The sequence below is a fragment of the Gymnogyps californianus genome, chromosome 5 (genome assembly GCF_018139145.2).
Source record: "Gymnogyps californianus isolate 813 chromosome 5, ASM1813914v2, whole genome shotgun sequence".
NCBI classification, from domain to species: domain Eukaryota; kingdom Metazoa; phylum Chordata; class Aves; order Accipitriformes; family Cathartidae; genus Gymnogyps; species Gymnogyps californianus.
Genome location: NC_059475.1, coordinates 45591283 through 45841222, shown reverse-complemented (window position 1 = coordinate 45841222; position 249940 = coordinate 45591283). Strand labels below are relative to the sequence as shown.

Here is a 249940-nt window from a genome sequence, read left to right as displayed (position 1 = left end):
GAATTCATTTTCTTACAATTAAAATAGCTTTTATAGGGATGTTTTAGCTATAATTCAGCAACAAACTATACTATCTACATGGGGTTAATAACAGACTGAATACACTACTGGGCGCAGGCTTACCAAAACGTTTCAGGACACTTGTGTGAGCAGGCAGAGGGCAGTTCTCTATATGCTCTGTTACTAGCTGGCAAATTGAGGAAGACAATGGGAAAGAAAAAGTGCGATCTTCACTGCCAACACTGAATACAGCTCCCAACAGTTCCCTTTTGTTGTTCACAGGAACAAACAAAAGCTGATGAAAACAATCCCAGCACACTTTCTGTCTCTCTAACAAGGATCAATGGTTAGAAAGAGTGAAAAAACCCTATTCTGCACTGCCGTAAGGCAGATCCTACACAGATGATCAAACGACCATCTGTGTAGTCCCTGCTTCTCTGTGGCATACTCTATTATAGCATGCAAGAGGCCTAGACCTGAACTTGAACCTTGTTTATCAGGCTGCAGTGCATTGTAGAGCTCTGCAAGGAACACTGTTTCAGTAAGTACAGGAATGTACACTGATATTTCAGCAAAGAATAGTCTTTGCAGACTAAATGAGTCTTTGTTCCCTGGTCTTTGGGTTGCATGGTCTCAAGCTATCTCACTGCACTTAGAAAAAACAGTAGCACATCCCCATTGCCACTGTGTGAACTGGGATATGCTGCTTTGTGTTTCACCTTTCCATAACCAACAGACATCAATACACACAGTAAACAAGATGGACCATGTCCAAAAGTAAAAAAAGATGCAAAAGACAAACATACCTGTCCACTCCTCTGGCAACATCAGCTCTGTTCTGCTCTGTCCTGTGATGTCTCGCGTCTCTCTTTGTTGTAGCTACCAAATTTCCATTCTCTCAGTTCACAGATCCTTTTCTTTTCTTTCTATGCTGCTCTGAAGCTTTCCTTACCTGTGACTAGAGTGTCCTCATCAGAGCAGAGAAACAGGAGGTCTCCAGGCTCAGACTACTTTGTAAATGAAATCACTACAGCCATCCCATGACCGAAGAGGATCCATTGCAATGTCTTACGAGGCAGACGTCTTCAATAGGGTCTGGGGTCCAATGCAGGGCAGGTTCAGTACCACAGGGTGAGCAGGATGCAGCTCTAGGGCCAGCTCCATTGTGCAGAAAAGGTTTCTTACCCACTACAAGTGTTTCTAGTGGCATGCAAAACATCAACTCTATAGTACTGGGTTGTCGTCTCTTAATAGGTGATTGAAAGGCAATGAAATCAATCAAGAAAATACAATTTTCAATACATATGGAGCCAACAGTGTGATATCTACACACTTGCAAAACTATACTGATTTGTGGTAGTGCAAAATAATAGATGGGTGTATGGGCTGCCTATAACCTACATTAATTGTGGTTGAGAGTAACAGCAGCAATTTGGATACAGTGCAAGGAGGAAAACATGCCTTCTAATTCTTTAAAAATAACTTTTTTTTTTTACATTCAAAATCACTAGAATATATTGTTCAAAAGCTGTATAAAATTAATAACTACCATGTATACTATGATGTTTAGTAAAAGAACACCTGGACTTTTAGGTCTCTGCTTTACCAATATTTTCTTTTGTATACAGGGAAGTCATTTAAGCCCTGTTTCATTTTTGATGCCGCTCCAGAAGTGACAGATGGAAGCAACTAAGCTCAGCATCTTTTGTCCTCTCTTGAAGAGAGGCTTCAGATGCCCTGTAGAAATGCAAGACCCTTTATCATGCAACAAGTCAACATAGAAGAGATGAGACAGTTTTACTCATTGGGAAATAGATTGTCTTCGAAATGAATTCACATACATCAACAAGAAATACAGCAAATGAAAATTGCTGATTAATGGTTGCCATTCTCTACTTCTCTAAATGACAGTAATGCATTTGAGATGCCACTTATGCCCATAATTTCAGAAAGAATATGGTGCAGTACTTTGGATGTCACAGTGTATTTCCAGGAAAGAGTGATTTCAAAGATTACAGACCTCAGTTACTCAGCTGCTTTTAGAACATCCTTATCTAGGGCTAGGTTGAATAGGGAAGATGGCAGAGATGGTCTGAAGGCATTCAGCCAAGCAGCTGGGCCTTTTCCAGTACTGGGCTATGATTTCATGGAAAATACACTTAAGGATAAGGACCTTTATATCTAGTACAGAATAGAGGTTTCTTTACAGCTGTGGTTTGTGGCAAAAAAACCCCACACATTATTGGCTTCCCACATCCTGCAGACTTAATGAACAGCTTTCAGGCAGAAACTCTGTCCCCTGTGGTATATGCTGGCACTGTTGAATTATACCAAGGAATACCAATCTTTCAAGTGGTATCTTCTGAAGACAAAGATTTATTTCTCCCCTTTCAGGGGGGTAGTGGTCTTTGTGCAGGGTGATATTCTTAATCTCTCATTCCACTTAGTTGGCTAGGCAAGATGATACCTCATTGCTGTCCACAGACACCGATGCAAGAAATAATTACATGTAGGGGTTATGCATGTTGCAGAAAGCAAAGGTGACTTCCTTTTCTGGTCTGCAAACACTCAGACATTTCTCACTAGCTGTTTACAGATATTCATTCATCACATACAGAAATCAGCATGAGGCATTATAATAATATATCATGGCCAGTGCATATACATCACTTGATGAAAGAAGCCAGCTGAGTCATATCAAACTAGAGATTTCCTGACATTCTTCAGGAAGGATTTCTTTTTTCTCCTGAAGTTACTATCCTCTTCAGGAAGCAGACAAAACAAAGATTTGCTGTGCAGCCAGGGGCAAATCTTACAGGATTTGTGCAATGCACGTAGTGTAGTGACTGGGGAACATCTTGGTAACCATGTTCTGGTCCTTCCTTGAAAGAAAAATTTATGGTCTTTTGAAGTGCTGAAACCCCCTTGCAGGTAGACTAGATGCTTGGGAGATCTCCACTGTTTTCAAGGATTTGTAAGGAACTCCACTTGTCAGGGAAAGCAGTAGCAGACAGTCTGACTCGCAACAAGAGTCTCTGGAAGACATCCAGCTTGCAACAAGCTGCCTTGCATGACACAATTTGACATCTGCCCCCTGAAAGGACACTTGCTACAGAAATCTCCAACTATACTTTAGGATCTGAAGATCTCATTTGGATACTACCATGCTACATGCTCTATTGTGCTAATCTGAAGAACTGGAAACAAATGAATAAAACAACCAACAAAGAGAAACAAAATAAAGGAGATGGCAATAAAATCTCAGGGAAGTATGGTGTGGCAGCAGTTACAATGTGCTGACTACACATTTTAAATTGTCTTTCATTTTTATCAGTTTCACCTGTCCTCAGCCAAGCCATCATTCAAAAGACCGAAGAAACTTGCAGAGCCACAATTTGGCAGGAAGAGCCACCAATCTTTATTCTTAGATATTTTTCATGAGAAATTTTCAGTAGACATATGGAGACATGAGTTTTGTAGGTCTGTGGATAAGAAAAAAAACTCCTAGCTGATATCATAGGCAAAATGTATTCCACATTGAATTTCTGGAATTAGAAATGGTGGAGAAAACACACTTTCAGGAGGGAAGACAACTCCGATTTGAATGGGGGAAGCATCATGCAACTAGAAGCATAAGTACTCTAACTAGTGGCACTAATGGGATGCCTACAACTTCATTTGCCCTCCCAGTAGATTCACGGCTGTCCATCTGCGCACCTTGAAGAATGGCACAGACATCTTAGATGTATTAAATATATCTGACACAGCATGACCTTTTCAGAAGGTCATACAAATAAGGCAAAACCACTTGAAAAACATGAGGTGAATCCTATATAGTAATTACTGGAAACAGTGGGGAAAAATCCCTTGTCATTTTTCTTCCCCAATCTCAGTAAAAACAAATTTTATAATGGAATGAGGGAGTGATGACAGTCAAACATTTGGACTTGGCAGTAGAGGAACTTTTCAAAGATCCCTTCCTGACTTTTGACATGGTAGTACTCAAGACATAGGGATTAGATCAATAACCCCAAAACATTTTTTTGAGGAGATTTTATGAATTTTGAACATAACTACACAGAGTACAGTAACTTGTGTCCTCTTAGTCTGGGGGAAGGAGACTACACTTTACCATTACTATAACTATGGTGAAATGAGATTTTCTAAAATACTCTCGCAGGGACACCAAATTAAACTCATGTTCTGGAGTTGTCTTCTGTTGCACATCCCAGAACACCAGTAGGCAAAAGGCCAAATATAATGCTGAAATTGCTTTTAGAGGTAACAGAACCTCTTCCACCTGCCCCAAACAAATGATAAAAATTCTGGTAATAAAAGATACATTTTTAACAGCCCCCAAATTCTTAACAATTGCATCAAATTTGTTTTTTTAAGGCCAATTCAATTTTTTTGTCTGATAGGTCAGATAAAGAAGCCACTCCTTTTCAAAGAATATAAGATTTCTCAAGCTCATTGTGCGCACTGTAGGCGTGGACTTGTAGAGAAGAGGCCCTGTTAAGTATACTCTTTTCCCTAGGGAACCACTATGATTCACTGAATACCACTGGCAAAGGCTTCACATCAGGGTCTCCACAGTGATCAGTGATTCTTTCCTGTAAATTGGAAACAGCAGTGAAAACTCTTTTTCAATGAGGGCCAGTAAAATCCTTTTTTGGTAAGGTAACAGACAGAGCAGACTCCTCATGGCAGACTTGGTGTCTTGTTTGTCACCTTTAGTTCACTGGAGTTTGTCCTCTGTGTTAAAACTGCACGGAGAGCCTGTTTCAAAACTCGGAATCCAACAATTTTAGAGGAGATCAGCTTGCGTTTCCTAAGTACTCATCTCTAAGGCAGCAGGGAAACTTTATCTCATTCTTTGGAAAAGGACAGTAGGGTTCTAAAGTGGGAAGAAAGCAGTTACCAGGTACTGTAGTTCTTTAAGATGTGCTGTGGTTGTGCACATTCACCCTGAAGGTGTTCTGCACTCAAGCACTTTGGAAGACAAAGATGGTGAGAAGTGTATGAATAAGATAACTTAAGAGCTTCAGTTACTGGTAAGTATTTTCTTTTCCATATTTACCTGATTAACCATTTACAAACATCATATTATGGATGACTTCCATACAGCAACCTACTTTCCCCCAAAATCACAACTGTCTAGAGGTGGATCTTGGTGTCCTTTATGCTCTTGTAAGAGCTTCATCATTCTGAAAGCCTCTGCAATATATAGTGCCCACCCAGGTGAAGGTGTAGACAAGCTGCATGTGACAACTTGGCAGATGTCAGCAATGGAGACTCTTCTTAGAGAACCCAACACCACAGAGTGAATTCTGGTGAAACATGCCACTGTCGTGGAAGGCAGCTTTGCCTTGGCTGTTCTAGTAGGCTGTACTGCGACTGTCAAAATAAAAGTCAGACTACAAGACCATCTAGCCCACCTCTCATCTCTGACAGTGGTCAACAGCACATGCCTGATAGACAAGCTAAAAATTGGAAAAGCCCATTGTGATACTTCCCCAGAATAGTCACTTGAAAAATCTTAGAAACTTCCTGCTTGTTTTTTAGTTTTAGTATTTAATACACCCTAATAGATTACTTTTTCAGGAATTTGTCTACTTGTCTTTTCAAACCACATATGCTTCTTTGTATCCACAACATCTTGTGACAAAGAGTTCCATAGGTCAATTACATACTGTGAAAAAAAATTCCACCCCACCCCCACCCTTTTTTTTTTTTCTTTGAATCGGATATCTGTTAGTTTCATTTGATGCTCCTACTTCTTCTAGTGGGCAAGACTGTGAACAATTACTCCCTTTTCACCTTCTCCCTTACACTCCTCCTTGCCCATCTCTTTTCCCATTAACCACTTTCTGCATGAAGAGAGCTATGAATGTTAAGTTTTGTGCTCTTGGTATAACCAATCTCAAGGACTGTTTGACTGACCTGATTCTGTAAAGATAAAATAAGGTCCTCCTGATGTTTGGCATAAACAAGGATGTCTTAGCTCTAGAAACATGAGGTTCTAGAAAGAAGAAAAGGAGGTCAAGTCCCAGGTTTAAGTAAAGTTCAGAAGCTTAGTTTGGAAGAAACTTATGACAGATCCACAGGAATAATGTGTCCAGAAAGGAAACAGTACGAAGAGGATCAATCAGCCAGTGACTTACTGCAACCAAAAAAATCCAACTATTTAACACCAGCAAATAACCCATCCAGATTCAAACAGTGAGCCCAGGATTATCATGAGCAGCACATGTAGGACTGACTGAGGAAAAAAGTCCTTGGCAGTTTGATCAAGTAAACCTTAACAAAAATAAGTCATGAGCCAGACTACTTTTGTTTCCAGCAAATAATCCAAAATGACTGGAACTGTTGTATTAGTACAAGGTACAGACCTGAAAGAATGCAAGCTGAGAATCCAGTCTGTTCTGTAAACTCATCTATAAGTTGATGATCTCCTTCACAGGTAAAGAAGAGGAATGGTCCAGCACTGCCAGCTATTCAACTCCATGCACAGGGAGACTATCCATATTCCGGTATGAGGAAGAGGCACAGCATTGAGATTCCTACTAGTAAACAAAGGTCTTGATACCAAAACCTCCTGCCAGAGTGTGGAACCAGTATTAGAGATATGTATGTCGACCTTCCAGGCATCATAATGAGGAGCATTTCCCACAAACCACGATTGTCCAAAAGCATATCTAGTCTTGAGAATGGAAATTTCAGTATGTCTCATTGGCATCCAAGACTAAGTGGTCTATCTAGTGTCACAACATGATCTCCCACTGATGGCACTCACACGACTTGTGAGGCTGTTTTAAAGGCCAAGATGAACCATGTAAAAGCGAACTTAATACTGCATGTACTGAGTACAAGTCAGCTGCTTCTGGAGAGGAGAGAATCTAATATCCCTCTCTTAATTTTTATGTTGTGGTATGCTCATCACCTAAACATAGCACAAAACACTTGTATGAATTCTGCATTACCTCAGCCTCCAGGACTCTGATGTGCACCTTAGTCCTTTCAAGACTAACAAGCCTGATTCTCTGTCATTGGAACAGGCTCCTTAACTTAGAAGTGATGCAAACATCACAGAGTAGGAGAGAAGAAGAGGACCCCTTGGTTACATTATCCAGTCTCACCACTGAAGTAGATGCTGAATGATTGTTGGGGCTTTCTATTGGTAATTTTCTTTTCTCACAGTAAACAAAGGCACTTTCAATGAAACTCATTGATGAATACAGGGAAGTAAATGTCATAAAAGCAGAGACAAACTAATCCTCACTTGAGGAGCACGTATATAATTGTACTCCCCTCATATGCAACTATTACAAATCCAAAATGGTTTGCTATTCTCCTTTCCTCCCTTGTACTAGAAAACACTTCCTGTAAAATGCCTTCTCTCCAAGATGTGTGGGAAACAGTTCCATGCCTCCCCACTGAATCTCTTAACTGAAGCACTCTCTGAGAGGTTTTTAAAAAGGGACAGACATGGAGGTAGCAGAGCTGCAAAGAGACAAAATACATATGTTATCCTTCAACACACAGTATCCACCATGCACAAAGATATACACGGACTCCAGGCTGAGGAGTACAGGGAGATGGAAAAAATAAGAGGCTGGAATCGGAGGATTTGTTCCTGATTCTCTATTGCACATGCTCCCAAAGTAACAGCATTTGTACTCAGAGCTAGGATCAGTAGATGCCCAAGGCAAAGGAATACTGTTATTTCCTTTGATGCTCTGGCTACCCTAACATATCCTGAGGCTGAACAGGAGTTCAAGATCTAGGTGTTTGGCTTGAGGTAAAGGACCAGTCTTGATATCCCTGTGGTTTTTTTTATTTGTTGGAAGCAGAAGAAAATTTTTCCAGGGACAAAGGATGCAAGACTTCACTGCTCCTGAAGCTGACAAAATTCATCCCTTCGAAATGAGGGTCTTAGACTGCAATGTGCATTTCTCTGAATATTTCAAAAATCTTAGAGACAAGATGTCTGATATACTGCTACTAAGTCATCACAGTTACAGATGTGGTGTTGGCTACATCTAACATGCAATACAATGAAGTTCAGAAAACATGCTGGCTATAACTGAGTACAAATCATTATCCCAAAATGAGTGGGTGGGAGACTGGCAAAGCTGACAAAACAATTAACCTATGTTCATAATAAGCCAGCACTAATTGGTAATTTGCCAGACAAAGATGTAAGAATGCTGTTTCTGCCAATGATCCTCTGAAGACAATTCCCTTTCCTGGGCTAACTGTGCATTTAAATCTCTATCCTCCAAACCTCTCTATAGTTTTCAGTGGTGGCTGTGACAACCTGAATGAAGTAGAGAACAAAAACAGAGATGAGAGTTCCACAAGGATGTATATCTTATAGCTACTTGATCCTGCACATGTAACCCAGTGGAATAAGGATAACTCAGATCCCCTGGGAGGGAGAAAGGAATGGAATCTGTTATTTACTGAAGCTAAATCTTATAGGGAAATAGCCCCTCCGACAGTTCTGGAACAGAGCTGGAGGCTATAGCCAATACCACACGCAGCAGAGTAGGCTATGGGAAGACACACCCAAGTCTTGAAGCCCACAGCTGCTAAGGATGTGCAGAAGTTTCAAGTAACAACTTTTGCAACTAAATTTTCACTAATCATGAGCCAACAACTTGATGCACCAGTACAAACATCTATCTCAGAGATCCATGGGTGGAATTCAGTGATTACAGACAGAAGGGACGTGATCTGAAAGTAACTTCACAAGATTTTACAAATCTCTTGGTCACTGATGATATGTGACGGCGGCACAAGCAGCAGACAAATGCTGTGGAGATTCTTGAAGAACACAGCCGAAAAATTCAGAGAAAGTGAACAGGATCATGACTGTCTAGGAAATGAAAGATAAGTCAATGAAGTAAGAAAGGGAACAGCTACATCACAGAACTGCATTTTGGACAAATGAAGTATTCAATGGCTGTCATATGCGTGAATGGAACAGAAGTAGAAAAATGCATGTTCTGTCCTATGAATTCATGCCTGGAGCAAGCGATAGTGAAATTAATGGGGTATGAACATAATTATTTCATCTTCTCACAATTTGTCTGGAGTGACAGAAAATATGCACAATCCAAGAGTGAACATGAACATAATCATTTCAAGAGAAGACACTTTCCCTCTCTGACACCGTTTCTTCTGTCAGCCATTTGAGTTGATCATTATCTACTTGCCAACACATGAGAATGATCCCTTAACACTGACTATACAGGCTAGAAATGACAGTGGAGCTGTGGAATAAGAAAACAGATCAAACAGGCTGTTAGAATCCAATCTCTGAGGGCTCTGATACAAACAACAGGAGATTTTGTACCCTTTGAGAATTACAATCATATCACTTGCTGTTTGACAAGGCAGAAGTTGCAAAATACTGAGTTTTCCTTTAACCTGCCACCAACAAAGAGCCAGAGCTGAAGCTGCTTCCTGTTCATTTTAAGAATGGGTGGATCTTCTCTCCAATACATTTTCCAGCTGCTGATGTTGTTTTCTAACACTAGCAAATTAATTTTTGTAGTGTTAGGCAAATTTCAACTGGAGTGCTTCACCAAGCCACTATTGCAACTGATAGGAGCCACCTGGGCCTTAGGGTTCAAGCTTGGGTCTGAAAACATCAGCCAATTTAAAAAGTTTATAAAGCCTAAACAAACAGAAATCAAAATACAAGAATAAGCCACACAGAACATAAGCATCCAACAGTGAAACATAAAGACAGAATTAAAATCCTGTCCAATATGACGACAGCAAATATTTTGGGGGTGTGAATTAACAACTGAAATTATAACCAAAACAAACAAATGAAATTACTTTATTCAAACCAATCATTTCTATGGCTCTGTGCCAAAATTCAAGATGGCAACCAACACGCATGTCTCCAGTCATATGTTCTAATATTTTTCTCTGCTGATGGTTGCCATGTGATGACAGCGGAGAATCTTGGCTGTTACCAGACTAGGACAGACTGAAATGGCTGAGCAAATGAGACTTTATGTTCAAACTTGGACCTTAGGAAGAACAATACAGACAGCTGGAGGACCTCTGTCTTATAGAAAGATCTCATGGTTAGTGATCAGGAAGAGGTGGGAGGAGGGGACCCCAAGACTCAGCAGCAGAAGCTCTCAGAGGCAATCATTCACCTCAGCTTGCAGGTGTATCACTAGCTTCCACAGATGTTCAGGTACTCTCTTCAGTGGGTTGTCCTCTCTCCAGGGCCTCCTCTTCATGCTTTCCTGGGTGTTATGGGAGTGTGGTGGTATGAAGTCACTGCTGCTTCTTCCTTTGCCCCATACTTGAAGCAACACCCTGGATTCCTCACCTGGTGTTCAGTGTTAGTCCTTCTCTTCGAGCAGAGGCTGGAAAAAACACAAAGCAAAGATTTTGAGTAATCATGGGAGACTGTTTTGTGGGAAAAACTGCTGCACTGCTCTGCAAATCTCAGCCATCACCACAAATCTGGATCTCCCTATCACACAAACTCTCTCTACAGTAACAGATGAGATCACAGATCAGTATGACAAAACCTAACTTAATAAGCTACTGTGTGAAAAAGTACTCTTGGTATTCCTCTCAAGCCCCAGAATACCTTCTTCACTCTTCTCCTCTGACTCATCTGACTCATCTCTTCACATGCTCCTCCAGTAGCTCTAAATCCTTCTCCCATATCAGTATGCTTTGTCTCTTTCTTTGTATCTTTTACTTATTTGCTTGCATGGAAGTCTACTTCCCCACTCCAAAAGATGCTGAGGACCTTGGTGCAGGAGAGATGGGGGTGTGAAAAGGTTGATCTTTAAAAGAAACTAAATGGGGATAAGGAAAAAAACTTTTCTTCCCATTATTATAGAGCTAGATTTTAATTCTACATACTGCGACAGTTTCCTACTTAAGCATCTTATGGGAAAAAGTCAATGTCATCTTCACTTCTTTTACCTAAAAATCTTTAGACAGTCCTTTAGAAAGAAAAATCCAAACCACTTAGAAATGTACCAAGTTTATTTTGGACAGTTTGCATTTTACAGCTAATCTAGTAGGTAAAGCTTGTCCTGTGTATTTAGCACATCAGCTTGCTCCTAAATGTGAGTGACATTTGTTGAGAGCTGTTTATTAAAAATATTGCTATATTTTAAAAAATACACTCTCCTTGAAAGCCCAGAATAGAGCCAAACATCACACAGCACAGAGGATCTGGAAAGATGTTTAGAAAGCAGGATTGCCAGCTATGTCACTGCACAGAAAGTTTGGAACCTGAATTAGGAACCAAACTGTCAACCATGTGTATTAAGACAGCATACCAGTCCAGAAACCTATCCCTTGGCAATATGCTGAAATTAAGGAAACAAAGGCCCATGAGAGAGGCAGCCAACTTCAACCTCATCTTCCTGTTTTGAAGAGACTTTTGAGCCTTCCTTTTCCTACAGAAATGCACAGTACAGTTTGTCTTTTCTCACAAACTGAATTAAAATCACTTTGTGTGAGTCCTACCTTGAGGACTCAACAGAGAGAGAGAGAGGGGCATTCCTATGTCTACAAGTAAATATGTAGGTTCCTACCATGAGTGCAGCTCATGGCCAATTCAATCATTTCATAAATATTAATGTATATAATTCTATGAAGTTTTATCATTTCAAAGCTACTGGTGAGCATTCCACCTCCTTCTGGTTCAGTAGGTTGAAGTTCTGGTTGAGTAGAGGGGACAAAAAAACCCCCCTCACTCATGACAGCAGCCAACATTAAGGGCTGATTCTCCCTTGTGATAAGTCATTGCAGTGCATCACCACATACAACAGAATGAATCTCCTTTTTTCTCTGCCTGCCAGGAGGTGTTAAAGTATCTGCCTGTATGTCTGTCCACATGTTTACATACTATTATGTCATCCATGACTGCACCTCAAAAACGTTAACACTTTTGTACTTAGAAGAGTTACATAGGGGGAAGAAAAGGATTACCTCCATTTTATGGATATGATTCTGAGTCACAAGGACTCAGTTGTATAAAGTCATTTATGGGATACCTGCACACTAAAATTCAGTGCCATATAGACTTTCTCAGCACAGATGTACACAGCCGTGGTCAGACACCAGCACCTAATCTACTCTGCTTCCAAGCTGCAGGAATGAGACAGAGCAGGGCACTAGGCTACATGACAGTACTAGGTCAGGGACCCACGCTAACATTTTTTAGAGCTGGTTTGGGCTGTTTCATCATATCCACAGCAAGCCTGTGGCAGAACTGAGAAGCATGTCAAAGCCTCCTGAATCTAGTGTTGAAAACAGGAACTTCCTTTCTCCCTGAAAAGCTCTGATAATCCTAGAAATTCAGATTTTTTTTATCCCAGAGTAGAGGGAATTTCTAATCCTAGAGTGACGTCCAGCATTCTCTTGATAATATATGGTGCAACTAAGAAAGGCAATAAATAGATGGGGTTTATTTATATCCATGGGTGACCGACACTAGCAAGCCAAGACAGCTGACAACAGAAGGCCAGCCTTCCCTCCCCCATCTTTTGGGCACAATTTCAAGTTGGCTTGCTGGACCAGGCAGGCAAGGGAAAGCAGCAGTTCTAAGTCATGAAAATTTACTTGGGGGGAGGGTGAGGGTGACACAAACAGTACACACAACTGTATTTGAGTGAAGTCTCCCTGCATGAAAAGAGCAGTAAGCAGCCTCATTAACAAGTGGAGAAATAGCAGTGGAAGCCAGCATGAGCCTCCCTGCTCCCCACGTTACAGAGAAGACACTGCGTGGGCTCCTCACCCTGACTGCTAATGCCCTTCTGTACTTGACAACCTTCATTCTGATTTCTCTTATTCAGCTCCCTACTCCCTGGTTTGTTGTGGCGCTCTCTTCTCTGGCTCTTCCCCACATTTCATTTCGTAACTTCAGACACTCGTTTTACCCTATTCACACACATTTTGGCTTCTATTTTTAGTCTCAATAAAATAATGCCAGATTAAAACAAAATCCAATTTGGATGGGCAAAGTCATCCTCTCTATAGGTAGCTTAATGCCAAAGGGCCAGATGTGAGACAGAAGTAGCCAAGATATTATATAACCACTCCCCAGTCTTTGCACACCTGATCTTGAATGACATTTCCAAGACAGCAAGGAAATACAGGCAGTTTGCCATCACCTAACTACTGAGAACAAGGAACGCTCAGCCTCCAGTCAGGCAAAAATGCCAACTGCCTGAAGTCATTACTTATCCTGCTTTGGAGTTTTCTTTGACTCTGTCAGAAGTGAAGGCTCCTAAAATTCAAGCTGGGTTCTAGTTCTTAAACAGGGAAGCCAATTTCTAGAGACTGTCCTTTCCTTTTTCTCCTGCTTTCCCAGTGGTCCTGAGACTTGGAATGTCCTTTCAGTGGCATGAGACCAGTAGCAACAGGAAAAAGCTCCTTCTTTTCGTAACAGAAAGGCAAAAGGTTGACTAAAGGTGTGAGAGGCAGGCTGCTCTCACAAGTTAAGGAATAAATGTCATTTCTGATCATTAGAAGTGAACATTGACCCCTCAGCTGTAGCTGGAGAGGCGATGGCTGAGTTGGACGGTATCTTCTTAACGTCATCTGAGAAGGGCCTGGAACGCTGCTTTTGGCAGAGCTTTACACTCTGCTGGGATTTAATGAGAATTACACGCAGTTTTCTGATAACTGGATAAATTCGAACATAGTCATGCCCTGTTGATAATTTGTATCTATTTTAAAGGTAATGGTTAGAGATATCAATATTTGCTCATTGCTAGTCATAAGGTAATGGTTCCCTGCTCCTTCAAAGAGCACCAAGAAATGGGGTAAGGAGAAGGTCTTTCTTTACCCTTCTCCTTTCCCTTCTGGTCCATCTGGTACTACAGGCTTGTCTGTCATTATCTGACCTGGGACAGATACAACAACTGTAGCAGGGAGAGAAATTCTTTTCCCCCTTCCTGTTTGCCCTCTTTATGAAACTGTGGAAGTCAGCAGGGGGGAGAGAGAGAAGATCCAGTATGTTTTCGTGATGCGTGAAAGAACAATGGCTTTAGGAAGATAATTCGAAGAACAAATGTGAAACCAAATATCCTCCATTGTAACCGATTCTTTGCCCTCCCAAAAAGGTAGGCACAATAGTAGGATTCACCTCAAGCTCCACTGCTTTCCAAAATATGATAAAACGAACTGATTCCATTTCTCAATAACCCTTTCTCTGCACGGAGAAGGCACTACAGAGAGAGATGCTGACAGAATGTTATTACTGCTGCTGACAAAGGCTGTATACAGGGTGAGAGGCTGCACTGGAAGTTTGATGCAAGGTGCTGGATATCACACTGCTGTTCCCTTTCAGTGACCCACCCAGAGCTTCTTAGCCAGACAGGTGGTTCTGGAAGGATTTATGTGGAAGAGCTCATCATTACTCCATTCCTGGACTAGGATAAGTAATGAGGTGACATCAAAAGTTGCTCTTTTGTGTCATAAGATATCTTGTGTGCCTGAGTAGCCAAAGTAGTCTGAGGCAGAGGTTACTCGAGGTGCCCATTTGAAGGTCACCTTTCAAAGTCAAGACCACTTGTGCAGTCAGTCACAGCAACAAGAGAGAACCAGGAGGGTAGCAAATGAAGACTGGAATTAACAGGATTAGTGGGAGGCAGGAGGCGTATCAGCAATGTGCTGTGCAAAAACCTGAGTGATTTCTTCTCCCAGCTGCTCCTGATGAAGGATTTGGACAGTGTGGTGAGACCAGCTGAAATCATAGCCAAGGTTCCTCTTGGGAATGTGGTAACAACATAAAAATAAATACATCGGTGTTCAACAATCTACTGCCTTCCAAGGCTGAAAGGGAGCCTGGCAGAAGCTGAGGAAGCCTGGACAAGGCTAGGCAGCTGGGAATTCCACCCTACTGTAGCAAATGGCTGGGAGTCTGACACAGGCCATGCACAGTGGCAACAGTACATATCCCATCCCATCCCATCCGCATCCTTTATTCTCCAAGAGAGTTGAGAGACACTGGCTGATAAAAGAATCTCCAAATCCCAGGCATTTTCTTTGTTTAGATCTGGCAAACAATATGAAGTGATTGTATGCGTCTTGTTTAAATGCCTGTTGTGTTTACTTGCCCTTTTTTTTTTCTTCTGCTGGTGCAGGACAATTTTGAAGCTTGTACTTTTGCATACCTGCTAAAAGAATCTCTTCTTTTCTTTCCTTAAGCTTATATAAAAGAGGCTGCATTTCAGGAATAACGTTAATTCAAGCAGTGGGTAGACAACAGCCAGTCACAGCTTAGCACCTCCAACGTTAACTCTAATTTCAGGTCTCCAATAACAAGACATACATGACTTCTTAGGAAGGACCATACAATAATCTTGGATATAAAAAACTTTAGAAATACACAGTCTACCTGTAGATTTCCTGTAAAATGAAAAAAACCTGGAGCGTGCTAGATGCAGAGAAGAGTAAGTGCAAAAATGCTCCTTACTATCACTAGTTTGCAAGCAGGCTCTATTCATTGCTCCATACTGGACCACACTGCTTGCACGTTCATCGTATTTGGATGGCATTCAGTCACTGCTCTCCACCTTAGCCTAAAGAAGGAAATCACTAGAAAACTAAGAACAGCAGCCTGCCTTCTACATGGATTAGATTCAAACCAGCTTATTAATCCCCATATTCTTCAACTAGTCTCTTGGCAGTTCAGGATCCAGTTTTAAGCCCTTACAGATGATGATACACTTTATTTCAAACAGTTGCATACTTTCAGGACTTGGCATTCATGCAGGTATGGGGGCCAGGTGAATGTCCAAAGTAAACAGACAACTGTGCATCATCCTGCAACTAAGCTCAGACACAGACCTGGGAATCGCAGGGAATAAAATCAAGTCTATACCACCTAGCTCAAGAAGTTTCCTCCCTAGCTTCAGATTGAGTTTTGACATTCACCTTCTGTACGAAGTATTCTTAAGACAACTAGAATACAAATAAATTAGTTTTGGACTCATGCTTTAAATCAGACTAGGTAGAAATCTGAGACTTTGCATGAATTAGCAGTCTTCACTGCTGTCAAACTCAGATAGCATATTACTAACTTTTACCTCCCCTAATCAGTAACTCTAATGCTTTTTTCTTCTTCCAGTACATGTAATGGAAAAGTCATGTGGACACTAGTAATATAAACATTAGCACAATAAAACTGCATCCCAGTTAATCAGTCTGACTATGAAAAGGTGAAAGTCCTGTCAAGTCTGGAGCCAGGCATCAGTCTCGCCCACTTTTAATTGTGGGCAATAATGATTCATATTTGTTTGTAATTATATAGATTATTAGCACATTATATTTTTGCCATAGCAAAACAGAACCCCAGAGGCATTCTGTCTTCTGAAGCTTTTAAAATAAAAATTTCACAAACTCTCAAGAAGTTGGCAGCAAACGAGAGAGAGAAGCACAAAGACAGAAGACAGATTTCACGCATAGTTGCTGTTACCTTTACAAATGAAACCAAACCAAATAAAATCAGCTGGGGTCATCACCTTGTGCATCCACTCCACAACTGCAGTGAGGGGTTAACTATACTTTCTGATTGTTCCTGTCTCCAGGCTCTTGCAGACAAGAGTCCAGCTCAGGAACAGAGAAGCTGCCTGGGACTATGCTGTTATATTTTCATAAAGTGCCCTTTGTCCCCTATTCTCCCTAAAACCTGCTTTGTGTTAGCATTTTCAAAAAGGAAGAATAATAAAGATAATTGATTTCTAACTATGAGGTCTTCCACATAGCTACAGAACTTCCTTGATGTTTCTTGCCAGTTGTTCAAAAGCAAAATTCTGGTGGAAAAATGACACCTTTTTTACCTAGAACTTCACTTTCTTGAGAAAAAGAATTCATGCACTATTCACCTAATACCACTAGAGAGGAACAGAAAATAAAACAGCAAAATATGGCAAAATGTCTCCATACACCTTACATTGTTAATATATACAGTAAAAACAATGACCAGCCTGTAGGTTCCTTCCTTCATCATCTGAACTCGCCATATCAAACACAGCCTCATAAAGACAAGCTGGAACTGAACAACCCACCATACTACTTAGCTTAGCTGTTACTCAGCAAGCTATATTCTGAAGAAGACTTGGAAAAGAGAATTGATTTCTTAGTTCACAATCACCCTATTTCACTAGTACTAACTGAATTGCTAAATTCCATGAAGCAGGAAACAATCAGTGTAATGTCGAGGGATCCTCAAAGTAACACAGAATTAAAAAAGCAATGTGATAACGGCTGTATTTTCAGAATGACTGACAACCCATTAGCAGCTGGGTGTTCAATTTCAGTGAAAAATCAGGTCAGAAGCATTTTGAATGTTCCCTAGAGGCAGTAATTCTTAGTATTTCCTTAATAGAATAAATCCTGTTAAACTTTCAGGAACTTTGATAGGAAACTGTCTGTTCAGACACTACAAATAACCCCCAAATGATAGCTTGCAGATTTAGCTTCCTGTCTGTAGATACTCATGAGAATCTCTGCCTTCTCTCTCATTACCCCAGTGGCACACAGCTCACACACAACTTCTGCCTCTCCATGAAAAGAAGGTGAGGCCATAGGGATGAGAGGCTGCCATACTTCATTGTAGCGGTGGCTTGTTTCAGAATCCTGAGCTGCTTTGCAGAAATGCTGACTTCTATTCTCCCTTTTATGTCATCTCAAGGGATCTGTCGTCAAGAGCTTGAGCCCACTGCACAACAGTATCTACAACTGGTATTCTCCTACAGCTGCGGTACTAACCACCAGTGAACTGTTTTCTGGACAATCTGGTTAAAAGTTTCCATACTGCCTGACTCTCTCTTCCTTTGAGCATCATCCTTACTTTTGGTTACATCATTTGTGACACCTTTATGCTTCTTCTCTGTAGAGCCCCATAGCTATCCTCAGATACGCTGTTACAGGAGAAGGCCTATTCAAGCTTCTCAGACATTTTTGAACATTTGTGTGTATATTTATACAGAGGTTCTGCCTGGTTCTTTTATCTCTGCAACTCTTCACAGCCTTCTATCTTTAAATGCTTGCAGCTTATTCTGTAATCTGCTTTATGACTTGTGTCTCCAACCCCTCTAGTTGGTATCTAGGATACTAAATACATGTGAAACAGAAACCCCAAATAAGCTGCTGATGAGGGGAATCAGGGCCCTAGTGTAAGCAATCAATGGAGAAAGTGAAGAAGAAAAACAGCTGTTCCTGCAGGAAGGACCAGAGTAGTTTCTGAGACACACAGACTGGGCACAGCAGCCTCTGACGCATACCAGTGGCTTGGTGCAAAGCTGAAGAAAATATCATTCCTCAGTTTCCAAGAACAAACATTTTGCTCTAGTTAGTTCAATCAGCGCAATATTTAGCACTGTTCTTGGAGCTATATACCTCTTCTAGCAACAAGGAAGCTTTGAGTGACCCACCAACCATGGTTCTGCTAGGCTACACCTAGCCAAACTAGGGTTCTATCTAAGCCCTCACACTCTTAGCTAAATGGCAGGCTAAACCCTTTGTTTCAGCTTCAGAGAGGATAAGTTTAGTACAGTGCAGCTAGCCTAGTCCTGCAGAAGGAAATATGAGCTGAAGTTCTCAGTTCTCACTGGATTACAAGTATTCCCAGAGAGGGTGACTACCCTGAACTTTGTAGTTGTTATCTAGTCTATATTCTTCCTGCAGCTCTGGCTGTTGCCTTCCATCATTAATATTATCAACAATCCTCACGTGTGCTCTGCATAAATATTCACAGAAACAGGGAAGGATAGAAAAATGCTACCTACAGTTATCACAGACACATGCGACAACAACAGTACCCAGAGGAGATGGAGAGAATTTCTTGCAGAGGTTAAAATTACAGGGTGGCAACTGTGAGAGTGCTCTTAAAACTGTGAAAAAGAAGGCAGAATTCAGCACACAAACAGCTTCATGTAAGTCCACTCAGCAAACCAGTTTGGTCAATATATTGAATACTCCATTTTTACATTTACTTGTAGATTTATGTGTAATCTTGCTTTATATACTGTACTAAAGACTCAGCTTGAACTATACAGTGTACAGCAGAACTTTTGCCTCAACTATACATATACCAGTGTTGACATAATTTTATTTATTTTGACAATCCTATTATATTCCATTCCTACACTGTCACGTTCCAATGTGCTGTAGGGCCTTTTTTATTGACTATGTCTGTTCACCCTATAAAATTTCTGGTAGGATAACTGGAGTTTTTGGCAGGTGGTAAAGCGTGGGAGGCAGTTTGGAACTGTACGATAAGTGCATTAGCCGAATGTTTGTGCTAGAGGATCAGCAATAAAATCACTGAAATTAATAATGGAAATGTCATCTTTAAGTTTCAGAGCTAAATAACCAAGAGATGAATTGGGTAGTTCACCCCTATGCAAACTTTTCTTTCAGCCTGTGAAAACACAGAGATCACTGCATTAGTGATACTCAAGTCATGTTTTCAGGGTTTTCACAGCTAAACAAAAGGTCAGAAACATAATTTTTTTAAAGCACTCTAGACCATAATTTGTCCATACATTCCATTACAGCACTATCACAAATTACTGTGGGCCATGGATAATATGGGTTCATCAAGACTACACTCTACCTGCTAATAGGTCTGCATCAATGAAAAATGGATTGCATCCTCATTTACTGAGACCTTAACAGCAGATAAACCTGTTTGAATTAATTAGCCACTAGGGAATGATGAAGATTTGATTCTGTAAGTCTCAGTGATTTTCCTTTGGGAACTTTCACCTCTACTGATTGACTTCACTATGCAGCTGATTCACAAGTCTCAACTATGTCTTTCTGAACTAAGGGGCTTTTCTGCAAGACTGAAGAAAAATGTAAAGAATGTCCTGGCCCTTTATTACAGGCCAAGCTTAAACAACAGAGCATCTTTGAGCCAAAGCCTAAAGCAAAGAGGAGCCATTTTAGCCAAGTTTTTTTTCCCAGCCACATTTTTAGGGATCTTCCTCTTCCAACTCTATGAAACTCAGCCTTTGCTCCCTTCTGTTTAGTCTTTTTAATCCCAGGAGGAATAAATTCCCTGCACAGCTGAACCCAGACTGTTACCTAGGAACCACTACATGCAGGGTAGGCAGCTGTGTTTCTTCTTCTTGCTGAGAAAGTTTTTTCCCTGCCAGTTCTTGAGAAAGATGAAAGCATCCCAGCATGCCCATCCCTACTTTCCTGGTCTTTGGCACTGGCACTCACCTGTGGAATTTGTCCCTGGCTCACAGGATGCAGCACTGTGAAGGCTGTTCTGGAATCCATTCAGTTGCCTTTCAGTGGAGGTCACCCTAACAGGTAAAAGCGTCAAATTAGACAGAGGTAAGAAGCAATATACCAAGGAAGAATAAAAGTCTCAAACAAAAATTTGAGAATTCTACTAGTTTACATAATCTCATTGGGATTGTAGCTATGAAGCTGTGCCTGAACATGGTATGAAAAAGGCAGTGACAGCAACCAACTCCAAAAAGGCAGAGCAAGACAGATGAACACTCAAGCCACCAGCAAGACTTTGATGTGCCTTAAACACTTAATGTCTCACGTGCCTTGGAAGCTGATTCTGGAGGATAAAGGAGATACTAAATGGTATTGGACCACCAAAGCACAACTCAACTAGTAATGCTGTGGTCACCTTATTCCAGTGATTTGAAGTAAAATGATTAAGCAACCTTAGACCAGAAATGTACATGCTGGCAAAAACATGCTACATTCAAAAGTTAAGTCCTTGCATCTTGTCTCAGCAGAGACAGCTCATTTAGGCAAGATTTCTCACTTGTCTTGGAAACTGAGACCCACAGGATGCATTTAATCTCCAATCGTCCAGTGCCAGTCCTCAAGAAGATACTTTATGCAAATCCTCCTGCATTTATCTCAGCATTTGAGTTACAGCAAAACTATATTCTGTGGAGTACAACTGCACTTCCTTTAACTGTTATAAAGATTCATTACCAAACTGAGACCATGCCCTCCTACATAAAAAATGGGTCTACTCACAAGGCGAGGTCAAGCTATACAGCTGCAATGATCTATTCTGTCCTTAAAATCTCTACAATTGATCCATCTATTCCTGGTTTGTCCCCTCCTCCCTTATCCCTCCTTGCCTTTCTTCCTTCCTGCTCAACTCTATTCTGATCACTCCAGACTTCTGCGTGTACACTCCTGTCTTATCCCTCCTTGCCTTTCTTCCTTCCTGCTCAACTCTATTCTAATCACTCCAGACTTCTGCGTGTACACTCCTGTCTCTCTGCCAGAGTCCTTCTCCTTCACTCATTCAGCTCTGCAGTGTTACACAGTCACTGCGAGCTCTTCCCCAGAAGAGCACTGTAATCTCCAATCCCCATGTGATGCCCTGATGACTAACAGACCCAGGCACACATGTGCAGTTTCTATAGTTTTGTCTGAAACCTTTTGCTTTCAGATTTCAAAGTCAGCAAGTTGCCAGTAATCCAGGTGCTCCTGGCAGCTGAAAGGCCAGTGAGGGACTCCTGTATTTTATCTCAGTTGGATTTTAGTGAAATAAATTGGAGTCCATACAGGAAGGGAGAACGATGCAGATACGACATTTGCAAAACACAACCCCTTACTTCAGTCAGCCGTAATTTGAAATGCTGTTGTCAAATGAGGTGCCTGTTTCTATGTTTATTATCTCCTGGAGAGAATTTTGGATCTGTACTTATGGTTTCTTTTGCTGCTGATACTGCATGGTCCTTCTGAGAGCTGAGAATCCAGATGGATCTTTATGCTTCTTACACAGAGATTCCATGCTCATAATCAGCTTGTCCACTTTGTTAACGCAGCACAACTGACGGCCAAATTCAGCTCACCCTTCTGTAAGTAGAATGCAAGACTAGTCGTTGAAAATGTCATCAAGAATGCCAGCAAGTACAACGACAACAAAAAAAACCAAAACAGGGAACAGTCACACTTCTACCTTAACGTGTGGTTTATGTTTAGAGAATCTCTTTCTCTCTACAGACTTGCCCTTGTTCTTTTCTGCCTACCCACAGCGTACCTTGATTCTTGCAGTTTCAACTGTCGCCTCCACACAGCTCATTCTCAGATCTGCTTCTGAGTCACTGATCTCCCACCATGCTAAGTTCATCCCTCAAGTTCTCTCTGCTGTCCTGATGGAAGCTCCAGTGCCAGAACATATTCACTGCTTAAACTGAGTTAATCCCTTTCCACTTTCTTCCTCCTTGGGTTGGCTGAAACCCTACTGCCTTTCTCAGTTTCCTGCGTTTAATGTCTGTGTTGGTTTTGCTTCCACTTCTCCAATGCAATCCATTGCTATGTTCTCCATTTCTTCTTCTTCAAAACTAACAAAACCACTGTCCCCACTGTCTCCTCCACTTAAATATCTGTCATTGCCCTTTTCTATCTCTTATACAGCTAACCCCTCCTTGAAACTGATACTGACTGACTGACTTCATTTAGGCACTAAACCAGCCCTAAGCTGCCCAGCCTTGGACTGCAAATTTGGAGGATGCTCTTGTTCCACAGGTAACAAAGAAATACTTTCTTGACTAAATTTTGAACAACTTCGTTTTAACAAACTATTCCTGGGATGCTATGAACGCATCTAATAGTCCAGAGGGGACAGAACTGACACTAACAAATTCACACCACAAAAAGCCCAGGTTTGACAAGAGGACAGCAACAGATGTGAAGACCCAGAGCCAGGGAGGCTTGTTCCTCTTTGTTGCTCTTGGACAGGGTATCTCTGCATGTGTATCTGTGTGTATGATCTGAGGCTAGCCAAGGGCTAAGAGCTACAGGCCTAGTGAGCCCAGCTGTGTCAGGGTGTTAAATCAAGGCATGTCTCAGATGCACTGCTTTTGCTGCCAAAAATGTCTACGGGTCAGGCAGCCTGATTAACCCAGATGCTCAGGAGCTAAAAAACCAAGCATGCCACAGTACAGCAGTAGCAAAAAAGTGAAAGGAGTTCCAGTAACAGTTACATGCTTGCTCTCCTGCTGCCTCTCCTCTCTTCAGTGGGCACTCAGTTTGTATGTGTGATGTACCTGGCTCACTTAAGACACTTCACACATGCCTATGAATAAGCACACATGGGCAAGACAGGATACAAACCAGAACCATAGTGTTTTACAGGGCTCGCTCTGTGGCCATCATTCTACTTTTGGCACATTTGCCAGGCTTGGCCAGCCTGTCCTAGAACAGCTGGCTACTGCCGTATCCAATTGCAGTCAGGACTCCACCCCGCCATGGGATGGATTTCCTGAACCCTGGAGAAATGCATCACCTCTACTCTATTTCTGTACTAGTTACAATAGAGCAGAACTTTGGCTTTTCTGCTGCTGGCACCATGCAAAGCAAATATACAAAAGAAGAACAAGGTAGAAAGATTTGTGCTGTGGTGTTGGGACTTGAAGGGAATATTTGTTTTGAAAGGCTTCCTGAATAGAGTTGTTGGGAATGACATTTACAGAGAAGTTCAGTACAAGAAATTATGCCATGTTGATCAACATCCCCAATAGTTTGTGATGTTCTGGTCTATTGCTGGTAAACTCGGTGATCTTCTTGGGCTCTCTCTCCCTAATAACATCTTGAACTATATGCTCCTTTTCTCTACCTGGCATTTCCTCTCTTTATATACAGTGGTCTAACATTGACAGCTAAATTTTTCTGAAATCTTTTCTTTGATAGTTCTGTTCACAGGCTGTTCAAGGCCTTGCTCTACTTGATGCTGCCATAGTTAGAGAGCAGGTTTCTGAAAAGTTACTATAGGAATGATAGCGCAGCAATTTGTATTTATTGTGACTTAGTCATTCCTAAAAGCAGAAAGATTTTCTGTCTGCCACCTGTACCAGTTCACTCTGGGTTCTGACAGCTGAGCTAATATATTTTTCTACTTCGCATGCCGTCATCTGTGACAGCTGAGCTAATATATTTTTCTACTTTGCATGCCGTCATCTGTAACGTGAAGATTCGATACACCAAATGCTGCTTCCAGGGACATCTGCTTCATTCCATGGCTTACAAATACTGTATCTGTGATCTCTGTCTCAAAATGTTGCTCTCAGCTATCAGCAGGTCTCTTCAGAGTTTCACAGACCTGCCAATAGTAGTGGCAACATGAGCAGTGGAAAGGACCCAGTCTGACTCTTGGAAAGAAAGAAGAGCTTGTTGTGTTAGCTGTTCAAAAACTATCTTTCTACTTGTGATATGAGCACATTTAATCAAAACTATGGAGCCCCATGAGACCATTTTATGGGGCTACATTTCAGCGTAGAGCTACATATTAAACCATTTCTCCCAGTTAGTCTTTTTCCACACCTTAATATGGGCCCCAGTTTTCCACTCTGTTAGCTTAAGCAAGGAGTCTGCTTTGGACACAATCCATTATAAAGTCAACCTACCACCTTTTACAAGTTGAGAGACTGAGAAAACAAGAGAGGCCAGCAACTGAAAAGACAAGACTGAATTGTCTGGCTGTTCCATTACTTTTTTCCTTTATGCTTTAACCAGGGAAGTGTCCAAGTTACTAGATAGTTTTTGAATTAGTCAGTAATGTTCATCTTTAGCATCTCATTCTGTTTGTAGTTGAGTTTTATACCTCTTATACTTTTCTTCCTCTTCTGGAAGCCACCTGTACTGGCTGGGGGAGAATTGATAACGCATGCAAGGAAGAGATAGGTCAAAGAGACAAAGTTGATTTTAGCTTGTCTTCACAGTCCAGTCTCTGGAGAAATTCTACAAACAACTTTAAAAAGATGATCTTTATTAAGATGTTAAACAAAAGCCAGGTGGTGCAAGAGCAGACAGAGAAATAAGGTCTGGCTTACTGAAATATATGGAAAAAAAAAAAAAGAGAGACATGAGAGCTTTAACAACAGAATGGGATTAGTTTCAGTGAGTCTTGTGGAAATAATATATAGCACTGAGATCTTCTTTGAGGAAAGAGATCAGGAAAACAGCCAACAAGTATTAGGGGGTGAGAGTGGGCAGCAAATCAAAAATGACCTGACAAGAGAAATGAAACAGCCCAAAAGCCAAAATTAGATTCGATGTTATGGAGAGGGGTATTTGCCATGTCATAACCTAAGGATATGGTAGTCCCACACTGGAAAAGTACAATTCTGGGTGCCACAATGCAAGCACTCTGACAAACTGAAGAAAATAGAGTAAATTCAAGACAATTAAGGACTTGGCAGGTGGAACTACTATCTGAGGTTAACAAAACCTCAACAAGTCTAAGCAACATTAGGAAACTCCAAGAAGTAGGATATTCAAAAGATGGAAAGTATTTGCAAAGGAAAGTGTTTAGGGTGGTTCAGGAAGGAGGAACAGGGTACAAAAGGATGAAACAAAGGAAAAATTCAGATTGCACATCAGGAGAAACTTTCTGATAATAAGGTTATCTAGATTCTTAAATAGTCTCTATAGCACATGGTGGGGTTTCTGCCACTGGAGTTTTTTGAAAGCAGACTACACACAGTGTCCGAGAATACTTTGTACAGAATAACCAAGGATTGTGAAGAACAGGCTGGAGCATGCAAGACATCTTTTTCTTCTCTAATCTATATTCCTTTGACACAGAGGCTTCTCTCCATTCCCTCTCCTCTGTCGATGCATCTCTGGTCTTTTCCTGACAACAATGAATGGATTAAATTAGACTGAGACATAGCAGTTCTTAAACGATCAGCTCTCAGTATGCTGGAAATATAGCTGGGCACTGCTGTTTTCCATGTAAGTGAAAAAATGTTACTGCAAGATCCCATGAATGGCAAGAATGGGTTTGGAGCCTCGTGCTGGAGACTGAAAGGCAACTTGGAAAGTATTTCCGGAGTGGCTCCTTGCAGCCTTCAATACTTGGATTAGTTTTCTGAAATTCTGAAGGAATCTTTTGCTTTTTTTCCCCCTTCTGTGCATTTTTGGTGCTGAACTTTTTCCGGTTTTCCCACACTCCTGCCTGTCACAGAGCAGAAACCACAAAAATGCAGCAAAGTAAAGTCTGTCCAAGGAGCTGCAATTCCATCTCACAAGGATAAACATTTCCTCTGCCAAGAAGTGAGCACAGCACACCGGCATCTTCAAATACACATCCCTGCTGCCCAGCAGAGAAACCCACTGACATAGCCTGTCACCTGTACTAACATGAGCTACCCAACATAAAAGAAATCAGATAGCAGACCCAGCAGCATATACCTGCCAGACCTGATGCTCACATCTGCATTTGCTGAGTTGACAAAGTCTACTAACATCTTGTTTTCTTTTTAAATAGTTTTGGGGGATTAATTCAGTGTGCTATCTCTTAAGATAGCAAGAGTACAGGCAGGAAATACACAAGCTTCCCCAAAGCAGTTCTGTCCAAGCTCCTTAAATACGCCTTGCCGTTCCAGATTTGATCCACACACACTGACAGTGCCCTAGCATCTTCATAAGGTGTCTTTCATCAGTAATCTTCTACTAAAACTTCTCTCTTTAAACAGGAAGGGAACACAGAATCAGGAAACCTCACAGGAACCTGTTCTGAAAGCTTTACAACTCTTCTGGCTGTAGAGTAAGTATAAGGGAGGAAGTTATGAATGCAATTTTTGCCCTTCAGTATTCAGGGATGAAACAAGTCTGAGGATATATGAGGAAAAACCTGATGAAAGATTTAGTCTAAAGCAGTTCTGTCATTTAAAAGAAGATAAACAGAGAGCTGAGGAAGCTACCAAGAAAGGTGAAGGATAAGAAGAAAACCCAGAAGTCTTGCTCACATTCTCTCATAATGCACAAAAGAGAAGACACACCAAGAAATGGAAAGGAAGGAAACTTACAATCAGTAAGCAACATTTCATGGTGAATTTTTTTGTTTGTTTTTAAAGATAACACACGCCAAATCCATCTACCTTAGAATGGCAAGCGCTATATAACTAAAAGCTTAGTAAAAGTTAAAAAGGAAGGATTTCTACAGACAATGAGGAAAGCTATCGTTACATTAGGCACAATATAAACACTTTAAATGAAATAAACACTTGTGCTTGAAGGCATAAGTCAATCATTGTGTGTTAAGTTTATGGGAAAACTTGGCTCAAGGGCAGATTAGCTTGTTAAGGATATTGTTTTGTTTGGGATTTTTTTGGCAGCCTCTTCTGACCCACCAGATTCTAGCCCCTATCAAAGATTAAACATGGAGGGAGTGACTCAAGTGCCTAAACACAGATGTCTAGTACCATACTTGGTACACTCAAGTTATTTGAGACATCTGCATGGGACTGGCAGATACAACACAAGATCTGCAGAAGACCTGTGCTCATCTGGAGCAGCAGCTGGAGGTCAGGTGGAATAGCCCTGGGCATGTAAAATGTCACTAGCAACCTGTATTTAGGTAACTGAATCCCACCCTGGATCAGATACTTCTCTGATTCAATTTGGCAGTTCCTACGTCCTTATGTTTGTATGATGTTACAGTCTTACCTACCTTACCGTTGTGAAACATGAAACTGCAACATCGTGCACACCTATTTCAGTACACATAGCTCAGGTTATTCTGAGTTTTATCTTGGACAGCATAGCCAAAAAGATCTATGTCAGAGTTGCGTTTAGACAGGTTCTTCTCTGATATTCCTTCTCGGGGGAACCAGTGCCAACTCCCTGTTGTGGATGGGAAGAGATAAAACTTACTTGGAAATCCTCTGGGCTGCAGCCTTTCTGACCACTGCCTGCCTGTGGTTTGCTGGAGGCTTTGGAACCAGCTGAGAAGGCGTACTCTGGGATGGCATCACTTTGTGCAAACTGGCTGCCTTCTGGATACTAGAAGTGGCACTTGATGTCTTGCGGGCATCCGAGCCAGCTGGCACAGATATATGGCTGGTGCTGGATTGTGAGTAGTTGGCAAAGAGAGCCTGGTAAAAAAAAAAAAAAAAGAAAAGAAAAATACCATAGTAATTGGTGATTACCTCTCTGAATATTGCTGAGAGAGCTGATGGAGGTGGGTGACAATTTTGTGAGGGATAATACCTACCTGGTGAAGGCAACCCCAGGGCTCCAGGGACAGTCCCACACATAAAAAGAAGAGTTAAGTGGTCAAGTCAGTGAAGCAGTTTTTAGATCTGAATTTTATACCCTTGGAAGCTGGGACTAGCTTCTAGGAAGGCAGACAAGCTCATTACTGCCACAGAATGGTACTGGATTAAAAAACAAGAGGCCCTATCCTCAATCTAATCTTGCAGTGGGCTCCCATCCACAAAGAACTAAAGCTTTTATTGCTTTGACTGACTTTCTGCATTTATCTTGCTAAATTATTCTTTGTGTGGGAGGTGGGATTGAGACACAGTTCTAGGAAAGAAAAAGGTTATGGGGAAGATGTTACAATGCCAGTTCTTCAGTCTAACCCTGTAGGTGCTTGGAATAACAGAAAGGCTCTAGGGTACCTTCTCTGAAAAAAGGACTTTAGGTCAGCAGCTGACAAAAAGGAAATCCCAGTAATACCAGGGAACAGAAAATATTTCTATTCCTATAGCAGGTGGGAGAGTAAGTATGTTGGAGATTTGTCACAGGGAACAAAAGAATCTGCATGTTATGAGACACTGGAGAACTGAGCAGTGGACTGGCAAAGCAGGGAGTGGGGAATGGTTCCCTACAGGAGCTCTGCAAACTGCTCAACTCTTTTCAGAAAGGAGAAACCTGCTGGGAGTTCTGCCTTGTCTTTCCTCGAAGTCAGTCAGATTCCCAGGGCAAAGAGGCAATACCATAACCGTGTAGTTTGGCAGCTAAAGGTCAGTGATAGCAGATGAGGGGAAAAGCTGAGCGCTCACCAGTCACCTCAGCGTGACCCTGGGAGCAGTGCCCTTCACTGCGTTTGTCCTCAGTTTCTTCTCTGGTGAAAAACACACAAAGCCACAACGAGTGGGCTCCAGGCTCCAGAGAAAACCACAGTCTGAGGGCTGGCTGAGTCTCAGCACACAGACAGGAAAAGCCCCTCTCCCCCGCAATTCTCTGGCAAATGGCAGGGCAGTGGTGTGTGGGAAGGCGTTTCTGACAGGCAGAGCTCTAGGGAGAAAAGGAAGTGCAGGAGCCAAAACAGGCCTGTTTCCTAACTAGACCTCACTGACAAGATGCCCTTGAGCTCCCAATCCTTCTTAACCTCTCCCTTCCCTGAAGCTCTACCTTGATCGCAGCTTTCAGGTTTTGAATAAGTAGCTGGTACAAGTGCATAAGTCTGGAAAATAGCAGTCACACCCCACCTCCCGTCAGCAAAATAAACTAAAATGGAACTTGGTTTAGTCTCTTGCATCTTAGAGTCTGACACATCATGGGGTTGGGATGGAGACCCTCAAGTCACTGCACCCCCTTCTTATTCAGAGGTGACATTTCACTGTGGTCTGTTTGATATTATGCATATTTCCCGTAAGTTCTTTTTCTTGTTATTAAAATCACAAGGATCCTGGAGTCCACAAAGCATACAGTCGTAACCCCTTCCCTGTGTTAACATGCATTGGCAAGAAGGTCCATGACTCTGAAGAAACAGCAAGCATGCATGCTCTAACAAAGTCTGATCAGCAAAAGCTGGGCTGAGATCTGCCTAAAGAAAGGTCGTAGATGTTTTTCTTGGGGGTAACGGACTTCCAAAAAGGCCTTTGTCTCCACACTGTGCTGAGATTCTGGCTGCCTTCCAGGCAAGGATGGAGAGACTGGAAGCTGACACGGACCATGGCTTCTGGATTCAGCTACAAAGCATGCTGCCCTGCTGTGAACTCCATGGGGACAGGACAGGAAACCAGGAGAAGCTACTGTGCAAATAAAGAGGGCAGCTGGGGAGAGCAGAGCCTGACCACACAAAGGAAGGGCTGGGAAGAGATTTCAGCACATCCAAAAAGTAGGAGACAGACCTCATCACTCAGGATTCTGAAGGCTCAGGGTCTATAGAGAGCAGAAGCCTAGACAAACCCTGACAGAGGCAGTCCTGAAGCAGGTAGCACCCTACACCTATTGCTGCTGCAAGTAAAAAACTTTGAACCACGCTTCCCAGGCTGGCAGATTTAACTTGATGTTGAGGAGACATTTGCTTCCCTGACAAGTTCTTAGGGGTACAAATCTGAAAAATACTGAGAACACTATGAGACTTTTTAGCTAAAAATCATGTAAAGCATTAAAGAGTTAATTCTCTTGCATAATTGTCTGGGGAGGTAGGACAGCGTTAACCCTGTCTTGCACATGAAGAATGTTAGCACTGACAGAGGAAGTGATTCTCCCTAAGCCACAGACTGAAGCAATATGAAGAGGTTGAGAGCTCAGAGAAGATCCTGACTCCCAATCCCATATTTGCCTCATTAGATCACATCTCTCTTTGCTTCCACATCTACACATGAACACCATACACAAAGTGTTATCTGTACAAAAATAGTAGTTTTTAATTAGAAAATCTCACCATGTACAGCTTGTCAGTAAGGACGATGCACATCTAAGAGTATTAGCCAGTAGCAGCTGAGCTCGGGCTGCTCATGATTAAAAGCAGGGAGGTACTGTAGTGCTTTGAAGAAAAGCAGATATATTGATGATCTTAAAAAACAGAAAGAATGTTCCTGGCACTTACCATCCCTGTATCTAACACTCATCCCTAGCACAGTAACGAACAAACGTTGCAAGCAAAAACATGTTCATTCTGTGACCAGAGGAGGTAATGAAGCTCATTTCCTGTGAATCTGTCTTGGGGCTGAATCTTACAGTATCTAATATAAATCATGCCCCAAATTATGCCTCCCTTCATGGGTTTGGGGCATTCTGGTGTTGATTTTCTGCTGTCTAATTAGGAGTGGCCTCATGCTGCAGCCTTTGCCCTAATGGGAACAGTAGTCGAATCCCCTTTACAGATATATAGCTCTTTATTTTCATGAAATTCATATGAAACATAGCTTTGAGATTTCTACCCCATAGTCATTCAGTTTAAATTGGATCAGCCAGTCTGAAAATGATGAGAGACTCAGCAGTGTATGAGAACCGACAGACAGATGCACACACACGTGTATTGCATAAAGATCTCTGCAGCTAGTTCCAAATCACTAGCGCTGGACACTGAGATGTTTATAAGCAATAAACAATGACGAGGATTTAAGGTAAAAAAAGAAAAAAAAAAGCAAACCCAACAAAATAAAACCCACCACTTTAGAAAAGCAACTGCATTTCAGATGACATTGCAAAAATACAGAGAATTAAAAGGCTTGGAAGACCTTCGGAGTCATATAAATTGTTTAGTGGAGATTCTTTTGAACACATATTAATGCATTCAGTTAAATCAGTTTGGATGCAACAATCAGTTGAGTTGAAAATTCACAAAGTGGCAATAAAGAACAGGCTCAAAATGTACTATTAACTGCCATAGTGTTGAACTGCAGTAAGAGGAGCATCTTGGGGTCATCAAGAAATTTAAAGAAGAGCAAATTCATGATATGCACAAACTTGAGGACTGAAGCATGTCTTCCTTGGGAAATTCTTCAGAACGAGACTAAAATATACTAAAATAAGTTGACTTGGTGCCTTGTCCTTTGTCTCTCTTTTCGTACTGGGAGCTCTCTGGGGCAAGGATTGGGCCATATCATTATATTGGAAAGATACTTAATACATCTGGGCGTTACCATAATTCTAATAATAGTGACAGGATCAGAAACATGGGGACAAAATTTCAGCTGGTATAAATCAGCACAGACTACTGCTTTCAGAACAGTTGTTCTGCTTTACTTAGACTGAGACTTTGACTCATCAGTATCACAAGACTCAAATAGGAAAAATGGCAGTTAGCACATTTAGTGGGAAAACAATCTGAGGGAGAAAGCTGCAAAACAAGAATGAACAAGAGACTGAAGCGGAAGAGAGACTGCAAATCTGACAGCAGTCCAATATATAATAGTTTAGAAAACAGTTTAATGATGTTTAAGGCTGCATTCAAAGAGGCCCTGTGTCCTCAGGCAGGAATAATGTAGTTCTAGGAATACTAGGAATATTATTCTGAATACTCAACATTCCCAGTCAGATCTAAATAAACTGTAGGGAATTCAGAAGAGAGTCACATACATTAAAAGAAAAAAATCTTGCTGAACTTCATAAAATGAGGAATATTTCAGAGAACATACCATTTTTAAATGATTGACAGGAAAATTATTTAAGATTAACTTAGACCAATGTTTTATAGCATAAAATCTATGTAAACTTCTGATTGAAAATGTGATCATAACTGACCACCCAACTCATTAACATGATTTATGTCTTGTTTAACATGAGCTTTTTTGATATAAGCAGGACTGATGGGGATTGTTCCACTATACAACTGTACTTTTCTTGTTTTAATTTAGCTTTTTTCCCATGTGAAATGTTTGGCATAAAATTCTAAACCCAGTAGATGCTAGGCTAAGCAGACAGAACATAGCCACACAGAGAAGGAGGAACCTCCCTAACAGCTAATGGCATCTTTCCAGTACAGGAAACAATTAGAGAATAAACAATGATGGTATATTAACTGCCTTGCCAACTGCAGCAGTGATACTAACATCTAGGTCACAACATGTCACATGAAGTCTCCTTTAAACATTAACAATACTGCTATAAGCCTGTTTTTCTTGTCTTTTGCTTTGATTTTGTAATTCTTGTTCCTTGATTTTGTTGATATCAGATTTAAGCTTCTTGTCTCCACTTTCAAACTCTGCCCCTTCCTATTTTTTTCTCTTTTCTCAGGCTCTGTATTGCCTCTGTTCCTAGGCCCTATCACTGCATCCATTTGTTTGTTAGATTCTCATCCAGTCAGTTTGGTGCTTTTCTTTTTGTCCAGGGAATGAAGTACCTATTCTGGCATCAAAGATCTATTTCCACCATACTACACTGCGTGAACTAACTCCCACATACAATGAGTGAAAATTGTTGGTTATTATTCCTCTTCCTCCACCTACATAGTATTTGCTACTCTGCAAATTGTTAAATGCCTGGAGGAGAAATCATCATTCTTAAGTGTCTGGAAAGTGCTCAACCAAGAGTGGGTGCTGCCACAAAAAAGTACGCAATAAGCCTTCATGATAAGACACATCCACTGCATGGTAGATGGGGGTATTCCCATTACACAAATACTTGACTAGGAACTTCCACGCCTTCCAACACATCCATCTCATCTCCAACATATCAAACTGGTTAATGTACAGGAAGAAGCATTTGCCTGTGTTATTAATCATATTAATTATCATAATATTAATCATATTTTGTTACTTGTTCACATGCTATCCATATACATATGACTAGTCCATTTGTCACGGAGAGAAGGAAAGACTGGCATCTTGTCACGCTGTATGGTCATGCCATACTCAGGGTGTGCCTTGAGATACATTAATAAATGCACTCAGCTACTGACAAATGGCTAGCCTGCCTTCCAACCATAACAAGAACTTGAACAATCAGATGAAACAGGCTGGGAAATATCCTGCATGCATTCCCCAAAGTAGAGAAATCATGACACTCTTTCCAGTGATAGGCCTTCCATTTTGGGGGATATATTTCTTCTGTTGAGAGGAGGCTGAGGAACTTGAATGTAGCAGGCAAGACAACAAAGGATGGACTAGATCTCAATATGTGGGAAGGAACAGAAGGGAAAGAACAGGCAATGGGAGATAGGTGGCTTAGGTGACACTGACTAGGAAATGTGGTAAAGCCATGCAGGCTAGGATAAGCTATATCAACTGTGGGGAAAAAGAGAGGACAAATGATGGCCAGCAGGAAAAGGTGGGATGGAAGTCAAAGCAGTGTGAGTGGGAAGGAGATGTAGGGTAGGGACTGTGTAAGCAGCAGCAAAGACAAGGCAGTTTTTGGAAAGGCCAAGCCAAAGGACTGAAGTCTGAGAAGCTAACTAGCAGAAGGAAGAGGTCAGTGACAGGAAACTAGAGAGGGAGCAGGGGATAGACAGATGAAAATGAGGGTAGTGCAGTGACTGGGAGGGGCATCAGAGGATCGGTGCAACTGTGACTGGAAGGGGAGGTCTAGCTGGCTCCATACAATGTCCAGTGGGAGAAGAAGTGTCCAAGAGACAATCATTTTATTAAGATGTGGTTTTCACTACAGAAAGTCTGAAAGCCCCCATGTTCAGCAAATACCTTTCTTCATTAATGGCAACTTCAGTGCAGCCTGAGCCCTGCGGCATGGCAATGGCCTCAATACTGCAACTCCAAACTGCTTGGCTCAGAAGGAGAAGGGAGGGAGAGAAAGGAGGGGGACGTTGTGGGAGTGAGAGGAGGTTTAACAAAGAATCACTTTAACAGAAACTCCTGAGTAATGGCTCTGCCCCAGGCCAAGAATAACATCAGCTCAATGTCAGCAATTAGAAGAGGGCTCAGCCAGACCCCATGGCCAGCTCCAGCCTCCTCACAGGCACAAGCCAGCTTACAGCCCTTTCCTGCGCTCATGAGCAGCCACAGCTGCCCACCCAGAGCCCCTTGGATGGAGATGAAAGGAAGACCTCCTGCTCAGAGGGGGAGCAAGAAGACTGTAGGTGAGGGAATTTGGGGATGGAAACTGCATGGCTAAGTGAGGGCCTTGAAAGAAGGAGGGCAAGGAGCAAAGGCAGAAGGGCCTCTCCTTCAAGATGGTCCCAGAAAAGGATGAGGGCAATTTGCCTATAACCTATTTTCAAGGACCCTGACTAGTGACTCATCTGCTTCACAGGAGGGAGACTGCGTGTTCAGACCTCCTCATGTTAGCTCTGTTCACGGTTTTGTTGGAGTCCACTCCTGCCAGACTGCCCAGCAAATAGCTCCTTCCTAATGGAGACCAATCTCTTTTGAGCGTAGGTTTGTTCACCCAAAGACTTCCTTCCCTTTAGCATGGAAGCCTTTTGGACATCACTTAGAAGAAAGAACACACCTCTCTCTCCATAATAACAAAGAAAGGTAATGAGTGCATCAATGAACTCATTGTAACCTTGGAAGATTCCCCAGGCAGGGTGGACATGCTGTTCCAGACACAGTGGTCCATCCTTGGCATCTAGGTGTCATCCAGAACATCAATAATACAAACCCTTTTTCATATTTCCTCTAGCTTTGGACACTTAGGCGATCTTTTCTCCTTGCAATTGTAACAAAGGAGTCATGTATCCATCAGACAGTTCTGTGCAAAGCAGTGAAAGGAGACCTTAAATGTAATAACAACAAAATGCGTAGGAGGCCTGGAGAAGATTTTCAGGGTTGCAGAGAAAACTAGCATCTGGCATCAGAGTCAGTGGCCATGCCTCCTGCACACTGAAGGCTCTTAAAAGAAATTAATACATTTCTTCAAAAGAATGAAGATTCTCCTAAATAATTTTTGAGTCCCCTTAAAATACTTTTGATAACTGCATCATAAAAGAAGACATCCAGGAGGAGGAGAATTTAGTCAAGATGAAGCCTTGATGAGGTCTGTTTGCCACAGAGGACACAGTTGCCAACACGATTTCAAGACCCTATGTTTAGAAACACTGAAATACAAGAGTGACCCAGCTTGAAGCACTACTCAAGAAGAACTCAAGTCAAAGCAGGAACATATCATCAGTGACGAGATGAAGTGACAAAGAACTGTGGAGACTGTAGTCAGTTCTAAGGCTGTCTGAGGCACTATAAGGGGATGCCCTGAACTGGTGCAGAAAAGCAAGCAGCAACATGCCAGTAGCCAAATGGAGGAGGATGCCAATGCAGTGGAAGAAGCCACTGGGAACTACAGCATCAAAATGCTACCAAAACCGCTGCAGGTAATATTTGTTTTGTTGCAACCCACTTGAAGAACTACTTCCTTCACAAAAGCTGTGCCATATGTACTGGCTCTGGGTTGGTTCTGCACATCTAAGACTCAGTCAGCACTGCTACATCCCAGGCAGGATTTTTTCTTAGTTACCTGGTGCCGGGCTTGGCTTTGCTCCAACAGCTGCCGTGACTTAAGTTTCTGCTGCTGAAGTTGCCGCACAGCAAAATGGAGCTGACAGTTGGGATGTGCCAGCGGACTCGTTGCCACCTTGTTGCAGACACTGTTCTCCATCTCTCCTTCCCAGGCAAAACAATGATTCTCTGGAGCCCTGAGAAAAGAAGAGCCATCACACTTTCACCACTCTGCATACAAGGACTCCTGCTTACAAGGCACTACTGCTTCCTAAAAAACCCTTAATACTTAGCCAGCTATGAATTTGTATTAAGTGGCTCCAGCAAGCACAACATCTGCGAGGTGCCATGTGCCAACTGCCATCTTGCGAAGGAGTTTCTTGAATTTCAGGCTGGGAATATATTACTAGCTGTAACACCATGCTTGAGGAGAACAAAGGGAAAGAGAAGAAAACCGCTAAACTAGAGCATGTCTGTGGCTGATTAGCATTGAAGAGAGGCAGAGTTGCAGCAGGAAGAGAGCTAAGGATTCCCATCACTAATGAGAGAATTATTTGTTTGGATTTGTAGAGATTTTGTTAATACACTAACACAAGGCTTACACCAAGCACACACTTGCTGCAGTGAGAGTGGAATAGAAGACAGACATGCAGTACAATAGCCACAAAGAGGATAAAGGACTGGTAGGCTGAGGTTGCAACTAGGGCACACGTTGACTCCATACAGTTACAATCCAAAAGACCTGAGAGGACTGAAGATAGGCTCATTTCTTTCATCATCAGAGTAATGCAAGCCTTTTCCAGAGGAGAAAAGGCCTCCTGCAAAGAGGCAGGAGCTCTTACAACCCAGGCTTATATGGTGGGAGTTCAGCTGTGGCCTGCAACATGATAAGTACCAACAGGAGCTCACTGGCTTGCTTTGAAGTTTGTAAGCCTCAGCGAGAAGGCAGCACCAACACACTTCTACAGAAGGCCGAGGGGCTTTGCAGAGAGCAGGTGGTAGACTGACAGCACCACCAGGTGTCCTGAAAAGGCTACAATGGCCCAGCAACTCACACATCCTGTGCTCACAACACAGGATGCCACATGACCCACTCAATCCTGACACTGTGGCTAATAAAACCTTCAAGCCTCAGTGCCTGAGCTTCCCAAGTTTCTGCTGATCTCTGTCATGTTTCTCTCAGCCACTCTTTCCAAATATTTCCTTTGGATTCCCAGGGCAGACTTCCCTTGTATTTCCTATGCATGTCATAAGTAACTGGGATGTAAAAGATACTTGGTGTCTTTTACATTTCATGCCACAATTTGGAGTGTAGGCCATGGTTTTGGCAAGGGAGTTAACTGCAATGTCCTTGCTTCAGGATCCTATCAAAACTTACAACCTAGATTCTTTGAAAGTCATGGCTTCCCTTGAATGTGTTGCACCTCCTCCCACAAGCTTCATCATCACAGCAAACCCTTAAAACATTCAGAAGGATGTTTCAAACAAGACCAGAAGGAACTGCCAGCCCTATGTACTCGCCCTCAAAAATAATCTAATGCATAGCTTTCAAAGCAAATTGAGGACAAGGACTCTAAACACTAAAGGGTCACTCTCTATACTCAGCTCCTCAGCAACAGAGGAGTAAGACAACCCAGTAGAAAAGGAGTTCAGCTCCCAGCATCTCCACCCTGCATCCTCTGGGCCTCCTCCTGCTTGGAGCACCACTACCACTTTTGCTTTTGTGGGCCATTGGCTGTAGGTAGCCTTGTCTAGACTCCTCTGTTCAAGGGATCCCACCCACACTTCCTCAGTCCTTTGCTTCCATTGTACCCCAGTGCAACACTGGATAAATGACTCTCACTCCCTGCTCACTTTTGCTACAAGATTCTCAGTCTTTCAGTTCTTTTCCTTTCACCAGCACTTGGAAAAGTGACAACTGTAATGTTGCTGACAGTACTCAGGCCATGAAACCCAAGTTGTATAGGTCCGAATCTGGCTTTGTGGTTAACCTTGGGAGAGCTGCTTCCCTCTTCTGAACCTGCTTTCCCCCTTCTGCCCCAGTAATGGGGTTGTGATCCTCTACTACTGCGGTTTTTACCTGCAGTTGCTCAGCTCTGGATCCATGGATGCACGTGTGCTGCTGGCCTCCCAGCACTGTGCCCTACTGGGCACAGGGTGCCACAAAAAGCGTAACTTAAAAGGAGGACATGACAAGGCACAAGGAATCTTTGAAACAATCCCCAGCTGTCTCCTCTCCAATCCCACCAGCTCACCACATGGGTTATATCAGCAGGTTGCTGTCACCTGGACTCAACTCCCATCCCAAGGGTAGTATCTGCTCCTTCCACTGCATAGATAGAGACTCCACCATCCATTCTGATGTTAAAGCTCATTGGACTTTTTCCCTGTGTGAAGCAGCTGGAGTCTCTGTTACCACCCCCACCCCCCCCCCAGTAAAGTCAGGTCATGCTGACAGCTGAAAAGCACAAAGGACTGTACTGGGACTGGGATGTACCCTTTGGGAGGTAGCTGGGGGTTACTGCAGACCAGCCCTTGAAACAAACATCAACTGCACCAGATACAAAGCTGAAGAGCATTCAGGAGCTCCATCAAAGTCATGTTAGTGCTCAGTAAACAGCCTGATTAATTTCTCATCAGTACCACTGAAAGATTATGATCTTCAATACCTCTGTTTTGTACTAAAAAATTGCATTTGTCCATTTGCCTAGAGTAACTTTTTCACACCAGCAATTTCTCAGTTGAGAAAATTTGGTAAATTCACTCAAAATGCTCCTAAATAAAGTAAGCCAGTGCAGGATAAAGGGGTTACCTCTCATGGATTTCATAACATAGTCAAAACACATGAAACCAGAGCTAGAATAAATGGACAGTTTCCACAATGGAAGGAGATTACCACTGGGGTCCCACAAGAATCTGTGCTATGGTCCCTGCTGTTCAAAACATTTATAAGTGATCTGGGGGAAAAAAAAAAGTGAAATAAAAAAAGTTTGCTGCTGAAAAACTGAAAGTCACTGAAAAGTGTGAAAAAACCATCACATTACTGAATGATCAGACATTAAATTCTGAATGATCAGACATTAAATTCGTAGATGACATTCAATTTAATAACTATGAAGTCAGGTACCCAGGGAAACACGATCCTAGTTTTACACAGTGATGGACTTTGAACTAGTTATTTCTATTCAGAAAGGAGACCTTGTAACTATAGCTATAACACATTTTTCTATGAAAACATCACTAAAATACTCTCAAAAAGCAAACTCAGTGTTAGGAATTATTAGGAAAGGCATAGGGAACAAAACCAAGAACACTACTATGCTACCATATAAACAAAAACTGCATCCATCTCTTGCATACTGAGGATAGTTCTAACCCCTGTCCCTCCTCCCGTCTCAAAAAGCATACAGTAGAACTGGAGAAAGTACAAAGAAATGCTGTAGAGATGATCAAAGGTATGGAACAGCTTATATGTTGAGGAATGACTAAATAAATAAGGACTCTTCAGCTTGGAAAAAGGACAACTGAAAGGAAATATGAAAAATATCTACAAAATCATGAGCTTCAGGGAGAAGGAGAATAGGGAACAATTACTCACCTCTCATGATACAAGATATAGGAAAAACCAAATGAAGTCATCAGGTGGGAAGGTTAAAACAAACAAAAAGGAGGTAGTTTTTCTCATAACATACTTAAACTGTGGGTGCCTTCTTACTACGGGAAGCTAAAGACGCCAAAAATTTACAGGGGTTCAAAAATGTTTCGACAAACTCACAGGAGCAAGAGCCACTAACACTATTTATATACAAAGATACCATCTCCTGGCCAGAAAATCACTGATCACCAAGTCCCAGAGAGTATTGGGGAAGTATCACCATTCCATAACATCACCTAATGCTCTTCCCACAGAATCTTCCATGGGCCACTGTCTGAGCAGGACATTCAATCAGGTAGTCCATATGGTCTGTGAAAATGCAACCAGTATTGTTTATGCATCAGCGATCTGAAACTAAACCTGTCTCAGGTCTCAGTCAGAAGTTAAGAGAATTCAGTCAAGCACTCTAAGGTATTCATTCAAGTTACATGATTAATTCTAGAAACTAATGTCTGTTCCAGCTTCTCTCATACCTACCTCCAGCTCAGAACCTGCAATGCATAAAATTTATCCTTTGATCCAAAAGAATGTTTGGGAAGCTAAAGATTGAGTGTTTTGTTCTAAAACATAAAAGTCAAGATGAAATGAGGAGATAAAACTGATGTAAATGAAAACTCCACTAAAGCTGGACCTGCTGATAGCCAAACTGGCTTTGTGCCACAGAGATGATGTAGAGTAACTGCAGTCCGTAGTACTGTGAGGGCCACTAACTGAATAGCAAAACTTTAGTATCATTTCCTTGATCCTCATTTCTTTTGTTTTGAGATATCTGGCAAAGGATTAACTGCTATGGAAATACAAATTCTGAAGACTGATGGTCCAGTTTTTAAAAATGCACTGGGATTGCTGCCTTGCTCCAACCTTTGTCCACTTCAGTGAACTCTCAAATGCTTTCATTTGGTTTCTAACCTGTTGTAATCCACTTTTTCTGTTTTAACCAATATATGATCTATAGCCCCAAATAAACTCTTTAGGATATAATATTGCCCAGATAAGCTTCGTTTAAACTACCCAGGAAAACACTGTTGAAATCATGTTATTAATTCTTTAGGAAGAACTAAATTTAAAAAACCCCACAAAAACTTTGGCTAACATTTTCTTGCAGCATAGACAGTCTTGTACACAAGTCCCTGCAGTTCCAATACCTTCTCTCCACATGATGCAGCACAACAGCACTTACTTTTTCTAGATACTATATTGAAAACACTGTTGCTTGCCTGAGTAGATTTTACTCTCGTGGCCTGCAGAATCCTTCTGGATTGAATATGCTTCTGTTAGCTTCCATGGGTTTTGCTTCTTTATAGATGGAAATAAATATAAATTTATTATATATAATTTCAACCTTTTATAATATAAGCATTAAATATTTGACAACATAAAGCCTGCATATTTGCAAGTCTTAGGATCACTTTCACAGAGAGATGTTTCATCTGCAGTTTTGCAAAGTCCCTGTATAACATGTTACCAAGTTGCTGATACTGTATCTATCTAAGGCAAAGCCTGCCCTGGTACAGGAGAACAGGGCTTAGGATCTGATACTCAATATGCTGCTGCCAGAGACATGCTCCAGCTCTCAAGTCTATTTGCCATGCTCACAGGAATGCATCATGGTGCAGCTCCTATTCTCAGTCTCTGCCTGTCAGATGATTTATCGAAGCATGACAGCACCTTTGCACCCTTCCTGAAGTTAGCTCTTCTGCTTAAGGAATTCTGCAACAGGCTTAGCACAGTAATGAAGGCTGGAAAAAAGCTGTAGAGGACCTCACACCTTAATAGATACTATAGAGTTCACATGGTAGAGAGAGACTATATAAATACTCCAAACTGAAAGACAAGCTTTTTCACAACTAACGCTGTTTTAGGCAAAGCCAAAAATAACCAGAAAAAAACCCACACCCCCAATGGAAATGAGGACTGTAGAGTCAGTACTCACAGACCTGCTTGTTTTCAATTCAGGATTATTGCTTAAACACTAACGATTGAATATTCATTTGCTCACACGTACAGATGACAGATATAGGCATAGATGCACACACACGCCAATGGGAAATAGAAATTCCTGCCTGTGCCACCAGAAGAGATTGGGTTTCATTCTGTCAGCCAGGCTGGTTGTGAGCAATCTTCTCACAACTTGCTCAGGATTATTTATGAGTTGCTTAGTTTAGAGACCTGGCCAGGATTCAGGCCTTCACTATGTACAGGAAATCTCAGCCTTGGCATTACGGCCCATCCTTTGTAAGCAAGATTCTGTCCTTCCAGCAGCTCTTAGGGCTACTCAGTATTTTTGGCAAGAAACCCGCTGTGTTCCTTTCTTTCAACTGTAGTTTTCATAAAGCCTGGGCCAGAATTCCCTCTTCACTGACAGCATAAGACCTCTCTGCTGCAGCTTTTTGCATCACAAAAGATACAGGTTTGCTTCCGAGGCTAGTTTCAACAGATCTCCATGCTATTATGATTGCAACCCAGCCTAAGAGTGCTAGAACACCATGCACTCATCTCCAGGTTTTCTGGTTACAAATTCCCTTTCTGCTCTAGTTCTCTTTTCCAATTCATTAGCTCTTTTTTGATGTAAGCAACCCTTATGCAATCAACTACCTACACCTGTACTAGGAACTAATGCTAGTGTACTAAAATACTAAATACTAATAAAATACTAATATATTTGTTCACTGATTGCAGAAAAAAAGTCTCAATGAAATCCAGCCTCCGTACAGAAGGGATGTGGTTATCAGCTCTTATAAGAAAGGAGAGAGCTGGCTTCTGTTCCCACTTCAAACAGACTTCAAGGAAATACCAAGGACTGAAGCTGTAGACAAGACCAGACCACAGAACACGACTCAGTGAGAATCTCATAGTTATGAAGAACTATCTGACATACAGCAAGTCCGTATGAAAAGAATGACACTGGTAAGTACTAATGATAGCCCACACTTCTTCTGGCATCCACCATTCCTAAGTAACTCATTCAAACATCTGACAAAAGCAGGGTCTAGTACGACACAACCACTGCTAGGATGAGTAATACTGGACAATAAAAGACAACAGCAGAGGACAGGGCAAAGAAAAATCTTTACTAAAGTGAAAATACAAGGAAATAATCAGGGAAGGGGAGGGCAGTGCAGGAGTAGAAGAGATTCAGAATATAATTTCTTAATGCATAATTTGGATATAAATTGGATTTAAAGCTTCCAATGGTCCCAAAAAAACATTTAAGGATTTTTAAGTATCATAAATATTACACATAGGGGTCTCATATTTCAACTGAAGCCTTCTTCCAATGGCACAGCTGGGCACTTGTTTGATACCAACTCCTGTGTGGCAGGCAACAATACCAATTCATGAAGTATACTAGTGTTCCCCATATATCACTTGCTAAGCAGGCACTTTTGAAACATTTGAAAAGTGCCTACATCCCATTGAAAGGCAATGCAAACTATGCTCAAATTACTTGTGAAAATGAAGCTTCAGCATTCTTGAAGAATATTCCTCTATGTTTAACCCTACTTAGTTTGTGAGAACTGATAGGATCACAGCAGGAGTCACTATAGCTGTAGGTCTAGCAAACTGACAAAAGAATTATCCTCCTTTTAAACAAGGAAACAAGCTGACAGTGAAAGTACTTTGCATCCTTTCCTGTAAAGGCTGGAGCTAAGGATGAACAAGGGCCATTGCTGGCAATAAGGGAACCCAGTGCATTTATAAATCAGTGCTCCCACCTTGCCATGGAATGCAAGACAATCTTGGGCAGCAGTTTCTTTCCCACAGGGCATTCAGGTGGTAAGACAAGTCCAGGAAGCTTTCAGTACAAAGCCTCAGTGGGCACCAGCTGCTAGAAAGTAGTTGCATAGTAACTAATGATTCTGTCTAGTGTGGCAGCTCCCAGCATCCTGCTGACTTATGTTCAGGCACTCAGAAAAACACAGAACATTTTCTTTGGCACACTACATGCTTCTTCCATCCCTAACAATAGGCCCTAGATTGGGGCAGGCTATGGAGCAATGATAAACATAATGGGACAAAGCCCAGGACGCTGGGGGCCTGGCTGGGATGCAGGACTGTCGGGCCTCTCACAGCGCCGCTTGCCTCAAGGCCTTTCTTTGTCTTTTATGCCTCTTCCCCTCCCCTCAGCTTCGAAAGCAATAAATTAAAAATTGAAAAACAGAGCAACAAGTCTTTGAGAGTGGTTTGCTCCTGGCCTCTGCTGTTATCAGGAGTGTCTACGAAAGAGTGACTTTGGTTTAGTTTAGTCAGCAAGAGCCTGCATTTTAGCATGGTCTGTAGCTCTGATTACTGCAACATGGAAGCCCCTAAAAAATGCAGCAGCAGCAGCTATGTTACAAAGGTAAAGAAAGGTAGCTTTCCAAAAAAACAGGGGCGAACAAGGCATTTTTAATATTGCTAAAAGAGCTCTGCCTGGGACTTTGGAGATCTTCTGAGGCACAGGGAGCTGTCCAGAACTTGCCACGGTGCAGGTACTTGGAGACAGGGAAGGAGCAGGAAGCAGCTGGCCTGTATAAAACAAGGATGCCATCACCTGGCCTGCAATCTGCTTTTGAGCTCTGCAAGAGAAGCCAAGGAAAAGCTTTTAAAGTTAATGAGCAGCCTGTCAAGGCTGCATTGGCACAGTAAACGTGTGGAACTGCATTTTGGGTTCAAATCCAGTTCAAAGCGACAAATACAATCTCCCATGGTGAAGGTGTTGCAGAGATGTAGCAGAGTTTCTGTCCCAGACCATCAATCAAACTTTCCCTTCTTAGTGATGAGGCACAGATGCAGGCATCTTGTAATAGTTTCAGCCTTAGTTCTTCAGCTCCCCACTTTCCTAGCAGCTTAAGGTACTTTTACCTACACAAGAGGCTCTTACCATCAGTGTCTTTGTGCCATGAGACAACAGATGATGTACAAGGTCCATGTGAAAAGCCTTGGGACTGAGTTGGTTTAGGCAAAGAACGTGAAAAGTTCTGTGGATTTAACTACAATTTCCAGATCCATGCACAGGTTAACTGTAATAGCTACCAGAGGCACAATTCAAGCATCCCAGGACATTTTAATGTGCATAATTACAAGCAAATGTCAGGAGTCCCCCTCTGCTATTCTCACAATTCCCCCTTTCAACTGAGAGAGTTGATGTTGTTACAAGAATTTTATTCAAAAACAAAGATGTGAGCAAAAGCATCCAACTCATCTCCTCGTGGTGCAGGATTAGCGCATGTTTCAGTGGCTGGAGGAGTCCATGTGTTGCACTCTCAGCTGCACAACTCCACAGGCAGGTACACATTCAGTGTCAAGAATTTTCCCTGAGATTCCCAATTAAACTTATATTTTCTCTGTTTTACTGCATGACCTTCCTCTTATTTCAGGTCTAAACATTCACTGCTAGAGCTATGCCTCCTTTGAGCTTAGGCAGCCTTGGCATGCTTAACTCCCTTCATCTTTTTCCTCAACTCAGTCCCTTCTGGCCTTTGATTGTATATTGCTTTTCTCTGAACTTTTTCCACTTTATCAGTATTTGGGGCTAGGCAAGTGCTCAAAACTGAGCACATTATTCCAGATGTGCGTGCACAATAGCTATACAGGGAAAGCCCACTGCCTTCTTGCTCCTTCACTTTATTCTACACATACTATCAAAGTTCATGGGTGTCCTTCTTTTCTGGTATATGCTGCTGTATAATTTATTTCCTGCTCCCTGGCTTCTGAAAATTATTCCTGCTATTTCCCTGCCATTGAGAAACCTGGGTTTTGGAGCAAAAAGATTTTCTTACAACAAAGGCAATGTAGTGCCTACTCAGTTCTGCTGCAGATCAGGAATTAAGTGGATTTTAGGTCCTGGGTCTCCATATACAGGCAAGGGCATGAGTGTAGCAGGTTAGAAATGAGGTGCATCAAAACAGCTTTGTGACAGTCTAGCAGGGGAGGGGCAGGGTGAAATTATGGAGCACTAGAAAACGTCTGCAGGCAAGGCCTAATCTACCTCAACTATTCCTGGATTTAGCTGGCATTATCAACCTCTTACTTTCAGGAGCACTAAACTTGCCAGTCTTAGCAAATGAAATGAAATATTTACCCTTCAGTAGAGCCAATTTTTGTTGGGCCCCTAGTAGCATCCTTGGCTCCATGCCAGTTACAAAATACTGTCAGTCTCTCTGATCTGGGGAATACTTGGCAGGTAAACAACACTATTTTTTTCTTCTCTTTACACATGGCAGCTTTGAAATTCACTAGTAGAAAGGCTAAATCAAGAAGAAAACTAACAGCCAGCTGGCTGCAAAGTTCAATGCCTTCATCCTGTTGTGGCTCATCAGGTCACTGGAGAAGCAATGAAGGCAACTGAGCATATCTCCTCCACGTGATCTAGATGATTAACAAAATCACGTAGCCTTTCTACCATCCATTAGTGCAAACATAGGGGTGAGCTTTACTGAGTGGAAGGTGGTTCTGGCTTCACGTTTCCTGCACATACTTCCACACCTGCAAACACAGTCAGAGCCTGCAAAAATATTTTAACAGCAAGACACATAACAGCAAGACACATATACAACAAGACTAACACAGAAACCTGGTATCATTTTGCTCTCATAAGGAAGACTTGGGGAAGATTACCTGCTTAAATCTGACATGCAATTGCCTGAACTGTGTCGTGTCATGTACACCCCACCCCCAATTTTAAGTATTAATTAATTAATGAAGTTCAGACAGAGCAGGTGGACTCTGAGTGAAGTTACTTCACTGTACTGTCTAGCTCTGCTTTGATTAAGATAAGTCATTCAGACTTAGACAATGTGTTAAGTGCCACCTTAAATTTGATCACTTGTCCTAGTCCAGGCAGAGTTTCTGGGGTGAATATACACACTCCACAGAATTCAAAAGTACCAGAAACCTAGATGCAATACTGCACCACTTACAGAGATGGGAAAGGTATTCCTCGCTGCAGACATTCCACTGTAAAATCCCAGCACGGATCAAGTGGATCAACACAAAACATGACTTGTACTGACATTCTTCTACTTTTCCTCTATCAATGTAGGCAAGTCTATTGAAAACCAAACTGGAAAAGACCGATAAGCTCTATTTATTCCTAGCCATATATTTTTTTAGTGCTTTATCCAAGCAGATTTTGCATTTTATGGGTGGATAGCAGCAGTAGCACACGAGGATGAAAACAGTAAATGGGCACCGCTATCTGTCTAGAATATGTTTATGACTGGGTCTGTAATTGAAGTCACTAATCTCTCCTGGAAACCCATATTCCCTACCTCTCTCCAGAGAAGCAAGGGTTAAGTCAGAACCAGTAAGTTAGCCCTGCACCCTGTAATGCCTCCTTTGAAAAGCCGCTCACACAGTTTACAGGGAAAGAGTGAGAGTGCAGCTGCTGTCCCAGCCAACATTTGGTTCCTATTACAGTGAATAAATCTCCCCCTCCCCCTTTTCTTTTCTTTCCCTCTTTTTATATTAAAAGTCCATCAAACACATTTTTTTCTCCTTAATATTTTCCATTAAGTTTCCTCCTGCGTAGGCTTTCCCAGAGTGTGGTGCTCTTTGCTATATGTGCTTGAGCAGCAGCTGCAAGATCCCACTGAATAAGAGAATGGGGAATGAAGAAAGCAGCTCAGGCCCCTTGTTCAAGTCTCAAGAGGCAAGTGAAAAGTTACAGTAGAGCTAAACTGGTGAAATCTAGAGCACTTGAGAAGAATAAACAAACAAACAAATACCAGGCTGTTGAGTTTTGTAGGGTTAGGATTCATGAGATGGGGGAGAGCACTCAAAGCACTCCGCCCCTGCCCAGAGCTAAATGCCCCTGCCACCATCAGCCTCCCAAAAGACATAGCACAGGATGGCGTTACACTACAGAGCCTTAAGGGTTCCTCCAGGGTTGTGCTGTCCAGGTCTCATACCAGTTGAGGCCCAAATGACTTTTTTAGTTGTGCCATATGACCATGGAGTAGACATGTCATATGCTCCTAACTTGAGTGTTTTGTTGTCTAAATATTAAATATCGAGTACACAAAGAAACCTCTAAAGAACATGACAAGGCTCTAGATTCCACAAAATCTGCACTGAAGTTCATGAAAGCAATCAACTTTGCTTGACATCCAGTATACCTATCATCTTGTTATGTGGTAGATGAAGACCCTCTGATGAGTGTCTCTTAGAGAACCCTTGATAAATCTGACAGCTTAGATGGTCTGTCTATGGGGAAGAAGCATGCTGAAGTATACAGTTCCCTGACATCATGCCTATAAATTTCAAGGCCAAAAATTAGAGCCAGATAACAGAACTTCACAAAAGAAGCAACATTTCTACATCTATAATCTATGTACCTAAAGGGAAGGCCAGAATCTGTTCTGCGCTTCCAGAGCAAAGATGTACAAATTCACCTGATCCGGGATTGTGGCAAGTGTCACCTGAAAGCTAGCTGGGCCACAGTCATATTAGGAGAAATGCTCCAGGTAAAAGAGGTGGAGTAGCAGCATGGCACCAGCAAGATGTATCTGCTGCTACCATTCAGTAACACAACTAAAGCTGTGTAACAGCTAGCTGCTGAAATACACTAAAATAAGAAAAAAATACAAAACAAGAACTAAAGGTCACTTTGCTGGGTCCTTGCTGTGAGGCTGTATGCTTGTGGTTAACAGGCTCTTGTTTTTGGATAATTCCCCAAGCATTGATACAAGGGCAGAGTGAACATCCTCAAGAGACCTTTTCCCTTAAACAACTGGAATTTATCAATCTAGCTCCAATGTAATGAAGGCTAAAGGAGTTTCCCAATAAAAAGAAGATAGACTTACACAGTTTCCTAAGCCCACTGGCACTTACATGCTGGCCAAAGAGGCATCTCTAGCATTCTTATCTTCCCCATGTTATAAACTTGATTCCGTACATAGTTTCTGCTCTCCTTGTCCTTCAAGTGGATTTAGATAAGGTAACAAGGTATGACAAGAAATAGACTGGATTTGAGAGTGATCTCCCACCTGTTAAACAGAACATTTTTCCTCCTCAGCTTCCTTTTGCAGTTCTGTTATGCTGGAGTTAAGGGAGAAAATTTTTTACCTCCACCTCCTGTACAAAGATCAACTCACCTGCTGTGGCTCCCTGAACATTTAACAATGGGTTAGAGACAGAATAGGAAGAGGTGACTGTGTCTGTGTCAGCACACACTTTCTGAAGTCTATAACAAAGCGATAACATAAAATATAATCAGGGGGTGGTGGTGGAATATGCTCAGATCCACAAAGACAGAATACTAGCATGAGTTATTATCTATTGCAGAAGCTGACCCAGTAACTGTACATGCTGCATAGACGAGACCATCTTATCACACACATTGCCAAAAAAAAACCAAACCACCACCAAAACAAAAAAGGCTACTGATACAGACACCACAGATAGGTACTATACACAAACCATAACATACAGACTTTCAGCCATCCTAAGAGCAACATGGGACATTGGCACCAAAGCAATCCCACGGTTGTGGTGCTAGCTGTTTTACAGCTAGCTTTTTTGGAATCCCTGCAAGCCTCATGATGGCCACACAACACTGTATTTGTACTGTAAAAGGTAAGTGCTATTTTTCCCCTCACTCCACTGGTCACCCAACTTCCTTAGAGGTAATGGAAGATACTTTCTGGAAGTGCTTATTTCAACCAAGGCAGCACAAATTCTAGCAATGCTCTTCTCAAGCTAAAACTGACAGAAGTTTTCCAGGTCTGTAGTGTTCCTTCTAAGCATCCTCCAGAGATACTATACTTGCAGAAAACTATTTTTCAGAAAAGAATTCTGCCCTAAAAATCCACAAGGTATTTTTCAAACAAATTTGCTGTATTTTGTTGATAGCTAAAATGCAGCCTAAAAAATAACTTCAGAACAGAATGGCAGGTTCAATTTTGAATTACATGTTATCAATTTTTGATATGGAGAGAGAAAATATTTTAGAAAAATCTATAGCCAGCACTGGAACAAAAAACACAGTGCACCTCCTTCCCAAGACTTCCTATGTATCTGTCCCCCTCTATTGCCTCCAGAAACTGGTGATGACATACCAGGACTGGATTATAAAGAACTGCAAGAAAAGAGTGGAAAGACTTTTATTTTTATAAAGCCTCACCTGGAAAAGCAAGCTCTTCAAGTACTGCAGAGCAAGAATCTCCCCATTTTTTGGCACTTTGTCCTCCAAGGATTAATACCACAGAAGCATGTTGCCTTGCCAGAAGAGACTATTCCAGTTTATGACAATTTTGGCCTCCTTGCTGGTCTTTTGTTTTAAGCTATACAGAATACAGTCCCCATACCACTCCTAATGTTCCATAAATTCCCACCTCCTTTTGGGATCTATCTACCTCTTTGTCTGAAAACAGAGCTCAGCCTGCAGCATTTCCAGTAACTCAATGTTTCAACAAGAAAAACCACAAAGGAGTTCACATTATCATAAAGAAGTTCAATATTCATTGGAATAACCTGAGTTAGAGCATCTTGTTTCTGGCAGAGAAGAGTTAAGTGAGTAAAGGGGAAGCTCCCAGCTAACTGCCTCCAGCAGATACAGCAGCGAGTGGTGTCTGTTCCTGCTTTAACAGAGGCTTTATATGAAGCCTTGGTTTAGCCACCACATTTTTGTCTCTCTTTCCTTATTGGCAAGAAGACCTAGCCCCTCTAGTCTCAGCAAGGAGTTCTGGGGCATCATGGATGTAAATCTCGGCCTATTTTATGTGGCCATTACAGAACAGAAGATTAAAATTACTGTGATTATTTTGGGAGGGGACGTAAAGCAGAAGAGACGTGAGGAAGCAGTAATTAGAAAGGCAAAGGAAACCAAAGTGAAATAAACTTATTACTCTAATAGGCCCAAGCAAGTGCAAGGTGTTTCACTGACACGTGGCACAAGGCACTATAACTCAAAGGGTAAAATGTAATAAAGCAACACTATTGCTAATGCCCATACTCTTGGTTTAATTAATTTTCTTTTATTTCCCTCTCTCCATCCTGGCACTGTAAAGAAGAATGCAACGCATGAAGGCTGGGGGCAGAAGTGCTGCTCAGGGCTGAGGCAGCATACCTGGCAGCTGCTAAAACAGAACTTCAAAGTCTCAGCTCCCTTTGAAAACCCATCAGGGAAGAACCAGTCCTCCCTTTCAGCTTCTTTAGGAGCTGGTACACTTAACCACTTCAGCATGTTTGGCAGTTTTGCAGCCACTTCCAAAGCAGGTGGTGGAGTGGAAAATTGTGGGTGAGCCCTAAATCACTCAGTTGTCTCCCTCTTTCCACAGCAGGCAGCGACGCACATGCTGACCAAGCAGGCCAGCTGACAGACCACAATTAAGCACAGAGAACAGGCAATTTGTGATTACACCTCTGAAACTACAGAAAAGGCCCAGGCTTACCTCAGTAAACTGGGTCGACGATATCTTTCTCCAGGAAACTGCTAAATCTGATGACAGACAAAGTCTGTCATTAGAGGAAGATGAGTAAAAGGATGTTCAGATAATTATATTGTATAATACGAAGAGCTGGCACACTCTAAAAGGCAGTTCCCAGACTTGTCTAGGATTTGTTGAAAGATCCCTCTGTCAGACCCTGTCTGCAAAAGATGCTCAAATTGCACAAAACTTACTTGGATGACCTAGAGCTTGACGTCTTTTATGTGAGATTTCTGCCTCTGCCTACAACTGCAGGCTAGGAGGTAGAGACTGTAAGCACTGGTTTTATTTGCAGCACCTAGAAAAAAGCTTTTCGATTCTGTCTGTTTGAACAGACACCCATATTTGTGATGTTTCCTCCTCCAGTGTGGACAGAAGAGTCTATGATGCAGTTGTGCCAGCTCTGCTGGTCATCTCAACTGCATACTACATCCATCTTTTCCCCTCAGGGTTTGAGAAGAATAGGAATCTAGGGATGCTGCTGTTACCTTAGGGATGCAACTTTTCTTGATTCCTTATGACTGATTTTGGGCAGGCCTTTCAATTCCTAGGTCTTCTGGACTGTATACGGGTGTTGAATATTTCTAATGACTCTGGAAACCAAAAGCCAAGAGCAGGTATCTTCAGAGGAAGTGCAATAGCTTTCATAGAAATTTGTGGTTAAAGATGAAAAAAAGTTATGCAATCCTATATTCCAGTCCAACCTAATCCCTTTTTCTAGAGCCAAAATGCAATTGTTTCCTACTGCGTACAGAGAAAATTGTATAATTAGTCAGAAGCTCCCAGACTCAGGAACACAGATGGGAACCATGGAATCACTACCTCAGGAATTTCACCAAGTGATTGCATGTAATGCTAAGCAGGAGCACATCAAAGATGCAGCTGCAGATGCTAAATCCTTATAAGGACAGACTAAAATATCCCAGCCACTTAGTGGAATAATGTCCTTTCAAGAGTCCCCTCCTAGCATAGATAAGGCACATCAAGAGAGGACAATAACAATAGTGTCCAGTGTCCGATCAAGAAATCTCTGTTATATGCCACTTCTTTATACTTGATGCCTTTCGTGATGTTTCAGCAGATGTTCTAAACAGACTTTTCTCACAAAGGCCGCAACTGGTACATTTCACAGAAAATGAGTCTGTAGAAAGACAAATAAGAGTCCAAACATGGCCTCCAGATGGCTTAGGCTGAACATAGTAACATTTGCAAAGAGGTTAACCTTCATGTTGTGTACTGTGTTTATGGCTCTCTAGAGACTAGTTGGAGCATAAGACAGTAAGCAAGCTCTCGCTTAAAGGTGAATAACAGACATTAGAAAAAAACTGAAAGTAAGTGACAAGAGTAGTTGTTACCTAAGTTTTGCTACCTAACAATATACACCATAAACTCCAGAGTGAGATTTTTGATAAACAAGATGCAAACAACCATGCATTCTGTAGCAACAAGCAGAACAATTCACAGTCTATGAAGTTACATGATAATCAGGAATTTAGATAATTTCAGAGTGAGAAATGCAAACAAAATATCCAGCACCACAGTTCTACACTCACATACTCAGGTTCTGCAATGCTTTAGAGGTTATAATTTGTTAAAAAAGAATTTGTTCTGTTTGGAAAATACCAATACAGAAAACTTCTGCATTACATGAATCATATTCTGTCCCCTATGCCTCAAAAGAACCTAGAAATTCATGCATAACTTTTGTTCTCTTTACACAGATAGTAGAGGATACTTTCATATTTAAATCATTTGGGTTAGCATCAGCAGCAGGAAAGTGGAATTTCAGAAACAAATGAAAACATGACTCTGACCTTTGAAAAAACCAAAATCAGTTATGCAAACAATGTCCTGAACAGAAGGACAAAATATTTAAATGACTAAAAATGGATTGGATCCAAGTATCTTGAAATATACCAGAATAATCCAATTATTAAAATTGGGCTTTCAAAATTATTTTAACCGTACCTATTAAGTTATTTTATTTAATAAATAATTTTAAAATGTATTATATGCATTTATTTATATAAATTAAAATAAAACAGTAAAATATTTGTGAACTTTAGTAGATAACAGAGAAAGTTACTGTTCCTGTGGATTTTTAATGAAATTAATTCCACATTAAAACACAGCTCCTTCTTGAGGGTTTTCAAATTCAAGGAAAGATTAGCAAGTTCTCAATATTCAAAACCAAACTCTATGAAAGGCAGCTGTTCCAAAAAAATCTTAATAGGCGGCCTTTGTTGGAATTGTTCATAAGGGATAAGCTCTAAACTTTCTTGATTTTTTTTTTTTTGGTAAGGAATTTTGAAAACAGAAGGCTAGGGGGATCGCTGTCAGTAGGAACCAAAATCTCACTCTCTTGGAGAATATTCTGGAGATATTACATGCAGTTCTTTATTAGAAAGAGATGCGTTTATCAATGCACCTCATCTTAAGAACAGTGAAGTCTCTGAACAACCACTTTTGGGGCTCTCAGAGTTTCAAGAGCCTGTGTTTTCCTTGTTGATTTCTTCACAACCGATGAGATTGTGTTCTCTTTGCCATGTTGACTGCCTGACTTGGAAAGCCTTTAACTGCTGTTCAAATTATCATCCACCAGAAGATATTTACAGAGAAGCCAAAATCTTCAGCACCATGTGACCATCAAAGAATCTTACACCCAAGTGTCTTCTAGTGGAAGTGAGGTCAGAAATATATTGAACAGAACACTCCTCCTAACAAGTTATTTCAATTTTTTTCTAACACCACTGTTTAAGATCTTTTAGGAAACAGCCATGGGAAGTAGAAGTCGCTACACTGTAAGCCGTATGTTGTCTTTAATGAGTATGGGAAAGTTCTCATTTGAAATTCAGAATTGTTGTTTACAAGTGATAGAAGCCATAAATCCTAGATACTTATTCATCAGTACCATAAAAGACTAACATAGGTGTCAAACCTGAGCTTCTGACTAATATAAAGAATATTATTCCATTTATGCTGTTCTGTGGCTAAAATCTCAGAAAAGAAATATCCCTGAAAATGCTGTATTAGTTGTAAAAATAGATGTGGATCTGAAAGTTCAAACAGTTTCTAGGAATGCCAAGCCTTCGTTGGTATGACTGTTACCTCCTTGTGGATCTACACTCAGTCATCAGCAGTAAGAAACAAAATTCTTAAACTTACTCAATTTCAGTATTCAAGTCTCAGCATCTGCAGCTTTTCAAAATGTTAAGTGAAGAGAAGCTGACACCTCTTTACTCATCAGCATCTTTATCCCAGTACCAAAAAAGAAACAGATGGTCCAGACTTGAGGTTTCCTCCTCCTCTTAACATAGTCTACCAAACTGAAAGTTTTCTGAGCTGAATTTTGAAGAAAACTCAATTTTCAACACTGAAGACATTCACAGCCCAACTTGGCCACATTCTCCACAGAGAAGATTATAATTTTTTTTTTCAGCAACAAGCAAATAAAGAACTCTATGCATACAAAAGGTTAAGAACACATAAGCCACAGCCCTTTTGCTCCAAAGGGTAACTCTTGCCCAGGCTAAGCATCCCTGACAGACAGCTGCCAAGTAGCATGTGCAGCACTGCCAGATAACAATCTTCTTAGGCTAACTTTTCAGTCAAGTCCCATGTGCCAGATAGCAGAAAGATAGAAAGGGCAGTGGAAGACATTTACTGAGCCAGATGCAATCTGAAACTCAAGCAAAGAAGCCATGCAACATCATGGATACCAGCAGCTGGAACATAAACAGTGTCTTTGATAAGGAGCTCTCACTTTGAAATTCCTTTTACTAAAGTTTGTTGTCTCAGGGCCAGTTTTCAGTAGACTTGGATCAGCCAGGCTGCCTTGGCCTCTCCCCACCTGGTTTGCTGTGGACAGTAATTGGATGAAAAATGTTAATAAAAGTTCAGTGAGTGCAACAGCAGAGTATCTAGAAACTCTGGTATCTTTAAGAACTACATAGCTTTTTTGTCTTTTTTTTCTTCTTCTTTAAAGAGGATATCCATCTTTCAACTATTGTTACAGAATGAAACCCTAAAAATAACTGCTCGTGGTAAAGGACTCTGGATACATTGATATTTCTATCCTGACATTGCAGAGCCTACCTTTAACAGTGCACTCAAAAAATCTTTGTAATTGGCACTGGTTCTGGACAATCCAATAACCAGCTTTCTTGAGCCACCAAAATGCTTTCTTGCTCATTACCAACCAAGTCCTCTTACCCAGAGCATTTTGGTCAAACTACTCACTGGCTGATAGTATACAGTGTTGGGTAAAGACTAAGAAAGTACTACTAACCACAAATGTTACTCATTATTATAATTCACACTATTCCCTAAACAAAAAGCTGGCATTCCACAGTGGAGTTCTGGCTGCCCGATCTTCTTCAGATTACACAATATATGTACACTTCAAAAACCTATGAGCTAGTGAGCAGCATCACCAAGCAAAGCTGTCACCACATGCATAGGGAAGCTGAAATACTTCCTGACTTTTTTACACTTTTTTTTCCCTCCCCCTTTTTCAAAAGAGGTTTTTGTTAAACACTGGAGCCCTGCATGGCTCACAAACAGCTGTTGCTTGATACCTGCAGCCCAGAGAAGCCCTGGAGAATAACAGGCTGTCATGGAGCCAACTGCATACAATTCACAAACTCTTGTGTCAGCTACAAAACTCCCCCAGTCTGAAAGGTGGGGAAAATTAGGTGACAAAGCAGGATCTTCATAGGAAAGGCTGACTAACACTTTCAGGGAGAGGAAAGGGGTTTCTTTGTGCTTTTGGCAGGGAATTCCCGTTTATATCACAGGATAAAACACCAAAAAGAGCTCATCCTGAGCAAGCCAAGCTAAAGCATGACCTCGGGCTGGATGGAAAATGTGAACGTGTACTGGTGGTGGAAACTTCACTGTCTAATGGAAGGTAGCCCCAAAACAAACCCTAGCAGGAAGGAAAACCCTTTGGCCCCTTTTGCTACCTCCTGCTCTGGCATTTGTACTTGGTCACTGAAACCCTTAACTCATCTGAGCTTGACTCCAGGCCCTTTGGCTGCTGACTTCAGAGAGTTGTCCAGGGACTGCCCCACATGAGGGCTGCCTTCTGGAAAGGTTTTCCACATGGATCTCAGATCACATCCTGCTCCCAACATCTGACAGGCTTACTGAGATAGCAAGATAATCCTAATTCAATTTCTCTTTCTCAGCTGTCCAACACCAATGTCTTCAACACAGCTGTTCAAGACCTTTGCTCTCACCAGTCACCAAACTTCCCTTCTAACACTACCCTCTAGACATCTCCATTTTCCTGAAGTGAAAACGTATAGGGCAGACCTGGAAATCTCCAAAATATTCACAATGAGTTCAACTTCAGGACAGCCCTGGAGAGCATGAGGCAAATGAGGGAAAAGCTGCTAACCTGTCTTGTCCTTCATAAGCCTGGCTTACAAAGGGGATTTCCATTTTTACAAAGCAGCATTCTGTTGTGTATCTGGTAGCGAGGATACAGAACATGCAGCTCTGAGATTTCAAAGTGCCTCACTGTGACCCACAGGAATAGCACAGTTCAAAGATGGGCCCATTCAATCCCTCTGTTCTTAGGCCAGATGGACCTGCCCTAAGATCAATGCCAGAAAGGACGCTCTTCTGGGAAACTTCCCAATGCCCTTCTCAGCTGCACAACTGTGAACTAATTCCAACAGCTATGGCATGGTAGCACGGCTTTCATTTCTACCTCACTACCTGCAAGACCAATCAATGGACAAAACTTGAGGTCCCTGTGTGGGGAAGAGCCAGGGATGGATAAAAATATTGCTAAAAAAAATTAGGGAAGGGGAGAAACCAGACATTCGTGGGATTCCCTGACAGCTCTGTGCAGAAGGAAGGGCTGGGCTGGAAAAAACAGGGCCCCAGGTTCCTGCCAAGCTGTCTGAGGCCCGTCCTTTCCAAATAGCTCAAAGAAACAGCCAAGGCTCCCTTGTAACCCTTTCAGAACTCCTCTAGAGAGAAAGGCTGCTGTGGCCAGAGCGGCTCCCACAAAGCACCAGACTATGGGGGTCCCCTCATTCCTAGAAGGCTGTAAGCAGCAGAGTTGATCTCCCCCATGAGAGCTACTGAAGTGAGAGCTACAGCCACATTAACCCTCTGAATACCACTCTGGAAAGCAACTATTTTAATGATGATTGGGAGGTTTAAATAAATGCAGAGGAAAGGGAGATCTGCTGGTCACTTTGCAACATGAAATATCTAAAACCTACACAGGATATTTCAAAGAGATCTAAGATCAGGGTTGGCTGGGGAGAGGTTATGAGTCAAGTAGTGCAAGACACTAAAAGATTTCAACTTGTTCTATATTAAATTAGATGCTTATTAGAACAGAAAACAGCATGTGACTTCTGTCACAGCCAACAAAATCCACTGGTGGCAGCTGAAAGCAGGAAGAGGAGAGTTCACTGGTGAGGAAGGAAAAAAAAAAGAAAAAAGAAAAAGAAGAATTGTATCAGCATGAGCTGCCTATACCTGTTGCTCAGGTTTACATTTACTGCAATAATCAAAAACAACTGCATATTAATAAAAAAATTCAGTGTTTAGCATGGTCAGAAGCCAGCTAAATATTAGTATGTGTAAGTAATGAGTTAGAATATAAAGATATAATAGTGTTACTTACATAAAACCAATGTTTTACTCCTACTTGATGTACTGTTTTCATTTCTTGTCATCTCTATAAAGACAGCCAGACAATTATTAGAGGGCTGGGAAGATTTCCATTTAGAACTTGAAAAGAATGGGACTGTTTAGTTTAGGAGAGACAAATAAGAAGGGAGATGATAGAAACATAGAGAATAATAGTGCAGAAAATAAATCAAGCATTTCTGTTTGCCTTCATGTAATAAGGGTGCAGAGACTTTTGGCAAATTTGGGAAAAAAATAAAAAAGGAAACTTTTGCATAATATGTAATTCACCTGTGGAACTCACTGCTACAGCCCAATGAGACTACAGTTTTTCCAGAAAGTAAAAATGTATGATTAATGACAACATCCACACTAGACTATGTGGAACAGAAAGTATTGTGAGAACTACAAGCCAGCTGTTAACAGTTGGAGGGTAAAAGCAAGCTTCCCCCCCAGACAGGGAATTTCACTGCTGCCTATCAGAACATTCTCTGTGCTTCTACTGAAGATGGTGGTGGCAGTTGCTCCGAAGCACAGGATGGGAGATCTAGACAGCTTAGCAGCCCAGTCCAGGATGGCAAATCCTATGCTTATATTAGGGTAAGGTCAGTTTGTGGAGGCAGCTGAAATGAGAAAACCCCAAACCATTACACAGTATTGGCTTGGCGGAAGGTATGGAACCCCTGTTACTCCTCTCCACCTACCAATATGGGCTGCTTGCTGGCAATAATGGGAAAGATCCTCATATCTTCTCTGAAAGGAAGTCATGCAGTTGAAGACAAACCTGCCCCTCTCAGATTTTGAGAGCTATTTGCAAAAACCATAACTGCCCAAGGCCAGCAGATACACGTAATGCAGACGTTGTGCCCCCTGTGCTCAGATAGAGCCAGTCCAAGGGAGGCTCCAGGCTGCAGCTCCAGCAAAGCCTCCCAGACGTAGCTGAGCAGAGAGGCCACACTCGCACAAGTCCGCTGGTGCCCCACTCTGCCCTGCTGCAAGGCCCCAGCTCTCGCCTCCAGCTCACAGCCCCAGCACTGGCTCCTACGGTCTCCCTGCATGTGGCCCAAACCCCCTTCGCCTCTGGAAAGGGTCCTGCGATTAATCTCACTTATTACCTCGGAAAAGTAACAGCGTGGCGGCTGCCAGCCAAGTCCGACTCAACAGCGTCTGGGGAGCCGAGGCTGCAGGGCCAGGCCTCAGACTGTCTGGGCAAGTCACGAGCTTTCCGCCTTTCCTCTCCCGGAGGCTCCAGACAGACAGAGCCAAGGCCTAGCTGTGGGAAGCAGGGATCCTTCAGGACTGTGCCAACCCATGGTGCTGAGGCTTAGGGCGATTTCCGACCAGGATGGAGAGTAATTGGACCTGCCATCACAAGTTTCTTTAGTGTGACCAAAATATATATAGAAAAAAAAAAAACAACACAAGGCAAGCCATGTATTTCTGAAGTTTAAGTCAGCCAATTCACTTCCACAGTTAACAAGTTGTCACCGGTGTCCCTGGGAGATGTGTAAAAAAAAAAAAAAAAAAAAAAGGTAAGAGGTTGCTGGGGCAGGGCAAGGTTGTTACAGGCACAAATATGCACAGGTAGAGGAAGAACATGCACAAACTAGAGACAGGATGAGTTGCAAGAATGTACAGCTACCCAGGCAGTACTTCTATTTTTCGCCCGCCCTTCTCAAACCTCCTCTGAGTAGAAGGTAATAATAGGCCAAACCCCAAATTCGGGGCTCTCAGAAATGCTGCTTCTCAAGGATCACAGGCAGAATCAGCGTGACAGAGCTGCCGAGGAGATGCAGACAGGGGATCGATCGGTCACAGAAAATCACTGTACCCACCCTCAATTACTCCTCCACCTCAAATAAAGAAATTGAATTAATTTAGGCATTAAGGTAAACAGGTAAAGAGAAAAGAGAAGAGGACAAGCGGTATGAGGAGCAAGGAACAGACACGTGGCTATGCTAGCACAGGGCTGGACTCAGTGCTGTGGGTCTGCTGCTGCTCTGGCACTTCTGTGCTGTTTAGCTCGGGAGGTGTTAAGGTCAACGCAGTCTGCTCAAACTGAACTGAAAGCCTATTGTGCAGCCCTCAGTGCCTGCTGCTTTCTCCCTTCATTTCCTCCAGAGGCATCAGTGCAGCACAGTCTCCAAGTTAGCTTGCACCTAGATGCTGTGCAAACAAACAGGCTCCGACCACTCGGCAAGTGTGGCACAGGACAGCAGTTGGGCAGCCTCTACCTTGCAAGAGACTGCAGCAAGCTTGAAACAAAGGATTTGGAAGAGAATAAAGTCACTATCAACCCTTAAGGTGCAGAACTACAAGGCAACACATACGTAACAAAGAGAAATAGATTTATTCTTATAAAAACTTGGTGTTAGCTGCCAAGATCCCTGGGAATTCTCTCCTCCTTACTTCTAGCTGCAAGCCCATATGTAGTTAACTCTTTCCCACAGCCGCTACTGCAACGTCCATGCTGCTTCTGCTATACTAAGCCCACCCTGGCCTAGCTCACAAGTCTTGCAAAAAAGCAAGACTGTCCCATCAACTGCTCACTCTTCTATCATTGTGAGAATCACCTTGCACATTAGCACATCTCTTCGCTATTCTAGTATCACTCTTCTCATAGCTCTTCAGAGCCTGTCTAGTCAGGGTCCAAGCCTGATTTTTTATTTCACATTCCACACCTCCAAAATTTAAAATAAAAACTGAGGAAACAATGAAGCCACTTTCACCTTCCCTTTATGTCAAAGGCAGCAAGCTGCCCCTTTGACACAAAGTATCAAGACTGGTGAAGCCCAATTAGCCTATGATAGTTGTCTGGGGTCTTTCTGGCAAACTCAAAGTTTCAGTGGAAATAGACAAGCCACTTACACCAGCACAGAACAAACTCTCAAAAGAGATCAGAGACTCTTACACATCCTCACAAGTCCAAAGGATATATACTTAGTATGATCACTAACATGATAGGGGAACATGTAGTACATGTACCCCAGCAGTAAATGAAACTGGCGTGAAGCAGTAGGCGGCACTAGATGGGCAAGGAGGATATAAAGTATCCACTATCCAGCCCAGGCTAAGGAAGGCCAGTGGTTAAAAAGAAGGTTCTGGTTTGGGAGACTGCAAAAGCCGTATAAGATTGTCAGGGGATGCGGCACAGGGGTCTTAGTTTGTGAGCTGGGGTGTGCAAGAAAGTGGAGTGTACAATCATTTTTCTGTGTAGAATTGTTGGGATACAAATTAACACATATTTGATATTAGAACAGGCACAGGAAGCTAACGTTTTAAGTGGTACTGGATTTCCTGCACCCATATTGTTCAGTTGATTTGTACGTCAGCAGTAAATATATGCAATGTGACCCAGAAGCACCTACTATGTGAATGCTCTATGTTGTGAATGGGCATGAAGTCTGATTCCTTCAAAAAGCTGCAGGCTTATTGCACATCAGGTGTTTCCAGAATTCCCAGACACGAGGCATACTGTTTGGGGTTCCTGAAAGCCTGAGATGCCAAATGTCTGGGTGGCATCTTCTAGTTTCCCACCCTATTCGATACTTCCAGGCAAAGAAAAATAAAAATGAAAATACACAAAGCAGAGCTTGTTTGGGAACCTAGACATACGGCAGGTATGTGCACACAGCCCGTGAAGCCCTGAGCAGCTGCCGCTGTTACTACCACTGAGGATGACACCAGTGCAAATTAAACTTAGACACCCCTAGATCAGAAAACTGAAAAAGTCTGGTTTTATACAATTTAACCCAGATTATACAGCCTGCCAACAAAACATGACTCCTCGATGAACCTGAGCACCTTGACGGAAAGATGTTATGAAAGAACAAGAAGCTAACGAAACAGAGGTCTGAGAAAACACTAACCACTTCACTGCTGAATTCTTGCCAACTGACTGCCCATATGAGTTCTAAAAGATGAACCTGAGCAAGGATGGCTGCTGTTGAATCCAAGGTGCCCACTGAAAACACAGAAATCTGTACCAGTTAGAAATATTTCTCAATAGCTTTGGTCCAGGTCTTGGAGATTAAGTGACCTGCAGAGCCCAAGTTACTCTTTGAGGAGAAATCCACTGCCTTTTTCAAAAAACAAGTTACACAGCAGCTGCAGATTCCAGTGCCAGAAGCTTCTAGGAACGTCTACGGTACTCACCACTAGGGATTACGCAACTATTTGCCAACAGGTACTTGAAAGTTAGTTTAGGTTCTGAATCAACAAGCTTCGTTCTCTTAAAAACCTGATTTTTTACCTTTATTATGCAACTGAGAATGCTTTCAAGAGAATGCTTTTTCAAGAGCAGTTCTAGTAAGGTCTTGGCTTCAGTGACTGGAAATTAGTTTCACTGGATAATGAGGAATCACTTTCATATTTGTTGTCCTTAGATTACATTACTAAAATTGTGATAATTATATATGGGAATCTTAAATACTTCTACCACAAAACATGTAACCATGTTTAGTGCCTTTACAGCAGAATGTGAAAGGGTGACAATCCTGCCTGATGGATAGAGTGAGAAGCTGAGATAGAACTGAAATAGGGCACTGAGACAGGACTAGGGTTAAAGAAGGAGAGAGCAGATTTGGCACAGCCTCAATGAGCTACAGAGGGCAACAAAGGCAGAGCTGCAGCAAACATGGCAGAGGCTGACAGCCATGTTATGGTAGTCAGAAGTAAGCTCATGTACAACTTGGAACATCTCACCTCTTGTGTAGCCATGCAGGCTTCTTTGTCTGGGGCACAGTAAAAGCCTAAGCCATCACTTGAGTGGGAATAGCGCCAAGGCTTATAGAAAGTGACAAAAAAAAAATCTCAAAAGGCACAGCAGTGCAGATTTATAAAATAACATTTTAACATATCCAGAACTGTTCTCTGTCTCTATATTATAAACTCAAGATCTCCTTTGCCTTTTGGTGAGCAGACTACTGATCTGGCACCTCATCTCACATCGCCAAAAGAATTCAACAAAAGAAGGGAGAACATCTTTTGAGAAACATTTAGATAGGTCAGTACTGGGAGAGTGGGAATTAAAGAGGAGGAAGATTTGTCACTAAAAATAGCTTGAATCCTATAGATTACAAGCATCAAAACAAAATTTTCAAACAAACCTCAGCAGCACTTAAATGGCTTAGATTTACCACAGAGCCATACAAAAACTCTAAGGGCTGAGTTTCAGAGGCAGATGTTTGAACTGGAGCCAAGTGCAAGCCAGATAAGAGACCCATTTACAAAACATTTCCATCCTTGCCGAATTCTACAACTGATAGACCAGAACCTTAATGGAACAAAACAGGAAGCTTTTCTTCAAACAGTCATCCAGCACTGAGCACAGGCTGACACCCATCAGATGACCCTCTATGAACTGCTTGCTCCAACTTAACAGATCAAGTAGCAAAAAAGGCATTTACAATACAAGATAGCCATCTCCATATATCATGACCATGATATTCCTTTTGGAATTCTCTCATTAAATAAAAGTTCACAGCACAAGTAATCCAGCACTGCCTCAAGAATCCCTTTTTTTCATTTCCAGATTTACGTAAAACTTTTAACTCCTGGTATTCTGGCCATTTGATACAAGCAGCCATGAAGATAAAGTAATTCAATAGAGAGTCTTAACACATCTTTCTGTCTCTTGCTCTGAGGATAAAAACAGAGCAACTGAAGTACTGAAAGACCAAATGGTTCATAAAAGGTTTGAAGACTGAATCTTATACCAGCTGTGACCGGACAATTCTGAAGTCCTTTTGGATTGCTGTACAAAATAAAACAAAATTTCTAAAGGCATTAAACGATGCATACAATGCTAGATGAGGCGCAGCCCTGGAAGTCGTTCAGAGTGGAGTTCTGGGCATTAAATGGTGGGTTCTCAGATCTACAGGTAACATATAACTGAAACGGTTTCAGAGCAACGTGCTAATTACAGTGACTTCTGCAGAGTTCCTCAACAGAAGATTTTGACAATGAGTAATCCTTTTCCAGCTAACTCTGTGAGTCCATGCAGAGGTGCAGAGTTGAGAAAAGAACAGAAGCTCTAGGACAGCCTGCACTCTGCTGCTCTCTCAAGCTATGTAGGAGGGGAAGGCAGTTTACACCTGTTGGATAGATTCTTTATTTGGATTAGGTAATAGCTCGCCTGGCTGGGCTCCAAGAGCAGAATCACCACCACCTCTCTCAATAACTCTAAACCCCAGAAGCAAACATTGTGCTGGAACAGAAACAGGCCAGGAATTCATTTCTCACATTCCTCTTCTTTAGGCAGGATGAAAAGCAGTGACTGATGAAATAAGAACAATTTTACTTGAGCTTTCCAAATCCCATTCCAATCCTCCTGTTGAAGGACCCATTTGGGAAAGGATGACCACTCAGGTCACATGCCTTCTGCACTATGTGTCTGCCTCTCTCACCTCCCTCCATTTCCCAGTAGCATTCAGGCACCAATGACAAGAATTAGTATTTTCATGTATACAGTGCTTTCCAGTCCTAAACTTATGTGTCGGATAAGCTCTGCTTCATTATTCTATTTTAAAAGACAAAAAGCAAGGCTTAGACAAAGGAATAAATAATATTTACTGAAGTGGCAAAGGAAGAACTCAAATCTCCAGCAGTTCTGGGCCTGTATTCAGCCTCGTCCACTGCAGCAAACTCGCCTTGCTCCTAGCTTCCAAGATCCAGAATCTTTGGGGTCAATCTTGCTGCTCTTTCAAACGCAGGAAGAATGGTTTTACTGCAGAATCACAGTCCTCTGCCCTGAGTTCCATGAGTATATCAGCCATAAATATAAATTCCAATGTCCAAAATTAATAAAAAGCATAAAGAAGCCATCTGAAAAAGAAACTTTTATAAACACTGCAAGATGTTGCTCTATCTTTGAACAATCTACACTTGATATTCAAGGAAAAAGCATGAAGATGAAGCCTTAGTGGAGACTTCTGCAGTATCAGGTATAAGTTTGCATTCTGCATATATGTCTCAACACCAGCAAACCTAAACTTACAGATGCAGGGATGAGAAATGATCAAAGAGAACAGACATTTCCCTTTCATTCTACATGTTCATCCATGCCCTTATTTCACCATGAACCTGCCAGCTCTGGGAACACAGCTCTATTTTCATAGGCCTAGTTTCTAGGATAGTCCTGAGAAGAACCAGTACTAGGCCCTTAGATGTTATCTTCTGAGCAAGAAGCCAAACACAAATTACAAATGAGCTCCTGAGTGCATTGTACTCTTCTTCAAAAAGCTGGAGCAGCAATTTTAACTTACCTGACTGCTGAAGAGACAGATCTTCTGTCAGCTATATGAGTGTCTGACTGAACAGCCCACAATGATCCTCTTTTGTTGAGTGGTGACCGGTAGCTCTGTGGGGCAGCTGCATTCCCCTTGCTTATAGCTCCACTTGCCAAGGTCAGGTTTGTTAACTAAAGGGGGGGGGGGGGGGGGGGGGGAAGAAAAAGAAAAAGACATCAGAAACAATCAAAAGCCAAGCAAAGAGCAAAAGGTGTCACTAAGTAAACTGGATAGAGTATGTACTAAGAGAAGTAAGACTGCTAGAGAAGGAAAATCTTCAGATGCAGAAAAACTGTGCTAGTTGCATAAAGCAGTGGGAGAGATGACACCAACAGCTACCATGCTTGAGATGAATTCAAGTACCAGCATTAAAACTACATAAAACTACAACCCTTCCATTCACAGAAGAACAAAGGAGGAAAAGGACAAAGATGGGGCAAAAATCCCAAAGTAAGAAAGCAAGATCATGTTCCTGCCATGTGAAAAATTAACTATACATGCACTAATCAAAAGCTAGAAGCTCATACTACACTGAGCAGAGACCAGAGTGTCTGCCCAGTCATCATGAGCTGTGTCATTAAGTCAGCCATATGCATCTGTCCTCTCTCTACCCCTTTCTGTGCATACGTACAGGCACAACCCAACAGCATACGTACCTTGGATATAAAATTCAAAACCAAACTCTACCACACATGAAAGAAACTTCTCATGCAACCACTTCCAAACTGTTCACACAAGTAAATACACTAGTTAAGGCTAGCCTAAAATCATGTTAGGTGTATGTTTGTTATATCAAGCTCTAAAGAAATTATCTATGTGTTCTTAAGCATATAAAATGTATTCCATTGTTTCTTTCTCTAAGCATTCTTCTTGCGTTGCTTATCTTCTTGAAAGATCAAACTCTGCAAGCAGACATTATCTGTTGGTTTACTGAAGAGAGCCTAGGTACATAACGTAATGGTATCTACTACAGCAGTGCAACTATTAGTTTACATGTGGAAAAAAAAAAAATTATGAAGGTTACAAAACACTACAAAGGTTGCAAAGCTAAGATTCCCAGTCAGGCATTGCCAGAATTAAGTTTATGACTGCCTTTAATTACATGATCACATGCTGCTTTTTAGGAGCACAAACCAGACCTGGTTCTGCACCAAGATTAAGGTCATACGGTAAGCAAGATTTATCTGTATTGCCTCTGCTCGCTTCTGTGGCAACTGGAAGGCATATAGCCAATGAGACATAGGACACAGACAGAAAGAAGAGTCTAACAACTAGCCCTGCATCTGCTCCAGATCTCAAAGGTGATGCTTATTAAGTCACTTAAGTGTGACTTAAGCATAGCTTGTGAATTCCCAGCTTTCAGATCTTAACAATGCTCTTCACCAGAATTTGTGCGCAATTACTCAAACAAGTACATACCAGCTTCATTGCAATACACTACACTCATACCTACAATAGACTTGTGCAGGACTGCAGACTTCATATCCTCTGACTGAACTCTGGAACATGAACTAACGTTGCAGCTGGTAACACAGTAGGTTGCCACTCCTTATGTGGTTTAGTAGTACAAGTCATCTAAGCATTTTGTAAGTTCAGAAATCTTAACTCCTACTTCAAGCTCTGGATAGGATTAAATTATAGTCGGTAGGCACTAGGCTTCTGTCCACTTCTCCAAAAGCAACCGCTTTCATCTCATCCCTTCTCAGCTCTATCCTTTCCCGTTCTTGCTCCTTGTGTGTGTGTCATTATTCTCACCTAGTCAGTCCCAGCTTCCACATTTCAGGTGTCATTCTCCTTATTCTGCTCAGTCCAGTTTCATTCTTACAGACTTCTAGCACTGGCCTCCCCACTACTTCTGGCCCCTGAGCCACACCATTTCAGGTCTGGAACTTTCCATAGGAGTAATTATTTGATCTGTCTTCCCACACTTTTGTTCTTAGTTCCTCTTCCAGTTGCTCACATGCCCTATATCCAAGTGGTTCTAGTTTTATTCCCCTCCCCAGCCTGGTCCTTTTGCTAACCTCTTTGTTCACCCAGTCCCAAAATGGGGGCTCCTCATTGGACCATATTTACCACACTGCCATTCCTTCCATTTCTGTCCTTTCTCCAAATGGTTCTCAGGGTCCTCTCCCAAATTATGTCCAGGTCCAAATTTCACAGTCTCCTTGTCCTAGCTGTTCTCCATACCTTGACAGAATTCCCACTCATTCTGCATTCAAGTCAGACAGGTTCCCAACCCAACACAGACCATGTCACTGAGAACACAGGAAAATGGGGTCTCAAGCCTCAGTGCTCTAGAGGTGCAAATACAGAGAAATTCAGTTTAGCATCCTCAGTGTGGAGGGAACCTCCAGGAAACTGAGAAGATCTAGCAGGTGCTGCTGAGTATATTTCACCTGAAGCTTTTCAGATAGTTACTGTGCAATCAAGCTTGGACAAAATTTTAAATTCCAAATTGCTATTCCAAAGCATGGGAGATCCAGAGATTTAAAAGAAAAGTTCTGTAGATATTAAAGTGCACAGAATATTTTTTTTATCCAGCCTTGGTTTTGGCTGGAACACTTCACCTTACCTGAAGGGTTCTGAAAACTGAACATTAAGCACAGAAAACATGAGTCCAAATGGACGAAGTTTCAGAACATTACAAGCAATTTAAAACAAGATCTTACAGTGGGACATATCAAGCAAGCTTAGTAATGGGCAGTGCTACCCATCTTATATGGAAAACAGCATTAGGTGTCATTTTGGTGCCTCTACCTCACCGTTAAATGTTGTGGTCTTCTGTAGAATTTAACTAAAATTTAAAGCATTTTCATTGCAATAACAGAAAGCTTCAAATTAGGTTTAGTTCTGATTGTGCCAGGCACTATGCAAATACCTAACAATGACAGTTTCTGGCCACAAAGAGTTTATTGTCTGAAAAGAAGCAAGAATGGCAAATGAGGCAAATACAGAGGCCAACATGGTAAATAAAATAGGATATACAAAATTCTTAGCTTGTCAGCAACAGTGATCACAACTTTGCTAACACATCCAATGTGTGAAATGAAGATGACTTTATCCAATATTCTCTCATCATCATCTTGATACCAAGAACCATTTAGTCTGATGAATTACCACCTCACCCCTGCTCTATTAATGCGATATGCTTTCCTATCTAATACTGTATCATTGTTTATTTGAAAACTGTCTTTCTAAGCAAAGCAGGTGAGCAAATAGCTTAGCATGGGTAGCAGGAACATTTCACACATTCCAGATAGACAGGTGTTTAAACTACAGCAGGATTAAATACAGGCAAGGGATTCAGAATGAGGGAGAGAACACTAGCAAGAGTATAAGATTTAGCTGCAGCCAGCCCACCCAGATGGGTGTTACTGCTTGTTACTGTGCCATGCATTGAGACATTTCAGCTGCTATAATTAGCTTGCCAGGATGTTGCCCTGGTGGATTGCTGGGGCACCCCCAACACATCTGTGCTCAGCAGAGTGGCTTCATTTTTTCGTCTCTAGTCCTCCTGTGTACCTGATGAAACTGTATTCTTCCCTTTATAGAGGCAAATACTTAGCAGCAAATCAATTGTTACTTTGGCTTAAAAGAAGATAATGTACAGCACCTGGACCAAAACAGATACCAAAATCTCCATGAAGAATAGTTTGCAGCTTCAGAAATCGTGGTAGTGGAAAACAAAACAAACAAAACCCCCCCTAAAGACCAAGAAAGGCAGGCTAGTGGGGCTCAACAGGGACTGTGGTTATTGGTGTGGATCTACAAGAATGAAGTTAGTTTTCACATTGAGTTGTATCAAGATGGGTTCAAACTCTCCTGCTTGGTAAGATTCCTGTTTTTCACTAGCAGTGAGGGACTTCAGAATATTTTTTCTGACACTGACAGTATGACAGAAGACCTGTGTGTGCTGCATTGCACGCTTCAAGCATCCCTATTTTCAAACATCTCTCCTCACATCAATACGTTCTCTGTGGAGTCTGTAAAAGGCAAGATAATACACAGCTAATATCTCTCATGACAGAATGATTCGTAAAGTTTTGCCACAATTTTTAAACTGTTGGGGACAGCAAAAGGGTCACAAGCTGAAAGGACGTGCTGAGTGAAGAACACAATGGGATAGTAAATCCCAAAAAGCTCTCATGGAAGGAGGAGAGCCCACTTGATGTACTTCTATTTATTATCTAACATCAAGAAATAGGGGAGGGAAGAACATGTGGGTTGTCACAGCCATATCGATAAACAGAGCCTTGTGTTAGAAAACCTAACAGCACATATATGTACTGTTATACCTGGTTCGACAGAACGCTAATAAGCCAAAAGACAAATTATTGCATAATGCCAAAATAGTCTTTTTTTTTTCTTTTTTTAATTTTTAAGTGTTACAAGGTAAGTTCATGACTGCAATACACTTGCCTTCTTGACAGCAGAGACACATAGGCTTAAAAGAATTGGTCTTTATGGTCTTGCTTTATTCAGAGAAATTTATTTCTGAATAAATTTAAGATTGAAAGCAAGGCCACAACATAGAACGATACCCGGAAGTGCTGGATATAAGAGTTGAGGGTTTTGGTTTTGTTAATCTGCTTTATAATTTAAATAGGAAATATGAAATCTCCAAATACAGATCGGAAGAAAGAAAATTACAGGATAGAATTTGTTTCTAATGAATAGCATCCTACAGACAAAGGCCCATTGTATAGTACCTTTAAGAAATCACAAACAAGAGTCAGAAGAGAAGCTTAGTATCTTTCACATTTCTGATCTACGTTATACTATTCTTTCAATAGTTTCCCATTATCATATTCAAGAACCTTTTTTCTATAATAAAGTATTGATCTTGTCTAATGTTTCATTTAAGCTAAAGCAGCTAATGTTTACAATGGCCAAAAATTTAAAAAAAAAAAAAAAAAAAAAAAAGAAATCAGTGCTGCAGACCGGCCTCCACGGACTCAGGAAAAGCCTCCTAAAAGCCTGAGTGTTTCTCTTGCTAGCTTGCAGGAGTCAACCAGGGTGAACAGGGACACATCATCACTAGAAGCTGTTACTCTGCCCCTCTTGGCAGAGAGTGGAAAAGTGACTTAAATTTTCATTACCAACACCCTGAACAGCAGATCCTGAGTTTCACTGGTCAACGTGTTACAACACTGAGCAAGCAATGCACTACAAAAAATGCCTACTTTACACTCCCCAGTTGGCAGTTTTAGTATTTTTTTGCCAGACGCCAGTCATATCCTGTTGCCTATAAAGTGCTGGGGACTGGAGATCTACAAAGTCTAAAGACCGTTTCTTTTACTTGGAAACATACTTGCATCCTCTCCAGTTCATACATCTCACATTTCCATTTGGATCTTTCTGACTGCTGAGGAGGAAAATGGATCCAGAGTTCGAGCCATATTTCAAAGATCAAGACTAAGAGATATGCCAAAAGAATGCAGTCATCATAGGCCTAATTTATTGTCTCTTCAAAAAAAAACCTTTAATATGATAAAAAGTTTGCAGTCTGAAACAGGAGGAGACCTAATGCCACGAAGTTTTTGGCACAATGTACCCTACCAACAAGTTTCAAAGGTATATATGAACATCAACAGTTCACTGAGAAACCTTTCCCTTTAAAGAAAGATGGGACAGGGACCATGGTAAGACACAGGTAAGATCACTGCTCCTCTACCTTATGACCAGACCAGAATCTTCAGGTTTTGATGCCTCAGACAGGAGAAAATGACACTATATCATAAGCCCAAAGAAGGAAGCATTCCACTAGAAAACTGAAAATGTGCAAAATGTCTCATAATTTGTAATATCTTCTCCTTTGCCTTTTGATCTATTTTTTCCTGTGTGCTCAATTTGACTCCTTCAAGACCCTTCAGTCAATCCCTAATTTTCCATTTTATTACTTACCATTCATCCAGCAATGCCATCTTTATCCAATAGCTTGTACAAGAAATGTTTCTTTTCTTCCATTACCTGGCTTCCATAGTCACTGTATTTTCACCTGCCAAGCCTTCCTCAGACACACATAGCTCTGAGGCTTTCGAGATCAGTGAAATATTTATATTCCCAGGAACAGAGGGGAAGAGCTAACAACTCTCGAACCTCATGAAGTTCAACAAGGCCAACTGCAAGGTCCTGCACATGGGTCGGGGCAATCCCAAGCACAAATACAGACTGGGCGATGAGTGGATTGAAAGCAGCCCTGAGGAGAAGGACTTGGGGGTGTTGGTTGACAAGAAGCTCAACATGACCCGGCAATGTGCATCTGCAGCCCAGAAAGCCAACCGTATCCTGGGCTGCATCAAAAGCAGCGTGACCAGCAGGTCAAGGGAGGTGATTCTGCCCCTCTACTCTGCTCTCGTGAGACCCCGCTTGGAGTACTGCGTCCAGCTCTGGAGTCCTCAGCACAGGAAAAACATGGACCTGTTGGAGTGGATCCAGAGGAGGGCCACAAAAATGATCAGAGGGATGGAACACCTCTCCTATGAGGAAAGGCTGAGAGAGTTGGGGCTATTCAGCCTGGAGAAGAGAAGGCTCCAGGGAGACCTTAGAGCAGCCTTCCAGTACCTAAAGGGGGCCTATAAGAAAGTTGGAGAGGGACTTTTTACAAGGGCATGTAGTGATAGGACAAGGGGTAATGGCTTTAAACAAAGAAGGCAGATTTAGATGAGATGTAAGGAAGAAGTTCTTCACTGTGACGGTGGTGAGGCACTGGAACAGGCTGCCTGGAGAGGTTGCGGATGCCCCATTCCTGGAAGTGTTCAAGGCCAGGCTGGATGGGGCTTTGAGCAACCTGATCTAGTGGAAGGTGTCTAGTGGAAGGGGTTGGAACTAGATGATCTTTAAGGTCCCTTCCAACCCAAACCATTCTATGATTCTATGAACTTGCCATTAAAAAAAAAAAAAAAAATTTTGCTGCATTCTTTCAGTTATATTTTTCTTCTTTCAGCCTTCAGCGATGACTGTGACTAGATGCTATAACAACGTAAATATTCACTGTTAATCTGTCCTCTCTCCAGCCTGTGTGTTTCATTTTCTTGGCTTCACCACAGAGCTCCCATGTACATCTGTGATCTAGTGCAGGCTCGTGTGACTTGGTCTAACAGAGCACCCAGGTCTTCCAGTACTACTGGAAACAGTCCACCTGCCTTGCCTTCCTTAATGCATCAAGATACTGGAATCCAACAGGCCATCCCAGTATGGGAATCATCACAGGATCTTAGCCTGCCTCTTTCCTTAAGATGCAAAGGAAACCCCAGACCTGTAACACACACACACACACACACTTTCACTGTCTGAATAGTGGCACAAAATATACGTGCTACAAATTCCTTGAAGAAACCATGTAATACAAATAGATTTTTCTAGGGCCACCTTTTTGTTAGCCAGGCCAGCTTGCTGACCACACCCCATACTAAAACACCTTCATTTTATGTACAGATTTGAATTTGCAGGAGCAACCAGCCAGAAGAAAGGAAGAACTGGGGCTAACAGGCTGGGAAGTGTGAAATCTGCTTGTGTACCAAGGCTGATCTGGCCAAAGGCCTGTGACATTCCTTCTCTGCTTGCGGAGCTTACCAGCTTACAGGATATACATATGCATACAGAGCACAAGAGCTCCAGTCTCCAGAAAATGTTCCAGACAAAGATCTGCCAGAGACATTCCTGGGAAACCTGACAAACTTGCAGCTTCCTTTGTAGTGTCTCCAGCGTATGCATCCATTTAACAACAACCAAAAAAAAAAAAAAAAAACCCCAAGTTAGTGCTGCTGCTGTGGATGGCCGAACTCCCCTCTTACTTCTCCTGAAAAAGTCAGGCTTTCATTTAGACACTGTCTGCCTCAAAACTTCCCAGTGGGAGTGATTTTAAGGCACAGTCCTGCCAAATGTTTGATGATCAGGGTGTAATCTTTCCCATAACATGAGTTCTAGCTGCTCAGCCTGGCCCATTTGGTGCCTCTCTGCAGATCTGCAGATGTTGCTGCATCATAACAAAAGCCTCTGCTCCTAATCCCTTTGGAGTGTCAGAGCAGAAGGGGTTCAATTCGAGCACTGCAGAAATTACATTGACATTTGCATTTCCTACAGCCTCTGCTGAGACCAGTTATATTACTGCTGATGCTACAAATCAGTAGTATTAAAAGTAATTCCAGCTCCTGTGTGAACAGCCTGGGCATGAGGAGGAGATGGGGCCCTGCAGCAGTGCAGAGCTGTGTGAAAGAGGAAAGAACTCCTCTTCCTAGTAACAGTGAGATGCCTTTTTCCTTTACACTTCCCTTCCTCTCCATCACTGGAAGGGTAAAAGCTAACCAAATGGTTACATAAGGAAAATAAATCTGATTAAGACTCAGATAAAGTGGGGTGAGTCAAAGCAAGGGACTAACACTGAAAAAAACCCCTTTGGTGGGGAAAATATCCCCACTGTATTTCTGCAAATATTTGCTGCACCCTGAGTTTCAAGGTCTTTTTGCAGTCACCACGTTGTGCTGCTCGGGCCTAGAACTGAAAGAGCTGATGCCCACGGGGAGCTGTACAGGGTGTTTTGGCACACTGGCAGTTAGCTTTGTGGCACTTTTCCTCTGCTGAGGACAAGGCAGGCCAGTGTACCACATTGTGTAATTGAGACAAGTAACTGAGGAGTGGTGTGGGTTCAAATATTGTTGTAGCGCATATTAAGCTGAAGCTCACTATTTTGGGAGTCCTGTGGCATATTATTCCCACAAGGTCACTCTGGGGCACTGTAAAGTGCCCATTCTAATTTTTCCTCACTCACTCTCCCCTGTCCTAAGGTTTAGTAAACTCATTTGCTTCTTGCTAATTTCTACCTTCTGTCCAAATGAAAAATGTAGAATGAGGAAAGTGCCCCATCCTCCTATGGATCTGTCAGCATGTTTGCAGGAATCCTGGCTGCTGGACCTTGGGCACTGACTGGCTGCATAGCAGAGATGGAGGCAGCTCAGTATAGACCTTGCCTGGGTGGTCTGATGTTATCCCTGTGATTAAACTCCCTAGCAACAAGAATTAGAGCTATTCCTAATGATAGCCGTGTCCTGAAATCTCATACTCTCCCTCACAGAGAGGGGCAGAGGTCCCACCAGGCTTCCCCTCCTTCTCTTCCTCCTCCTCCTGGTGAAGCTGGCCAATTCAACACATTCTTCAGTTCACTAGCATTAATAACTACAAAGTACTACAGCCTGGTAGATATCAGCTGCAGCCCCCCACACCAGCCAGTGACAGGACCTCACACAGACCCAGCATTGGAGAAGAAAACCTCCTTTTTACCTTACAGCATATTTCAGAGAGAAGTAGCATGCTATTCACAAAGAAAAAACACATACATATCCAGGATCCAGCCACCTGGCTCTGGATCTATACACATGCTGTGCATATTAATGTCCTCCCCATAGAAAGTCCCACAATACAAGCACACGGAAATATTTTATGCTAAACACACATGAAATAAAAACTTTAGGATTAATGCCTGGTAAGGCACACAGCAAAGGGAAAAGAAGTCTGGATTATTTTGGTCACAGCCTTCATCCATCTATCCATCAGGAAAGGCCAATGGCTAACAGTAGGTACAGATGAAAAAACCCTCTTAGTTCAGCTGTCCAGAAGTAACATAGTAGCCAGTAAAGGTCCCTGTATCACAAATCAAGGCAAGAAAGCCAATTAAGTCCCTACACAATGAAAGGGCTTACTGAACTGTATCTTCAGGCTTCATTCCCCAACTCACTACCAATGTATCCGCCTTGATTCTCCAATAGTACTGTTACTATCTTAGGCTCATGCTAGGCAGTGAGCAAAATGAACAAGAAAATTTCAGAACAATTGAAAAATTGAGTTAACACACTGACAACACTGCAGGTGAACACTACACATACCAACAAAGACATCATCACTCTGTAAAAATAATTAGCAATCATTTGCATGCCATAACTAGGGAAATTGCTAATTTCAGATACTGATTTCCTCACAAGTGTCTCAGTAACCCACTTATAAAGGAAATATTTAGCTTGACTACAGTAAAGCAATGTAACAAAGAAAAAGTCATAAATATGGAAGCAGCAGCATAGCACACGTTCCTCTGTATTAAAGACAAAAGGTCAGTTCAGAGCAATGGCCCAGCAAACTCGCTATCCTGCCTGACATATTTCAGAGGATGGAAGAAATTTTAGTTTCCATGCATCTAACTGAAACATCTTACTGACAAGGAAAATTAATTTGTTATTTCTGTATGTTAAAACCTAGGGATCTATCATTTGCAAAATGCTCATTATTCTGTTTGAGGTAACTATGGCCTCTTAAGCTTTCTGCCTTAATGGTATCTTGTTGCAGGAAGTTTCAGAAGGCCAGTATATTCTGTGATAATAACTATTCACTTTTATTATTAGTTTTTACCCTGATGTCTTCCTACTAAATTGAATATCCTCTTATTATGAGAAACATGAATAAAATGAACTTTATTTACCTTCATCCACTGCTCTGTACAATTCCTTCACATCTATCTCCTCCCTAAACAAACTTAATATTTTCACTTCCTCATTAAAAATGCACTTTGCAGTTAATTGTTGTAGTCACTCATCTGTGAATCCCAGTTATTTTTCCTGAATTCACTTTAGGAATGGCAACCAGAACTGAAAACAGTTTTTGAAGGGACAGCACATAATTGATGCTTACATAATTACATACCATTTCCTATCCTGTTCCTTAAACATGCTAATAATTTTTGTTTGTTGCCTTTACTGCTTGACTTAGAACAGCTACCTCCACTGAGCTTTCCAAAACAAAACTCGTTTTTTCTTCCCTAAATGATTAATTTAAAGCTTATTACTTTAAGTGGTTAAAATTATTGCTTGTCATGTAATCAGTTATTTGTAAACACTGAACTTCATCTGCCATTGTCTTGCCCCGTTAATGTGGTTAAATTTCTCTTAGCTCTTCTCATAATAATCAACAGAAGAATACAGACATACTGACAAATTACCAGGAGGTAGGCTCAAGTTTAAGTTTACAGCACACACGCAACTTCACAGGAATTTAACATCCGGACACTTGTAGCCCACATTATACTGAAGGTAACAAGAAGTTACCTCATGTAGTAAACATGAGGTGCACATGCATGTGTTCACATGGATGAACACTGTAGAGTAGTTAATCTACTGTAAATTCACACCCCATATTACCTTGCATTAACTTGCTTTTATATTCATTCTTTAGGTGATAATATGCCAGTCATTATGAACCTCCTCCTTTCAAATCTTTAATTTTACACTCCATCGTGTGCAGTCTGTATTCTGCGTCTTCAGTTACCCACTTGCTGTATAGCAAACTGGCTAGTTAGTCTTTTGTTTGCTCTCTGTCTGTTTTTGATCTATAACAAAACTTTACCTCTCACACTACAGATACCTGGCTTGCTTAACAGTCCTTGCTGAAAGCTTGTCAAAAACTTTTTTGAAAGTTTGAACAACAAGAACCAGTTCCACTAGATGCTATTTTTCTCAGTTCAAAGAATTCTAATAGATCAAGACATGGGTTGAGTGTTTTGGGGGTTTTTTTTGGTCTGAATTATGTTTATCTGGGTGAATTAAAATTCCATTTTTATTTCAATTTAATATAGATCTGCTAGTGGAGCAAGACTGGCTCCTTTAATTTACAGGAAAATTTAGGGTCCTTATTACAGATAAGCACATTTGTTGCCTTTCTGTCCTCTGTACCAGCTTTACCACTGACCACACCTTTCAGTAGAAACTTTTTCACTTCACTGTTGTGTTTCTGAACTCCTAAACGTATACCATGCAGCCCCAGAAGTCTCACAAAACATTTTTTGCCTATCTTTTCTCCTAAGAGCTTAACTTCATTACCTGGAAAGAAAATGTATCTCCTCTGTATCTACTATAGTGAAAAATAATGCAAAAGAAATTATTTAATACCTCTAATGCCCATATGCTCCAAAATTTGTTTCTATAGACCTAGTCTATATCCCCACTGAATTAATAAATTAATCTATTAATAGCATATTTAAGGAAATCTAATTTCCTGTGGCATCCCTGCGTGTCTCCCTGGCCAATAACCACATCATTCACAAGTCTGCTACCTATGATATCTTCAAGATCTTTCCTCCCGACGTCCCCCTAACCTATAAGCAAGAAGTAGCACATGTTGCGGCTAGTTCCAAATTAGGAGCCTGTTCACTGCTAATTAATATATGCATTCTGACTGGCTAGGCAGCAGTCCAAACAAAACAGATACGTTGAACTCAGCTTGATTTTAGCCCTCAACTGAAACACTCTCATGGGCCTTGCAGTTCTATGCACTTAACATTTTTCACAAAACAGGTAAGAATGTACTATCTTCAAGACTAATATAGTTGAAACCTGGGGAATTTGGACAGGGGCTTTCTCCTTCTTACTTGTTTTCTTATGACCTTTTGAGCTCAGATACCTCCTTATTATCCTACGCAGCCATGAACTTATCAGGTTAATGCTAGATCCTCAAAGGCACACATTTTCCATAGAGATCTCTGTGTTGCTCCCAACGTATTGGGTAGTTAACTAGATGAACACCTTGTTATTTTTGGATACTGTGGAGTACGATAGTTAGATGGTGAGTACTGCAAAAATCAGTCAGTGTTTGGAAGATCTCTTATGGATAGAGGTACATAACTCTCACTGTTTGTCATAATCTCAAAATCAGCTTTATTATAGATTTTATGTAATCACAAAAACATTGTAAATCTGTGTTTTTAAGTAAATAAAATGGAATGAAATCCCTCAGAAGTAAAAACTAACATTCATTGTTAACAGCTATAGTTAACAATAAAGATTCTCCCTAGCAGCCTCACTGTATTTTTTAATTTGTAATGCTGAATATTTATCTTTCATAACCTAACTTGAGATTGTCATACTCCAGTGTGTCCTTAAGGCAACATCTTTCCTGCATTTACCATTAAAGACAGTTACAGAAGTTACCCAAACAACTGCTCCTTTTCTAGTCTAAGCTAGAATAATACTGCTGTTCTTTTCTCTCTATTTATCTCTCTCTCACTCCTGCAACTGGGCATTAAGGCATCATACAGTGATGCAGGGGATTAAGTAATGATTCTTATGGGTTCTAGATCAATATTTCTATTGTATACCACTGTGAAGGCACCCTTGTTTTCTCCACATTGCAAGCATGAAGATGCACTGACGAAATTTTATACAATAAAATGAAAAATATTTTTCAAAAATACAAATTAATGAAAGGCAAAATGTTCTCACACACTTTGTGAGACAGTCTGTGAGGACTGAAAACTAACTGTGTACAAGGGAATGAAACCGCACATCAGTAAGGCTTTACCTTCCTACCATCTCCACCTCCCATATTATAAGAACTGTTCACTTTATGAGTATCACTGTGAAGTTCCCATCTGGTGTTTCAGAAGTGAGTGGAGAGGACTGACAAGACAGAAAGCTGATGTAATCACAAAAATCTTGTTTTCTTGAGATGCTAGATTTTAAATATCTTGTTCAAAGCTCATCAGATACTTACACTTAAAATTTTCCCTTTGAACATTGTCATTTCAGCAGCCACTTGGCTTAATAAATTAAACTGATTTAATACAGAGGGTAGAATACAAGAGTGTAAGACAGAAAATGTGAAACAGGTGCTTTGGGCATGGGTAGGAAACAGTGAAGAACAGCAGGGATTGGAGAGGGACAGAGGTGGACTCCCAACCAGAATGGCAACATTATTCCAAGCACAGCTATTGAGGCTACATTCCTGGGAACCACGGAGAACCATGCTAGTACACAGATACCATTCCCTCACAAGAATGGGAATGGAAAACAAGCTTCCCAGCTGCTCTTGGAAGGAGGTAATGTATTCAGAGTACCCCCACCCCCAAGACACAGCTGGACACAACACAGGGAACCAAGGCACAGACAAAGGCATTCAACTGTCACATAGGAGTTCTTGCCCTTGGAAAAGAAACACAGTCCACAGCAACAGGAGTATTTTGAAAAGACTCTCTTTCACACACCCCCTCCGAATCAATAGTCCTAATCTTGCCATTAAACATAATTAAATCCAAATATCAAGTCCTTTTCATACCAGCCAGGTACTTTCCAACAAGGTAGACTAACTCCAAGTTTCTGGAGTGGCTTTAAACAATTGTACTATTTTTATTATTTAGGTAAGTGATGTTCTCTTCCAGGAGTCATCGTCATGCCAATTTATTTTAGAATGCTTTTACTTTAAAAGGACTATTACATTTCAAGTGGCTTAAACAGACGAGTGAGAAGGGGGAAAATAACAATTCAGAGTCTCCTGTCTAGAAATGCATAGGAAAGTAGTGCCCTGTTTAACTAAATCACCCTCATACAAGCCCTCTCTCTAACCTTCTCCCAGCTTTCAATCCCTTCCTTCTCTGGTCTCAAAGCCACCAGGGTTTCATAACCCAGAGTCCCCAAACACTCCCATCCCAAGTCTTTCCCCCTTTCAACCCATACCAATGGTCTTTGGCTTCTCACTTCTCTCCAGCTGTTTACTAAATCCTCTCCCACATGTTTCTGTCTCTTCTGCCTCTGTCTTCCCCCCTCCTGGTTCAGACCAAATCCTTGTCTGCCCAAATCTATAACCATGCAGCGCTCCCAAATAGCTTCACCGATATCTACCCTTCTGCAAATCACTTTCCAAACTGCCAGCGTACTCCGTAATGCCTGCACTTTCCTATTCATTCAATCCCCTTGCTTCAAATCCATATCCATACCTAGTGGCTCAATGTCAGGTGTCCTGGTTCCAGGTCCCTCAACAATGAGCCCAACCCTTGCTTGGCTCCTCCAATTTTGCCTGTACAGGCACTTGCTGCCATACTATTATGCTTTTATTGTATGCTGGTACCTCTTGTCACTCTTCATTGTCATGGGAGCCTTGTCTTCCCACAGAAATAAAACCCTTGGTCCTTGTTGCAAGGCAGGCTTTAAAAGCCAGGCTGGATCAAAAAGAAATAGTCAGAATGACTCTTACATGACAGAAGAGCAGAATGTGTCCGCGGGGTGGGGAGGAGCACAAGTAGTGGCCATATGCTTTAGCTATGTTCCTTTGGGCCTTGCAGTTACATCTGAACCTTCCAAAACATCACTGTTTCAGGTATGATTAAAATAATAGTCTCAACTTAGAAATTATTATGTGCCATAAATTCAGTACTGAAGAATCAGATTGCCTTAAAAGAAAAACCATCCTCAACTAAATCATCCAAATTTTCATACTAAGCAAGCTTCAGATTTCATCTCTCCAAAGGGATTATTGCAGAAACATGGCCTGGAGAATCACAGTAGAGAGCAGATGTCTAGAACTGAATGGACGCAGGCTCAGGAAGGAAATTCATTGTCAGATAGAGCTCCAGCTCTAAACTTTTCATTGACTTGTGAATCCCTTTCTACATGGATCTTTTTCATGATGACAGAAGACCACTAAGACACAACCCAACCCATGTTTCTGTATTTCACTACAGAAGCAAAGCCTGTAAAAACACTGTGTAGCTGAATACAAAACATATCAAAGTCACTCAAAATCTACATTGTCTGCTAGGAGCTGAGATCTTTATTGGTTGCTCGTCACAAAGAAGGGAATTAGCACCTTCATTCTCCTTCTATACATTTCCAACCTCTTCTGTGGGAAAGTACCTTGGGAGAACCCAGAAGCAAAAAGCAATGCAGACATCTACCACGACCAACACGTTTCCAGAGCTACCACTGCACTTCATAGCCACTTTCAGACTTGAGTATACCTACATTGATTGACTGACTGGTGGCTAAACAGGTTTCCACCTCCACCATCTACAATTACCAGAGTACGCTCCTTTGTCACCCAACACAGCTGTGCTCAGGAGGCTACACAGCCCTTCCCATGCAGTTCTTTGTGAATTCCTCTCCGGATTCCCCCTCCTATACTTCCTAATTTAACTACCAGTAATTAGCTATGGTAGGAATACAGAAGTTTAAAAATCATCACATAGCTATATAAATGGCAGCAAGACGACAACTTGGGTTCTCTAGACAGACCTAAGAAACCACAGCAGTTGGTGCTGAGTGGGAAATGAGGGGTTTTAGGGAGAAAGTCTATGAATTTATTTTTAAAAGTTCTTTTCTGAAAAGACTGAAATGAAATAGATGCATTTCAATTTTTTCACAAATATTTGCTTAGATACTAATTTTTATCCAAGGAGGCAGCTTGCATCATATATTTAGCTTCCAACAAATCAGCATTTCCTGAATGAAGATGTTTCACTACCAAATTTTTTGAACAGTTTTACTGACAAAGTTTAGCTTAAAAAAGCTGAATTCTGATTTCATTAGGAGAACCAAACTGACAGCTCTGAATACTACTGGACAAGCAAACTAGCCTCTCCTGATGTTCCCCATACCACTTCAGGCTTTGAAAGATCAAATTCTCTAAGTAGGGTCTGGTCTGATGCAGGATCAGGCCTCAGCATCACTGGTATATTCAGTGCTCACATTCTCTGCTGAGTCCATCAACAAGGTGCTTTGTTTTTGTGACTTACCCTTTAAAGTTCAAGACCTATCTGCAAAGACCAGAGTGCCTGTGTTAGTTTTGGAACTGCCCGGAGTGAATCAAAACCTTGAACTAGCTGTAGAAGGGTCCAAAAATCTATTCAGCTTCCTAGTTACAAATGCACCCCACCTTTTGAAAAAGGCATATTGCCTATCATCTAACCAGATATTCAAAATCCAAACATATAACAATAAAATTGAAAGAAGCAAAAAGAAGCAAATAGCAGCAGCTATTGCAACTATTAAACATGCCTCAGAAAACTTAGCAAAACATCACTGTTAAAACAATACTTCCAAAATCAAAGTATCAGAGCAAAGATATTTAAACTGACTGTCCCTAGCAAGTAAAGGGGGAAAAAAATTAATTTCCAAGGCAAAATGCCTATCCTGGAGAACCTCCAGTGGGCAGCTTAATCAACTGAGAAGTGTCCAACTTGAACACCTTTGATGAACACAACTATAGCATATTATAAAGAAAAAAAAATGACTACGTGTGTAGCCATTTAGGACATAACAAGTCAAAAAGAAATATGAAACTAAGTGGAATTCTACCAGAAGCCAGTGTAAATTTGATCTATACCACCATGTTTAGTAAAAGAATTACCATATCCCATGTTAGTAAGTACTTCATTATGTCTTTACAATGTTATTGGAATACAGAATTTACATCAGAACCGATTCTGCAGACTTCCATTCCCAGCACTGTGATGACACACTGGAGGAATGAGGAAGTAAATCGCATGGAAGCACAAATCTGAGAAGACTTGGGTTTATTCTTTAATAAGACCAAGGATGGATTTGGTTTTTTATAACATATTTTCTAATCCTCTGCCCAGGCTCACTTTCTTCTATAAAAGGACTTTAGCAACATTCTTGTCATCTCTCAGAAAATCAAAATTCTGGTCATTGTAAACACTTCAAAACAACAGTATGACAGAAATCGATTTTCATGAGATTTACTCCTTCCAGGATGTCTCAGCCCAGCCCAGTGCTGACACAGAAGCCTGTGACAGACTTTTCTGTTGTCACAGGGACTCTAGCTTTACTCTTTACATACCTGCTGTGTAAGGAGACTGATGTGGCTTGGTGGGGAATACTGACAGGCTGCTTGCTTTTCTGCCAGCTGCTGCAGTTCTGCTGCTACCGTACTGGGGTTATAATGTTTGCCCTGGGAAGAAGTATCTTCTGCATCTTTGTGCATCCTGGCTGAGCCCACACGCTGCCCACTTGGACTGTGATGGCACAAACCTACCAAACAAACATTTGGATATGCTTAGTGAGTGGTATGTCAGACTCTCTCAGTCTGCGGATCAGAGATACAAAAGCAGGTACAATACTTTCCGCAGATTCTAGGGAGAATACAGCCTTCTATTCTGCATGGGTATTGCCTATATGAGCTTTTAATTACACAGTCTCTATACTGAACTAGCAGGTTATTATGCATCCCAGAACACTCACCTACTTTTGCAGAGGATGGTCGGGACAATCTTTGGCTGTAGATCTGAGCAGCCCTCTGAAAAGATGAGAATGGGCCAATGGTGTAGCTACCAGAATGACAACGATGTAACCCTGCAAGGTTAGAAGCCTCACTGGACACTGGGTTTGTGAAGACAGAAGAGCTGTCAGGAGCTGTGCTCTGCGAGGAGGGTAGTGAGGATGGGGACTGAATCAGCCTGGGACCAACTGGAGGAGCTGGCAATGAATGGTGACCAGGCACCTGTGAATTTTCACAGGCTGCAGGCTGAGATGGTATCCAGGAACCGGTACTTCTCTGGAATGTGGCACCAGAAACAGAGGAAGAAGCACTAGGAGGGCTGCACCGAGGTAATTTCACTTCAGCATTTAAGGAGAAGGTGGGTCCTTCTGGAACTACACAAAGATAATGAGCACACTACATGAGAAAAAGCTGCTTTTCAGGTCCTTCGGATATCAACACACCAAAGATGCCTCTACTCAGACACACTGAAGCCAAAATGACCTCATCTACCAGCAAAGACAAGAAGAGGCTCTACATGATGAATATCCTCTTTCAAAGCTTGCCATTATCTAGATCTTTCCCCACAGAAGAGCAGCTAACTCTTTCATACTAGTCACTCTACAGTATCTTCTCTTGGGTTTAAAAGAAAAAACTGCAGAATCTTCCCCAAAATGGGGCATTTGAATCCCTCAGTTTGAACCCAAAGGTTCCAACCTTTGTTTAAAACAGTATTAGAAACAGTATATGTATTCATTATTTTTTTCTTGATGATGATTTAAGCCAGTTCACTTACAGGTTGATTTAACTTCTTTGGGTTTATAGCCTTTTAATGCTCCTTCTGCAGGCAGATCTGCAACTGAACTTTTGGGCTGATCACCTTTTATTTTTTTCACCACCTCAGGATGCTCTATAACAAAATCAAGGAGTTAGGAAGTAGAACAATGCACTGTGATATCATTAGAACAGGACTGCAGAATTTAAACCTTGTTACAATGGACTTTCTTGCTAATACTTACTGTAGACCATGCAACTCTATTGATCACAACTGTGCTGTCACATACAGTAGCATGGACTACTGGATATGTGTGGCTGGCACGGCACTTCCTTCCGTGCAACGCCTAATTAGGCTCAAATATACAGACTTTGCTCTCCAGTGGGTATGCTCACTGTAGGCAGCACAATTTAACAGGCCTTAATTTCTCTCATCCCTTACTTTGATTTCAGGATTCTCTATTCATTTCAAATCTCAGTGCCTTCAGTTTGCACATTCTCATTTCAGTCATGAGCCACCATATCTAGTTCCTTATAAATGCTAGTTCAGATTCATCCCATTTCACTTCAGGTAAAGAAGGTAGGAGTGCAGTTACTCTAGTCTTCACATACAGAGTCAGTTAAAAAAAAAAAAAAAAGATATGTAACCTCAAGAAACCTGAATAACATTCTGGAGCTGTTGTTCTCTTTCCACAGACTGAAGTTAAAACTGGACTTGTCTGGGCAACATCACCTCAGAACTGCCTGCAAAACTTACCCCCTTGAGGCTGTTTCTCTGACTGGTTACTGGTATTGCTGGGTTTTGTGCCTGTGGAGTTTGTTCCTAGGAATACACTTGCTGACTTGTTTTTGTGTGTGTAAAATGTCAGCACTTCCTCCAGGTCACTTTCACTACAATAAGGAGAGAAGAATAGATGTAAGTGAGGATTCTAAGCTTTTCTGTGTTCATGTAACAATCAAAGACAAGAAACAATAAGGAGACTGAAGAGGAGAGTGGGAAAAAAAGGTGAGGCCAGACAAGCTAATGATTTGCTCAGTTCTGCAGGGTAAGAGTAGAAGGAAAGGAACATCCCTTGGTTAAACCTGAGATTCCCACTGAAATGCCATTTTCTTATGCAGTAGAAAATTCAAGACATTCAGGAGCCTTCCCAGGATAAATAAAGAGCAAGTAAAAACTCCAAACACATTTTTGGGGAGATCAGCTCAACAGGAGAGATTCAGTTCACAGCTAAATTTGTGAATCTTCCCCAGGTGCTCTCTAGAACTAGCAGCTATCTTGTTCATGAGAGAACTCAGCTCAGCCTCTGTTTTATAGTCATTGTTAGCAGTTTCAATTCAGCAATGAGGGGAGAAGAGGAAAGAGGAGGGAAGAGCTTGTTAATTAGCCAAAACTGCAGGACAAACAAACAGAACAGTCAATATTTTTGTGAATCTCACAAAACTTGCATACATTTCTTGTTTTCTTTACAAGATGACTTTAACTGCCCCAATGTCCTAAGCGTCTATTGGTCCCAAACCAGTATCAATTACTTGGCCATTCATATTAGAGCTCGTGTAAGCTGTAATTCTAATTGTTTTGATATCTAACATGCTTTATAGTCTTGCCTCAGTATTAGTGAGTCGGTATATGGGAGAGCAAACACCAAACGCAAGAAGTATATAGTGCCAGTAACACCACAAGAAAACATAACACAGGAATATAAATTTGCATAGCAGCAGTTATGATCCTTCAAAATGTCCTCTGCAAATCACACTTGTACTAGTCTTAGCTAGCCTGAGCTTTGGTAAAAGCAATGTCTAAAGCTGATCCCACTGGAGTTTGGATCTTCAGGGCATGCTGCAAAGTTCACCTTTTCTGCCAAACCAATAAGAATACAGGTGAAGAGGAAATGTAAGAAAAGTTGTTGGTGGAAAGGTGCTTTAAGCTTTTAAGTGAATTTACCAACATAAGTATATACTTTTACATTGCACTGAGGATGTTTAGAAGCAATGGTTGTAGCATGTGTATAACTAAACACAATGCCATCCACATGATATCAAAGTTAGAGAGTCAATGAGACAATCACAATTATTAAGTGGCAACATTTATTACCCATTTTCTCCAGTGTTGCATTCACAGAACAAACACTCAAAGTGGAATTCTATCCCCTTTGCTTGGCTCCTAATGATTTAAGCTTCAAGCACAGCGCAAAGTAGTGTCAGATATCAGAGTTTTCAAACATACCTGATACTTCATAAGAAGCAGAAAGATCATCACTAGAAATTATCTGACCATTGGCAAACTGGCTTTTGCTGTTCTTTATCACTTGGGCAGATGATCCAGCAAAAATCTCCAGCCCCAGCCTAGACCGTGCATCAGGCCATGATGGCATGGTAGCCAATAACATGGAAACAGAAGAGTATGCAGTTCTGCCCCAAACAGCGATCACATAGCATTTCTGGCAAAAAGCAAAATGACCTGCCCTAGGAGGCAACAGTCATTTTAGTGGCCAGAGATGTCAGAGAACCAAGAGCATGCCGTGGGCCCATGTAATCTGCATTTCTAGTGACAGGAGTAGATGCTATGGTATATGGTAGTCAGACATGTTGAGTATCATTCTTTTATAGGACTCTATCTGAAAAGCAGCAAGATTTTTCTTGGAGCCTGTAAATCTGCTGTGGTAATGACACCATCAATTATATTAGCAAAATGTAAAATTCATTGTTTTCATGAGAATGTAGCATCAAAAGAGACTGTGAAGCCTCTTGAACTTAGTTAAGAAGCCTCAGCTATGACCTGCTTCTAATCAGTCACTAAGAGTGCTATCCAAACAGAGAAAAAGTAAGAACAGTTTTGTAACTGATGATGAAAAAGAAGCAGTGACTGTCAACCTTCCCAGAGAAGACAGAAGGACATTAAAAAGGCAGGTGAACTCTACCTGTCCAGATATTGACAGGGGTCCTTGCCCATATAGGCATGTCATATATGGGTCAAATAAAGGAGTCAAAAGGAATCGGGTTTTGGGCTCAAGAATCAGAGACTTTGAGGACATAATTCCAGTTCACTGAATAATTTCAGACCTCTCCATAGTCAGATAGCTATAACACCATTGTTTTTCATACAGTGCTACAGGCCATTAAGAGTATTTACCTATTTTCAAAATATGTTTCCTATCAGACTCTTGTAAGCTTAAGGCAGATAAAGTTCAGAGCATGGACAGTTAGAAAATGCTGCTTTTTCATTGTGAAAATAACTGCCTTAGCAAGCCAAATAAGAGGCTAGGATGAAGACAGGGAGTCTTAACTCCCTTCCTTCCTCATCTCAGAAATTCCAGACCTGGAGAGTTCCTGAAGAGAGGCAGCAAGCATGAGATTTGTTTCTGAGAGCAGAAACTTGAGAGCCAGAGCCACAACAATCGTTCAACCACAGCAGCTCAAGGCCATCCGAGCAGCAGCTCTAGTTTCATTCTCCTTCCAGTGTACTGCCGCATTTGCTCCAGCATCACAGGAAAGGAGACCATTAGCTCACCAGCATCAGTTTGAAATTTACACAGACCAGGGCAACCACTGCTGTCCTTTGGGAATCTACTTAATGGTCAAAACATCTATTGTATGTCCTCCTCTATGCACCAGATGCTGGTGCTACAAGTGTTTGGTTGCTGGAATGGAGAAAAGAGAAAAGACAAGTTCTATGTCCCCCGGCAAGAGCAGGAGCAGGTGCTATGGTCAAAGGTACCTAGAGGCCTTTAGATCAATCAGATCATCTTTAGAACAATCCCATCACCTTCAGGGCTGGGAGATCCTTTATCAAAGGGAATAAAATCCATTCCTACCTTGCCCTGGTAATAAAGTTCTGAAAACCTTCAGGATTCACTCCCTCCTCCTCCTCTTCCTGTTTCTTTTTTGATCGCTTCTGAACCATCTGCTCTGTTTCCTGTTAATAAGCAGTATCAGTAAGTGTCTCTATGTAGTTACTTTATGTTCCATGGCATAGCTACAGCTCAGAGAAGTCAAAAAAAGAATTCCATGGGATCTAAGAAAAAAGAACGTCAACTCCAAAGAGCCAAATTGTAAGTATTTCACTACGTGCAACAGAATGGATAAATATAGAGCCCTAGAGACAGCATGCTAAGCATACACTAAAATCCTCATTCCTCCACCTGACATAACTTATTAGAATTGATTTGCTGAGAAGAGGTCAAGTCTTCACAAATACATGCTGCTCCTTCAAATATACTCTTTGCTGGGACATAAGGAAGTATGGGGGGGGGGGGGGGGGGAGATCATTCTTTACAGATATTAGGTCTCCTTTCTACTTCTTCTCTTTCTGTCACAGAGTTCCTCAAAATAGCTTTTATTTGAGCGTCTGTCCCAAAAGGAGATATTCAGGAAGAAAGGAGGACAAAAATATAAAATTATATCAAAGAAACTCAATCAAGGAGGTCTGCTGAGGGCATCCACATTTCCTACTAAAACTAGGAGTTCTCCTCTTGAGTTAATTTCTCTTGTCATGGAGCAAATTGACAAGGGCTTATCTACATACAAAAAATATACTGCTTTAGCAAAAGCAAAGAAAGTAAAACAGTTCAGTCTGTGGCAAATATGCATTTATACACTAAAATGTACTGGAATAAAAGATGGTAAGCCTTTGTGTGTGAGAATGGGAGCAAGCTCTCAGATATAAATGATCTTTCTGTTTTACACCTGTTCTACACAACAGTAGAACTTGTTGACACTAGAGGTTATATTGATACAAACATTTTTGTTAATTAAAAAAAACCTACAGGCCTGTCTGAAATACCAATACCAGCATACAAGCTTTACCTGACCAGACTTGACCTCCACTTCATTGCTTCCTACTGGTACTCTGAGCATTCCCAGGACAAAAAGGTCAGATACATCTTTTGAAAGATAATACAACAGGGGGAAGAAAAAGCCACTCTGGGCTACCCTTCACTCCATGATTGACTGTTAGCTTTGTGGGCTGTCCTTACTCCCTTTCCTTATACCCTACACAGAGAAGCAGATAGGTCATCTCCTAGAATCTCTACCCTTCACTACTTAAGTAAAAGTCTGGACAATATGTGATCTGTTTTACTTAGTTTGCTGGAGGTAGTATTTTTTCTTCTGTGTCATTACAGAAGATACATAATGGCTAGTAGGAGTCACCTACTAAATCTGAAGTTACAAGTCAGTGAAAGAAGTCTATATGTTGGAATCAGACATGAAAAAAACTCATAGCCTAAGAGTCTCTCAATGGCTTAAACATGTACGTCCTAAAACCTCAAGTGATCTGTTCTCACTTGTTTTAACTGAGAAAATATGTTTATGCACTGATTTATTACCAGTTACACAGCTTTATTTTGTGAATTTACTCAAGAGTTAGCAGAAAATCCTCATGTTTGAATACAATTTGAGTGGAAATTATATCCAAAAGCAGCTGCATTCTTCGATCACCACAGAGCCACCCAAGTGTTTTGTGGTTACTCCTAACACAGTAATTCAGTGAGCATTAGGCATACAAGGCACTCCCTGGAACAGATTTGGTTCAATACCAATCTTGCTTTGACAGATCAAGTTACCAGATGTCAGTTCTGACAAGGTAATGTAAGTGAACATCCTCTGCTAACAAGTAGGAGCTTGGAGGCCTGTGTGCACAGCAGCCTCTGAAAGCAAAATTTAAACTACCCTTGTTCTAACACTAAAGAAATGCTAGGGGGCAAAGGAAAGGGGAAGCTGTTCTTGCAAAACAAGGATTAGCATGAAACCACTATGCTAAGAACAGCATCTTCTGCATCTAGAGAGGTGAAAATTATTTAAATTAGGACCTACTTCTCCTTATCACTGAGCATACAGAGTCCCATACTACAGATAGGAAGCAGCCCCTCAGTATACCAAACATATGGTAAAATACATATTTCATACTGTTCTGTATAAAAAAAATTATCTCTAAAGAAGCATCATAAAAATAGAGAAACAGGAAGAGGCATTACAAAGCACTAGAATCGAAGACAAGCCAAAGAAAAAGCAAACTGCCAGTTAAATTCCACTTCATTTCAACATTTCTTTTTACTTTTATGCACATGATTACCAGGCTGCATATATAATGTAGCAATACTGCTGTCTATCTGACAAATTGAACAGACAAACTACCATTACTGGATGCGCAACTGCAAATAGACCATGTGAATTACAGAACAGAGCCTTTAAAACAGCGTGCTGTCTTGATTATGACAGCAGCCAGCAGAAGATACTTTAGAAGCAGAGAACAGACACCAAAAGAGCTACCAAAAGAAGAACCAAGAAAGAATTAGTCACCTTGTTATAACAGATTATGAACTCGCCCAGCTGGTGAGCCAGGATACGACGACGATCATTTAGTCCTAAACGACGGCTGGGGAGCAGCATCCTCAAGGACTGCTGAAGATTGCTGGCAGCTCGCTTCAGAAAGCGTACCACAAGCTCCTGCAAGCAAGAGAGATGGAGTTAACAGTGGACCAGCTGCAAGATGTGGGGAGAAGAGAACAGAGGTACTACAGCAGCTAATGACTGGCAAGAACTAAACACACCGTCCTGAGAAAATGAGCTGACAACTGGCAGGCAAAAGCATTCTGCAATGTGCATTTTTAATATAGCCCTACAAATCTAAGGTGGGGGGAGAAGAACGATGGTGTGCCTTGCCTGAGGTGGGTCAGAACTGGGAACACTTGAAGAATGTCTGAAAAGCATGGCAGATGAAGAAAACAAAAAAACAAGCAGCAAAAAGCAGCAACAACACAGAATAACCTGTAAAGTCCAATACCTTAGGAGAACATTTCCAAAAAACAACCTGCAATGTGTTAAAGAAGGCCTATGATGAAGCGTACTGACATAAAACGCCCTCAGCGCTGTCACAGGGAAGGGGATCTTGGTCAGGTATCTCCACTACAGTGATGTAGCCCCATTTCATCACTTTTCATATATGTATACTATTGCCACAGCCTCGCCACAGCAACAGATGACTACATCTATAGCCATGTAATTCCAATCCCTCACCATGTCTGTTTGACCTCTGGTGGGGGAAACATATGGCAAGGCAGATCCTAAGGCGAGATGCATCCTGTGGGTGTTTTGAACCCTTTCTGTCTCCCCTCTGGATTTGCTTTTGGTTAGGAGCTCTGCTAATGCATAAATGAGCAGCCTTACAGCCAAACTATTGGATTTCACAGCTCGCCTCTCACTGCCATTACTCCAGGCTGGTTTGATCTGTTATTTTAAACATTATTTTTCACAGTACAGCAGACAAAGTGACTCTCAAAAAGCCAGTTTTAATTTCCACTTGGAAAGAGCAGGGGTAACATTTTCCACTGAGTCGACTGATTATTCTTGACACACAATTTTATCTCCTAACTGCACTGGCTGTTTCCCCACAACATGCATTCAGCAAGAATACATTTAGATTTGCAGAAAGCTCAAGAGCCTCCTGTACAAAGCTCTTTTAGGAATGTTTGTGAGGGGATCTGGGCTTGCTGCACTCTTTAAAATGTATATACATCAAATATAGGGCCTTAAAATAGTGCCTAGAAAAATTAATCGCATCGTTTTTTAAAAAAAAACCCAACACCTATGCTAGAAAGTAACTTTCTCTCCTCAGTGGCTTTTATTTTTTTTCCCCTCTATCTAGAATACATGGAATATTCCTAAGCGCAGACGACTGCGAAGAGTAAAAAGGTACACAGGAGAAAAAGCTTAACTGGGTACCTGTTCTATTCGAGTAGATGTATGCTTTGTTTAACGCAGATGAAACCGGATACTGCCAAGTAATCTTAAAGAATCTTAGAGAGAAGAACTCAAAAGCAGGTAAGCTCAGAGATCAGTGAAGCAGAACCAGTGAAAGATCTGAGCAGCTTGAATGTCAACCACACTCTAGTCATTAAAAGCTGTCTACTCTAACACTGCTCAGATGCCAGTCAGCAGTCCTACCTTGTCTGTATATTAAAAATACAGCACTGGCAGCTGGACAAAGATAGACAACTATAATGTCAGTTGGACTTCAGTTTTCCAAGGATGGGAACTGACCTCAAAACTCTCAAGGCAGATTTCATCTTGGCTTCTCAGTCTGGCCAACACAAAACTTCTTACCATTTGCTCATCCTCTTTAGCAGCCCAAGCAGGATTCTGGATCTGGTCACCAGCCTCCTTCATCAGTCGCAACTGAACATGCTGTAGATAGGCAGAGAAAGCCCTGCGAGCTTGCACTTTGCTGTGGACCAAAAGAATTAGTCAGCTATCTTCAGAGTAGTAATGCAAAGAGTTACAGCAGTCAGGTACAGCTTATGGATCAAAGTACAGTCAGCAAGGACCTCCCAGGTGCACAAATGTTGAAGCTCAAGGGAACGAGGACCCCTTCACCCCACCAGTATTTTCAAGGAGACCTTCAGTTCACCAAGATGGGGTAGGTACTGCAAGAGATACAAAAGACAGCAGACGCTCTGTAAGTTCTCAGATCATCTCTAAAAATGGAATGCTCTCCTTGCCTTTTCACAGCCTTAGCTACTCTCCTCCAAAAGCCAATAACATGAACATCAGCAAAACTGTGTATTTTTAAACCAAATTCAAGGCTCTCTTGGGCCTCTGTCTTCACAAGCATTTTGGACACCACAACAACAGACCGTAAAATAAATAAAGGGCTTGGCACTGGTGCCAGAGTTATAACAAAGGCCTTGCAATTCTCATTGGAAATGAAAGAACTAAATCTGTGAAAGTGAGCTCTTCCTCCGCTGGCCCAAGGACACAAGCCAAATTTCATTGAGCAAGGCACCACTGAAGAATGAAAGAATATCAGCAAAATCTGCTGTGCAGCTGGCTGAACATGTTGAGAAGCTGTGAGCATGAACTGAGGACTGGGGTAGGACTGGGAGGGACACATTGCTTCTCATTCCCTCACAATGGTAGTCACTTTAGCATATGCATCTGTTGTGAGAGCAATTGCTGAAAGCTTTGCCTAATTCTGTTCATTGTCATCCTGGCCTAAACCCTCTCCTCCACCATTCTGCTCTCCCAGTCTCCACTCTTCCTCATAGTTTTCCCCGTAGTCGCTACAAGCTGCCCCTTGAATTGCCAAGCATGAGTTCCCCTCTCCTTTTCATAAGGATGTAGAAGCAGATGGGCTTTAGTGTCAGTGACAGATTCCCCTTCTACCACAGGCAATGTCCTAATCTTTTCTATAAAATTATCAAGTTTCATCTTAAAACAAACTAGAGTTTTCAACCCATTACTTTCCTGAAATACTATTCCAGAACTTACTGTTCTAATAATTAGGAACTTTCTTTTACTACCCAGCCTAGCTTCATTCATGAGCAGTTTATATTTGCTTTTTCTTTCTCAAACATTGTCCTGTATCTTAAATAATTTCATCCCTCATGGGTCTCCTACCTTGAATGTATTTATTAACAGCAATTACATCCTTTCATGGTTTTCATTTTATTAGTGTCAACCAGCCACATCTTTCAGAGTCTTCTACCAAAGCACCCACATTGGTGACATGATGAGACTAGCAGCTCATCTCCACCTGTTCCAGTCACAATTTACCTTCCATGAACATGGGTGATACCAACTGTATACAATATTCCACATGAAGTCTCAGAAGTATCTCAAGTGATAAACCCTAGACCACATTTGGTGTCTTCATGCATGCATGAGCTAGAGCTTCACAAACCTCCTGTGATCAACAAGCACGCAAGATATTTTTCCTTATAATTAATTTCCAGTTGATGAACACCCAGCTGACAGAATTTCTGCTGTAAATTATTAGTTCTTAAAAGCATGCCCTTGCACTTTGTGCTACTGAATTTCATCCTAGTTATATTATTCCTATCCTCAAGGTCATCCAGTTCTTCCCATATTTATTCTACTACTTTTCTCTCATAGTAATAACTCCCAAATCTTTTCCATCAGCAAACTTCATTAGCACTTTTCTACATTTTGTGTCATTCTTGAATTGATTATTAAAATCAGCCTCAGACTGATTGCTGAGAAACCTCACCATTTTTTCTCTACTTGTTCTCTGCTTCTTAGGAATATTCTCAGATACTTATATGGTCCTCATGACTCCATGTACATAAGTCCCTGAAATTTCATTAAAAACTCAGTCCAGAAATTTAGTCTTCCTGTTTTACATGTCTGTAAATTTCATTAACACTTTGTTACAGTGTTACATTGAAATAATACAACATAGTAGCACTTATAGAGATCAATGCATCAATTTAGATAAGAATTGAAGTTAAAATAAAATACATTAAAAGTATCCATGCATCTGCTTAATCATTAGCTTTTGATGCTTCTGGAAGACCATGCCAGGCCCCAAAGAGGGGCTAAGCAAATGATGAGTTCACAAGCATCTGAAACTAACATCCTCTGTGGATAGCTGTACCAGTACTGCAGTAACTAAAACATGATAAAAATACCTCGTTACAATTCCTGTCTTCCAGTGAACTCCAGAATGCACAGCAGGCCTTGTAACACCTCCAAGCTCTGTATGTTGCTAGTCACCACACCTAACTTCTCTTCCCATATGTGTGGAACATCACGAGAACACTCTGAACTCTGACTAAGAACTAATACTCTATACATCAGGCCACCATATATCAGAAAAGGCTCTCCCCTGAGGGCTCTCTAGGGCTGCCAGGTTTGTTTTAGGTGTAACTCAAACATCTTGTGACCAGGAGTTCATGATTTGTGCTGGCAGGAATTAAGGACCCCTCCGTTATCAACTCAGCACAGTAATACAATTCTTTGCCTGCACCTGATACTTGTGTGATTACAAAATGGGAAACTGAAGAAGGTCCTTGTATAACACTGCCTCTCCTCCAGTGCGTGGAATATTGAAACCTGAGGCCTTAAATGCAGGAATAAGTAACTCCCTTTTCTTTTTACTTCCCTAGTGTCCTGGTTTCAGCTGGGATAGAGTTAATTTTCTTCTTAGTAGGTGGTACAGTGCTGTGTTTTGGATTTAGTGTGAGAATAATGTTGATAACACACTGATGTTTTTAGTTGTTGCTAAGTAGCACTTATCCTAAGTCAAAGATTGTTCAGTTTCCCATGCTCTGCCAGCAAGCAGGTGTACAAGAAGCTGGGAGGGAGCAGAGCCAGGACAGCTGACCCGAACTAGCCAAAGGGATATTCCATATCATAGAACGTCATGCTCAGTATATAAACAGGGGGGAGTTGGCCGGGAGGGGCGGATCGCTGCTCAGGCATCGGTCAGTGCGTGGCGAGCAATTGCATTGTGCATCGCTGGGTTTTTTTCCCTTGGGTTTTATTTCTCCCCCCCACACACTTTGTTGTTATATTCCTTTTCATTACTATTATTATTACTATTATTATTATATTTCATTATTATTACTGTTAGTACTATATTTTACTTTAGTTATTAAACCGTTCTTATCTCAACCCACGAGTTTTACCTTCTTTCCCAATTCTCCTCCCCATCCCACTGGGAAGGGGGAGGAGTGAGGGAACAGTTGCGTGGTGCTTAGTTGCTGGCTGGGGTTAAACCACGACACCTGGGAATGGCACAGCTCGGGGAACGTGTTTCATTCAACTGTCACCTCTTCACCAGTAACACCCAATGCGTGGAAGGCAGAGAAATTGCCTCATCAGGCTGACTAAAGGAGAGAGAGAAGTCCTACCACGTACAAAAACTGACTGGAACAGGCCTGGTTTCTTTTGGATGAAAATGTCATTACTTCAGTTCCTCTGCCTGTTGACCCCACAAGCAAAGCTTTCATCAATGACAGATCAGATGGGGCCAAGCCCAGCAGAATCCTGGAACATGAGGTCACCACAACCCTTACACACTTCTGTGGGGAATCCCAACAGTACTGGGTGCTGAGCAAGATTCTGCCAGGAACACTGGACAGAGCTTATGTTCTTGGCAGGAGTCAGTTCTATATATAGGTAGATGACAGCATTGCTACGTTCGTCCTCAAAACAGGTTTCAGAATCCTCCCTGTCACAACAGCAAATGTCCTTGCCACAAGAAGACATCAGAACAATCCCCAAATCCATTTGATAATTCATAAATCCTCTCAGAAACTAAACTAAGAAAGCCAACAACAAGCAACAATTATTTTCTCTACCTTTGGACATTTTTCACAGAAAACATAATGCTGCTTCTTATGTAGAAGATGTAAAATCCTCCTACACAGGTATATGTGATCACTCTTTCTTTTTGTCCTTCGTGTCCATCTGCAAATAGACAGTTTTACTACCCACATTTAAGGGGAGGATCATGCTTCTAAACATGTAGTAGGACCCTGGTTGGTGTTATTCTATACAATCTCCTCCAGCACCTCTCTTTTTTCAAGCAACAGAGCCATGCATCAGAACATACTCTGCTCCACACTGTCATACTCAACAGCAGGCAATGAGAGGTTTCAGTAACTTGTCACTCTCAAATGACCTCCTATCTTGCTCTCAGGAGGTGATGACCTTAAGCAGAGATTATTATTAGAGGTAAAAATTCTATCACCAAAAATAAAAGCACAAAATGAGAAAACTAATTTTATGGAGAGGCAGCACTGAGGCATTCCTGTCCAACCTTTCTTGAATAGTTTAACATATGTTTATACCTACTTCTTTGGAAACGCAAAGAATGAAAAGATGAATTTTATAATTCAATAGCAAGCATCCTGTGTTAAGACAGAGAGGCATTTTAGAAGCCTGAGCTGACCAAAGAACACTTTACATCACCAGATTAAAGAACAGCAATGGAAACAATGGCTTATGCTTTATACTGATCCAACAGGTCAGGCATTTAGGTAAATTGTCAGTCTTTGCAACTATCTCCCTTCTGTGCCAACTACTGCAGCCCACGGTTAGACAAAAATCCAGGCCCCTTTCTCTAGGGTCCTCTTATCTCTTCACACTCATTCATAATGTGGCACTAAGTGTACATCCTCCATATTTTAATCAATATTAGCTGCTAGTCAAAACTCAACGCAATATGCAGAAATCTCTCACCTCAGGTTTCCATGCTTTTGAAGAATCTGCAGCAAGTTAAACTGAGACTCTGAGTCTGTTTTTCGAAGAAACAGCTCTCCTCCATCTCCAGTTTTCTTGTCAAGTTTTTTTGGCAACCTCTCCTTACAAGTAGTTTTCACCAAGTCAGAGACCTTTGGCTTGCTTTTCACCTGGGTGTCCGAAAGAGAGCCAACAGTTCTATCTAGCTCTTCATCTGCATCTACCTCCTCTTCCTCCTCACCTTCTGTGTCTGACTTGAGGGACAGCTTTGTTGGTTCTGATGTCCCTGTAGTAGAGAAGAAATCACCTATGGTTAAGAAGAAAAGAAGTGGGGAAGACTGTCCTGCTATTTATACCCTTTGGTTTACTTCTAAACTCTTTTCTGCTAGAAGGACAGAACACCACCATTTCAGAATAGTATCTTAAGTATTGCTGCCCTTTATTGTTCTTTCTGTCTTTCTGCTTGTGTATCAAACAGTTGCGAAGCCCATTTTCCCAATATCAGAGAAGACAGACCAAGGTTCTTGTCTTAATTTTACAAATGGGGGGGAAAATAATCAAAGAAACAAAGGTATTTTCCTATACTTTTCATGATTCTTACATATATACTGACATATATTTATACACTCGTACTTGACGCACATACTCATTTTTTGTATTTTTGTTTGTCAGAAAAACCAAAGCTATGAAATCTAAACTTCCACATGTGCCAATAAAGATCACATACCTTAACATAGCACCAAAAACCATTTTATAACATACAATCTCTCCCATTGCAGTCAGTATCACATAGCTACTAGAAAGAGTTTAGATAATGGCTTCAGGAACAGCCACTTGTGAGGATCATTCACCTCTGTACCCTTTTAAGTTTTTCCCACATCAGCTTGGATAAGAAGGATTTCTCTCCTTACAACAGCTTAGAGTCACTGCTGTGTAGGAGAACCAGCCTGGAAGGTCCCAAGTTTTCATCTTTCTCTGAAAAGCTGGAGGACTATAGAGGCATACATACTGTTGAATTCTTGTACCCAAAAATGCAACCACAAGCTCATCTTCCAGAAAATATTGATTACCTTTAGTCATATACATGGGGACGTGAAATGGTGAGAATGCAATTCTAGGCACTAAGAAGGCAGGAATGAAGTGAAAACTACCAACACTTGAAATGAAAACTATTAACTTCAACCTGTGAATCTCTCTTAGGGACTACAAAGGCCAGAACAGCCCCATTCACACACATATCAAATGAAAAAGTCCTTGCTTGCTTGTTTTTGACTAGCTGCTCATCTAAGACTCTAGCCATGCATACCTGATGATCTTGTCCGTGCTGCTCTAGCCTTGCCATGACATCGCCGGCGCTTCCGTAACTCCAGTGAAACAAGCTTTCTCTCATAAAAGAGAGCATGAGAGTCTACAGCTTCCAGCCTCACATCCAGCCTTCCATTAAGACCTGCTCTGGGAGGCGTAATACAGAGACATCCTCAATCTCCCTTTATACTTCTCTCCCTGATGATACAAGAGACTTAGTAGATTAAATTTCTTCAAGACACAGTTTTCCTGACACATGGAAGAAATATTGATGATAGTCTAACTTTGCTCTATTTTAAGCCTGCAAATGTTTGAAGGGAGTCTTGCAAGTACTTTACAGAACATCATCTCTCAAAGCCCTGAAATGCACTTATCTAGTGTCATGCTTTCATGACTGAGCAGCATCTGTCCATGATGTAGCAGCTCAAGGCACAATTAACAGGGAAAATTTAATTGTAAGAGTACAAAACAATGGAGGGGAGCAGGAAGAGAGCACATGGACCTGAGTCCAGTCTTCTGAACCTTTTATGTAGACAGCTTGTTCTTCTCTGTTTGGTCAGAGATAAGAATTTTAACATAATCTAAGTGAAAAATGACAACCTTTCTACAAGTTCTTCCTAAACCGAGGGAGAAGGAGCCCTGTCAGATTCCTTAAGGGAGACAAACATAACAAATTTCTGCCAGTGCACAAAGATCCAGCAAAGTGCTCTTTATGATATAAGTGGGAACATCCACAGAAAATTCCTGTTGCTCCATTTATCTTTTAGAACTAGCAAAGTGAATATATGCGTTTATGAAGTCCAAAACCCTCATGCATTATGGGATCTTTTGAGGGCGCTCAATGATGAGGCTTATCAATATGGTAAGAATACCAAAGTAGGAAGCCTAAGGGGAGCAATTTTAAGGTCCAATCCAACAAAACTTAAGCTCTTCACATGCTGGGATACTCTTTGCTCACTGTATTTACTTTTCTAAAATTAGTTTGACAGATTTCAGATAGAAAAGGTGTTGACCCAGGACTTGGAAGATGAAGCTGTGCAAATCTAAATTTAGAATAAATCCTACAAAGTACAACTATTTAATTAAGAAGCCATTTACCGGGATCTCCCAGTGATGAAGTCTCTTTTCATCTTGCCCCTACAAAGGGAAAAATGGCAAAAATTACCTTCCATTCCGGATCATCGATGGCATTAAAAAGCCTCTGAAGTCTTTCATATGTACATTGAAAAGGCGAAATTTACAGAATTCCTTGTGAGTTCTATCTTAAAGGAGAAAAAAAAAGGCTCCAAAAGAGGAAATCTGAGCAGCTGTTCTACAATTGATGCTTGCATCTGTTTGGCTTAAATTGGAGAAGGTGTCATTTGGAGCTACCCTCTAGACACATCCCTGAAAGTACACAGCAAAAAAAAGAAAAAAAAAAAAACCAAACCATTGTACAGCGCTGATGCAGGAAGAGCTTCTGCAAATATTGTCTCCTCAGTCAGCAACCTTACCCCTACTCTGTAGTTACTTTATTGTGGATCTTAAATTTGGATAAGAAAAACCATTGAGAAGGAAGGGTGTTAAACACACAGTGAAAGATATTGCATACAACTCTCAATGGAAGTTCAGCTAGTGGCATGAACTGTCATTTCCACCCAAGCACAACCCAGAGAAAAAGCAATCAAATCATGCTTGCACAGATAAGAGAGAAGGATACTAAACCTTTGGAGTAAATTTCAGTGCTTACTTTACACAAGGACAAGCTCTAATGTGACTTTAAATTTGAAACAAAAGGTAAGCAAGGACCACCTATAATCCCTTCATAGAGAAATCTATGTGCTTGAAGGTTTTTCATGTCTATAGTCATCTTTTTACTCCAATGACTCCCATGCCTTTTGTGTATCGTCCTTTTTGCCCTTGGATCCAGAAGCACAACACGTAAAAATGTGAGAAACCTCCACAGCCACCGGCACACTAGAGAAGAGACGTGCAACTATTACCACCCCTGTAAATCACAGACCGGTGTTTACAACATTGGAGAAGTGAGGAATCAATCCTTTTCATGCTGTTTGTGCCTTTTGCCTCCTTCCCAAATAGAAAAGCTTTCTACCTGTCCTGAAACAGACGTGTAGCCAGCATGTAGTTCATTGATGTCTTGTGCTCTAAAAAGGATCTAGAAAAACAAAATACAGGATGTATCAAGATAGAGCTCAACACGACAAAAGGCAGCATAATACAGAAATAAATGATCTGTAAAAAATATCCCAGAAGTGGATTGAGACAATATGCTGTACCATAACAGAAAAGAGGAAAGGAGGAGAGCTATCACGTCTCAGCTGAAGTTCCTGGTAGGCAAGAGACACAGAAAAACATGACAGACTGGGAAAAAAAAAAAAAAATCAGAAAAGCGTAATATAGTATCACTCACAGGATGAGTCCTATATTGTGTTTATGGCCTAACAACAGAGTACACAGTATGTGCAGCTCTAGGAGGTAAAAGTAGATAGCAGGAATGGATTATCTGAAGTGAAGACATTTTTATTCTGACAGAAAAGCAACATCAGAAACAATGCTTGAAAGCCTTCCATGAGGTGCAGTTAGGAAAAGCAGCAGCAATTAAAAACAAGGTATCAGAAAAAAGCATCCTCAACACAAATAAACTCTACCAAAACCCTCAATATGTGTCCTTCTGGTTGCTAAGCTGGTTGATGTACATATACCTAACACAGAATATCCCTCAACACAGAACATCAGTGCAACACTGAGCCATCCTGTTGGATTCTTATTCTTACCCATAAAGGTCCCATGTTAATGGGGTAGGGAATATCCGGATGAAGCCTCCTCTCCGTTCATTCTCCTCTCTTACTCGACGAAGAACTTTTATCTTGGAATAAAAAGAGAAACAAAAAAATAGTCAGCAAAATAGATACCATGAAAAATGAACCCTAGAAAAATCTCTGAGTTTCAGAGGACAAGACATTACTGCAGTCCTGGCAGTGGGCTGGGTACATATGATATCCTTAAACAATTTTATCTTGCATTTAAATTCTGAAGGAGCCTATCATTGCTTGGAGCACATATGTATGCTTGGCATGACTGAGGGCAAGGGCAGTACCAGCAGTAAAACTCAGCAGTCCTGCTTCAAAAATTATACCACTTCTGTCATGTTTTTCATATATATGCACTTGCTCTTTGCTGAGCAAATAACCCCACATATTGCATGAAAGCCAAGGTAAATAAAAGATATTTAATAGCCTACTTACCTCCTCCATGGAGAGACCTAGCACAGAGCTGCCTTGCCTTCCTGTTGCTTTTTCCCTCCCTGAGGGCATTGGGTTTTTAATTTCAGCATCACTGGCAGATAGAGGACGGGTATGCTGTAGAGACAGTGTGAATTCAGATTTTTCCCTTTTCCTCTCTCAACTTACTTAAAAAAAAAGTTACATTCAAATTCCAGGACCCCATTCCCAGCAGAATCTAGACTCCAGAGTACTACAGTCAGAATTCACATTTCCACACTCCAGCTGTTGAAGAGTCCACACCCCAGTGGGCACTAAGTGTGAGTATTCACATTCCTAGTTTTTAGCACAGCAGGACTCCCAATTCAGGCATCAGTGCCAGTATTTACACCCCTGGCCCCTTCCAGAAAAACATGAGACATACCCAAAAGTACCAAAGCCAGGATTTCATACAGAAAAATCCTCACCCAAGGGGCGCTAGAGCCAGCATTCACACTCACGGGCCCCAAATACACTTGGATTCACACCTCCATGGTACCAGAACCATGATTCTCTGTTCCAGTTGTGTTGCTACACTAGAAGAACAGAACTGTAATTCACTGATGAGATAAAGTTGCAGGGAAAGTGAAAAATTCAGTTCACCACCTGTTATTCTTTTGTTACTATACTGCTGGATCTCATCTTGCTACTTCTCACACTTAACCAACAATCTCGTATATGTACGTAGATACATCATGCAAATTTGCATACATATGCAAATTTTAAAAATAAGAAAACAAATAATTTGCAGACAGTCTCTCCAAGCTCATTCTTAAGCTGATGGGCAGTCCTGATCAATTTTAACAAAGGATAGGAATTCAAAGTGTCTTCAAATTAGCAAGTGTCTTAAAATCCCAGCAAGACTGAAATCTTTGAACATGTTCTCAAGTACATTTTAGCTGGTCTTAGGCCCAGTTCAGATAAACTACCTCTGTAGAAATAGCATTAAAAGAGTCTAGCTGAGAAAGTCTCATGCCTTTATACAAAATTCAAATTTTCTTTTAGCACTATACCGAGCAAAGAATGCACAGACAGCCTTCTTAATCTAGAAAGAAGAGAAAAACACGACAGAAACCTTAAGCTGGATAAGCCCAGGGGAATATCCCATACTGCTCAGATACAAATAAAACTCATGGCAATATCAGGTTGTATCTTTATTTGTAAGGACTATTGGAATTGAATTCCATTCTCTCTGTTTCATTAGAAATCTCAAGCAGCTATTCAGAATCTGTAGATGAAGCAATTGCAAAAGCAACAGGCACTGCATTAGAATAGGTTACACTGCAATGATTAGCACAGAAAGATCCAAAGAGAAAACAGACATAGCAGGTGCCAGTTGAAACATTTTGTTAAGCCTAATGAAAACTGATCAAATAAAACAAGAGAAAATGAGACAATCTGGATGAGAAGGTAGGAGACACAAGCATTTGCACAAGAAATAAAAATGTCAGTAGTCAAACAGGTTTGCTTGATGCTGTAAATGGCATTAAGTTGAAAGGCTTTTAGTCTTTCTTCCTAAGCTTTCCTCCATTTCAAAAGCATAGCTCAACAACTTTGCTTAATAACTTCCTCTAAAACCTCCTGCTAGGTAACCTCCTCTTAAAAAACTATTCCTGTCACTACCATAATAATCATCACGTGAGAACTGCTGCTCAAAGAGAGTATTATAGGAAATTTTTCATCCTATCAGATGATCTCCTTTACTAAGAAAATACTTCAATGAAATAATCTCCATTGTCCCAATACAATGGAGATGATTTCATTGATTACAAACAGAAAATGTATGCCTATGTATTGGCAGCTCTGGCTCCTACAACTAGTGAAGCTCTGGCTCCTACCTGAGAACAAACTACTGTCCTGGTTAAACCACGACATTACACTACTGTCAAAATGCTAGAGAAAAACTCTAACTTTACTGAACTTCCTGCACAAACACTTTTTTCAGTGTTTCACTGCAGAATTCTCTTTGGCTGTAGCACAGAAATGACTCTAGCTTCACAAAGATCTTGTTCCCTCTTTCACCCAGCTTATCTTTAAAAGTATAGATAAATCCAACCAGTTTGTTTTATCTCCAAATTGTGCAAGCATCTCTGGTTCCCATATCACGATTCTAACTATACTAAGCACTGACAGCAGTTGGCACAAAGATCCTTCCTATTCTCTATGAAACCTCATTATTCAGTAAGACTCTTTTCACTTAGCCTCAGCTAAACTTACACAGAATGACATAAATGGCAGCGCATAGAATGAATTAGGTTCTCAAGATGATTCCATCTGTCCTACCTTCCTTCCTGCTGGGAAACCTCAAAAAAAAAAGAGAATCATCGCTATTACGCTCATGCAGGAAGCCTAGCAGCAAAATAATGCCTACTGTGTCCCCACACAGCCAGGTGCTTAAGATTGTAAACTAACATTGATTTGTCCATATGGCTTGCAAGGAGGGTGCCAAATATGACATTTAGAAAGGTGGATCAGTCTGACTTCTGCCAATAATAGTTCTACATTTTTCCATTATCTTTAAGAGAACCTTCTTATCTCTGTGTCTATTTTGACCCAGTTCACTCTCAAATTTTTGCAGTTTCCTTCAGATGACCACCTCACAGAAAATAATTACTTCTCTTATGGGGCCACCTGAATTTTGTCAACACAGATTCACCTGTGCTATCCTTTTCATTCAGACTTATTCTATCCCCTGTAGTACCCCTTCTCCTCTGTTTTGGTGTGACACTCCTATTTGCTGCTGCTTTCACCCGCTCTTCCTTTGTTTTTGCATTTTCCTTTTCAATGACCTATCAAATCCAGAACACTGTGCTGCCAGTGTCTCATCATTTGATGACGAGAGTGACAACTTTATCTTTAAACATCTATATCCAATTTCTTTAAAATGCAGTTCAGAAATACTTGTAGGCTTAAAAACTTTGAGGGATTTGACCCAGCGGACCTTGACTCTCAGCACACCTCACCTACTCTTTTTCTAAGCTGCTAGAACTGACATAAATGTTTTTCCAACCTTTGCTCTTGCCACATGGAAACGTATGCCAGTACCTATCCATCTCCTCTTTTCTTATTGACTTCCCCCCTCCTCCAGGCTACTTAGCTGCAAAATATATTTGGGGACAAATTGCGCCAGAAGTATTGTACAAGGTAACATTTGAAATTGAGTCCCTTATATTGGTGAAGGGACCTGAAGGGTACTTACCAATCTGGTGTTCGCTGTTTGCGACTGCGCCGACACAGGACGCTGCAAGAGACACACAAAGACAATAAAAACCTTGTGTTCTCCAAGACACTATCATCCCTGCTCAAGTTGCAGAGGAGTGGCGAGTACCCTAAAGCAAAAGGGTGTAACTGAAGTCCAGAGATATAGCTAACAGCTTCTATCATCTCAGTTCAGATCTTCCTCGTATCCTCCACAAATGTATCCTGTCCCCATTCCAACCGCAGCACTAATCCTAACCTCAGATGTGCTCAATTGTGCAGAATGCATCTGGACATACACACAATTTTCAAAAGCACACAGAAAAGAGCTCTGCAGAATGGATGAATGAACTCAACTCTCATGACCAGAATTCATATTTTTGTAAGATAAGAGTTATCCAGAGGAAAATATTTAATAGCTATGTATTAAGAAGAAAGAGATGCTCTCAAGTAGAATTGTTCATAGAACAGATGGGGTAAAAAAAAAAAAAAAAAAAAAGGTAAAAATCCTGAAATTCCAGAAGCCATTTCATTTAAATATCTCAACAATATTCCAGTTCTTGTGGAGAAACAAGATGCTATTTAACATTCCAAAACAGGTGTAGAAACATCTGCAGAATGTCAAAAAGTACCCTGTATTACGTAATCTGGCATCAAGCCTACAAGCAAGACCAGTTTAATGACAGGGGTAGGTTCAAAAGAAAACTATTATCATAGGAGCTTAGATTTTTCTTGCCTTCAGTGGTATTCAGGCTGTCTTCCTCCTCTCCAGTGCCCAAGATGAGCAAGTGGTGTAAGAAAGGATTCTCAAGAGACCTATCTATCATTTCTAGCTGTACTACTGCCAAGTTCTTCTCTACAGTTGGTCTATACAAAACAGGTCGAAGTCCCTTTACTGCTCACAATTAATTGAAAGAGCTCCAACCCAAATCAACAATAAGTTACAAAGGAAGCAGCTGAATTGTTCATTTCCCTAGAGGGAGAAATGCTCAGAGAGTCAAACCAAAGAAATTGCACAAGGAACTTGCAGTCCAGTCTGGTGAAACTCAGAAAACAGAATAACTATCTCATGACCAAGAACACTGGTATCAGCATTTCTTTCCCAAGAAGCAACTTTTACAATGATTAAAGATGGCCTACGTGAACGATCAAAACTTAAGACATCACGAAGGAGTTAAGAAAAACAAAAGAGGTTCAAAGTACCCTTTGCAACTGAGAATGGGAACAGAAGTATCAAAGATCCAACAATCTGAGATAAAAAGCATTCAGCAAAGAGCAGGCCAAAACATTCTTGAACCATGGGAAGATCTATACACCTATTTAGCCATGGGATTTCCATTTAAGAAAAACATGCTATAAAACTTTATCACTGGATTAGAAGCCTGTTCCTGGTAAACATAGGTAAGGGGGACACCTGTCCCAAAAGATAAGTTAATCTCATCTCATAACCACTGCTCTGTCATATGAATCTTTGCACATACCAACTGGCCAGGCCTTACACCTACTTGTGGTTTTTTAAGCAAAATAAATCTGTAAGTTTAAAGCCTCCTTAAAATTCAATGCTTCCCAACAGCTCAATTTTCTGAGACTATCTTGTATATTTTTTTTCAGATAAAAGACATCAAAACATCAGGATCTGATCGCATTGCTCTAAGAGAGAAGGTTACTTTTTCTGGAATGGTTCCTAATTTATCTGATGTACCTTTTGTCTGCCACAAAGAGCACCTTTATGGTCAGAGGGATCTGTATGAACCCTATCTATTAAATTGGCCTTAGAAGCTTTGGACTCAGCCATGCATCCTATAGATACTCAAATCTCCCCTTACCAGCTATTCACCTCTCTCCCAGTGACTCAAGACTCCAAGTTTTATAAGAAGCAAAATGTCGCAATTTCTGTGAGTTTTCCCTATACCAAAATGGACAGTGTATTGGTACTCTGTCACTGAACAAAAATGACTTTTCATTTCCTAATTGAAGTTGAGCTACACAGCCATGTTGCACGTCCCTCACAGGAGCATATGCATCAGCTGCGGAGAGTGTCAGGATACACCGTTTGCCTATTTGCCTGAGGAGAAATGCATCTGAAAGTCCAAATGACGTAGGGGATCTCCCTGCCTTTTTTGAGTGCTCCACTTCCACAGGTATTTATGGAATCCATCTCATAGCCAAAAAGAGACAGAGAACAACTGCCTTCAGCATTACAGTGCTAAGAAAGCACTATCTCAGCAGAAAAGGTAATGGACAGTCATAGCAAGCCACATGAGGCCTCAGTCCAAAGATCCACGGGAAAGCAACTGAGAGATTCCAGGACTGAATGGGAAAGAAGCCTCAAATTTCAAATGCCAAAAGCTCTTTCTGCCTAGAAGGTGGTCTTGGAGACATTCAAAGCTCTGGGGTTCTGGAAGCTTGTTGCCCACAACAAAATGAAAGTGGCTGAACAGTTCATAGCTCAGGTGCACCCCCTGAGTCTCTTCTGTAGTTATGCTAGAAATCCAGATAACCTCACTCACTCACTGGCTCTCTCACCTGTGAGCCAAATTCAATGAGAATGACTTTCCTGCTATCCTCCTCAGCTCTGGCTTGTTGAACGTCACTTACCTGCAGCTTCTGGTACGGATTTCTCCTGAGAGATTCAGATGAATGATAAATGGCCCGGCTTGACCGCTGGCCTGGATCCTGGCACACGAAGCCTGTGGGCATCAGGAGCCACATGAGAACTTTAAGACGGGCAAACCCTGAAATATAAACCTAGCATTCCTGTTAATGATCTCAGTCTATACATGACCTTCCTGTCCCTGTCCAAGGACCAAAAAGGATGCTTTTCTTTTTTATACCTTGCTTTGTTTAATCCCAAACTGTACATTGCATTACATTTTTTTAATGAAACTGGAACGTGCTTTAAAACCAAGTACTTAAATCAATAAGATGGGTTACTGAATAGCAGCATAGAGACAGGCTCCGTTTCTTAAATAGCTGAGCAGGCTACGTGATGACAGTTCTGCCTCTCTTAGTATTAGCGGTAAGTTGCATCAAGTAACTGAACCAAGATGTACTAGGGATGCCTGAAAGGTGCTGTGCGCTAGACAGTCATGCAGCTTTCACAAGCATGACTCCATTTCTAATATAGCCTAACTAGAACCCACACATTCAACCTAAAAAATGCATGAATACTGATTCTGAGGGCTAAACAGAAGTCACCTGCTAAAGAGAGCAGTGTCTTCAAATACCAAACTAGGGTATTTGAAGGATCTTAATACCACCTAAGCATCACAAACAGCCAGATTATTCTGAAGCTGAAATGACCACATATAACTTCCCAGTGCCAAACACAGTTGCTCTACTTAACTAGAGTTCTCCTCTATTATACTAATAACATGCAGCTCATAAACCTACCTTTCACTGGTTTTAAATGAGGGAATGATTGAAGGAGCTTTTTGTTACACTCACCTACAAGAGTGAACATATCTGAAAGCATGCTAGCTTTGATCTTCAGGTCCAAAGGAGCATCACTATCCCCACATGCAACAGAGGACAAGAGGAATTATTTGTCTGGCATTAAATGAGAGGAATGCATCAACATCCAAGATATCTTCCAATATAGTTTCTTTGTATTGGTCCTTAACACAATCAACATGGGAGGAAAACGAGGTGATTTTCACACACACAGGTAAAGACGAAACAGCAACAGATTAATCCGTTTCTGTTTATCCTTTTTCATAGCTTTAGTCTTCTAATGCAGCAACGTATGGCCTTGTTAAAACAAGGCTCTGCTTGGCTAGAAACATTTTCTTTGAATGTATCTATGCTACATTTCATGGAGTAGATAGAGGTTGCTGTCATAGAATTCTTAAAAACCACAATTACCTATGCCTCTTCCACATAAAATCATAAAATCAGATGGGTTAGTTCTAATGGATGGGAACAAATGATTAGGGAAGATGATTGATATGAAGAGATCAGACAGTGGGGACAGACAGGAAGCATCCATAATTTTATCCAGTGGAAAAATCAATTAATACAGTTCAGATCAGACAGGCAAAGTTTGATTCCTTGGGAGCAGAGAAATCAGCCATGTTCTACAGCACAGTGATAGATGCCAACAGCTTGGACAAAGAAAATGGCAATCATAACAAAGCAGAGCAAAGGATGCAGATGTGAGTTAAAGTTTTAAGTAGTAAAGGATGCAAATAATTCAGTGTGTATGTATATGAGCACAAACCACCAAATCAGGTAATTAAATGTTGTGGAAACATTCTAGCTGCACCAGAAAACAAAATGGGTACTGTGGAAGCTAGGGTTATGAACAGTTATGAAAAAATTTCTGTGCAGGATAAAGAAGGGGGGGGAGGAGGGGGAAATCAAGAGGAAAGTCCGATATGGCTTTTCCAGGAACATATAACAAAGCTTATTTATACCGTCATAACTGAAATATTACTCACAGTACTACAAAAGTGTATTGTGCATTTGTGCTCCTGTAAAGTTAAACAGTAGTCCAGAAAACACACATAGTTGGAGATCTACAAAAATAAATCCTCAAGTTTCATTAGAGTATGTGGGTCAGCATAAGGGCGAAGACAACACTCACTCTTTAAATTTTACCTAAAGAGAGTACTAGACCAAAAATTTGAGCCCAAGCATACATCTACATACTCAAGTCAAGCATAATGCTTGAACTCTGCTTGGACTCCAAAATCTTAAAGTTTCTGCTCAGTCAAGGAGATTGAAACCCCACACAATAGTCTGGAGAGTTTCAAAATTCGTCTGGGAGGGGAGATTATGAAGTGTTAACAATGATGACGGACTGTGGAGGAGAAATAATTACAACGAAAATGGAATCCCAACCGGGTTCTTTCAAAACTTATTGCTGCAACAAGTTTGTTTACGCAAAGGGAAAAGCAAAGGACTATCCTCTCTGTCAATTAGTGGTAGAACAAATACTCTGCAGGCATCATGAAATCATGCCCTCCTAGGACTACAAGTTTCAAGGACAACCATCTCTACCAACAGTCCCAGCCTCATATTAAACTGGGAATCACTTACCAGGCCAACGATGGGGATAGGTTCACTTCCAACAGCCAGGGCTTGAGAGTGTCATCAATAAGGACATCAAAACCATACAGCTCTGAAAACACAGTGGACACTGTAAGTTTACCTTACTGCACCTTTAAATATTCAGGTAAGGTCCAACATTAGTCTCTATCAGGTCATTTCTATCTATATAATTTACATTAAATCCAGTGAACTCTCTAGGGCTGAACAAATAATAACATTCCACAAGTGGGAAATTTCACTTCCTTAGAATCAAGATTACATATATTCTGTTTGTCAGGGAAAGAGGGAAGCAGAAAATGAATCTTAGGAAAGTATTATATAGAAAAATAAACTCTTTGCTGTCCACAAACTGCAGTTCATGCAGAACTCTACTACTTGGTTTCACATAGAATTGACACAAGCACAGCAGGTCCAATCTACTTCTTCCATTGGATCCTGGAAACAACAGAACTTCATTCTCCTTTTCACTTTTTAATCCCTATATTTATTGTTCCAGTCAGCTATAGAAAATCTTGCTTCTTTCAAGCATCAGCTTCTTTTCAATTATTCCTGTATGTTTTTCTGCAATATCCCCACAGGAGTACAAGAGTCTTCTCCTCGGCAGCTCCATCTACATGGACAACCTCCCATAACTCTTGGTCTTATTGACAGCTTGCCACTTTGCAGCAAACCACTATAGAAATATTTTTTCCTTAGTTTCTAAAACATTTGTAACGTATTACATCTGCTAGATGTGTTCTGCTCTACACAGGTCAGATTGAAGCCAGCTTCCCATTCCAAAGCTGATTTTACTATTTCACTCTATACACACGTTCTCTCTAGTTTGGAAAGAGTTGCAAGAAGGATGCTACACAAAGACGACTGTAAACCAGAAGTTGGCGTTAATGCAAATCCCTCTTCCAGCATTAAGAAATACAGTTAATGATCATCAGGGCAACTTACGCACATTTTTTCAAAACACCACAGAACAGGGTATTGGCAGAGAAGGAGGATTTCCATGGAATTAACCAGCTCCCTAGTGCCTGGAGTGAAAGCAGGAGGATTTCTTTGCCATGCTGCTTTCCTTGAATTCTGGCCTTGGCCTTTTGTCGCCTGCCTGACGTTGATGCTGGCTCTGGGGAGCTGGACTGCTTGACAAGATCTTCCTATGCAGACAGCTGTGCGAAAGCTCATGTAGCTTATAATGGGAAGTTAATGAGCTGTGGGGGGGACTTGGAAGGGGAGGAAATGGCAGCAGAGTGAGTATTGCCTGCTCACTTTTCTAGACTGTGTAGCCAGACATTGAGTGGGAAGCAAAACAGCAGAGAGTTAAGGAGTTGGTTCACTCCAAAGAAATGAGGTTGAATCTACGTTTGGCTCTTTTGCTCCCCAGACGGGAAAGGCTGCAGTAGAGGGAAAAGGAGAAGGTGGGGATTATAAGTGTAAACATTAGCAAAGCATTTTGATCAGGAGAAACTTTTGATGATTTTAATATGTTATTTCAAAATACAATCTCAGGTTTGGTGAAGACCTGCGACTCTTAATGGCATAGAAAACTCCAGTGGACAGGCAGCTCACGCCCGAGGCAGAGAAGCAATGAGTGGGCCTGTGGCAGCTGCTGGTCTACGACCTCCCAACCCCAGTCAGGAAACAGAGCATTTTGTTTTGACTAGCTGCTGCTTCTTTTGCTGCTGGCCATTCCCTCTCTCTGCCCCTCAAAGGACCTTTGCTAGTATTTTGGCTCCTCTGACTTTGTCCTCCTCTCCCACATTTTTCTCCCTTCCAAACCGTTTGCTCTTTAAACCTCCCTTTTTCCCACCCAGTTACTCACTTACTCCGTCCAGTTTTACAAATACATATAGAAAACCTCTTGACCTTAGCTAGCCCTGACCATGCTGCTGGTGCTTTACACTCCTTTCCCTTGTGTCTGCCTTGTTTATTAGGACAGTAAGCTCTTCGGGGTATCCCTGTTGACTCAATTCCATTGTTAAACACAGACATCTAATGCCATCTGCAACGCCTTAGGGTCTCCTACGAAGACTCCACTGCTGCTCCATAATGCCCCAAGTCTCATGTATTCTAGGTCATATCTACAACCCCTAGACAGATGTCTCTGCTACCTCAGGGCATCAGGAGCTATGCAACATTCATGTTCTGGCAACAGACTCAAACCTCACAGGTTCCCACACAGGGCTTAGCACAAAGGGGTTCTCAAGTCTGCCTGGGATACTAGGGCACAAACAGAAGATAAATTACCTGTGGTTTCAACTGTCCTAGAAATACCTCCTTGGCCCTCTTCCACATTTGGAAAATGCACTACCTAGATTAAACACAGAAGAAGTATCCTTTCTACTGTGAAACTCCACTATCATTTGTAAAAATAAATACATAGGCAGCACAAAGATGTAGTCACATGAGCATAGCAAGATCAGAAGCATATCCTCTGCAATTACCAACTTAAGCAAGACTGCCATTTCCCTCTGTAGAGAGAGTAAAGAAAACAGAATGACTGAAAGAGAAACACATGCCTCAGGCTGTGGCAATGGTAGGTTTATAACAACCCACCTTGCACCACTATTGTTATTAAGGGAAGAACAGAAGAAACTAAGATCAAGTGTCCACAGTGCCTTCCCTTGCTCCCCTCCTCTTGCTACTACAATCCACAAAAACATGTTTCACCCTTGGAGTTTGCTGAAGAGATTGGAATTATATCAGGAGGTACCAGCTCTTGCCAAGACTCAGCAGGAATAGCCTGCCTCTCCCCTCTGACCCCCATAGAGAAGTCACCGCTGACCGAGCTTCCCATCCTCCCAAGAGAAGGGCTAGCTTCAGAATAAAGTCTAATAGCAACAGTTCAGCCAGAGATTTTTTTGCCAATGTCATTATTTAAGACTAAGAGGAAGGCTAGGGACATGGTCTCAAGTTTTTTGGTTCTGCTAAACTACCATGTATTCCAAGTTTGGATTATAATCCTGTCAAAGACTGCATTGGCACTCCCGTTTAGAAAATATCCCCAAAGAATTTGCTATTCTCTAAGTCTGGAAACTAAGTCACAATTGATAGCCTGGTCATGCAAACAATGTTTTCATGATTTTGCATAGAATGAATAAGCTCAATTCCTAGCGGGCCGCTGTAATTCTACTCTTTGTTTTCAGCTTGTTCACTGGGGAAAAAGAAGCTTTACTGCAAAGTACATATTCTGCAATTGAATGGAGGCAATCTGAGGTTATGAAGGGATACATATACACTGAAAAAAAAGCTGCATAGTATGCAACTTCTGCTTTTGCAATAAAAACGACCATCTCATTTTAAGTAGAAGCATATTTACAGACATTCTTAATGCAAGGAACTACACCTGTGCCACTGAAATTCAAGTCTTCCCTTTTTCCTTCCTACTTTTTCTGTGCTTTATATAAAGGTATCCTGCAGACCATGCTTATAGACAACATGTATCAAGGAGCTTCAGTTAGAAAAGTTAACTGTGCTACAATTTCATCCAAAGCAACAACCAGTCAGTGCAAGGGAGAAAACCTTGTAAGATTATAGTGATGGACATACTGCTTTGTTGAACATATTGCCAAACTTGAGGCTTGAGACTACATAGTATTTTGTAAATTAACTCCATCACTTTATCTAGCGATGGTACAGTACCTGCTTCAACTCTGGTAGAGCACATCTTAACAGCTATGGGGACATGAACAAATCTACATCTTGGGAGCTATCACAGTCAGGTCCCAAATCATTCCTGTTACTCTACAAAAGGCCAACATACCAGTTTAGGCTTTGACAAGCAAAAGGCCACACTGTGTCATATCAAGTAATAGAATAGAAGTCTCCACTCTGGACACCAAAGGCTTTAGGGAATGTACTGGTGCTGTAGTCTTGTGCAGGAATTTGCCTTGCCCTCCAAATAATACAGCTTAACTCCCTTTTTTAGAGAACTTTATTTTAACAAAGAAAGGCTTTATCTCTCAGTGTTATCACAGGGAAGGACCCAAGAAGAGGGGACAGAATTATTCCACATGTTGGTGTTCTTGTCTACTTCGTGAGATGCAGCCTGCACCTGCCAGAGTTTGTCATACTAGTTTGGCCAAATGTGTAATTACCCCACTTAGAGGCACTTTCTCCACAACAGGTAACCAGAGAACGTCCATCACTTATAAGATGACTTCTCAACCTTTTTTTCCTTCTACTGAAGCCTGAAGGACACTTAGTTACATTCCCCATAAAAGTCTTCAGAAGTGGATTAATTTCAGGGTGCCTACAGAGAATCACAGAATATCTCGAGTTGGAAGGGACCCGTAAGGATTATCAAGTTCAACTCCCTGCTCCTCGCAGGACTACCTAAAACTAAATCATATGACTAAAAGCATCGTCCAGACACTCCTTGAACTCTAACAGGGTTGGTGCAGTGACCACTTCCTTGAGGAGGCTGTTCCAGTGACCGACTACCCTCGCAGTGAAGAACCTTTTCCTAATGTCCAATCTGAACTTCCCCTGACACAGCTTCACTCCATTTCCTCGTGTCCTATCGCTGGTCACCAGAGAGAGGAGATCAGCACCTCCCCCTCTGCCGCCCCCCTTGAGGAAGTTGTATACTGCGATGAGGTCACCCCTCAGCCTTCTCTTCTCAAAACTGAACAAGCCAAGTGACCTCAGCCGCTCCTCATAAGTATTGCCCTTGAGACCTTTCACCATCTTGGCCGCCCTCCTTCTACATAAACCACTGCTTTCTTTGGTGAAGAGAAGATTACAGTTGGGCTCATTACCCAGACCAAAATCAGACTCAGAATCATCCTTCTACTCTGAAGTCAGAAAAGCTAACAAGGCCATCTTCAAGGTTAACATCAAAGAACAGGATTCTCGGTGCAAACTGGGGTGCCTTTATAATCCTAATCTTACAGGGTAAATAAATTATTACCCATGAAGGAGAAAGTTCTTCAACCCAGCGTGTGAGATCATAGTGAGCAAAGAGGTTAACATCCCAATAACCACCTTTGGACATCACTTAACTTCCCTGATGTCACTGAGGAACGGAAGAGTAGATATGCTGCTACTTGTTCTTCAACAAACTTAGGTCGCCAAATTAAGAAAATGTAGTAGCAGGTAGGTGAAAATAAAAGCCAGCTGACTCCATAGATACATGGGTACACGAGGTGAAGGAGAAAGAGAGTATGTTTCCTGACTTTATTAGCCCAAGTTCTTCTGATTTCAAGCTCCTTAACTCCGACAACCTTAGTCCCAAGCAAACTAGGAGACAAGAATAACCTGGTGTTCCCCACTTCCATGTTCTCATCTATCTGCTAAAGATCTTAATGTCACTACAAGAACCAATGGCAGTAGAAGATGGAATGAGAAGCCAGGGTTGATTCAGACTTTGGTAACACAAGTCCATTGATGATAAATTGACAGTACTAGCTATTTCTTTATGGCTGTTTTTGAAAGAGTTAATTCTTCCTAGGTCTGCCCCAGCACTCTGAGAAAGAAAACTGATGCTACCAAGCTGAGAACAGCTTCCTAAAGAAGCCAGAAAGCTTCTGCAGCCACAGGGATCCTGACTTTTTCAGCTGAGCTCTGGGTGCTAAATCATCAACAATCAGTTAGGTACCATTTAGAGCTATGAAGCAACAAGTAAGGAAAACTGCAGGGACAGACCCCTACTCCTACAGGAGCTATCTTTAGAAGACCTATCCCTTGAACTTGTTTTACCCTTCAGGCTCAGCTGACAGTTTTGTTAAACTCTGAAGATCTATTATAAAACCTACCTTGGCACATTGGATCATCAAAAGACCTGTCCTGAAAGGTGCAGGGCTCCTGAATCTGATGGTAGCCAGAGGACTCTAAGGACAACCTTCTTCAGATTCAAAACGGCATCTTTACATACTGGCTTTAAAGTAAAGACTGACAGTAAGGGTATAAAAACAGAATGGATTAAACTTTGCAAAAAAAGATAAGTGTAGGGAATACCTGTTCTGCTTTTCCTTGACGTGTCATCTATGAAACCAGAAAAAATATATAGGATATGTGTATGGTATATGTATGGCTGACCTAAGTCTCTAAGCAGAGACTCGCCTATACTCATGTCAAGCAAGTCTGCACAGAAATTCCTTAGGAATCTCAAATTTTTAGTGTCCTGCAAAATTCATTATGGAGCAGGCCAGCACTGTTCAATACGACAAAAGGCTACCATTCCCCCAAACGGGTCAACTGCTACTACTAAGAAAATTAAATGCTTATGAAGAACAGCAACATAGATGGTTGAGAACCAGTGATTAGATACAAATGAAGACTTTTTTAAGCATTTAGCTCCAGGTCAGCACACTCAAGTAGTACAATAGTTTATTGTTTGCTCTATACCACCTTAATGCAGATGTGATTAGAAGCATAAGCCTGACTAATTCAGCCTTAAGACACAGGAGCAGCTAAGAAACTCATCGCTTTGGTGGGATCAACATGCCTATTATCCTATCCTGCCCTGCCTTCTTGATTGCAGAAGAGCTCAGCAGGTCATGGCTGGGTTGACTAGAGCTGGGAATGAAACAGGGCACTTAAATCTATTGCTTCTTCAGGCTCATGTATCAGTGAGTACAGAAAATGGTGCTACACTGGATGCTGCAAAAATACGTGCTACACCCAGTTGCCTTCATTTCATCCCCTACTAAACCATCCTACAGAGAAATTTTTCAGACTGTCTGAAAGCAGGCCTCACTGCTTTTTCTAGCCTACCCAGACGGTGCTTACTCCAGGAGGGAGAACAACGCAGTCTTTAATCGGCTTGGGCATATGTATTCCTATTGTACCTCCTGCTCCCACACTGAGATGTCATGTCCCTCAAAGTCAGTGCAAAATCCAGTTTCTCTTAAAGAAGGCTCCAGAGGCAACCAACAACTCAACTGGTGACCAGCTTCAGGACAATGCAGTGGTTCAGAGTCCTGCAGCATGCCCTCATCTGGAGCTACCTGTTAAGACAATTTTTAATTGCAGCTTAATTTTACATGAGGAATTATTAGCTAATCATAAAGAACAAAATAGAGGCTTGAGATCACGTTGTTAATGCATGAACAAGACTGCAACAAAATCATGTAGTACTTACACTACTTTCTGTGATGCACTTCACAGGAATAAAACTACTGAGCATCCCAAGTCCTCTGAGAACTGATTATTACTAGAATGCAGTAAACAGCTCACATGACATGGCCAAAAGGGGACTCACTACAATCTTTCCACAAATTGTCAGCAGCACTCCGCTTTGACATTGGAAGAAGAATCATCCTGACCTATCACTCTCACTTTCTAGGCAAGCATGGGTAGCTGGAATCATACAGACTGTCTCACCAGTCTTCTTTTAGAACATGAAGAAGCCGTGAATGGAATTTCTTCCCTTAAATCTAGAAAACAAGTATATTACATAAAAAAACATTTACTTGGGAAAGTAATGAAGGACCACAGCAGTGCTAAACTGTTAGAGGAATAAAGTGGGCAACCCAATCTAGACAAATAAGTACTTGTGATTTAATTTTTAGCAAGAAGGTGGCAATTGTGCTGGAGTCCTATTCCCTAGAACAGCATTACAAAGACTAGAGTAGAATACACATTAAGTTAGTCATATTTTTCTAGAAGCTTTCCAAACAAGGCCTGCCTCTGTATCTGAATCTTAGATACAGGTTTTTGAAGTCTGAGATATTTTTCAAATGATCAGCCTTTCTCAGGACACACATGCAGTTTCATTGTTCACAGCCCAGAATGAAAAAAAAAAAAAAAAAAAAAAAAAAAAAAGGCTCTTGGGAGCCTCTGCATGCTGCCTTGAAATCTTCATTCCCAATTTTCTCCCTCATGTTAACAGCTACAAACTCAGCCATTCTGAACATTTCCAGCTAGAAAAACTGTCTTTTTTACAACAGGGTTAAAAGTGGCACAACCAAAGAGTGTCAGAGCAAGACACATGGATGAAGAATGAGCCATACAGCATGACAAGGGCAGTTCAAATCCTTGGGACAAGGACCACCACTTAATTGTGGGGGAAGGTGGCAGAAAGTACTGAGCTCTGGAAATGCCTCAGGCTCCCTAGGGAAGCAGTATGGCTCCTACTTAAGCTCTCTTTCCTGGGAAGCTCTTAATTTATGTTTACACTGAAATAAATGGAACAAAACAGTTTATTTGTGGGGGAGCATCTGAAAGGGTGGTTAGTGCAGCCCTGGGGAAGCAGCAGGAAGTGGGATAACCTCAGAGCCAGGCCCAGCAGAAAGTACATGAGTAACATGAGTTTCCACATACACAGCTCAGAGGAATCTAGAGACACAACTGAGGGAGAAAAAGGGAGAAGCAAAAAAAGAGGCAGTTAAAGTTTTTTGGTGTGCTTTTTTTTTTTTTTTTAACCCAGTTGTTGATATTTCTGGAGTAGCTGATAAACTGCTACTTCACTAAAACTATTATCTAACTCATAAATCCCCATGTATGCCAAGGTTCTCCAACTTTGAACAAAGGCATCAGAGTCAGTCAGGAGAAGCTAAGGCCAGAGAGGTAGCTAGTTTGGCAGGTAACTGAACAACGTATCAGCCATGGTTCCTCCTTGATTCTGGACTGTCTCATCACCCCCGAATATCCAAAGATGACAGCATTTATGTTAGAGTGTTGAAAGCTGCAGAATTGTCAGTACCCAAGTGCAATGCAAGGACTACACAAATGGATTTACCTGTCACAGCTATTTTAAGTATAAGTCCCAATACCTGAACACAGGATAGCTTAAGCCAAGCTTGGTCTTTGGTTTAAGCACCGAGACTAATTCTAGACTCATTTCCCCCTGCCCCGAGACTCCATCTTCATGCATGTATCCGCATGAGCAAAGGGCGGCTAAGAGCAGGAGGAGGCCTCTTCAGGGAAGGTTGGGAAGCAGCCACTGGAAAGCGGGAGAAGGCACACAGTGGTACCAGCCGCTGCTTTCTGGACCTCGTCCCAGCATCTGCTGCCAGCGAGTTCGCAAATCCCTTTGCCAGCACATAGTTCTGCATCCAGCTTCTGCCAGAAATAGGCTTTGACGCCACCATGCGGTATTTTCACACAAGCCCAGAAGCATTTACCACCACTGTCATTCCAGGCACTGCATTACACATTCCTCCCTAGTCCTCAGATGCATGTAGGACAGTAATTGAGAACTACATTGGGCTAGATGGCTCAATAGAAAATATTAAATGCTCTAAAGGGATGTTTAATAATCCACAGCCATCCTTTGCAAGGGGCACTAGTGGGTCAGTAACTTCAACTTTCCAGCATTTCCCCAGTTCCCTTTCAAATCCCTTTTCATCATCCCATTTTCTAGCATGAGATTCTGATGAACGACACTGGCACAGGGGCAACTGTGTTTCCACATCCCCTGCCCTCACAGAGGCCTATACTGAGAAAAAAAAACAGTATCTGGCTTCCTTGCAATAGGGAATGCACATTTCTCTTAGCATCAGAAAGCTGGAAGCTTCAAACAGTACTCAAGAGCCAATCAAGAAAGATGCCCCCAGTGCCTTACCAAAGCAGCTGCCACGATGTGAAAGAAAAGTTTTACAAGCTGTGGCAATGGCCAGCTCAGCAGAAACTACAGTCTTGATAATCAGGTCCTCCACATTGGCCATCAGTGCTGCAAGGAGGGGAGGAGAAAAAAAAAAAAAAAAAAAAGGAAAAAGTAGATTGTGAAGTAGCACATATCATCTAGAAAACCATGAGAGTATGCATATGGACAGATAACTTTGTGAATCAAAGCACTTGAGAGCCTATGGATGACAAAGCAATGATGTTTGGAAATCCATGCAAGCCTAAGTATACAGATACATGCGTAAGTATCCTAGTGCAAAAATACTCAAATGAGAATGATAAAAGTGAGTATATGTACAGTGCAAGTAAGCAGAAACATGTGGCAAGCACATCAGCACAAGTCAGCTGGAGTCTAATCACCACCCACTCAGAATATTAGGAAGGATTAAACAAAAGTGAGTTAGTGAGATAAGCCCTTAAACTACAGAGAATAAGCCGTAGCCACTGAGATACAAAATTTTTTCTTGTGGACTTTTCTAAGATAACTGTTCTGTGATGTTGCACCTCCCTCTAAAGCAGCTGTTCCCATACCATGATTCACAAACCATTTCAAAATGATATGACTGGTGACAGCTCCCAGTCCTGCTGACCTATAGATAATCTGCAGTTTCAGTAAGGAGCTCTCTCCAGCTCCTGTATGAGCCTGTAAACAGAGCTCAGGAACAGGAATCTGAGCTGACAGAGGGAGCAAAAGGCAAGAAAAGATGCATGTTAGATGTAGACCTAGATTCTACACTGGGTTTGCGATGAGTCATGCAATAGAAAGAACACCACGCTTAGCTTCTGTTTTCAAGGACAAGCAATAGAGAAGTGAGAGGAGGAGGGAATGAATGAACACTGGAGTCCTAGTTTGAAGAGTTAGTGGGGATGATCGGACAGCCTTCCCCACCCCACAAAGGGAGCACAAGCAAACACACAAGACCTCCAGCAAACCCACACAGACATTTGGTAATCCCTGTCCCAAGGAACGTCTAGTAGAAACCACTTCAATAGAGAGTTCGATTTAGGCCTACAATTACTATTTCTCATGTTCAGGTGATGACATGCAGGGACCTGAATAATTAGAGGAGCATGCAAGCAAATTCAAATGTGAACTTCTGTGTCAGAAGACAACTAAGTGGAAGCAACACAGCATGGGAATGTCTAAGTGCACATAAACATCCCAGAGCACAAAAATCTTGCCAGCCCAGACAAGGGCAGCACTTTTCAGCCAGCATTGTGCCTCCCTATGACCAGAACCAGATGCATCAGAGAAAGGTGCAAGAAGTCTTGTAATGGATAGTTAGAGAAACCTGCTTGCATTGCTCAGCAGTTTACTTAATTATTAAGAGTGCATGTTTTATACTTTAGGTTGGGGCAGGGTGTGGAAATGTATCAATATAAATAACTATGCATACACAGCTTACTGAAAACATACGGTGCAAGCGATTGGACAGCCATACACACATATGATGGGGAAAAAGTCTACTTCCATCTGAAAGCCAGATTCAAACCTCTTCTTCCAACATCTAAGTGTTCCCTGGCAACATTTGCAGTATGGGCATAGCTGCTATCAGTAGTGTTACTGATGCCTCAGTATCACAGGTAATTTATCCCTTAAAGGATATACCTGGATTCTGCTCTGCAGATGCATTTACTCTCAGCAGACCTGGCAAAGGTGCAGAAGAGGGAGCTATTTTATATGAAACACAGACTGAAATGAAAACACCCAGCAAAAACCTGAGCCATGGAAAGATGACACCACATCCAAGAGTCATTCAAACTGGCACAGCTCTCCAGAGGTTGGTCACTCATCAGACTGAACAGGCCATGGGAGCAGTAGAGGGAGGGAAGCTTTTAGAAGGAATGGAATGACCTTAAGAAATGGGAAATGTAGGTAAAATATTAAGAAACACACCCTGAGAAAGTCTCAGAATATTATTTGCAAAAGGGAAGGGATAGGACTCATCTCTGGGGATAGAGAATAAATGCACAGCTCTAGTGAGTAAGCTATAAGGAACAATGCTTCCCTCCACCCTGCTCTGGTGCTAAATGGGACTCATTGGGGCTCTTCTCTGACTTCTTAGGATTCGCACTAGTGAGATGATTAAGAGCCAACAAAGGAATAAAAGAACAAGATCTGTACTGACCTGCGGTGTCTCTCCCCTCTTGTTTTAAGTACCTCAGCATTGCACTCATGCTCCATTTGTTTCCATAATCCTCTACTTCAGGATCATCACAGCTAAAAACAAATGAAAGAAGCAAGTTGACACCACTGGCCTACCTCTATGGACTTGCACCAGCCTTAAATCAACTAAGGTAAATTGACCCAGCCTCTAGAGATCAAGTTCCATTTTCCAGCCAAGTACCTGACATAATCTCCACTCTTCTTGTTGACACTGTAGTTGGTCAGATGCATGAACTGGTTTTTAATGTTCTTGGATGCCTGGTCATACCTCACTGTTGCAAACCTGTAAAGATAGATATAGATTCACAGTATTTCTTGAATTAATGACATGCTTGCTAAATATGACCTACTACACAGACCACTCAACAGCAACGGCTAGGGAGAGAATGCATGTAATGAGACTTCATCAAATGCAACCTCTCCTCACAAAAAACACAGTTTATTCTCAAGGGCCACAGCCAGGTGCATTTAGTCTCTTTTTCAGTGTCTTAGAGCAGGGAGCTCCATTTGTTCCCCTGGGAGTTTTCACAGCCTAACAGTGTACACATCATGATAGGCACATTTTTTCTCGACTGCTTAGATTTGTGGTCCTCAAGCATTCTGGCCAAACAGGCCACTTTGCTTTAGACAGTCAGTGTCACAAGTCCCTTCAATTCCACAATAGGACCTACCATGAATACGTTAAGATCCACTGGTCCTGGGAAATGCACTCATTCAGAGCAATCATACTACATATGCATACCACAGTCAATATTTCCTTAAGTCTCATAAAAGCACAGCTCAGTTCTTGTATACTCCAAGGATGCCTTAGGAAAGGCTGAGCATGTGAACAGATTTCTACTACCACCAACTACACAGCCTACAACTGTCAATCCTCTTTCTCAAGAGGCATCCAGGAAACTAGGTACAACCCTGCAGGCCAGACCAATTTGTCCAACAAGGCAGCATCTGCTTCAGGGTGCTGTCATTCTCAGGGACTATGCAGCCCTTCCATATCTCAAAGATGTCACCTAGCTGTGTACAAGGAAAGGGACTGTAGGGAAGATTGCAATCAGGAGCAAGACACTGCTACAAGCTTATCTAGTCTCCATATGAACCCTGTTACAGTCAACAATACCACAGTTAAATCAGTCTGTTTATTATGGAAACAGTGGTAACCTCCTAATTAAAAGGCATTACCTGTACTGTAACCAAGTACCCCATCACCACTCCCTTAGCCATGCACTACCATCACAGATGTTTGTATTGAAATGAATCAAAGAATTGATCCAACTGAAAAATAGCCCAGGATTTTGGTTTGTAAGGTGTTTGAGGGATTTTTGTTTGTTTGTTTTGTGTTGAGGGGGAGGCAGAGGGAACAAGATGTGAGAGGGAGAAGGGTGCAAAAGGACAAAGGTAGATCAGCTCCCTGATCCAGCTTCCAAGTTGTAACTTGATATTTTTTTTTCCACCTCTCCAGTGGCCACACAGACTTAAGCTATCCATACTCTCTTTCCTCAGCTATCCACCTTCATTTTACCTGCACAATACTGGCACAAGAGTGTCTGTCCTGCACTGCAAGCCATCTAAAACCAGCCTTTTTTGCTAAGTTATTTATCAAATCAGATCAGTTCACTCTATGGGTACAGAAATGCTTGTGGTGACACAATACAATGGATACCAGAAGCCCCTGAACGAGCACAGGAATACAGCACAAAATTGCACTGAAGCAATTTAAACAGTAATCTTATCAATAGCACACCTCTTTAAGAAGAGGTTGAATGAATGCTGAAACAATATAAGCTTCTAGGGGAGGGGAAGGAGCTTCCTGCAACCAACTGCTAGTACAGCTCCCCATGCTACCCCTCCATTCCAGTTTGCACTGTGCAGCCAGAGGGGAACTGATCATGTACCTGTGCCAGGAAAGGAAAGGGTCAACATGAGAATGGGAACAGCAGCCAGGAAGAGTGCAGAACTGTTTCTCTTAATAGCCATGCCAATTTAAAGTGTTTAAAATTACTTCTTGTACAAAAGTTGCTCTCTAAAGATGTAGTTGCACAATCAGCCTTTCTCAATCTAAGGATACACTGCAGCTGAAAGCCCATCACCTGCTCAGTTGCACACTCCAGCCACTCTACTTGATCTGCTCCACAAATTATGTAGCCACAGGCAAGTCAGATCACTTCACAGATCTGACTGAACAGCCACTTGAGCAAATATAGAAAGATACCAATTAACTTTCAATCAGATGCAGGTACACCCTCTTTCAGACATAACAAAGGAGAGTGTTAGGATGCAGAGTCAGGACAGAAAGAGGGCAGTGCCTCCATTTTAGGAGCAGGCCACAAAAAAAATTAAAAAAAAAAAAAAATCAAACATTAAGCAGAGGATAATACTATTTGTGGTGACATTTGCAAAATCCTACATCCAGACAAGGACAAGCCATCAAGTTAAATATAATGTAATAGAATAGTTCCAGTTGGAATGAACCTACTATGATCATCTAGTCCAACTGCAATCATTTTCTTATTTTGCATGTAATCAATTCCTGTTTCAATACATATTTTAGGCCTCAGACTTTGGAGAAAAATAAATAAAACAAAAGATCAAGGGCAGAATCCAGGGCATCTGGTTGGCAGAATGACCAGTATGAGCCACTGCTAACCATCACAGCTCGTAACAGCAAGCATGTTCTAGTTCAAAAAAACCAAAACAAAACAAAAATCAACAAGAGAAAAAACACCTTCTTCACTCCGACCATCTTCCTGTACCACAATAGCTTAAGATGCCAATGTCTCGAAAGACATAAAGGCGAGTAAGAAAGGGTAAAGGGGAAGTCAGACATATGCTATCCTAAGAAGCCATGGCAAGAGGGAAAGAAAGTACCAAGGAGAGCAGGGTTAGTTGCAAGAAAAGGAGAGTAGATTTGGGTGAAGCCTCAAAGCAGGAAAAGGGAGGCAGTGCTCAAGAAAAATGAAGAGGGAGAGAGGGAGGGGAATTTGGAGCATCTGGCTGCGCAACAAAGTTAGTGTCCAGAAAAGAATGCATCCCCAATTTGCTTTATTAATAGTCATCTCTCTTCATCCTTCCCCTATTATTTTCCGTAGTTCAGAAGAAGCTGAACTATACAAGGACATCTAACAAGTTACACAAGAAAAATCCCTCCTTTAGAAAGAACTGCCAAAAAAAAAAATCTCATTTCTCAGTGAAAATGAAGCCACTACTGCCCTCACTTGGTAGCCATTTTGAGAAATATCTCTCTCTCCACAAGAACTATACCAGCAAATCCATGAAGATGCTCATCAGATTACATCTATCCTTAAATACGCAGGTGGGAGCAGGAAAAAACCCCAAAACTCCACAATGTAACTAACTCTAAGCAGCAAGGTTAAAAAAAGTGAAAAAGATTTTGCACCATATTTTTCTGAGCTTTAACTACGTATGAAGTCAGAGCATCTGGCAATAGAAAAGAGTTTGGAAGTTTGGATCCTCTTTCCACATATTTCCACAGCTTAAAGTATTTGAATTTCTTTTCAGTTTAACCATAAGTTTCCTGGATTTAGCACTTCTGTTTTGAAAATAGTGACAACAGTCCTATCATATATTTTGTTCTTAATTATGATTTCATCATCTCCACATTAACAATCATTTATTGGCAGCATACTGAAAGCATTTGTTGATAATACGCTTTCAGCCAGATCCTGGAAGATACTGAGCACAAGCAGCAAGCTATTTCACAAAGTCATGGCTCCCTCGATACTTTGAAGCAGAGGGCAATTAGGTTCACCATGCTTATCAGCTTCTTATTTTTTTAATTATGCACATAATCAGAAATATGAGGATACGAACCCCTGGCAGACATAGACAATACTTCTAAACAACAGTATTTCCTTACCTTGCAAATGCTTGCATTAGCTTCCTTCTATAGAGACCATCCTTAATTATTAGGTGGTCTGAGCTCCATGCCCATAGAATTTACATTTCCATGGGAACTGATTATTCAGAAGGGATTTCAATGTGTTTTAGAGCTCTCAGTACATAAACTTTCTCTTCTACTAGGATGCTGTCATCTTAAGGGATATCATGGGCCAGTTCAGCAATGCATCAAAAAATACAAAACATTAAATGACTCAAATCTACTATCAAAAAACCCCAAGCTTTAAACAACAGAATCAAATGCCAGCTTAATACATTCTCCAAGAGCTAGTTTGACAGCCTTACTAGCCTCATGCTAAGTGCAAGTCTGCAAATGGAAAATCCAAGTTATTTCTAGAGCCTCTATCAATAGCCTCTGGATGTTAGAATGGTGACAGATCATAAGTACAATGCTGGCAACAGCCCACACCCCTTCCATCTCAATCAAGTGTGAAACACAGTGTAAGAGCATTACTACCACTGAAATACCAGTTATGATTACCTTCAGTACTCTATAGTTCTACAGTTTTTCATATTATACTTCACTGTATCTTTCTTCCACTGTAATAACAAGGCTACTCATCTACCACACTTGTTCTCTCCAGGAAAGACAAGAGACTTGCATGCTACAGAATGTCTTGCTTCAACAGAAATTTACAGATTATTTTTAGAGACACTAAAGTCATAGGAACAGGCCTTACAGTAAGAGTGGAAAGTAGGAAAACTTTAATGCTTGTAAAATCTTCTAGGTGTTAACCTGAGATTAGAATAAACTCTTGAGGAAATCTTACAATCTTTTAGAGGATGATTTCACTCCGGGGCCCTGCTCTTTTCCAATTTCATTCTGGGGCCCCGCTCTTTTCCAATTTCGGGTCACTTCTAAGAATAGAATATTTGTCACCTAAAAGATAAGGGCCAAGATCCTAAAAGCAATTTAGAAACTAGATGGTAAAGTGGCACAGAAAATGAAGGGTGAGCCTGATGTTTTCCCAGTAACACAGTTTATCACAAGCACATGCAGCAACATTCTGCACGAGCTATTTTCCTAAGCATTAAAGGCTTCATGCCCAGGTATCTCATATTGCTATAATCCAGCCAAAGAGTGATGAAGGCACACATAACTGAGGCCAGGTCATCATCTGCCAGGATAGGACTGTTTCCTAGCCAAAGCATTACTCGTGGATGCTGCTATGTGGGAGCCTGCAATCAGCCAGGAATCCAAGAGTACTCCTAAACTGGAGGCTGGACTGTCCACATGCAGAGGCGCATCTTCAGCCAAAGGAGACTATTTTATCAAGTGAAACTCCAAAATGCTATCTTCTGCTCACCAACACCACCTCTTTCTTGCTCAGCCTCAAGCAGCTCTTATTTTCCCCCACTGTGATCTGATTCTGTCCAAGTTCTGGACTACTCCATAGGCTTTGCAATGCAGAGACTCAACACACTTAACACTACTGTGTATTGCTGGTAGTTAAGTTTGTGTGGTCTGAATGGTTCAACAACTGGATCCACATTGCTTTGAATTCTTATAAAGAATTTTCCTGTAGGACTTGTCAAGTTAAAAAAAAAAAATCTAGGAACAGGTGAAATTTTCCACTAGTAGTCAAACAGGAAGGTTTCCTCCCACTTCAGTGCATTCTTCTGACTCCACCTCATCTAAATCAGCAGTTCTTGTTAACAACGTGAAATATTATAGAGGTAACCAAGAAAGGAACGGATGTCTGTTCTGTATCCACCATCAGAAGGATATCAACTCTGTTTTGGCTTGAATTCAGATTTGCTTTCTCCATAATGCAGGTTCTAACCACAAGTTTTCAAAGTTGGATTTCTCCTGTGTTGACTGAACTCTCTTCCACCTGCCAACAGACTGGGCGGGGGGGTGGGGGGGGGGGGTGGAGACACGCAGAAGACGCAGGAGGAATGGTCCCCTATCACAGCATTAACCTGGGTCACCTCTGTGATATGTATTACACAGAGATAATATAGCTCACAGCAGAAAGGACATAGGAAGCACCTTCCCCTGTCTTTATGTTATGTACTGCTTGTATTCAGTGTCTAAATTGAACAACAAGGGATATCAAAGACACTCACTTTCATTAACTTGTTTCCCTGGCCTTACTGCACTCCCATTCTCTCAAAGATCCTCCCCTTCTAATGAATCTTGTCCTTTTAAAAATCTGAGGAAAGGTATAAGTTAGGAAAACTAAGGACACCTACTAATATGATATACAAGAGATTAGATTCCAAAAGCCTCTAAACAGAAATATTGTGGGAGAGCTTCTACCCCAAAACTACAGCTGGAAACAGGAAAGGTTAAACCAAGGCTGACTGTGCACTGTTCAGTTTCCACACAAACTGCTGCCAGCAATACAGCCTCCCAGGCAGAAGTAGCAGCAATCATATTGTGAACAGCCCTGGCAGCCTCCCTCCCTTTCACTGCAGCTTCTCCTTCCTCAGCAGGACAGAGGAGATGCCCTTCATTTCTGAATTCAAAACTTAGAATAGAGAAGTGACACTCGTACATTCAATTGTTCTGACACACCTGCCCATGTCTCAGCTGGTCACAGCCAAGTCACACAGGCACACACCAGCTCGGATGAAGGCAACAACCAGTTCCCTTTACCAGCAACTACACGCTGCTACAGGGCTCACTTTCAACAACAGCACATTTGCCTTCCCTCTGGCTGCACTTTCTTTTGGATCAGAGAGGGGGAAAGAGCAATCAAAAGCAAGCAGTAGGGTGGCAGCAGTGGCAGCAGGAACAGAAAATCAAGGAAGAAATCCTTACTAATTCCTTCAGGCTCCAGAAGTACTCTCAACCTCCAGACTAACAGTACATCACCTAGAGGCATCCCAGCTCTCCGCCTCCCTGTCATGCTTTAAACTTCCCCTGTTAAAAATCACCTTTGGCATTCAGATACTGACAGATTACTGCCCTCCCTCCCCATCTTGTAAGAGTTCACTATAAGCCGAATAAGCAAGCTTAAGCTCCACCTTCAATAGGCCACCTACTCCACAAGTGACATGCCATACTTTTCCTTATTGACCTAGGAATCTACAAAACATGTCACAGAGCCCACACTTATCTCCAGAAATCCCCAAATCCACCACACCACGCCAAACTTTGATTGGCCCCTAACCCACACCCCCATACTGCCTTAACCCAAACAACCTACCCTTTTACTGTCACGCATTCAGGCAGGACACTACCCAAGGGGCTGCACATTGCTTTTTGCCTTATCTCCAGCATTACTTCAGGAAATGAATTGACCACACGGTAAATTTTGTCATATGCAAGTCATTTTGGAAATACATAAACTGGATCATTAAATATTTACATAAGATGTTACATGGTTTTGCATGAAACTTGGCAGCTCTGGAATGCTTATTTCAGACATCTAGCCAGGGCCTGGGAAAGGAGGAGGAGAAGAGAAAAGACCCTGGAGTGGGAAGAAGGAAAGAATAGTTAATCCCTTTTCTCTCAAACAAGTGCTACAGAAAAAGCACACATTATCATAGTCTTTTCCATGACTGCACACAGAGTTCCTGCCTACATGTCCTGGAAATAACCAGTGTAGTGTTTCTATAAGCACGCTCCTGACATTTTACGCTTGGAGTCACTTTCTCATTCCCTCTTTCCTCCCCTTCCCGTGCATCAGACTTTGGCTTCCCTGTTAGTCTATTAGCTGCCACTTTGTTTAGGGAACTAAGGCCACACAGAAAGTTGTTTGCACCATTCAATTCTCTTTATGGTTCCCATGAACTCCTGTTAAAATCAGGATGAAAAGAAACAAGACGCCCAAAGGGAATTGTTCAATGGACTAGAACTGGTAGAAGAGAACTACAGGTATTTCCATTTTTAACACTATCAAGGTCTGGACTCCAAAATGCCACCTGGGACCCAGTTCCCTTGCAGTACAGGATAGAAAACAGAAGTCTAGAGACCGTCACAATCCCCCTAGCTCCAACATGAATATTTTCCACAGCATCCACCTGATATGTCAGTTAGCAACTGAGTATGAATAGGAGCCAAAGCTTGTAAGGGAATTACTAAACATAAAAAGGAATTTTGGTAACATCTCTATGATGGCAGAGTTTCTCTAACCAAAGCTGGGTAAAACTATTCAAACAGTTCTATATTAAAGAACAAGATCCAGGAGCAGTTTTACCAGATGTCTGCAGGGACAGGAAAAAAAAGACTTATTTTGCTTTTTTATCTTTTATAACAAATTTGCAAGTTTGCAACTTATGCACTACCATTAACAGGATTTTGAACCTATGGAGCATAAGGAAACACCATGAGGGTGACCAAGCACTGGCACAGGTTGCCCTGAGAAGTTGTAAAGTCCCCCTCCCTGGAGATATTCAAAAACCATCTGGACATGGTCCTGGGCACCCGGCTCTAGGTGGCCCTGCTTGAGCAGGGGGGTTGAATCAGATGACCTCCAGAGGTCCCTTCCAACCTCAGCTACTCTGTGATTCAGTGAACCTCTTTATTCTGTTTCTCACATTCTCTAGTTTCTCATTGTGGAGACTGTCACCAAGAGTTGCCCAGCCTCTCTGATTCGTTAGTACACCGACCCTGTCTGTTAAGCACAACAGTAGGGTCATGTAGTTATACCGAGAGATCCACTATGCCTGCATAGACCACCCTCTGCTACCCAAACACAGATTCAAAGAACTGGGGGCGGGGGGGGGGGGGGGGGGGGGGGGGGGAAGTAATTTGAGGAACATGAAAGACGAGGAGGGGTCTATAGAAGAGATCAAAAATGAATTTGCTAGTTAGTATTTAGCTACCTTTCCTTCAGAGTTTCCTAAAACATGCCATCAAGAAGACAGGTTGCTGAAGCTAGCAAGACACACTTCTTTTTACTGGAGAACGGTGATATGCTATGTCAATATTATAACTACATCACTGCAAGATATACAAATATTGCTCAAGGAGACATTTTTCCACTCCTTTTTTTAAGCAACTCTTTCAACCGAAAGAGCAGTTTTGATGAAGCTTAACAAGAGTAGGTTGTTCAAAATGAAACCCTTGTCCAAGGACCCTAAGGGCCACATCCTATACCACAGACAAATGTCTAGCTACCTGCCATGGGAACCAGATTTAACAAAGGGCATCATTAGGCCGTGACTTAAATATACATAGTAAAAAATATAAAAAATATTTATATTACATATATATAAAAATATATATAGTAGGCTTCCTTGCAACTCTCAAACAGCAGCAGCCTGCGGCCCAACTACCCCATTTTACAGAAGAAAATTCAAGGTAAAAAACACAGAGTCTAGAATCAGGTAACAGGTGTCTATAGAGGCAGTAAATTTCTATTAAAAGACAAATATAGACAGACAGATAGATCTTTCCCCTCAGTGATTCAAACCCTGCTTATCTTAATTAAAAAGCAAGGAGGCAGCAGAAAGTCTCCTGGCTTGATGCACTATCCACTGGTCCAAAGTCCAGTGGGGATGTCTAGTGAAAAACACTGCTCCACAGCTTCTGTGCAAGGCGATGTCTACCGAAGTTGTAGCCTGACCCCAGCTGTCCGTGCAGAAGTGAGTTACACTCCCTAAGAAGCGGAGGCCTGCCAGGCAGGGGTTACTGCAAGGGGGACAGGGCTGCTGCGGCCGGCTCAGCCGACTCTGGCCTAAGCACAGCCTGTGAGGTAATGTGAATTCCTTGGCTCAAAGCAAGCACCTGAATTCTTTGGAAACCACAGGAATCCAGCGCAGAAAAGGTAAATATCCCAGTGGAGCCAGTGCTAATTAGGAAGCCAGGCTACTGAAGGAGGGGGCGCTGCGAGGCTGAGGGGGATGAGCTCAGGCGGCAGGATGGCAGCTGGTGGCAGCCACTGTGAAGCCCGGCTGTCTACCCTGCCATTATGGGAACTCTCGTGTCCCTCTGGAAAGTCTCCCCCAGCTGTTGCTCCATGGGCCCTTTGCAAAAACATTTGGTTTTCAGCTCAGTTTTGCCTTTTTTTTTTTTTTTTTAATCTATTTTTCAAATTCAGTGCAAATCTGACTAAGCAGTTCTTGCTGGGCTAGGACCCTTCCAGCCATTCAGGCTCAGAAATAAGGCTGCCTAAACCTGGTAGTTTAGGTAAAAAAGTAGGCTATAGATAAGTCTCCCCAAAACAAGGAGCCATTTCACTATGAATTCCCCACACCATGTGTCAAGTCCCCATTATGTCTGCAGGCACCAAGCAAGAAAGGTCCACCAGGCTCCTTTCTGTCCCACAAGGAGGTACACAGAAGGAGGGAAGGTCAGATGGGAGAGAGGCAGGCATTCCTAGTTGGCAAAATGGGGAACGCTCACAAACAGGACAAGCTATTCCTGCCCCACGTCCTCTTCAGCTGTACTTCAGACACAAGTCAGGCTTGTTATTCTCTCCTTGTATGGATGCCCCTCCAAAAACCAGCATAATCCACCAATTCAACAGTTGGCTGTAAGAGCAGCCTTGGGGCTTTCACATAACTGGGCTTGGTGAGTCACCTTCAAAAGCATGTCAAAGTTTGTAATTAAGACTGTAGTTTTAATGCACCTCTTATTCATACTAGAATATAAAAGGTATGTCAATAAATATATTCCATCACATATTTTGCAAGTCTCTGATAAATAAAACTACCTACATTTTTAACATATGAATAGATACTGAGTTACACCCTTGGGCAAACCTGGACCAAGCTTGCCAAGACCGTCTCATTCTCCAAAACTACACCTTCAATGCAAAGGTCCCAGCTACAGTTCTCCAGGCTGTGAATCACAGATGGCCAATCTAGATGATAATTGTCCTTTCCAGCACCAAGTTACTAAATATCTGCCAATTTAACAGATGTACAGCAGCACACTTTGTCTACTTTTTTTTTTAAATATGTACTAGACAAGCGTTCGACACCACATTTCTCAGTCCAACAGACAAAGATCTTAAGTCACCCAGTGCTGCTTTATGCCTTAAGCACAGCTTCAGTCTTGTTTCAAGCCTCAAGAGAAAAAAACCCCACCCCACTCCCTCCAAACAGATCACTGAATATCCCCGAACGAATCTATTAGCAGCGTTCCTTCTAGAGGTGGACCAGGCCCAAAACATGCAAGAGGAAGTTTGATAGGGTTTGAGGGAGGCAAGACCAGAAAAGTAGTATTGTAACGAAAGATGAAAACATAGAGCACATTCACTGATAACATTCTTAGTAACTCTCCAGAAGTCTGATACCTGACTCTGCTGACCTAAGGCTCTGTCCCTACCAAATACAGCTTATTCCACAGGCAGTGGGGTGGAAATAGCTACAGAAGTAACCTACTCAAAATCAGCATTTCCTAAGTCCTACTTAATATTCTTTTAGGGGATAAACAAAAAAAAAGCTTTGAGGTCAATAGCTCCCTGAAAAATTGCATTAAAAAAAAAAAAAAAGAGAGAGAACTTTAGCCAGGGCAAACCAAACAGTTATTCAGCACTTCCAGCACAAACCAAGCAACAATAGCTGAAGGCTTTGTTACACACCTCTGGATACATACCCTTCACATCTCCTTCAAAGGAAACTTTCTTCACTCTTCCACATGGAAAGTGAAACACAAGTTACACACGGTGCATCCATAATCCCTTTCTTCTCAGCACCAAAGCCTCAAATTCCACTCTAGATCATGTCATGACAAGTCTAGCTGTGCCAACAGAAACCAGGCCTAAGGAAGTATCTGGTCAAACATCACAAGTGTGTATTATACCAAGTCTGTTCCTCTTAAAGATCATTACATCTTATGGTTTCCTGATACCACTCCTTTTCTGGTAGAGGTCACCAACTTTACTGAAACAGTCAGGTTCCTCTTCTGCTTGGACTATGCAAAGCATAACACTGGAGGGGAACATTACCTTTCAGACAGACTAAAAAAAAAGGGAAAAAAAATTAAGAGAACAACCCAGAAGAGGTCACCCTGACTACACTTCAGAGACTACCTACCTTCAGAAAGCAAACTCAAAACATGGAAGTCACCACAGTGACTAGCGGAGGTCACCAAAACTAGTTACCACAAGTACTAGCTGAGGTCCCGAAAACAGATTCCTTTGTTCTGCTGGTGGGTTTCCCCTTAGACTGCTTTCATACCACCTTTGATTCCAGGCCCTGATCTTACCTCCCAGTTCTCTGCTACAAATTGCTTCCACTCTTAAGCAGTATGGGGTTTTTTTCTTAAGTAAAGAATAAAAACCAGCTTCCACTCCCAAAGGTTAAAGCATTCCCCCCTCCCCGCACAGCTAAAGTTTTGTCCCAGCTTTAAACAAAAGCATTACACTGTGTGAGGCAATAAAAGGGTCTCTCCCAGCACTTAACTCACACCGTTAAATGGAAGGCAAAAAAGCTAAATAGGAAGCCAGAATCCAGTACCTCCAGGTTCCTTACCTCTCACCAACTGAATTTGCAAATCCAGGGCATGGGAAAAATCCAACTCGCCAAAGCTAAAGACCACTAGTGCCATCTGGAGGCCATGCAGAACAGCCCACCTAAAGTTTTCTGGCAACCTCTCTGCTCACGCTTGAGTGTTGTCCTCCAAAGAGAGCTTACCAGCACTTGCTGCACAAACATACCAACTCTACAGCCATAGAAAAAGGGAAAAGTTTAAGAGTAATTAAAGATAGTGGTTGCAATGAATTTATACCTATCATGTGAAAGCATTCAATTACAAGTCTTGCTACCAGCCTTTAGCCATAGCTGACACCACAGCTGAAATTGCTCAGTGGGCAGTTGAAGTTCAGTAACAGAACTAGAGTTACCCTCTAGAGTCAGGACTGTCCTTGATCCAGAGATAACATCTCGTTATTCCCTCCTCACCAGTCCCACAGTTGTGCTGGTACAGCTGACCGTATCACAGACTAGCATTAAGATATCTAGTGCCACAGTCTCCATATACTAGCTACCTCTCAGAGAGCTGTAAGATGGGATGCAATTTGAAGGAAAAGATAACTACAATTAGTAATACTGCAGTGTCCTGTACATATATGTTCCACTTATCATGTATGTGGACACCATGTGCTCTAGATTTGATTATAGTTTAAACAAACAGAATCTAAACACATATAAGACTGTTAAGGATTTAGAACACTGAAAAGTGATTTGCAAGCATTACTGCCACATGGGATCTTACCAAGATGGAGAGTGCAGAATTGTTGAGACTGATGCTTCTGGATGGATACCCAGAAAGAAAACTTAAGTTATTTGCTTAGGGTTGACTACAACACTGTTTCAAGCTCTAGAGGTGAATATTCTGCATGTCAAAAGACCAAAGAAATTCAGCGAGCCAGCATTCAGGTTATCAAGTAGGGACACTGGCTCACAAACTCAAAGAAATCAGGTCATTGTTTCAAGAGACCTTTTACCTAGGATAGCCCAGGTGATCTACAGTCTTGCTACCAGTAGGAGCTCCTGGACTATTATCTTCCAGGAGGGTATTTCCAGGCGCACGAAGGATAAAACAATCTTTGGGAAAAGCAAGCACAAATTTTCCAAGAGCAAATCATGTCTGATGCCTCCTGATTGCCTTGTAGGATGACATGAATGGTTCTGGGGACAAAGGGAGAGCAGTGGATGGCATGGCTCAAGACCTGAGCACTCAAATGGCCCCTGTAAAGCTAGAGGAATGGGCTAACAGAACCCTTATGAACTTCAGCAAAAACAAATGCAAAAGTGTTGCACCTGGGAGGGATAACTCTATTCAACAGTACAGGCTGGGTGGATAGAAAGCAGTCCTGGTGGACAACAAGCTGAACACGAATTAGCAGTTCGCCTTTGCAACAATAAAGGCTAACTACATGCTGGGCTGTATAAACAAGAGTGTAGTCGGTAGGTTGAGGGAAGTGATTAGTACCTCTTAATTGTGAGTGCTTAGCAAGCACTGGACACACATCTAGAACATCGTGTCCAGTTATGAACCCCCCAGTACAAGTAGAAGTATTGACTAAGTGGTGTAAGTCTGGCAGACAGCTATTAAAATGGGCTGAAAAACATGATGTACAAGGAGAAGCTGAGGAGAAAAGGATTGTTTAGCCTGCAGATAAGAAGGCTAAGAATAGATCCAACTACTGTGTTCAACTCCTTAATGCATTGCTATAAAGACATAGCCAGACTTTTCTCAAAGGTGCACAGCAGAAGGACAAGAGGCAACAGTCAAACTGCAACAAGGGAAATTCTGATTAGATATAAAACACACACATACCTTCACAGCGAGAATGTGAACAGCGAGCTGGAACAGGTTGTCAGGAAAGACTATGGAATCTCCATTCTTGGAAGATATTCAAAACTTTATGGTATAAGGCCGTAGAGCACCTGCCCAAACTTTGAAGAAGGTCTTGTCTTGAGAAGGAGGTTGGACTAAAAACCTCCAGACTTCCCTTCCCACCTAAATAATTTGATGATTCTATCTTAAGGGATTCACTAGAACTGTCTGACCAGTGTATTTCAGTCAAAAGAATATACTTGTTTTCTTCCTCATTTCCTTCCCTAGATCTCTAATACGACTAAACTGTTAAAAGAAAAAAAGAAAGCATACACATCCCCACATACACTTCCCCCCGAAGCAAAACATGTTACTCTACTGTCAGAGACAAAAATGGTATCTATCATGGAATTGGCACACTTGCCCCCAAACGGAGTAGAACACTTGTCTCTTACACAGATGTTTTTTTCCAGAAGTAAACTCCTTTGTTACAACAAGATCAGCAGAACTACCTTTAAGACATTAATGATGGTGCAAATCCTATTTTGGAGGCCTGCTACACACTGCCCATTTTCAGAACATCCTAGTAATCTACTCATATATTCACAATCGATGATCTTGTTTCCCTCTTTATTTTCCATTAACATGCAATATTAGCAACTAACAATTTAATTGCTGATTCCAGAGAGAAAAGTCTTGCATGCCAGGCATGTTTAAGGCTCCTTTTCTAAAGTGAATACAGCTGTCAAGTTTTCCACTGACCAAGATGAGCTGCCCCTTCCTGCCCTGCTTTAGGGAAACAATCTGTTCACATTATCTTTGCAGGCAGAAGCACATCACAACACACTTGAAGGGGATCTGTTTATCAATTTAAAGGAGGATATTTCTTGTGGGATCATTATTAATATATCCTTATGGATTCAGTATCTGCTTTGGATAAAGATAAGTTGGATTCAGTATCTGCCTAAGTCAGAGCCATGCAGGCTTGAACTCTAGAGATACTCTTTCTGGGTACGTCAGATGTGCTCATAAGACAGATTCAGCAGTCCTTAAAACTGTTGCAGAAGACACTCCTATAATGCTCTCTTCTCAGACACCACTACAGTTAATTTTCTGGTCTGTTGGAAATTCAGAGGGGTGATTATTTCAAATTTATTAGTTACTATAGACAGGTATTAAGCTAAACTTCCGTGATGAAGAGAAACAGGTATTTTTGGTAGATAAGTGTTCCTCCTGGAAATCTTAAGTATCATTCACAACTTACAAGCAAAAGAAAATTGACATCTTGCAGGGTAAGAACAGTGAACTAGTCTAAACCCACTTACTCGATACTGTAGAAAATACAAATACTGACCTAAAATTTAGAAGAGCAGTTGAAAGTATTAAAACAAAGGCCAATACAGCCAACAACAGGCCTCCAACTGCTTTTGTCTTTAGGATTAAACAGAAATTGAGAAAGTTTGTATTCCCTTTACCTTGGAGGATGGAGAAGGGGCACAAAGGCACCAAGAGTCCAAAGAGGTTTCGAGAAGAACCCAACCTTGAGAAAAAACAGGCCAATGATGGTGTGTGTGGCCATTCAACCCTTGAGAGTTGAAAACTTGCTTTATTTATTACATATGTAATAAAGTCCCTCCCTAAAGATCCTATAACCTATATAAAGAAAACTAATGGGACACAGCACGATGAAGTATCATGTATTTAAACTCCACAGAACTCCCTAACTGGCACTTCCCTCATTTGCTATTGTGTCAGGAGTACAGAGGCAAGCCAAGACATCTCTGGATCACCAAGTGCAGTTACACTGAGAAAGAAGAAACCTCCCCTACCTGGCCAATCCTTCCTCGTAGAGATAGATGACAAGTGGATCATAGGATGTAACCAGAACATAGAGGCGCACATCAAATTTGAAATCTGAAATACAGTTGTCAAGAGTCAGTGACTGCAAATATCTTTCAGACATCACATCCAGTCAAGGAATTTCAACAGACCCCAAGAGCAATAAACCATTATCTGCTGCTGACATAGATGCCTGAAGCTTTCCCAGTTCAAAAGCTTCCAGATTTTAAGGAATTCTCTAGTTACGTTTTGCCCGTACTAGAGGAAGACAAACCACTCAATTATTCAACTAAATTCCTGCAAAGGTTGCAGAGATCCTCAGGTGTGGGGTTAGGGAAAGAGTAAGCACACTCACCATCTATGAGCAGGGGGTTGCTGATGTAACGAGAAACCAGGATGTTGTCTTCCAGGACAATCTGGTTTGGCTACAGAAGAACAGAGAATTCAAGAGTGAAAAAACAGGAGGCTTAAGGAATAAGATGACTAGATCAAACCCACCAGTTTTTTCAGCCTTTCCCTCCTAAAGCCACTCTGTACCAAGAACTATGTCTGGGGAGGGAGGAAACAAAAACAAAATGAAAAAACACCACCATCAGTCACAACACACTTAAGGTAATTAGATCCTAACCAGAAGCCCAGGAATTATTACATGGCCAAAAAAACTGCCCACTGAATCTTCCATTTAAGTGCTCCTTAGAGTAGGATACAGATTTAACAGCCACATGGCAATGATGTCAATTAGGCAGGAAAAAAACCTACATCTAAGAAGTGACTGTCATTCTGTTTGCTTCTCAAGTGTTTAACCAAACACATGGAGGAGGGGTTTAGAAGACACTGGAAGGAGTATGTAACGACAGTCAGTGAGGAAGTCACAAGTGAACAAAATGACTCCTCAACTTGTGATATTTATAGCTAGATCCTGGGTTGGTATCCAACCTTTTTGCCTACATGAGTAAATACCTTCTACTGAGGTTCAGTTCACAGCAGGGGCTACTGTACCAGGAAGATGCTACCCTTGTAGCTCAGAACAGAAAGCTCTATCTATGACAAATATACATCACAAAGCCATGGGACCTGTTGAAAAAGCTTTTACTTTTTGCTGTATGCAAGCCTCTCTCTTGTAACCAGTTTTAACTACTCATACAAACAGTTTCTTGCAAAATGTTTTCTTGCCTTCAGTTTGCAAAAGAGCCAAGAGAACCCTGTCATCCTGCCTTTATTCAATTTTGTATGTATTCAGCCACATCACCAGCATCATGAGCAGGAAGTCTAGGCATATAGAGTGCACATATACAATGTGAGGGAACAAGCTCAACTTCCCTCAGCACATCACACAAAAGTGACAGCCTGTTTTATTATGGATCAGAGAAATTCAAAGGTTTGTTGTTTTGTTGGGCTTTTTTGTTGTTTTTAAACACTTTTGTGATGAGATTCTAGAAGACACTCCCTTAATGGCATCACACTGAAGGAAACTGAAGTCTTTGGGCCAAACTAGCTGAAGTGTTTCTGGAACAGATATACACAAAGGGAGATTGGTCCCAGAAGGGTCTTTTCCCCAGTTCATGGCCAACTGCCATATAAGCCTGAGCTTGTTCCTCTCTTTCAAGCAAAGAAAAATCTGACTGCAGCTCTGGAAATACTTACCTCATACACTTGGCGAATTTCTCCCTTATTTTATGGGAAATGATCCAAGTAGAGAACAGATGAGGCAGCATGACCCCTTCAGTGCAGGGGAGGCTAAAAGGGTTTGAGTGAGTGAAAACAAAATGACTCACCAGTCAGTTTTGCTGCCGAGAATATTTATTGGAATCCCCTCATGTGTTTGGCTCCTGCCCAGATGTATTTGTTACCTATGACAACCTAACTCCCTGAAAAGCCCCAAAAGGGCAAAAGACACTATAACCAGCACATTGAATTTGAAGAACCATCCCCATTACACCTCAGTAAGGGCACACTGGCATTTAGGTAACACAGCTCTAAGATTGATACACATCCTACTGTATCACATAAGGTTTCATTTTAACTGGTCTTTTCCAGGGGGAAGAGGGAGACAAGGGGACTGTTTAGGTCACACAGGGAAACAACTAAGGACAGTTCTGGGAATCTTCCCAAGGCCAGCCTACTGTCAGCCACAAGGAGAGCAGGAAGCAGCACAGCTTCCCAAACTGTCTCAGGAAGCATGAACTTGCTCCTAATAAGCTAAGACTTGGAAGCAGGTTGCAAGATAAGCACAGCATACAAAGAAATAGATTGCTTTTGGTTATGCAGCATAGGCCCAGGCAGGCTTTGCCAGCTGCTCAGGACTCTTGAACTGCGCACCAATGTATGGTTGAAATCCAGAGTAGGGCCAGTGTCTGGTTAGACGTTTCCATGCCCCTTGCCTGGAAGCTGGCATAGTTTTGCAGACAGTGTTACTGAAGAGCAGTCCTTTTGCTGAACACTTACATTGTTTATCAGGTAGACACCTCGACCCCTGGAAGAGGCCACGGGCTTCACTATCCATGGGCCTCTGTCCTTAGAATAGGTATCTGGTTAAAAGAAAACAGCACAAGTCTGAAACATCCTCCATTTTGCTTATTTACAGAGGAGCAAGACCCAAGAATGTTGCCTACAGTAAAAGCTTTAGAGAACTCCATGAGGAGATTAAAGTCTACTTTTTTTTATGTCCTATTTTACCCCTTGGGACTCACTGCAATTATTACAGCCCCTCCCTGAAGCCCCTCCTGCGGCTCCAATAGATTCATTTCTCTGCCCTATGCCTCCTTTTGGCACTTCTCTCTTCAGTACTCCCAGGTATTAGTCAGGGATATTGTGAAGTTGATCATCAACAATACTGTGCACAAAAAAAAGCTCAATTCTGGAGCCTTAAGCCCACATTAGCTTCTTGAGGACTTACACAGGCATGGAGTAAACAGCAGAGTAGAAATTATATAAAGAAATCATGTGGGCCTTTTCCACTGCCTTTCCAGCTTCCTCTAATTTTGTTGCTGGCATGATCAACAGGATGGGATATTAAAAGTAACTCCCTTCCCCCCACCCAGTTTTTTTGCTTTAGGTCTGGGCATCATCAGCCATTCACTTACTGCAGAAGTCCTGGTACTCTGTCGGGAGGATAAAGGTCTGAGGTAAGATATGGAACGTCTTGAATCCATGGGCCAGCTGCATACGACTGACGTTCTTGTATAGTCTGTCCTTTCGTGTCAGTTCATATGACCTGAAGTCCCAAAACAAGAGACTGTATCTGTTTTTTCCCCACAGAAAAAAAATGCACATTACAGCAACCCTTCATCCTAGTTACTAAAGCATCTGTAGCCCTGTCAGATGTCTAAACCCTAACCTGCAACTACTCTTCAGTTTTACTGTCTCTGTCCTATGGTCGTATTAATATCCATCCTCATTTGTAGCATCTCTTGCAATTCCCAAGACAGACTGAAGCACAGCAAACTGTTGTAAAGGTGTTTGTAAACTTTAGCAGATGCCATATGACTATCTCTGTAACTAAGAACCCAAAGCCTCAAATACTTTACTTATACCACCAAATAAAGAAAAAAAAAAAATTTAAAAAATCCAGTATTTGGGCTACAGACAAGCACTTCAACTTACATACTATCTCCCCAAAACCCCAAAGACCATTTAGAATGAAGACAGCATGTGGCACAGGCCCAGTGCATTGGGACTTTACAGTATCATAGATAGCTCTAAAAAAAATAGACTATACCAGTTCAGATTTTTGCAAACCATCACAAAGCTCTTGAGCAAAACATGATATTAAGGTCTTACCTAGGGAAATGATTGACTTTCTGAATATCTGTAAGGGAACGCAGCAAGTAGGGCTTCAAGTGTGATCCTGTCCACATGAGATTATAATCGCTGCTATTAGGGTGCACCTAAAAAGCAACATAAAAACACCACACACATAAAACCATAGAACTAATGAAAAGCACCACCACTTGTCCTACAGACTGTGACCTTATGTCTATAAGATCAAAGCAATTCTAGTTTAAGACAATCTCCTCTACCCATCTCTAATATTAGGGCAACTCTAGCCAGACTCCTGTCCTAAGCTACTGTACAGTGGTGCTAGGAAATAACCATGTCATATTTTTCTAAACAAACTTGTGGTTTTGTTCTTTTTATAGACTGTTTAAACCCAATTTGTGAAGCATTTTAGATTTCTTCAGGAAACTTGTGAGACCAATTCCTTAACTTGGTGTTACTCAGAAGAAAATCCACCATACACACACATCTCTCAAACTGTCATTAGCTGCATATAGGACATTCTTTACAGCCAGACAGGTGCTAGAAGAGAAACGTGAAACACTACATCAATGCTTCTGTGAGCTTGCAAAGGCTGAGAGATTAAATCCTTCAGATCTTCCCAAGGGTGTGAGATGACGCTTTAAAAGCAAGAAGAGAAAAAACACATGACGCAACTTCAGCATCCCTTTTTCCCTAATTTTTCAGGCTGAAGACTAAAGGGTACTCCTTTGAGAGAGTAAAATCATGACATATTTCCTGTCTGACTGGCAGAGTATGTAAAAAAAACAAACCTCAAGGGGGTCCACAGCAACTTCGCAGTTCTAACCCTGCAGAGTAGAAACAAAAAACCAAAACAAACAAACAAACCACAAAACAAAACACAAAAAAAACCCCAAAACATAATAATCATCATCATCACCACCTCCCAGCCCAGCATGTAATTAGATCTGAAGTTCGTTGCACTCACCTCATGGAATCCATGGGCAGTCAGAATGCTTCGAACCAGACGGCTATCTGTTCGTACAATCTTATAGGACAGGTGGTAGCGCTCTGTTAAGAGGGCAAGAGACACGGTATTAGAGTCTGCACCTAGAAGAATAAACCAAAGTTACCTATGCTACAAAAGAAGAGAGAAGAGCTGTTGTGGTTTAACCCCAGCCAGCAACTAAGCACCATGCAGCTGCTTCCCCCTCCCCCCTCCCAGTGGGGTGGGGAGGAGGAAAAAAAAAGGTAAAACTTGTGGGTTGAGGTAAGAACGGTTTAATAACTAAAGTAAAATAAAATACACTACTAACTAATAATAATAATAATCATACAATAATAATAATTGTACTGAAAAGGAATATAACAAAAAAAGAAATAACACCCAAGAAAAGACAAGTGATGCACAATGCAATTGCTCACCACCCGCTGACCGATGCCCAAGCAGTGATCTGCCCCTCCTGGTCAACTCCCCCTGCTTATATACTGGGCATGACATTCTATGGTATGGAATATCCCTTTGGCTAGTTTGGGTCAGCTGCCCCGGCTATGCTCCCTCCCAGCTTGTTGCACACCTGCTTGCTGGCAGAGCATGGGAAACTGAAAATCCTTAACTTAGGATAAGCGCTATTTAGCAACAACTAAAACACCAGTGTGTTACCAACATTATTCTCACACTAAATCCAAAACACAGCACTATACCAGCTACTAAGAAGAAAATTAACTCTATCCCAGCCAAAAATCAGGACAAGAGCACCATAAGACTCAGCACAGTACGGCTGCACCTAACCCACAGTGGAGCATCCACACAGTAGCAGCACATAACAGGCAAAGTGTGACAGGAAATGCCTGTCCATCTCTTGGGGCATTAACTCCAATGACGGCATTGAACTGACTTACATCAATCCTTAGGTATAATATTGCTGCATCACTGAACCCTATCGTATCAAAATAAAACACAGGACATCCTAACAAATGCCCAGATTTTTTTTTTTTTTTTTAAACAGCTCTTTATATAGACTGCTTTGTAACACTCCAAACATGATTTCAGTGCTTTCTTCTCTATTCAAGATTGGTATTCCTAGCTAAAAGTAATCATGCCATATGCCCCTCATTGACATAGTCAGCTTATATGATCACTTTTTAGATCTTGAAAACCCAAAATAAAACACTGAATTTTGTTCACGTCTCATTCACCTGTACTGATCTTCCAATAAATAACTGCAAAAAATAGTAGGAAATAAAGTAAATAGGACAAGGAAAGAAAAAGAGAAAATCACTATCCAAGTAGAAAGTCATAAAAACAAAAGCAGTAAGGAGCACTGGAGGTATAAGATAAACAGAAAGCAAGTAGCAAGACTAGAGGCTCATCATACAAAAGGATGTGGCAATCCTTAAAAGAGTTCAAAGAAAGCAGGGGCAGAAATTGCAACAGAATATAATACAGAATCACTTGAAAAAGGCACTTTACAAATTGTTTCAAACTGAGAATAGAAAGATGAAGATTAGATTAAACCTCAGGAAATATGTTCTACCAATAAAAATAAGTCTAAAGAAAAGAGTAAGAAGTATCATAATCTGGGACCAGACAAAGCTCAATGAAATTTAACAAGTTGCACTATTCAGCAGTAGACTTGTTAAACCATGAAAAGCCTCTACCTCCTGAGAAAAAGCAGAAGAGACACCACATTCCAGTTAGGATACAAGTTACAATCACCATCAGCTTCTGCCACCATTCAAGTATGTTTTAAACTCACATGAAAAGGATCAGGAGTTTCCACACACAAATCACCTTCTCCACCCCTTACCCCAATGAGCCAGAAGCATTTCTGCTTGGATAGGATATTAGAAATGAGGGCACCAATTACCTAAGAAAGGGAGAAGCAAGAGAAGAAAGGAGTGTCAGCACCTTCACAAAAAGAAGCTGAGTATATTTTAGCTTTTCTCCAACTCAGCACATCCAGAACGAGCTCCCAGCTGTACACACCCGCAAGTACTAACTCTCGCAATCCAGAATGACTGTTTATAACAACTCTGCCTCTTATGTAGAGGCTCTCCCTTATTTGACACTAGACAGGTTTGGTCTCCCGACTCAAGTGCTGCCAGAGCAGCAATCATTTTGCTTATGGCCTTACTCACAGTTGTGAGGCTGCAGATGCAGAGATTTGTTACTACAGCTTACTACTGTTCTTACCACTGTGGGGCTGGCTGCTTTATTCCCCAGTGAAACCCTCTCAAAACTCACTGCAATGTCTGACTAATTTCTTAGCTACAGAGCAGTGAATTTATATTGTGGTTGTAAGTTCTAGCATGGCCTCCAAGTTCAATTTGCAAGCAGACAGTTCCAACTCAAAACACATCAGGACCCAACGGAGGGACAAATAGAGACACTTGTCACAACCCAAAGACATGATAAACATTCACCAACTGATCAAGCATTTCTGAACATCTCAGTGCTCAGAGGCAAGAGAGGACTGTAGTTTCCTTCCTACCACGTCCTCTTCCCCACCACAAAGAGAAGGGAACATCCAGGTAAGAGACTTCCACCTCATGCCTTCAGGCCAAAAGCTGGCACATAGTTGCACCCACCTCCAATTAGGCGGAGGTAGCTGTCGTTGGTCAGAATGGCTTCAGCATGAAACACCAAGACAGGGATCCGCCTGCAGCCACCACCAGTCCACTTGATACATGGATGATCCCTGAAATGGCAAGATAATCAGTATAAGCAACTGCTGAGCCTCATACACAACAACAGTTACTTACAATGAGGACAGAGCAATTCTCCATACTTGCCCATGCCTGCCCACCTAGCCTGTCGGCAGGACACAGGCAAACACACTGTGGGAAAATAACAGAAGATTGGCGAGGAGGATTGTAAACACACTCAAGTGACTTGCAGCTGGGGTGTAGAAAAATACATGTATCATTCTAACTGTTGTCTATCCTTGTGTGTTTGACAAGTAGAACATCTGTGTTCAGATAACATAGGCCTGTGATAGACTTAGAGGCATCCTATCGAACATGCTTGAGATTCCTGCCCTGTTGTGGGAAAGGTCAAAGCATGGTGGTAAACTACGCCTGCGCAAATCCCTGAAAAACAGGCGCAAACAGCAGGTTCGGCAATCCTCTAGCAAGGACCGAGCTCCACGGTGCCTGCGTTCCCACTTGTGTGCCTCTGCCTGGGTGCTGCTTTGGGGATCTCCTGGTTGGCAAGGTAACGGGAAAAAAAACTTACTCTTTGCGTTTCAGCCATGGTTTTGTGGTTGTTCCTGTGCCCTGCCTGTGCCGACTCACACATTTGGCATAGTCAGCAGGATCCAGCAACAAGCATAGCTTGGCATGGCTGGCAAAAAAGTCAGGGACTGGAGAGGCCATGACCCCCCGTACTCCGAGATGGCCCAGTTCTGAGCGCTGGACCCCTGCGGCCACTTGCCTAGCTACATTGGCTCCGCCAGAAGCATTGCCTGAAATAGATGACGGGGCGGTGGTTAGCCCCCAGACAACTGAAACGGCTATGTGCGGATTGCCATGGAAAGTGGCATCAGATTCTTCTCACAAGTTAGCGGGGAGATTGAGATGGTTATTAGTTACTGGTCTCAGAGTTCTTGATCGTGAAGTTGTTGCATTAGAGTAAAATGAGAGAACTGGAAAAGGCAGTCGGGACTTTACAAGATGCAAAGGCAATTGCACAGGAAGTAATTACTACTCAAGCAAAGCAGTGCTATGGGTTGCAAGACACTGTAGAACAGTTGATAACGCATATTGCTAACAAACAGGGGCAGGGGGGTGTGAGCGAGCAGCTGTGTGGTGCTCAGTTGCTGGCCGGGGTTAAACCACGACAGTCCTTTTTGACGCCCAACGTGGGGCATGAAGGGTTCAAGATAATGACAGATTTGATTGGAATGCGCTAGATCGAATTTATAGTTGTTATTGCTGTTTAGCTATTAATCGGCAGGCTTCTGTGCTTGCCATGGGGCTTGCTTGCCTTACTGTATGTTAGAGTCTAGCGCTCATTAGTGGCTGCTTTTTGCTTTCGCCGCTTGCTGTACTGCTTATCAATTTACTCTGATGTGCCTGGGAACATCCTGAGAACAGCAATGGCTTATGCGTTGATGATGGGATACAATCCAGACAGGGTAACAGTAACGAGAAGTATCAAAACGCAGCTTTTGAGAGGAGCACCTGGCTCAGTAAAACCCTTGATTATACCAGCAGTCACAAATGCTACTGGTAATGTAGGCGCCCTAGCAAATACCTTGAGGGAAATTCAGGCTGTAACTTCAGGACCATCTGTGCGGGTGGTGGATAAAGGAAAGCCAGCAAAACCAAAAGGAGTTACATCACAGGTGACGAGGAAACAAGTGTGGAATGATCTTGTATGAGGCAGTATCCCACGATCAGAAATAGATGGGATCACAACATCAGAAATGTTTTGCTGATGGTGAAAATTAGCACCTACACAAAAAAGCCAACCACTCCCGGCCCCACCGCCAACTCTGTCCCCACCCTCCACCCCCACGTGCCATCTCAAGGCAACGCACTACCTGGCAAATGCCAAAACAGCAGAAATGAAGGTTTGGCAGGTCCCCCAAAATTGCCAAATCCTATTTGGCCTGTTCAAAAAACAGACAGCACTTGGAGAATGACTGTAGATTACAGAGAATTAAATAAAGTCACCCTCCCACTTGCAGTTACGGTACCAGACATGGTTAGCTCTATAGAAAAAAATCAGCAAAAATTTACAGCCCTGGAAGGGGGTGACAGATCTTCCTAATGCTTTTTGATAGCGATTACATATTTATAAGGCATGCGCACATAATTGTACTATTTGTACACAGCTACATTTAAGGGCATTATATAGGCCATGGGGAAAGATAAAACGGGGTCAGTGGACCTTGAGTACCTGGTAGGTTGATTACATGGGCCCCCTGCCCCTGTCGCAGGGGTGGTGATATGTATTCACTGCTGGTGTCAGTATTCAGTACGGTGTCAGGACTCTCTTTTGCTAAACCCACCAAATATGCTAATCAACATAGCACAACTGAAGCATTAGAACAACCCATTCTCTCCCAAAATATTAACTACAGGGGAAATGGAATTGTTTACACCGATACATTGTGTGGTGGGACTGGGATCTATTAGACTAGATGTGAAGATTCATATAATAACCCCCGAGAATGCCATATGGTTCTGTACCCCAACTTCTCTTATTTTATATTCTTTGTTGATATCAGATTCTCAAGTTCTTGTACTTCAGGTATCTTCAACAAATATCTGTGCCTTATCTAGAGGAGACAGCATTGGAACAGTATTATTGGTGTCGTGAACCCAACATCGAACTGAAGTTCCATCTGAAAAAGCGCAAGCCGTAGCTCTTCAATCCGTGTGGGCAATTACCCTACATCAGGTTATCAAACCCGGAGTAATAGCTGAGGGAGCTGGAGCAACGGTGTATGTATTACTAGAAGGAGACTACACTCCTGTTTTCCTCCCTTATCACAGGTTGGGTCGTCATGCTTTGTAGTCTTGTACTACAAGCACGTGCCCTGGATACATTTTCGCGAGATCACCATGTAAATACTTGGATTTGGTTGGCCTCTACTGTAACTAACTCATCTGTCCTTTGTATTGAGGGGAGATTAACAGCTGCAGATCTCTTGACAGCGTGTTTCATTGGCATGCCAACCCCAGTAGCTGTATTACAGAATTATACTATGCTAAGTGGTTTTTATATTAATGTTCCTCGTTGCTATTTTTTCCAAGTAGGTAACAGCTGTATGCCAAGGAACATTACAAAATCAGGTGGCAGTGGACCATCTCCTTCTTTGACACCATAAACACTGCTCTGATTTTGAAGGCATGTGTTGCTTCAACATAACTGATGAATCAGCCAGCACAGAGGATGACATTCAATATCTCCAGGACTTAATGCATCAAATGAAACAATCTACTGGTGGTACCTGGCTGGCTGCGTGGTTTAATTCCCTGACAGGATGACTGGGACACGTGATTCAAAGCATTACTGTAGGGATATGTTTATTCCTTTTTCTGTATATTTATTATGTGCCTCTGTAAATTACCCCACCCTACACCCTGCAAGCCCAAATGAACACCTCCAGCTTTACCAGCCCCAATGGAAGTGGTCCCTTGAGCAAGGGGCTGCATGTCGGAAAATAACGGAAGATCGGCAAGGAAGATTGTAAACACACTCAAGTGACTTGCAGCTGGGGTGTAGAAAAATACATGTATCATTCTAACTGTTGTCTATCCTTGTGTGTTTGACAAGTAGAACATCTGTGTTCAGATAACATAGGCCTGTGATAGACTTAGAGGCATCCTATCGAACATGCTTGAGATTCCTGCCCTGTTGTGGGAAAGGTCAAAGCATGGTGGTAAACTACGCCTGCGCGAATCCCTGAAAAACAGGTGCAAACAGCAGGTTCAGTGATCCTCTAGCAAGGACCGAGCTCCACGGTGCCTGCGTTCCCACTTGTGTGCCTCTGCCTGGGTGCTGCTTCGGGGATCTCCCAGTTGGCGAGGTAACGGGAAAAAAAACTTGCTCTTTGCATTTCAGCCGTGGTTTTGTGGTTGTTCCTACGCCCTGCCTGTGCTGACTCACACACACATGCTAGGCACCCTTGGTACTCAGCCATAAAGGGAATCTTCCAGATCATCCTCTTTTTGGGTTGGTCTTGCCAGTCTAAGTCAGAGTTCCATTTAATTTGTATTTATTTTACTGAGTGTAATTTGGGAGAAACCCTATGAATTTTCACAGCTACAGTTCTCCGGATTTATAGCCTGAAAACAGGATCTATAATTCAGGATAAACCATAATTGCTGGCATCCACACAGCTAGACCCTATAATGCAGGTTCCAGTCTCCAATTTAGGAACCGTAAACCAGTGCATGCTGCCTGGTTGTAGTCCTGGACTCCGAAGTGCACAAAGGCACTCATGCAGAGTTTGAGAGACTAGAACAGGCTTGGCTCAACACAAAGGATGAACTTGTGTGTTCTTCCTTTTTAATTTCTGCCAGATGCAGTGGAATGCAAGCCCAGAATTCAACAGCGATGCCCCCAGCCAGCCACTCAAGCTACATGTTCCGAGATACAGTGATCAGTTCTGTCCAAAACAACAAGACTACATTGGGAACTATCATCTCCTCAGAGGAATTAAGGACACACCAAAAAAACCTAAGATTTGTTATATAAAATCCTAAGATCACAGAAAGAAAACCTGTCAACCTCCCTAAGCAAATAAAACTCAGACTGCTTATTACTCACTGTGCCAGGAAATGGAACCATGAAAAAGTTAACAGAAAACAGAGACTGAGGGGTTGGAGAGACACATCTCTATCTACACAGACAAGAAGAAATATAAAGACTGGCAGAGATACACAAAAGCATTTGTCTATAGAATGTGTACGATCATTGTCTGCCAAAGGTTTGGAGAAACTACAGAAGACAAAACACTTCCTACACTTCGAACACAGGAACAGAGATAAAAGGGCAACTTTCTGATGCCAGGACAAGTAAGTACTCTTAAGTGTAACCTTGGTCCTCTCAACCAAGTTATTACCATTATCACGCAGACAAATTAACTTCACAGCACTCCTATCTGCTTCCACCATTTCTAAAGAAAAAAAAAATTTAAAAAAAAAACAAACAACAACTACTGGGGTGTAATTAGCTGGAAGGGACTCGAGAAGCTTCCAGAATTTACACTACAGGCCAGAGCCTTATATAAGTGGGAAAGGAGCTGAGGCAACAGGAGGGGAGTTTATGTTAAGCCTGTCCTGAGGATTTGCAGTAAGGCTCAATCCTCCAGGTGACAGTCATTCATTCCTAGCATGACCTTTAGTCACTTGATGCAGACACATGGTTACAACTACATTCTAGGTGAAGGTAGTTCTGGACTTTTCCATCCATGAGGGTCTGGCAAGTCTGAGCCAGCTACCTGGTATGAAGCAACATTCCTCTAAATGCCTTAAGTCACTGCAGTTTGCCACTGGACACTTAGTCATAATATGCACCCAAAAGAAAACAAACAGGACATATTAAAGTAGGTCCAGCTGAAACACAAAAGGGATTCCACTCTGGGAAAGCATAAGGGAGCGAGCCTTTCACAAGCAAAGATAAAAGAAGTTACTAAACAAAGATGGAACAAACACACACTACTAAGCAATAAGAACTCTAGCAGTTGAGTTCTCACAAGACCGTTTTTAAAAAAGGACATAAAACATTGCATATCAGTCTGCTGTACAGAAGATTTCCATTCTCTGCAGCGAAGTGAAAACTAAAACAAAACAAAAAACTAAACAAACAAAAAGAAAGGACAGTCATTTCCTTCATTTTCTTAAACATCATCAAGAAAGTTCCCAGCTTAGGAACATGACAGGAAGAGACCAGTGAAATTACAGGCTTTAGAGTAGCCAAGGAAGAGCTGCACCTCCAACCCTGATGAATATGGTGGTCTTTTAGGCTACAAATGTAGGTAGCCTGCCCACAGGCTTGAGGCCCGAACCAACCACCTTCTGCTTTATAGGTAGGAGGAGGGTAAGGAATGCAAGTGTCTTTTCAGATTAGTACAAATCCTGCAGGAAGCACAGGGAGATAGAAACAGTTAAGAGGGTTTTTTCGTACTTACTCCAGCCCATCTACATCATCTTCCTTCTCTTCCTCCTCCTCCTCTGAGGATGAGCCAGTTTCCTCCAGATCTCGAGCCATCCCAACTGGCATTTCCTCTGGGAGTTTTCATACAGCCCAGTCTCAGTAGCCTCTGAGACTCCTTCCTGCAGATTCAAGGGATCTTGCAAGACCAGTTACCTGCAATAAGGATTAAAAGCATGAATGCATAGCTGAGAAGGACAAGAGAAATGAGATAACTTAACTCCCGCCTCCTGTCAATATGTATTTCTCACAGGACTATCAACAAGCTTGTTACAGGCTGTAAGTCACCTCCTAGCCAGGGGAGTGTAGGAAGAAGCATCACTTCCTAGCAGATTATTCCCCACCTGCCCGAGAGTCATTCAGGCGCTTACCGCTGAAGCGCGTCCCTGCCCTGCCCTGCCTCCGGCCGCAGAATCGCACCAGGCTGGCCAGTCCCGGCCCGGCGGGAAACGCCTGCTTCTCCCCGGCGCCGAGACTCCCCGCCGTCCGGGGTCAGCCGGATATTGTAACGCCTCCACTGGCCCGGGAACAGCCCTCCGGCCCGGCCGCGCCCGGAGGGGCGGCTGGGGCCCAGCCTACCCCGCGGCGGCCGAGCCCGGTGGCGGCCCCAGGAGAAGCAAGAGCGGCGGGGAGCGCCCGAGGGACCGCGACTCCAGCCCCGGGGCCGCCGGCCAACCGCCCCTCGCCCTGAGACAGCAGCTCCCTCAGCCCTCTGCTCCCCATACCTGGTCCCGCATACGGCGGGGCGGGCGGACACGGCGGCCCAGCACCCGCGGCCCCTCCCGCCGCTTCCCCGTTACTACAACAACCGACGGGCGATGGCCCCGCCCCGTCCCCACTGCGCAGGCGCCCCCCGCCCGCCCCAGTGCGCAGGCGCAAATAGTCCAGCCGCGCGCCCGGCCTTTTCTCCGCCCACCGCCGCTGCTTCCACCTCCTCCCGCATGGCGGGCGGGACCAAGGGGGGCGGGGCCAAGGGGGCGGGACCGCCTCCCGAGCGGTGAGGGATTCGATTGGCAGTGGAGGCCCGTACGTCAGCGTGGTGCGTGAATGGAGCGGCGCGCCCGCGGCCAATCGGAGTGCTAGGCGGCGGCGTGCGCTCCGGTACCGGGAGGGGGCCGGGACCGGGACCGGGAGGGGCCCCGGTGAGAGAGCGCGGCCGGTAACGGGCGACGCCGGGCGGTGATCGCGGCCCGGTCCTTGCGAGCAGGTTTCGTGCCGGCCGGGAGGATGAGCCGGTTCCTGAACGTGCTGCGCAGCTGGCTGGTGATGGTGTCGGTCATCGCCGCCGGGAACACCCTGCAGAGCTTCCGCGACCACAGCTTCCTCTCGGAGAAGCTGTACACCGCCAGCCCCGGCCTCGGTAAGGGCCGCGCCGGCCGCCCCGAGGCCTGGAGGTCGCCTTCCAGCCGTGGGCCTTGGGCGCTCCTCGGGGCCCCGCCTCAGCGGCTGCTCTCGGGCCCGGGAGCCGCCTGCTGCCCCGGCGTGCGCCTCCCCGGCGGGGATGGGGGGGTGGCAAGCGGGGCTGGGCGCGGTCTCCATCTGCTCCCCCCTTCTTTGCGCAGTGAACGGGCTCCAGGCTCGGACCTTTGGCGTCTGGACCCTGCTGTCATCAGTGATCCGCTGTCTCTGCGCCATCGACATCCGCAATAGGACGTATGTACAGGAGCACTGGAGAAATCCTTTGGTTTGCTTGCTAGTCACAACCTGAGCAGCTAGCTTAGAGGGCAGCGCAGAGGAAGTGGGGAATCAAAAGCTGTTCCTGAACTTTCTGTAGGGTTGAAAGTGTCCCCCCAAAAAAGCTTAAATAGCAGTGCGGGATTTGTGTGTTAACTGCTGCTCCCTTCTGCCTCTGTGGGGAGAGCCTGTGCATTTGAGTTCTGTTTCTTAGCTCAGGCAGAAATTGGTAGATCTGAGAACTTCTTATGTCACAAATTTCTGAGTGCCAGGTTGGAAAGCATCTTCTGATGGCGTTGCTGCTCTGTTGACATTAAGCAATTGGCAGTGCTGTGGTCTGACTGATGCTCGGTACTTCTTTTCCTATGACAGCTCAGCTAAAGACTGTGGCAGGTTGAGAGGCCCCTTGCAGTGGTCTTAACCCGCTGCTTTCTTTCATACACTCTTATCTGAGGCTGAGGACAAGGCCTGAGGTGCAGCCTGATGCTGTGGTGGGAGGCAGGCCATTTCTCCCTGTGGTAACAGAAGTATTTCTGAGAGGGATTTCCAAGCAGGCTGATTCTGGGTCTGTGCTGGACAAAGCCTGTGTTGGAGGTTGCTAGAACTCACTCTTTTGTCACCGCCTCCCCCAGCCCCGCAGCAGAAGTCACTGTTCATCTGGCAGCGTGTCCTTGGATTGCCTAGACTTGTCTGTGGTAGGGAGGTACACGGACTCAATTACCTGTTTTTAGGGGGTGGTGGCAATACCAATTACCCTGGAGCCAGTTGTGTCTTAGAAGGATTTATCTTGCATCTCTTGGACCGGCTCCCTTTCCACAGCTGTGGCCCCTAGAGGGTAGCAGAGCACAGGTGGGAAGATGTGTTGGGTGATGCACCCTGGAGTCAGCCAAGTCCTTTTGCCCTAGTTCTTGGCTCATCCAGTTCTCACCCTCTTTTTGCATGTGCACGTGCTTCTCACTTCACCAGTACCCTACCCTTGCTCTCCCCTCTTCACCTGCCTTCAGGCCAGATAATGCCTGTGACTTTCAATGCACCATTGAACACGCTGCCCTGTTCTCCTCTCAGCTGTTGTCCAGGGAGCTTTTGCACCTCACTAGGCAAGGGACCAACTGCCCTCCGTGCTGTCACAGTGAGGACAGATGGGGCAGCATGCAGGTTTGCCTCTTTTCCACTCAGCCATGCTTGTGCCCATACTATGGGCTATATGATAACCTGCTTCTTTCTGCTCTCCAACAGCCTCTATTACATCACACTCTTCACCTTCTTTTTGGCCCTTGTTCACTTCCTCTCCGAGGTCTTCATTTACCACACTGCAGCCTTGACAATTGGAGTTATGGCACCCCTCATGGTAGCAAGTAAGTAGAGCTCTGCATCCTCCCCCCACAAACTCCCCTTGGAGCTATGACCCCTGAGAAACACTCTCCATGGGGCTATGAGCTACGGGCAGGGAGGGGATGGTGGGAGGGAATGTCTCGTCTCCTGTCCAGCATTTTCTACACAACTCATCCTGTGTCTCCATCACAGGTTTCTCTATCTTGGGGATGTTGATTGGGCTGCAGTACCTGGAGGTAGAAGCACTGTCACAAAACAAGAAGAAAAACTGAAGCTGAGGGCCCTGTGTAGGTCAGCGTTGTCTCATGTCTTCACTGCCAAACTTCCACTAAAGCTCAGCTGAACTTCTCCAGGACACCAGTCCCACTGGTGGGTCAATGTTGGACTCTGTCAATCATTCTTCATTACCAAGTGTTTTTTCTTGTCCAGGCAACATTTTAACTGACTGATGTCAAAGACCAAGTCCCAGAGGAGTTTGTGTCAAAGCTTGCAGGGGGGCAGTTGGTGACTGCCTCCCCGGAGGATAGCAGGCAATGCCTCAGGCGTGCCCAGTGCACTAAGGGCTTCTCTCCCAGTGTACCTGTGGGGAGGAGGTGTAGAGCTACCCAGGATCCACTGAACACTTTGGACCAGAGAGAATGTCTGCTGCCCCAGCACTGCTGTGTAACTCACATATGTGTGTTCCTCAGGGGCCATTTCTAATAAATGACAGAAAACTGCAGGGCGCTATGTCTGTCTTTCCACTACACAGCAGCGGGTAGAGGATGTACAACCTCAGAGCAAACAGCAGTTTCTACTGTATGTTGCAGAATAAATCATCTCTCTTTACAACAAACCCCTTTCCCTGACTCCTCCTGACAAAGTTCAAGGTCTGACTGCTCACATCACACACACACACGAAGAGAGTTGTTGCAGCTCTTGCTTCCGCAGCATACTGGCGACAGCAAACTGCATACATCTGTGAGCAAGGACTGAGCTACCTTTGCAGTGAGCTATAACTACAGAAGACAGAGAAAACAGGAACAGGTTGCTTAGACCAAGAGGAAATAATGCCCAAAGCAGATGGGCAGTGCACAGAAGGTAGGAAGGAACCAGCAGGATCTCCTAGCTGGGAAGACGGTGCATGTGCAGAAGAAAGAAAGGAAAAACACAGAAGGGAGGAAAAGAGCACAACAGTAGCAGTGGGCAGAAAGATGATTTTTCCATTCTGCAAAACATTTCAGGCTATTAAAAGAGTCAGATGTAGACTGTTTCAACCATTTAATATGAATGTGTCAGGTTTCATTGTACACTTCAAATGTTTTTTATATAAAAACTTATATTTGAAAGCCATTTTAGACCCCCATCCTCAATCCCAAACTATCAAAGATAGGACTTGAATTTTTTAATGTGTCAAAAGACTGTATCATTTCACCCAAAAAATGTTTTGTCAGAAATGGTCTGTCAGAGAGGACTGTTTTTATCCATTCCACCTGGTTGTGGTTTTTGTGTGTATCCCCCCCCCACTGACATATGCATAACTGTGTGATTTAAGGAGTATAAGGACACTTGATGTCTCCACCAGTGGAGGGATGCTGGAAAGGAAGGAGAAGGGATATAAGGATCTACACTTTGAAGATAAACAGCAGCATTCAGAGGGGCAGTGTCTACAAGACACAAATGCTGGTAAGAGGGCTGCTTCTCCTGTGCTCTGTTATAAAGTGGGAAGCTTTCACACTGGAGCAAATCTGGATTCCCATCATACTCAAACCCCTCTCTGGCTGTGAAGAGCAACACAGCCTTGGCTGGTTATCTCAATATAACACTTCACAAAAGTTTTTATGTAGTGCTGAAACATGCAAAAGGCACTTTATCATTAAGGAGGAAGACACAGTCCTCAGCCCAGGGAGCTTGTGGTTTGACTCACTCCTGTTGCTAGTGTAGTGATGAGCCACATAATAAAACCAGAGCTGGCAGTGGCAGAGGCACTGCTTTGCACTTGCTGGTGATATGCTGAGGCCTCTATCGTCGCCTGTGCACCACAGAGCATCACAGGCGCCGAGGCAGAGCAATCCCTCTTCCTGGGAGCCAGCTGAAAGCTCTTCCAGGGCTGCTCACGGAGTAAGCATGGTCCAGCTTCTGCATTTCATGTCACAGCTTGCCTGTGAGAGGACACACAGCCACATGCAGGGTGCCACCCTTATGTGCTCAGCGCTAGCCTGGAACTATGGCTTTTCTCAGCATGTGTGCTTTTTCTTTTCCAAGCATACATGGTGGGATGGGGGGGAAGCAGTGGGTTTTCCCAACTTTTCCTCCCAAGCAGCAAATTCTCCAAAACAGCAAGATGCAGAGGTATAATTGAAGAGAGCAACTCCCTTTTTGTTTTGCTCTTTCACACTCTCCACAAGCGGTTCACTGGGCTCCTGTCCTGAGGCTGCCCCCCTGCTGTGATGCACATGTAACAGGAGGATGGTGTAGGTAGCAAAGACGGGAATGAGGGGGCTGCATCTCCCAGCTCTGCCACTCCTCCATTTCACAGCTTTGATTCCTCAAGGACTATGGGATCAGTGCAGGCTCCTGGCATCACTTTCTGCAAGTCAGAGAAAAACAATATGGTTAGGATCCTGGGTGGCTAGACCCAGGCTTCAGAGAGACAAGCTGGCCAGAGGCTGGCTAATTCACAGCTCCCTGCTAGTGTGCAGAAATCCCCAAAGAAGAATCACCATCCTCAGAGAGTGCACCTGGTTCCCTCCTCCAGACCTTTCTACTGCCCAGACAAGGGGCACTGGGGCAGCAGGGCAGAGTAAGAGTCCTATTTCCCTTAAGCTACTTGCTGTAGTCCTCAGATCACAGTTAATTCACAGAAGTTGTACAGGCCCAGGTATCAGCCCCACAGCCAGCTCACTGAAGACATTTCACTGTGACGCAAGATCAGCCTCGAAGTGGTAAAGCTGCAGGGCCAGTTCCCTGGGCAAGGGAAGGAACTGGGAAGTCCTCCTTCATGCCATGGGGCAGCGCAGGGTCTGTGCAAGCACCAGAGAGAACCTGCATCCTGTGCACCCTCAAAAGGCTCAGCACAGCAACTAGCTCCTCTCTGTCCTTACTCTGGCATGTCTGAGGGCCTCTTCAACTCCCAGACAGATTGCTGGTTCTGCTCATCTTCAAGTCTTTTCATCCCCACCCCCCATACAGGGCTGGCACCCTCTGCCTCGCTTCTTCTTTGTCCCCAGCTTGGACTTACGGCTGGGATAATTCCACAGAGTGGTACAGATAAGGCCTTCTTCGAAGTTCATTACTCATATCTTAAAGAGCCGTAAGAAATGAGGCAAACATACACAAGGTTTTTTCTGCATAAATCCTATAGAAGAATTAGCCTGATTACTTGAACCCTCCTACAATTCCTTCCCTTAAGATGGAGGGAGCTGTAGAATCATTTCCCAGAGGAAAAGCAAGGACAACTGAGACTGCTGCCCAATTACCACCCTATCCTGGGCTGCATGAAACTGCCAAACTTTCACAATTCTAGTTCAGCTTTCCTGGGTAGAGCTTGATGACCTTCTCTGCTGAGCCCTTCTGGGGTGTGTTAGGATTAAACCCGAGACTTCTCCTTCTCCCAGGGGATTTCAGATACCTCTCTTCAAGTTCTGACTCTGCTTACGGTGAGACACCCCAATTGTCAGCGATTCAGAAGACAGCATGCAGACTTGTAAGGGTAAATGTGGAGTCTCCCACAGCCTGGGCTCCGAGTTAACTCACTGTGGGGCAAGACTGACATCTGAGGCAGGAGTCAGAGGTGCATGGGAAAGAGGTTCACATCCCCAGTGCAGTTCAAGAGAAGTCCAGGCAGCATGGAAGCAAGAGATACAAACCAGTTTCATTTTCAGTCGCCTCTTATGCAAACTGCAGGTGAAAATGTTTTATAGAGGTCAGCAGCAATATCCCAAAGCAGAGGAGATCAGGAAAGCTTCAAAGAGATGCCTGGAAGCAAAAGCCAGGAAGCGCAAAGAGGGAACTCCTACCAGCAGGAGAGGTAGGGGGGTGCATCAAGTAGTGCCAGAGGTAGGAGTAAGGGGAAAGCTGCATTTAGGCTTTGGAAGCCCCACCAGAATGCATCATGGAAGCGCTCTGGCAACCCTGAACAGGCTCCCCAAGCACCTCTGGAGTCTGAACACCACTCACCTGCTGTGGAGCTACAGGAACAGAGATTTAGGAGATCAGCCAGCCTGCAAGGCTCCACCACCTTGAGAAAGGAAGGCTGCTCTCACAGCTGGGAGTCGCAGTACTGGAAAAGGGCATGCAGACAGCCTCCCCATGGCTTTGGGACAGGAGGTGAAGGCTGCTTACCACACAGTAAGCACAGAAAGGGAGCAGGGAAGTTTGGGAGGCAGGGGAGGGTACACACCATTTGTGCCTACTACACAAAATTCCAGCAGGTTTTTTTTATTGGCAGTATTTCACTAGAAAGTAAGCATGCTACAGCTTGCAAGGGACTCCAGTAAGTTACTGAGGGTGGATGCTTTTCCTAACGCCCTAAGCCAGCCTCTAAATCACACTGGCCTTGGGAGGAAAAAGCAACATGCTTTTGGGTATTCCACTGAGATCCATCAGATGCATCTTTGCATCCAGGCAAACATACAATCAGCAAAAAAAGGCACTTGGCCCTGATTGAGTCCTGACTTATCTAGGACATGGTTTGAGGACACAGCAGAACTTCAGTCCTGTTTTAACCAAATCCCTTGCTGTGTCTGTACGCCTAGAGCAGGTCACTGATCATCCAAAGTCATCCACTCATCAGTGCTCAGCCCTGCTGGTAGCATAACACTCCAGACAAAAGTTTTTAATTTCATTACAATTCAAAAACCAGGACGAAGTCTGAAACCACTTTACTCCCTACTCTCTGCTATCAAGAATAGGTTCTTCACACACACACACAAAAATTTCAATTTATCTACCACTATATAAGACAGGCACAAAGTAGTCTCAAGTGCCCTGAACACACATTAATCAAATTTGCAAGTTTCAAAGAGGGCCAGCAAAGCCCAGTTTGAATGAAAAGATAGTCCTGCCATTTTGGAATCCTGCACTTCATATGATAGCTTCTTTCTTAAAAACCCACACGAGCTTAAAAGTATTTCCAAAGAAATGTTTCCTAATACTTTTCTTGAACAATTCACTCCCAAGTCAAAACAAACCATGGAAAATCAGCAAAGATGCTTATTTCATAATGCAAAGAAACAATGCAGGAAGGTTTGCATGGATGCTGGAAACCAGGAGCAGATGAGCACAGGCTGTACACAGCATATACATGAGTATAACGTGTATTCTGTGTATGCTGAATCAACTGACACTACCATGAAACCTTAAGGCACAATGTTGGAATGGCTTCAGATGCACTTACAACAAAGGCAGCCCACAAAGAGATTCATTATCATGTAAAACGGGCGTTTGATCCGAGTGTCCTGAGGTACAGAAAGCTAGCCCTGCTGGTGCCCTGGGAACTGAGGCAGACAGAAGTGGGAGGATTGTTGGAACCACACCACAGCTTTATTAATAGAGAACAAGGTGTCCACAATGCCATTAGGCTAATTTAGTTCCCACTACAAGTTCTACTAATTGCAACATCTGTTTAATTATAACCATAAGCAGATAAGGGCTCCAACAGAAGACAAACTACTTGTGAACACAAGGCAGGTCCTGCAGGAAGAAGGGAAACCATCCTGCAGTGTGGACACAGTGGCCAAAAGCTCTGACAGGTAGCTACTGAGAGGCTGTGATTCCTGGGCAGAGAGTCAAGGCTGATAAACGCTAACTCTTGTCACTGAAGCTATGGCTTCATACATTGCTCTTCTCCCTGCAAAGTCAACAGCTCAGCCAGATTCTAGGCTTTCTATTTCATCACCAGAAGCCACTACTAGGTGAAAATGGAAGATCTTTCCCTGTGGGAATCAGCATGTGGGTTTTTCCCTTGTGTGTTCCTTAATACACTGGGAAATCAGGCTGTTCCACAGTCCTACTCTGCACCAAAGCCACTCAACAGCGGAACATCCAGCTAAAGGTTTTGACAGTTTTCCATCAGATCATTTCTATTTCTTCACCAGGAAGTATCACACCTTGTTAAGCCAATACTCCGGATGAAGGGCCCCCAGAGAAAACAATAAGCCAGCTGCCTTCCTCCACCGTGGGACTGCACCTCCATTGGGTCAAGACAGGGGAAGACCCACTGTCATCAAAAGGGCTACACAGCCAACAGTATAGTGTTTCAGTGGGAAGTGTGAGGCCTGCACAACTCCACCGCTCTGCATCCTCTGGAAGCTCACATCTGACTGAGTGTCAGTCTTCTCATTGCAACAGCCATAGAATCATAGAATTGTTTAGGTTGGAAAAGACCTTTAAGATCATCGAGTCCAGATCATCGAGTCCAACCGTTAACCTAACACTGCCAAGTCCACCACTAAACCATGTCCCTAAGTGCCACATCTACACGTCTTTTAAATATCTTCAGGGATGGTGACTCAACCACTTCCCTGGGCAGCCCGTTCCAATGCTTGACAACCCTTTCGGTGAAGAAATTTTTCCTAATAGCCAATCTAAACCTCCCCTGGTGCAACTTGAGGCCGCTTCCTCTTGTCCTATCACTTATTACTTGGGAGAAGAGACCAACACCCACCTCACTACAACCTCCTTTCAGGTAGTTGCAGAGAGCAATAAGGTCTCCCCTCAGCCTCCTTTTCTCCAGGCTAAACAACCCCAGTTCCCTCAGCTGCTCCTCATAAGACTTGTGCTCTAGACCCTTCACCAGCTTCGTTGCTCTTCTTTGGACACACTCCAGCACCTCAATGTCTTTCTTGTAGTGAGGGGCCCAAAACTGAACGCAGTATTCGAGGTGCAGCCTCACCAGTGCCAAGTACAGGGGAACGATCACTTCCCTAGTCCTGCTGGCCACACTATTTCTGATACAAGCCAGGATGCTGTTGGCCGCCTTGGCCACCTGGGCACACTGCCGGCTCATATTCAGCCAGCTGTTGACCAACACCCCCAGGTCCTTCTCTGCCGGGCAGCTTTCCAGCCGCTCTTCCCCAAGCTTGTAGCATTGCATGGGGTTGTTGTGACCCAAGTGCAGGACGTGGCACTTAGCCTTGTTGAACCTCATACAATTGGCCTTGGCCCATCGATCCAGCCTGCCCAGATCCCTCTGTAGAGCCTTCCTACCCTCAAGCAGATCAACACTCCCACCCAACTTGGTGTCATCTGCAAAATTCCTGAGGGTGCACTCAATCCCCTTGATTGCACCAGATCATTGATAAAGATATTAAACAGAACTGGCCCCACTGAGCCCTGGGGAACACCACTTGTGACTGGCCACCATCTGGATTTAACTCCATTCACCACAGCTCTTTGGGCTCAGCCATCCAGCCAGTTTTTTTACCCAGCGAAGAGCATGCCTGTCCAAGCCATGAGCAGCCAATTTCTCCAGGAGAATGCTGTAGGAAACAGTGTCAAAGGCTTTACTAAAGTCTAGGTAGACAATGTCCACAGCCTTTTCCGCATCCACTAAGCGGGTCACCTTGTGATAGAAGGAGATCAGGTTAGTCAAGCAGGACCTGCCTTTCATAAACCCATGCCGGCAGGGCCTGATCACCTGGTTGTCCTGTATGCACTGTGTGATGGCACTCAAGATTATCTGCTCCAAAACCTTCCCTGGCACCGAGGTCAGACTGACAGGCCTGTAGTTCCCCGGATCCTCCTTCTGGTCCTTCTTGTAGATGGGCGTCGCATTTGCTAACCTCCAGTCAACTGGAACCTCCCCAGTTAGCCAGGACTGCTGATAAATGATTGAAAGTGGCTGGGTGAGCACTTCCGCCAGCTCCCTCAGTACCCTTGGGTGGATCCCATCCAGCCCCATAGACTTGTGTGTGTCTAAGTGGCGTAGCAGGTCGCTAACCATTTCCCCTTGGATTATGGCAGCTTCATTCTGCTCTCTGTCTCTGTCTTCCAGCTCAGGGGGCTGGGTACCCAGAGAACAACTGGTCTTATTATTAAAGACTGAGGCAAAGAAGGCATTAAGTATTTCAGCCTTTTCCTCATCCTTTGTCACTATGTTTCCCCCCGCATCCAATAAAGGATGGAGATTCTCCTTCGTCCTCCTTTTGCTTCTAATGTATTTATAGAAACATTTTTAATTGTCTTTTACAGCAGTAGCCAGATTAATTTCTAGCTGGGCTTTGGCCCTTCTAATTTTCCTCCCTGTATAACCTCATGACATCCTTGTAGTCCTCCCGAGTTGCCTGCCCCTTCTTCCAAAGGTCATAAACTCTCCCTTTTTTCCTGAGTTCCAGCCAAAGCTCTCTGTTGAGCCAGGCTGGCCTTCCTCCCCACCAGCTCATCTTTCGGCACATGGGGACGGCCTGCTCCTGCACCTTTGAGATTTCCTTTTTGAAGAATATCCAGCCTTCCTGGACTCCTTTGCCCTTCAGGACTGCCTCCCAAGGGACTCTGTCAACCAGTCTCCTAAACAGGCCAAAGTCTGCCCACTGGAAGTCCAAGGTGGCAGTTCTGCTGACTCCCCTCCTTACTTCTCCAAGAATCGAAAACTCTATCATTTCGTGATCGCTATGCCCAAGACGGCCGCCAACCATCACATCACCCACAAGTCCTTCTCTGTTCGCGAACAACAGGTCCAGCGAGGCACCTTCTCTAGTTGGCTCACTCACCAGCTGTGTCAGGAAGTTATCTTCCACACACTCCAGGAACCTCCTAGACTGTCTCCTCTGTGCTGTATTGTATTTCCAGCAGACATCTGGTAAGTTGAAGTCCCCCACAAGAACAAGGACTAGCAATTTTGAGACTTCTCCCAGCTGCTTATAGAGCATTTCATCTGCCTCTTCATCCTGGTTACGTGGTCTATAACAGACTCCCACCATGATATCTACCTTGTTGGCCTTCCCTCTGATTCTTACCCATAAACACTCAACCCTATCATCACCATCATTAAGCTCTAGACAGTCAAAACACTCCCTAACACACAGGGCTACCCCACCACCTCTCCTTCCTTGCCTATCTGTTCTGAAGAGTTTATAGCCATCCATTGCAGCACTCCAGTTGTGCGAGTCACCCCACCATGTTTCCGTGATGGCAACTATATCATAGTTTTCCTGCTGCACAATGACTTCCAGCTCCTCCTGTTTGTTGCCCATGCTGTGTGAATTGGTGTAGATGCACTTCAGTTGGGCTCTTGATCCTGCTCCCTTTTTGGGGGGAGAAGCCCCAGTTCCTACGTGACCATTTTCAGGTGCTTCCGTGGTTTCTAACACATCAATAACCCTTGCATCTTTGCTGCCACATGGATCTCCATCCCCTACCTCCACTGAGACGGCAGACCAAAGGACCTCGCTAGTACACCGTCCCTTAAACATGGGCGTGCTGCCCCCAGGCTTATCACTAGTGGGCCTGGTTTTATCCCTTTCCCCCTTTAAATCTAGTTTAAAGCTCTTTCCAATGAGCCCTGCTAACTCCTGTGCAAAGATCCTTTTCCCCCTTTGAGACAGATGTACCCCATCTATTGTCAGCAGGCCTGGTGTTGTGTAAACCGACCCATGATCAAAAACCCCAAAATTCTGCTGGTGACACCAGGCTTGGAGCCAGGTATTGATCTGCTGGCTCTTCCTGTTTCTTCCCTCATCATTCCCTGCACCTGGAAGGATAGAGGAGAACACTACTTGTGCTCCTGATCCCTTAACCAGTCGTCCCAAGGCCCTGAAGTTTCTTGTGATTGTCCTCGGACTTCTTGTTGCAACTTCATCACTGCCTACCTGAAAAATCAATAATGGATAATAATCTGAGGGCTGTACCAGCGTAGGAAGCTTTCTCTTCACATCTTTAACCTGGGCCCCAGGGAAGCAGCAGACTTCCCTAAGAAGTGGGTCTGGTCTGCATATTGGGCCTTCTGTTCCCTTCAGAAGGGAGTTTCCTATGACAATGACCCATCTTTTTTTCTTTATGGAAGCAGTTTTGATGCAGGGCATATACAGCAACATGCCTGAGCCTTGCAGTGTCTATTTTGCAACTGGGATCTCAGTTGTAACACTGGCAATTGTACCAAGCTAGGTCTGCTAACAAAGGTGGTGACATAAACTTCAGCCATCAAAAAAGTACCAGTATACCCCAAGCAGGCTTGCCCAGCTCATGCAGTTACAGGTTCTCAACTACCTGGTCCCAAATCAACACCACACGTGTACCCTACTAAAACTGCCACAGACTGCAGCATGGAGACAGCTTCAGAAGCACTCAGCCTGGAGTCAAATCTTTCCCTGCCCATGGGACTCTTCCTCACGCTTGCATCAAAGCATGGCAGCTTCACGCTCCCTGTAGCACATGCTCTAGTCTTAGCAGGATTAAGGCTGTTTTTCCCAATGGACTCACTCTGCTTTTGCCTGTTAGTCCTGTTGGCTGTGGCTCTAGGTGATACACACACTCAATGAACACCTTGAAAAGCAAAGGGTAGCATGGTTAACTTGGCAGATCAGCCAGTCAGTGTGAAGCAGAGGACAGTGAGTAATAAAGCATTACACCTCGAGCAACAGCTGAGAAAATGCCAAGTGCCGTTGAGATTCACAGATTAGCAAGCACAGAGCTTTACAATTTTCAGGCATTCTTATACCAAAAGGCACCAACCCAATGACTCTGTTATTGCTAGATGTTTTTAAACTTCCTTCTTGAAGTCGGCCATGTGCCCTGGCTGTGATCAAAGCCAACTCTTCTACAGGGCTCCTGGTATCACTTCCAGCCAAGAATCTGGACTATAAAAGTAACGTCAGAGAAGAGTCTCCAAATGCCTGCACCTCCTCTCCCCAGTAATTTACTGACAATTCAGTTCTCCATCTGCTCCAGCACCAGACTTTGCCTTGCTGCACCTAGTTGAATCCCTATGCCCCTATCTGACATGAGTCTGGTGGGATCTCCACTCTGTTCTTGAAAGCTGTTTTGTCTTTCCTCTCAGGTGGGTACCCGAGAAGGCCAGAAAGATTCTTGGTACTCTATGGCCATTGCTGTCACCCCAAAAGTGCCATTGGCTTGGTGCCTGTGCTACCCGTGAGCGTTCAGAGAAGCAGATTAGTGCGATTCTCCTACCTTTGTGTATGAGCTAGTGAGCAGGAATGGGAATTGATGGGGTTAGGGTTACAAGCTACAGTCCCGTAATCCATGATCTGATTGCTGCCTTGGAGTCTCTGTAACAACAGCTACAAGTCACCATCCCAGAAGAGATGGAGGCAAGTAAGGAGGGAAATGAAAGGGGGGGAAATAAAAAAGAGGAACAGGCAAAGGAAAAAAAACAGTAAAATCACCCAAGCATGTGTAAGGCAGCTGTGCCATGTAGAAAAGCTCCAGTACCTGACTCCATCAGAGCTCTCCACAAAGGCAGCACACAATGCTCAAGCCCAGCTTGCTGCTCCCCTAACTGAGGCATCCATGTTAGCGCAGAACACCAGCTTCAGCCCACCTTCAGTTGGTCGAGCACCTGGGGTTGTTTGTTAAGCTTGAGAAGTACCCAGGTGAGCTCAGCCATGTGGAGGCTACATTTGGGTGTGAGGTGGGGTGTCTGTCATGACTTCCTCAGATCATGACTCCTCAGGAGGAAGGAGCTGCCAGTGACGTTTTTGATTGACTGAGACCTGTTACCTCACAGACATCCCTCTGGTTCTTACTACAGTCAGTTCTGGAGGCTTTTAGGATTATAGAAATGACACCTGTACCACCTTTGCTCTGGTCTCAACACCCTCCCCACTCCAGCAGCAAGTTCTTACAATTGTATTTATACTAAAAATGGCTTCAGCAAAAGTGTACAATTCATCTGGTGAGAGAAGTGTCTGACACAGGGAAAGGACCTTACTACTGCTAGGCATCATGTTTGCTGCTGAAGGACCTTGATATTTCCTGGGCCTTCCACATACGTGTTATAAATTAACTCACAGTGCCACCAGCACCTCTCATTACAACCCTGCTGCCTCAGGGCTTGCGGAGGATGGTTTGGCCTTACAATTCATCTTCTATCTTTGACTTCAGCACTGTTAATCAAAGGATACAAGCAGTCTGGTGTATATCAAAACAGACTGGTCTTTACCCCAGCTCAGCTTAGCTAAATGTGTTCCAGTTAGCCCCATTCATGCCAGGATTCTGGGAGAGCAATTGTCTTCTAGCTTGGTCCTGTAGACCATGATGGTCACCACTGCTAAAAATCAGCCAAAGTTGTAAGCCCCAGAGCAGAAAAAAAAGCAGGAATTCTTTTTAAGTTATGACAATGGGGGAGGGACTCCTTCACCCAAGCTAGATAAATTGTACAGCCTTTTTCTCCCCCATCTAGTCTAGAATTATATGTGCAAGAACTACTCAAGGCAGCATCAATTCCCTTTACTTATCCTACCCTCTGCATTTGTGCTCAGATAGTTCAGTAAAAATAAATAAAAAAGCATATATTTTGTAATTGAAAATCCACCTTCCTGAGCAGCCGGTCGGAGCAGAGCTGCTTCTTGGACCTTCTGGTCTCTCTCCAGATCGGACTGGTTAGATTATCTGGAGGAAGGCAGCACTGTCTTCTGAAAAGAGCTGACTCGAGCCAGCAGAGAGCTGAGCTTATGCACTTTGCTAGTCATGGTCACTGATGGCTTCATGAACGTTGAGTGGACGTCTCTGCTAACGTCCTAGAAGAGGAGCCCAGAGCAATAAGTAAAAGAGCCTCAAACAACCACCAGTCCCCTCCCTTTCCCTGCAGGGAGAGCTTCTAAGAGTATCCACTGCAATTAGTTCACCGGAGGCCCTCTCCCACATGCAAACAGCTGCATTTATTGCACAGCATGCCACAGGGACATCATACCCTGAGCTCTGGTGTGCACATATGAACTACCAGCCTTGTCTGCAGCACTGCGCAAAGTGTGGGGAGCAGGCTTCTCAAGCCCTCATTTGGGCTTTGCCACCTAGCTTCCTCCAGTCCCATACACTAAACCCCACTTGGCAGCTGAGGACAGGGAACAAGAGGAATAACCTGCCTCCCTAGGGGCCTGGAATAATAAGTTACCCAGCTCGAAACATGGGCAAAGCACTGGAGGGCTCAGTGCATTGTCAGGGAAGAGAAGCGAGCACAGCGCTGCCCTACATCTGTCCCTAGCCGATATGAAGATGTGTGAAGCCCTGCAGACTCCCAGAAGACCAGAGCCTACAGATTCTGTGAGAGATTAACAGCAAGCAAACAGAGGCCCCAGCAGCTGGTAGAGCTGGGATTACAGCCACCTGTCTGAAAACGCCAACAAGGAGCTTCCCCACAGGCTGGGCAAGAAGTGGTGGGATAAGAGAAGAGAATCGCAGCTGCAATTGTAACTCAGAAAGGGCCAGCCCCATTCCTAGAAAGGGGAGAGGTTGGCTGTTGTCCTGAGCTAATAGCAGGGGCACAGCAGGGATTGAAGGGGGGTTTACTCACTGTCTGTTCATTATCCAAATTGGCCTGCTGTCTTCGGAGATCAGCCTTAATGAATGCTGGGACAGAGGGAGGAAGAGAGATGTGAAGGCAGTTAAGTCACTATGCAGAGCCCAAATCAATTTCCCCAGGACTCAAAGGGGCAGCAGAGGCCCCAGAGGAGACAGGAACACGTTACGGTGAGCAAGGGAAACCACTCTCCTGGATGAGGCAGAGAGCACTTCTGAAAAAGGCAGGACAGACTCCTTATTGCAGCATGTAGAAGGTGCATCTTTAAGACCCCAGCCAGCAGCCAAGGCAAGAAGCCTTGGATCTTCTTTGTAACATGGACCAGATGCTTAAAGAAGCACAGCAGCATTGCTATGGGACTGCTGTGTGGGTCCTGCCCTTTCCTGGAGGCACCACTACACACAAAAGCCCTTCAATTCATATGCCAAGCCCAAGGGAAAGAGTCACAGCAGAGGAACACTGAAAAATTTAATTACCTGTTACAACGGTCCCCAGGAACAGAAAGGAACAAAGAAAGAGGTTTCCTGCCTTCGTCCCAAAGCGTGCCTTCGTCCCAAAGTGATCCATGATTTGCCCTTGGCCAATGGTGAAAGCAATACCAAAAATCTACAAACAAAGGCAGTGTCAAGCTGTACTGTCATTATAAAGCAGCCCAAACAGCTTCCCAGCTTTACTGAAGTATCAGAGCATATAGGCCAGCCAAGCTGTTGGCCTAGCGAGGCTAAAGTTTGGTTATAAACACATCCAGAGGCACCTTCTTGCAGCTGATGGGAAGACAGGTGACCCTTAAGGCTGGAATCCCATCTCTCACTGGAGAAGAGCCAGGTCCTAGGAACAATGTTGGAAAAGGCAAGGATGACTGGCATCCTGATGGATTTTCCTAAGCAGAAACAGAATGGGTGCCACTCGAGAAATGCCATGAGGAACGTAATTCAAAAAGCCAGGTCCCGGGGTGCTTAGATGTGCAGTACATTCCAATAATCATGGACAAGAAATAGGAGTCAAGGCTGGGAACTACAATTTAATCTCTCTGCCTATAAAGAGGCAAGCAAAGGGAAAACAGCACACCTACCTGTGCTGAGACATTAAGGAGCCCTGATGATGTTCCTTCTGATTCTGGGTATGTCAACTCTGCAGCAAACTCAAAGCCCAGGGGAAGGTATCCTGTCATGAAAAACCTGTAAAGAAACACACAGAAAGGAAGACTCAGCAACTGCCAGAAGGAGGACTGAAGAGGCACAGTGTAGCCCATATCCCTTTTTGGATGCTTCACTGACTGCACGGGATGTTTACCCTAGCATTGTCACAGCTCAGGCAGCTGTCTGACTTCCTCACCACGGCACAGGTCTTCCTCCTACCCAGCAATACCTTTGCCCACAGCCTCAAGGCACAGAGCCAGGCCAGCAGGGAGCTGCCAGTTGCTACAAGAACAAGGCATTAAAAGCAGCATCTCCCACAAGTAACTCTAAGGGACACCATCCCCAGCATGGTCAAACAGCCCCCCAGGTTCCCATGCTTTTCATTCCTGCCCATTGGTCATCCATGGGGCTGTGGTACCACTCGCCTCCCAAACGCTTTCACCTGGTTACCTGGAACATTTAAGGCAGCTGCAGCTGAGCAGGGCCACGCTAACATCCCTGACTCTAATGAAACACATACAAGAGAGAGATAGGAAGAGCAGATCATTTTGTCCTTAAACCATGCAGGAGCCACACACAGGCTATGGCTCTCCCCAATCCCTCCTGCGCCATGAGCTCTGCCTCCCTGCTCATCTCCTAGCAGTTCACATGAAGAAGAAAGCAGCCTGCACATGAACTTACCCCAGCATGCCTGCAGTCACAAAGACCACCCAGAGGTGGCCTAGGCTCAGAGTGAAGGTGTAGGCTATCATTCCCACCAGAGACATGATATAGACGACTAGCGTTGTCTGTCTGCAAGAAAAAGCAGAGTCAGGGTTTTATTTAATCCAGTCCTCCTATTCTTTTCGCCCACAGATCTTGGTATAGTTTGTAGCACATGGTTAAAAAAAGAAAAAAAAAAAAAAACAATTAACAAAATTTGCACAGCTCTCTGACACCCTTACCCCAGACAGAGGAACTGGACTGACAGAGGACACTGAAGGGCCTGCACACACAGCAGGGCAGCAGGAGAAGCAAGAACAGGACCTAGGAGTTTTCACAGCCTTACCTCATGACTGAGGGCTTTGCTCCCTGTGGGGTCAGGGCATCACATCTATAAGGAGGCACCTATGAGGCAGCCAAGAAGCTCAGATCCTACCATGGGCTGACACGTCCCTGGTCATGTACTGTACATGCCTCTTGAGGGGGAGAACAAGAGCCAAATAAAGAGATCATTGATCTTTCTTGGGCACCCCCTGGACAGGCTTACTTATAAGCAGGAGCCGAGGGGATTGAGCACTCCCAAGCAGGAAAGCAAAGGGAAGAGGTGACAACGCTGCTATAGTGTTATGGGCCTGTATTTTTCAGTGCTATCCAAAACACCTTTCATTGCTGCTCCTCCTTTCTGTGTTTAAACTGCCTACTGTACTTGGAGAGGTGATATGCAAGCCAGGTTGCCCTCATAGCCTCACCCTCAAGCCATGGGAGCGTTTAGCAAGGCTAGTGCCAGTTCCTCGGCCAACAGTGGCTGAGCCATGAGCTCTTGTCTCTGGGCAGAAGGGACGAAGAGACCCCATGCCCAGGAAGCATGCCAGGCAGATCTTGGGAACAGCCAGACCTGCAGCCTGGCCACGCTGAGGAACGTCAGTGGGCTCGGTACTGCGAACCACACGCAGCAGCCCAGGCCACCTTTACCAGAACTAGAACATTAGCAATTGTCATCCCTGACTAGACACCAAGGAAACCGTTCCCACATCCAAAAAACAAGGCTCTTTCCAGTACAGGAGATAGCAAGTAGCCCTTCACAGTACATAGTTTTGGGAAGGAAGGAAGGAAAGTTGACTGAAATTCCACCAGGATCTTGAAAGCAGGACAGTTACTGGAGTTGACAAAACTTTTTGGCCATTGTCTTTTAGGAAGAAGTTAAATGTATAACCACGAGCTACTTGTGTACTTTCTACCAAATTTTAGTCTTAATCCATTGCAGAATGTGTTTGGTGTCAGTTCCTAGAATTCTGCTAAAGAAACTAAACCTCAAACTATTTTCACTTCTTTTTTTTTCCTTTTTAATGCAAACAACCACTGTCAAAAATCCAGCCCCAAACAGGCAGCCAGTATTATATTGTGTAATAAAATGTTTCCAGTACACTGAATTACTACAGATAAAACCAGAATGTTCCAGCTAAGGTTCTGTCCTCCCTCACTGCTGCAATGACTGAAGTCAGTGGGGCTCATGCTCATACGTCAATTCTTATCCAAATACAGGCTTGAGAAGCTAATTTCAGACTTCAGCTATTGATCCATGCTGACAAAGGTTCACCAGACACATTTAATGTATGGAAAGGCTAAACAACATTTCACTGTGACAAGTAATTTTGTTTTCTATCAAAAGGGTAGGCAAATCCCTTAACCTCCAATGCTGTATCATTTCTAGAATATGTTCTTTCCAATGCTTTCATGGAGGGAAAAAGTCATCTGTGAAGGCAGCATAAAGGGGCTGCTCACTTCTGCTAGAACCCATTATAGAGAGCTGCTACGTGGCCAGCACACAGCCTGGAGGCTGCAGGAGAAGAGCCAAAAGACTGACAGAAGAGTTAGAGAGCAGCCCCAGAAAGTGAGAGAAGCAGGTAAAAGCCTTTTTCTGCTCAGTACAGATTCCCAGCCCTTGACAAGCAGCTGTGGAGGAAAAGTGCTGACTAGGAAAGGGGCTCAAGGCTAAAATTACAGCTCCCTGGGCTGCACAGACCAAGTTTGAACTGGGTGCTCCTTCCATAAACAGGAGTCTCCAAACTACACAGCAATCAGTGCTAAAACACAGTGCGGGCCTCCAGGAGGTGGCTGTGGCCCTAAGAAGCTTAGTCTCTGCCAGCAGGGACACTTGGCACATGGGGGTTTGGTTTTTTTTTTTCCCCGACAGCCAGTTTTGGTCTCAGTGCAGAGCTCTTAGGATAGTCCCGCAAAATCTCACCCAGTTCCCTAGGCTTATGTTTCAAGTATTCTAAGTAGTTTGTATCTGATTCACTCTGTCGTGACAGTTGCCAACGGTTGCACTTTGCCCCCCATCTCCAGGCAAAAGTGATGAATGAGTTAGTGACCAGATGCGGTCAGGACTTTGTTTCACATTGATGCTATGTCATCAGTCAAGCTGCAAGAACTTCCCAGAACATGCAGCCCCCCACTGAGAACTAGAGCAGCCAGGCTCATAGAAGCAGGCAGCTCTTGAAGGTGTTCTCCATTGGAACTGCAGAACTAAGTGGGGAACAAAATGGAGAAAACGGTTTGATCTTGCCATGGGTACCTCATCTCCCGCACATTAGCTGGCTCTAGGACACTACGAGCTTCCTACCTCCCTGAATCATTAGGCTCCAGCAGGACAAAACAAATCAACAGGCCCTTGTGAAAGAACAAGACCGCAGGCTTGAGTGCTGTGGAAATCACACACCAGGAAGCACCCTGAAGCCATGCACTGAGCGGCTGCCTGCTCGCCACAGTCCCTAACTGGGACTTGAACAGACAGCCCTGAGTGCAACTCCTGCTGCAGGAAACAGCCTCAAGCACACAAGCAGACTTCTGCTAAACCAGACTTTAGCAAGACCCTGCTCCCCTGAGCATACCACTGATGAGAAAAAAGGAGATTTAGTGCCCAGCAATCCAAGCAAGACTCAAAATTTTGAAAAGGGTTTAATTGAGACACAGGTAGACACTGGTGCATAGGGAAACAAAGAAACCCCTGGGGAAAGACACTGAGGCAGGGCGTTTCTCAGAAAGTGGCCTTTGTCACCGTGTTCACTGGAGGACAAGAAGAATGCTCTGTGGCCCTAGGGGCACCAGGGCATGGAAGAATACCCAGTTTTGCTTGATAAGCGTCTTATCATAGCCATAAATATCTTATGGGAGAGAGAAGAACACAAAGGAGGAGAAGCAGATTCACAGAGGACATTCACACAGCATTCTGGTGTTTTTAGCAACCTGTTCCCATGATGGCCCTACAGGGATTGATAATTATTGTCTGGAACAGGTACCACCAGTCTCCTTAACAGGCTGACTAGTACAGTGAGCGTACACTGGAAGCTATGCATCCTGCTACACCACCTTAGAACAACTGGCGTTAACCTACCTCTGTGCTGTGGGGTGTGGGAAGGAAGCCCAGCACACCGATGTGGAAGCAGTGCTACAAAGGCACCAGCTGCCAAGCCTCTGCGGCAGAGCCAGAGGGAGATCTGTGAAGGAGCTGACATGCTTGTCACTTAGGTGAACCTAAGCTGCCCTGACATTCATCTGCCCTCCCACCCACATTCCCTACCCTTCTGACGAGGCAGATTAGAGAGCTCATGCAAGAGACTGTGAGAAAAGAGAGACCTTGGGGAAAAAAAGCGAGCCAGAGCCAGCACCAGCAGGGAACAGGACTGAAATGGAGAGCATAACTCCTGCTGCTCAGCCAGCTCCAGGGGAAGCTCTAGAGTAAGGAATGGGCATGGCCCAGCCCAGCCCAGCCGTGTCTCACAAGGTCACTTGGACAAGGAAAGCCAAAGGGACAGGACCAGATCCACAGGGGATTGGAACTGCAAAAACACTAGAGTCAAGCAACATCTGAAGTAGCAAATGAACAAGGGGCAGGGGGGAGGCCACAGCCACACGCCACAGCTTTAGCTGCTCACTGGGATGTTGTGTGCAGCTCCAGAGCACTCTGCTGTACGGACTGGGATGACAGATGGCCTCCACAGGCTTTGCCATGAGGACAGCACATTCCAGGCTGCACAAAACCCTGAACAAAGGCCTTGTCCCTATACTCCCAGAAGGATATCTCTGCTGAAGACACTGAGGTGTCAGATGCTAGAGAAGGGAAGAATTGGAGAGGGCTGGTTTGGTTTTCACCACCCCCTCATCCTTCGGCACTCAATTTTAAGCCACTTTCTTCCTGTATGAAGGTCACAAAAAAGGACAGCCTTGGTAAATTATTTATATGAGACACGTGGCAGGACAGGGTGAAGGCATATCCACTACATAAGGACTAACCTGGAAGAGGGCTACAACAAGAAGACGCAAATTGCAGGCCAGGCTAGGCTGAGAGAGCATTCACCTTTCAGTGGAAGAGACCCAAGCGCCCCATTCTCCAATATCCAAGTCCTTCCTCCCTCCCCCAAATTTTAATGCACTTTGGGCCTGTACAGACCTAAGTTTAAAACACCAGTTGGAGTCCTCTGCCTCGTCAATGGAGAGAAATGGATGTTTCTGACATCTTGCCTTACAGAGATGCAGCGATGACAGCAGAGAGTGCTGTCTGGAACCAGCTGGACCTGAGGCCATGTGAACACTGCCCTTAAAAGCAAAGCGTGGCCAAAGAGAAGTGCTGACTAATCCAGTCCCCAAACCCCTGATTCTGAGCCAGACTCCCCTACAAATACCAACACACCCAGCAGTCTTCAGGTGTCACAACCCCATCTCTCCTCTGAGCCAGGAACATGAAGGATGTACATGGAGCCCCGTTTAACTTGATGTCAAAATGTGTTCTTTCAAAGAGGTGGGCTGTTCTCAACAAGCCATCCCACCAGAGGCAGCCCCAGTTCTGGGACCACTCACTCATCACAACTTAGCTCACATACTTGTATGGACCAAATCTGTGCCTGCTAATTCCAAAAATAAGAACAGCGCAGGGGCTGCTGCAGGGACTTGCCTGCCAAATAAAAGCAAGAATGCAAGGCCATTTGGTGCCTGAGCATGACAGATGGGGAAAGCCTGACTTAGCACAGCCTCACCCTTTCAAGGAACTGCTGATGGGACAGTAAAGATCAAACACGCATGTAGAGCTCTGCAATTCCTTCTGTTATTAACCTCCCCCTGCTCCCCTCAATCACAGCTGGATCCCATTCATTTGCTTCCCTCTCTCTCCAAGCTGCCTAAAAAAAGGACTTGACATCTTTCCTTCCTGATTTTCATGTGCTTACCATTTTGTTCCTGACACTATCTGAGTAGCGGAGGGAAGGGGGAGGGTACCTACCTAGAACATCTGGCATCTTGACAGTTTTTTTAAATAGACTTTTAAATGGGGCTAAATAAAGACCCTGTAGCACTCAGAAAAATTTTGCTAGTTCCACAGAAATCCACTTTGTGGGCTGCAATGGAGAACAAATTCTTAGCAGTGTTTTTCCTCACCTAAGGCTAAATCTATCCCCAGATAGTCCCTGGGGTCATAGGATAAATTCCATGGGTGGCATAGCCTTATTTTTCTGCACTCTCAGCCAGCTCTGCCCACCTACGTGGTCCCTCCAAGCAAGCAGGGGCTGTGGAACAAATCCAGGATTCTTTTTTTTTCCCCTCTCCTGTTCTGCCAGATTTCAAGTCCCGGCTCTGCCTGTGAGCCACAAAGCTCTTCAGCCTTCGTGCTGCAGCCTAGCCCCACTTAGGGAGAATCAGGAAGACCAACCACCCTAGCAGTGCCAGTTGCAGCTACCTTACCACTAGCCCCAGGGCTGGAAAGAGACACAAGTTACATTGCACAGTTAGCTAGTGCAGTTCGTAACAGCTGTGTTTCTATGTCCCAGGACTGCCAAATGAGAACTACTCAGTGGCACACAATGATCTAGAAACAGCAACAAGCAACGTGCTCTGTATTAGTCATCTGCTCCTCTTTCCCAGCACCCCCAGGAGTCCTCAGCTACCATTCTTTCTTGTTAGAGAAGCCCACTTCCTCTCCATTTTTGATCCCTGTACTTGACAACTAGGGCCACAGGCCACTTCAGAAGCTGCAAGCCCACAGCTAGCCAGATTCATCTAAGCTGCTCACAATGAGAACGTGCTTTTCTGGCCCAAGATACCGGGTAGGATAATGGCAGTGGGACTCCCCCAGGTGAAAAGCTGCTGCAAGGAAAAGAACTCCGAAGTTGCCTTCGGCTCATCACCAGCACGTCACCAGTAAAGCCCCCTCTCACCCAACAGGTTATAGCACAGTTCTCAAAGCCAGCAGGGAAACTGAAAAGCTGATTACACAGACTGCAACATAAGACAGAAGAGCCACTCTCCATCTCCCATAACACCCTACAGAGGTCTGTCAGTGAGATCTGAGTTCCTGAGGACTGGGAGCTACAGGACACCCAAAGACTCTTAGCTGTCCCTTTGCAGATGGCAGGGTATGCTGGCCAGATCTGCCTTCCCAACCCACCAGGCAGCAACCCCACAATCATCCACCCGCAACCCCAATATCCCTTATGCCTGCCCTAAATACAGCAACGCGCCCTCACACAATGCCTCTGGGCACTGGATTCAATGTGCCTTTCATTAAGCCGGACAAAGATTCACAGAAGCTGGTTTGTAAGGGCTGAGAAATGGTCTGGTACAGTCTTGATTCTGCTTCTGCCAAGAACTCTCTCATCCCTGACAAAGCAGCTGCTGGGCCATCTCATCCTTTCCCTATGCCTCCCTAGGGACCACTAGAACCAGACCTTGTATGGGCCCAGTGCAGACTAACACACGGCTCCAAACTTCACTTTAGACTAACTGGATTTTGAAGAACCATATTTTTTTCCTACAAACCCTCCCAATGATTCAGTCCGTGGACTGCTGAGTTGCAACTGCACAGGGTTGCTCCTTGCACAGTATGGGGTAAGAGCACAGTCACTAGGGGCACAGAGGCAAACAAGGGACTTACTTGTAGGTTTTGGTTCTGTCCAACCAGATGCCGGAGATCAGAGCCCCAACCATCCCCGACAGTACAATGGTGAGTCCAATCCTGCCAGCATTCACCTCCTCCCCCTGTGGCGAGACACACACACACTTACACAAATGCAGGAGCCAAGTCATAGCCAACAAGAAGCAAAGTGCAGAGAACACAGAGAGGAAGAGACACCAAAGTTAGTGTCCCATACGTGTCTTCTGCTGGTAACATACTAACCAGAACTAGCCTTTGCAAGAACACTTTTGGGCCCATTATGGGCCAATGCAGTGCCCTATTCTGGCCCATGAAGAGAAGTGGTTTGGCACTTCTCTCTGAGCCAGCCCAGAGAAAAGGTGAGCACTGGCCAGCGTGAACAGACACTCTCAGAGGAGTCAGCATAAACCCTATGAAGCTTGCTGTCTGGTGTTAGGATTTGGGCCAGATCGACCAGGAAGTATTGGGGCCCACTATAAGGCAGCGTGGAAAGGAGCTCTCTAGCACACAGCCCCAGCATAAGCTCTACAGTAGCTCAGCTACTGAGGCACCCCACCCTTCTGCCACCAGAGCACGAGTGTGGGCAGCCTCCTGGTACAGATGTCCAGGTAGAAATCACTGTCAGGAACAGGGCAGAGGCAATTGCTGAAAGAACTTCTTAGAAGAAAATGCTGTCATGCAGGGTGTAAAGGAGCTGTCTTTGCTAGAGCTTGCCAGCTTTTGCACAGGGTGGTGTAAGGAACTGAAGGAACCAATGCTCTCCTGCCAGCCAGCCAACTCATGCCAGAGCCAGCCAGAAGTGCTGTGGCATTGCATTTCTCACAGACTCTCCTTTGGCAGCCAGCGCTGGACAACAGCAAGCATCAGAGGGCCATGAGGGTTGGATGCACTTACTGGGTAGTGATGGATCACCATGCGGTTCAGCAGAGTGGACAGGGCGTAGAAGCAACCTGTATTCAGACCTGAGAGGGGGATAAAAATGCAGCACATTCAGAGCCTGCTACTCTCCTGCTGGGTAGCAAAACGGTAGAAATGCAGAGAGAGATCTTTGGGAGCAGCAATCCATAACAAGGCTGCTGAGTCTCAGGAGAGCCAGCCAGACTGGCTAGACATAGGTTACTGAAAGAAATGCAGACCAAGGACAGCAAGATCTCAGCATGCAGGAGGAAGCACCCTGCAGTTTCAGGATGGTTCTTACCTTAGCAGCTAGAGGAAGGGCTGTGCACATTTCTGGTACTGAAAGGTCTTGCAAGTCCTTCATAGGGTCTCAACTCTCCCTCACAGACAGATCCATCTTTAGCATTGGAGTTTTCTCCTCCGCCTAGCCAAGGTAAAATACTAGAAAAGCACCTGCCTCAGCATCACACCTTTAACAAGGACCTGGGATTCGGTTAACACCAGTGCCATTGACCTGTGTGGTTTCCTCCCAGAGGAGAGCCTAATAGCACTCTCCCTGCTGAGAGCCAGAAAAAAACATCCTCTCCAAGCCAAGAAACACCAGAAGGCAAGTAGGAGCAAAGCTGATGGTGAAGCACAGACAGCACTTCCCCCAGGCACCTGGTCTGTGTGTCTGCATGGGAAAAGTCTTGCATTTTAAAAGATATCACTGAAGCCTGAAAAAAACCCAACTGTGAAAGTAATTGTCTTTCTGAAAGGGAAGTTAGATTAACTGTTACAGGCATCAGCCACCTGGTGAAGGTTTCTCAGTATCACCCAAGGTGAGAATGGAAACCATTGGGGTGATACTGGTCAAGCCCCATTCAGACACTCTGCTCCAGCTTACATGCAACTCTGGTTGAGTTAAACACCTTCCCAAAGGGCACAAAAAACAAGAGCTTTGCTTATAGTAGACAAGAACATCCACATGGGTGCTGGACCAGCAGTACCGCAACGGCTACACTCTCACCTTGGGCAATACTGAGAAACCTTCCCCAGGTGGATGAGGTCTGTAACAGTCAGCGCAACTTTCTTCTCAGAAAGTCATTTACATTTGCAGTTAGTTTCTCTTCAAGGCTTCAGTGATCCTGATGGGGGGAGGGATGGGGACACAGATTTCACCACTGCAGCTCACACATCTACAGGCTCCATAAGGAGGCATGGGTTTAAAAACTCTGGCACAGATGCCTGAAATCCTGACAGAACAGATACATGTCAAGTTCCCACTTCCTACTTTTCCTCTTTCAGCCTCAGCTAAAAGCAGAAACATCACAATATATGATACAGAAGTGCAGTCTAGCAGGCAGAGCTTTGACAAAGGGAACAAAACCCTGAGCACCCCTAACCCTGAAGTCCTCCAGCTCCCCTGACCCTGAAGTACTCAGCGATCCTGCGCCTAGCCCACTCCTCCACTGGGACGCAGGATACCCGTTGCCCTATGCAGCTCATGAAGCACTCTGAGGAGCCACAAGATTGGCAGCTGGAGAGGACATCACACTTTCTTCACACGCCATCTCTGACAACATTAAGCAGAGCTCGCTCCACAGCTTCATGGCACAGAGAACAGATGAAGAATCTTATGTAAATGATCCCAAATAAGCCAATTGCCTGTGACAACGCTCCCTGCTCCAAAAGCATGTGTCAGGAGGTTACAGGAAAGGCTAGTAAGCTGAGTCACATGCTCTTTAGGCAGGAGGAATCCACCCAATCCTTTCCAAGAGTTACTCAGAAAGGCTGGAAGCTCCAGCAGGGCCAGCAGCCAGAGAGGAAGGAGAACAATTCGAGATACCACAGCAAGGAGGCGCCCGCCAGCCTTGAAAGCTGGCTCTTTGCAACACTTGGCTATGGCAAAACAGCCCACAAGAGCCTAATTCGGGGTCATCCTATCTCCACCTCTGGAGCACTCTGCTCACTAGGAGACACCACAAACTGCAGTGCCAGGACATGGGAGTGTGGCAGATCAGCACTGTCCCTCTACCCACTACTGCTTCACTTCAAAGCTGGGCATAAACACAGACCAGTCATTTGTGTACCTCTACTTCTCTCCCAGCCAAGAGGACAGCAGCCTTGTGGGGCAGCCAGCCACTGCTCTTGTAGCTGATGTTGTCAGTACGCCAGCTTCACAGCAGCTCTGTGATGCATGCGATTTCCACGAGAGAGAAGGGCCCCTGCTCCCAAGCCGGGCAGAAAGTGATGCAGAGTTGGCAGCAACACTTGGCACCAGAGTCAGGCAAAATATTCTAAGAATCAAGACAATGTGCCGAATTTGCATTTGTGAGGGCTGGCAAAAGTTGTAGGCATTTCACATGTCACAGTTGCTCAGTGAAGTTTCCCCATGAATTACAGCTGTTTGAACGCCCATAAAATAGGCAAGGGTTGTTTCCAATGGGGCAGTGCCCATTTGCCCATGCAGATGAGGAAAACCAGAACTGGTAGCTGGGAGCAGGACATCTGAAGGTCCAGCCCCACCTGATTCATTAGATAGTTACCATGGTTTGCTTGTAATGTGCTGTAGAAGAAAATTTTTGAGACCTCACAGTGTCTCCTCTATTTTACAGGGGCCAGAAACGGGAAGTTTATTGCCTACGGCTCCAAAAGGAGCCTGTATTAAGCCTTAGACTAGAACCCAAGTCTTCTATAGCTAAGCAGCCTATTACCTACATGCCAGACTATTGGTCTCCCTCTTCTTCACCCTCATCATCCTCCAGGATAATGGTTCCTTATGCAGATCTCACTGCCCTGCCTCCTCCTCACTGCCCCATCACCTTTCCAAATGCTGATTCTTTGAGGCTGTCTCATCACTCCCACTTTACCAGCCTTTCCCAGGCTTTCCCACACTTTTCCTGCCTACTGCCTCCCAGTAGCAACATGCTCTCCAGTGCAGAGCCCAAGCTAATAAACTCAGAGTTGCTTAATGCCCACTCCATGTTATGCCTCAGCTTTATGGAAGCAACGTCAGCAGCCTTTGGGAAAAGGCTGTCAGAGTTTTCCTGAAAAACGGTGCACAAGCACTAACATAGCTGCAGTGCCACCACTGTTTCCAGCACTGCAAGTCTTACCACAGGAAAGGAGTTGGCAGCTGCTGGTAATATCAAGGCCTTAGAGGTCTGCAGACCTGTTCTGACCTGGCATCACGTAAGGGCCCCCATTCCTTCTACAGCCAGAGGCGATGAACAAGCAGCAGGTTTCCCCCTCTCTCCCCTGACACACACTATGCTAATACAAAAGCTAAGAGAGGCTGCAGGTATCTTTGTGTCAGCTAGGGAGGATGACTCGGTTGCACTCATGTGGCTGCAGATGTCTTAAATCTTGGCCAACATAACTTTTGACTTGAGTAGGAAAAACTGTCCCCATTTTAAAGTCAGACTAGTTAAAAAAAAAAGTTTCACTGCATAGTTCCCTCTCTGAGTAACAGTCACCATCTCAAGTCAAGCTGGAGATTGACATGAGTCTGACACAGAGAGGAACAGAATAAATGCACAGACCAGCAGGAAGAGAGACTGAATTATGAGCCACTGAACAGCCTTTCCACATTGTTTCTGACTGCCAGAAGGGAATTATCCCAGGCAGATCAGATTCTAAACATGCTCTTCGTACTGAGAGCCCTCCTCTCTCCTCTAGGACTTGTTTATGCCTATTAGAACAAATGCTTTCCCCTTTCTTTTCCCTGAAGGGTAAGTGTGAACCGAGCAGATGACACAATCCAACTTTTAGATACAGTCTGCCCGACAGTTTTTTCTATCTCCACTTTCCGAGAGGACATCATGTACTATGGGAAAAAGAAAAAAAAAAAAAAAACCAGCAGCTGCAATGCAAACCAGCAGAGCTTAAGGGCGATCTGAGAGGGGCATTTCTAGAAGACTACTGCACTGAGAAGAGATTTCAACTGCACTGAGAAGAGATTTCAACTGCACTGAGAAGAGATTTCAACAACTCCAAAGACCATTAGCAGCCTCAGCAGGTATAAAGCCACCATCTTACTCTCTCCAACCTGGCTACTCATCCACCAGGTCCTTTAGGCACAACTGCTGGCAGAACAGCAGAACTTCCAGCACTATTTAACTTTTCCCCCTGAGGGGCTTCCACAGCAAGCTGGTAGGAAGTGAGGACAGAACTCCTTACAGACTAGCTGGCTACAGTATATCCTATTATGCAGCCAGGCATAGACCGCAATGGCCTTTCTGCTAAAGAGAAAAATACTTTTCCATATGACAATTCAGCATCAGGAACAGATTCAACACATCACACTGCCCTCAGAGAAACAGACCAAGACTGCTGAAGAGACGCAAGCAGCAAACCCAGTGTGCAAGGACAGATGGCAAAAGATGTTCTCCAGTCCTTCCTTCCATTTGCTTCATAGGGGCTGCCAAGGAAGCTGATGCAGTCTGCACATCTGCATGCTCCACATGACCTCCACTGGGATGCCTGGCAGCCATACCCTTGCCTTGGGAAATTACTTTCACTCAGTGCTGTGACTTGCACTCAGACACAGCTCCATATATTTACTAGGTAAGCACTTAGATTAGTTCATTGCAAGTAACTAACTGACTAGAAAAAAAGACAACAGGATAAGGAAATCCCCTGAACAGAAAACAGTCAAAGACTAGGAGAACAGTAGTGGGGGCATATTGTCCTCTGTGTGCTTGCCTTGCTTTCATTCTTCCCTAGGCATTTGCTTGTAACCCGTGCTGGAGATCACTGGGCTAGAAGGACTCCTGGTCTGTGGCAGCACAGCTGTCCTTATTCTCCCCTAAAACAACTCAGGCCAGTTACTGCCCGGGCAGAGAATGGAGAGGGAGGGAGAAGCTAAGCATGTCTAGCAGTGATAACTGCACAGAAGAAAGGCCAGACCTTACCATAAGTGACCATAAGCAGCAAAAAGTTGGCATTGCGGAGCAGACGGAGGATTGATTGCACGTAGGAATACTCCTGTGTTGGTCTTGACTGGATCAAGGCCTGAGCTCGGCTCGGAGGGTGCGGGGGCTTCTCCTTGAAGACTGAAACCAGACATAAAGTACACCTGTTTGTAACAGTGCAATCAGGGAGCCTGAGCACACGCTGTGGGTAGAGACATTTGAGGGACAGCAGAGGGGCTAGTAAAACCAAGTGTACAAAACACACCATCGTCCTTAAGCTTTGATCTCCATGCATGAACTTCTCCAGGAACAGGAGAGAACAGGGTCTCTCCAGCAATAACTCCTGCCACTGGGGAAACACCTTGCCTTCAATTAGCTTTTTGTGTAGGCAGTGTCTGGCAGCAACAAAAGCGTTCTCAGGACTAATAATGCCTTTGTCTCCAGGAGGATGGCCAGCCAGCTGCAAAAGTATTGCATGGAGTTACAAATGCAAAAGTGGAATGAGAAAAGCCAGCTGGCAAAGGTGGCCTGGTGCCCTGCAGTGGCTAGTGCCTAGGCCGCAATGACCTATGCCAGGTTTTATTTCAGGCCTGGCACTTCTTAGGCTGGCCAAGCCATCTGCTGTCCCTAACTAGCATTAAAGTAGCATCCAGAAATCCTGGTTGCAGGCGATACTGCTGTACCAGGTGCTAGACAGCCATTTTTGTAACTTGTCTATTCCCTGCCCCAGATTCTTTAAAGTCTACATCTGATTCCGCCACCAGGCAACATGAACAAGCTGGCAAGAGGACGCTATAAAAAAAAAAAAAAAAAATTACATGGAGTTCAGCAGAGAAGCTCTGTTCTCCAGTGAGCATACCAATCTTTCATGCTAAACATCTGGCTTCCATTTTGCATGTTAAGCAGGGGAATTGCACCTCTGGTGTCCTGCTAATGCCCTTAATGCTTCCTTCTCTCCACTCGTAACTGGTTACCTTTTTCTCTCCTGGGAACAGCTTATTCCTGTGATGCCATATAACCTGCCTCTTTCTCCCTACCCTTAAGAGGTACTCAGGTCCAAGACATAACCCAAGGCCCAGCACCCTGTTTGCAGGCAAGATAACTGTGAACCTGGGAAGATTTCTGTTGGTTTTTAAAGGACTTACTCATGCCAGGGTTTTATTACACAGGCAATCAAGGGATGAAATGAACAATTTGGCAGGCTCACTCACAACCTTTTGTACTCCCTTCTACATGTGCTGTTCATCAAGGGCCTGAAGCAGCAAGATATGGTATTGCATGACCATGCCAGCTGCATGCTAGGACACATTCCCAGATGACCTCCCCGGCACATTGCCTAGCACACAGGCCCCTCACACACAGAGGCTGATCTTCTCAGTCCCACCTGGTTTCATGTGCACACTCCCACCTCCTTACCTATGATGACCAGGATGAATAGGGCTGTTGACACGCCTGCAGTCATGAAGAACATGATGCTGATGTGGTAGGCCAGCTTCTCCACATTCTCCACATTGGGAACCAGAACTGGAGGGACGAGAAAGCCCACAGCGATGCCGAGCTGAGCAGGAGAGAGAGGGGACACACAGAGGTGTAACATGGAACCACAACACTGCCACCACCCCACAGCTCAGCCCCCTGATGCCCAGTAAGGGCTCAACTGAGCCTAATACAATTTCACAACCAAGGTGAAAAATCTTCTTTACCACCCAATAATTAAGAGATAAAAGCCAGCTACCCACTGCAATTAGGCCATAAGAGAGGTCCCCCCACTGCACTCAACTGTCAGGTTATTCAAGGCAAGGTTTTACAATAGAATTGAGCAGAATGAATACCTGCCTTCATCAAAGTGGAGGTGTTACTTCCCCTGTCCTCCCCCATGCATGTATGTTCCTGTCCACACACACATCACACTTGTTATCTTGCACCTGCTCTGGTGCTGGCCTGATCACCTGGTAGTCCAATTTTGCTCATTAAAAATGGCAGAAACCAAGACCATCAAAACCCACCACAATTCTTTGCTGGGTTAATGAGTTGAACCAATTTATCTTCCAGCCAGATAAGCGCAAGGGCAGAGACAGAAACCTGCCCACTCCTAATGAGTGAGATATTAATCTGGCTCAGCCACTTTATGACACTGTTTCCTAATGAGCCCCTCCCAAGACAAGGCTCACCCTATAACCACTAGAACAACCTACAAAAACATCAAGGTTGAGAGCGAAGGAAGTGCTGACAGCACTTGTCCTAAATATCAAGGTTGTGTGATGGGCCTTGGCAACTGCCCCTGGATAAAATGCTTGGCTCTGAAGGGCTGCAAGAAGAAATCCCTGCAGCTCTGGCCTTTACTGTGCCAAGAGCCCCGTATGTCCAGCTGAGGAGCTCCTGCAGTGGCAGCACACACTTTAGTGAGGACATAGGGCTTTTAACTCCACAGCTATTTCTCCAGGACAGCAACAAGGAGCGGTAGCAGCACAGGCTTTGCCACACTGATAAGTGGGACTGACAGAGGCACAGACCTTCAGTGCCACCCTCAAATGGGAGAGAGAAGAAATAGCTGCTTTGGTGCTTAGGAGCACACTCTTCTTTTCATAAAGTGGGAGCCAAAGTGCACTCAGCATGTTCGTAAGTACTCTAAACACAAGAGGAGCCTACAAAAGCCACTTTCCCCCCCCCTTTGTGTTTCACTGTTTGTGGCTGCGTTTCAATCACCATTTGGTTCCCAAGCGGTGTGTATTTACCTGTTCCCCCGGCCCTTCACACTACTTGCAGCCCTCAGACATCAGAAAAAAAGCCATGCTCAAGCTCAGCTCTTGCTTGCTCTCAAGGCTCTGCACACTCACCCCTGTTTGGGGCAAAAGCAATTTTTTGTTTAGCAACACCTTCACTTTTGCTATTTCCTGATTTGAGCCTATGTTTGCTGTTGTGGACAGTGACAAGGCACACACAAGAGCCTCCAATAGATGGAAGGACTGAGAGAGCACCCAAGAAAGAGATACCGGGTGGCCATGCAGACTTTCTCATCCTTGCTTGAAACAGAGATTTCCAATCTCTTTTGCAGGCCGTACCATTTGCCTGGAGACAGGAAAGCGCTAACAGTACCAGAACAGTGCTAACTGAACCAATACAGACTAGCAACATAAAAAAAATCCCACCTACAGTGGTTATTCATGCTACACCAATACAGCCTCTATAAAGCCACTGACCTCATCACAGAGAGGAGGTAGGAGTATGCAAAACACGGAAATGAGGATATAGTCAAATTAAACCCATTGCATTTACTGTTTCCTTATAGGAAACATCAGATTGATAGGAATCAATTAGCACCACCATGACCCATTGTCCCAGGATAATGGACTGGAGAGGATATCGTTTATGCCTCGCTGACGACTGAACCAGCAGCAAGACAGCACCATTAGCCAACTGCTGCCCTACAGAAAGATTCTGCAGTGCTCGATGTCTTCATAGTCCCTGGAAGGGGTCTTACTCTACAGATATGGAAAGCAAGGACTAAATGGCAAGGACTATGCTGCCCATAAACCACATCCAAGTATGTCAGCATACAGAGCAGAACGACCCAGGAGCCCTGTAACCCAGGCATGAGCTCAGACACGTTGCCTGAGCTGCCTTCTAGCAAAAACTCCTTGTGCTTTCTGCATGCTTTCTCTGTCATATTTCCATGTTTCTGGGATGCCAATGGACTCATTTTTGAAGACACACTCACTGGCCAGGATTAAGATCACAGAACAAATACATTTCAGCTGCCATATCTGGTAGTTGGGATAAAAATCAGCTTGTGCCGTCCAGCCCCAGAGAACTCTCCAAACTCCCTCCTCCATCCAGCTGGTGGATTTTTGAGACAGGAAGAATGCTTACATTTCAAACAGAGCTATCTGCTAGACTCAGACACCCTATTTAGCTTACAAACAAGCAACTTTCAACCATGTCCGGCCAAACTTCTCTTGCATCAAACAGTGCCCTCCACTAGGACCTGGAATAGCCTGGGTCAGGATCAGCAACAGGCACCTGTGCCAAGTTAATTCCTGATGCTGGGATCTCACAGGGAGCTGGTGGGAAGAGTCACCAAGAGCTTACAGATGTGCCCCACCAGTTCAGGGCACTGTCAGGAATGAGACCATTCGAGGGCTGGTTAAATGGACTGAAGACAGACACAAGTTGCGCTGTCCCAGATAGCAAGTCAAGGACTGAAGGAGCTTAGGAGGAAACTTAAGAGACCATTAGGAAGCCTAAACCTTCCTAACACCCACATGGCACAGGCAGCCTCTGACGCAGGACTAAACTTGCCAGAGCTCAACTTTGTACAGACATGGCCTATCCCCAGCCTCTCGTCACAGTGAGTCAGTTCTGCTCTCCTCCTCTGCACTGCCCACTGACCCCTGAGACTCACTGACTACCAGCGAGCACAACTATCAGCTGGCTTAGAGGCTTCAAGCTCTGATCTTCATTAAATTGCACGCCTCCCCCTTCTCCGCACAAGGGAAGCAAGCCTGCAGCTGCACAGAAAAGGCAACTGCACCAAACACAGATGCTCACAGAGACCGCTCCTAGAGGGCAGAAGCCCGTCTGTCTCTGCAGCACATTTATTTTGCCCTGCTTGTGGCCAAAATGCAGGCCTGTAGCTCCGGCGTGCCTACTCAGCCCAGGACACAGCCACACTAGGCTTCACTCCTGTCTCCTTAGCATTCCTAAGGGTTCAAGCTTTGAGGAAAAGACTCTCAACATTGCTCCTTTCCATTCAAGGGAAGAGTCCTACTAGCTCTTACATATCAGGTCTCACGTGTGCCCCTCCACCCTTTACCAAATAAGGTCTATAATCACCTTCCTGGAAATTGCTCCTTTGTCTTATCACCATTTCATTCTTGGAATAACTGGGCTGGATTCCTGTGCTAGGTGCTTCTTGGCTTCCTGCTCTCTGCAATCACATGCTAGTCCCACAAGCTGCTGAACTGCAGCAGAACAAGAACAGGAAAGGAGGAGAGATCCATGCTTTATTCTGACCTCTGACGTAAGTTTCTCCAGGACCACAATCAACATTCACTCCTTTCAGGTCTCCCTCTAGCTTCTCCTTCCTGAAAAAGGATCTATCTGATGTGCCTAGCAGAGAGGCTATTGCGAATCTGTTTTGCAAATTCTTCAGAAATCCTTTACTGGGAAGTCCTATAGTCATCGGTTACCCAATGGGACACAGACTTACTCAGCTTTCTTGGACGCTGCTGTTGTCTTTTCAGAAGACCGGAACAATTTTTCTAACCATAAATGAATGTTTCTTCCTCTCTCTTCCACTCCCAAAAAACAACCACTTTTATCCATTAGGAGTTTGTTAAACCTTTGAGAAGGACTAGGTGGTAGAAGGGAAAAAAAATCCCAGCAATCATAGCAATAGGAGCTACATTTTATATTTCAGAGCAACTGATGTTATTAATCCTATGGAGATGAGGCCCCTTGACTTGACTAAAACTGAAGATTTCCTGGAGGATACTCACAGACTCTGGATTATTCATACCATTTTTAGCAACAAAGACAAGCTCTCGACACCACAATGAATATTATACAGCACATACTTGACTTTTCACAAGGAGATTTTTAGCCTGGTTCTCAGCAGGCCAGTGCCCACATCACCATCAGCCCAACAGACAACACTGTAACCCGTTAACCAGAAAATTTAAAGATGCCTCAGCAAGGGAGAAATAACTTTTTTCCCTTCTCCACACCTCTCACGTCAGGGCTGGAAAAATAAAGCAATGTAAAAACAAAGCTGGTTCTGCAACAGTCTGTGCTACCCTCCTTATAGAGACCATGAGTCATTAGGGTTCATAGCGCAGTCCCTCTCACCAGCATACAAATTAGCATCTCCAACCTTTATACAGGCAGAAAGGTCACCAAGACCTAGGTAGATAGGCTCTAGTTCCCAAAATTCGGCACATCATTCAGCATCCCCACACCCAAAACACACAATGCTGTCCTGATCTCCAATAATCTCTCCTCAGGAACCAGGCTGCTGGCACTTTATTTTAAGAAGGCTTTGGGGTAATTTTTAAACAGAATACCAGGGAAGTGAACAACTACAGCAGAGTGCACTGTTCAGACAACTTATTCTTTAAAGGCTGATAAAGGATAGAAGGAATGTATCTCCTACCTGAATTTTGTCAAGGACCAGTCCTAACAACATCATCATATTCAAGATTCAAACGTATACAAGAACAGGCAACAAAACCAAGAGCAAGTGGCTAATAAGATCGTATAAATGTACCCAAAGTCTTGAAATGGAAAATGGGATGTCTAATTTAAGTTTAGCTGTTTGTAGACTAAAAGTCTGCTGAAGGAAGATAATCAGTGCGGTATCAGCATAAATTGTAAATGAATGATCGATGGAGGAATGGGTCTCCACCTTAAAGAAAACTAAGAGTCAGCAACAGGAATACAGAAGCCCTATAAAATTCCATAAGTAAGCAAAAATATTGACAGGAGACCACCAAACTCAGAAGGTCAATTAAAGTGTTAAAAGACAGAAAGAGAGAGATGCTGCAAAGGCAGAAAAAATACAACAGTAAGAAATTTCAACGATGCCCTTGCAGGCTAAATAAGCGTCATGACAGGGATGATGCAGAGACTGCATTTTTGGATTCCATAAATGCTCTTTTCTAAGGAGAACCTATAAGAGGCAGCACAATTTGTGATTTAGACCTAGAGCAGCACAGTGTGACCACAATCAATATTACAGAATGGTTCTGCGCTGCACTCAAATTCAGCTTCCTTGCAGCAGTGACAAAAAAAAAACAACCCACCCTCCAAAGCACTATGGCAATATTTAACTCGCAAAAGGGAACTGCCTAAAAGGAAAGAAGCTTGTTAAAAGGAAATGAAAAAGAAAAGCCAAAGAAATTAAATGCTTGCAAGTGGCATTAAAACTGTGTAAAGACACTGCATCAGAGGCTCAGTGTAAGCCTAGCGAATATTAGCAAAAGATTTTAGAGCAGAATAAAGGAACCACAGTTAAGGGGGGAGAAAAAAAAACCCACACCACCCAACTCAAAACTGATCATTATTCCTTCAAGCAAAGAAAAAGAGACAGCAAGCTGGACCAAGCTAAAGTAAAACCATAATTAGGCCAAAAAAGCCTGCAGAACAACTTTACAAACTAAGTCAAAACTCTTCAAACACAGCAAAATCAGGAAGCCTGCCAGAAAGTCTGTAGGGCCTAAAAGATGATCACTGTGGAAGGAGAACATTCGAGAAAGAGGGAGAACTAAATGAAGACTTGCACCAGCGTTCACAACATGATATTTATGGGAGGTTTCTACATCAACAGAACCTCTTCACCTGGCAAAAATCTGAAGTGTTATCAGTGGAAGATCTTAATCAATTTATTTCAACTAATTTATTCTATGAGGCGTCAGGACCAGATGGTATTCATCCAGGAGTTCAAAAGAACAAGTCAACAGAAAACCCACACTACTCGCACACAAACACACCAAACTGCTAACTCTGCTCTGTTACCAAATACTCAGATCAGGAATGGAGGAAGGGGAAGGCGATGTGAATTTTTAAGAGGCCTGGCACAGGCAGGAGTCCCAGGAAACCTCAGGGCCAGCAGCCCCCCAGTTTGGCCAAATGGGCAGAAACTATAGCAATCAAAAGATTGACATTTACGTATTGATAAACACCAATACAACAGGCTTTTCAGACACTGTGATTCCAACACAATCTCAGGAAGACTTCGGAGAGTTAGGAGGACACACTCCTTTTTTACTGTCTTTCTCTTTGCACTTATCAGTGACTGGCCTTGGGCTGCCTCACAAATTTGGCCTGACCTAGGCCAGATGCTCCTCTGTTCTGATGCATTGTACCTTTCCAAAGGAAAGGCTTTTGGGAAAGAAAATAAAATAAAATCAAGGGATTCACCTGCTTTCAGCAAAGAGAGCTCATTGCATTTGTCAACACACCATTGGAGCTACTCTACCTTTCCACTCCCAGAAGAGTGACTTTTAACAGGGCCCACACTTATTTTGATCTGTGAATCAATCTTTCACACACACCACCCACACCCCCCCCCCCCAGATCAGCCTGGAGAACAGAAATAGGAGAATCTAACTACCCACTGCAGACCTCTCTTTGAGGGATGTCTGTGAAACTCTATCAAATTCAATGTTCTAAAGCATGAATAAAACCAACACTTCACCTGTGCCAAAGGCTTCCCTCCTGGCAGCCCTACACTGAGCCACCCACACAGTGCCACTGCCAGAAGCCTTCTGAGGGTCACACCAACTCAATTCCCTCCAGGGCCACCCCTCCATTTCTAATGGAGCCTCCTCCACTGCCTCCGAAAGCAGGGGAGCAGGAAAGATTTGTGTAACTGCTGAGGAGATGCAGTACCAGTCTTGAACCATTTACTTACAATGCACAGCACTACCTCTAATCCTCAGCATCCACATCAACCAAGGAACATGGAGATGAGGAATCCTCTAGAAAACCAGAGGGACTACCATGCTTTGGAAGAAAATGACTGATATTTCAATTGGTTTAACAAGTCAGTCCTGCTGTACACACTGATTTACATGTTTTCTGACAGATATGTTTAAGCCTGTAGAGCTTCACATTTTCAAGATGTTCTTCTCTAGACACAATAGTAGAAATGGCTTTGGGTTTTTGAGGTTTGTTTTGGTTTTTTTTAAATTATACTTGATTCTAATACAAGTAGCTTCAGATACCAAGAGCTTAAAAACAAATCCTGTGAGATTCCCCAAATGAACGATGAGAACTGACCTGACAATATTATCACCAGGGAAGCCAAGGTTCTCAGTGAAAAATCAACAAAGCAAGCCTGCACACTGCAACTGTTGTTCTTCTAGAAACCTCCATCTCAGATAACCACCACAACAATAGTTTGTCTCTCCAAAAATCTTACAGACAAAACACACAAGCCAAGTGCAGCAACATCCGTGCTGTTCAGTAACAGATGAGACTAGATCAGGATGTCACATAGCCCGCACTAGCTACCCTGTAGTGCAAACCAGTGCAAAGATGCAGAACGTAACTGGTAGTGGCAAAAGGACACATCTGAGAGGTGGGAGGAGGGGGAAGTTGCACAGTTAGCTGGATCTGAACAATGCGCCTCTTGTTGCAGTACGAAAGCCCTTATGAAGGGGAACAGAAGAGCTCTCCTTCTCACTACATTGCTCTTGTATGTATGAGAGAGGGGAACTTTGAACCAAGCTCAGTACATACAGGACCTGTGCCAGATGCTGCTCCAACAGTTCTGCCAACATAATTAAATGCATCAGACCTGGATCTCCGTTCACCTGGGGAACCCCTTTGAGGAGGTACCTATTCCAAAGCCCTGGGCAACACAGCCTCTTCCTCTACTCTTGTCAGTGTGTCAAAGCTCTGCCCTGCAATGCTCCCTCCTTTTCTAACTACAGGTGCCTCCCACGCTATAACCATGACATTTCACAGGAGCAGCTAAACTTTCTGACCCTACAATTCACGTATCGCAATCTGCAGAGAGCAGACAGCCACCCCCTTCTCACACCCTGTGACTCCTACTGCACATCGGCTTCCCAATCCTTTGCTATCAGCGCAGGTCCCAGCTGCCTTTCTATACAAAAGGCTACAGTAGAATTGAAAATACCCAACTGACTGAAGATCTGTGTAAAGCAGAAGCTGCGAATTCCTACCCAGTATACTTTTGTATGGATTGCTGTCCAGAATATGCTTCTTCCATACCACTGACAGCAGAACTAAAAGAGCCTATTGAAATCCAGATAGTCAGGAAGTCAACATACGTAAATGTTTGCAAACCACAGCTTAGTCACCTTTCTTGCAGTGTTTTAAGAAACAGAAAGGACCCAAGTTGTGAAAGGAAAAATTACAATCCAGGCTTTGTGACGAGATAAGATAGGGCTTTGGCTGGTTTTTACTCTCCCACTGATGTGGGAGATAATGTATTTTTTCAAACTGCACTTGCACAACCAAAGCTCTTCTGGAAGCAAAGCAAACTCCCTTCCTCATCACACTTCTGCTTCTATGGCATCATCTCATACTGCTTAATATGATGCAATGCCATATGATGACTACTTCTCTATGCAAGTCATTCAGGGCCTCTCAGCTTTGAATGCACCTTCCCCCAGTTACTGGGAAAGAAACACAATGCAGCAAAACATCAGCAGTACATAAGAGAGAGTAAAGCAGAAAAGGGGTTTCAGCTCTGACTGCTACCTCAGCTACTGCTGGAATCCTCAGTCGGGATATAATAGTTTGGTCAAGGACCTACTACAGTCACCTAACATAGCCAGCCCTGGGGGATCCTGCAGGGCAAGTGCTGAGGGTGCCATAGGGCAGCCCCTCCCAGCAAAAACACTGCAGTCATTCATCTAACTCCCATGCAACTTCCACAAAACATAACCCAAAAGCCAACTGCTTCTGTGAGGGAGAAAGAGGAGCTGTCTTTGGTGTATGGCTGGGAAGGGAGCACCAGATGAAATGGGTAGAAAAAGTTCATTTCAGGCTCCAGTGTCCATTTATAGAAACTTAGGCATTCCTGGGAAAGCCACGTTGCTATTTGGTCAGCACGCCCTCCAACACTGTGCCACGTCCAGGATCTTGGAGAGTTGGCCACATAGCACTCCTTGTGATCCAAGTGCTCTGATCCACCCTGCCCTTCTTTACAGGGGGAGAAAGGAGCCAGGGCTGGCGAATGTCAATCATTAACTACTGCCACTACCAGCTCCTCTTTGTTCCTTCCTAAAATCTTCTCTATTCTAATAGCTAAAACCCTGGGAGATACAGGGCCAAGCTACAGAGGGCTGTGAGGCAGACCACCACCTGCCCCTATTTCTAACAGGGATCAAATCTCATCTGAAGGGATGGGGAGCCTCCAGCAGGGACAGAACAGCCAAAGAGATCTAGAAGTCCACTCAAAGACAGGAATTCCACAGGACATGCTCCACTTCCACAACACTTCTTAGACTTTCAGATGCTGCCTTCCCTGAAGGGCAAAAGGTACAGAACGGAGTTAGCAGTGAGGCATCAAACAGCAGCACATACTCAGCACAAACAGCCCTGCAGGCTCACCAGCACAAAAGCAATGGCCATTCAGATGTTGCAGACCCGATTATTCGGCAACATCCACCCCACCCACTACTCCATGCAGACTCTTTCCCCCAATTCAGAACAAGAGGAAAGGACCCACCAGGTGAGAGAGAGCATTTCCCTGAATTTCATTCACAGCTTATCATCCAGTTTGTCCACTTCAAAAGCCATCACCTAATCACGGCTAGACTGGCACTCCCAGCAGTCTGCAGACAGCACCTAAAAGCTCTGCCTCAGGCCGTTTCTGTTATGGAAGCCCTAAATCTCTAAAGTCACATGCCAGCTGCAAGAGAACAAGGACAGACCCCACCTGAAGATCAGTAAGGTGCTGCATCAGTTTTCCCCAGAGGCAGAGATTAATATGAAGCTGAAGTTTTCCTTCCTCCCAAACCACATCAACACCTTTTATCAACCCCTGCTAAAAAATGAAGAGGCAAAATTACAGCAGAAAGGTCATCTAACACGCCCGCATCCTTACTCCACTCCCAAGCCCATCAGCTGCTTGTTTCTCTTTGTCAGAATGGCAAGAGCCAGGAACAATTTCAATCAAAAAAAAGTAACAATACCGGTGGCAAAACAATACAAAGTCACAAATACAAATGTTCTTTCATTGGCCCTGTGCAACACAGTTATACACTTCTCTGCTCGTGTCCCTTGCCCATCAGGTGGCAACAGGGAGATACAGCAGTAAGAAATACGCCTAAAACCAACGTGCCTGAAGAAGCGCGGCCCAAGCACAGCAGTCCAGCACACGCCATGGCAGCTGAAGCAGAGAGCTGGTACCTGGCCACCAGGCCCCAGCTTATAAATCTCAAAAAGCCATGAGAATTTAACTCATTACCTAAACATCCCCACCACTGTGTTAGTTCTGTCACGCCACAGCACCATGTTTCCTCATCCCCAAAAGACAGCAGAACAAGTATGTTAAAGGAAGGGGCAAGGCCTGCTGCTCCAGCAAGCACATACTCCTGCAAATGCTAGTATCTCAGGAAAGCATTTCTTCCCACTGCGGTCCTGTCACCAGAGAGAATGAGGGGACAGTCTCCCTCCGACGCAGAAATCAGAAGCCCGTTTGCTGCAACCTGCCAGGTCTGAACCACGGCCCCAAAGAGGGAACCGGCTGATGAATCAATACACCAAAATGGAAGCAGCACGGCCTTACGCAAACCACTCTCTCCCACCCACCTCTTGACTTCACATAGATATCCAGCACCGAGCTCCTCCACAAGTGACGCTGCTGACGACATAGCAGGCACGCTGCTACTGACAGCTGTATTTCAGAAGCATGTCAGACAAATTCCTCCCTATATTCAAACACATCTGAAGGACATTAGTGAACTCTCCAAAACACTTCTGCTTCCTTACCCCAGAACTTCAGCCTGAGTAAAAGTCCCCACATCATAGATTTTTCCTAGTCTTTTAAGCAATGAGATGCTAGTAATATTTAATAACACTAATATTTTAATGCCAAAGTATCCAACATGCAAGTAAACCCCATTCTACACCTCCCCATAGATGCACTTGCAGGGACAAGGAAAAAGAATGGAAAAACCTATGCATCTCCCTGTTAAAATGGAGAAAAGTAAAAGGTCATGAAAACCAGTAGTGGGTAAACAAGAGAATGTGATCGCCTCCTCCACAGGTGTCCACACTCTTCTCTTCTAGAAGCTCTCCAGCATCGATTCAAGAGTGCTCAATGTAACTCTTCTTTGCACTTCGGACATCGCAGCCAACACACGACCAGAAACAAGTGAGGGGAATCTGATAATCTACTAGGGTTTGTTTGTTTTTTAAAAAATATTTAACACCCAGTCTGACGGAATCAGTGATTTACTGTTCAGGGCTAACTTTGAACCTGAAGGTTACCATCACTCAGCAAGCAGCAGTGGCGTCCTGAGCAGACATCACTCTGGCAGACCTAGATGAACCAGCAGGCAGGGCTCTCCTCAGGACAGCGCTGCTTAAGTGCTGCCTAAGGCCGAGAGGGTAGGAGCAGAAAGAGGGCAGGTGTATCAAACAAAGAAGCCGTGATGCTGCCCCGCTCCTCCATGTAGTTGGTTGCAGTTCTCGATGGAGAGAGACATCAGTGCTTGGCATTCAGTAATAATAATCATGATAACTCATGACAGTTTTCCACCTTGAGGATCTGTAACTAAGAGACGTGGCAAGGAAAGGAAAACCATACAGTTGTAGAGAAATGAGCATAGGGAATAATTTGCCATACTGGCATGCTGCAATTACAAACCCACTGTATTACACCCTTTGCTAACACTCCCTAAAACACAGTCTTTAACTGCAGAGTCAGGAAAAAAGGATGCCTCTATTTCTTCCCCCTGCCCAACATCACCAGTAAACTAAATAGCTACTTTTCATTCACTGTGATTATGCACCTCAGGACCCTTGACTAAGGGAATGAATAGGTCCTTCCTATGGAGTACGCCCTGCCTTTAGTCACTGCCATTTCTGACTTCTCCGATTCTCTAAAAGGAAAGCCTGGGCTTACAAAGCAAAGGCTATGTACTGAACTGAGGTCTCATTGTCATGTCAGTTCAACCCCCAGAGCAGTGTGGAGCACCAAAAGAGCAGCCAAAGTTTGCTTTTCACAACCGTTACACTAACCCACTCCTTTTAGGACGATGAGGATACCACACACACATATAGCACAGGCTGAAAACCTCATTGTTTGGATATCTTATGCACACTGTTGAGTAACTCCACCTGAATAATTAAAAAAACTCTGACAGCAAAACGCTCAGTTACTTATTTACTCCTAAATCAGCAGAGTGCTCATGCCAGGTTAAATGCCTTCCACTCTAAAGATTCATTTAAAACATATAAAAACCAGCCTGGGTGATAAGAGCAAAGAGGAAAGCTTAGATTCACTCAGAGAAAGGTAAGTATGTTTTCTCTTTCCAAAAGATGTAAACCAGAGTCTCCTTAATTCCCTAGCGCTGTTCCACAAACTTCAGTTCCTCAAATACCATCTCAGAGCATTCACCTCTTTTTGCCTCAGCAGTATCTATATAAATACAGAAACCCAGGAATGTGGGGAAAGGAGACCTCAAACCCACTGCACACAAAGCTATCTGCAAGGAAGAGCCATGCATTAGAAACTACCTGAATTGCAAATTATTCAAATCTGAATAGCAGCCACCCACAGGCTGAATCAGAGATGGTCCAGGGTGGTGCACAGCCATGTGTAGGTGAGTACATTGGGTCTCAAAGCAAGCGGCACAGGTCCAGCCTAGCAGCTAATGCCAGGTTCTGCTTCCTTCTTCATGTCAGCATTGCAGCGCCAGAGTCACTTCACTTACGCCACATTGCATCAGTATTGGCCTGTCTGCTTCATGCAACAGGGATGAGTGGGTGTTCCAGTGCAAGGGTCAAGAAGCTATTTCCCTGATCCTTTCAAAGCTGTGGAAAAATTTGTCTCCTCTGAGCACTAGCTGGCTACAAGAAAAGACCATCACAGCTTGAGCAAGTGCAGGTCGCTGGCCTCCCTGACCCGAGTGCTCGGGGAGCTTACATTGCCCTAGCCTGATGGAAGGTTTGTTTCCTTCCACAAGCAACTGCTCGTGGAAACTCTGTACCTACTTTTAAAGAGGTATGAAAGTGCTAAAGTCCTTTTCCTCCAGGGCTCAGTGACAAGTACTCTTTCCAGTAGACAGGTAATCTTTGTCCCATCTAGTTGTCAGCAGGAGGAGGACATCGCAGCGTCAGGTCCAGATGCAACTGCAGTTCTGAAGTTCGCAGGAAACTCTGCCTAAAGCGCGTTTCTCAGCACCACACATTCCCCTACAGCCCATCCATGGTTCTACTGAATCATACCCCTGGACTAGAGATTCGCAGACACGGGAGTAGGAGGGCACTGGAGAAGACCCTGAGTCCAAACACCTCTCAAAGCCAGAATCATACCCAACCTCCATGCTGCCCCCAACTTTGTAGACTTAGGTCCCGCTGCCACTGCCATCAGCCCACAGCCTAACCCCAGCTGCATCCCTCCAGGTACCAGCTGCATCTCCCAGGGGGAATTTCATGGAGGTGCCTCTTATCCCTGCTGCTGCCCTTCAGGCCCCGTGCATCTCTTCCCCCTCCCTGGTTTGCCCCCTTAGCACCCCCAGTCTCCGGCCAGGCAGGTGACAGCCCACCCCACGTGCCCGGCCAGCCACGGGGCAGCCGCCCATTACCTGGTTCCCAAAGACAGCGATGGAGCAAGCGGTGGAGACCTCACGGGAGCCGAACCAGACGGAGGCGATGCGCGAGGGCATGCCCAGGATGAAGACCTGGGCCAGGGAGCAGATGACCTGCCCCAGGACGGTGACGGGGAAGAGGTGCGGCTTCAGGCTGCCCAGCTTCACCCAGGCGCCCAGGGCGTTGAGGGCCGAGCCGGCCAGGGCGATGAAGCGCAGGCCCCTCTTGTCCAGCAGCCAGGCGACGGGGAAGAGCAGGGGGATGTAGGTGAGCATGTAGCTCATGGAGAGCCAGTCGATGGCGAAGGCGCTCACGCCGTAGAAGCGCGCGAAGACGTTGTTGATGCTGCCGTACTGGATCCACTGGAAGGCGTTGCACAGGGAGTAGCTGCTGAAGAGCAGCACCACGGCCCAGCGACGCCGGGACAACCGCACCTCGGCGGTGGCAGCAGCGGCCTCCCCCGCGGCCGCCGCCGCCAGCCCCGGCGCCCCGGCAGGCTCCTGCTGCACCATGCCGGCAGCGCAGGCCGCTCACCCGGCTCGGCTCCCGCTCCGCTCCCCGCCGGGAAACCCCGCCGAGCTCACTGGCTGCCGCCGCCCCTGGCCCGGCCCCGCCCGGCCCGGCCCTCGCCCCGCCCCGCCCCGCCCCGCCCCGCCCCGCCCCGCCCCGCCGCGGGGGCGGAAAGGGCGTCTGGCCGCCCGGGAGGGACGGAGCTGGTCGTCGGCCCCGCTGGGCTACCTGTGGAGCGGTATCTGTGGCGTGGGCCGTACAGCAGCGCTGCCCGCGCCACAGCAGAGGGGCCGCGACCCCCTCCCCACGGCTGCCTCCACCTCGCCATTTCCAGGCCCCGCCGAGCGGCCGCCCCGGCGTAAGAAAGGCCCGGTGCAGGAGAGACTTCAGTTGTCAGTGTGTAAACCGACGCGATGAACGGGACGTGGACTGACCCAGAACCGTGTCCTGGGAGGAGGCTGTGTGCATGTGGGCTGTGCCTGACCCAGCCAGAGATGCCAGGGTGGACGCCTGGAGGATGAACCAGTTTTGGGTTTCATTTGGGTTGGCTTCCGATGGTTTTTTTCATGACGTGGCATGCTACGAAGTGAAAACATCCAGTGAAGTCAAAATTAAAACATCTCGATGTGACTGAAGCAAAAGAGCCGAAAGTGATGTTTGTTTTCATCCTCATGGGGAACTTGCAGTTAATGAGTCAGCTCTTGTTTTCCCATTACTTTAGCAACATGCCACTCTGCCAGATTCCTGCCTGGAGATCACTTATGATCTACAGTTCATTTAATTAACATCGTGTTATCTGAATTATACAAACGTTACTCAGTGTGAGCTTTAAAACGTGGACTTGGTTGCACGCTAGTGTTGTTCAGCTCTCTTCCAGCATTAAACACAGCTCAAAGTTCACTTGGAAAAGTGATGACCTGTCTTTAGGATGTTGTATTCCTGAAACAAAGACTTGGGTCAGAGACTGAAAAAGTGAAGTTTCTCTGGCTTGTATTTACTTTGTGGAACGCTGTCAGAGGTTACTGACGCTGTCCTCTGAGCTATCCACCTGACTACTGCCAGGAGCAAAGGCAGACACGCAGCTTTGGTGCCTTTATGTTATTTCCCATGCAAGCAAAAAAAAAAAAAAAAAAGCTTTGGACAAATTATTCCAAGGAGAGCAAATGTCACCTTAAGTGGTTCTTGCTGTGTATCCTCACAGAGCTTGCTTTTTGTCACCCACTTGGGTTTCCTACTCCCAGCAGAGTGGCCAGGAGCACAGCTGGAGACAAGCAAAGCCAGTGCAGCCTTCCCTGTGTGCTCTGCTGAAAGCGCTGCAGGGCAGAGCTGCAAACCTTCCTGCTCTCCCCCTCCTCAGACCACAGCTTTGCCAGTGAACCTCCAGCCTCACCTAGGATGCTCGTTACAATGGTACCACATAACCAGAATGTAGCCCTTTTACATAATAAACAAGAAAGGCAAATTCAGAAGCAAGAGCCAGAGAAGAGGTTTTCAGTCCCATTTATTATTAGGTTAGGCACCCAAAGTTACTCCAAGCTCTGTACTGAGACAACAGAAAGAACAGAGGAATTTGTTCTAATAAATTTGTAATTTAAATGTGTCAGGAATGCAATGAGTGATAGCAGTGCAGAGAGTGCAGAGGTGAAATGGAGCAGGAAAAGCACTGTCATGGTCCAACAGCTGCTTAGTCTGAGAACTCTGAGGATACAACAGTACAGAAAATTAACTTTTAGATTCATCAGATTTGAAAAGGTCTTTACAAAATTCTCCACAATATTACAAAGAAATCAAAGTTACCCAGAGGTAATCACTATCATTGATTAAAGAGCAGTCAAAAAGCAAAGATCAAGAAAAGAAATAAACAGGCAATTTTTAGCATGGCAAACTGGGTTTGCTCAGAGGGGCGTCATTGATTAATAATCCCGAAAGCAGAGCGAGGAGCAAAATTTGTAGATGGTAAGACATTATTTAAGTTACTCAAGACTAACTTAAATATGTCACCTACATGTTGTATTTAGGTCTGTATGATTTTAGGACTGTAGCTTTAGCTATCTGTAACTGAAAGTGTTACCACAGTCCATGGCATCTTTAATTTGTAAACTCAGATAAATGCAGGATAATGGAGTTAGGTACTGTATGGCAGTCTGCTGTAGTCAAAGGTCTCTGGGCAGCAGAGACTAAGATATCAGTGACTAACAGCGATTGAACGTGGTTTTCAGGCTTAGGTCACAGAAAAAGCAGAAAGTATAAAGAAAAAAATAAGGAGTTGAGGAGACACTGCCATACATTAGGAAAACACTGAGAACAGTTAAATTTCTTTACATGTGACTAAAAAAAGAGCACACACACAGAAAAATCTTTAGATATATGTGAGTGGAATAAGAAACACATGTCTGGTCCTTTGCCTCCCGCCAGCCCTACTCCAAACTGGAGTCAGAAACAGTCTGTCGCCTTGAGTTGTGCTTTAGTCCCACCTTCAGCTCCTAAATTTCTCTCAAAAATCCTCAATTTTACCCATCACCCACAAAAAGTCCGTAGCAAGCCAGAGCCTGCCAAGCAAGGAGCTGTTTGCTCACACTAAACCAATGTCTTCGTCCAATCAGAAAAGTCAAACGGTAAATCAAGAATGACTAAAACACAGACCCTGCTGAAAATAACAGCTGAAGGCAGACAGATCTGGTGTGGCAGCCTGTCAAGCAAACATGAGTCAGGCAGGGAAGCAACCCTGGCTCCCCCAAAGCCGATTTAGTCAAGTATTTTTCATACCTATAGGCCCACACTTCCCAGAACTCCTCTCCTCTGATTTCAGGCCTGTTTTGTTTTGTTTCTGGCTCTGTGAACTGTTCAGTCACCCCTTTATATCATTTGCTAATTTCTGGATCAAAATAAAACCCCTGTGCTTTGCATTTCTTCCCCTCAGCATTGCCACATCTGTTTCTACTCAGATGAGCCTCTTTCCCTTCTTGAAGCAACACAGCAGCTGCTTTTGGATTTCCCTCATCAGAGCATCTTTATATAAAAATTTCTTAGCCATGAAAAATTATTTATATTTCAAGACAATCCCTTGAAGTAGATTTTAAAGCTCGAGGGAAATCTCCTTTACACGGAGATTGACACAAGTGCTAAAAAGGTTACAGGATCCTGTAGCCAAAAGTATCTGTGAAGGTTGGAAGGCACTAAACCAGAGGCAGAAGCAGGGCCCAAATTAAATGTAACGGTACAGGCCATGAGATAGAGCCTAACATCTCGGCTTCCCTGCTGATCTCAAGAAATCCAGCTTCTGACACTCTTGGAATATACTCTGCCTTTATGACCAATGAGTACATGCAATTCCTTCATGTTCTGTAAGGACTGAAGAACATGCCTTGGAACAAGCTTGATTTTCTCAAAGCCCACCCAATAAACATAAACACTAGGGATGATGCTGGCAATGATAATCCAGCTTTCTGATTTCTAGTGGATGGCAACAGGCCTCAATGACAAGCAAAGCCATAATGAATGGGTAGTGGAAATTGGCTTGGAAGGCGTGCAGAAGGCACATTAGAAAATTATTGTGAAAAGAATAATTCCTTGATGCCTTTTCTCTCCCACATTGGATCAGAGGTCTAAGGAGTGGGTGGACAGAAGGTGAAGGTTGCCAGGGAAAAGCGGGTACTCAGGGATCTACTGGATCTTGCAGCCATGCAGTTCCTGCAGAGACTTCAGAGGATGCTTAGGCTCCCTTTAAATGGGAAGTATCTAAGCTCACAGGATCACAGGATGTCCCTTGCTCTTCAACTAGTAGCATTGGGATTTGTGCCTCTAAATCTCATCATTGCACTTAGAAGGCCAAGCTAGTGCAGCTCTTAGGTGGCTCTGTCACATTTTAACTGATAGGATTAAGGTCTAGGAGAGATGTCAGAAGATCTCCCGGTCTATCCCACACAACCTTTCACAACAGACATTGCAGGGAAGATTACAAGATCTTTGTTGGTGGAGGGTGAATGTTTTATACTGGGTTCAACACCCAAACTGCTTTAGTGGAGGTCTTCAGAAGTCAGATAGTTGTATCATTAGACCAAATGGCAAGACTCGAATAGCTGGCAGAACAACTCACTTCTTCTGGGTCAACACCTGGATGCAATGCACAGCTGGAGACACCGTGCAGAGCGGGCTGGCAAGGGCTGCCGCGTTGGAGAAAGACAGCGTTGTTCCCCTATAGAGCAGGGAAGGCTGCGAGCCCTCTGCTGGCACCTATAGCTTTCTACATCCCGGGAGCCACCAGAAACCAGGACCCAGCGTACACCTTATAAATGCAGTGGATTAGTTTATTACTGTAGGTTAGATGATACACAATTATTTTGTAATTAAACCCTTATGAATCTTTCCTGTTACATTTCCTGTGTAAAGATCTGGGGACACGTACAGTGATGGACAACTACATTTATAACAGTGCAGCGTGCAGCTGCTGCAGCATTCAAAATTTTGCAAAACTACCTTCCTCTACACAAAACATGATGGCTTAGTTGCACAATCTAAAATCTCATCTAGAGAAGACTGCAGACCTCAGAACCACCAAAGCTGTGCCGGGGATAACTTTGAGCACCAAACCTATCCTCTTCAAAGTTTAAGGCCTTTCAAAAGCATAACTCAAGGAAGGGAAATAATGTTTTGCTCCCCTTCAGCACATCTTATGTGTAGCTCTCGGAGAACTTCACTGGGGATGCATCACCTACATCTATTTTACAGGGGAAACGGGGTGGGGGAGTGGCACAAGGAGTTACAGTGATTTTCCTGTGGCCCTGCCAGGGGCAGGACAGTTGTTCCTGACTGCCAATCTGACACCTTCCAACCTTGGCCAACAGCAGCTTGAACTACCACCTCTTTACAGATCTAATCTCCCTGTTCAAAGCCTAGCTTTAACACAGCAATGGCTTTAATTTAACTCTATCCTGTTCAGAGCCTAGCTGTTTGTATGGATGAATCATATACGTCTCAACTGCAAAGAGTACATGGGAGGGCACGGCTGAAGTGCTAATACTCACAGCTGCCTTCTTGCAGCAAGAAAAGGGCATAAAAAGGAGTGCGCAGCATAGAAGAGTACTTGCACCCATGGTACCTCAGATGTGCCAGTTGTTGGTTAGTGCACACCACTCGAGACACAGCGTGGTTACGCTACCTCTGCATGGCCTTCTGCAAACAGATACCAACTTGTTCTGCCCCATGCTCTGATCTGGCCGGATGAGAACAAGCTCTAATCCAAAAGCTGTGTAACTGTGGTTAGCCTGCTGTGCTGCTCAAGCATCTAAGCCTAGCTCTCAACCTTTGCTTGTGAAAAGCTGTGGAGATATAGATAGTTGTGAGGAGAGCCGTGCATAGGCTTTGTTTTGCTCTTTCATTGGAGCAAACCCACCTCAATCCTCTGCTGTGCACCAGGCATGCACATGGGACATGAAGATCTCTTTGCTCAGCTCAGAATAAAAGAAGTGAAAAAAGAGCCAGCTAGACTCAAAACTCAGCCACAGTCTAGATTTACATCCCCAGTCCAGATCAGGGTCACAGATTAACCCCAAATACCAAAAGCTCAAAGTATATAAGACCTTCTTACTCAGCATCCTCCAGCCTCCATCTCAGTGAGTCATACCAGTTCATGCCAATGACACAAAAAAGGTTTTCATCTCCTAATGCTTGCAGCTGGCATTAATTAATAATTAAAGAGTACTGGAAATGTGGACGGCTCACTGCTGAACTCAGGTGTATTCCTCATCTTCCTCCCACTCGCACTGCAGCAAAAAAGACAAACCCGGGACAAGTCCTGGGGACCAGGGCACCATACCATCACTGTTGTGAGGGGAGAAAAGTTGATTGCATCTTAGGAAAGAGTACAGAACTGGTGCAGAAGTTGGGAGGAACATGCGCTCTCTCTGCATGGATGTCTCTGAAGCAGTAGGGCTCTCAGCAGCTGGCGTCTGCAACCTCAGCTGCAAGAAAAATTATGCTCTTATGTAGTAACCTTAATGCACTGGTTGTAACCCTGCCCTGGCAAGAAATGAATATACATTCCCTACTGTTTAGTTGGGTAGATTTTTGATTAACCTAAAAAACTGTATGTATACACATGTTGCTGCCTCACTGCTCAAATCCCCTCCAGATCATGAATCAACAAGGTGGCAACAACACGGCCAAAGAAGAACCCAGACAAAGCGAGCACAGTGCTGTTTGCTAGGAGAAAGTCTCACCATTTCATGCCATGCTTTGCTTTTTCTCTTCTTGCCAGCTTTTGATTCATAAAAATACTTTGTCTCTTAGCAGTGATTCCTGATCTTCTTTGATCTCTGTGTGCTGAAATATTAGCATCCAGACAGCATTCTTGTATGACAAGCACTGTTTTGGACACTATGATCATTGTAAGAGGCAGAGAGAGGGTCTCTTTTGTGGGCTGCTGCTTTCATCCAGTATGCAGGAGATTATCCTCTTGCTGGTGCAGGCTGGCAGCACTAACAGAAGTGACTTCTGAGACGGGATTTGCAAAACAAGTGCATAAATACTTTGGAGCCACAGCAAAGAGGGCAACAGAGCTGCTTAGTCTGTCCTTTGCCAAACTGAAGATGTGCCTCTACTTCTCTTCAAACTCCATGCATACTGTGCTTGGGTATTACCCCCTCTTCTGTCTCTCAAGAGAGAAAATTCACATGTGAATCCATTTAGAGGGAGGGCATCATAGTGATGACAGCTGGGATCATAACAGCTCCATGCAGCAGGATGAATGCACCTTCCCCTGGACTGGCTGGCTCTGTGTCTCCCCACCTTGGCACCTGGCACATCAGGAGCCTGCAGCTGAGCTGAGGAAGATGAGGCAGGAAGGGAATACCATAAAACATTGCCCTAGGCTTCCCATCTGGGGAGATAAATTAAGCTTAAGTCAGCACTGAATGTCATATCTTTATTTATCTTACCATAGAAGCAGCCCTGAAATGCTGATACTGAGTGCTTGTAAAGTGCTGAGCCTGTGCTTTTAGAGGGATGGAAAGGGAGAAAATTACTGCACCCGACATGTTTTGTGACTTGCTGTCCTCCTGCACAGAGTTGCCGGGATGCCTGGATCCATAGGAAGTATTGAGATTCAGTGAAGGCCATGAAGGAAAATGTAACTCGCGTGTCCCCCGGTTCCCATCTCCACCCTCTGCTTCTATCAACAGATGCTTGCCACACACTTCTGTTTTGTCTGCAGAGAAGACACCAGCCAGCAAGTAAATGTGGAGGCAACAGTCACTAAGGCTTGAAAAGCACCCATGGCAGCTGCCTCCCAGTGTCACGTTCCACCTGCCCTCACTGCTCTCCCAGCCCCAAACCATTGGGCTTTCGGCTGGCTTTGCCCGGTATGCGTCCACAGCAGAGCCCTCAAGATAAGGCTGCTGGGCAGAAATCCAGCCCAAGTGCTTTTACAAAAGCTTTCCTGGGTATCAAAACACTGAAATCCACCGTTCTTATCTCAGGTCTCGGTGAAGGTGATGATTACAGTTCATCAGGGCTGCAGCCAGGTCTATGTTTATTTAAGCAAGTAGCTGTTACCCCTCCACTTGTGATGCTTCCCAGTGCTCAGTGCCCACATCCAGCCCAGCACTGCCTCCACACAGCTCTGCAAGCCCCACGGGAGCTGGGGAAGGTGGGGGACACCAAGCCAAGCTCCCCACACTCTCACGCACCAAAGGAAAGCGCTGGGACCACAAAGCAGGACTGGCCCCTGGCCCCAGCTACAAGATCCTTGGCCAAGGGAGACCACCGCCCCGCGTTTCCACCTGGACTTGGACATCCCCCTTCAGGCAGCCTGACCCAACCCTTACCGTCACACACATTAACCCTGACCTTCCCAGTTCTTTTCCTAGTCTCTGGCAATAGCCAGGCTAACCTTCAAGCCAGCTCTGCCGCAGGGGAGCGCAAAGAGGAGGGCGCTGAGAAGTGCAGTTGCAGGCTGGGAGAGCTCAGCCTTTGCCCAGCAGAGGCCAGCACAAACGCAGTATTTCGGCAGGCTGTGATTGCAGGGAAGAGTTGTCTCTCTACCTGGCCTTCCCCGGCTCGAAAAGTCTCTCAGCCTCCTGTGAGCCTTCATCTCTTTACTGCTTTGAGAGAGCTTTTCAGTGAGGGACTACGTAGTGCAACAGAAAGGCACTGACATCCTACTGGGGTAGGGACAAGCTGCCACAGGCCCTGCCATCACCCAATTTCTCCACTTGTGTGCCCAGAAGCATCCCCTTCCCTGGGAGCAGCAAGCAGCATGGTGCTCCTGGAGGCTTGGCATGGCCAGATAATACTCACACGACACTTTAGAAATGCCAGATGCCATGGAAATGAAGTTCAAAAGGAATTGCATTGCGGGTAGGAGCGGACAATCGAAAGCAATCAGAGATGATTGCCCTGGCCACCACCCTGCCCTTTGCTCCTCATTTGAGCTCATTAGCAGTTCATTTGCTGACAACAGTGAGGGCCACACTAGAGGACAGGCACTTGGCTACTTAGAAATCAAAACTAGTTGCTTGAGGAGTCTTGGGTAGAGGCCAGGAGCCTGGAAAGAGAAGCGGTACAGAAGTGAAGGAATCTCCTCACATAGCCTGAACAAACAGCTTGTGCAGCTCTGCAAATAGCCTCAGGAAGAGACCTTTTTCTTAGCAACTGGTTGAAAGGGCTGATGGCCCTGAAAGGATATGTTGTCCCTTGTTGCTTGGGTGATAATGACGGTCTCCCAGGGGAACCATTCTTCATAACAAAGAGAGGCTGCATCTGAAACACCTAACAATCACCAGAAGCAACCAAGAGGTCAAAAACCGCTTGAACCATGCAGATCATCTTCTGTGATCAGGTTTTTGAGGTCAAGACTGGGGCAAAGACAAGTCAGATTGGAAGATGCCTTCCTTAGCACCAACATACACCCAGTGTTCGGCCAAAACGGCTGAGCACAACGATGCTTAGAGGCCTTCCAGCTCACAGCCAGCCAGGCAGAGGAAGAACACCTTAACTGATGATGCCAAGAATATTGTTTAGGTTCTGGAGAGGATGTTGTTGCAAACCCGTCTCCCAGTCTCACCACTTACCACTTATTTTCGTTCTGAGTCGCAGTAAGAAGTCTGAGACGTTACCAGTGCGTAGTCTAGCAATTCTGTGGGCATTACGCAGAACCCCACCCAGCCTGCAGGATCTCAGACTTCGGCAGCTTTGCAACAAAAATATTGGCTTCGTGTCTGTGTGGGCATGGGTGGTACATAGACATCAGGGTAGGACCTTCTCCATCTGCAGCTAAAACCAAGCTTAGCATTTTATAGCCATGAGAAGACACAAAGGTTGCAGCAAGGATGGAGATTTCTCATTATTGTAGGCAATACTGTGTTTTAAGTCAGTGCAAGCTTTGCTGGGGCTCTGTTGCATCCTCCAGTGAGGAGCATGAGCCTGTGGTGCCCTGCACAGCAAACCCCAAGTGAGGTAGCAGTAGCTTTTTTCTCTGATTCTGTATAACCCAGGAAGCATGGGAGCATCAGAGCCATAAGGAACAGAAAGTAAAAAATCCGGGAGCAAACCCACCAGAAGCTGAAGGAGCAGAAGCAGAGCCTGTAAAAACAAGCTCCTCTAGAGCTGCAGCCAGTTGTCTCTCACAGGCTTAAAGTGCCAAATCCCAGAGAAGAGCAGTTTGGGAAGGGCTTTTGTAGCCTGGGTGGCTCAAAGCATGGCCTGTGCAGGGAACCAGCAGCTCTGGTTGTTGTATCAATGGATGGAGTGAAGCCTACTGGTGTGAGATCTAGCAGAGGGGAGTGGTGTAAGACACACTGAAATTGCTCCTGCTGCTTTTTTGTGAATGTGGTTAGAACCTTTTTGCTGCCCGTAGATGTATTCGGCATGTCCTGTATGCAGAAACCCAGCTGCCCAGCTGGAATAACCACCATCCTCCCCTATGTGCGAGCATCCCCCTCAGGGCAGGGGGCAGAGCTGCACAGACGAGGGCCAGTGCAGTTGCCCATTGCCTCAGCACTGCTTTTGTAAGGTGGTGACACCGAGGCCAACGTGCTGACACCAGGCATCCCTGGCCACGGTGCTTCCCATGCTGGTGCAGAAGCTGGAGGCAGGAGGTTCACAAGCTTCTTAACAGGCCGTGGCAGGAGAAATCACAGTGCTACCTGTGCTTCTCCTGAGGACAGCTTGCTGAGGCATGGCAGTGTTTGGTTATCACCCCGCTAGTGCAAACCAGAGAGAGAAAATGGGCACAGCACAGCACATTACAGACTTTTCCCAATCACTCTTGAGGGCTATGATGATGGGTCAAAACCCATCTGGAAATATGCTGCTTCTCTGTGCCTGAAAGAAGGGTATCTACAAATTGTGTCCATTCAGCTCAGTTAAAAGCCTATGTCAGCAGCACTGCTTGTGGTACCCTATGCTGAAAAAATTGCAGCTGATGCTCCTTGGAGATGGCAGCAGTCCTGAGCCAGCATTAGCAACAGGACCTGCACTGGCAGGTGGACTTCAGCCTTGTGTATATGGTGGGGTTGATAGGCAGACTGCTGGCTGGTGGCGTGTTAGGTGCAGAGACCGTCTGTATGGAGGGGCTTGTGTTTCCACTAGATCAGTCCCAGCAGAACTAAGCTACTCTTCACTGACCTTTCAGGTTTCATCTGCTTCAATGCATGAGGTAGTGCAGCAAACTTTTATGGAGCTGTGACTGGTGGGGAAGGGGAAACAGCGCAGGCTGCAGCTACATGCCTTATAGCAGGGTGCTTTGGAGCAAGAGTCCTGCTTGGTCCTGCTTCCCCTGTGCACTCCAGCACAGCATCACCACTCCCCTCCACACTGCGATGCTCCTTCCCAGCTGTGCTGCTGGTCAAGCTAAAGGCTCCACCAGACCACCAAGACCCGCATGTGAGGTGACACGATATGGCATGCAGGGGGAGCACGTGGAGGTCTAGCCATCGGCAGCAGGGAGCTGAGGGGGTCAGCAGGGAAGAGACCTGTGATGGTACGTGGCATGTCAGACTCATTAGCCAGGTCCAGCCCTGCAGCAAGGAGGGACCCATCTCCCCCAGAGACCCCATCACCCCACAAACCATTGCTCCTCATCCTGCCCAGCCCACACACATGGGCCCCCCTTCTAAATGTGGGGCTCCAGCTGCTAGCTCTGGATTAGACACCAGCACACACAGGGCTGTTCGCTGGACTCCAAGCTCTCCCCTCCTGCTGCCTGCGTCCTCAATGTGTCATGCTGGGCCTTAGGAGTGGCTCAGGTCCTATTTTGGAAACAAAGAGTTAAGCATTTTCAATCTTTATTTTACAAAAATAAACCAGTTTTGCCCTGGTACTCTGTGGCCCCCAACCTTCGCCTCTGCCCCTGCTCCTGTTCCTCTCCCTGGAGCTCTGGTTTTTGCGCGCCGCAGCCAGCCGCTCGCACGGAGGCTGCCGGTGCCGCATGCTCATGTGAGCATCCCCAAGCAAGCACCGGGGAAGGGGGTTGCTGCCCTTTTGCGAATGCCTCCTCTTCCCAGGATCCAAGCTGGAAACTGCCTGAAGATGCCTCCTGGTGGCTTTGCCATTTCTGCACAGGGAGCAAGTCTTAGGCAAGTCACTCAGAGTACACACTTTGAGACGGGGTGTCCGTCCGTCCGTCCCTCTCCTTTGGATGGAAAAGTGAGCCCCACCAAGTTGCTTCTTGTCGTCAGTGGAGCCGGCAGGCTGCTGTCCCGCTGGCTGGCTCAGTGCTGGAAGCGTGGGGAGCTGATATGGGGCTGGTGGAAGGAGTGTGTGGCGTAAAGCACTTCTGGAGGTGGCGGAGGGGACGTCAGAATGGAGCAGAGCGGTTCGTGGGAGCTCAGCATCGAGGCGAAGTGCTTCATCTCCTCCGTCAGCTGCTTGATCTCCCGGCGCAGGGCAGCGTTCTGCCTCTCCAGGTCTTCACTCTCCTGAGGAGACAAAACCACAGGGGCTTCCTCAGCACGGGAGCCGCAGGGATGAGCTGGGGACAGGGGGGTCGCGGTCCCGCGCCTCTCTGCCCCGCAGAGTTTCCAGAATGACATGTTTCCGGTAAATTCGGCACAGAGCCGTGCCTGGGCAAACCCCCCTCCCCCAGCCGGCCGGGCCGGGCGCGGGTGCGATGCTGGCGGCCTCAGCCGCGCTCCCCGGCCCCGGCTTACGAGAAGTGACTGTGGCGTGCTCCCGCCCAGGCTTTCTCGCTCCCTCTCACGCACACGCACGCCGCCGGCCGCTTCCAGGGCTGCCCGGCCCGGGGGGGGAGGGCCTGCTGAATAACCGCCGTCTTTAACCAGAAAACCACCTGCCACAGGAAACCTGTCATTGCCCTGGAAAGAAAAGACTCACTGCTTCCTGCTAGCAGCCGGGGAAACCAGCGGCACGGTGGGGAGGAGGGGGAGACGCCTGACTCAGAAGAAAAGAGAAACCGAGGCCTCAGAAGAACTGAATTAATACTGTTATTAATGAGAATAACAACAAAGGGGTTAATAATGATGCTCAGCCTTGTCTCAACGATCCCAAGAGCGTCACAGCCTTTGCTACCTCTACTGCTGCCGAAGTGCAGCCAGCTCCAGGCTGGAGCATCCCAGGCCCCGACCAATCATGGAGCCAGCAGCCTGGGCAGGACCAGAGGAGGGAGAGAGGATGCGGCAGCAGGCTCTGCAAACTCAGCCGACACAGCTAAAGCGGGACCCAGTGCTCTGAGGCCCTGGAAAGCTGCACCACCACCTTGGCAAAGCGAACCTGTCACCCCTTCGCTGCCACACTGACTTCTGACGGTGCCAGCTCTCCGCGCACAGGTTGAAACACACCCAGCAGTTACAGCGGCTGTCACAGGAGGACCTTGCACAGCAAACGAGTATCTCTCAGACATGACTAAATGCTTTGGAAATCATGACTGACATCGAACTCGGGAGCTGATGGGAATCACCCAGGGGCCGGGAGCCCTAGCCTCCCCATGACTCATTCCCCTCAAAACACAAGCTATAAAGCCCTGGGGCAGATGGAGCTGCTCACTCCTTTCATACCACCATAGCTCAAGCTGCGCTATGCTCTTCTGGGCAGAACCACATCAGAGAAGCAGTGTCCCTGATGCAGAGCCGACCAAAGACAAAAAGCACTCAGTGAATGAACCCACGAGCAGCAGAGGGTCACTGTTTGCCAGGAATTGGAAAAACATTAGCAAAAATTCACAATCCATCCTGTACTTGCCTCCCTGCATTTCTCCAGCTGCCTGCCAGGATCTCTTTGTCTGAACCAAACTAGGCTTAGACCCTCTGCTCCCATCCCCATGGGAAGGCAAGAAGTGTGTGCTATCAATGCTAGCTGAGCAGTAGTAATCTCGTAAGCAAGTGGTTTTTCATCTGCTCTAAGAAGAGCAGCCCAATTCTTCTTGGTGCGCAGCTAAGCAGGATTTTCCTGGGGGAGGATCAGAGCCCATATCCACCTCCAGGATTACCTTGGAGACAGCACCGACCCCAAGGAAAGGGTGTCTCTTCACCCCTCAGGCACAGTCTCCCAGAGCCATCGCTGCTGACAGACGTAATGCGATAGCCTAGAGCCATGTCAGCTCTAGAAGGATTATCAGCTACTGAGAAAAGAGTGAAATCTCTGTCTTAAACCCAGCTCCAACCATGGACTGAGGGCACTATGTAAGGAGGAAAGTTCAGGACCGGCTTCTCAAGAATTCCTCCCAAAAATGGGAATCTGGGGGAATATGAAGACCACTAAGTCAAAGGATGGTTTTTAGAACATGAGCCTGACTACCACTTTTCAAAGGGCAGCCAAGCCCAGTGCAGGGATAAAGATGGTCTCTGCCCACTGCAGGCTGCGTGTTCTGCATCCTGCCCACCAGTGGCGCAAAACACATGGGACTGCACTTAGCAACGTGCAAAATGCAAAGGACCCCAGCCCCTGTGCTCCGACACTGACCACACACTCCTACTCAAACACACACAGCCAGAAGTGACCATCCCTCCCGAAAAGCAGATGCCTGATTCTTCACACTGGGAAGAGCCGCAGGGGTGCCCACGGTGTCACAGGAAGAGAGTGGGACAGCGGAGTGAAACCAAAGGAGGGAAAATCCATGCTAAACAACAGGAAAAGACTCCAGGTACTGTACTGTGTTCAGATGTAGAAAGGGATACAAGCACTACCATGGAGACATTTAAAAATATTAGAAAATGATTAATATTTATCTACACTGCATAGCGTCTCAGGGAACAGACCAGAGGAGGTGGCCCATTCAGCTCCACATTGCACCGTCATCCATACCAATGAATACAAAGTGCTACCGTCTCAGAAAAGCATCCTTGTACGCTGTTGCACCGCTGTGTAAGTGATGGCATGAAGCACAAACTCGGCGAGAGCCAGCCTGAGTGAGCCTGTGCTTTGAAAGAGCTTCTGACTGAACAGGTCAGAAGAGGTTAGGAAAGGAAATCGGTAATGTCAGACTGAGAGATAAAGATGGATTCAAAACTAGCTACAAAACTAAATGCTTCAGTGGCAGTTGTCCTGGGCTGTGTGCTCTCGCTGCAAGCGCTGACTCCTACATCCTGCCCTGGCCTCACTTTTCCTGTCCTGCCTCAACTGAGCATCTCCGCTCTGAGTCCCCAGGGGAAAAGCACGTTGTCCCTTATGTGAGCCTTCAGCGCCGGGGACGGGGAAGGGTGGGAGTGCTCACCAAGTGCAGTGTGTCTGCTTTCTGGGTCTGCCTCAGGCGGCTCTTCTGGGCAGCGATGCGATTCTTCTCCCTCCTTTGGACTTTCCTCATGTCATCAGAAGAGTCCTAGGGAAAAAAGGCATGGAAATGACTGGGGCAACCCCTCCCTTGCCCTGCTCCTGCAGGGCAGTAGGTGGGAAGGGGATGCAGCAGATAACATCATTGAAGCACAGGACATGGGATACACACCCTCAGCACCAGGATAAAGCCATACCCCAGGGATGTGTGATGCTTTTGGCATCCCCATTGCCAGGAGGGGCAAGTCTGATACCCTTGGGCATCCCAGCACAGCTGGGAAATGAGCACTCTCCCTTCACCAAGACACAGGCCTGGGGTATGGCTTGAGAGACCAGAATAAGGACCTCTCTCCGGAACAGAGACAATTTGAATTCCTTGTACAGAAAACCTTTCCCTTCCCTGTCTCTCTGCGGGGATACGGCACTGCAGACATTCCAGCTCCTTGGCTAAACCATCTTTCCAGAGATTCAGCCTATGTTTTCCTCCTTTCATCCCTATAGGTCTCACCCCCTCTCCATCACCCTTCTCCCTCAGGCTTTATTTGTTGCAGACCCTTACAGTGCAATGTGGCCCTTGCTTTTTAACTAGACAGACTCAGAGCTTTTGGTTTTCCCCAGGTCTCATTTGCTCCAGCTCTCTGATCTCTGTGCTTGCTCTTTTCTGGAGTCCCTTGGTAGCAATGCCTGCAATGCTGACTGCAACACTCCCAAGCCCCTTGGGCAGGGGAGAGCACAGGTCTCCAGGCTCCAGGTCACGAGCTTCATGCAGCAGCTGTTCTCTGCTGAGATCTCGTCCTGCTGCTGCCTTCTGACAGTTGAAACTGTCACACAGACTCTTTCATCTTCTATTTTCATATTGCACTGCCTCTTTTGTGGACTCTCTAACATTCACACCACCGCTTCTCCACAGGACTACAAAACTCAGCCACAAAAGTTATCTTCCCAGCCCATCAGCCTGTCCACATCCTCTCCCCCCTCCACCCCGCCCAAGATCTTTTCTTTTCTTTGAACCTAACCGTTTTATCCTTGCCTTCAGTACCCTACAAACGTCTCAGATATGGCAGCTCCCATGTCCTGCACCAAGTCCAGTCCCTATCCTTTGGCAATCCCTGTGCTTTATCCCCTTCTCTACCAGGATGCCTCCCCATCCCTAGTTGCAAGCCCAAAATCATCTGCTCTGATCATCCCCAAAATTTCTGAGCAAAGCCTCAGGTACTTGCCATTGTTGCCAGCCCTAGAGAAATGGCAAATGACAGATATAATAAAGCTTAGCCAGAAAAGGCAGTGGAAATACCTCAGACTTGTGTCAGTATCTGCCAGCAAAAGACCTACCATTAAGGTACTCCATGCAACAAACCAAAATCCCTCTGTCAAGCATTACTGAGATGAAAAACCTCTGAGGCTGAACAGAAAAGAAAGCAGACCCAAAGTGGCAGGGCTTTTCTGGGTCCCGAGTGCTGTCTGCAGCAGCAGGAAGCAGGCAGGCTGTCTCTGACCTGTCCTGGTCCATGGCGACGAGGACATGCATGCTCAGGCTCCTCACCAGAGCACCGACTCTCATGCCGAAGCTTCCTGCCTGCTGCCTGCCCGTGTATCGCAGGTGTGTATCGCAGGGCCCACCGTGCCCGGGGGTCCCAGCCCCCCAGTTGCCCCTGCATAGCCCCAGGTAACCGGGCCTCCTCTCTCTGCCTGTACCCAGCTTGGTGGCCGGGGCTCCTGCCGGGGCTCTTGGCTCAGCCCTGCATCCCTCTCCCCCCAGCTGTTCCTAGAAAGCCCCACCATACGGCACTGTGAAAACACCAGCGGTGGATGCCACCCTTCCTCCTGCCCACCCGTGGCCCACCCTGAAGGACTCTCCATCCGGGGAGAGCTGGGGAAGGGTCCCCGCTTTACCTGCTTGCTGGGAGGGGGAGACTGGCTGAAGCTGCTGGAGTCGCTGCTGTCAGAGCTGTGGGGCATGGCTCCCGTCTCTGGCTCCCAGGGCCTCTTCAGCTTCCTTTGTGCTCTTGGTGTGTCTGCCTTCTGTCTCGCTTCCCTGCCCTCTGCCCTGCCCTCCTCCGTCCCCCCTGAGATGGCCCTTGGCTTCCCAGCTCTTGCCTGTCCTGGAGGCACGCTGTCCTCCTGCCCCGCGCTCTGCCACTTTCTCTGCCTCTCCTCTCAGAGCCTCTGCACCTTCCCTTTAGGTCTTGGCCTCCTGTGGTTTCTCAGAACCTCGGGGATGTAAGCTGAAAGTCACGTGGCCGGAAACTTTAAGGCGAAGAAGAAAGTTACAGAAGAAGAAAAAAGAAAAAAAAAAAAAGAAGAAGAAGAAAAAAAAAAAGGCACATCTGGGAAAAATGAGCTTCAAAATAGCCTGAAAAACCCCCGAAAAACACCTTCAGGCGGTTGAAAAACAGCAAGATGGGTTTTCTCTGAGACAAACAGCAGAGATGGAAAGGAAGAAAAGCCCCGGCTCTGGCTGTGAAACCTGGACCCTCAAAGGAGGGCAGTGCGGAGGAGGTGCTGCCGGGAGCCCCAGAAATTCCAGGGGCACCGCGCGCCATGCCAGCCCTGCACGGTCAGGAGGTCGGTCCAGCCCTGGGCAGCCTCCGCCACCCCAGCCCAGCCGGGGAAATTCCCAGGCAGCCACCCACGTCCCCACAACCCACCCACCCCCTCCCGCCGCCCCCGACACCATTGACGTGGATCCCGGGGAGGGGACGGGTACCCTCAGCAGGTGCCACGTAAACGCTGTTTGTGCAGGTGGCTCGCATGTGTACGATGAAGCACCAGTCCCACCTGAGAAGAAAGGCTCAGGATTGTAGAATGTTTGGACCGGCTTTGGTAGGACTGGTGTTTTCTATAAGGCAAAGCTCTTTAGCGCTTTAAAACATTCATTAGTACCTCACCACTGGCCCGCAAGGGGAATATCAACCCTGGCACACAAATTAAAGTGCTGTAAACGTAACGGTCTATGGACCCAGAAGCTAAACCTGAGACCTAATTCTCACTCCAGGCCATGGTATGAGCTTGGCTACACCCCAGGGATGTGAGACTGTCATGCAGAGGTCCTGAGTCCCTGCCTGCTCCCCTCTAGCCCCTCTCACCACAGCTGGCAGGAGAAGATGTGGGACAGGACTATGTGGAAGACAGGAGCATTATGGCACATTGGAGGTTGTTTCCTTGCTGTTCTCCCTCTGACAGCACCCAACTTGGGCATGGCCCATGCAGACGGCAGCAAAGAGAAGTTGCTTTGCATCCCCTTGTTTCTCATCTGGTCTGTGCTGTGTGGGACTACTTCCACCCGTAGTACGAGCCTCAGGAGACTGAAGATGTGCAAGCAGCCCCTGGGACAGCAGTGCTTCAGGAGTGCCCTCAGGGTACCCCATGCTAGCCGCTCTGGAGGTGACAGTGCAGGAGCAGGGAGTGCCAAAGCAGGAGCCATTTGCTTTCTGATCTGCTCATGTTGCCAGAGCCAGCGGGATGAACCGGGGCTATGTGCCAACAGGCTCTCCAGCCACAGACAGGAGCATGCATCTTTGGAGTGGCTAAGTTCTCATATGTTCCATGAGGAGCAGATACAGAAACAGGCATGAACCCATCCACAGTAATCCACTTCTGTGGAAAGCAGCAATTCCCAGTTCCCACTTACTGGTTTTCATTGCATATTGGTGTTTTGGTTGAGTTTCTCCTGCCTCAAGCAGGAGCAGCGAGCAAGTCTCAGCAGCAGGGCATCAGCAAGGGCACTTGAGATGCAGTTGTCATTAGGGCAAAAATATTGGCATCTTTGGGTTTGCAGCCTTATTGCAGCACAGAAAGCACACGTGCAGAGAGACACATGCTTGGAGCACAGCGCAGACTTGCGTGGGCATTGCTGGCATTTCTTCCCAGCCCTGCTGCTCATGGAGGCAACGCAGGGGCAAACATGGCCAAAAGCAAGAACTGCGTGAGGCTAGCTACGGGCTGGGCAGCTCAGGGAAATCACCTGGCCTAGCTCCAGTGGCAAAACTGCTCCGTTTTGACCCATTTGCTTCTTTAGAAACATCCTGTGGCACTGGTGCACTACCCTTGGCCCTGTTATCTGAACATTTCACAGCCTTGAGTGTATTTTTTCTCCTGGTGTGCTGTAGGGAAATGCTAGGATCCTCTACACTTTCGAACGTGGCTGCAGGGGTGTACTTGCTCGGCATGAGCCACCCTGAGGGACCCCGTCTCCTGGCAGTGCAGCCCCCGTGTAGCAGGCAGGGCTCCTCTGGCGTGGCTGGCTCCAGGAATGGAGCCACTGAAGGCACTGGTGAGACGAGGGGCTCGCGGGGCGTTGAGTTCAGGCCTCCCAAGGCACCAGCTAGCGGCACAACCATTGAAGCATCCATTCACTTGCTGCATTGCTACACTTCCTCTGAACTGTGCAACCCCATGCAGCACTTCCTTTCCAGGAAGCACGCCGCTGGATTTCCACTCTCCTGAGGAAACCCACACTCCTCTGCCGGCGAGCGGGTCTCAGAGACTGCCTGGCCTGCCCTGCTTTACAGCCTGCTGTTGCTCACGGCAGGACGGAGGGAGCTCCTTCCTCAGGGAAAAATATCCTTGTTCCATTATTGGGCAAATAAGTTGAATTCCCTCCTTTTGTACCTAGCAAGGCCGGCGGCTGAAGGGAGGCAATCGGGAAGGCGGTGGGTGCGTTGGCAGGAGGCAGTGCAGGGAAGCTGGGTGTCCCGGCAGGAGCTGGATGGTCACTGCAGAACTGGCCAGGACGTGGCTATGGCAAAGGCTATTCTTTGATCCACAGGAGGAAAGTTTTGAGCTGCACCCTGATTTGCCCAGAGCTGGGCTTTTATTAACAGCTGATGGAGAAATATCAGGAGAGAGTGACATCGTGGGAGAAGGTTTGGACACTTGGTCTCGCTGAGTGGGAGTAAGAGAGCATTCCCCTTCCCTCCTTGCCCAAACACACTCCTCGCCCTCAAGCTGGCTATGATGCTAGTGAATTCCTGTCACTTATGAGCAATGAATAAGTGTGCTGTAAATGAGACAGTGTCTCCTGGTGGGAAGGTGGGCAGAGCCTTCACAGCACTCCCCTGGACTGGACAGGACCAGTGTTGCCTCCTCACAGGCAGTGCCCCATGCCATTCCTCCGGAGAGAGCTGCGATCCCCTGACCCAGAGCAGCAGAAACCACCAGTGTGGCTCCACCAGCGTCTGCTCATGGCTCTCTGGGTGCTGCCCTGGGCACCTGCTGCAGGCACAACGTGGGGAGCTAATATCCTGCTGTCCCTCCCCAGGCTCTCCCTCTCCCCTGCTATCAGGGGGAGCCTCAGGAGCCAGCCTCCTAATCTTTGTGGTTGATTTAGGTGACTAAATTTACACTGTGAATAACGTCCCCTGACTTTCTTTCTGGGATTATTTAGGTTTCTTGATCTTAATCACAGTAGCTGTGAAATCGCTGTCAGTAGCACTGGATGAACTCACAAGTGTTAGGTTACTGCCATATCGGCAGCTAGATGGAGCAGGGATATTTCCAGAGGTTTTTAGGGGAAGGATGGGGCCATCCAGTTCTGCATTTGTCCCTTCTGAATAACTGCTGAAGGGAGTGCTGGGCCTAGTGTGATGCTGACTGCCAGAGAAATGGTTTGAAAGCAGCAAGATGCAGTTCAGCAAGACCAAATGCAAATGTAAAGCAAAGTGACATGTAGGTAGAAGAACTGGGGAATAACCGACCGGGCAGCAGAATGGCAGGGAAAAATCTGGGGGTTGCAGAGAATCATAAACTGAAGCTTCGCCAGCAGCGCGGAGGTGTCTCAAGGGGGCTGGGTACTGGCCTGGGGTGCTGGGTGCAAGGCAGAGGAGATGACTGCCCTGCGCTGCCTGTGCAGGGCCAGGACCCATTCAGAGTCCCAGGTCCAGAAGTGGAAAAGTCCAGAAGAAAACAATAAAAAGCATAAATACACAGAAATCTTGCACTAAGAGAAAGGAGTGAAGAAGTTGGGTCCATTTAGCCTAGAAAAGAGAAGTCTTGGGGGTGGGAAGTGGGTGGGGAGGAAGGAGCAGTCTTTGGTATGTTGTAATGGAAAGGGTGGTCAGCTGTTTTCTGTGCAGCCAGTGCAGGGTAAGAAGCTCTGGGCTCCAACTGTAGCAGGAAAGGTTCAGGTCTGAGGTTCGAAGCAAGATGAGGTTAGGAAGACCTTGGGATGGGCAATTCAGGAAAGTTATTCAAGCCCCTTCATGTGAAGTGGCTGGGAACAAACCTCTGTTGGAAAGGGTCCAGGCTGAATCCTGCCTCTGTAGGATGGGTTAGAGTTATGTTCCCAAGGTTTAAATAAGGAAAAATAATTTTAAAAAAAGAAAAAAGCTACTAAGATGGGCTCCTCAGAGCCCAGAGAGTACATGGGACGTTTCTCAGCCTTAACTGCAGCCAGTCCCTTTGCCTCCAAAGCCCAGAAAGGTCCCTATGTCCCACCTGTGCAGCTTCCTCAGCACAGGTGGTTGCTAGAGTTCCTTGTAAACCTGCTGCTCCAGCCCTCTCACCTGCTGCAGGCTTATGGCAGCAACGTTCAAAATGCATCTCACCCCATCCATCTCACCCGTCTTGTTTGCATGACCATTCAGTGCATAGTGCTATTTAAAAATCCAACCTACAGCAGCTACCAACTTCAGCCTCCTGTAAACCACTGAGGTTGTTTCTGCTTCACATGTAGCATTTTATGCAAATAATTTCTTACAATATTTGGACAATTGCAACAATCTGCTTATCATTCCCCGCATGAGTTTGAAGACTTTTGTGTGGAATTCGGTGCTGATAAGAGATGTTAAGCGAATGGTGGTGTTGAACAAAGTCTTTGCTCTCTACCAGACAAGCTTCTGCCATGTCAGCACATGTTGGTCCTGTCTGCGACGTGGGCAGCTTCCCCAGCTGGCAGGATGGCTTGTCTCCATCACCAGGGCTATTTCATCTTGGCTGAGCTGAGTGAGTGTGAGAGTGAGGTTGTGGCAGGAGAGCTCAAGCATAGCCCCGCCAAATTCATCCCACCTAGCAGAGAGCAAACGCCCGTCACACAAACACTTTCACACAAACACACCCTTACTGGGAGCAACCTGACAACGTACAGAAACCAGGTACTTTACACCCTGAATGTCTAAGAAATGACAAGGGCTGTAAGTCAAGCACACAAAAGCATGGAAATCCCAGAATTGGCTCCCTTAAGCATACTGCATTTACACCCTCACACCATGTAAAATGCTGTGCTCTATAACTGCACGATCCACAAAGGTTTCTTCCCTGGCATGGCTGCGTTACCTTCATCACTGTTCTGTGGTCAGAGCCTGCTCCAACATCCTGCTTTTCCACTTCTTCACGGACTTTTTCTAGTGCTCATCACTTCAGCACTGAGTGAGTGCTTCAGGGCTATTAATGAAGCTGTTTTCTCAGCCACCTTTTCAGGTGTGGGGGTGGAGTTATCCCTATTTAACAGCTGCAAAACAAAAGACAAAGAGACATTTAGGTCATAAGTACTCATTCATTTTGGACACACAGTTTGAACCAACTAAGATCTAAGTTTTCAGTGTTTTTGGCTCTATATAGCACTTTATTTAACCAAACCCCAGCTCCTGATGTCTGTGACTGCAGCTGCAAACTTTTAGCACTTCTGTAAATCAGCTCCGGCAAATGAGGAAGATGTGGCTGCTCCTGTGAAAGCTCTTGCTTATGCGGCTCACCGACTCGCAGAGTAACTTCGAGGCAGGGGCAGACACAGACCCAGCTCTCCAGGGAGGCACCAAGTGTCTACCCAGGAGACCCTCCTTTCTTTGCACAGTCCCTCGCTTCACCGACTAGATAGGAGTTTCCCAGCCCTGCTAAGAAAGGAGGCAGCCTAGCTGACCGGCTCATCGTTCCCTCCGGCCAAGGTCCAGCCTAGGTGCTGAAGAGGTGGCAATCCAGGGCAAAATGCAGGAGGTGATCATGTGCACAAGACAGCTGAAGCTAGGTTGCCCAGGCAAACCCATTTCTGTCAATTTTTAGCTCTTCAGTACTTGGCTTTGCCACTTTTATAGTTTTTTGGAATGTCATTAGTAATGCTTTTTATGTCTATGTTTTAAAAGAAGGAAACTATAGAAAGGAAACGCCAAATGTGCTAGCTTTCCAGATATGGACATAGAGCTCCAGGTAGCTGGGGTCCGTCTGACCCCGCTGGAGTGGGAGAGCAAGTCTGGCCAGAGCCTCCCAGCTGACAGGTTGTCAGGAGGTTGTCAGGGTCTGACCTCCAACATATATGGGAGTTTCAGTCTCAAGACACAGATAATTAGAGTTCATCCCAGGCTATTGAAGGGATGAACCACAGTCTCCTTCTCCTGTCCTGTATATATCGACTGGTTGGGTAGTTAGTTGAGCAACCTCTGATCTGTTCCTGGCAAGGACTTAGCAGCTCATGAGCAAGTACTCAGATGTGCACTTACATGACTCTCCAGGTCAACAGATCCCAAATCCTGGTAGAGTACATCCATTTAAGGCCAAACTTTCTCTCGCTGCTGTCTTCACAGGCCCTGTCTAGCTTCCAGGATCTGGTCAGAAATGGACCGGACCACCCAGCCATGCTGGATATGTACACACTTGGGGCACGGAAAAGGCTTGGCTGCCAGATGCCCCCCCAGTCAACCAGGGCTTCTTTGCTTCCGCTGCCTGGGCTGAGCCCACCGGTTGAACTATCCAAGCGCATGGACGGGGCGTGCGGAGGGTGCAGATGTTGTCTGACGGTTTGACTCATCTCGGTGGCAGTCTCGTTCAGTGATGATGGGGAAGGCCCAAAGAGGAAGGGCAGTGACCCGTTTAACCAGAAGGGCTGATCCACCCAGGGGTAGACTTACCAGTGCTGGTAAGGGGCCATAGCCCCAGCTTCCTTCGTGCTGCCCAGCATGCGCATTTCCAGGCTACACAAGGACAGGAGAGACGCGTGGCTGTCCAGCCCTGCCACTGTGGCAGCGGGACCCAACCTTGGGCCTCTGCTAGCGCTGCAGCGAATCCAATCACAGCAACCAAGCAGCAAAAATTGTGCTCCCAGGGGATGACCACAGCCTGATGGGGCATTTGATGTTCACTGGGCATTGGTTGCAGCCATGCCCCATGGCATGGGGGTGGAGGGTGAACGCATTCCTTGTCTCTTAAATTAATACATGACTCTTGAGTGTATTGCGTGGCTGGTCCATGACTCCATTCAGACGAAAATGTTCTTCAACACCACCCATCACCATAAGACATGTTCAAGCCTCCTAAGGATTGAGTACAGCTGATTTAGGGCATGTTCTTGCAGCTAGACTCCGAGGCACCCATCTCAGCAGGAGATGACTGTGAACAGCACCCATGTTAGTACTGTACTTCCACCCCAATGGGATCTGCTTCACTTACTTAGGGGGTGTAAACACTGGTTCTCCCTTCCCCCCCACCCCATTTGGTGGGAACAAATGCTTCCCAAACCCTTCGGCTCACGCAGTGTGGTTGGAGGAGGTGTTCAACACAAGTAGCTGCACTGATGGGCGCACGTGCAGTGAGCTTGTGCCTGGGGAGTGCGTGGTGCTTGTACAAGCAGTGCCGGAGCACAGCATGTCGGAGGCGGCATGTGGGAGGACAGGCAGCGTGGAGCAGAGCGGCTGTGAAGGAGAGGGCAGGGGAGCTGTGCGGAAGGTACACTTGGCGCCCATGCAAGTAGCACTGATCGGCAGTACCGCACTGGCAGAGTTATCAAAACACACACAAATGCGTATAAGCCCCATCTGCCTGGGCGCTGCATTGGCACACGCTGGCGCACCCGCCGGCTGGCACGCACAGCTCTTGCCTGCTGGCAGCTCTCCAGGAGAGACCCCGTCCCAGAGCGGGCTGCTGGGGGAGGCAGCGGCAGAGCTGAGCCCCTGCCCCGCGCCTGGTCTGTCCCCCGGAGCCCCCGGCCGGCTCAGGGCTCCTCAATGCCTTTTTGAGAGAAACACGAGGAGGGAGGCTCCTGGTCCACCGCCCAGACACGAGGGAGGACCTGCTTAGTGCTGGCTATTTCAGAGGGCTTGCGAACCCCCACAAGTTTCCCAGGGGGCTCAGAGCAGCAGATGGAGGGAGGGAAAGGGGGCAGTTTCAGATGACCACCAATCCTGTGCTTTCCACCCTCACATTTCGGTGCCCCGGCCTGACAGAAGTGCTCCTTAACCAGCCTCCTGGGGCATGGCTGCTTTTCCTACGGTTTTGGCAGTGGCTGCCAGCACCAGCGCCCAGACACAGCTGCCCTGCGGGCTCTCGGCGGCACCTCATCCCTGAACGTGCTTTGGAGGTGGGACGCGGGAGAAATGCTGCACCCTACGTCATGCCAGCAGTGCTGCTGCAAGGCCCTGGCTTGAAGAGCCAGTCTTCCTGCTGTCTCTAACAACTGCCAACACTGGCTTCAAAGAGGGGATACGAAAAAAGACAGAAACTCCTTTCCACCCTTCTTTACCTGAACCCCAAAGTAGGTGTCTGAGAACCGTGCCATCTTCTATCTTTTTTAAGCCAAACTTTTTGACTTGAGTTTTGGGTATCCTTGTTTTTCATATCAATACCTGATCCCTTGGGAGCCTGCTGAAACTGTTGGCCGACAGGGCATCTTGTCCACCTGCACAAAGCAGTTTGCTGGCCCTGTGAGAAGTGTGTCAATTTACCAGTTTGAAATGAGTTGTCTTTCCATTTCTTTGAACATCTTGTGAGGGGGTGAGCAGAGGAACAGACTTATCTCTAAGCCAGGCATTGCTCTGCACATCTCTATCACGCGGCATTTCACTAGTTTCCGCTCTAAACTAGCGGGACTTTTAGTCTCCGCATAGGGAAATTTTCCTGCAGCCCTAATGTAGATCAGCACTCATCTTTGGATGTCTCCTGTTTTCGCAGCGGGGCAACCAGAAGCAAAGACAGCACCCCAGGAAAGCTACCCCACAGCCGTCTACAATGGCATTACAGTTATAAAGGATGGATGTACTCTTCTTCATCCCATTCCTCATACAGCCTTCCTCCTTTCCCCACTGCTGCACAGTGAGCGGGACCCACCGGGTAGCTCTACCCTGAATTTGGAGCACAGCCTTGAACCAATTGGCACTCTCATCTAAACCACCTAGGTGCCAGCTGGTGCTTACGTGTGCTCCAGAGCGTGGCTGGGAGAAATGCTGAGGTGCTGCTACCCCAGCATACAAACCCAGCCACCGAGCAGCCCAGGCCCTTGCAGCCCCCGCGAATGGTTGCTATCAGGTGAGGAAATCTGCCCCAAAGCCCTGCCTGAACGAGGCTCCATGTCACATGCAGGGTGGCCCAGCAGGGTACACTGGCAGCTTGCATTGCTCCTAAAACTTGTGCACATGAGCCAGCAACCTGCAAGTATCCTATGGGCAGCAAAGCAGATGCCTGCAGCCACATTTAAGTCAGCTCTGCACCTCTCCCTCACAGACACAAAGAACATCTCATGCCTGCACCCAGGGGATTTTGTTTGAACCAGTGAGTTTGATTTTGCCAGCCTGTTATGCTGGCAGCATGGGGTGCCGTTGTCCTGCCTGGTCACACAGCAGTGCCATTGTCCTGCCCGGTCACACAGCAGTGCCAGCACGCACCAGCACCTTGACTAGCTTAGCCACTCATCCATCATCTGCTGGCTGGAGCTGGTGAATGAATCAGGTCACTTTGCTTACAACGGAAGGTCTGCACAGAAGAAAAGGGATGCCTCACTCGGCAAACGTCTACGTAATGCAGCAGTGACTCTGCCTGGCACCCACGGAGTTTGCCTCTGTCGCAGAAGCTGGTAGCCCACGTACTGAGAGGCACTTGCCAATAACCACGTTAGCTCTAGCGCAAACCCCCTCTTACTAACTGTCTGGTCACCGGGTGTTCAGCATCACCTTGCAATGAGCTGTCAGCCATTTTATCCTCAACCACAAACTACGTCTTAGCCTGCCTAAAGGCTCCACTGGATTTAGGACCCCACAGGCCTGCGGCAAAGCCTTGCTGCCCACTTCCTCCTGACGACCCCTGGCCATTTCAGCACAAGCAGGTGTCCAGCAAATCCAGCCAGCCCGGACAATACTGCTGGAATTGGGGCCATGGCAAAGCAGAGGCAGGAACTGCAGTGTCAGGAGTCAGGACTTCCCCTGACAGCGCCACAGATGACAACTCAGCAAGTTCATTCTGCAGAAACTAGATAACATCAGCACAAGGTGGTGGTTACTGGCAAAGGATCCTGTTCCTGAAGCTTCATCTGAGACGTGACAGGCTGCAGTGAAACCTCGCTGTCACACAGACCCAAACTCTGCTTTTGCCGAGACCCACGCGGGCTTCTGGAAGTAGCTTCTTGCTGGTATTTCCCAGGAGCTCCAGCTTGCAGTGCTGGGAGCCAGGGCTGGAAAAGCCCATCAGCTTGCTAACACGGGGCCTTTTTGTCTAGCAGACTCCCTTGAGCTGGACAGGGATGTGGAGCTGTCAGTCCTACCCACGGTGACCCACCTCCTGCCTCAAGTGACAAGAGTTTTTCCTCCTCCCCAAGGGCTAAGCTTTCCCCAAACCCCATGGCACCCGGCTCACGCTCTGTGCACAGACAGCTGGACACAGGGCTGGAGAGAGGAAAGCCATTCCTTTGCTGATGGGGAACTGAGAACCTGTCTGCACAGAAACATTCAGAATGGCTAAGCTATATTAAACTTGGAAGCGACTGAAGTGCAATAAACCCCTTGGCAGATGCTCTTATTCAGAATTAAAGCGGTCAAGGTACAACTGGGCTCGCTCCCTCCCACCCTGGGCAGGCTATGCTTGCAAAGAGCTTATCACTACAGGCAGTCATACCTGCTGCCCGCTCTGCCAAATGCATCCCCCAGGCTGGAGTCCACTTGAGTTGGTCACTCCACTTAAAAAAGCCAAACCAAAGTAAACCCACTTTAACTCAGTAGCAGGGCATCTGGCGGAGGGTTTTATACCACCACACTAGCCCACCGCTTTAGCTAATTTGGATTAACTTCTTGTGCGCCCTGACAGACAAACCCAAAGGCTCAGTGATGTTAAGCTCTCTCATCCCACAGCCACACACTGCATCTGCAGCCAAGCTCTGACCCAAACTCGGCCCCAGGCAATGCCTCGGCTGCAGAGCCCGGTTTTGGCCTGTGCGAGCTGCTCTGTGCCTCCCTGCCAGCCCCAGCTCCTCCTCCGCCTTCTCCCCACGTGTGCAATGAGGAGCTGAAATGTGTCCGCGCTGGGCAGGAGAACCCAGCTGCGTGCAGGCAGAGCCACCGAGGCTGCCTCAGGCACCAAGGCTTGGAGAAGCATCGCAGGCGCCGGCTGCGCCTGGACTTAAAACCCAGTCGCAGTGGGGGAGCCAGCCCAAGCCGGCAGCTGCTCCCGGGCCTCTGCTCCAGGGGGTTCAGCCGCAGAGAAAAGGCAAACCCAAGCTGTGCTATCACGGGTGCCAGCTCTTCCCATGGCCCTGCCCAGTGAGAGCCAGGGAGACCTCCCGGCTGCAGGGAAGGGTTTTTTCCTCGGACAGAAAGGGTTGGCGGCAGAGCCGCTGCCAGCGAGCTCCCTGCTGGCAGCGCTGGCTACACCTCTGACAGCACCCACCCTGCCTGCCCCCACATCCCAGCTGGGAGATGTCCCCGGCCACCCCACCAGCCACACGGTGCGGGGAGGCTCATGCCCTTAACCGGGGACAAGTGACCCACCCGGCTCTGCCCTCCAGGGCAGTTTCCCAAGCCCAGCAGGAGCACGGTGCCTCCACAGGGGCAGGGGATGCCCATAGTCCCATTCCCACAGCTGGTGCCTGCCTCCCACCGGCTCGCCCCCATGCCCCAATCACCGGCAACCAGTGATCACAAATAAGCAAAAAGTGCACAAAGGCATGGGGAGCCAGGTGATATTTCCGGGCTCAGGGAAGTGGCAGTTGGTTTTTCTCGTTTCTCTGCAATCATCCTGGCAGTGCAGGAGTTTTCCCCTGCTCCAGTCCTGCTGCCCGGCTGTGGGCCATGCCGGTGCCAGTGCTGCTCAGCGCAGTCTGGCACCCATGGTAGTCAAAGCAGCTTCTGTGTCTCTTGGTAAATATCAAGGCTGGGGATTTTTGGGGCTTGTTTTCCAGCAAGTTGAGTAGAAGAACCAATAAGGACAAAGATAAATTAATACCTGCTGCCCTTGGCTCAAAATGAAACAAGAGAGGCAGGTCACTGGCAAAGGTTAGTTAATACCACTTACCGCAGTGTCACGGAGTTGCCCTCAGCCCCTGCCAAGAAGGGCAGAGGAGGCAGTTTTTCAAACACAAAGTGAGAACAATACTATGAAAAACTGCAAAGTAACAGCCTCCAAGCATCCTTTGCCTGTGACCAGCCGTGGGCCGGGGGGGCTGGATGCCCTTGCCCCCAGGGCAGCACACAGGGACTGGCACCTGCAAGGGGGACGGGGGCAGCGGGTGGGGAGAGGGGGAGAAGAGGAGGAAAGGAAGGGAGCCACGACCAAGCTTTGGGGAGCACGATGGGCTGCTCGACTGCTCCAGGATGAGCTGGTTGCAGGAGAGAGGGGTGAGGAGCTGGCAAGACTGGGGACCATTGTGGGGAAACCGGGACCCTCAGCCCATCACTCCAGCACTGCCTCAGGCCTGGTACTTTGGGGCAAAGTGGCACCTACCTTTCCCTGGGGGGGAAGAGGTGAGAGTGGCTTTGCAGAGGGAACTGGGGGTAGTGTGTGAAGGACACTATGGAGCTGGGACAAGCATCTGAGCAATGGAAATGTGATGGGGCTCATCTGCCTGGGCTTCAGGAAAAATGTGGTATCATGCCCTGGGGAAAGCTCCTGCCTGAATTGGTGAGTATGGGAAGGAGCACTAGGGTTATGACCTGAATGTGGATCTCACAAAACAGGAGATGGGCATCTGCTGGAGGGGGGTGCTGGCACCCCGGGAGTTACTGCTGGTGGTCCTGGTTGTTGAGCCACCTCAGGTATCTTGCAAGCAGAGGGGCCTGCAGGTGAAATGGCCGGGAAGCACCAGCGATGCCGAGCAGGCTCATGTCTCTGACAAGAACCATCTGACACCGCGGGATGGCACCACGAACCATAGAATCACAGGAAGGTGCGGGTTGGACAGGACCTTTAAAGATCATCTAGTCCAACCCCTCTGCCATTGGCAGAGTCATCTTCCACTAGACCAGGTTGCTCAAAGCCCCATCCAACCTGACTTTGAACACCTTCAAGGGTGGGGCATCCACAACTTGTCTGGGCAACCTGTTCCAGTGTTTCACACCCCCCCATCGTAAAAAGTTTCTTCCTCATATCCAATCTAAACCTACTCTCTTTCAGTTTAAAACTGTTGCCCCTTGTCCTGTCACTGAAGGCCCTGGTGAAAGTTCCCGCTCCATTTTTCTTATAAGCCCCCCTTTAAATATTGCAAGGCTGCAGTAAGGTCTCCTCGGAGCCTTCTCTTCTCCAGGCTGAACAACTCCAGCTCGCCCAGCCTTTCTTCATAGGAGAGGCGCTCCAGCCCTCTGCCCATTCCCGTGGGCCTCTTCTGGACCTGCTCAAACAGTTCCATGCCTTGTGCTGGGGCCCCCAGAGCTGGAGGCAGGGCTCCAGGCCGGCTCTCGCAAAGCAGCGGTGCATACGAAGCCGGCGCTCCGGGACAGGCACCCGGACTCCCTGGCACAGGCTGGCAATGGCTGAGCCGGAGAAGGGCCGAGGGGGGCAGCCGGGCCGAGGGGGGCGGCCTGGCCGCTGCTCAGCAGCGGGGAGCATCCACCGGGTCCGGCGGCGGCAGCCCAGCCCTGCCCAGCCCCGCTCCCGGCGGCAGGCGGCGACCCGGCCGCCGGCCCCGCCGCTCCCGCGGCCGCGCAGCTCCTCCTGCCGGCGGGCTGGGCTCCCGCCGCCGCCCGCACCGGGCTGGGGTCCCGCGTCCCCCCCGCCGCCTCACCCTGCCCCTTGGGGGCGCAGGGGCAGCCCTGCCCGGGCCCAGAGAGAGGAGCAGGGCCGGGGGGCAACACCGACCGTGGGGTGGTTCAAGGGGATGCACGCAAGCGGGACACGGCGAGGCCACGGTGGCTCCGAGAGGGACTGGCACGGGAGAGCGGAGGGAAGAGGGAGGAGAGGGGTCGGCCACAGGCGGCTGGCTGCTCCGCACGCTTCTCTGGTCCCCAGTATGTGAGCACTGCGGCAGCCTACCAACGGTCTCATGAAAACCTGTTTCCAACCATCTCATATGCAGGTTTATGTGAGCACAAGCGAACTTCAGGCTGGACTAGCCAGTGAGTAAGACAAGAGGACTGCGGGCCAGCAGCTGCAGTGGGGCTGCGGTACTCCAGGGCTCCTGTGCCTTGTGCTAGCAACTGTGGAGACCATCTAAAACCAGCGATGGGAGGGATCCACAGCCGTGCATGTGTGTGTGTGTGCGCGCGCGCACCCATGAGGACCAGGGATTCAGCCTGACGACTGGCTGGACTGGGGGACATGGGGCTGGCAGCAGCCTCACATCTATCAGGCTCCAGCACCGCTGGCACCAAGCCTTGTCCCAGAAGTACATGATACCATCAGCTCTGCTCTCATAGTGGCCCACAGCGCACCCAGCACAGGATGTGTGGGTGTGCGATGGCCAGGAGGTGGCTGCCTGACCTTTGCGAAGTGTCCCTTGTGTTTTTCCAAGCAAACCTGCATTACCAGCCCTTGCATGAAGGGGACCCAGGTGGGAGGACATCATTGCCACAGGTACAACCATTGCTCTTTAGGTTTGGGAACACCGTTCTGGCATGCAGCAACATGGGCTGTGCCTGGCATGTGCCCCCTGCTCCTGCCCATGCCCAGGAGATGCCACTGTAATGCACCAGGCTGAAAGGTGTCCAGCAGGACTGCCTGTCCCATGGCAATATTTGTACCTCTGCTAAGGGGGGGTTGGAAAGGACACATGGTACCAGAGTCAGGAACATCAAATAGCCCATCTCCTACAGGGACCAGGAGGGGTTTTCAGCCCAGGGCTGCTCAGAGATGGAGCCTTTCCCATTCAACGCTCGCAGGCTGTGGCTTACAGGGCAGAGGCCCAAACCCTCAGCTTTAACTTCATTGGGTCATAGCCTAACCAAGTCCACTGAAAAGAAATGCCCTAAACTGAGTGGCAAACCCCTTGGTACTGACTGGAATGCAGCAAAAGGCTGTTTGGAGGATATACAGGAGACTGGGCAAAAACCTATCTGGGCACTTCCAGGGCTCAGATAGCTCCTGCCTGAGCCTTGGCTGGAGTAGCTAAGCCTTAAACTGATGTAGATCCATCACGCTTCTGCTGCTGCCTTTGCTAGCTGCTTCTAGTATGCTTGGTTTCAAAGGGCACCTCATATTTCTCTTTCAAGCCAGCTGTTTTCATAGCAGGAATTGTTACTGCAGTGTGGCCATTTGCCAGAGAAGGGCCATCGCCTGCATCCACGGCACTGCCAGTGCTGCTGGAAGGTGCGTGCCAGGTGGGTGAGAGTCCCTCCACGTGGAGATAATTGCACAGGCTCTCCAGGTGAGCAAAAAGCACAAGATGCCTGTGGCTGTACCATCTGATGTCCCATGGGGAGCTCCCGCTGACCACCAAAGAGGAAACTGATACTTGCAAGAGCCTGGAAATTCATTACCGTGTACACTCTGCAGAGGGAAATAAAGTCCTGAAGAGAGAAGCAGGCCCCGCAAGCGCTCTGTGTCCTTTCAGCAGAGCTCGATGAGAGGCATCATGTTCATCAAAGTATGAGGACTGGCTCCTGACAGGAGCTGAGAAATGGGGCAGGTCTGAGCCACCACTGCAGGGTCTGGGCAGAAGGAAGCGCAGAGGGACAGATGCCCAGCTTCAAGGGCTGCACGGCAGGCAGTGGGAGCCAGGCCAGACACTGCTTTTCTCCACCAGCTTTGTTTCAGGTCCTGTTCTTGCACATCCCTCTAGAGCACCTCAGCCAACAAGCCCTCCCAGGGCAAGAACTTTGCCTGTAACAGATCCAACATGCTTCACACTAAATAAGGCAGCTGGCAGCGTTTTGGGAGGTCCCAAAGACAGAAGTTATAGAAAGGGAGGGGAAATCCAGGAAGAAAGTATGAAACAGGGAAAGGACTAATGTCAGATATCCCTGGAGGTTAAGGGTTGGAAAAGGAGGCTACAGAGAGAGAAACATGCACTAGAGAAGCAGTCATGTTCAGGGAAGACCTCCTCCCATGCTGTTGTCACATTTAGGTCAAGCTCATCTTCTCCCCAACACCGCTTCAGTGCTCCTGGCTGGAGTGTGCATCTGTACCAGATGCTGGAAGCTTCTTGCAGTTTGCATCAAAGTAGCCTCATCCACACTGGTAATGGGTAGGACACCAACTGAGAGAAGACTGGGTGCACCACTGCTCCTCTTGAGACAACCCTCAGTGGTGCCCACGTGAGAGATGGGGTCTGCCCCAGTCCAGACCAAGGCACCTTCCCACTGCCTTCATATCTAAGAGTCAAGAACACAGCAATAGTGTCAGGGCTTGGTTATTCATATAGGGATGCTAACTCTTTCAGTCCTAGCATCTGAATCACCTGGGTGATTATCTTCTCAACCTCCACACCCCTGTGCTCAGCACTGGCTGAAGCCCATGGCAAGCTTTAGGAGCTTTCCCAGCACATCAGTTAGGGGCAAGGTTAGGACCCGGCGGAGACCCAGAGGAACTGTTCTCCACCTCCTTCCATGGAGGGATCACCACCACAAGGACATTGTGACAGCTCCCCCATCTCTTTCTCGACCCTGAAATGAGCTGAAGCTGCTGTATTCAGGCCTGAAAGAAGAAGGACCAGGTAAGGATGTGACGGTCTCCCTGTCTCACACCTCTGCCTTTCCAGCTGGCAAGCCATGCCCTGCCTGCCCTTTTCAGTGCGGCACTGAGCTACTTCTTGCTTGACAATGGTCAGAGCTGCCTCCGAGGTTCCCAGCTTCCCCACGGTGAATTCCCCTGGCCCACAGCTGCTAACACAGAGAACCACCAAAACCAGCTCTGGGATCAGCTCCACCATCCCACTCAGCCAGGAACACACCCGGCATGGTCAGACCTGGCACATGCTGCCACGGTGCCGAGCTCTGGCCAGAGCCCACCGTGGCCTGATCCGGACAGAGCACAGGAGGATGGTGTATGTAAAGGTAACATTTACTGAGAGATACAGAACTGAGTATTATGAAGGACATACATGGATGGAGAGGGTAGCGACACCGCTGCGGAGGGCAGCTTGGATCCCCTTCCCAGCACGCCGGGGAAGGAGCCAGACACTACCGGACAAGTAACACAATGGAGATAACTGTGGCATATGCGTTTGTAACAAACAGACCATTGTAACATACATTTCTATGGGATCACATCTAGTGATTATATAAATCCATATAGAGATCGCTGTATAAAAACTTTGTAAAAAATACTTTAAAAAAAGTGTAAAAATGTGCATTCAAAAGCACGGCCGACACGGACAGCTGGGCTGTAAACATTATACTGAGAGTGTGCTTGTGGGGGGCGCCTGCGCCACCGAGCCCCGACAGGCCTGCCCACCCGACGGGGCTGCGTCAAGTGTTTGCGGTTCTTGGGTTCAGGTTTCCCTCCGGAGCGTGTGCCAGGAGCGGCGGCAGCCTCTGGGCAGGGTGCCGGCGGGCACTGCACGGCCGCCGCTCCTCCGCCTGCGGCCCCTGCTCCCCACGGGGTGCATGGTCCTTGCGGGACGTGCTGCGGCCTCGTGGGTCCCCAGGGCCGCGAGCAGGCTGAAGGGCCGTGATGAGGTATCACAGGGAGGTTGCCCTCACTGGCGCCGCTAGCCCTGCTCCCGGGTTCAGCCTCAGAGTACATGGTTGACAGATTCCTGATCTTCTCTGTCCCCATATTTGTTTGGTCCATAGTTCCCAAGGAAGCCCACTGGGTCCTGGCTGCACCAGGCCTGGGTGCAAAGTTCTCCAGACAGTACATACATTAGAGACCCTGGAAGACCCTGCGCCACTGTCTCCTCCTCCTGGCCCAGTGCCACCTTCACTTCTTCTCTAGCTGCTCCAGCAGTGGGTTGGCTTCGCTCTCGGGCGTCTTGATGCTGTCTGTCCGCACGATGCAGGTGGGACGGTGCCGGTTCAGCATCAGGATCAGCTGCTGCCTCTCCTGTTTCAGCTCTTCTATCTGGGCCTTCAGCTCAGCATTCATGAGCTCTAGACGCTCGGACTCCTAGCAGGACAGAATCACAACTGCATGTCACTTTACTCCAACAGGACAAGATACAAGGAGAAACAATTTGGCCAACAAGCCATCTCTGCTCAGTGCTGCCCCTCAGCCCCTGCAGCACAGGAGCAGCCTGAAGACCTGCCAAGGCACCACGTCCCTCCAGGCAGTTCATCCCCAGCCCCGCTGCCTTGCGTTACCTAGTGCCACCGCAAGGAAATACGCAGCCACCTCCTAGGACAGGTCTCTGCTGCACCACTGCAAAACCTCCGCCTGGCTGCTTTCCATGGTCTGGAAGGGTGTTTGGAAACAAACCCGCGTTTAAGTTTTCACCCCCTATCTGCAAGGATCTGCTCTTGTGAAGTGGCTCCTTGTCCCCCGCTGTGTCATTTGCCCATGTCCCATCACCCCTTGCAGAAAAGCAGCAAGGTGCTGTGAGAGTTTTTCTGCCTTGGGGTCATGGGTGAGAGGGCATCTGGCCTCTGAATGGGGAAACCTTCAGGAATTTGGGCAAGGGGCCAGCACGCTGTCAGTCCCTGACCTGTGCCATGCTCCCACGAGTGCTCCTGCTCCAGCACTGAGGCAGGGACACCATCAGCCCTCTCTCCCCCAAGCCCAGAGCCCACATCCAGCCCTCTCCATCCCTGGTACCATGGGCACAGGGATGCCCGTGAGTTCTGCCTGGGCATACATATGGCCACCACCTTGATAGCCTTGTGGAAAGGGGGGCAATGGGCCTGTATTTTCCCAGATAAGGGCACAGGAGCAAGGGGAGGCAGAGGGGCAGTTCAGGAGGGAGCATTGCCCGCAGCTGGGGCACTTTCTAGGGCGGTGCCACCGCCAAGGTCCCCGCTACGCCCTGGGACAGGTCAGGGCACCCACCCGCTGCAGGAACTCCGTCCTCTCCTTCTTCTTGTTACGACATCGCGCTGCTGCTACTTTGTTTTTCTCCCGGCGCCTTTTCCTCCTCTCCTCTTCCTCGTCCAGCTGCAATGAGATGGAGAAGCCCAGGTCAGAGCCAGCAGGTGTGGGGCAGGGCAGGAGGTAGGGGTGAGCACCCAGCAGCCCCACCAGTGGCAGGGCAAGGAGAGGGGTGGCAGCCACTCATGCCAGTGGCCACCAGCGATGTGGTCTAATCCTCACCAGGAACTAGGCGTGCTGCTGCCATCGCCTCTAACTCCACTCTGTGGGGGCACGGGGAGGGAGACCAGTGCAGTACCCACAGCTGGGGACCCAGCTGGCAGGGGACAGACAACTCTTTGCAGGGCTGCTCCCTCCCGTAGAGGGGGCAGAGACAAGGGGAATAGAGCCCCATACCACAAAGACAAGCACAGTTTGTCACACAGACATCTACAGACACAGCTCTGTGAGCACAGTCATTCAAAGCATCACACACAGCCAAGGGCGAGAGGCAGAGAAACCTGAAAGATCCCCCAGCTGGGCCTGGCTGTTCCCCCCTTCCAGTACATGGGACTGTCTGCTGCAGCATCAGCGCTGACTGAGTCACAGGGCCACTGTGGTAAGGTGGGGACAGGTCCCACATCCCCTGTAAAGAAGCAGGATGCAGCAGTGTCTGCGCTGTTCGCCATGACTCAGTTGCTCTGTGCTGTCTGACTCAAACCACACAGGCCAGGCCAATAAGCCCTATGGGTTGGAAACCCATAATCAAAGTATTTAGGAATATTTACTACAAAGCCTGTGTAAATGGCCTATGGCATGCTTACATCCGAGAACCCAAACCAGCTCCTTCAAGAAAAATCTGAGTGCTGGCAAGCCCTGCGAAGACAGCATCCAGGTTACACTTTGTAGCATGGCTGGAGAAGAAAAGGTCCCCAGTGCCTTCATCCACATTTGGCCTGGGACTCCAAAATTTGAGATGTCGGACTGAACTGCCTCGTTCCTATCAACTGATACCTGACAGCACACATCTTTTCAAATGCAGTGGCAGCAACATTTACTTTATGAGCACTTCCACAGCCTATTTGCACCTTCTCTAAGGGCAGCTCCAGTCTGAGAAGGCAGCCGCATCCTTCCCTTCATACCTCTCCAAGTCAGTGTGGTTGACAGACACATCTCCCAGACGAGCTTCTTGCAGCACACACTATCTGAACAGCCTTGTTGCTCTAGCGCCTGGGCTTAGTCACCTCAAAAGGAAAGTCAGAGATTATCAATGCCAAGGCCACAAAGTGGTGGTGGGAGTGGGGGGCCACCAGATTACCCCAGAGGTAGGTACACCGGTGGTGCCTGCAGGAAACAAAAGCTGCAGGTGCCGTTGTTCACAGCAAACTGTGCACACTGCTAACATTCACCAGGTCCAAAGCCCACTAATCAAAACATCTCAATGTGATGCACAAGGACAGGATGAAACATTGACTTGGCACAGTTAAGATGAAGGGGTACCTTAAGTAAGCCTTATGTCCAATATGCAGCATGCTTTAGAAGACAACATCCAAGTTTTATAGCACTAATAGCTTTTGCATCTTCTCTACCTTACTTCCCAAGAATTACACCAAAGTTGCTACTTTAGCTGGGGCTAAAATATTAAGCAAAGTCAGCACAAGCTATACACAGACTTCCATAATGCCAGGCTGCCACCATTCCTTTGCCAAGGTAGTGCCATGGGGCATCATGCACCACACTTGGGAGAACCAGCATGGGAAGTGCACTGATGTCCCCAAGTCCAGTTAGAAATGGGCAGCTCTCACTACACCCACGTAACTCAGACGTGACAGGCGTTAGCAGAAGTGACCAGGAAGGCTCTAACTCCACTCTCTGCTGCCTTTTCCTCCTGGCAGGACCAGGATACCCCACAGCAAAAGCACAAGCAGCTCTTACAAAATTTCCACGCAGAGTTTAAGAGAAGGTGGACATCAGGGTAGCCACCATTCCCCTCCGCACATTTACCAACCACTCATCTACCCCTTAGATAGCTTCTCAGCGTTTTAGTTCAAGGATTATTAGGAGGGTGCAGAGAGGGGACATGTGCTTACAGCTCCAAAGCTCAAGAAACACACCGCAGACTTTCCTGCAAAGTACATCTTGGGTTGTAACAGGAACTGGAAGAGCAAACAGCGACCACACAAGCCTCACAGTAACCCTGGGAACTGCCTGACACATTTCCACGCCCTGTTGCTCCATTCAGTGAGCATCAAAGAATAAGTGACCTGTTCCTGTCCACTTCAGCTTCCCCTCCACCCCACAGAGGGCCCAGTAAAGAGTCATGTCCTTTAGATGGGGTACAGATGCTCAAGGAAGGTGGCTCAGCACAGATAGCAGCAGCTTGAACTCTTGGCTCTGCTTTTTGACCACAGCTCCTGTAACTTTAAGAAAGCAGGTTTCCCCCTCTCCGCTTCTGCTTGATTTCAGTTCAAAAAGGTGACATGGCCCTGGTGCTGGGGGTTAGGACTCTACTCAGAGGCATGAGGGACAGTGATGGTGTATCACCCCATAGCATGTTTCAGTAGCTGATCTCCAGGGGAGCCCTGTGGGTAGAAGGTCTGGGGTTGCCTCCTGAATTGCTTCAGTCGGCAGCATCAGGGACGGAGGTGATCATCAGCCTGAAGGGCAGGGCTCTGTCCCAGAGGGAGCACCCCAGGTGGGTGTCGATGGCGGAGGAGCCCAGCAGCACCTGTCTCCAGCTGCCCCAAGAGGAGGGCAGCCTGCCCAGTGGGGCTGTCCACCACCCTGCGGGGAAGCCAGCACCCACTACCCACTGGGTGGGTTTTGTGCGCACTCTCAGGGACAAACACCCCAGTGCCAGGAGATGCTGGTCCCCCCAGCACAGCAGAGAAAGCTGCCTGTGCCCCAGCTCGTCGGGAGCAGCCTGCCCTCCTAGGCGCTGCGCAGAGCATGGCATGCCGGTACCCAGTGTCCTTGGGCTCCAGCTCCCTGCGAGAGGAAAGCAGCTGCAGGCTGCATTGCAAAGTTATGTGTGGGCAGCTTCTTGGCTACTCATGGGATAAGCAGCTACTGCTTCAGCTCCCCCAGGCTTTCACTGCAAAGCCTGTGCCAGTGGCAGCTCCATTTGCTGTCCTCAACTCCTCGGCTTCACAGGCCATGCAGGGGAGGAACCAGCTGCAGGGAAGGAGGCCGTGCGGGGGCTGCCAGTGGATTTCCCCTTATCTTTCCTCCACATGGTGTCTCAACAACTGGCTCAGAGGATACTTGGCACTTCTAGTACCTGCTGTGGGGCAGAGCTGCCCTGTCCCCGTTACACAGAGGCCGATGAGACCACATCCCCAAGCAAAAGCAGCTGTTGCAGGGCCTGCTCAGAGGTGCCTGAGACGCCCCAGGAAAGGAGCTGTGCCCGGGAAGACAGCACAGCTACAGACTCCTTTCTTGCCCAACCCATGAAGCAAGGTGGGCATTGCACCCCATTTGCTGCATGATACCCAGGCCAAGAGCTTAGAACAGCATTTGGCTTCAGCTGCCAACCCAGGACTGCTTTGCCCATAGAGAGACCAAAGCCATGAGCATCCCCCAGGCCCTTCCGATGGCCTCCCGCAGCATCCTACCCTCAGCTCCTGCCGTCGCAAACCTGCCCAGTCCTCCCCCAGGTGATCTCCATGGGATGCTGCACAAGCTGACTGGACACCCCTTTGGGCACAGAGCTGCTGTGCAAGGTGATCAGATGGACTCCATCGTACCAGTTCTCCTTGCAGGAGTCCACTGCAAGGGGCTGGGGGGAAGGAACAGGCACCCTCCCCACAGGTGGGCCTGGGTGCTGCTGAGCTTTTGCCACAAGAGTTGGGCCAAACCAAGTGTCAGCACCATTTGGAGAGTGGGCTGCTCCCTGGAACTGATGTATTATCCCCTTCAGCTCACAGCTCATCACGGGCAGCTTTTCACATCATCTAGCACCTCCTCGCTGACGTCTCCAGAGAATGCACATCACCCCATCCTCACACAGCATCATCTGAGGTATCCTCAGGCAGGAGCAAATGCACTGTTCAGCAGGCTTGTTTATCGGACCTTCTGACAGCAGCCACCACCCTCACCAACGTGGGGCCTCCAAACTGATGGGTTCCCAGCTCCGTCTGCCCGCAGTGGGAAGTGCACTCACCACCAGTACAGCAAGGGTCAAGGAGTCAAAGACTGGACAACCAACACATGAGACAACCACACAAGGAAAACGCTGTGCAAGTGTCTCCACATCCCTGCAGCCTGGTTCTGATATGCCAGCCTGTGGTACTGAGCAGAAGCCGCCCACCTTCCCCATCCCAGGAGCCCCAAGGTGAAGCCAGGGCTCCCCCTGCGAGTAGCAGGGCAGGGGCAGCCCCAGCCAGCAGCACCCGTGGCACAAGCCAAGTCACCGCTGCCACTCAGCACCGCCCGCCCATGCACCTCATCCCCATGGGAAAGGCAACGCCAACACCAACAGCGTCAAGGGCTCGTTGGCACCGGAGACTGAATGAAAGCATCACGCAAGCCCCCTGACGGGCTGCGCGGTTTCTCCTTTGGGTGCATGCCCCAACCTAGGGACAGGCTGGCTGTGCCAGACCCCGCTCCACAGGCAGGGTTTGAGTTCAGCCGGCTGCCAATGGCTGTGTTGGACCAGTCAGGTCCGGGACGCTGAGGCCACTGCTCCCAGCCCATGCCACAGGGACAGAAATTCAGGCACGGAGAAAAGGCAGCTGGTGGAGCAGCTGCCACCACACGTGCACATCACCAAACAGGCAGCGTGACACGCTTATAAAACACGTTGCTGGCCACCCTGGCAGGAAACCCAAGCACAGGCAGGAGAGAAACCCAGGCAGGTGCAGGCAACAGCCCTGCAGGACCATCTGCAGCCAGCAGCCCCCAAGACTCACCTCACTTTTCACGGGCTGGGGTCTCTTCCCAAGCTTCACCTCCAGGAAGTGGAGCGGCGAGATCATGGCCCCGATGTTGCGGATGTCGGCGTACTTCAGCTCCTCGGTGGTCAGGGCTGTGCCAGGCAGTCCCGTCAAGGGGCCGAGCCCAGGCAGCGCGCCGGCCGTCAGGGACGGGTCGGGGATCTGCCCTGGCATCATAGCAGGGGAAACAGCTTCGTAGGCTGGAGGGACAGTGAGACATGGCCCATTACAAACCAGCTACAGGGCCTCATGACACGGCACAAGGCAAATTTATTCTACAGTCCCATCACCTAACGGGGTGCAAACCAGGGAAAGCAGCTGCTCTCCCCCAGGGATGGCAAAGGCAAGGACTAAGCAGAACCGGGGTGACAGAAACCAAAATATATGAATCCTGCGAGGAAGGATATGCTACTGGTGTGTAGATCAGGAAAGGAAGAGACCTGAGAGGCAAAGCACCAGAAGAACAGGAGCTGACTGCAACAACAGTGATGTGGTACCACGGATTACTGGTTTTGGCACACCTTTCTCTGGAGTGCAGAAGATCAAGGTTTGCTCTTAATGGAGTTTTGATTAAGGTATAGGTTATTAGCACAAGAAGAAAATGGCACAAAGAGGACCATAATATGGCTCAGGCTGGATTTCTTCTGGGCAGGCTCAGCCTGCTGGTCAGGGCTGGGACAAAGCACATGGGGACCAGGGATAAAACCGTGAGAGAAAAACCTGTCACTGAACAAACATCTCCCAGCACAGACATGAGGAAGCAAAGGCTGGAGGGGCGGGGAAATGGAGCAAGGTGCAAAAGGCTTCTTCTATCAGGAAAGAAAAAAATTGCAGCACAAGTGAGAATAGGTTCGGGACAAACTTTGGCAAGTCACTTATAGGCAGAAGAAAGGGAGTTACTAGGAAATGTGAAGAACAAGCGACTAAGAGATAAAGAAATAAAATTATACCTAAAATGGGAAGCCCATAGAGCTGGAGCTGTTGTATCAGCCAAAAAGCAAAGAGAGCAGGTGGTTGTTGGCTACAGTGCAAGTACATCCCTGCTTGTGTAACTGCCCTGGGACACTCACAAGTGACCCAGTTACAACATGCAGAGTCAACTTCTGTCCACACAGCAACCATTTTTCCCCCCCCTCAACCCAACCACATATCCCAGTGCTTGTGCACTGCTCCCCTTGCTCTGCCCAGCCAGACCAGTCCCAGCACACTTCACGACCCTCCAAGCATCCACCCCATCCTGCCCCTGTGCCAGGAGGTACCCAGGCAGCGGGGACAGGGACCAGCAATGTCAGGAGAAACAGGCTAATGGAGTGGACCCAAAATCTCACTGAGCAGCTTCCCACAACCACTAGAGCCAGTCACAAGGCAGGATTCAATGAGCAGTTGGGCAAACTCATGGAAGAGGGGTCTGCAAAGGACCATCCGTCACATCAGTCTGCAGAAACTCCTGGAAGCTCTGACAGCACCAACTGCCAGAGTGAGGAGGTGCATTAAGCGAGGGACAACACTCTTTCCAAAGCATCCACTCTCAGCTGCTGAGAGACCAGGTAACAGGCGATGCAGACTTTTGGTCCAGGCGGTACAGCTGTGCTTAGCAGAGGCACACAGACATTGTCAAGCCAGCTGCCACAGTTGCTCAGCACTTGCCATCCTGGGGTGACAAATCTATGTCAGTTCCAGGCTGAAAACTTGAGTAAAGCTGCATGTGAGATGATAGGACTGTTGGATCACAGAGTCACAGAACAACTGAGGTGGGGAGGGACCTCTGGAGATCACCTGGTCCAACCCCCTGCTCAAGCAGGGTCAGTGGGAGCCGGTTGAACAAGATTAATCATGACAAGCAGAGAAGTTAAGGATTTCTTGGCGTTGGCACATCTCTTTACCCAGGAGATTATTTTGTATATTTGTTAATGTGAAGGAACAGGAGATGAGCAGCAGAAGGGAAGGAAAGCCAACCATACAGGTTAGTCAAGGGTAGAGAGGCTAATGCAAGCTCCACAGCTCCCAGCACAGGTGCTGTGTAAGCTGTACTGGTGTGAAAGACAAGGGGATTTGCATCAGAGAGCACCTACAAGCTGTAGTGTGCTGTGAGCTGTCATATGCTCTAATCTGCCACACGAGGTCCAGGTGTCAGCATGAGATGTCCCCTGGCAGAGTTTGCTCAGCAGACAACAGCTGTGACCAACAGGACTTGAGAAAGCGCATGGAAAGCCAATGCAGCAAGACCGTGACCATAAAAAGAGGCAGTGAGTAGGAATCAAGCCCTCTGCTCCAGTCATCCTTCAGGAGGAGAGACCTGAAAGGGGAGAGCAGGCCAGTGCTCAGCAGTGCTGGTATGCTGCAGGAGAAAGCTGGGCCTGGGGGAGGTGATCTACACAAGGACATTAAAGCCTGAAAAGGAGAAGATGAGAAAGACAGGAGGAATGAGTAACTTCTGAAGTGAAGTGATGTTACCTGTTGAAATGGACTCCTACCCATTCGGAGACAGAAGAGAAAGAGAAAATACTTGGTAATGATACTTGGTCTCAGAAAAGACTACATGTCGACTCATTGAGATTGCAAGGACCTAAACTGATCCAAAGTATTCATTCTTCCATAATGATCTCTAAACCAGACAGCTGTAATTCCACATCTGCAGTGGTTGTCTTGTACAATGTCAGGAGATGCCTGCTCGCAGCAGGGCTCTGAAGCTGCATGCTACCTCCCTCCCCTTCCTTTCAGGCCTACACACGGCTAAGATGCTTCACTCCTCCAGAAACCGGGCACCATCCTACCCTAGGCTGCACTCCAGACAGACAAATGCAAAAAGTTATTTGGGGACTGTGCCTAAATCCCTACCATCTTCCTCAGAGACTGTCCCTCTCCAGCAGGAATGTGCCGGGTCAGTGAGGTGGCATCGCAAAGGGGAGGTGACTCCAGAGGCTCTTCCCAGGACATACTGTCACAGGACTCAGCTGCGTGGAGTTAAATTCAGTTCATCATTTTGGGATAGCTGCACGCACTGCAGAGCTAGCCATTTCCCAGCCACTGCCACTAAGACTACATGCTGTGGCACTGGGGAAGAAGCCAGCCAACAGCAGCACACCCCAGGCCAGCTGCTGCACACCCCCTCACCAGCAATCCCATAGATGTCCATCCCCAGCTTGAACAGTTTGGGCTAAGTAAAAATAATAAAAAAAATTGGTAGCTGAAGTATATGAACACCCTCTTGAATTCTCCCTCCTGCAAATACCACACGTGAGCTGCTGTGGCACACACCGACTTGGGGCCCTGACCCACCCTTTCACAGGCTTCAGGCTGTGAACTGACTTGAGCCCAGCACTGAATGCCTAAATCCATTCTGGACTTGGGGGACGTGGTTTTAATTTGTTGTCTTCCATCATGACATGCCGCTGATAGCATGCAGGTGCTAGGCTGGACAGTCCAGGTCCTCAGCTAGACCAAATTCAGGGTCACTGCAATTTATGAAATAAGGAGGGAGGAGAAATCTGTTCTCCAGACTGTGGGACTACCTAGCCACCGAGCAACCCCCTGCACTCCTGAGCCTGGGGCAGCTGCCCAGGGACAACTGGCTAAAGATTTGAGAAAACACCGTGTTTTCTCTGGCCCACCTTTTCCCTCTACCTCTTTGATCTGGTAGCTTAATATGCCTTGAAATAGCCTCCATACCAGTGTGACATCAGGCACAGGGCAGAGTGAAGGAGCTGGCCCAGTACCTAACATGCTGTAAAAATTCATCCTGGATCCAGGGACTGCACTGCCAAAGCCCACATCACACCTGCATCAGTGAAAACTAAATCTAAAGCTGTTCAAACCAAAGCACCAGGAACCACCTGGAAGAACGTGAACCTGCACATTAAGATGCGCTGAGAACTAGGTGGGAAGGGGGAAAGTGACTTCTACAAGCAAGACCTTGCTCAGGGGTCAGGAAGCTCAGGAGCACATTGAGAACTGCCAAGAGTCAAGCCGAGTTAGACCTTGGACAGGAACGTAAAACCATTCCCATCAGGGCTATAACCATGGAAATAAGAAGGGAACAAGGAGAGATGCCATCCCTCTCTGCAGAGCAGGGGTGCAGTGACAGATCATCCCACCCAGCCCTCAATGCCCCTCAGCCCCAGGCACTGTCACTCCCTGCTGATCAGAGGGACTCTCTTGTTCCACTCCTTTTGCCTCTTTCTCCTGTAAGAGAGGCTTTCCTTTCATCCTAAGTCCCAGATACTTTCACCTTCTCTGGTTAGTGCTAGAGGTAAGAAGAAGTTGTACTTCAATCGTGTCAAAAAAGCCAAGGCATGTAATTCTATTTAATACTTTGGTCTTCTTCCCGAGGCCGTTACCCTGGAAGACACTGACATGCCTGCCTATAGCTCCAGCATATTTCTACCACGTTTGCATGGTAGGGCAGAAATAACTTTGAAGTTCAAGATCTGAGTTTGACCTTTAAGTTGCAGTTTTTCAATAGCCACGTCTTGCTCAATGGGGTGAATATGGCTGGTGCCTTGCCAATTCCTAATTCCTTTCTGGATATTCCCTTGCAGTGTTTGTTATTTCTAAGGCACATGAACCAACTCACCTCTGTATTCCTTCACTTTCTAACACAGTGCTTTAGCTGGGATTCTTATTAGATTTTTGCTTTTCATAACTGATTATTAACACAGTCTTTTTTCCTCAATGCCAGGCAGTCTTTCAGTGTCTCCTTACACAAGCTGAGAAACGTTGTGTCTTCAGTAAAACCTAGCTTTCTGGTGTCCTACGGCTGAACCACACAATTCCTGCATTGTATCAGCTATGCTTTTCACATAATGAAGCCAACAGCAAAGCAAAGCAGCAAGGGGAAAGAGAATGTGCAGTCTCACATCTGACACTGGGATCTGCATGACGCCAGCTGCTCGAGTTTACATTCACCGTATCTGTGCCTTCTGCACTGATGCTATTCATCATTTTGTGCCACAACATCAAGATGCTCCAGAGTGAATTAGGAGACAGAGAAGGCTTTCTTAAAACTTCGGTTCAGCGATAAGCAGCTTGTGCCATTCAATGCTCTCTTCAGCAACTATCCTTGCAGCAAAAATCTGGTCAACACATGATTTCATGGGTCAAAATTCAGTTTGTATTTCCTTAGCTTTGCCTCTACACTCCCCCTGTTCTGGTTAAAATGCTGTAACACAAGACTTGACCTCTTGCTGAAATGTCTGTAAACCCTCCTAATTACTGCAGTCACTTTTGCATCCTTGCTTTGGCACTGTTCTTGTTGTGGTCTCGGTCAACCTCAGGTCAAGCTCAGTTATTTTATCAGCAGTCTCATCCCCAAAAAGCTGACAACAGTACAGCTTCTTTTGCTCACCTTGGTTTTGCTGCATCTTTCCCATCAGTGACGAGTGTTTCTGTGCTTTGTCCCCCAATTACGTCCTTATGGCCAACATTCTGTGACACTGGTTGATTTAATATTTCTTAAAGGCAGCACCCATTACTCATAGTTTTTCTCCTATTGCCGGGGTCTGTTATATTCTGGAGCCCAGGACCTAGTGGGAAGAAGCCTTACCAAGTTGTTACTGTCCCATACAGTTGCTCAGCATCCTCGGTGACACTGTCCCTGCATACCCTCCTATTCTTTCTCCTCCAGTTCTAGTCTTCATTTGCTTGGGGTTTTGGTTTTTTTTTTTCCTTCCCATACTGATTTTGCTGCTGCTTTTTCTGGGGACTCTTTTTGTTTGTTTTTTTTTTTTTTGAAGGAGCTGATGTTTGCACAGCAGTTACAGCATAAATCTAATGTGCGTAGGCATAATCCACATAACCCAGTGTCCCTGGGGGCTTGTACTCCAGTTGCTAGCCTGTATTCACACCCCTCCTGCCACCTCTTCAGTGCTATTCTTACCCAGACTAAAACTGGCACAGGAATGCCTACCTGCATTGAAATCGTACATTCATTTCCCTGCGCAGAAACTGCCTTAGTTTTTATCCACTGTTCCCCCAGGACCATCATATGCATGCTCGTTTATCCAGAGGTGCTGTTTGCTTCTTTATAAACCCAATGCAGCTGCTGCTGCTGCATCAACAGCATCATCGCACAGAGAGGACCACAACATCCCAAAGCAGGCTCTGACAGTCACACTTCAATTTAAATTGCCATTACTGTCTTATCTCTGCTGTCAGCTTCCTTGGCGAGAGTGAGGGCTGTTTGCAACCTTATTTTCAATTTTGCTGTCTATAAATCACCGTTTCTTCCAACATAAGCTATTTTACATGCTTTGACATCTGCAGTGGTTGATCCAAGTACCCTTCTGATGCTCAGAGAGCCAGTCTAGCACCTAATATTGCCAGCCAGCAGATTCTGACACCCTGTAAATACCAGCACATTTCTCTTTTGCCCACGTTAAGCACTGCGCTAAAGCAAAGCCTGTCCTACCAGCCCTTCTCCATGCTGCCTGCAGAACCAAGGCCATGCTTGCCTGTTGTTCTCTCACTCCAGGCTCGACCTGGGTGCCTGCCATTACTTGTCAGCTGCCATGCACTGGAGCACTGCCAAAGTCTGCAAGCCACCATACAAGCAATCTTTGATCCCTTCATCAGTGTGTTAGCACTTAACATACTATCGCCATTTGTATGTACTGTCTTGGAGCACCTAAGTCACAGCAATTGGCCTTTTATCGGCTCCTGGCCAACAGGCAATAATTCTGCTGTGGAGATCAGAAGTAGTGCTACCATCCATGAGAAGCAACTTCTGGTTCCTTAGATTTTACTACAGCTTTATTGTAATTTTTTACTTTTTTTAGCTCCTGACTATCAAGTTCACTCAGCCTGTATGTCGTACATTGCATCTTTCTAGTTCCTTCTGTTGGCAGAAGGATGATTTATATGAAAGCCCTTTCCTGACATGCCTAACTTCTCATGCCCCAAGAATGTAACTTCCTAAACAAAGACAGGGCAGTTGGCTATCACTCCTTCTCTGAAGCACAGAGCCACTTGCTTTTTCCATCTGGACTCTTCTGGCAGGGGAGACTGCAGGGTGCTGAGAGTCACTGGAGCCTACAGACCTTCCACTTCAAGGTTCAGTCCCCAGTAAGCGCCAAGTTAAGCACGATGAAGTTGAAGGCAGAGAGCCACTGCTCCATATTCCCAGTGCCACAAGTACCTAGCCATGCAATTATAGTTTTCTTCTGTTGTCTAAAATGTGATACTCTCCCATTCCCACACAACTGCTATCTGCTCTAGATGCATCTGATGCATCTAGTTTTGAGTAGTACCTTACAGCAGGTCATCCCATCTCCTGTCTAGCTTCTGCTCTGCATTGTTAAAAGCAGTGACTTGCAATGCCAGTGCCAAAGGCCACACTGATCAGTATCAAAGTTATTTGCCAACCATCAGAACACAGCAGCAAAGCCCTTTGGTTGTAACCAGTCTTTTCAGATACCCATGCAGTAGTGCTGGCAAACATGGACTTTAACAACAGCCACTGTGCATTCATTCATCTGCTGAACCTGTTGATGCCAAGGAACCCACCACCTGTAGTGTACCGAAGAGCTGCAGTGACACCCACTGGGATAAAACTGTGCATGCCCTCTCTTTACCAAGGACCTAACATTACTTAGTGTTTTATGGCATCAGGGAGACTCCCCTTTATTTAAAGGCCAGTTGAAGGCACGAGTACAGCATGGCTTACCAAGTGCACTGAGCTGCAGCATGCCACCTCAGTATGCTAGACACCATAGTACCTCACTACCTCCACACTCCACTTCCATCCCAAGACGGAGAGACAGCTCCTACAACCAGGCCCTGAGTTTGCGGGGCCAAAGAAGCATCTCTGCCCTTCCCAGAGACACCCCCAGCTGCTGCCCTTGCTGTTCCCTTCCTCCCACAGGCAACCCCACGTGGTGGGAGAAGAGCTGCAGGGTTTGTGAACCCATACATGTCATGTCCCATCCCAAACTCCCAAGCTCCAGTGAGTGGACTGCAGGGCCACAATGCTAAAGAGAGGAAGGAGCTGTGAAGGACAGTTCCTCAGGAGATGGAAGTCTAAACCCATTTCATGAGTAGGAATGGCCTGGCTCAGTCCCACACATCTAGTTTCACACAGATGGCAGGAGGAACATCCGAGTCATTCACAGACAGAAGGCTATGAAAAGTTTTCTGAAAACAGGAATGCAGAGAGCCTTGCTGCCTCCCTCCTCTTCTCCATCAGGGAGGCACGCAGCTCCCTACACCCACGGGGCAGCCCAGAGCGGACAGCCTCTCCTTGGCAGAAGTGCAGTTTTGCAGCTCCCCACCTAACTGACTCCCACCATCAGGCCCCCACACCTGCCTGTCTGGTGCTTTGACTCCTTATACCCATTATGAGGAGGGGGGATACTGGTCCCCCAGTCCTCAGCTTTAGAAATAACCCACCCTTTGCCATTAGCAAAGCAGTCAGCTCACAGTCCTTTTTCCCTGAGCATTTTCCTCCATACCTTCACAGGGTAGTAAAAAGCTCTAGTTTAGTATTACACTGCCCCCACCACTGCAATGCAGCGATTGGCTTGTAAGCAACCTGTGACAGCAGGGTTTTGTACAGCACCTAGCATAGCAAGGCTCCTCTATTGCAATAATTGATTGCAGTAACTGCAAAAAATTGCACTTAATTATCACAGTATTATTATTAGAGATTGCAATTAATTATTTGTGGCATACATTTCATAATGCTGCATCACCCACTGGACAGCAGTACGGAGCAGGAAGGTAAAAGCTATCCTATTTCTGCCTGAAGCAGCTCAAAGGGATTTGAGGAGGAAGGAATATCATGATCTGAGCTAGGCTGCAGCTCAGACACTGAGGTTAAAGACTGACTTCTTGAAATCCCCCAGGACATTCCATGACCACATGTGGTCAGGGCTGGAATCTTCTTCAAGAAGACAACCCTACTCCGGCACAGAGCTCTGCCCTCAGGGGCCAAGGATGGCCTCAGAGATGAGAGGCCCCCCCCTACAAACTCCTCAAAATTATGCCCTGAATGCCAGGGTCATCCACAAAGACCTCTAATCCATATAAAGACCAGCTCTGGCTAGTTTGCAACAGCCCTGCTCAGCTGAGAGGCCCATATGGACCTTCAGCTCCCTGGCTGCACGTTAAAATAGTCTGCAATGTTTGGATTGATACTCTGGACAGTCCAAGCAACTGCGAAATCCATGCAAGCAGCCAAAGACAGATGGCATCAGGTTTGCCATGCCCCCTCCTTGCTGCACGAGCACTGCAGGACACATGCAGGCTGGCAAGGGGTCCATGCCACACACCATGGCTCTGCCTCCCTTGCTCTTGGGGCCAGGTCCACCAGAAACTGCCTACTGCAGTGAAAAGAGCCTCTCAACAGCTTCGCACTAAAGACACTGCGTGCTGCCAAGTACCTGGCCCAGGCAATGCAGCTGCAGTAGCAAACACTAGCACAGGGAAGGAGACAGCCGAGCAGATGCTCAGTGCTGCCTGCGCTTGAGCAGCCTAGTTGGACACACTGCTCAGATGGAGAGGGCAGGAGGAGGCAAGAGGTGTGAGGGAGTATCTACTCTTCCTTGGCAAGGACCGCAGCACAGAGACGTCTGCATCCTGTAAGGAGGGAAATGCTCAATGCTCAGCAGAGACGAGGAGGGAGAAGCATCCATAGGTGTCTCAGCAAGGAGACAGAGGCAGCAACCTGCATGTTAGCTCTCAGCAGATCTTGTTAATCCCCCAGACCCCAGGAACCTGGGACAACCAATCGCTGCTTGACACAGGGACGGTTTGGACTGCAGCTCCTGCACCCACCCACTCATCCCCCAGATGGGCAGGTTTTTGCTTTTTTAAATCACTAGGAGTCATACTAAGAATCTGAACTCCAACAACCGGCATTCTCAGATGTCCCCACGCAAGCACTCACCAGCAAATTCCCAGTGCAGTCTCTGGCAACACCCCCCAGATAGAGTTTTTCATGCAAGTTTTCTCAAAACTAGCTAAAAAATCCTGGTCTGAGCTGCAGAAGCATTTGTTTCTGCTGAGCTCTTGGAGTCCAAACACACACACATGCACACACACACAGTTTGGCAGTGGTTGTGTTCCAGGGCTGGTAATACAAGCCATGGAGCAGGCTGCCAAGACAAGCAAGAGAACGAGCCAGGCCTCGTTTCATTGGCCACCATACGCTGCATATGGCCCTGGAACCAGCCAGCACAGTGTTCTCACCCTCCTTGAAGGCATAGGAGACCCTGTGTTTTCAAATACACCTCCACAGGGCCTTCATTAAAGGAAAATGGAAACATAATGTGGCTCTTGCTCTCTTGGTATTTCTCCCTTTCCCCCAATTTGCTCTCAAACCTATTTCCCTCCCATGGAAAAAGAAAAGTGCCTCCTGGAGCAGACCGTGCAAAAGAATGCAACTTCCATTCAACTCCATGCCTGACTGCTAAAGCGGACTTGGGACCGCGCGGTGGGGGAACCTCCAGGGCCCCTTTCCTTCCCCGGGCCCCGCGGGCCGGAGGCACGGCTCACCGCGGCGCCAGCCCCCCCCGCCGCACGAACCCGGCGGCCGGAGGGCGGCCGGACCCCTCACCTGCGCGCCGGGCTGACAGGTGAAGCGGAGGCAAGGAGGGCACCCGAAAGCGGGGAGAGGCCGCTCCCCACCGCCCCTGCAGCAGATCAGTGCGGGGTAGCAGCCCAGTGCCGGGCACCCCCGAAAGGCAGCCCCAGCCCCCGCGCATAACGGGGTGCGGGCGTAGCAACCCTGCTCTGAGCCGCCTGTGCGGCTCTGGCCGCCCCCCCCCCCCCCCCCCCCCCCCCCCCCCGCCCGGCGGGTCTCCCCACACCTCCGCGGTACGCCCGACCGCTGGCAGCCGGACCCCCTCCCCGCCCGGAGGGCAGCACCCTGCCCGCCGCCGTGGGGTGCCGGGATGCTCCTGCGGGCGCCTACCCCCCCAGCCCCCTGCCGCCGCTCCCCGCCGCCCCCGCGGAGCCCCGCGCCTCCGCCCGCCCCCTGCCGCAATCCCGGCCCGCCCGGCGCTCCCCGCGCCCGCACCCACCGTGCAGGGGGACCGGGCTGCCGGGCTGCCCGGCCGCAGGGGCCGGGCGCGGACTGCAGGCTCAGCCCCGCCGCCTCCGCCGCCGCCCGGCTGCGCGGCGCTGCCCCGACCCCCGGGCCCCGCCGGGTGCCGATGTCGGTGCCGGCCGCCGCCGGGGCGCCTCGGCCCGCCGCCCCGGTGCGCGCCTCCCGCAGGCTGTGGCGGGCGGCGGGGTGGGTTGCATCAGCCCCGGTTATATAGCGGCCCCTGGGCTGCGGGGAGGGGTCGGGAATGCGGAACCGGCCGGGCTGCCAGCGCCACACGTCAGGGAGGGCGGGGGAGCGGGGCCGCGGGGCGGGGAGCGCCGCGCAGGGGTGGGACCAGCCGGGGCACCGGCACCCCGCACCCCGGCATCCCGCGCCCCGGCACCCCGCACTCGGCACCCCGCATCCCGCACCCCACAGCCCGGCATCCCGCACCCCACAGCCCGGCATCCCCGCATCCTGCACCCCGGGACTTCGCACCCGCCACCCCTTGGCACCCCTGTGCCCTCGCAGCCGGCACCCCCTGGCCCCTCCGCACCACGGCGGCCCGGCACCTCGCACCGCCCGATCGGGTGCGGGCCCCCCGCCCCCCCGCGCTCCCGTTCGCGCTCCTCCCCTGCTCTCCGCTCCGCGCCCCCCCGCGCACGCCAGGACCCGGTCCCGGGCAGCCCCGGCGACCCAGCCTGGTGCCGCCGCAGCCCTGCCCGGGCCAGCCCGCAGGGGCAGGCTCCGTGCGTAGTCCCCGCTCCTCAGTCCTGCGCCTGGGAACGAGGAGGCAAAGGACCAGAGAGAGTGGCCGGGGCTCCCCAGCGCCAACCCCACCTCACCCAGGGCAGCAAAG

At 45.5% G+C, this 249940-nt stretch overlaps 5 protein-coding genes across 6 annotated transcripts; 1 reads left to right on the top strand and 4 right to left on the bottom strand.

Annotated features, from left to right (window-relative positions):
• Positions 1-9689: 9689 nt before the first annotated feature.
• Positions 9690-150659, bottom strand: TTLL5 (tubulin tyrosine ligase like 5). The gene is made up of 34 exons (XM_050898285.1): positions 150512-150659; positions 144456-144565; positions 141853-141935; positions 140907-141013; positions 140210-140340; positions 139572-139654; positions 137482-137551; positions 137117-137201; positions 121371-121472; positions 121152-121243; positions 120632-120670; positions 118961-119068; positions 109453-109534; positions 107860-107921; positions 107011-107102; positions 104414-104455; positions 101200-101313; positions 100729-100820; positions 100047-100109; positions 99053-99091; positions 97956-98101; positions 96650-96935; positions 91769-91889; positions 89966-90112; positions 87481-87581; positions 84426-84559; positions 83691-83804; positions 82879-83289; positions 82478-82668; positions 64844-64998; positions 35878-36055; positions 27667-27887; positions 20242-20327; positions 9690-10397 (listed from the first exon to the last, which is right to left on the bottom strand). Exons 1-34 carry the CDS (start codon positions 150601-150603, stop codon positions 10357-10359), a joined length of 4020 nt encoding a protein of 1339 aa, XP_050754242.1. The 5' UTR covers positions 150604-150659; the 3' UTR covers positions 9690-10356.
• Positions 150660-151701: 1042 nt separating this feature from the next.
• Positions 151702-154790, top strand: ERG28 (ergosterol biosynthesis 28 homolog). Its single transcript, XM_050897872.1, has 4 exons — positions 151702-151894; positions 152097-152187; positions 153445-153563; positions 153733-154790. Exons 1-4 carry the CDS (start codon positions 151762-151764, stop codon positions 153810-153812), a joined length of 423 nt encoding a protein of 140 aa, XP_050753829.1. The 5' UTR covers positions 151702-151761; the 3' UTR covers positions 153813-154790.
• FLVCR2 (FLVCR heme transporter 2) lies at positions 154662-197354 on the bottom strand. Of its 2 annotated transcripts, XM_050897870.1 has the most exons (12): positions 196839-197354; positions 182965-183106; positions 181549-181689; positions 176651-176718; positions 175757-175860; positions 168814-168924; positions 168066-168171; positions 167470-167599; positions 166988-167043; positions 164647-164744; positions 157276-157294; positions 154662-156109 (listed from the first exon to the last, which is right to left on the bottom strand). In XM_050897870.1, the coding sequence occupies exons 1-12, from the start codon at positions 197352-197354 to the stop codon at positions 156053-156055; spliced, it is 1548 nt and encodes a 515-aa protein (XP_050753827.1). In that variant the 3' UTR covers positions 154662-156052. The 2 variants fall into 2 exon arrangements, with proteins under 2 accessions (XP_050753827.1, XP_050753828.1); XM_050897871.1 differs by lacking the exon at positions 157276-157294 and having other exon boundaries at positions 156085-156109.
• An 11346-nt stretch (positions 197355-208700) lies between these two features.
• BATF (basic leucine zipper ATF-like transcription factor) lies at positions 208701-214032 on the bottom strand. Its single transcript, XM_050898246.1, has 3 exons — positions 213967-214032; positions 212018-212122; positions 208701-209267 (listed from the first exon to the last, which is right to left on the bottom strand). The coding sequence occupies exons 1-3, from the start codon at positions 214030-214032 to the stop codon at positions 209061-209063; spliced, it is 378 nt and encodes a 125-aa protein (XP_050754203.1). The 3' UTR covers positions 208701-209060.
• Positions 214033-231168: 17136 nt separating this feature from the next.
• JDP2 (Jun dimerization protein 2) lies at positions 231169-249118 on the bottom strand. The gene is made up of 4 exons (XM_050897712.1): positions 249077-249118; positions 238038-238261; positions 233110-233214; positions 231169-232233 (listed from the first exon to the last, which is right to left on the bottom strand). Exons 2-4 carry the CDS (start codon positions 238236-238238, stop codon positions 232048-232050), a joined length of 492 nt encoding a protein of 163 aa, XP_050753669.1. The 5' UTR covers positions 238239-238261; positions 249077-249118; the 3' UTR covers positions 231169-232047.
• Between the last annotated feature and the right edge of the window lie 822 nt (positions 249119-249940).

Bases quoted from the DNA above. Each gene is read 5' to 3' on its own strand.
- TTLL5 (XM_050898285.1), bottom strand. From the start codon at position 150,603: ATGCCAGTTGGGATGGCTCGAGATCTGGAGGAAACTGGCTCATCCTCA. The intron at 137,202-137,481 runs GTGAGTGTGCTT...ACTGTATTTCAG, and splicing joins CAACCCCCTGCTCATAGATG to ATTTCAAATTTGATGTGCGC. The intron at 96,936-97,955 runs GTATGCATGGCT...TCTCTACTACAG, and splicing joins AGCACGGACAAGATCATCAG to GGACATCAGAACCAACAAAG.
- ERG28 (XM_050897872.1), top strand. From the start codon at position 151,762: ATGAGCCGGTTCCTGAACGTGCTGCGCAGCTGGCTGGTGATGGTGTCG. The intron at 152,188-153,444 runs GTATGTACAGGA...GCTCTCCAACAG, and splicing joins ATCGACATCCGCAATAGGAC to CCTCTATTACATCACACTCT. The intron at 153,564-153,732 runs GTAAGTAGAGCT...TCTCCATCACAG, and splicing joins GGCACCCCTCATGGTAGCAA to GTTTCTCTATCTTGGGGATG.
- FLVCR2 (XM_050897870.1), bottom strand. From the start codon at position 197,354: ATGGTGCAGCAGGAGCCTGCCGGGGCGCCGGGGCTGGCGGCGGCGGCC. The intron at 183,107-196,838 runs GTAATGGGCGGC...TCTCCTGCTCAG, and splicing joins TCGCTGTCTTTGGGAACCAG to CTCGGCATCGCTGTGGGCTT. The intron at 168,172-168,813 runs GTAAGTTCATGT...GTTTCTTTACAG, and splicing joins GTGACTGCAGGCATGCTGGG to GTTTTTCATGACAGGATACC.
- BATF (XM_050898246.1), bottom strand. From the start codon at position 214,032: ATGCCCCACAGCTCTGACAGCAGCGACTCCAGCAGCTTCAGCCAGTCT. The intron at 212,123-213,966 runs GTAAAGCGGGGA...TTTTTTCCCTAG, and splicing joins CTCCCCCTCCCAGCAAGCAG to GACTCTTCTGATGACATGAG. The intron at 209,268-212,017 runs GTGAGCACTCCC...TTGTCTCCTCAG, and splicing joins AAGCAGACACACTGCACTTG to GAGAGTGAAGACCTGGAGAG.
- JDP2 (XM_050897712.1), bottom strand. From the start codon at position 238,238: ATGATGCCAGGGCAGATCCCCGACCCGTCCCTGACGGCCGGCGCGCTG. The intron at 233,215-238,037 runs GTGAGTCTTGGG...ATCTCATTGCAG, and splicing joins CCCAGCCCGTGAAAAGTGAG to CTGGACGAGGAAGAGGAGAG. The intron at 232,234-233,109 runs GTGGGTGCCCTG...CTGTCCTGCTAG, and splicing joins GGACGGAGTTCCTGCAGCGG to GAGTCCGAGCGTCTAGAGCT.